The sequence below is a fragment of the Harpia harpyja genome, chromosome 11, assembly GCF_026419915.1.
Source record: "Harpia harpyja isolate bHarHar1 chromosome 11, bHarHar1 primary haplotype, whole genome shotgun sequence".
Classification (NCBI taxonomy): domain Eukaryota; kingdom Metazoa; phylum Chordata; class Aves; order Accipitriformes; family Accipitridae; genus Harpia; species Harpia harpyja.
Genome location: NC_068950.1, coordinates 8,023,445 through 8,302,942, shown reverse-complemented (window position 1 = coordinate 8,302,942; position 279,498 = coordinate 8,023,445). Strand labels below are relative to the sequence as shown.

Sequence of the window (279,498 nt, the reverse complement as noted above, 5' to 3'; positions counted from 1 at the left end):
ATGCAGCCCAAGGCATCCACATAAGCACAGGCAGGTGCTGTTTGCTCTCAGGGTGAGAATAAAGTTAGTAAATCAAGGGGACTTTATTGCCTTTAAGAAAAAGCTGCTTCCCTGCCTGCACCTTCCTCTCTGGAGAAGCATTAAGGTGTACAGAGCGGACCTGCAGGAGAAGAGGACCTGCTGGCTCAGCTGTGGGATGCTGCAGGGTTAGGGCATCGCCTGCCAGCCCTGAGGGCCTGCTAATCGAATATTTTTACATCTAATAGGAGCAAAGAAAGGCAAATAGTCCATGAGGAGAGTCACACAGCATATACTATTGGAATAACAGATGGAAATATTATATTTTTCGAAGCATTCTTGCTGCAGAGCTGCTGCTTTGAAGTGTGTTTGAGCAGAACACACCGTGCCAAGAACAGGGGGAGAAATTATTTGTGTCAGCAGAGCTGGGAGCTCACATGCCCCAGATGCTGCAGAGCCCCAGCACGCTGGGCCACTCACCCCTGCCAGGGAGGGGCAGAGGGGATGGGGGTCCAGCAGGACCTGTCCTCTGCAGGCAAATCTACCAGCTGTGCCCAGGTGAGATGGTGAATATGGGGCTTTCCAGAGATGTTACTCCCTGAGCTAATGGCCTGTGCTCACTAGCAGCACTGCCTGATTACATTTGCACTTACACTTTTTTTTCTCCCCCAATGATAAATGGTTTTGGGGGGAGGGGAAGGGAAGAGATTTAAAGGTTTGTGGGAACTTTCTCCAAAAAGCATAAGAGCATGGCTTTTCCTTCCACCTGATGGTCTTGTTCTTGGAATTAAAAGTTTCATATTCAGTCAACTTTGGGGAAATTAAGGAGGGAGCGGGGCACGCCCAGGGCCCTGCCTGGGGATGTGGCATTAAATAAGATGCTGCGAGGAAGAGGTGAAGGAAAAAGGTGATGGAAGCAGGTTGCAAGCATCCAGCACCACTAAGGAAATGGGCAGAGAGCTCTTCAACTGGGGAAGTGCCCCATTGCCTGGCTCCCACCAGGGTGGCTCTGCAGAGCTGGGGGACACCCAGCACCAAGCGCCTGGGCCCAGAGCTGGGGGACCCCCATCACTGCTGGGCACCAAGGGCACGGCTCAGTCTGCCTGGTTAGCAGAGAGAGGTTTGGGTTGGAAGAAGCTTCCCCCAAAACATGCAAGTAAGGAATAAAACAAGGTCAGGCAGAGTGACAAGGCTTTCAGCTTTGTTTAAGGGGTCCCTTTGGGTGAATAAATACTGCTTTGATCTGCAGAAGCTTTTTCCAAGCCCTGGCTGTGGAGGAAGGTGGCTCTGGGTGCTGGGCTGGTTGGCTTTCTCCCAAGATGCTGGCAGAGAGCTCCAGCCCTGGGTGGTCCTGACCTCGAAGCAGGTGTCCTGGGAGAGCTATCCTGTGAACACACCATCCTCCTGCTCACGGGTGGGCGCTGCAGTTTGTGCTTGGTGCCTGCTGTCCTGGGCCTGGCTTGGCAGTGGGCATGGCTGGTACAAGAGCAGCTGTGTCCCCTGCACGAAGTCATGAGGGAAATGGGGTCTCTGAGTGGGAGAGGAACAGGGCAGTCCCTTTTCTTGGGCATGTTGAGCAGGCAAGCACTCATCTCCAGGCTGGTGGGAAGCAAGGGAAGCTGAAGTCCTGGGTGGGCTGTAACAGTCCTGCCTGGTACAAAGCGAACCCATGCTTGAAACAGGTTGGTACCCAGGCTCACTGGAGCAAGAAGAGTTTCGAGGTACAAAACTTATTCAGCAGATCAGTCCCCTGGGGTTGCAGGGTAAATGCAAAGAATTTCAAGGCAGAAGCAGCCCTGACACTTTGCAGCTTCCGCTATTCTGCCCTCCAGCCTGTCTCTCCCTGCTGGGGAGGATGGTTGTGTGTGCTGGGTGCGGAGAAGCTGCATCACTCCGGCTTGTCCCCAGCTCAGCCTGGTCAAGCAGGACATTTACACTCCCCAGAAATGTTTCTCTCCCTCTGAGCAGACAGCTGTGACTGTCCTTAGAGCTAACATGTGTTATGGGTAAGTAGAAATGTGTAGGTCCTGAAGGATGCTGTGCCTCCCAGGGATTAGCAGGAGAGGTTGGCTTTGCATTGCTGGGTTCCCTGAGTTGGTCTGGCTGTACAACATCAGGACAAGCATACATGGGTCCTCTCTGTCATGCAGCTTCAACATGTTTTCTCTTCACGGCATGGAGCTGCGCTAGCTGCTGGGGGCTGTCTTGTGACAGCAGGCTGCAATGCCATCCCGTACCTGTTTGATCTCATGGTGCAAAGACGTGTGTGTTATGAGCTTGTGATAAAGTTCCTGTGATAAAGCAGTGAAGATGTGACAGCTCCAGACAGGCCCCTGCCTCAGCCCATGCTCTGGGATACAGATGTTGGCCGTGCCACTCTGCACGCTGCTGGGTGATGTTCCTGGCAGAGCTGTGCCGAGAAGAGCATTTAGGACTTGCAGAGGCATATGGAAATTTGGTTCCTTTCTGATGGAAAGTGAAGTTTGTGATGCTTTAGGACTCTGCCTGAAGGGAAGGAAGCAGGGCATGAGAGTTGCTTGCTGAGTTGCCCTGGCACGGCAGTCATGGGTCCTGGGTCCCCCTTGTCCTTCCACGGGGTAGACAGAGGAGCCCAGGGAGAGTCGGCAGGTTTCCATTTCTGGCCTGGCCTATGGTGCTTTTTGGCAAAGGCTGTCTCCTTCATTAAGGAGGCTTTATTTGGATGAAGCTGCAGAGCGCGTGTTTGCTCAGGGCCTTCCCTTCCGCCTCTGACTCACGTTCCCCCTAAGGGATGGGGAAACTGAGGCACGGGGACTCACCAACATCCCTGCATTGCCAGTGGACATGGAGCAAGGTCACCCGTGTCCTGTCCTTGGTTCAGTGCAGAGAAGCAGCTGGACATGGCTCTGCTCTGAAGGAGCCCTGGTCTTCCTGTGTGCTCCAGAGAGCTCTCGGGCAGCCAGAGCTGTCTTTGCTTCCACTGGCCTGATGGCAGTTCCGCTCCTAATAAGTTAATCTGATGGGTTTTGTCATGAGCAAAACAAGAAATCACGTTTTTAATAATAAAAAAGGGTCCTGCATCTTGTTAACATCTGGAGTTCAATCATTTCTGTGCTCAAAACTGTGGAATGCTTCAGCACAATATAAATCTTGCCACTTGCTGTACATGGGCTCCAGATGGGGAGGGAGAGTTCATGTTCACTTGTAACCCATCTGGGTGCTGGCGGCTCCAAGCGGAGCCACTGCGGCATGCGGCTCCCCTGGTCCCACGCTGGGGGATAGCAGTGAACCTCCCAAATGGGCTCTGGCACTGCATTCAGCGCCGGGTGTTTGCGTTTGGCATGGCAGGGTTGTATCGTGGCACTCCCGTACCCATGGTGCCCATCTGGAGAGGGGTGAGGTCTCTCCACTGCCTAAAAGCTTGTGATGCTGAAGGTTTCCCAGGACCATGGGGTGATGGAGTCACAGCCCAACGTTCTCATGGGACCAAAGCAAAGACCAGGTTGGGCATCTCCACTGGGTGATACACAAACTGCTCCCAGGAGCCAGCGGCAGGGCTGGAGCTGTGTCCCCCATGATGGCACCCACAGCCATCGGATGGGACAGCCTGTAGTTGGGGTGATGGGACCCTGAGCCTGCAGAGGCTTGTGTCGTCTGCGAGCATTGCCACTTTGTTTTTCATTCAGATCACTGATAAATATATCTACCCTGGAGCAGAGCTGTGGAATGCCCAACTGTTGACCTAATGTCAGACTGAGAATGAAGCATTTATCTTTGCTCTGCTCCTTCGCCAGGCTATAATCCGGACCAGTTCCTTCCCTTTTGCATAGTGACTATTTAATTTCCTTAATAGTCTCTTGAGGTGGGCTTTTTTGAAAAGTTGAGTGTAGCCATCACACCATGAACACTTTTAATGAAAGCAAGAGAATTTATTCTCTCTGGAAGTTTTCTTTAATTTTCACTAAAATACTTGAAAATTGCATTTTTTGGTTAAAACCAAGATTTTTGCAGCTCGAGGCCAAAACTTGATGTTTTCTCTAGGTTTTTTGACATTTCAGACAAGTCAGGCAAATTTCCACAAAAAGAGGTTTTCTGTGTATTTTTTTTAAAAAAAGTTGCCTTTCACTGAAAAATGACCTGCTAAAAACTGTTTAGATGGAAATTTTTCAAGCAGCCGTAGTCAGGGCATTGATGTGAGAAAGGCAGTAGTAGAGCTGCAGGCAGGAATGGGAAATGTATGCTCGGAGGGTTGGGGAAGCTCTGTGCTGCTTGTGGTTTTGTCGGTGTTATAGGTGAAGCGTGGCAGTTTGCCTTCTCTGTGTTTTTAGGCATGTCTGGTCAAATAGTCCTGGGCAGAGTTAAGATGAGAGGAAGGAGGTAAGGGAGGCTGGAGGTGATCAGCATTGGTCCATGGCTGCCCTGAAATGGCAGAGCTTTGCGGCCAGGGGGAGGATCTGGCCTCCCTAGTTTTGGGGATGTCTAGAGCGGAGACATCCTGTGGCATTAATAAAATGATGCCGCAGGGCTTGCACCACAACCGAGTTGGAGGTTGGATTTTTCCCTTGCAGGTGGTTTTCTATGATAACATGAAGGTTTACGAGCCCTGACGTACAACACGTGTGCCTAAATCTCCTCTTTTCAGAAAAGCCACCAGAAGTGTTTTTTCAAGGCACGTGTGCACTTCAAGACCCTGTCCACAAAAGTATGTAAGCTCTTAATTTCCATTAAAAACCTTGTGTGCCTAAATACCTTCTGAGAGTCTGGGTTTTACCAGCTGGTATCTAGGTCTTATCTGTTCCTTTAGGCATTTAGATATCTTTAAACTGCCTGGCCCTCAGTTCCCAGTGGCTTCAAAGGAGACTAGAGATGTGCCTGCTGGCTTTCCTAAATAGAGATGCTTTCCTGGATGAGGGCTAGATCAATGTTCTTGGTGTGGCTTTGATGGATGACCTACTGCTCTGACAACCCCCTTCCCCCAATTTCCATCACTGCCTTATTTATGGGGAAATACAGAGTCCAGGCATATGAAAATCATTTTTCATTTTTATCAGTTTGGCTGGAAAACTCAGTCTGCTCCTACGCAAGGGCTGATGTGAATTCAGCGCTGCTCGTAGGCAGCTCTTAGTCAAGAGGACAGTAGTGAAGTGAGGGTCTTGGGGCTGGATGGGTGCACGTATTCCATCCTGCTGGATGGGACCTCTGCTTTGTTTTTCAGGTGGTCTGGAGAGCGTTTTGGAATCTACATGGGCTGAGATCACCCATGGGTTTTAAGCAACGTGTTTTCCTGTGTCAGGCTAAATCTGCAGAGGAAGCTTTTGAGATGTGCTTTGAGGTGTGGAGCTGTTCTCACCTGGGTTGCTTTAATTAGCACTGACTGATGCCAGGGTGATGCTAAGGAGGGTATGTGTGTCCCTGCCATGAGTGGAGGGAGGATGCCAGCACCTTGGTGTGAGCCTGGCAGAGATGTGGAGAGGTGTGAGGTGGCAGATATTGGTCGCCGACACAGCCAGACTGATACGCCCGTCAAAACTTGGCCTTTGAAACTCCTTTTTCCACCCCAGAAGGCTTGACTCGTGGCAAAATTAATGTTTCCACGTAAAATGCCTGCTCTCTTTTTGAAGAGCTCTAGTTTTAACTGGAAAACCAAAAAGAACCAAACTGGAAATGAAAATATTTGGGCTGGAAAACATTAGATTCCCAGAAATTTAAAAAAAAATATATCAGGCCAAACTGTTTTGGTTTCAGTTCCCAGCTTTTTATCCCTGGGAAATGATCTACCCCTCATTCCACAGAGGAAGAAAGAGGAAGGCAAAAAAAAAAATCCATGGCGATCTCTGCCAAGCTGATCTGGGGGGAATATTCCTTCCTGACCCTAAAATCATGGATCTGGTAGCCCCAAATGCTAGCAGGATGTTCACCCAACCACTGGGGTGGTTTCCCAGCACCCCAGGACTCCCACCAACCCCCCTTAGCATCTTAGCTAGGACCCCTGGGAGGGAACGAGGAGAAAGACGGGTTGGAAATCATCTCACTTGGATCAAAGCACTCCGGTGTCCATCAGGCTTAGGAAGCAGGCATTAAAGTTTTATTTATGGCTCCCCCAGTAGGGGTTTGCTGTTGCTCACCAGGCTGTGGCTCTTCCATGCACCAATAACCCAGTGAGGAGGCAGGGTCCCGGCCTCTTCCTCAGCTCTTGTAGCGGAGAGGCAGGAGGAGACTCTCGGTTTGCTTTTCCCCTTGTCTCTGGTTGAATATCTGTTGATGTTGTTTGCTAAACAAGAGCGCCAGTGGCAGAGGAATTAGAAGAAATCCCTTCTTAATTGGAAACAGTGAGTCTGTGTATTTTTTCAGTTGTCTATTTTGGGCCTTGTAAAATTAAAGTTATTAACTGTAATGCAGCGGTTTCCAGATTCCCACAGCCCTTTACAATAGCGGGGAAATTCATCCCAGGTCACTGGGAGCCTTTAATGAATACATTAAGGCTTATTATTAAAATAAAGTACTTGCAGCTTTATGGGAGACATCTGGCAAGGATGCTTGTCTCTCTGAAGGCAGCAAGGCTCCCCGAGTGTCCTCTCCCGGCATGCACCACGTCCGCCCCGGCAGAGGTTTTCAGGAGTGGTTCCCCGCACAAGGATTTTCCCGCAGGCGGGTCTGGGAGACAGAGGACCTTTGCTGGCTGTGATGGAGAGTGGTTGTACCAGACCTGCCCCTGTGATTGCTCCACTGATGTTTCTAGAGCCAACCAGCCCCTCGCTGGTGCTGTAGGTACCAGTGTGAGCCCTGCCGGGATGCTTGTGCTCAGCAGAGCAGTTGCACCAGGGTAAAGCTTCTCCATTCACCAGATAATGTGATGTGCAGGCAGAGCTGAGCTTCCACTAACCCCGGGTAGGAGGAGAGGAGACCAGGGAGAGACAGCTGACTTTGGGTGCAGGCAGGTCAGCTTGGAGCCAGCTGTTGGCCAGCTGTGCTCGCCCAAAGCGCTGAGCTAGCAGGGTGCTGAATCTGATAAGCGGCTTCGTGTCGCATCATGTGAGCTCACTGGTGTGGCTGCACCCATGCAACATCTCCATGCTGCATGGATACATCGTAAAACAACTCCTCGGTGCTGCACGGAAAGCTGGGAGCCAAATACCCAGGGTTTAGTGCCATAAAGCTCCCCAGGCTCCCTGGCCAGCACTGATGGGAGCAGGTAACTTGCAGCTAGGGTGTTTGCGTGCTGATGAGAACAAACCGCAGCCAGCAAGGCTGTGAAGGGGTCTGGAACAGCGTGCGATCTTATCGCTGCTTTATCTCTATCCAGGCTTGATCCTGGCAGAAAGCAGGGCCACGTGGCAGTAATTGTGTTAGGAAAACAAACTAATCTCTGAAGGGACAGAGAGCAGCTGTTGGGCTATCGGTGCTATTGGGGGAAATGGATGTGGCCTGCCAGCTCGCAGTGTGGGGCTGCTTCACTGCCGGGGCCAGGCAGGGGTGGAGGGGGCAGAAAGTGAATAAAAGTAAGTTTGGGCTGCCAGGCGGGACTGAAGGAGTGTTTGTCATGGTGTGATCTGTCCAATGTTACCTGCCCCGCTTTGCCAAGGAGGCCTTCACTTGCCAAAAGGTTTGTGAAACATGGTCTGGCAGATCAGGCATAGGAGTAGGGAGAGGTGGGTTTAATGCACTGGCTCAGTGAGAGCCAGGTTTAACCTCAGCAGATAGCTTATCACCATCTGCCCTGATGTCTCCTCTGTGCTCCTTGTCTAGTTAGGCAGCAGGTTTGCAGATCTTCCTCTTAATGTGCTTCATACAAGTCTTGCTCTGTGCCCCAGGCACCCCAAAACCTGCTGCTGACCACAGCTGAGCCATGGGTTGCTTGCCCATCCTAGGGTTGGGCTTGCCCTCCCTCCCCACCCCACTCCCACCTCTTCAGCCAGGTCTGGCGGCTCCAGACAGGGTCTCACTGGCAGGGCATCACTGTGGGGTGGAGGGGCCAGACCCCAAAGGTGTGAGGGGGTGATGGAAGAGCCTCTTGGAGATGCGTGCAGAGATGGGGCTGCAGCAGGAGGAGCCTTCCTGTGCAGCCCCTCCCCAAATTTGTAAGGGAGAGGAAACATGCAGTGGTCAGGCTGCTGTAGAGCTGGTTATCTCCTGCACAGCCAATTGCAAGGAGTTAATTACAGTGATCCTATAACTGTTGTGCTTGGCCCCCCCCATACCTCTCCTCTGTGCCTGGGTCTCCAGCCCAGGAGCTCAGGCACTGCTGTGTGGTAAAACAGTACCACAAGATGGGGATGCCCCCCAAATCCTGAGCGTGAGCATCTTTGGGGTGATGTAAGTGGGGGAGGAAAGCAAATGGCAGAGGTAGGTCAGCCCCACAGGTTACACATGAGCCTCCCCTCCCCAACAAGCTGAGTCAAGCCCCTGGCTTCGAATAACCCCAAACTTTGGGAAGGTTAAAATCCAGCTCTGAAGTGTCTGGCTCCAGCCCAACACAAACATTATTGTTGTTTCTGGATTATGTAGTTTAACAGAAAAGAAAATCCTATCATTAAGTAATGCCAACAAGATACACACTTGTCTTGTATTTAGTCTGTCCTATGAACTCTACTAAGGCTCCAATCGAGACGGACTTAAAAAAAAAAAAAAAAAAAAAAGCCCAGAATTACGCAGCTCCCAAACGTTTTCCTGAAAATAAATTTTTGCCATGTTCCTCCCCAGCAGTTAATTAAGACTTCTATTAAATGCTGACAGGCACTTGATAATGTTATATATTGCAGCAGGCTCTGTTTGTGGTGTTATAATTATGGCAGTAAAACAGTTTCCATTATAGCCCTTCTCATAAGCTAATAACTTTTGAAAACATTCACTTTTCAGGTTGAAATTTTTGCATGCCTGGCCCTTACCCAATGGAGAATTTTTTTGGAAGCTCTGAGTAAAATCCATCTAGTCCTTTTTGAGTTATGGAATAGCAGGGGAGAAAAAAATGAACATTTTTTTCAGTGGGAATATAGGTGGGAAAAAAGGTAATGACATTTTTCTAAATAGATGGATAGCAAGAGCATGTGATACCTGATGCTTGCTTTGGAAATCAATAGGGTAGGCTTTGCAGAGTGCCTGGGGCATGTCCCATCAAAAAAAATCCTATCTCTGACTTAAAAGCCTCAATGAAGCCAATGGCAGAGCCTCAAGAGAATCTGGTTGTCACCCATGAGAAGTGACTCTTGGTTGCTGGTTAAAAATAGTGGTTGGTAATTAATAACTCTTTCCTTCTGGCAGCATTTTTGAGGTACTGACAGTATTTCTCATCTCTCGTGGGGATGAAGAGTCAGTCCTGAAAAATTTTGTGAACTAAAAAACCAAAGGGTAAGTTCTTTTTAGGTCAATGAAAATATTTTTCTTTGATAATTTCAAGCTTCCTGTTTTGATAGGTTTTTTCCTACAAGTGGCCTAATTCTGAAGAGAAAAGACCTTTTCAACTAAAACCCTGGGATGTGTCACTGAAGGAAATGTAAAAGCCAAACATTTGGACAATTTGGAGACACGTGTCAGTTTTTTTCAAGTTGAAACAACTGTTTGAACCACCCTTGCCTGCGAAAAGTTAAATGGGCATTTTCCCACCAGCCACTATCCCCTTCCCAAGCCCATTGCACTGGGAGTTTCTCAGCTGGGCCATGTTAGATGCTGGATAAGATGCAGCAATGGAGCAAATGAGATGGAACTGCATTGGCAGGAGCAATGTGGCTCTGAAATTTGTCCTCCTCCCCACCCACCACCATCGGGGTCCCTCAGGAGGGATTTCAAAGGCAGGTGGGTCCCTGGAAGATGTTGAAGATACAGATGAACCTCTACTGCAACTTTCAAAAGCATCTAGGATGATTAACAGTCTACCTCCTGATGGGGCCTTTAACCACACTGGAAAGTGGGATTTAGGCTCTTAAATTGTTTCTGTGCTTTTGAAAAACGCTTGTAGTCCTTGTTGGGATGGGTTCTTCTCAGTCGGTGGCAGTGGTCAAGGAAGGACATGTGGGAGCAGGGTCAGATGGGAGTCTGGCTAGAGAAGGATGCCTTTGCAGCATCATGTCACTTGGTGTGCTGGGCTGTTTTTCAGGCAGAGCTAGAAGAAAAGGTGTCCTGGAGAAGGACGTGGAGGATGAATGGAGGCACAGACCTGCCTATGAGGAGGGGTTTATCCCTGAGACATGGCAGATGCGCTTTGGCAATGCTAATAGTGATGAAGCAGAAGTAAATCAGCCACTCTCAACCCCTCTGTTTCCAGAAGTGGATCAAGGGGACATCTAGCACTAAAAACAGCAGTTACACTTTTTTTTCTTCCTCTGTGAAATGGGGCATTGACTGCTAAGCTTGGTCACATGCTTATATATGGCTTGACATTCCCCAGTGATGACTGCAGGGAGTTTCCACAGACCAGCTGGGTTTTCTGCAGTTCTTTTCCTAACCTGCCGCAGAAGAGATGACCACTTAGGACTGTCTGCATGGCAGCTGGAGGTGCAGCCTGTGCTGCCACATATAAGCTGGCTTTTCCCTCCACCGTGCCCCTGCGTGGGGGTGTGGAGGGACTGGTGTCCTCCCCAATGCACAGTGCATGGCCCCTGGCTGGCCTGGCTGCTTTCCTTGGCATGGCAGGAGCTCGCTTGGCTCTGGCAAAAAGCTGTGTCTTGACACTGATGTAATCGAAATCCAAATATCGCTGAAGGAAGCTTATCTCCAAACGTGCCCAGCTCTGGAGCCAGCATCCCCAGCACAAGCCTGCTGCCTGAGACAGCGCCAAGAGGGTTGTGTGGATGGCGTTGAATAAGTCAGCTCAAAACAATGGCTTGTAGGCATGCTGCTGAGACCTAAAAAGGAGATGAGGGCTGGAAAAGTCTGCCTTGGCTGTCAGACCCAAGGGTCTTCACTGACCTGGACCCTTGGTCTTTAGGTTTTGCTCCCTGAGGCTTTCCCAGAGAGCTGCCCTGTCAAGGTAGGGGGTAGCAAGAGGGATGTGTGCCCCAAGTACTACCCAAATACCCTCTCTGGGGTGGCTCCAGCAACTCCAAGGAGCCCCAAAGGCAGAGGCAAAGGAAATCTTGCTCTGTGTAACAGACTGAATGTGTGTCCTTGCTAAGGACTGGAACCAAGGAGGGATGTAGGCTGCTAGGTAAGATTCAGACCAAATGCACGTACCAGAAAGAAAAGACAAAAATGGTCCATTGATTAAAAAAAAACAGACCTTGGAAATGCTCAAAACTGTTGCCCGTGGTATTGAGCTGGGCAAAAACAGCATGAGCAAAGAGGGATCCGCAGGTAGGAAATGATACCAGTGCTGCTCTTGTTGAGGAAGAGGTTTAGTCCATGGAATGAAATTTTGAGAAGACTGGTGAACACTGCAAACACATTGAGTAAAAACTACTGCAGGCATGCGATGGTGGAAAGGAGCTGCAAAAGGAAGAATGTCAGAAATGTTACATTAGGTTCAATCAAAGGTTTCTGGTGTCCATCCACAGGCAGCAGCAGCTCCTTGGGGATGGAGCATATGGGATGGAGCATGTCTGCTGTGATCTTTAGAGCCAAGGGTTGCACCTGGCCTGTAATTTTCAGATAGGTCCCAACAGATCAGCCTTCCTCAAGTGTGAATCCATTCCTTCTTCATCCCTCCAAGCCATCCTCTCCTGTCAGATACAACAGGACCCTCTGTCTGTAGGAAGCAGCCTGTGGTTTTTGTGCTGCTGGCAGTGGCACAATGCTAATTTTCAGCTTCTTACCCCAAATTCCCAACAGAAGTGGAGGAAACTTCAACCAGCACTGTTCTTGGTGGGTCCACGTTGCCAGTCTCTGTGCACTCAAAGGGGGTTTGTCACCAGGTGCTTCCCCCTGCAGTGGCATCAGGGCGTGGGGAGCCAGGCTGCTTGCAGAGAGCTCACCAGTTATCTCTTGAGTATGTGCTGGCGCTGCACTGTGTGGTTGCATTCGGACTTCCCTCCTCTCCAACTAACCTGCTCTCTCCACTCCAATTGTTTTTCCAGACTGCGGCAGTAATCGAATGTGCAGAGGTAGCGGGGCATGGATCTGTGTCTGAGCTGTGCTCGCCTTCAGTACCCTGACGTGCTTTTGGGGGAGGGAAGAGGAGAATTGGGGGGGAAGGCTTTTACCCCCTTTTAAAAAGTAGGAACATGGGATGTGCATTAGGCTTTCTTCTCTGGAGAGTATTTCTGCGTTTCGCCTCTCACAGCTGTCCCTCGACGCACGCACACCCCGCACCCCTCCCCACGCATTCCTGCACAAACCCCTTTTGTTCACTGCCCTCAGCCAATATACAGGCAGAAACAGCAGCCCAGATGTTCCCTATCAAACTCAGAGCCATGCCAACAAACTTTGGCACACATGAAAGTGTGCTGAGGAATGGGCCTCCGCAAATACCATTTATTTTTTTCCCCCCACCCTCCCATTCCTGCAAGTATTTTTAAATGTTAATGGCTTCCACGCTGCGACAGCCAGTGGGGGGCTGCCAAGCCAGGCTCCGGGGGCGTCTGGCAAATTAGCGGTTCAGGTATCCCTGGCGCCTTGTCGGGGCTGTGCTAACCTCGAGCCCCTACCCCGTGTTTTCCCCGATGGCTTTCCAAGGATGGGGCTGAGCTGGTGGTGTTTTCCCATGGGTGATGCTGTTTGGAGGCAGCGACCCGCAGCCCAGCCCATGGGGGAATGCAGACGATGCTTTGAGGAGATTTGCTGTAAATCTGTTTTCTCCTAGCACTGTCAGGGCTGGTTTGTGATGACCTAGAAAAGCATAGTTAAAGATGCTGTGTGGGCTGAGTGGCCCCATTAGGCCTGGCTTTGTCACAAACCCAGTGCTTGGTAGGTGTGTGGAAGAGTGAGTTGGGTTTTTGGCTGGTGTGGATGGAGTTTTTCATCATCTCTTTCTCAACATCTTCCCTGCAGGCGATTCCCGCTGCCATCATTCAGCTGTGAGCCCTGGGTCATGGTGCAGATGGGGTGGACTGGGAACCGAAGAACAGTGTGGCCAGGACTCAGCACTACAAACCAGAATCGGGATGGCTTTGGCCATGAGCAGGTGGGTGAGTGCACAAGGGAAAACCTTCCTCTGTCCGTATGAGCAACAAATCTACTTCTGCTGCACAATCTTGAGGCTGCGCATGCAAGTGCTTCAATGGAAGAGCTCCCTGTCGCCCTGTGGTGTATAAATGTGGTTAAAAGCTGCTGTGGGCAGGAGCCGCCACCTCTACATGCTCCTGTGCAGGCTTAGCTCTGGCCCTCACTGCAGGTATTTCTCCTCCCATCTCAAATGACAGAGCCATGTCCCACCTCTCCAGCTCCACCACTGAACCCCACGCAGTCTGTGCCAGATCTGGTGCCCACTGCCCTGACTGTGGAGACACAGGCTCAGGCAGGAGATGGCAAACGCTGCCCCTCACCCAAGCTTGCTGAAGCAAGCAAAGGTCACTTCTGCTAGAAGATCCATTCTCATGTAATTTAAACAAAAGCAGCCCATTTGTTTCAGCACCAGGACTCTTCAAAGAGAGCCTGAACCCCCTTTTTTCTGTCCACTATAATGGCAGCAATGTATTTTTTCACTCCTCTCTCACATTGTAAAGACTGAAGCATTTTTGCTCAAATTAAAAAAAAAAAATCCCATCTGGATGAAGACCAGACCTTGTGAAGTTTCCACAGAGGGTGGTGAACCTCTCTCCCCAGCAGTGGGCTTATCTGAGATCATCTCCTCAAGGAGTGCGCCAGGATTTCCATACTGGAAAAAGACCCTTCTCGGAGGGTTTTGCACAAGAAGGGATGGCATGAGCCATTGCACGGTGAATTTAGCTAAGAGAGGAGGAGGCAGCAGACAAGGTCTCAGGGGAGGGAGAACAGCTACGTTTCCAGCCCGGGGTTGAACGGACATGAAGCAATGATTGCGGAGAGGTTCTCAGAAACAACCAGATGTGCATGCGATAGCCAGGACTGCGGAAGGGAGAGAAAATGGATTTGCACAATCCAAGTGCAGGAGTCAGTTTTGGCTACAAAGATGTGCCCTGATGGGCAGCAACAACAGCTGCTGTGGAGGGGCCTGACTGGGTGAACTGGGCAGCATACTGGACTGGATGAGGGCAGGGGCTGTTTTCAGAGACACCCCCCCACACCAGGGTTGTGCCTCTTGCAGTGGTGACAGTGACCCTCAACAGACAAAGTCAGCTGCACCCTCTGTATCCTTGTCCTGGCCATGGACCTTGGAAAATAAATGTAACCTTGGACAAAAGGTTAAGATAAAGAGGTAGCAGAAGAAAAATGGTCTGAGCTGATGAAAGCCCCCTCCTTGGGGGGAGAGAGAAGGGGGAAAAGAGATTGTGGTTACATTTTTACAAAGGATTTGTAGGGGCTATTTCTAGAAAGTGGGAGAAATTGAGCAACATTCCCTGGTCCCCTTCATTAAGGAGGGAAGGCAGCACACTGAATTTGCCATTAAAATAGTAATAACAATAAAAAAAAACCCCATAGCCCCTAAATTATCCTATTTAAAAATAAAATAAAATAAAAAATTAAGAGGTAGTTGCCATTTCACATGTGGTCTGGTTTAAATCCTGGGAGCAATGTGGCCCCTGAGATCTAACCTGTTGGAGTAGATTCCCGCTGTGTTCAAAGGCAATGGCGAACCCTTGAATGTGCTTTCAAACTTGGGCTGGGGTTGCTAAGGTTTTTGAAGCCCTGAGCAAGTTTGGGAAGATCTCTTTTCATGACCAAGCAGTCTGTGGGAAAAATATATTGGTAGATTTGCATGAAGGGAACAGTTTGGGATGTGAGGCAAGTCTCTCCAGATGCTTGCTGGATTGTTTTGTGGCTTATGCAGAAAGTCTGCAATCTTTGCGGCTTTATATAAAACCTGGAGGACAAAGGTCCTCTCTGTAAGCGCAGACACAGTCAGATTCCCCCAAAGGAGGCTGATTTCAACAGTTGATCTTCATTTAACGCTCCCAAGCCAGATGAAAAATTGCAGACTGAATCTGACCATGTGTACTTAAGAGGGTTTGCTAGTTGCTGGTGCACAGGTGTTGCTACAGGGAGGATGCAGACATACCCTGATATATGCTGGCTAAATAATCCTACTTTTCTGAGCTGGACAGTCCGTACTGGATTAAAACGTAATGCTGGCTTGTTCTCAAAACTCAGGATATTTGTTTGTCCTCTTCGGTTCATCTTCAGTTTCTCTGTTTGTGAGTGCATTGCTACACTGAGCACGCGGACAGGGATTGCAGAGCCTTTTCTCCTGCTAGGAGAGGAATCTGGAAACAATTACAAGCTGCTCGTGCTTAATCACTCGGGTAAATCTTAAATGCCTGTCTTAATATTTTGCAGGACTGAAGATGGCATCTGAATGTTTGTGGTACGCAGGTTACACGGCAGAGCACACAGACTTTGAGAGTTCTGCTCTGTGCACGTTTCAGGGGTGGCTGGTCCTGAGGACCCCACAGCTTCTCTGAAACTCAGGTACAATTTCAAAGAAAACCTAAAATGCAAGGGAAAAAAAAAACAACCAAGTATTTGCTTGATATTTGTGCAAATTGTCAGCTCAGTCATGTTCTTATGAACCTTTGCTGAACTGAACTGGAAGAGAGTATTAAATTAGTTTAAAAAAAAAAAAACAACCCAAAAAAACCCAACTAAGTCCCCTGTGAAAACGAAGGCAACGAAAATAACTCACAAATCTGGGCTGAAGTCAGTCAATGACAACACAAAACAATAGAAGTTCTTTCTTTCCTTAAATATTGAAACGTTTCACTTCAGCATTTTCAGGCTGAAGCAGTTTGCTTTATTGAAGATCATTTAGTTTGAAGCCGCCTTTTTTTTTTTTTTCTCCTGTTCATTTTCAAATGGACTAAATTTAAAAGGAAGAGAGTTGTGGGTTTTAGTTTTACTTTTTTTTTAAAGATTAGTCAGTCTCCAAGCAAACCAGAACATTTTGTTACTGGTCAAGCAAAACGGTTTTGGTTGACCCGAAATGAAATGACCTTTTCTCATTATATTAAGTCTTTCCTCTTCAGCTCAGCTCCAAAACCAGAATTTTCCACCAGTAGAAGAAACCAGTCATCCTTTTTTTCACCTTACTGCTGCAGCAGTAAAGGTCTAATTTTGGTTGGCCCTCTTTTAATCAGAGCTTGCTTTACTAACCTATCCATTTATTGCAGGCTGAGATCTGTGTGATATCAGTGTTTGTAGCCAGGGTGTGGTACAGATCGCTCTCCAACTATCTTGAATACCTCATCAAAGCGCTGCTAAGCCTCTTTGGCCATCGGCCTGCTTATTTACAGTCTTTATAGCTACAGCTCAAACCCTGTGAGTGACACTGATGCTTGGAAATCTTCATTAGTACGTGGCCCTAGTAAGCCTTGTGGGTGTCAGTTGGGTGTGCAGTCACGACAGTATTGAAAAAACTAAAGAAAACACTCTCCTCCCAGAGAAACTGCTGAAAAATATCTTCTACACGAACATCGTGAAAGGCAGCTACCAACTCACAGGGGTGACTTTCCAAAGCCATGAAAGGAAGTTGCCTACTAAGGCCTCAGTGAGAGCCAAGTGCTCTGCAACTCAGCAATCCTTTGAAAACCTCCTCTCAGACCCACCCTCGGTGAGTAGCAGTTCACTAAGAACTCCTATAAACACATGGGGTTTCACATCTTTTTTTGTGCTTGCTGCAGAGAGAAAGCATCAACATTTTGTGAACTTTATTGCAGGAAAGACGCAACATTTCATCTTAAAGACTTCCAAATTGTAGCACGCTTTATCTGTGGGGTGGCAAGTGGCCGAGGCTGCAGGTGGAAGCAGAAGACCATCCCTCGAAGCTCAGTGAGTGCTCATGAGCTGGCTGGGCGCAGGACATGGTGCACCACAGGTAGCGTTCATTCAAGGTGATGCTGGAGTGCTGCACACAAAATTGGCCATGCTATCTCAAGAGCACTGGTTTATGGTGCTGAGGATAACCTGGCCGACTTGGGCTCCCCTAACCTCTCGTCGTGGCTGCAGCGCAGTACCAGGCAGCTGAGAGGACAGTGAGGTCGTAACCCTGCACATCTGTCTGTTGTAGCTTAAGTGTTTGCAGGATGGGCAGGTGAAGCAAGCTAGTGTGTGTCCTGAAGACCCTGCAGCTTGCTGGTCTCCAAATGGGTTCCTTTGCTGTGGGACGTGCTTGGTCGTTCTTCCTTAATATTTGCGTTACAGACACCTCCAGAGACCCTGAATGAGGAGGCGGCGGTGGTGGTCTGGACAAGACTCCATGAAGAAATGTCCAATATCTTACTGCAAGGATACAGAAAAGGTGAGGGGATGGCTTGTTTTGCAAATAGGTAGGCGTTGTCACACATCCTCCTTTGGCACTGAATACATGACCTGACCTGGTTGTCCCTTCAGCCACCTGGGCTGAAAACAAGCTAAACCAGTGTAAACTAATTCAGCCCTGTGTCTTCATCACAAGTGGCAGCATTTCTGGGGTACCTTGTGGGGATGCCACAGGATGGGAGCAGGGTCCCATGTCACTCCTTGAGGGTCACCAGCATTTCACTTGCAGAAGGGAGTTGTCTCATCCCAACTTGCTGAGTTGCAGCAGCGTTGAGCTGGGAGAGGTGAGAGGACAGCATCCTCCAGCACATGGCTTGCATAGCTGGAAAGAGACACATGAACTGGTCCTAGCACACGTTGGACTCAGCTGTCACATTGGAGGTATTTGGCATGTTATGGTAATAAAGTGATTTTCACATCATATAATACTCTACTGCAAATACAAGCACTGCTGGCTCTTGGGTTTGGCAACCATCTGTCCTTCTGTTTTGCCATGAAAAGATGATGATTTCCCACACAGACATTTGCAGAGGTGGCAGGACCTACACAGTTGGCTGGCACCAAAAGTGGTACAGCTAGTGGTGCAGATGTACATGCCCATGAGAAGGGTGATGGGGCCGTGATAGCAGTGGGAAGAGGTGAGACTGGTGTGGGAAGCATCACAGTCATAGGAACAAGACTGGAAGAGGTGTCAGGAGCTGGCCAGTTCTGAGCTGGGAGCCAGCACACCCCGATGGGATGTGCAGTATCTCAAATGGGCCAACAAAAATGATTCAGCAAAGCAAGGCCAAAAATGTTACACAGCAGCCCTGCAAGCCTGCACCCGTGGGGTGTCTGTGGGTCCCCATCTCCTCTAGAACCCGTGTGGGGATCCACACACCCAAAATCACCAAAACCTGCATCTCATTGTCCCAGAGCTGCATTGACCTTTCCTCTGCCTTGTCCAACAGATGTTTATTGTTAAAAATACCTGGTGATGGAGCCTCTATGGTGGTCTTAAGTCAATTCTTTCCATGTTTTGCTGCCCTAACTGCTGGGAAGCCACTCCGTATGTCTAGCCTGGGTCTCACTTTCTTCTTCACCTATCCAACATGGATGCTAAGAACACATAATCCTTGCCTCTTCACAGCTGCGTTTTATATATTTAAAGACTATTATCATGTCTTCCCCCCTACACTTCTCTCCCATCCAGACTAAACAACTGCAGTTCATTCACTTGAGCATGTAACAACAATAAGTTTGTTTGATGAAAATTCAATTTGTTTAGCGCAGTGGTTCTAATCACTCATGTTATGCCAAAGATAACAAACATTTAGCAAATTTCTCTTCAAATCTCTAGCTTTATCAACTGTTTTGACAGTTAGATTATAATTTTTATGCAAATGGTTAGAAGTAAAGCAATTGCTTTCTAATTTTTCTATATAAATGTTTGAATTACAAGTTTTACATTGAGCAATGCAATTAAAAGCACTACAGAACTGTCATGAAATATTTAACTTGGGTTTTAAAAAGTATTCTTTAAAAGATATTTTAAAACTGTTTAGAAAGTCTCTTTTTAAAGTCATTAGCTGCAAAAATAATTCTTAAGCTATATGAAAATATATGTCAATAATTGCTCATTTCCACTTGTTTTATTGCTCAGCTCTGGTTTTGCCATCCAAAGTGGTAAATTTATAATCTTCAGGATATTTCTGGTCAGGATTAATTTTGTTTTATTTCACCAGCTTTTTTCTTAAGGTGCCTTTTTTAGCCAGCTTTTAATCCTGTTGAGATTTTTTTTCATGCAAATATTTTAAGATGAGGAATTACTAAGGAATATTTTTGTCTCTACGGAAAATCTGTCTTAAATAGTCTCAGTGAGGAAAGAAAGACAGACCCCCAAAATATCAGTAAGAATTTTAATTTTTTTAAAAAAGAAAACATTCATACTGCATGCTGAGCTTCCTTTCAGCTCAGATTTTATTTTCTGAAAGCTGAACTTAAGGAAAATGCTCAAAAGTTGAAACAAGAAAACATGGGGTGGGGGCCTTAAAAGCTGAGACGTTTTGAGGCTCAGTTTCAAAGCAAACATATCACTGTAATGAGAAGTGTCCTGGAAAAACACGCCTCTCTCCCCACCCAGCTCTGCTTGTCACCAGCCCGGCTCGGGATGCATAGAGGAGCGGGTTTAGCCCCTGTGCGGTGTGGAGCCTCTGTGCCCGTGGGACCAACTCTCCCCCCAGTTTGGCTGCTGACAGCCCCGGGCACCCTTGGGAAGAAAAAAGCGGTGTCTGCAGGTTTTGATGGGCAATTTGCAGCCCACTGGAGTCCATGGCAAAAATCATACTGATTTCTGTAGCCCTGCACTGTCTCTTCATATGCCATGCCCCTGGCCCTATTGAGATGTTTTTCTTTGGTCCAGCCCCCCTGGTGCCATAGACAGCCCTGCAGCATCCTGCAAGGAAAGAAGAGATATCTGCTAGGAGCCCTGCTAGGACATGTTCCCTCTTTTGCTGGGATCTGAGAAGTAAAATTTGGATGTTTTAAAGTAAAACAGCTGTGGCTTCAAACCAGGCCTTAGCCCAGGGGTCGAGATTACCCTGAAGGTCTCTGTGAAAGGTAACTCAGAGGAAGCAAGGTCACAGCCTTAAACTTGCTGCATAAGAGTCTGCCTCTTCACTGGAAAATGTATAAAGATCCACAAATCAAAAGATGTTGAAAAACATTGGTTTGTATGGTTTAAAAAGCAGGTTTCCAATGTTGTTTTTTTCACTCGGTAGCTCTTTAGATAAGTGGATTTTTTGTTTCCCTGTAAGAAATTCTTACAAACCAAAAGACTGCCTTGGTCCCAGAAATGACAGTGCTGACTTAACCCCACTTACTGGCTGGTTAAGGGGAACAGAAACTGGGGAGACAGAATAATACTGTATTTTTTAATTCAGTTTTCTCACCGCACTCCAGAATGAGAATAATTCATTTTGCAGTGGAAACACTATTTCCATTAGATATACCTGCATTTTTGTATAAATCCTCAAGCCAGCCCGTTGCAGTATGGACGGTAACTGCAGGACAACGCTAGGGCTGTGTTCTCCCGGTGTTACAGGGGTTTGAATCGCTGGCTACGGTTTTGCATCCGGAATAAAGCAGCCAAGGGGCAGAGTAAAACACACAGCACCCACTGTTAACCTCCTCCGGAGCTGAGGTGCTGTAACACTGTTGTATATCTCGTTGCACTCAGAGCCCCAGCTTGCTGTGGGCTGAGCTCTGGGTTCCAAATGCAGCTATGGCCTCGAGCACCTGGTTAGGAGAAGGCTGGTGCTGAGCCAGGCATCCTGGCACTTCCCTGGCTCTGCCCAGTAAGGCCCTATTAAAGAACAGGGCGTTAGCACATGGTTGAGGTTAAAGACATGCTCGTATGCTGTTTTGGATCTGGGCCTGGGGGCCAGGCTCAGCCAAGCTAATTTCCACCTTGGTTTCTATGTCTGGTGTTTCCTAATGGACAACTCTCAACCTTCAGGGTATTTAACCAGTAAAAAAACCCCACTGCACACAGAGACCAGTATTGATACAAGGCTTGAGGCAGAATCTAATTCACCGCCCACTGAAAAATGGGCAAAACTAGATTGCCTTTAATGGGCTGTAGAGAAGTTATAGCTCCGTACACAGGTGTTTGCAGCCTTAACACCTGAAGTGCCCTCTTGCTTTCAGTGCCATGCTAAGAAATTAAATATCTCAGGCTTGGAAGCTGCCTGGACAGTTCAGCAGAGGATTCAGCGAAAGAAACTTTCATAGCATAGATGTCAAAATCATCCTTTAAAGGACAAATTAAACCATGAGTTATTCTCAAAAGGCAGGACTTGCTCCTTGCTCACACAGTGCCATGGCTCATCTGGACACGGTCATTCTTCCTAAGCCAGCCTGTGTTATGCTCTGGTACAAGATGGGATAGTATTAACATGCATACAGTTTGATAGATTTTTTCATTAGAAAGAGAAATAAATGGATTTAGGAATTTTTGCCTCTGTTTCTTTCAGGAGGGTTTTTCCCCGGGTCTCTTAAATTATATGTCAAAGTCCTTGGGAGCTCACGACAGGGTCTGAAACACAAGCAGAAGTGGAGCTGTCCTTCCCTATACACGTCTTTCCCTGTCTCACATTAGGGCCCAGTCTTTTACTGGGAGAGTGTTCTTTTGTGTGTTACTGTGACAGTGCAGAGAGTGGTGAGCAGAATCAGGTTAAAAACATACATCTAAGTCAGGGAGTCCCTTGCTGAAGAGCTTATTTGGCTCTTAAAAACCCCAAAAGTTTTCAGTACGAACTAAACCAATGCAAATTGAAGTTATGTCCTGGTACAAATTGTATCTGTCCTGGGTTGAAATGTCATCTGAGGTCTGACCCTGAGGTCTGACCTGGAGAGTCCAATTTGCCAGCCATTGATGACACTTCCACACTAATTTGGGAATTGCACAAGAAAGGATGTTTTTGTGATCTGTTGGTGCTTCCTGCTTCTAGAGCCAGCAGACTCCAGGTCAATTAGACCAACAGAAAATGGATGCAGCAGTCATGGAGGTCTCCAGGCCTGCTAGCAAGACAGCAGCTCTTGAAGCACAAAAAGATACAGGACTCAAATCCATCCCCAGATGCAAAAAAAAGGTTTGCATTGTTGCTTGGGATGGTGTTCCAGGGGATGGAAAAGGCAGCTTCTATTTTCTCTTCATCTGGCCTTGTCCAGCCTGTGTTGTAGCAACATTTGCTTGGAAAACACTTTATTCCTAGGTGGCAAATATTCAGTGCCATGTTATGCTCACAGGACTTCAATCAGCCACAGAACACAGCTAGCCTCCGTTTTCTAAATCTGCTGTTGGTAAATGCCCCGTGAAATGACTTCACTGCGTTATAATTGTTCCTGGAGAAAACTGGCCCAACGGCTGGTAATTAAACCTTTGGCTGATGGAAACTGTTAAAATGGATTGCTGCTTTGCCTATAGCGTTATAGTTAACAACTCCAAAGTCTTTATACTTTTTCTATAAAACACGTGGGAGTTTTATGCCTGGAATATCTGAGGCAATAAAGTGAATATGGTGCTTCATTTTTGTTTGTAGCATTAAAACTTGGAAGAGAAGAAAGAACTAAGGTTCAAGAATGAGATCTGGCATTTGTACTTCACAAAGCACATTCGGTTCATATCTGTGGGTTCAGTACAGCCCATTACAGTGATTTAGATACCAGGGCAAATTTAGATTCCCGAATCCTGTACAGGCATCTAAAAGTGAATTAGGTGCCTACACCTTGTTGTGGGGCTGGCCAATGCTGATTCATTGTAAAATTCAAGCTGACACCTGGTTCTGCTGTCTGGACTCCCTGGAGTTTGAGAGCATTTGAGTCAAGGTTGGATTATGGTTCTCATTCAGATCTCTTCTGTGGCTGGTCAGGTTTCCTGGAGGAAGCTGTAATCCCATCTGGGCATCCTTCCGCATCCCTCAGCCCCCAGACTCACCCAGGAAGGACCTCCTGGTCAGCGCCGACAGAATCGAGATAACCACGCTCCCCTTCTCCTCCGCTGGATGCCCGTGATGCTTCCACTCAGTATCAAGGCCTACAGCTAAGCAGCGGGTGAAAAACTGTAGCACTTCTGTTCCCTGAAGGTACTCAGCCAAATCCGATCAGAAACACTTAACGCCTGCCAGTGAGTGGCAGTTCAGGACTGCTTCTCCTCTGACCGGGGCTGGTATTTATGGGACGCGTTAGTCATGCAGGAGCTGTTAAAAGTGCTGCTGCGATAAATTGCAAAGTCATACGTGGTCATCGAGTTATGAGTTTGCTCTGGGAGACAGCAATACTTCAGAGCTTGCCTAATCCCTTACAGATTGGAAACGGGGAGGGATGTGGTTAGGCACTGAAAACGTCCCCGTTTTATTGCCAATGATGTATTATTTAAGCCTCCAGTCCCCTGGACTGCTTCAGCTAAGCCTGGGGCTCGTGCCCTTGTGTTCTAGCCGGCTTTCTCCTGGTGGGAGGTAAGCTCGTCTGCAAGACCTCTGATAGGCTTAAAGCAGCCACAAGAGTTTGGGCTGGATGGAAAAAAAACGCATGTTTTCATGGCTACTGAGAGAATATTGCTGTATGTTGCAGGATCTTTTCAGTTTATACCTAAAGATTGAAGTATGCGTGTGCATCCTTGCGCGTAATGGCCAAAGCAGACCTTCAGAAACATCAGTATGGGCAAAATACTACTTTTCCTTGCTGATTTCCCCACTGTTAACTTATTAAACCTCATCAGCACCTAGCTGTGCAGATGTCCCTGCCTCATAGCTCCCTTACTACACAGGTCCCAAACACATGCTCTGTACCCTGCAAACGCAGCTCCAGATGCGCTGGAGCAGGCATTCCGCCTTCTCTTCTACCTACCTAATGACAAACTATAAATGACCAAGGGGTCGTGGTGATGCTCCCTGAAGCTTGCTTTATTTGGGAGCGGCTCCTTCTCTTCATTTACGCCTAATTAGCTGGGACTGGCTGAGCTTTTTATGGCATTACATTCTTAGGAGCCCCTGGGATGCGCTCCATGCAGCTTACCGCGCACGGCAGAGCTGCCCATGCCGTGTGCCGAGCCCGCTGCAGCCCTGCTGCACAGCCAGCCTTCCCTGCAGCCCCTCTGCCGCGCCAGGAGCACCGCGGACGTGACTGCCCGGCGGACCCACCGACGGGGCGCTGGGCCTGCCCGCCCGCTGAGGAGCCCTGGCGCGGCCCCACCGGTGAGCGGCAGCCGGAGGCGGCCCGCGGCCTGCGGGCCCTGTCCCCTCCAGAGCCCAGCGACCCCCCCGCCAAGGGCCGGTCTCGCTCTCTCCCGCTGAAGACCCGCTCCCTCTGCCCGCGGCCTACCCCTCCCCGTCTCCTCCAGGCGCCATCTTCCCCGCCCCGCCGCCGCCGCCGCGTTGCCGTGGAGGCGCGAGGCCCTCCCGGCGCGGCCGGCCGGGGCTGTCCGCGGCGTTTGCCTGCGGCGAGCGGGCGGCGGTGGCGGGGCAGCCTCGGGCCCTGCCTGCCGCGGCGCCCCGTCAGCGGAAGGAGGAAGGAAGCGCCATGGCCGAGGCCTGGGCTGGCTTCTCGCAGGAGGAGCTGCGGCGCCTGCGGGGCCAGCGCCCAGGTACGGACCGCGACCGGGCTCTGGCGGGGGCCGGGGCTCGGGACCGGGCCGGCCGCAGCGCCCGCCCCGGTTGGCGGGGGGCAGCGGGCCCGGGAGCGGCGCGGAGGAGCCTCCGGGCCCTCGGCACCCCGTCAGCCCCCGCAGCTGCACCTACATCCCTTCGTCCCCTCAGCCTCCCCGTGCCCTCAGCCCCCTACGTCCACACCTCTATCCATCCCCTCAGCTCATCCGATCCATCCCTGTATCAAACATGTCAGCTTCTCCAGGCAGCCCCTCGTTTCCCCCAGTCAGTCCCTCGGCCCCTCCCGGCCAGGCCCCATCTCTCACTGCTCCCCTCAGTCTCCCATCCAGCCCATCTGTCTCTCCACCCGCAACTTCTTTGTACATTTCCAGACTCTTCAGCCCCTTGTTCTGCAGCCACATCTGCCTGTCCACTAGCCCGCTCGTGTTTCCAGCCTCCTCTTTGCCCATCTATCACCTTGTTCTTCCCCATTCTTCAGTTTACAAACCCCCAGTTTGCCCACCAGGCTGCCCGGCACCCTTTTTTAGCCCTAGATCTCTCTCTCCATGAGTCCCTCAAGAGTTGCCTCACTCCTATCTATGGCTCCTCCTTTAGTCCTGCAGTCCAGGCCCCTTATTCCTCCCTGTCCTCATGTTGGATGCTCACATCCTTCAAAACTCCCGATTCTTAGGCTAACAAAACATTCCCAGGTTCCTGGGTTTTCCCCCACATTGCCTTCCCTTGACACCCTGGCGCGTCTTTTCCTTATGTTGGTTTTGCACCAGTTTGCTTGCCCGGAAAAGCTAATTCACAGAGTCTGTTTTTGGTCTTAAGATTTGGTTTTAATCCTGTTTCTCCCTCTCATCCATTGACAGATTTGTATGAACCCTTGGAGCAGCAGCATTGCCCCCACACTGTGAATAAGAGTCGGAAGCAATTGCAACGAGAAAAAGCCCTCCAGCAGCAATGTCAGAAGCTGGGACTGCAGGGTGGAGCAGCCTCTGTTCCTCCTGAGCAGTTGCTTTCTGTACCAAAACACAAGCCTTGTCATCCTCAGCAGCCCGTGCCACCACCTCATCCTCCTTCGGCAGGAGATGAAAAGCAAAATGACAACCGAGACCAGCAGAAGGAAGTGACACCGGTAGATCCCTGTAATGGCAGTGACAATGGCCAGACCCGCCCTGCAAAGCTGAACTCCAAAGTGGAGAAAAAGAAAGTGGAATTGTTAGTAAGTCGGTAAAATCAGAGGATGGGTTTTATTATTTTGCATTGATTCATTCTTTGGTTGTGAAGTGAACTTTTCTGTATCTAATAGGAAGGTTTGAGAGATCATGTTTGCTTCCTCTGCATTGAACCTTTGTTTTTCATCTCTAGTTGGGTTAAACCTGATTCAGGACCAAATTCTGTAGCGTAATCCATGCAGATACGCACCGTGCTGTCTTCAGATAATTTCCTATGGCAGTGGGACTGTACATCATAAAGTGCACAAGATGTAGCACTGTCTTAATGGTTTATGAAGACTTAATCTCACCATACTGCTGTGCAGACAAGTCAGCAGCCACAACAAAAAGCCCTTTTTGGAGTAGATACGCTGTGATTTGTGTAACTTTGTGTTCCCCTTTACAATATTGCTGCAGATTTGTTAATGCCAAAAGTGTTGGTAAGGAGATAAAATTTGAGGTTTAAGCAGTTCTCTAGCTTTTATGGTTCAAGATGATACTAATCTCAAGGCTCTCACCCTGTGCATCAGCCCACAGTGGGGTGCCTGTCTCACTCAGAAGCATCAAACATACATGTAAGAGGGAGAAGGGAAAAAGTAGTGAACTTGGCTCTCTGGGAGTCTGATTGAATGTGGCAATTACTTAGTTCATCATCCAGAATTCAGATAGTAGCCTATAAAAGAAAGCTGTTGTCTAAATGCTAGAGAGGGCAGGCATTTCCAATATGAGAAATTGCTTGTTTTTACCTCTTCATGTTTGTTTTCCCATCTGTATCCAAGTGCTAATTTTTTTTTTTTTCCTCAGCGGGCAAAGCAAAGTGTGAGGGGCAAAAAGATTAATTCTTTTTCTAGGGCATATAGTTTATTTTTAAAACACTTTAACAGTGCTGCTCCAGCCTTGAGTTCCTATGCAGGTGCAAACTTTTCTGCCCAATATAACCAACAAACACTAGCTGGCCACCAAACTTCCATGCATCATTTGTGTTCCCCCAAAACAGGGATCAGCAGCTTTCCAAGTGTGGTGTGCCAGACCCTATCTCTGGTTAGATCTGTCTGTAGGATCTCAGAGGGGACTGAAGGTGTTTCCCACTGGAGAGACAGGACTGTGGCAGTCAGCAGCACTTGTGTGGAGAAGCACCCTGTGGCTTCACTCAAATTCAAAACTCAAAAGGATCTGGGAGTTTTTGTTTTGCAGAGATGTGCCTTGAGAGGCTGCAGCTGCTGGCCGTGCTGCCTGCCATTTACCTGCCTGGCTCCTAGCTGGGATCACCTACCTGCAGATAGCTGTCCCTTCACCAGAATAGCAGCACTTTGAAAAGCAGTGCCAAATTCCTCCTGTGGGTGCAGCTCACCACTAGTACTGGCTGTTCAGCTCCTTCCTGGTGGTGAAAAGTACAGACAGTATTTGACTGGGGAGAAGATAGCTCAAGGTTTACAGAGAAGTTTTTCACTCTGGGGGGAGGAAATGACATTTAGCTGCAACAACCACCTCCTGAATCTGCTGAACTCATCTCAGCCAGTGCACTTGAATTTAAATCTTATTAAAAATATTTCCCTGTATGATGTTTTAGGAATAGGGTGATGAGGAGAAGTCTGAAGAGATATTCTTGTGCAGAAATGGTTGTTAAGATTAACATAGCTGAGTTACTTGGGTATTTTTAAGCTAAGCTATTTTTAAGCTGAGACTTCTTCAGGGAGGGCATGAAGAATACAACAGAGTGGAAAAGCAGCAGAGCAGTTTTTGTTACTCCTTAATCTTGCCCAGTTGTGTTGATGCAGGTTGTCCCCTCTCACCTGAGACTTTGCCTTCCATCCTCTGAGGCTGGTCATATCTCTTAGTAGATGTAGCCCAGGAAATGGTACCTGTATAACTCCTTCCTAGTGGCGAAAGTGAATTCTTGTTCTTCCTTGTGGCTCATTTTCATTGTAACTTTTACCAGTCTTTCATTTGTATCAGTTTAATTATTTGGGGGCTGTATTGTAAAGCAGACCTGTGAAAGGATCCATTTTATGGAAAAAACATTTCCAAAAAAGAGGCTGTGTTGGCAGACTGAACAGATGGGGACTTGTAGCAGCCAGTAAGAAACTTGAAACTGCTTCTACCTAGTGGGGAAGCACATCCTTTAAATGAAAAATTCCATACATTTCTGAAAAAGTGCTGTATGCTCTTTCTTCCAGCAAAGCGGAATTAACCAGCAGCTTACTTGTTCGTGAAGATTTTTGTTCTGATCAGCAGATTTCATCTGGAAATGTTTTACTGGTCTGAATGACTTCTTGCAGATGATTCTTCTTTCCTCAAAACTGAAACCTGTTTATTGTTCCTTTGACACTTTTAGGTTGTTCCAGGAAATATGATGGTGAATATTTGTGTCATTTGGGGTACAAGGAGAGAAATGAACCTTCTATTAATTTTGATCTTTTTGTCAATGAGCAGGCAGGAAAAATCACGATGGGAAATCCTCCAGCAAGAGCAGCGGCTGATAGAAGAGAAGAATAAACGCAAGAAGGCACTCCTGGCCAAAGCTATTGCTGAGAGGTAAGGGGCTATGCTGCGGCCTGGACTGAGGCTGAGGAAGGGATTACTTTTCATCTGCAACCAGTTGCCCATCTTCTATTTAAATCTCACTTTTTCCTCCTCTCTGTGCTCTGTATGTACTGCTCCACAAGTGAGCAGCTGTGATCGACATTTCCCTTTGATGAGAAGTGCTGGCTAAGAAGTTGCGACTAAGCCTTTCACACTTCCAAAGCTGCAGCTCTGTGTGCAGATGGAAAACTTATTACACAATTCAAGAACTAGCTGAAGTCCTTGTGCCTGTTAGTGAGGGCATGTTTGGAAGTTGGGGTGCTTGGATGCTTATCCCTGTTGTGTTCCTCATTTGTTTTGACTGGATTTAAGGAAAGCTTATTTGATTCCAAACCTATGAAGGGAAATTATAGCTATTTCTGTTTGGGCTTTTGACTCTTACTAGTATGTGAAAGTGTTGAAAAGAGAAGATGATCAACTTTAAGTTTAAGAAGGTACTGTTTTACCACTGGCTGATTAGAAATTACAAAAATTCACAGGTTCTCACAGATGTTAGCTCTTGCTCTTCAGGTGACCAGACTTTAAGGCATTGTACAGTGTTGTCCACCAAGATAGTTTAAGACTACGGGGAAGGCAAGGTTTGTAGGAAAGGATGTTGGAGCAGCTGATAACACTAGATCAAGGAAGGAGACGCAAAGCTTTCATGGTCACAGTGCTCTCCCAGACATGTATTATGATCTGCCCATCAAAGCTCTTGAGTAGCACAGGTGAACATAGCTGGTACTGTGCAGAACGTTCTCTTTGAGGTTCTGACGATTTTGTTTTGCTTTGCCCAGCAGAGATAAAGCACAAGTAGATTTGGTCTGAGTCACTGTAGGACAGCAAACGTGGGTGTGACCACCAGGCTGGGTTCTTCCTCCTGGAAGCAGAGGGGAGAGAGGAGGACTTGGAAGGTGATAGCTAGGGAGTTATGTCTGATGTTCAAAGGCCTTCTTCAGGCTCTAAGCAATACTACAGGAGTCTGTTTCTCTCCACCTGCTTTAGCTGGTCTAATGAGAGATGGTGTCACTGCCTACACACCTAGTCTTGCTATCAAGTACCTGCTTTGGGGTGTAAAGCAGTGGCTGAAAAGCATGGCTTTGCTGGTGGTGGTGAATGACAGTAAAGTGACCTGGTGTAAAAGCTTGTTGAAAGTTGCTTGGGAGTGAAATCCATCAACGCTTGCTGCCCTTAGCAACATTTAGTTTTCAGAACTAAGGAATGAATAGGCTGAGCTGAAAAAGGTTACATAAGGCTTGATTGAAATCCTTTGTGTTTGATGTAAAAGTTTCCATTGACTTCATTGGGATTTGGCTAGGCCTTTTGGGAATAATTTTACAAAATGGAAATCAAGCTTAGGTTAGGTGACTTTTTGGCCCCTACTAACTGGGCTTCTTTGAAAGGGGATATTTGCAGGGCTAAATACCCTTCCCCCTCTCGCTCCCCCCCCAAGCCATTTCCTGTTTCCTTACACTGAGAACTACTTAGATACAGCAGCTTCTTGTGTGTTTCCACAGTGAAGAAACACAATCCATTTTAGGCACTTTGATTATAGTCATTACGTAATTTTGCCATAGTCTTTTAATAGCAGGCATTTTAGATCCCTGTGGATATTAAAAAAGATCAAAAGTCTTAAATCATAAAGGAGAAACCTTCTGAATAGCTCTTAAGGAAGTTAGTTGCTCTGCAAATGAAATGGGGCCCATTATGTCAAGAAGAGAGGCTTGAAAAGAAAAAAAAAAAAGCATCTTCCTTTTGCAGATCCAAAAGAACTCAAGCTGAAACAGTGAAACTAAAACGGATTCAGAAAGAGTTACAAGCTCTGGATGACATGGTATCTGCTGACATTGGCATCCTGCGGAACCGCATTGATCAGGCCAGCTTGGACTACTCCTATGCCCGGTAAGCGGTAAGCGACAGACAGGGAGGAGGGAATAGCCCTGCCTGAATGGAGGGAGAAAATGCTGCTTCCTGTCACTGAAGCAGTAATGGAGTTAATGTCATTGTAATAATGTATAGTTAAAGCAGTGACAGTCTGGGGGGGCTTTCAAATCTTGAGGTAAAAGCATGCTTTTTATTTCCTAATTTTTCCCTTGGAATCTGGAAACTGAAGTAGGTTTTCTGACTGCAGACTGTGCTTTCCAGCTTTGTGCTGTCACAAGACATACTTACTGCTTTAACTGTGCAGTTGTCCGTAAGCCCTGCTTTATTGTTTCAAGGTTGTTTATTTCTTCTCAGGGGGAAAGAGTTTTTTTAAAAGTCCTAAAATGAAAGTCCTTTTCAGGGAAACTTGCTTGTTGATGACAGCTCTGGTCTTGTTGGAATCAATGGGACCAATTAAGCTTAAAACATATAATACTGCTGAAGTGCTTTTGGAACTGGGACCAAAAATTGAAGGAAAGAGCAAGCTTTCACCCTTCACAATGTGCCTTTAATCACTCTGGTTCTGATGAGTTCCTTAAATGCAAGAAATTAATCGGAACACCCTATTAGTTGTGGGTAAACCACAACATCAGTAGATAAACATCAGCACGTTTATGTAGCCATTTAATAAAATGGAACTGTTCGGTTGCGGTTTTTGGTTCACGATTCAATGTGTTAAATGTGTATTTCTCCTTATGACTTCTGCTATACGTTGACCACAGGCCAATAAACATGGTAATTAGTCTTTAAAAAAATAGCAGTGGTAGCTAAAAAATAAGGATTTCTTTTGTGTAATTATCATTTGAAATATCTAAGATTAACTGTAGTTTCAGTAGCTGAGTGCATATGAATACAGAATTTCATATCCTCAAGAGGAAAAACATTTCAATGTATTTTAGGTTTAAGTCTGGTTTCTAAAACCATTAAATGCTCCTGGAAATTTCCTTACCAAAATTTTGTAATAATATGTCTATTTGAAATGGTTAATGGCACAATGGTTAATAACACAAGCGGCTCTGACATTTGGAAAGTAGTTTTTAATTGAAGATAACAAAAGGGGATGCTGGTAGGACAAAGGGTATAAACTTTACAAAATACTTAATGACTTCCATGAACTTAGTAAGTCGTTCTGAGGGAGTGATTTGGAAATGTGAGTTAGATACTTCCAGTGTTGTAGTTTTTATGCATTACGAGCCAAAACTGATTAAGTGGTGCCTTTTTAAGCAATTTTTTAGTTCTTGCCTTACGTTTTAGGGCTAAAACACAAATAGTTTCAGTGGGTCAAAAAGTGCAATATTAAATAGTCCTGAGCACATACATAGTTAGGGGCATTTGACAATTGCTGTGGAATGGAATTTTTGTAAATATGTTGTGAAGAATATGTGTGAATTCAGCCCAAATGTTTAACTGTGCAGAAGTTTTCAGCATAGCATTAGTTCTTCCATTTCAGATACCTGACCCAAGGAAATCTTGACTTTCTAGTGAGGGAAACTTAAGCAGGCATCTTCTGCCCACTGCAGACACAGCCTTTACAGCTGGGTCAAAGTTTTGTGATTATTATATAAAAGAACATATTTGGCAAGGCTTTTCTATGTCTTATTTCCTCCTGTTTCCCTAAGCAAAGGATCTCTCCTTTCTGTTTCTTTGTTTTGCCAGATATTTGAATCTGGTTTTATAAAACAGCTGGATTCTTTATTCAACCACCTTACTAATACTAGTTTTATGAATGCTCTGTAAGGTACATCGCGTAGTCATTCTGCAAAAGCTTTTGCATGTTCCCTTTCCTGGTGAGCAAGATTGCATCTATCTTTCTATTAATTAAATCAGAATTAATATACAGATTCACTGAATGTAGTGGAAGATGCATCACTAATGTGGACACCAACCATTAAAGTGCTAGATATCCCAGATGTGTTAACCTCAATAAATATTTGGAATATATCCTTTTTGCTATATTTGTCATGACAGGAAGTGCAAATTGGCAGGAGGTGTGTGTCGGGGGGATGCTTACAATAAAATTCTACATCTGTTGCCATGGAGAAGTTGTGATCACTATTGATGTCGTATGCTGTGTCAATCTGTGCTGCTCATGATTTTCTGAACATATATATGGGTGGCCGGAAGAGTACACTTCTAGACCAGATCCAAATGTAAATGTGTGTAGCACCATTGTAGCATCTGTATCTGTCGAGCGGATGGTTGGATTAGAAAAAACACAAAACTGTTTTGCAGTGTTTCAGTTCACTAGATAGGTGTTCACTAGAAGTGTGAAACCACTACAATTTCTGATGGTTTCTTTCTGCTGCTAGTGATGCATATCTTAAAACAGGCAGTAAAAATGCTTGTTCATGATTCAATCTGTAGATTTCAGATGACCAAATGAACCCTTGGAATACAGCAGCAGTGGAGGTTAGTGTGTCAAGAGGAGAAGATTTGATCAATTCACACTTATTTTCTTCCCTTTTACTAACGTATCAGCATGTTGTGAATAGCTGGCGTAATGCATTGCAGAGCACATTGCATTTCAGGGATGCTTAAAGTATCTGTCCATGTGTCAGATTGTAAAGTGCTTTGAGAATTAACCCACTAGAAATGATGATGATTTTGCAGGAAGCGGTATGATAAGGCTGAGTCGGAGTATGTGGCAGCCAAGCTGGACCTCCAACACAAGACGGAGATTAAGGAGCACCTCACGGAGCACCTGTGCACGATCATACAGCAGAATGAGCTCCGCAAGGCCAGGAAACTGGAGGAGTTAATGCAGCAGCTGGAAGTGGAGGCAGATGAGGAAAATCTGGAACTTGAGATAGAGGTGGAGCGGATGCTGCAGCAGCAGGAGGCAGAAGCAGGGAGACAAGCCAGCCAGTCACACAGTCATGCTGGGACAGCTAAGGAAAACCCCACTCCCAGTGTTACAGCACGGGAGAGTGAGCATGCTAACCATGCTGTCGGTTCTCCTGCTATTTCTGAACAGTTGGTTCAGTCTCAAAACTCTGGTACCAAATCCCCCTCCAATATGGACAGCCAAACTCAAGCAGTAAATGTGACTCCAGGAAACTCCCCAGCTTGTTCTGGTACATGACTACTATATTCAGATAAGCCAGCCGGTTATGGATGATATACTCCCTGCAGGCTTGCGTGCTGTATGTTATATCTGGGCTTCTGCAGTGCCAGTAATATGCACTTCATTTCTCTTTTCCTTTAATATTGTTTTCAAATGTTAAAGGCGCTTTTTTTCACAAGACTCCCATTTGGGGTTCACCATCTGTTATCACCATTCTGGTTTAAGTTCATGTTCTAATGCCCAGCTCTTCATGGGGCTTTGTACCTTCCTGAAACAGTGTACTTGGATGCGAACAGCAGGGTTTTTCCAAAGGCTTTCAGCTTATTGATATCACAGATACCTGTTCCAAGCAGTGTGCAAGAGAGACATATCTACAGGAGAAAACATCACAACTTAGTCTGCTTCTGAACACATTCTGTCCCCTGACAACTGCGATGGGATGTTTGTCTTCCTTTGCATCCATGAGGGATTAGTTTTCAACGGTTGTTAATCCTGTGAAACCCAAGTGCTTGCTTTAATTGTCTTCGTAGCTGATACTCTTTCCTGTACTTGATTTAAAGGAAATTCACATATTGAGGCAAATTGCAAAGTCAGTTGTAGTATTTCCTATTTATCACTTTGCCTATTTCTTTCAGGTAATGCTAGATCACACAAAGCTATACATTGATAACGTTATTATCTATGAAATCACAGCAGCTATGATTTAACAAAAATGATGGGTTACAGTTTAAAACATTGCAGAATATATGACATAGAAGTAGAAACACACAAAAGAGAGTGTGTAACAATTAAAGCTGTTCCATTACGAACATTTTTCTCTCTCGTAGTTGCCTCAAAGTTCCAATAATTAGCCAGGGATCTTGTAATGAATAATCCCCACAGTATATTGGAAGTGAGCCCATTTTCATAAAATATTCAGTGCATTTTCTTGCCTGAAGACCGGGTTTGTACCCCACAAGAAGTTCAGCTGGTTTTCTCTGTTGCTGTTGAAAGGCTTTAAAAAGCTATTCCAGGTGGAGAAAGTCTCAGGAATTAAAATTAAGGACATAGGAAAACCTCCCATAGACCAATTGCAGCTGCAAACTGTGGGGACTGCATTCATAGTTAGGCGCTTTATAACAGAGGAAGGCTGCTTCCATTGTGGAAATGGTTTCTGTAATACCTGACCTGAACATGTCAGTCAGAGTTTATGAATGAGTTACTGAAATGACACCATCAAGTATATAAATGGGACACTGATTGTCTTTATGGCTTTAATAGTGGAAAAACGTGTCACTACATTTCATTTTTATTCTATTAATAAATCGGTGCATCTTCTACGCAGTGTGTTTACTTTCAGTTGTGATATCTGATACTATTACATGTATCCAAGACTGTTTTTCCACAGGAGGTGATAAATGACAGAATCAGATATGTCCTCTGGCAACTTTCTGCTGTGTGAAAGTAAAACCTCAAAAAAGGCTGTTCCAAAATACAAAAATGTATGAAGTAAAGACATGGCAGGATACAGCTTGGCAGGAATCTTTTCAGCTAAGTGTGGCCCAAGGCAGCAGTGGAAAATCTCTACTGGTGCCTCCCATACACAGGAGAAAGAGGGATAAATCTGTTCTAGAGAAGCCACTCATAATCAGAGCTGATTGAAGTTAGAAAACTCCGAAGTAACATTTGAGGTACGTATGAAGCATTACTCTGTTGTTGCTGATGCACTGCATTCCTTGTTATTTTGCTGGAAGACCTGGCCTAAAAGCTGAAGATTTGATTGTATCGTGAGAAAATTGTGACTGACTTCCTTTGCTCTGTCTGCAGTTGCAGAACAGCTTGTAGCAACCTGATGATGGTTTTCAAAACTGGATACCAGTAAGTGCAATAATAATTTAATCCCACCATTCTTGTTTCCATCTTCTGCAGCTGTCCCTAGTTGCTCCTCAAGAGATTCTAAGTCCTAGTGGATAGGTCTGTTCCTCATTACAGTTCTATTCAGCTCATCAGGGGACATACAGAAGAGCATCTGACAGAAGAGTTGAATTGTAATGGTATTTACAGGAAGCACATGCATACCATTTTGCATAGAATTTGTGGTTCTTTAGTAAGCTAACATGTGGTTAAGATAGTCGTACTAATTGCACCTTTTTGTCACGGGTAAGATTATTGTTTGAACTCCTCAAACCAAAAAAGGCAAAAAATTGTAAGTCCAAAGATCTTTTTGACAACTACTTAAGAATATGAGTTGCCTAGAAGGGAGTAAGTTTATATCCAACAAAATTACTTAAAAGCTGAAAAATTCTCATGTGCCATCCTGATAGTGCTGGTGCTGTTTCTGCCTGACAGGGAAGATGTTAGAGTCAGCAGTTTCTGTTCTCTTATAAGTCCTTCATCGAAGTTCTGGCCAGTTCTGTCTTTAACGTCTGAGCTTGCAAAATGAAGTGAACTGGCTGGAAGCCACATGAAACAGCCATATGAAATAACAATAGGCAGCCTAGCATTTAGTTGCTCTCTCTAGACAGGGAGCTCAAGAGTTAAATTGTTTGATCTGAGTTATGAAGCCTTTCTCTGACGTGTGATATAAACCACTACCATGGTGTCAGTTCCACTTTGGAAGTTCGCAAATGTTTTGATGGGTGCCAGTGTGCCGGTTTAACAGTCCCCCTATGCCGGAGCCAAGCAGTCCAGTCGTAATTGTAACAACATGTGTGCTGGTCAGAAATGCCAGGATGTGATTTTGGTGCAACAAAAGAGTTGGGTTTTTTCCTTGTTTTTCCTTGAAGGAAAGAGAACAGTTGGAATTGAGGCTCTTCAAGCAAAAGCCATTTCTACCTTTGTAGTTGCTGATGCATCTTACGTTTGACTCTGCTGTCACTGGAGTGCAGTGAAGGCAGGTGTGCTGTCCACTCAGCTAGCATGTCGTATCTCTTCAGAAAAATGGAAAAATTAGAAGTTCAGCATAGATCAGGAATGGGTGGGCAGATTTTTAAGTGAGAGCCTCTTGCAGGTAGAGGTAGAAGACTGAATGTGAAGCATGCAGGGGTTGGACACCCATGGCAGTGAAAATAGAGCAATGCATGATATCCGACAGTAACGCTGCAGGGCTCATCACAGGGGACTTGCATTTTCCTGTGGCAATGTAGCTGTTTCTGTGTTGGGCCACTGCATTGCCATTATGGGAAGAAGTGGAAAACACCAATATATACCACTGTGTGAATATTACAAAGCACAATATAATTGCCCATGTTGCAGTTTGGCCAGGATGTCGGGATTAACACTCCCTCCTCTGTCAAGAAATGTTTAAATGAGCACAGATGGTCATGGCTCAGCCTGGGGTTCCCATGGATGTCTAGTGTGTGGTGTAAAACACTTGGACAATCCCCAATCTGATTGTATATCCAGCCAGATGAAGTTGGGCGCTCAAGAGGTTTCAGCTTAGGGTAGCTGTCTGGGGAGAGACTCAAGTTCTCCGTTAGCCATTCTTCTTCCTAATACCTTCTGCAATGCAGTGGAGTCTTCCATCTGAGCCTAAACTGAATGAGGAAAAACTAGTAAGAGTGAAAAGTAGCAACTGGCCTAGTGGTTGGGGGTACTGTGTTTCCTGACTAGCTGTATTAAGAACATGCTAGAAAGGATTGCTTATGGGCCAGTTACCCTATCCTGGGGAAGTTCTGGAGCCAAAGAGGCAGAGCACTATCGAATTGCCTCCCATGCTGGGATTTCCTCCGTTCTGCATTTTCTGCTTAGGACAGTAGGATCTATAGACTTTCTGTTCCTAACACTCTTTTGTCAAGGTTCAAACTTGGATCAAAATCCCTGTGATATGGATTGTCCCAGCCTGAGGCCTCATAATTTACCAGATGCCCCTTGTGTGGGATCTTTGAGCATTTGTGGGTCCTGGATTGAGTTTGGTACTTTTGCTTGGTTCTGTGTAGACATAGTGTCTTGGGTCTCTATGCTCCGCTCCTGAGCTTGCCATAGCTGTGTATAAGGATTCATGCAGTTGCTGAGAGCTAGATAAAATTTTTCTGCAGGCCATATCCAACCCAGAAATCGTATGTTCAACACTTTGGTATTATATCACGATCCCTCTTCTAATTCAGTGGATATAAGCAGGTGTGGTGCACAAGGGACAAAGGGTTTTGCCAGTGGCAATGCAAACAGGGTGTAGAGATGTGGGCTGGTATTATAGAAACCACATGCTTGTTAAGTGCCCTATTTAGGCTTGTCTGCATGGTCCTATTAAAGCGAGTGTTGGCTCCTTTGATGGGGCACGAGACTGGTTTCCTTCATCATTTCCCCTGATTTATGTCCCAGCAGCAAACCTGTATGTCAGTGGGGAAAGACCAAGTAACGAGAGAAGTTAGCCAAGCCTTACCCCATCGGCATGATAGGACATCAGATCCTTCAAATCCTTGCCTTTGGCAGCCTGTTAGTTACAGGGTTTAAATCATGCCTTTTAAGATGCAGGTAGAGACACTAAAAAGCTTGGGCCTTTCTGAATTAGGGCCTGGATTGTGTAGTTAGAGTCATTTTCTCAATTAGCTAAACATAAATCAGTATAACGAGGCGCTTGGGAGCACTGGGCAGGTTTAGTACCTTGTCTCTCCTGCCTCTGTCCATACCACTCCCACCTGCTTGTTTGGCTGATCAGCCAGTGATTTTATTTTTCCACGCTGCTAGAGTTGAGCAGTGGGTTTTAATGTCTGAACTGGTTTTCACACCTGGCACATGTGTGTGAGAGGTGACAACTGGGAGAAATTGCTCTTATGCAGTAAGTAAAAGCAGCCCTCATGTGTGGCAGAGATCTGACAGTCTCAGCACTCCATGCCACACCATCCTTCAGAGGATGGGGACAGTGTCCTATTGAATAGGCAATGGTGGGTGGTGGCATGAGTGCAGAAAGTCTAGCAGCAGCAGGGATGCCGTTCGATGCAATATCTGGGACTGCAAAGCGTGCGTGGGGCCAGGAGCTCCATTTGTACTGGGTAGTGAACACATGACTCCCTTTTCCAGGGCTACACCATATAAGGGCTGTGCTGTTTCCTGGACACTGCTGGATAATTGAGATGGGACAGGTTGCCCTGCAAGCCCAGTTCAGCCCAGTCCTCTGGGGGAACACTGGGATCCATTTGAGCAGGCGGTGAGAGAAAAGCTTGGAGGTTCCTTGCAGCAAAGAATGAAACCCCAAGAGCTGGAAGAACCCATTTTATGCCTTGCGATGACATTGAAGTGGATATAAATGATCCAATGTGAAAGCTGCAGTGCTAGGAACACCTCTTCAGTCTCTTCCATTTTGCGGAATGGGGGAGGATGTGGCAAGATAGCTGAATGAAGGAACAGAATCACTGTTCACCCAGACCATGCACGGACAGAAGCTGTGGCCCTTCCTGGGTCTGGTTTCAAGGGTTGGAGCTGAGTAAGACAAAAACACCGAAACCAACCTTAATTGCTTTGTGGGTAATAAAAGTGAAACATGGGTCATAAATAAATCCCTGAATGACGGGCCTCTTTAACTTTCCCCATGCATGGTTTCTTGCTTTTCCCTGAAGCAGTTGGTAGTGCTAGTGATGTATCTGAACATATGATCATCTGGTGTGATCCTCTCATGTTCTTGTTATCAGTGCTGAATCTGACCCTCCAAATGTGTCTCTGATGTTTCTTTTCTCTGCGGTGCACAGTAATGGGTCTTTGTTCAGTTTGCAGGTGTTCCCTGATGATGCAGGGCCAAATTGAGCCCAAGATCTCAGTCTGCTTGTTTGTTGGGAAGGCATTGCTCTGAACTCACTGTGGCTTGGGAGCTCTTAAACAAATACCACAATGGGTTTATAATGGAACAGCAGCAGTCAAGGTCTCGCTGACAGGCATCAGGAGAAGCTCCAAATGCATAACTGCTGACCTCGTGTTGCTTCTGCACTAGTACATAAATGTCGTGAAGGAGACCCCATTGAGTTATTTCCCATACACAGCTTCCTCCTTCAAAGAGCCAGTAAAGGATGTAGTAGAACAAAGGACAGAGTCACTCCATGAACTTCAAGCTTAGCAATGTCGTAAGGCATCTTGCTAGCAATCGATTTCAAGTGAGGCCCTAGCTGCACTGCAGTCATAAGGTCCAGCAGCAACAGAAATACAAGCCCTTCAGCTACCTACCGTGTAGCTAAAGGGCATCTGACCTTCTTGACCATTGCCTCCATGTGGCTGTGGACCACTGTGTCACCAGGAGTGCTGAAGGGATGGAGAGCCCTGGGAGTCATTCCTAGGCAGCAGATGAGAGCAACTCACTGTTGGTGTGACCCTTCACTAAAGGATGGAGCTTAGTATCCTGCAGATGGTGTCTCAGCAAGCCATGTTATCTTCCTTCCTTCCTTTCTCCACGTAGAAGGGTAACCATTTACACTACCACAGCCTTAGGAGGTCATAAGCCATCTGCCCAGCAAGGGTGCCCCACTAGAAGTGTTTGTTGACTGTGTATGGTATGGCTGAAGAGTCACAAATTGGCTATCCCTCAGATTGTTAGTTTGGCAACAAACTCTATAAACTCACTGGAGACCCATGCTGTGAGCCAGTGCTGAAATCTGTGCTGAGTATACTCACTGCCTTTGCAACATGAGCTAGGTAGGGTGAAACAGCTGTGTGTCTGCAGGCTCTAGTCACTTTTCCTGTTCCAGTGTAGATGGATGCTCTGTCCCCAGGAAGAGTTAATGCAATTCAGATATCATCTTCTTCAAAGTTTCCCAATCTGGGTCTGGATTAGGTTTCTGAATATCACCCAAAACCCTGCATCATGTTTTAAGTAGTTCTGTAGCTGTTTAGGTGATGACTCTTGTTGCTGATTGTGCATATTTCATTGTCTGGAGTGCTGATGGTGTCCTAGAGGTTGTGTCTCTGGCTTCGCTATCATGTGAGCGGCAGCTGGTCCCACATTTTGGTGCTTAGCTTCATGGCAGAGAAGATAATACCATTTGGCGTGAGGATGTGCTCATAAAGAACCAGGTCCATTCCAGTATTTTCCTAACATGCTTCTCTGGTCCTCCAAGAAGAACATTTTGCAGCTGTTTTAAAAAGTCATGCCTGGTTCTCTGCAGGATTTTCTTCCTGCTTCCAGATCTTTTTTTTTCCCTGCCTGCTAAAATACCAATTGTTTTCTTTTCTGCGTTCCTCAAATCAAAATATTTAGTGATGGACTTTTCGCCATGACATCCCACTGTATCCCCTAACTACTGTGGAGTGTTCATCAGTCTCATTGACATTAACCAGTTCTGCAGGAAAACAGCACTGCCAAGCAGGCAGGCTCCCGCTCCTGGACTTGCTCAGCATATCTGGTATTGTCAGTGACAGTCCCTCTGTGAGTCTCTTGGGGGTGATGCTCTCACTGGCAGAACCTGAGAAGCTATCAGAAAATACTTTCTGTGGCCTGGCAGTTGCACTTGTACACGCATGATGCTCCCTTCTGGCTTTGAAATCCACAAAGCTAGATCTGCTTTTAATAGGGGGGGAATCACGATTTGCTTTTCAAGGCCTAGTCCATCTCCTCTGCCCCAGCTGTCCACAACACTGGAGTCGTTCATTACTCAAACCCTCCCAAGCCACCAATAAGTTTTCTCCTTCTGTCCTTCAACCAGTTTCCCTTCCTCCTAGCAGCTGCTGAGAAACTTCATGGACCCATCTGTCCTCCAGGCTAGGCAAATAACCAGTGCTCCTCAGAGCCATCAGGCTGAGCAGAAGATGGGTGATCACAGGGTGGTACTGGAAGTGCTTTGATTCATGGAATTAAAACTCAATAGGATTAAACTCGCAGCCAGTTTCAGAAGCCCAGGTCCCTGCTGGTCTTCCCACTTCTCACAGGCTTTGGGGTTATCCATGTTCACCATTACACCCTAAACGCTTGCACTCAGAAATCTTTGCTTATACCTACTATGTCTGCGACCCCAGAGGTGGCTGTTTTGAGTTGGTCACCTCTGGAGAGGTGACAGATGATAACCCATCTGGACATTCCTGGAGAGAGCCAGAGGGAGACTTCCTGATGGGGGCGAGGCCTGGGGAAGGCATTTGGGATGGCTGCCATCCACAAACACATCAAAGGTGCGAATGGCTTTTATCAAGAGGCAGTAAAACTTTAATCCAAGCCCACTTTAATGTATTTGCCACATATTTAAAAGGGAACTGATTTCAGAAATGCTTTCGAGAGTTTTAAAAATTCTCCTGGACCCATGTCTTACAACTCTCTCCACTCTGGAAACCTGATGCTTTTGTTTCTGGGATCCCAGATGTTCGGGACTCATGACTGAGGGGAGAATGAGAACTAAACCCATTTCTAAACCTTTTCTGAAACATGTGCTCAAATAGCTTTTTTTCTAGCTCTAAGCCTCTGTTAAACTCTGATTTTTTTTAATCACAGACCACGCTTACAAGTACCACCTCCTCAGTCAGGAAGTGAGACATCTTCCCATTCAGTTGTCAAAAATCCCTCATTTCCAGCTCAGTAAGACTGCAAGGCACTGGCCTTTTGACCTGCTGGGGTGCTTGCCTCTAGTCTGGAGCTTTAGCTGGTCCTATTTTGCTGGAAGAAATCTACCTTTAGTGTGGAAAACAGGAGCAATTCCCTGGCAAGATCAGAGGAACTGTAGCCTTTCTCATTTTCTTTCTTTTTTTCTTTTTCTGTGGGAGAAGTTTAAACATCGCTGCTTTCATTTGGAAAGGGCGAGTGACTTTCCCATGCCGTAATACCCAGCAAGTGTTGAGAGAATGTGGTTACATAAAACCATATTTTTAATACAACCGACAGACTGTCTTGAGAGCTAAGTGTTTTTTGACAGTTTTTATGCACCTGTTAATTCAAAGCTCTTAACATGTGCCAGTTAAAAAGAGCCAGGCACTAAAACATCCACCCTGTGGACGGCAGGGGCTCAGCTGCACACCAGAGCACAGGGAATCCGTGCAAGGTAGAAATTTGGCTTCTCTTCCAGGACCGACTGGTACATGACTAATTCAACTCAGAGCTTTTGTTTCCCAGTCCTGCTTGGCCTTGAAGATTCCTGCTTCTGCTTTAGACCTGAAGAACAGCTGACATTTCTTTGGGTTTCTTCTGTTTGCTTTTCCCAGCTATGGTAGATACCAGAAAGAAAAGATGTTAAACATCCCATCAGGGCTATGTCCTTAAAAGAGATGCACTGACAATACCTCCCCAGGCTCCTCTGCTAAATTTGTGCCACCTTGTTTTCTGGATAGCAGGGTTGCTTCTTATAATCAGTGCTGAGACAGGCATTGGCAAAGCCCAGACGGAAACCTGCCGCACAATCCTCCAGCATGTCTGCTGGAGCCACAGAGGCCACTCCATGCTCAGAGGGGGTAGGTGGTCTGTTTAGACACAGCCTTGCTATCAGTAACATAAAGTAAGGCTGGGAAGTCCTCCTCCTCTTCTCTAAAATTTTCCTTCTTCTCCACCCCTTCAGTATTACCAAACTCCGAATTTAGAGATTTTCTCAGGGTCATTTTAAATCTCTCACAGCCAGATCTTCCCTCTTCCTTCTCAGACTTTCTCCCCACGCCCTATCTGCTTACATCCCATCTCCACAGAGTTTTGGCTGGCTGTCCACACTGTGGGTCACCTGGTGGCCTCATCCCTGTGGAGAAAAGCTTGAAAACTCAGCATCATCTAACATAAAGGCTCAACAAAACAGAAGGCAGATACAACAAATACAAGAAAGCTTTAGAATTTTAAACACTTGCAGGTGCTGCCACAGGAGTTTCTGTGGTAGAATGACCAGCTAACCCTGAAATGAGAGGCTGCTTGTTTTTTTGTGCAAGCCCTAGGCATTCGTGACTGTGCATTTGGGATGTGTTTCTGTGTAAGGTGGGGTTAGCATGCCACTGCCACTTTCCTGCTGTATAAACTTAGTCAGTCAAGCCCTCACCTGATAATTGCACTGCCTTCAGGAGGTGGGGCTGTGGCATCTCTAGATCTTTCCTTGATCTCAAGGCCAAGAGGCATGATGACAGTCTCTAGTGTTAAGCCCAGAGCTTTGGGCTCTGAAGAATCGGGGCACAGCAGAGAGGTGTTTGAAGGCCAAGGACAATTGTCCTGTAGGGTTGGAGATATGGGCTGGAGAGGGAGGGAAAATGGCCCTGGCTTCATTTGCATGCCAGGCTTGTTGGGGTGTTTAAGGTAAGCTGTGGCATCCATTCTGAAGTGGAGGTGAATCCAACACTGCTATCCTAGCTGGGTTACAAGCAGGCAGCAGGTTTGCCTGTGGCAATGCGGGTACCAGGAGTTGACCCTCACCCCAGCTGAAGGGGAAGGTGCTCTCAGAGGACACAAGAGCATATATTTGGAGGACAAGGGTGCCTCGGTACATCCTGCATGTTGAGCCCCAGCTGAGGAGATCACTGCAAGGTGGTCAGTAGAGCTGATGGGACATGAAGAGCATGTGTGATGTCTATAGCCGAAGATGGAGAAAGCCCTGCTAGGGCCTAGCCTTGGGCACAGAAGGTGTGCTGGATTTGTGTGCTACATGATGTGGAGCCTCAGGTTAGTGGGGACCTGCCTCAAATTACAGCTCCACTAGCCTGGACAGTTGATGGTGAGTGGGCTCTATTGCCAAGAGCAGATCAAGGGCTGCTCAGAGCCGATGGCTGGGAATCTTCTGCTGTGTGGTTTTCTGTAATGGTGCTGAACATCAATGTTCTTTCTTGCATCTCTACTAAGAGGCATAAATCCCTTTCCCTACAGGCTCTGTTTGTAGGCCTGATTGCTTGAGAGTGGGAAAACTCATCATGAATAACTTGTCAGGATGGTTTTAGTATCTCTGAATGCTGCACGTGAGCTTGAACTGTCGTGAGGGGGTTTTTAAGCAGGAAACACTAGATGAGGGCTTGCCAGGGCAATAGATGGGGGTAGGATTCCATATCATTAACACTCAGTCTGTGTATTGCAAAATCACCTGGCAGGACAAATATGATCCAGATCAGGTGTGTGCACACTGTTGCTTTGTGTCGAATTAGCTAGAACATGCTATATAGTGTTTATATTGGCTTCATGTTTTACATTGGCTGCAGGAAGACATATGATACCCCATCTGGCATGAATTCTGTTGGACTAAAGTTACCCCATAACAATTCAGAGGATAAATTTGACTAGGCAGAGTGGTATACACTGCATCAGTGTTTTGCTGCATCTGGTCACAGCAGTTTTAATCCAGTCCTGGGTACCCTGAAACAAGACTTTCTGTCTCGGTACTACTTAACTCTGCAGGTATGTGATGCTCATGGGGATGTTTCCCTGAAGAAATGTGAGCTCTGCTCTTGCTGAAAGGTTGTATTAGTGTTATTTCTTAGATTGTTACTTCAATAGCTGCTGTGTGTGGACTTGACCTGTAGACTATGTCTTTTCAGGGTGCACCTTCCAAGCAAGATTAAGGTGCAGGTAGGGTGACCTCCTGTTCTGGAATGACAGAACTGGAAAGGATCTCAAGATGTCCTCTAACTAATAGCCGCAACCAAGTCCACCCTGTCTGTCCTGACAGATAATTGTCCAATAGTTTCTGCACCCTGCAGTGATGGAGAATCTGTCTCTCAGCAGTAGAAGTTTACCCCAAGGTCTAACTGGAAACTCCACTGCTGCAGTTTAAACCTGGGTCTTCTTGCCCCCTTAACTGTGTTTGAGGAGAATGGTTTTTCCTCTTCCCAAGGCACAGCCCTTTCTCTGTGTTACCCTTTAAAGCATTTGCACAGCAGGCTCTGCAGTGAGACAGGGAGTGAAGTATGCATGGTGGGAAGCATCCAAAACTTGCTCAGATCTGCATTGAGTTTCCAACACTAATCGAGCCATCTGTGACTCATCTTCATGCTTGTGCGTCAACTCATGTAGATAACCTCAGAGCAAGCAAAGCACTGGATCACTGCATGCTCACATGGACAACAGCACTAGGTTTTGTGGTGGTTGTCCTCATGAGGGCACAGAGCTATGATGCAAGGTAAGTTCATAAGAAAGTATGGTGGTTGTTTACTGCTATATTCAAACTCTGAAACACGCTCAATGTGCAACTACAAGAAAATGGTAAGAGTCATAATCCTTGCTGAGAGCCTAACTACTTTTGAAAACAAGTTGTCTCTCTTTCCATCTGATTTAAATTCGAGAGAACCGCTCCATGTCCCAAAGCTGAATGATTTTATCACCTCTTCACCAGCCAGAGTACGTGATGACAGATTTTTTGATCAAATTAAAGAATAACTTTGCTGAGAGATCTCCCAGTTTTCACCCATCTGAGAAGCCCTGATGTTTCCTTAGAATCCCCTTGCCCTTTTGCTGCAAAGGTGGCTTGCTCTGAGTGCAAAACAGCTCTCTAGGGCTGGAGAGCAAAGGGAGGCTGCAACACAGCTTCCAGATCAAGCTTGGAAGTAGGAGCTTCTTTCATTAAGCTCAAAGAAGATGTGTAACTTTTTTTTTTTAAAGAGTGCTAACTGCATTCAGTTAGAAGCACTGTTCATGGGGTAAAATGTGTAAACCTCATTTAGGATGCTAAAACAGTTATATTAATTGTATTGCTTAAAAATGTGCAGAGTAAAATAAAATGAGCCTTTTTTCCGGTGTGTTCTTCTTTGGAGAACTTTCTGAAAAGCCCTTCCTTGGATTGGTGATAGTGCACCGTCTTATAGCCAAAAAGTGCTTGGCAGAAGGGTAATGCGGATGTGACCTTAAACATCAGAAGGCAGCAAAGTACTTGAATGCTGATGCACTTTTCCCAGCTGCTGCTGACAAAATTAATTTCCAGGGCGGATGCAATAGCTGATCTATCTTGGACAAAGGTTTTCCTTTCCATAGCCACGTGCACTAATGAAAACAGCAATTTCCAGTAATACTTCCTGCCCAAGAGTAGATCTGTTGTGGACTTCACATCCCCTCACTTAAGATATCTCCGAGTCCAAACTGGACAGCTTGGTTCCCTCTAAAATCAAGCGGCATGTTGTTCAGAGTATGGCTTGTCCTAAGGATCTTGGGTTAGAATTTCTCACCGTTGGCTACAGAGGGAGCCTTGATCAGTGACTCAGATCTGGAAGGGACTTCAGCACGATAGGAATTGCTTGGTTTAGAAGGAAATTGAGTAGCCAGAGCTGCAGGGAGAGCTGTGCTGATCTACTCCTTAGGGTTTCTGGCCAGCCATGTCCTGGGGTGAATGATGGCGACCTAGGTGAATAAAAGATGCTTTGTACTGTGGTCAAATTCAGATACCTGGGGGAGGGGACCAGGGAATGAAGCAATTCTGTTTGTTTTGAACCAAGACAGTCTTAAAAAAAGAAAAAAAAAAAAAAAGATAAAATAAACCAGAAATATTGAGTCAACCTAGGACACGGTGTTTGATCTGAAACACAATGTTCCATTTTACAGTTTAATTTAAATTTTTTTCTAAAGTCAGGTTTTTCAATAAAACCTCCAAAAGGCTCATTTCAGAAACACCTACATGAAGTCAACCTCTTTGCTTTGAAAACACTTTGGAATGAAATGTTTTGAAGTTTAAAAAAGAGCCTCCTGTATTAGGCTTGTTGGTTTTGTTTGTTTTTTTGGCAAAAGGTGCTTGTCAAATTCAGCCCAACTTTGTGAATGGTTTATGTCCCTCCAAAATTAAACTCTGGTCAAAGTTACTGTTCACTGCACAAATTCACCCGCTGTATCTATGAATCCGCTGAGGGCAAAACGGAGTCTCTGATTCAACCCGGAGCTGTTCCACCTCCTTGGAACCAGGGAGGAGAACCCAGGGCGTTTTCATAAAGGAAGCGATTCAGCTCTCAGTAATCAAAACCCAGGTCCTGCTTCCTTTCCAAAGGCATCTGGAGTCTCCTTGCTGCAAGTGGCCAAAATTCCCATTGTCTCCATGAGGAGTTAAAGCACATCCTGCCACCAAATGAAGAAAATAGAAGAGCATGGGAAGAAATGGTCCAAACCCCTTTTACTTACCTGCTTCCAAGAGAAAATATGAGCACGAGACATGAGGTTTCTTTTCAGGCACTTTCTAATGACTCGGATGATCCAACGAAACAAATGAGAGCAGCCAGGAGAGTGCTCCGCTCTAAAAGGGCAGAGAAATATTTGCCAATGCAGCAGCTCTGCAAATGTGTGAGGCTGTTAAGCTCCTAATCCCATGTCTTATTTTTATGAATTTTCACACTAGTGGGATATAATGAACGTTGAGCCCAAAGACATTAATTACTCGGGTCCTTTTTTTGAGAGGAATTTCGATGGAGTGTAACGTTTTAAATTACAAGGTGTGAAATAAACTCTACAAAACTTACAGCTTTAGTGGAGGAACTCCAAAATCAAATAAAAATGCAAAACCGCTGATGAAGTCCAATTTACTGTAAAATGCCCTGGATCATGGTGTTCCAGTAATTTTTTTTTCCCTACATACTTTGGTTAAAATAATTTATATCCGCTGCAGTGTTTATGTACCTTAAGCTTTATTTATTAAAGGATATGTATATTTCAAGCCCGGTTTTAATGAGACATGCTGAAATCTGTAAGGTACAGTGCGACTTTTGTTCTAATCAGCACTAAATCTCTTCTCTTTACTTTTTCTGTGTTGAAAACATTCATGTTGGACGGAAAGAGCCGTGTGTGTGTGCGCATGTATATAAATTTCAGATATGTATAAATATATATGTAAAGTAATAAGCAAAATTTATTTCTCTTTTTCTATCGTCAGGGCAAATACTCCATCATTGTTCAGTCTGAGCACTTAAAATCACGGATGGATTTTTACCCTTATTCTTAGAATGGGACAATTACTTCTTTTTTTAGGCAAATTATTTATTTGCCAAAAATTGTGCTTTAGGTTGGTTGAAAATGTTTGTGAATTCACACCACCTTAACGAACTGTTCTGGCGAAGGAAGAAAAAGAAATCCAAGCATTTTGGCTTTGTTTTCTAGTGAAATGTTTTGAGATTTCACTTTGAAACAACACCCTTAAACTAAAGTTAACATCAACTAAAGAATACTCTGGAAGCTTAGAAACTTCTTAAAATTGGGAATTAAATGCGGCCTTAGGGATGTTCCTTGGGGGAGTTGCTTTGAAACTTTCTTCCTGTGTTTTTATTCTTGCAAGGAATTAGAAAATATTTTTGCTCAGATAGATGAATTTGAAAAATATGTTTATGGCCGTTTCAGTATAGCATTAGGAGTAAGCTCTAAAAATTCTATTAGGTTTTAGGAACTTAATCAAACTTAAGCCGTATTTTCAAGACCTTGTAGAAAGCCTGGCTTTCATTGACACTTCAGGACAAGATAAAAGGTATTTAACTGCTTAACCTTTACTGATAGTACTGGAATATGGATATGAAGCTGGTCATGCAAATGTCCCTTGTAGTGCCTAAACCGCTATTGAAAACGGTACATAGGTTCCTAAATCACTTTAAATGTAATACATAGCACGGGTATCGTGGGCAGGAAAGTGACTTTCTTTCCTTACAAAACAGTTTTTGATGAAAATGAAAAAGTCCACTTCTGCCAATTTTTGCTTCGATTTAATGAAAAAAGGAAATAGAAAAATCTTCAGTTTAAAGATGCACATCACAAAGAGGGCAAAATAAAATCTCTTCTGTTTTTAGAGAGATGGAAAATGGAAAATTTCTGGTAAAAATCAGCTTTGCTAGGCTTTTGCCCAAATATCTGCGTTTCAGAGGCTATCTGTAAAGTGGAGAAGGTTTCAGGTCTGGTGAACTTGATTTCCTCCCCGTGCTTTCCTCTGCACATAAAGCCACTTATTTTTCTGATGAAGTTAAAGACACAAGTTCATAGCAGAGCGAAGTGAAGTCTGGGGCAGAGGGGGGAGACTTTTCTCTGTTTCATGGAAAATGTTTGCTTTAGAATTGAATGCATTTCTCAAAAGCGAACCCCAAAGCCCAGAAATGGCTGACCAACGAATTTAAAGGGAGAAACACTCAGAGTTGGGGAGCAGAGTAATAAAGTACAGGTTTGTTCTGTAACAAATTCCAGTGCTTGTGAGACTTCTTTAGACATGTGGAAGTCCATTTAGGAGGAAAATTGGTTGCAGCCGCTGATTCAGAACCTATTGGAATCAGTGGAAACATTTCCATTGTCTTCTGTCCTGAAGAAATGCTGGTTTTGTCCTTCCTTCTATCCCTAGCCTGCGCTCACTCTCTGGGCCATATGGATTTCATCTCCCTCAAAGACATGTAAGAGAAGAGGGTTTGGCTGTTTAACGGCATGATGTAGCTATGTGGACAGGAATGGCTGATTTCTACTTGATTGGCTACAAATCAGGTAACCAACACCTTGCTTTCGAGCGGCTGGCTTCGGAGGAGTTATCTGGGTGCATCTGGCTCTCCTATTGCAGAGCCGAACATGGCTTTAATCACATCAACACACTAATCGTGCCCCTCAAGAAGAGCTTGGAGGAATGAGGGTCTGTGTTTTGACAACCGTCAGATTTCTTTATTGCTGACCATAATTGCTGGGCTGTCCCTGGGAAAGCGCACTGGGTAATTGCTTATCTGGATAGTAACCCCCTTCAGCTATTTCAGCTCAGAGACTTTTCTAGTATTAAACCCAGAGCCAGGCTACCTGCAGAGAGGGTGGGTGAGCCAAACCCACCAAGAACTGATTTTAAAGGATCGACTCCTGTTTCTTTTTCTGCAAGGGTGGCTCCCAAAAACTGGAGCACAGAAGGGGATGGATGCTCACAAGCACTCCCTGTTCTCATAGGGTATTGCCTCCAGACATACTTGTGGTCATCCCTGCTATCTGCCTCCTACCACTGAGACCAGGACAAGTCCCCACAGAAGGTGTGATGGCCTGCAGAGCAAGAAATGTTGAAGCATTTCAGCCTCTAGAAGAAAACATTGATATTTTCGGACTGGAGCTAGGTTTGAGAGAGAGGATGAGATCAGATGTGAGATGCAGGACAGAGGTGGTTTTCTGCCTTCAAACAACACCCATTTTACTGGAACTGGTCTGAACGAGGCCCCTGCCGGGCACACAGAATGTGTCAGCAAGCAGCTGAGCAGGGCTCCCAGAGCAGGGCTGACACATGGATGTGACAGACTTCTTGCTGGCAGCAGAGGCAGAAACCTGGGGTTTGCATTTTCTGGAGGAAATCACAAATCCGTGAGCACACACAGCAGGCTGAGAATGGAGGGCTGGAGCTCAGCTCCCCCTGCTACCTCGGACCTGCTGTGGCCCAGACAAGTCCCTTCCCTTCACTGTCCCTCGTTCCCTTTCGTTCACGTCTGCCTTGCCCCTCTGATGCTCCACGTCCTTTGGAGTAAGAATTGCCTTACGCAGAGGCGCCCGTCTCCGCCTCCTGTTTGTAATGACAATCTCAGTACTACCATCATCTCTAGCATAAGTGGACCTGCCAACAAGGAAATCTTCCCTGAAACCAATTCTGGGTATCAGCTGGCTTTGGTCTCCTCTTCTCTCCACTGAACTGCAAGTTTCATGGCAATCTTCTCTGGGTATTCTGGACAATGAATGTGTTTCTTGCCATGTAATTAAATTATCCACTTTAGAAAGAAAAAGATGTGGTTTTGTTCCCATTACAAAAACAAACAAACAAGGACTGATATTTATTACAGGCCAAGGCTACTCAACAAGTGTTTTCTGGAACTCTAATAAATTGCTGAAGAAAGTTTACAGCTGAGCCCTAAAGATGGTTTAGTTTTCCAAGTGGCTGGGATGTATTTATTTCCCATTTTCTTAACCCGCAGCATGGTGAACAGCTTAACGTGCTCTTTCCAGGGTTCAGACGGTGTCAACCCAAACCCATGCTCTTCACCCCGAAACAGTTAACCGCTTTTTAATTAAAACCACGCCAATTATTCATTTTCAAGTTTTGCATTTATTTTTCCCCATTTGCACAGCCTGCTATTTGGTTTTGCTTCCACTTCATTAAAACAGCTTCCAAAAAAAACCCCAACCCCCAAAACCAAACCTAAAAACCCCAGCCACACACCCAAACCAAACAACAGAAGTATCTGGCAAGGAGCCTTTCATCCAAATGGCATTTTGGGTGTCTAGGGCATATCTATGAAGCAAAGGGCCAGGCAGGTTAGTGATGATCATGCTTTGTGGCATCTGGAGAAAGCCTTGTCCTTTGAACAGTGGGCAAAAAGAAGAGGTGGGCTTGACTGTTAGACAGCAAGCAGCAATGCAGGAAACCTGAGGACATCAGTCTCAAGATTGCAGAAGGAGAAGGACGACCGGTGACCCTCAGTGAACAGGTCGGGGCACCCATGTGCAGTTGCTGTGGGGTCTCCGTCGTGTTGCGTTGCCCGTGCAATGAGTAGTTCAACAGCTCAGCAGCCAGGCCCAGGGACTCTCATCCTGCAACAGTTTAAACATGCTTCTCACTTTAAGCACATCATTTGTGCATGAAGATGAGTGTGGACAGATGTCCCCGTGGGAGCAAGGCACTTAAATACAAGTTGGTTGTTAAGCACATGCTTAAGTATTTGGCTGGATTAGCAGACTGGTATTGAAGTGTTTGCTTTTTGAGAGAGCCCCCAAAACATTAGAAAGTTGACTTTTTTTCAGATCATTACTGGGCCTGCCAATGACATCATTCGTTTGCAAGATGAGAAAAAGTGTTTAAACGAGATTAAAAAAAAAATTAAACAAGACGCAATTTTAATGACCACTTACAAAGGAGATTTATAGACGTGCATAAAGCTGCTTTCCATGGGAGAGGGACTAAGCTTTTAACAGTTACCTTCCTTTGGATTTTTTTTCCCTCTTGCAATATAATACCCACAAATATTTGTGAGTTGTGACTGTGCTCCGAAGGGTTAGTCCTCTTCCAGAAAGGGGGGTGGAGGGAGAAAAGATGAAAACAGTGGTGCCAATTTGTCTGCCCAGACTCTGATTATGGGAGGGTTTTTTTTTTTTTTCTTTCCTGCAGGGGAGAGAAGCTGGTGGGACGTTTTCTCTCTCTGGGGTTAGGGATATCTGATATCCAGCCCAAGAGCAGTCCAGCAGACTGAACTTTCATCTCCAGCAGTGAGGGATTTAAAAAAAAAAAACCAACCAAACCTTGTGGATAAACTTCTCAGCTAAATTTGCAGGAGCTCTTGGAGTTTCTGCTGGGGAAATTAGCGCCATTTGAACATCTGATTGTAAAGAGCAGAGATCTTTATAATGTGTATGGAGAAGGGGAGAGAATGAGGAGATCACTCAGAGGAACGGAGGTGGTTTCAATACATCTATTTATTTATTTGCATGCCCTGGGCCCTGCCCTCCTCCCGCCTAGCCTGCTATCCAGTGACCCTCGGTGCTGATTAAAGTTCCCGGGTGACCTCTGAGTGCTTTTGTTACCCTGCCTGGTAATAAAACCCCGGTTAAACGGCTGGCTTATCCAAACCCGTGGCTCTTTAGGCAGCCAGCTCTGGAGCCAGCTCAAGTCTGAGCCTTTGGGAACACACTGCTTAGCCCTAATTTAGCCTGGCTAGCTCTGTTTAGCTGGCCCGGGGTGGGGGGGTGGTTCTTGGTGGCTGTCTCAGTGCCCCCAGGTAGCCATGGTAGGTGAGTAGGCAACTTGAAAGGGCCACAGCCTGGTTTCTTACTAGGCAGAGTCCTGGCTCCTGAGGCAGGTAACCCCACTGAAATCCTTGAAGGGGATGGAGCAGGCTTAGTGTGATGAAGACAAGCGCCAGCCACCTGCAGGACTGTGCCCCGTCATCCTGTGCTCACGCAGCTCCTGGCTGCTGGAGCAAAGCCATGGTGGGGAGATGTTTGTGCTGATACTGCTGCGGTTTCCTGGTGGGATCTATGAACCCGTCTTGTGTTGTCTTGAGAGGCCGTGATGTGTGTCATCCGCTTCTTCCACCTCAGACATGGTGCTGATCCTTGGGACCATCTCAGGGCAGTGCTGACACACACCTCCCATAGAGGCAGCCTCTGGGGCCAGAGGCTGAGCTGATAGCCCCATGGGCATCCCTAGCGAGAGCAAAGCCAGGGAAGTGAAGAGCTGAACTCTAGTTCAAATGCACAGACCATCCAGGCTAGAGATGAGGACATTCCCTTTCTCATAGCCCCTCTTCCACTTGGTGGAAAGCTTATAGAAAAAGAAAATTGGAAACTAGTTCTTGCCATTGCCAGCTGGTGAATGTGCTTGTCATCTCTGTTGAAAGCTAGGTGGCAACTGTTGAAGCTCAGTCTGTCTTGAAATCTAAAAACTGGGGCTTGTACAGACAAACTGATGAACAAATTTTGACTCTCCCAGCCCCCCTCCTCCACTTGTGTTTTATAAATGACAAGGCAAGGGAAAGGCTCCAGCCCTAACTGGGTGGGGGAGGTCTGGGTAGGGCAGATTTGAAAAGGTAGGAGTCCTGCTAGTGAAAACTCCAACCCAGGTGCTGCACAGACAGCCCAGCTGCCCCTACCCTGAAAATCAAACCTCCGAGACTTGGGGATACTCCCAGAGGCCGGCCAGATGGGACTTTGCAGAAATATTCAGGAGGAGATTTCCCTGGCTGCATTTGGCCCAGGACTCCCTCCCCAACCCTTAGCTGACCATGCCCCCAAGCCTGCTACATGGTGCCAGTTGCCGTGACGGTTATGTTGCTGTGAGGTGGCTTTATCCCCCTCCCTTGGCTACCACATACCTTCCCATCCTTCCTCACCCCCACCCACATGTGGCCAGAGGAGACGGCAAACAGAGAACCCCTTACCTGGTGTCCTGGGGCCACCTCCCTTATTACAAGTGGTACCCAGAAAAAAAAATGTAACTGCATGGCCTTGCCCCACCATCCACGCAGGGCTGGAGCCCCATGCGTTCTGCATGTGTGCAAGTGCTCTCCTGTCGCAGGTTCTAAATCTTGTACAGTGTCAATGCTGCGATATTCCTAAATAAGTTCCCAAAGCCTAGTATTTATCACCTCCATGAACCAGTAACAAGCCACCTCGCTCTGACTGGAGATGTGATAGCACTTCCAGGAATGATTGTGTGTGATGTGAACTCAGCCCTTGGTTCAAAATATTATGCAGAGGAATAATAAATCTCAGTTTTAAATCGCTGCCCCATTTAAGCTTTGATTAGACTCTGATGGTCTGTTCACCCTGGAGCTGCTGGTATTAATCTGCATGCTAAACCCTAATTATAAACTGCTCATGGCATTTCCAGATGATATCAAGATGTTTGGGATTAAAAGAAACCCTGAAGTTGAGTTTACAGCTTGAAATGACTGTAGACTACCTGATCCCCACAGATCTAATAACACACCTCTGTGTGGGGAAGAAAGGAAGAAAAGGGGGAGATTTGGCCCAAGCGTATAGCAGGAGTTTGTGGGGGAGAGGTCTGGCTCTAGACTTGAATGTGTGCATACGTACCCAAACGCTCACACACACGTGTAAGGTGATACACCTATATGCACACACATGTTCCTGCAGGTGCTCTGTCTCCAGCTCAGTCTAGTTCTCATCCAGCCCTGTGCAGAGCAAGTGCAAAGAGGCTTGAGACCAGACATTTCAGTGAATCAGCATGACAGGGTGATGGGAGGAAAACTTTCCAGGGCAAAAGAGTTCTGGTTTGGCTCCCCAGCACCTTGGCATTAGCAACAGAGTCCAGCAGTGGGGATGTCGCTGGGCTGGGCAAGGGACAGGACATTATGGATGCAGCCTGAGAAATGGGCAGCAGCAGAGAGATGCTCTGATTCGATGCCTCTTGTCAGCTTGCCCCTAAGGAGCTGTGGCTGACGTTTTGGGGTGCAAAGAGGTGGAGGTCTATCTCGGAGCACTCCCTCTCCAAAGTAGCTGCTGCTGTGAGCATAGGAGAGGAGTAAGCATCATTTGTGCCCTCCTGTCCTCTTGATCACCTGTCTAATCTCCTCGCACCTCATTGAGGTCCTCAGGCAAGCAGTGCTGGAGGGCACCCAGCATGTCTTAGAATAGCTGAGCACCTTGCACGGTTAAGGCCAAGAAGTGCTGAGCAGTAATAAATTGTGTGTGCATTTTGGCCAGGTTTCCTAAAGGCACAAGCTTGTGCAATGGTACTGGCTGGTAGCTCCTCCTCTCCCTGCTGCCCTCCTGCAGTATTATTTTTAAACTGTTAGGATGAAGCAAATTTGGCAGATGGAAAAAGGGCTCTAAGACATTACATGATGACAAGTTTCATGAAAATAAGGTAGGGAAGAGAGACCCAAACTACTTTCCCTCACTGAGCAAAATGCTTCACCTGAGTGCCATGATATTATTAGACAGCTGAGAATCCACACCCATGAGTCACAGCCTCCACAGGTTCTTCTGTCTGTATTTTTTTTAAACTTAGGTTGAAGAGAAGATACTTAGGGCACCTGAAACAAGTGGGTGGTCTCTGCTAGGAAAGGCATGGGATGTGGTGGTCAGTGCACAAGAGCTGAATGTGGGAGCACAGCAGGCAAAGGCTTCGCTTACTCAGGGTTTGGTGCCTTCCTGCATCCTACTAATACCAACTACAAGGAGTGTGTGCTGCCCTGGGGATGTTACTGCTACCTAGCTGCTCATCTGCTCTGAGTATTTCTTGTTGGCTGTGAGACCCTTGGGAAGGTTGTTAGCTCCTGTTTGTTGTACCTGAAAACTGTCATCAAGACTAAGATGCTAAGAAGCCCCTGTTCAGACAGATGTGAAGGTGAGGGGAATGTTTCTGAGGGTTTATAGCATACTTGGGTAGCCCTTATATTGGAACTGGGAACCACAGGAGCTGCCAGTGCTGGGTTTCATGGGAGATTTCAGGAAGTGGAGCAAATACTCAGGTTAGGAACTTTCTCACTGACACTGCAGATTGAGCTTGTAATTTTCTATGAGAAAAGAAAGCAGAAGCAAATGTGCTGGTCATCTGCAGAGGCGCAGCTCTCTGGTTTTCCCCTTCTTGATATGCAGCTCGGGGAGGGAGAATGGGAGAGTTTGTGGTTTCTGCCTCACCTTCTCTGAGCATCAGATATGGTCACAGCATAGGAGATAGGTTTTTGAGGCAGGGCTCCAGCTGGTGAATCTCATTGATGTCCTTCAAAATTATAACCACTTTTGGGAGCAGGAAGGGCCAAACTGGGGTCTGTCTGCTGTCTGCAGTGTGAGGCTTGGCCTTTCAGCTGTGAGTGCTTTACCTAGCAGATTGTTCGCTGTTTCAGGATGTTCGGGCTTTCTCCTCTCCTCCTCTGGCAGCAGAGGCTCAGAGATCCCTGCCTCGCTGGGAGTGTGAGTAGGAGGCAGTAGTTTGCTGGACAGCCTGGGAAGGTGGAGGAATGGGGCTGTAAGCAGCTGCCAGGCAGGTGCACATTGGAGAGGAAAGGTGGGATGGGAGGATGGTGGGGAAGGGGAGCTACCTGTTCAGCTTGACACCATGCCAGTCGTGAGGTGGAAAATAGATGTCTGTCTAATTACTTGATGGTCTGTGGGATGTTGAAATGGTATGTGTGTTTGCTGTCACGGGCCATCTGTGGCATGAGAGTCCTTCCCAGCCTCAGGGTCGTGAGAACTGGGGTATCCTATCACCTCTGCTTTGGGTTTGATGCTGAGGACAAGCTGCCTTTGCATCAGTTTCCCTATCTGAAACAGGGGGAAGTGTGTTGAGATCTTTGGATTACAGCAGGCCATGGTGTGGCTCATTTCTGTCCTATGGCTATTTATTCTGCAGAAACTCCTAGAGGCCCTAGAGCGAGTGTGTGGGCTGGCTATTGGACGCTTGCACAGGAAGAAACTGATGCATCCGAGATGAGTGGCAAATGCCCCATCCTCTTCTGCCTTCACTGCTGGTGGCTGGAGGGGGAGAAGGTGAACGCTGGAAGGCAATGCCCTTGAGCATTCAGGTAAGGTGATACCTGCCTGTACTCTAACCTGAAGTTTTCTAAAACTTTGAATCAAGTTAAAGGAAGCAGATTAACACAGCGATGTTTCATGCATGTCCTGTAAAGATGCTCCTATTTCTGTTTTAGTGGCAGGCTGAGATCTGCAGCTATGTAGGGCCCTGGGACCCCTTGGCATGCTCCCTTGGGAGCTCAGAGAGCATGTCCCTCATCCTCTCCCTCTCCTCATCTTTCTGATTCTTTTTTTTCTGTTTGTCTTTTGCTCATGATCTTTGTGAGCCACTTTGGTCCATCACTTTCTTCTCATGTGACTTATTTCCTGCACATGACAAGGTCCCTTCACCCATCCCACCCATTCCCTCAAGCTTGGGCTGATCCCCAGTATAGTAGGACACCCTGCTACAAAGAGCACATTCCACTGTTCTCTCCTGGTGGGATTTTTTTCCCTGGCACTCTCTACTTCTACCGTCCTTAGGCTTCCCATAGGCAAACCATGCTCTCCATTGAGCAGAGTATCATGGATGCTGCACTACTTCTGCCCTCTGGCACATGCAGAACAGGGCAGCATTGCTTTGAAAGACTAGCTTATTCCTAAAGGCACTACAGATAACCTAAGGAGAGAGGCAGTTCATTAGCTGAGGTGGCAGCACGGTCACCATCCCTCTCAGAGCCCAGGGGGTTCCTACCACGCTCATTTCCACACTGCAGGTATGCCTTGGCCTAGGGCCTGCCTGGTCATAGCAAGCTGAAAGAAGAGCCACAGCCCTGTGGTGTTTTGTGCAGCCTTGGAGGCCTCCCACTGTTCCTAACTCTCTCTCTTTTGAGACAGACAGGGCTGCAAGAGTTTCCCTTGGGTTCATCTTGTGCCTCAGCAGAGTTCTCCCACCCAGTCACAGAAATCCAGCTGTGCCGCAGGAGGCATCTGGGAAAGGAGGTGTTTAGGCCACTTCTAGAATGTGAATCTGGCATCCCATGTTGCTATTCAGCCTGTTGGTGCTGTATGTATGGGGAACACCCGTGGCTCACTTCAGGCTAAAGCCACAGTAGCCGGTCTTGGAGCTGGGCCCGTTTATTGCCTTGCAGGTGAGACTCTGCCTTTGTAGCAGATACACAGTGTTGATGCTGGTCACCCACAGCACCAACATGCTTTCACCCACCATCTTTCCAGGGCATCTGCTGGTATTGGGCTGCATTCCCAAACTCCAAGACTGGGAGGGAGGGTTATCTGAAGGATGCCCTTAGACATGTGGAGATTTAAGAAGAAATGCATCTTAGCAGGGATGTCAGTGAGAGTATCGGTGAAGGTGGCACAGACAGCTCTTGTTCTGGTTTCTGTGGCTTCTGCTGTCACCCCCATGGCAGAGGTTGCCTGGGACTAAGAGAAAGGGATGTTTATGGCTGGGATTCCCCAGCACCCACTCAGAAAAGCCAGGTCAGTTGCAATGTCGATTTGAAGGAGAACAGGGAGAAAGAGAGTAAAACCCAGCTCAATAAGAAAGCAAGCACTCAAATATCTGGGAAAGGCAAAGAAAAGGGTGTTTCATGTGCTGGGCAGCCCACAGGGGTCTGTACAGATAATGGTTCTTCAGAGCACGGAAGTGCGTACACCCACCCACCCTGCTGTGCCTAAACCTGGAGACCCTGAGAGCCAGGGTACAAGATGCCAGCATACGAAAGCCAGCCAGATACAGCCTCGCACACCCATGTGAAGATGCAGCTCCTTCCCCATCCAACACACGTGGGCATGTACCATGGGACATCACACAAAAATGCTCCTTCAAATGCAGAAAAAGAGCCACACCAGTATGCAACAAGGCACACACTGCTGCATACATAGATGCACACACGGTGTTTTGGGTGTATAGACACCCACACATTTCTGCACACACGTGCAACCTTGCCCCAGTGCTTTTTCTGGCCTTTCCAGCCTGTGCCCGCCAGCTTTGCTTGCCCCCAAGCAGGGGACAGCAGAGCCCCGCAGCCCTGCCATGCTCATTTGGGTCTCTGAGACTGCAAAGGGTAAACCAGGACCAGAGGGGGGGGCCTGAAAGCAAACTAATGATGAAAATGTCTCCTCCATGCCTGTGCCTTAATTAAATGCATGGAGAGGCTCGGGGAAGCACATCTGTTTTCAATCTGGAGCCCTTTGATGGCATCAAATGTTCTTTCCCCAGATCAGGGGGGATGGAAATTCTGGGCTGGCTGTGGCAGCTTGGAGCCCAGGCTCCAGCCACTGGGACACAGCAGCCTTTCCTGGCCTGCAGGACCCAGCCCCTCGCTGCCAGCCCAGCTGCCCTTGGACCCCTTCTGCAGCAAGCGAGGGTCCAGGGGTACCTCCCTGCACCTCTACCTGTCCTTGGCCACGGGGGCCAGCTGGGCCAGGCCAGGCTGCTGGGACCTCTTGCTGGGACCGCTTTCCTTGCTGGCCTGAGGAGCATTGAGTGCGTCTTCCTCCTCCTGTCCTTTTCTCTTTGCTGTTTTTTAGGCCTTTTTTTTTTTTTTTTCCCCCTCCCTTCTGTGCTTTTGCTCTCCTTTTGGTCTGTCTTCTCTTTCTTAGTTCTCTGTCGCACTTTTTCTTCCTCTTTCACTCTTTTTCCTCTTCCTTCCCTCTCTCCTGTTCACGCTTTCTCTTCCATTTCTCTTTGTCACCTTTTCATCTGCATTTCTCATTTTCACTCTTTCTCTCCTTCTGCTCCTTTCCTCTGCCCCGGGGAGGGCTCCCCAGGGCTGCGCCCACCCTGCCCTCCAGCTGCAGCTCCGGGTGACAAGGGGGGGACACCCCCACGCCCCCTTTGCGCCCCTCTCCCCCCACCCCCCCAAGCGAGGGCTCCTCCAGCCACCCCCCACGAGGAGCTAATGAGCGCGGCGGGGCCGGCGCTGCCCACCCCCGGCCCGGCCCGGGCTGGGGGGGGGGGGGGTGCGTGCTGGGGGGGTGCCGCGCCGGTGCCACGTCCCGGCGGGGCCCCGCGGGCCGCCCTCCCCCGGGTGCCCGGCGCGGCCGGAGCGCCGCGGAGCCGCCCCCGCCGTTTGAAGTGCGGGGCGGAGGGGAGGGGAGGGCAGCGCAGGGGCGGAGGGAGGGGAGCCGCCGGCAGCGGAGGCGGAGGGACGGGGCGCACCCGCCCCAGCGGCCCCACAGCCACCCTGCGCCTCCCGGCCGGCGGCAGCTCCCCGCGCCGCCGCCCCGGCGCCCCGAGCCGGCCGCCGCCTCTCCCCTCCGGCATGTTTTAAGCCCGGCCCTGCCCGCTCCCCTTCGGGCTTCCCCTCCCGCCGCCGCCGTCGGGTCCGGTCCCGTTCCCCCCTTTCGGTCCTTGCGCATCCCCCCCCTCGAAGGGCCGGCGGCTGGGGGGGAGCGGGGGCGGTGGGCGCCGGGGGGGGGGGGCGAGGGCAGAAAAGCCCCGCTTGACGCCATGGCGTCCAGCTATGCCCACGCCATGGAGAGGCAGGCCCTGCTGCCCGCCCGCCTCGACGGCCCCGCCGGCCTGGACAATTTACAAGCCAAGAAGAACTTCTCCGTGAGTCACCTGCTGGACCTGGAGGAGGCGGGCGACATGGTGGCCGCCCAGGCGGACGAGGGCGGCGGAGAGCCCGGCCGGAGCTTGTTGGAGTCCCCCGGGCTGACCAGCGGCAGCGACACCCCGCAGCAGGACAGTAAGTGCGGGGACATCCCCCCCCCCCCCTCCATCCCTCCCCGGGGCGAGGGGCCGCCGCGGCCGCTCCACGTGCGCCGCACTCCCGGGGCGGAGCGGAGCGACCGGGGGAGCCGCGGCGGCCGCTGCCGGCCCCGGCGGGGGTGGGGGGGCTCCCGCGGGGAAGCGGCCGGTCCCTGGGCCGGCTCGCCTCGCTCTCCGAGCCGGCCTTCCCCGCCGTGCCCCGTCCGGGGAGCCCGCGTCCCCCTTGCCCTCGGCGGGGCCGGCACCCGGCGGCGTGCGAAAACGCTTGTTTTCCCTCAGCGGCGTCCCGGGAAGGGGCGGGGGGGAGCGGCGGGCTGCCCTCCGCCGCCGTGCCGCGCTCGTCGGGTCCCGCGTCGCGCTGCTCCGTCTCCCTTCGGGGGACGCGGAGGAGGAGCCGGGCCGGGCAGGATCGGGCCGGAGGGCTGAGCCCCCTTTTCCATCGCCTGCCGGAGGGCTGAGCACGGGGCTCGGCTGGACGGGACGGGGCGAGGCGCGGCAGGCGGCTGAGCCTCCCTCCATCCATCCGCCCGTCCCTCCGGCCCGTCGGAGCTGGGACCGGCGCCGTGGTTTGCGGGATACCGGGAAGCTGCTCGGGGCTCTGGATGGGGACCGGACGATTGTCCGACGACCTGCCCGGAGCACGGCGGCTCGCAAACAGCCCGAGGGTGCGTGTGCGGCCGCGAAGTGGAGCCGCCGATCCCCTCCTTCCCGAGCCCCGCTTCTCCCGGTGCGGGCCTGATCCGGGCCTGATCCAGGCCCGGCGGGCAGGGCAGGGCGCAGACCTGCCTCTGAACTGCCCGTCCTAACGGGTCCTCGCTTGGGAACAGCAAGTAGCCCTAAAACAACCGCCCCGCGGATGGATGGGCGCCGGCTTGCGCGGCATTTTCCAAGCGCCTCTTGTTATTTTTCCAAGGGCAGCGCTGTCGGAAAGGGAGAGCCGCGGCGGAGCGGGGTGAGGTGGGTGTGCAGGGCCAGCAACCCCCTCACTCCCCCCTTACCCTCCCTCTGCTTTCTGTTAAAAAATATATATCCCCGGCTGCAGGGACTGGTCGCGATTTTCGTTGTGGGTAAGGGCTGGTTGCGGCCGCCCCCGCCGTGTCTCCCGTGGAGTGGGCAGGGGCCGCGGCTGCAGACACGGGCTCGTTTCCCAGGGAGCCCCCCATCCTGGGCCGGGGGGCTGCCCTGCGGCTGCCGGCGAAAAGCCGGGTAAAAAAAAAAACCAAACCAAAACAAACAAAAACCCAACCCAAACCAACAAACAAAAAAAACCCGAAAAGCAAACGAAGATTGCAATTGCAATTTTCCTTCACTTTTCGGGTTTTGTTTGTTTTCCACCGGCAGCTGGGAGCTGCCTCCGACCCTCTTTTCCCCGCGGATCCGACGTGGCTTTCTTGGTATCCCGAAGGAAACCGGGCTGGGGAAAGGGGGGAGCCTTCCAAAAAGCAGCCGCTCCTTACACTACCACCCGTGGGATCCCCGAGCTTAAACCCGGCAAGACATTTTCTCCGGGCGGGGAAGCATCACCCCGAGGCAGGTTTATTGCGGGAGGCGGTCGGGAAGGGAGCGACCGGTGGGTGGCTGCCAGAGCGGCTCCCTTCCCTCCCGGGGAGCCAGACCGGGGCGCGGCTGAGGGACCCACTGCCGCTGGGAGATGGCTGTAAAAAATTTCCCTTCCCAGGACCCGGAAAAAATGCAATTTCTGGCTCTAAAGGTCTATATTTTAGCGGGGAAGGCAGTGATTGTTGCTCTCCCCCGATTCAGCTCCCTGTGCCGCAGCACTGCGGCTGGAGAGTCTCCGAGATACTAACCAACAAGTTACGTAGACAACTCTTTTTTTTCATTCTATTCCCCCCCCCAGTTTCGTTTATCATATTTTATTTGGACGAGATTTACTCCTGATGCTGCCCCTTGCCAACTGCTGAGCTCTCCGGAGCTAGCTTGGTCAGCCTGGAAAAGAGGGGCTGTGTTTCCCCGATACCCACCCTGCTCTTGGAGCATGAAAAGCACCAAAAATCCCTGTCTGAGGGTGTGTTTCCCAGCCAGCATTGCCAAGCAGGGACCAAACTACAGCTTCAAATAAATTAGAAGTTCTCTGAATGCTGTAAAAGTTTTAATGCTGTTGAGGTGAATTAGAAAGTTTTAAAAGTATTCTAAAGTAAGCAAAAAAAAAAAAAAGGAATAAATTCTCCCTGGTTTATTGGGCAGAGCTGTCATCTGGGCTTTCTGACTCTTTCACTGATGTGTTTAGCAGATCCCATGACTCTCCCTGCCTCAGTTTCCCCACCTATTGCATGTGTTTCGTGAGGTGTTTTGCAATCCATGCAGGAAGAGGACTGTGCTGGAGCTAGGCTACAGAAGTATGAGATTTTCTTGGTGAAAAATGAGAGCTGGTTCAGTGGAAAAGCTAACACAGGGCTCGGTTATTCTCCATGTTACTAAGGGAGAGAAGGTAAAAGCCGTTTGGAGAAATTGTGGAATGGCTCAGGAATACTAAAAATGTTCTTCTAACCTGGAGGAAAGTCAGGTAGTCTGTCAGTAATTTCTGTCCCAAACTAAAGCGAAAAGCCAAATTATTGGTGCTGGTTTTGTCATTCAAAATTAAGGGAAAAGCTTTGACACAGAATTGACAAAAGGTTTTATTTGGACATTTCAGATCGAAGGAACTGTTTCACCACTACTTCATTTGAAAGAGGTTCAGAAGAAAACGTTTCTCTTATTAAAAAGAAAAAAAACCTATCATCCCTGGGAGTAGCTGTGATTGTAATATTTACAGGGAGAACTGTCAGTGTATTAAGGAGCTGATTTTTCAGTGGCGTTGCGAAGCTGTCACTCTCATTGACTTTAGTTCAACTTGTAGCTCGGAAAACCATACCCTAAAAGCTGATACGATTCACAGCAAACCTCCCTGCCTCTGCTGCTTAGCCAGGAAGACTTTGCAATCCGAGTTCCTCTTCATTGCAAAACCACCTGTTAAGATAGAACCAACTCTTGCTTTGGTTGCAGGGCTTGTGCTAACTCCAGCTAAAACTGGGATGAAAATGCTGGGAAGCTCAGGGGGTCCCCTCTGCTGAGCTGGGACCCGCAAAGACAGTCGGCTCCTATCGCTCCCGTGCCCTTTGGGGATGGCAGAAACCTGTTGGTGGCCTATGATTTCCCAGAGCTTGCGGCTCTGAGTAGGGTTAATTCTCCAAATCCAGAGCTGGTAAGCTATTAGCTTGCCTTTTTTTTTGTTTTTTGTTTTTAAATAAGTTGGCATTTTTGACCTCCGCTTTTTTTTGGTTGGTTTGTTTGAGTCTTGCTGTTGATGGCTCATAAAACGATGCGGAGAAAGCATGAGCAGCGAAAGAAAAATTGTTACGCTCAGATTTCTTTTGTGAGGAATGAATAAACCCCACTTTGGTCCAGTACGTGTACAAGTTCTGCGTATTGGAGTTATTACTGTCCTTTAATTTCTCTTCAGTATAAAAGCGATGGCAGTTTGGGTGCTGCACTTCTCTCCCAGGCTGGCAGATTATGTTAGGCTGTCAGGGCTGGTTCATGATTAGAGCTGGGGCAGAGGCTGCCTGCAGCCCCCCACGACTTCTTCTGTCTCAGCGGGCATCATGACCCCTCCGCACTGCTGCTCCTTCCCAAGGAAGCAGAAACCCTGCCCGGGCGGCCGGGAAGAGGTGAGTTTCTTTGCTCAGGCTGGGTCAAGCAGAGCATCTGTGCTGGCTTCAGCCCCCTCTTCTCAGGCAGCGGGTTGAGAGCACAAGGAAGGGCTTTTTCAGCTGGCACGTTGTTTGGTGATGGATCTTGTTGCCGCAGGATTTTGCAGAGATCGGAAGTAGAAATGATTTCAAGAAAGGACAAGACAAATTCAGGGAGGATTGAGGATGGTTCTTCGCTGCAGCAGTGTATGGAGGCAGCGTCCGGCTCGTCCGGCTCAAGGAGCCGCGATTTGCAGAGACTGGAAGGATGAGCTGGGGCAGAGGTTGCTGCGTTGGTGCCTGGGCTTATACCCTCTGACTCCGTCATTACTGGCAGCCTGAGACAGGATCCTGAGCTGAAGCACCTTTGGTCTGCTCCCACATGGCTGTCCTTTATGCTTTAATTGCCTCTTTTTAATCAGAGCAAGTGAGGTTGCTGCAGGAGTAAAAGTATGTGTGTAAATATTGAATTGTTTCTCTTGGGTTTTTTGCTGATCCTGAGGTTGTCTGCGGTATTGTGCCTCCCCACCCTTCACAAAAAACCATCCACCTTCTTAAAAAGAGGTGGAAGAGCTCTGACACTACTTTGAAATGTGAAAAGCGATTTGGTGGGCTGCTGAGTTGCATGGAGGGTGAACGGGAGAGGAAGCGTCAGGGACAACTGCAGGGTTTTCTTTGCAAGCCTCTGCTTTATCTTGAAGTACTAAGTGGCTCTTCTGTTAGTAAAACACAGCCCTTATTCCCAGAAGATGCTGAGACTGTAGAGTGGGGATGTACAAAGAATAGAAAGAGGGGGAAAAAATGCAGGGTAGATTGATTAAATCTAGCGACTATTTTCTTCCTCTCTTGTCCTGCATAGCTGATGGGCAAAGGGAGAGTCTGCAGGAAGCAGCTGGCTGCTGATGTCCACAGGTTACACACGGGTGACCGAGGGAAACCCGCCGGTGCCTTTAACCCCGCGGGCAGCAGTGAGCTTCTTCACAAGGTGCTGCCAAGAAAGACTTTCCAGAACCAATCCTCCTCTTCCAGCGGCTGGAAAAATTGAGGATCAGATCAATATTATTTTTAAGGCACTTGTTGTTTATGTTATCTGCATGAAAAATAGAACAGCTTGCTTTTTCTTGCCGGAGTAATCTTTACGCGTGCCAGTTGTACCGCACGTATCCTAGAGGCTTCTCGCAAAGAGTGAACGGTGTTCACTTGAGTAAAGGTGGAATAACAGACACCTAACACAGAGCAGTTGTTAAGTTTGATTAACTTTTTTCCATTTATGTTCCTTGGACATACCTATTTAATTTCATTCTCAGGCCGGCTGGTGCATGGTTATTGCGGCAAGTATCTCAGTGCTGGATATTTTCTTACATCCCTGAATCCTACAGTTAGAAGCGGGAAAACCTTTTGTGTTTTTCATGCAAATTTCTAGAGCTTCTAGATGCAGACAAAAGATGGAAATGTGACTCTGTCACAAACATAGTCTTAATAAAAATAAAGGCACCTAAAAGCAAACAAAAATGGACAATGTACCGTTATTAACAAATTTTAAAAAGCCATGTGAATTTGAAGGAGGGAGCTGACTCAGTTTGCAAGTGCTGGCCGTGCTGTACTCCTTTCGGTGGGCAAAACTAGACTTTTATTTGTTTGTGAATTTCACTTTTTTTTGATCATAATCAGTTTTGCTTCCTGGTTCTCATGGTCTCATAATTTGCTGATGGTATTTGTGTTTTCTATCCATCCACACAAAGCTTCCAACTTTTTAATTTGAAAAAGATTTTGCTGAAGGTTTTTACTTCCCCCCCCCCCAAATGTAATGAAAACACTTCCATGAAAATTAGATTTTGAAATCTCTCGTAAAACTTAAAGGCTTGGTCTAAACTGCTAGAACACTTTTAATGAACATCAGCTTTCTGTCATCTGCACCAAGTTTCCACTACTAGCCAGTCTATTTTCCATCTTTTTGATGATGTATAAAGCAGTGATCGCATGGGAAAATATTATCTCAGGGTTAATTTGTGCAATCCTTACTCACAGAAGTCATTGCATGCAATTCAATGGGCTGCTTATATGTATGCCAATTGATGAATATTAGCATTTAAAGACTTGACCAGCAGCCTTGAGTCATGCAAAAAAAACTCTTTTTTTTTTTTTTTTTGGCCGGTGGAATATTTCTGTGCAGGCATGAAACAGTTTTGCTGTCTGCATTCAGGGGCACGATCCTTTTGCCTGTCAGCAGAGGTGCAACATGCATCAAAGTATGCAATGTTACGAAGCGTGGAAAGAAAGAGCAAGAGCATGAACAGAGTATAAGCAGGAGGGGCTGGGAGAGTGTTTGATGAGGCAGACACAGAATTACAGGACTGTAACTCCTGTGAGGATATATTCTTTTTTTTTTTCCCTTGGTAACTGAGTTTGCTCCCATCGTTTTTGACATCACCAGAATGGCTTGATGGGATTATAGGTGTTTATTCCTGGTTGCAAGTTGTTTATGATATATTTAATCGTTTTTGAAACCCATATTAAGTAGCCCTGAGGGAGCTGTGCTCCTGCTGGGCCTCCATTGCATAATGAAGTACATCATGAGTATTTACCAAGTGTCACAATATTCCAGACTTGGGCCTCTGTTTCTGGGTAGGATGAATCACTGCATTGCTGGTTCCCCACCCTACTCGCCTTTCCTAAAGGAGGCTTGGATTTCGGGGTGGAATACGGAGATGTGAAGTGAGAATCATCACAGCCTGGCAGGAGGAGCTGTTGTCCAAGGCTCTGGTCTCACTTTCTGTTTGGACTGTCCTCGTGGCTTTATGCACAGGGCACAGAAAGGTTTCAACTTGTGCTGGGGTGGTGGAGCACAGAGCATAGGTTTTTAGTCTGGTTCCCTCAAGAAAAACCTGTTGTATGGTTGCCGCCGTGGGAAATATCTTCTGAACCCACTGGCTGCTCTGGTGGGAGAGCAGACAGCTGAAAGGGGTGTGAAATCCCAGGGGGGTTTATGACAGTCTGGTGGGGTGCGGAGAAGGATGCTACCAGTGCCTCCCCCTGAGGGGGTCATGCAGCATAAATTCAACCTCTCTCTAGCCACTGGAGAGTCTCTGGAGACTCTGCGTTATAGACTGTGTCAGTGGAAGCTCGCACATGCGTAGACGCAGGTGCCACCAGCCCCATGGCATGTGTCTGTAGGGGTTTGTCCTTTGTCACCCTGTGTTGTGACTGCAGCGCTCTTACAGCCAGGGGTCCAAGGGTCCTCCAGGGCAGTCCTGCAGTTCTTACCCCTAGATTTGCTGGCCCTGCTCACGTTTGTCATTCCTGCATTGATCTGTACACGCGTGGTATGTACCTAACCTGCCGTTTCCTTTTCTGCACTCTTTCTGCTGGACCCGGCTGGTTTCTACTGTGTAGCCCCAGAAGATGCTGTGAGGTGGGAATGGGAGCTCAGCAGAGGTGCACTGCGTGTCTGCTGGGACTGTGGTGGCATAATTTTGAGAGAAGCTTCTTTCAAATGAGAACATCTGGAGGATGCTGGTTGGGAAGGGAAGGGAGCAGTGGTGCCGAAGCTGAGGGCCACCTCCCGCAATGGAAAGCCTGGCATCTGCAAGGATGAGTCTGCGAAGGCCAAAGCGGGGAAGAGAGGCCTGATGAGCAAGCCAGGGAGCATCTATTTCAGCTTACATAGCTTTCTGGGCTCCTCTCTCACCTCCAAAGGCCGAGAAAAGGTTATGCCAGTGTTTAAAGCACTGTCCCAGACAGTCTGGATTTGTCGTGCCCGTATGAAGTGAACATTTGCATTGGGGTGGCAGCCCGGGACGTCCTGGTGCCTTGTGTTCCTGGAAGGGAAGGTTAGAAGAGAGGTGAGGGGAGCCAGCTGTGCTGTTAACAAGTCACTACATCCTATTGCAGCATCCAGTTCATATTCCACCCAAAATTTCCCCCATTTCTGGCTAGAGAAATTTTCCTACAGGAGAAACTCCAGCCAGTCAGCGAGACTGCTGGGCAGGGCAAACGTCCAAAGAGCCGCTCAGTATCTGGCTAGGACCCTCTCCACGTCTTGATGAGCTGCTCAGGCAGCAAAACTGCTGTTGCACCGAGAGCTGGAATTCATCAGGAGCATGGGGACATTGCTTCCTGCTCTGAGTCTACCAGCAGATGAACTTCTCTTGTGGCCTCCTTGACCAAAGTAAAACCAAAGTTATCCGTGGCCCTGTACGTCTGGGGCAAGATAAAATTGCCAGCAGCAGCCGCTGAGTGGGCAGGCTTGGAGAAGGAAAATGGCATCCAGCTCTGAAGGGGACCAGCTGTCCCAGGGGCACTGGGAACAAAATGGGGTGCCTGGGGGTTTTGGAGCAGGGTGGGTGGCTGCAGAAGGCAGCATCCAAGTAGCTTCCAGCCTTCTCTTGTAGCCAGTGTAGGTGCTGGACCAGTGAAGGTTGGGTAGGTTTTGAACCCATGGAGACCTTTAGTAGTCTGCTGTTTGCTCTCGGTTTTGTTGTGTGTGTGGCTGCTGAATGAGTGGTGGGTGGGTTGCGCTGAGCTGCAGGTGGTGTGCTGGTGAAGCTGTGAAGACCTGCTCAGTGCTTCTGGAAACCATCCTGTTTTCTGGAAGTGTTGCTAATACGACCCACATTTGAAAAAAAAATCATGCTTGCAGCTTTCAAAGGGCCATCGCTTCTCGGCATCAGCTCAGCAGAGTCAGGGCTCTGTGGGGATGGATCGGACTTCAGTAGGGAAAAGTGCCTGAGCCGTAACAGTGAAAACAGAGTGTTAATGCTCTGGGCCCGGTGCTGCAGAAAGGGCTGCCCTTGCCGGTGGCTCTGCAGGCAGCTCCTGTCCCTATGAAGTCTGGGCTGGTTTCCCGTAAAACTTTACAGCGCTCTCCCAACCCCATGGCTTGAAATGCCGGTAACACTTTGTACCCGTTATCCTTCTGCATCCTGCGCAGTGTTGCATTTCCTTGTGGATCGGAGGTACAGAACGGAGGCTTGTGAATCCAGCACCGAGTTCCTGCTTGGGATGGATGACTCCCATGCTGACAGTGCTGGAGAAAGCTGGTGACAAATCTGTGTCACTTTCCTGTCCCCTCCCATTTGGCACTGGGAAGGCTGTCCCTAGACATGAGCTGGTAGCGCAGCCTGTCCGATCTTGAGTGCTTGAGGTTGTCAGAGCAAATGTATTGGTGATTTTGCAGTGAGAGAGAGAAAAAAAGCTTTCAAGACCAGTCCAGAGCCAAGTTCTGCATCCTGTTGCCTTCACTCTGGATGCTGACGGGAGTCTGTACCTTTCCATGGATCAGGGCTGGGGAGCCAGGGTGGTGGTGGAAACACAGGTCTGGATTTTATGCACACATACAAGGCAGCCTGCTGGGGAGGACATTTGTCTGCTCCACATGTTCCCCAGGCGGTGTAGGGCCACTCCGCCTGGGGGTACCGCAGGGCAGGGTTTGTAGAGTGCGGCATTTGCTGGTACTGGGAGCAGCCTACCCAGAAAAGGCTTGCACCCAAAATCTAAATTGAAACAGTAGGGCTTTTATTCCTTCAAACATCAGTTGAGATGGCCTAGTAGGATGACCCAGCCTGTCTTTTGTTGCTCCAGAATGCCTTTGTGCCTTGGCCACAGGGTCTTGAGGTCTTTTTTTCTGTATACTTGCTGCCATAACTTGACCGAGTTCACCTCACCATGCCTCAGTTTTCCTACCCATATAACTGGGTACAATCCTGGACCCTAATTAGGGGCTTTGAAATCTGCTGGATGTGTTATAGAAGAGCTTGGCTTTAACAGTTATTTGGGAAGATTCTCCTCCCTCTGCATCGCCCCCAGCAAATTGCTGTTTCATCTGCCTCTGTCTCTGGAATCAACCACCTTCCATGTTAATTAACTGATTAGCATTGAGGAGATCCCCTTCCAGACTGTAGCAGCTTACAGCAAGTTTGTTCCTGCAGGGAACCCACCTTCTGCCCAGGTGCACCTGAGTGCACCCCATGCCCTTGGGGCGAGTTGTGTTTGCTGCGTGAACCTGTCCATGGAGTTAAAAGGTTTTCGGTGGCAGATTTTTGCATGCGGACTTGGATCTCCTGAACATCTTGAGGTGCTTGGGCTCTCCACAAACCCAAAGGATGCGAAGAGTGGCACGTGCCGGTCAGCTGGAAGGTCCCCGGAGCATTTGGCAGCAGGCAGTGAAATTCCCAGCAGCTGGTTGGGATGGTCGCGCTCTTTTTCTTGGCTATAGTCTGGTCTTGAAGGTTTGGCCAAAAAGATCTTTACTTACAGTTTGTTTCATTTGGACAACTGCTGATACGTCTCATGGAAACTAGGGGAATAAGTGCTCACGGGGAATAAGTGCTTGCGACGCATTGCTTGTTTGTGATTTGTTTTTCATTGTTTCTCCTTAAAAAAAAAATCAGCTAATCAGTAAAAAGAAACAATCACCTGTGATTTAGGAGAGGGATCTCTCATTGTAAATAATAAATTAGTGTCAGGAGACCAGGCAGACAGAATGGTTGATGAATATCCTGCAGGCTGAAAGTTGTTTATCAAGCCTGTTTGAAGACTTACGACTAACAAGCTCATTTACAGAGTTTGGAGTCTGTTCATGAACCGTTCTCCAGCTGGGAGGATGTGGGAATCATCAGAAAATGTATTCACAAGTTACTCGATCATTTAAAAAAACGATCAAACAAACAAAGACTGGTTTTTGGAAGGGAACTGTAAATTCCTCCTCCCCCCCCCACTGGGTTTTCTGAGGCATTCCCCTTAGGAAAACGAGGGGCCCGGAGAAGAATGAAGAACCCCACGTCGCTCGCTAATGACCTATTTTGGTGCTAACCCTTCCTCTGAATGCCCCACCACCAGCCAAGCCCTCCAGCTGCGGGAGAGCTGGTCCCCCATGGGATGTGCTCTGCGAGGTCCAGTCACGGGCACCCGATGGGATGGATCTGTCTCGTCTCCACCAGTGGTTCCCAGTGGGGAAATTGGGCTTTCTAGGGCAAGTGGCTGCTCTTGTTCCTCTGGAGGGCTTACAGAGCAGATCTCCCCTACGTCACAGCCCAGTGCGTTTCTGCATGGTGTCCTGTAAAGGAGGGCGGCATGGGAGCCACTGGTGTCAACCTGCTGTCTATAAAGGGGGATGAATTCAGCGTAAGGAGCCTATGCTAGAGTGCTGTGGCTCCGTGCCCTTTGCAAATCTGCTCACCTGGCCTTGAACCAACTCTCCTGCTCAAGGCAAAACACCGCATCTTTATGAGGAGAGGCAGATGTTTTTCACCCCCCGCATCTCCTGCAGTTCTGTGTTGTTTGTGAAGTGTCCTCTTGCTGTGCTTGGCCATGGAGAGGGCTCCAGGTGGGCTCTGCTTGGGCATGCTGCATGTCGAGGAAGATGTGAACCGGGTCAAAAAAAGTCCAGAGAAGAAGAGCAGTAAGGAGAGCTCCAGCATCCAGTTTAGGAGGAAAGAAGAGGTGCTTAAGCTCAAGAAGAGGAGGGTATGAACTGATCTCCAAGCCCACCTACTTCTGGTGCAGCAAGGGAGATGTAAGTAAGGCAGTGGGGAAATCCTCCCAGGTGTAGTGAGGGTAGGGAAACCCTGGAAGAGATGGTGTGAGGATGCTGTGGAGACCCCAAGCACAGATCTGATAGAGACAAATGTGTAAAGGAATAAACAGGGTAGAGCCGGTCCTGCCTTGGGAAAGGAGTAAGAGGGGTCTCTTGGACACCCTTTCCCCAAGTTTCAGTGACTGCATGACTTTAGTGGGAATGTGCCTGTGTGCTTAACCCTGTGTTTCATCTGTCCTAGCCAGCACAATGATGCTGCCTCCAATTTTCCCCCACTTTCCAAGCAGGTTGCTGTGCTGTGCTCAACTGGGGTGCCTGTGGGGCAAGAGGGACCCAGCCAGCTGAGGGAAAGCATGTGGATGGGGAAGGGACACGCTCACTGGGGGTGACCCGCTGCTGGGAAACCAGGCAACAGATTTCCTAGACATGCCTTTTGGCTTGGGCATTGTGGGCTGGGAGCAGCTGGTGTGATAGAAAAGATAAACTAGTATGTGATCAGCAAGAAAACTCCCTGAAAAGCTGCCCTTCATCAAACTGGGGAGGCTCGTGTCTGCCTTTGTGAGTGCCATGTGCTTCTCCGGCCAGAGATAGTGTGTGTCTCTGGAGGAGGTTACAGCAAGCGAAGATGACTCCTTGTTCTCGGGAGGGTCAGAGCACTGTGCAGAGTGGGGTGCCGAATCCTGATTTTCTCGCCGGCAGTGATGCCGGGCTCCCCATTCTCCTGGTCTCACTTGCTACATGCACGGCGCTGCGCTCCAGGCATCCTCAGAAGGGCTTTTCTCTCTGCTGTGCTTCCCCAGTCTCTGCTCTGAGTGGGAGCACTTTTGCTCGTGTGACATACTGCTGTCCCTCTCAGGCCATGTAATGCTGAGAGTCATTCCAGACACTTGTGACGATGGATTTGAGTCCCTGTTTCTGTGACTCTAGGAAGAGGGGTTTTTTGTTTTTTTTTTTTCCTCTTTAATCCATCAGAGAAAGGTAGAAAGAGAGCCAGTGGCTGGGAGCAAAAGCCAGACGTGCATTCAAAGGAGGTAGAAAACATGCAATTTTTAACTGTGAAATGTTATGTAATCATTAGAAATAACTCTGAAGGAGAGTGTTGGCTTCTCCATCCATGAATGTCTGGAAGCCCTTTTGGAAGAGCTGCTTTTATCAGCCGTGAGTTATTGGTCTCCCTAGCGGGGTAACTGGGTGAAATGCTATGGCTGGGTCTCGCACAGAAACCAGCAAACTGAAGAGCTCGGCTCTTTCCGTGGGATGGATGGATGCGCTGCAGCATTCCTGCGCAATTCGATGTCAGGGCTAGTCCTGCCGGGAAATTGGATCACAGGACCAGATGGAGAATGCAGATCCACTCGGTGCAGTCTGTTTACAGGTTTGAACCAAAACATAGTGAGAAACACAAAAGAAAAGCAGTGTCCTCATCTCTGATTGTAACTCAGGCCCTTACGTGAACCAGCTGCCACACTCATTTATAGGACAATCCCCTCTTCAAAATCCCACTGTTAGGAATAACAGAGATAGGAAAGCCTCTGCAGAGCTACAAAGGGTGAGTATCAGACACAGAAATAGCCCAATTTGTGCTCATATTTCGGGACCTCTTCTGAGTTTACTGCGGCTCTGAAGAAAACAGGCTGTTGCATGAGATTTCTGGTATTTCTGGCCAGCTTGAGAGTCTGTGAACGGTGTCTCTTGTAATCGCAACCCTCTCGGCTTTGGGTAAAATGAGGAAAACAGGGAGAGCTGCAAATCTAATCAAAGGTGAGGAGGGGGATAAACGTGCTCAGCTTCCTCGTGGGACAGAGGGGCTCCGAATCGGTAGGGTAGGCTCCCTGGGAAGGTCAGAGATGGCTGTGCCGGCCTGGCACCAAGGAAAGGGAGCAAAAGGGTTTGCAGGGCCGCAACAATCAGAGCCATTCACCGCCTGCGTCTGCACTCCATTTTGCATTCATTTGTTGCCAGCCGGGAAGGAGCCCGCTAAACCAGGAGTGGCCAAAGAGCCACAGAAAGGCGGCTCCCCCAGGAGCGTTTGTAGCACAAAACCCTCCTGGCTGGTCCTCTGCTCCACTGCTGAGCTCATGGGGACAGGAGTCTTTCTCCACCCTGCCAGGCTGGGCATTTCCCAGCACCGATGCTCAGTGCTCGCGGCCACGTGCTTATGGACACACTGTTGGCCAAGGAGGATGGAGGCGTGGAGGTTTCCAAATGTGCTTCGTTCCTAGAAGGGATGTTAAGTAAAAAATGTGCCGAGAAATGGTTTGGCAAATGGTTTGGAGGAATTACGCTTTCCTTCAGTATGATTAATAATGGGGATGGGGGGAAAAGATCAAAATAATCAAACTCCTCTTAAAACTTTGCTGGGCTAGCCACATTCAAAACAGTCTGGGTGTGAAAACTCAGAAGGTCTCTGAATTTGTCCCAGATTGACTCCAGGCAGGATTCAAGCTTCTGAAAAAATCCTGGCACATTAAACCTCCCCCAGGCAGAGCCGTGGCCACGGCTCCAGGGCATTTGGCGTCACTGTACGGTGCTCAGATACACCTTGTCATACTTCACAGCCGAGGGTACTGGGGGAAGTCCTGTCTGCACTGCAGAGAGCATCCCTGGAGACCACCATCATCTTTGCCCAGGTCCTTCTTCTGAAAACATGGCTATCCACTGCCACTATCAGGAGGTACTACAAGGCACAGATGTGAGTAGCGTCATTCTAAACTGGCTGTGACATGGCTGGATTTTGCTGCAGGCTGTGCCCTAGCTGTTAATCCTGCTTTAGGGCAGCCTCTCTGTAAAGAGAAAAACTCTTGCATGCCTGGTGTGCAAAAGAGAGGCAAGTACCTCTTGGGGGAAATGCCTACCCTGACCCGAGCTGGTCTTGTTGCTTGTTTTGAGAGAGTTGAGAGGATGCTCAACCCACTGGGGTCAAGGATGTTGTCATTAGCTAATAGCTGAAGCTGCTTGGGAAGAAGTACTAGACTTTCCTTTAACAATGTCGACAGTCACGACGACTAAAGAAAAGGGCACCTTCCTACCTAGAACTGTAGCCAGGCACTTCTCAGGTGAATTGCTTCAACGTTGAGAAATGCCAATTCTGTTCAACTGCAGCAGGCAGGAAATTTCTGTCAGCTCCAGCTGGAGGGGGGAAACCTCCTCCAAATTAAAGCAATTATGGAGAAAGCAGATGTTTTGGGTAAATACTTCAATTTTGCTTTTTATTTAAAAGCAGCATCTATGTTGGGGGGGGGTAAAGATTTTTATAAGCCTTAAAATGGAAAGAAACCACTTCGTTTGACTTTTTTTTTTCTTCTCCTGAATTTGTTTGCTAAAACTTTTAGAAGACCTATTAGAGGTCAGCTCCAAACAGGCTTTTAAAGTAGAGAGCCGAAAGCCATCGGTTGCTGCCAGTGCCTGGTGTTCGGGAGGTGGTGCCCCGGGAAGACTTGGGGAGATGCAGAGGGGCTTTTCTGTTATTCTGGTGCCATCTACTGGTCCGAGCCCACAGAAAGGTCTGTGGCAGCGGGAAACGGGAGGGAAACACGAGTGGACAGTGTGGTGTGGCCAGGGTCCCGCAGGACTGTGGGCTGCTCACCCTCCCTGCGCAGGGCACACGGATGCAGTTGGTGCTGCATGCCTCATCGCCTCGTTCTCTGCTTTCTCCTGGTTTAATAGTTAAAAAGCCTGGTGCAGCCGTACTGAAACCTGGGGCTTGGGCTGTTCGGTCTGAGCCCTGGGCTCTTCCAGCTCTGGCCTTGCCAGGAAAGGCGAGGGGAGGTGATGTGAAGGAGGCAGCCGTCGGTGATGATGCTCCTGCCACTGTGCCCCTCCAGGTTGGGATGTCCATGGAGCAATCAGGGCTGAGCTCTGCTGGGATTTCCTTTCGCTTTGTCAGAGCAGTGACGTGCTCTTGTCAGGGCTCTCGGGTGTCTTGTAAGAGCTTAGGTTTGCCCAGCTGCTTGGTCTCTTGCTGCCGGCATTAATAATGCCTCTTTCCTTTTACTGAGGCACCAGGTTTTCGAGAAAATTGTAGGAGCTGAATTATCGTCACAGTTCCTGTTCAAATTGTCAAATTGTGGTCGAAATTGGCCAACAACTAAAAAACTGCCGGGGGATCAGAGGCAAAGAGCGTGTCTCGTTGTAAGCAGTTTCTCTGGAAAGCCAGTTAAAACCAGCTGAGGAAGCTGGGCCACCCTTTTGGAAGGCATCTCCAAGGGGTTCGGTGCCCAGAGCAGCCCATCCGAGGACACAGTCTCTTCTCCGGGTGCCCAGCTCTCACAGGAGGCTGGTGGGAGCTCTGCCGCAGGGTTTCTCCTCCGTCCCTGCCTCTCTTCTGCCACACGTTGCACGTTGGCTTTGCTCTCCCGTTGGCTGGGCCAGCACCGTGCGGCGCGTCCCTGAGGAGAGGGATGTCCTCTGTTGTGGCTGCTTCAAAGGGCCGAGGCCCGTCTTCGGCTTGCTTCGCTCCAACGTGGCAAGCCACGCTCTGACACAGCCTGCCTTGAACTCAGTTGGCACAGGAGCAAGGAGAAGGGAAAGCCAGGAGAGGGGAAGAGATCTTCGATGGGGTTTTCTGACTTTTTTTATTTTACAGTTTAAAGGCAAGACCCACAGCAGGAGACCTAATAGCTCGGGAGCAGTATCTCTGCCTTGCAAATGTACTTTCTTCTCTAGCAAACACATGAGGTATTACCCCTTTGGTTGCTATCGGTAGTAACTTTTTAAAGTGCTTGGGTTTCAAGCCTTGAAATTTCCCAGGCTCATTTTCTCTAACGATTTGAGAGAAGTCAGAGCCCTTTCTATGTGAAAACTTAAGGCATGGGGAGTTTTTGGACACAGGCTGTACCTGAAAGCTGGAAAGGCTGATGCTCAGGTACCGGGGACTGCCAGGTGGGAGAGGATAGCCCCGAGCTGCCCAGGCAGTTGCAGGGATTCAGCGCTGTTTTGGGGCAGCCTGGCCTGTTTCAGCCAGTGCTGGTGGAGCTGGTGCTGGAGCTACAGGGCAGACATGTGGTTATGGTGGATGTGGGCACCCATCTCTCCGGACACAGCTCTGGCTGAGCACAACAGCAGGTCTCCCAAGGCAGGCGGTGAGGATGAGACTCTTGACTTTGGTCATCGGCTGGCAGGTAATCAGGGAAAGATACAGCCTGTGCCCAGGGGTGAGGAGTTTTAGTATTTTATTACCTCTGTGCCCAGGTGATAGATGCAATAAAACTGCCAGAGCAACTGCAAAACAAATGCCTGAGCAACAAAAGAGGTTTGTGGGAGAAACCTGTATGTCGTATCACAGCCCGGGCTCAACGAGCAAGGGGCTTGAAGTCATCTGTGTGTAAGTGATAATTATCGGGAGTGCTTTTGCCTCCCCTGTTCATGTAAGGCGAGATCAGAGTGCTGTTAGCCAGAATGAAATGTAATATTTGTTTTAGTTACTCATCCATCCCTCATTGGGGATGAGGGGATGAATTCTCCAGCTTAAAAGGAGCTTTTCATCTCCAGCTCCTGCAATCCATCTAATGCTGGGAACAGATTTGGTTGAAATATTACTTGGGTTTACTTTATGTAAAGACTTGGGTTTTTCTTCCTCTTGCTTTTGATTCAGGAAAGCATCTGTATTCATTAGGGGCACTCAAACTATCTGCGAAGTAAAAGCAGTGTCTAAGCTGGGAGCGGTCCCTGCGTCCGCTGTGAATTCGGCAGGCGCTCGCTCAGGAACAAGCCTGCGGCAGCAGATGACATGCAGTTTGATACGCTTCTTCCCGTCAGACATTGGGAAATAAAACATGATTCCGATACAATCATTTGATGATGTTGGCTTGGTCTCCCTGTGAGTCTCTGTGTAAGGAGAGTAAATTTAAAAGGCCTTTTTTTCCCCGACAGAAAGCTGGGAGAGGACTCCAGGGTCTGCCCTGTCAAAAAGGCCGTCTGACTTCTGGAGCGGGAAATGGTCAAGATTTTCCTGTCCGGTTGCCTCAAGTTGGGCATTTCAGCACCTGACTGCAAGCAGCTTGAGCATCAAAGGGCTCTGCAGATGGGTTTAGCTGTCGCACTTCAGCTTTTAAAATTGGGCCAACTGGCTAATGATAGACCATTACTACCAGGATGCCAGCTTTTGCTGAGCTGGCTAACAGGGTGCCTGAAGCCTTTATGGGAGGACTGTCGCTTGCTGCATGAATGTGCCATGCCAGTACAGCGGGACCAAAGTCCAGTCTCAGCATTGCTGTGACACCTTGAAGGACCGTGGTTCTTAATTCTTTTTTTATTCTTTTTTTTTTTAAGATCCAGATTCTGGGGTCATGTGAAAACCTGAGATAAAAAAAGTACATCTCTGGCAGTGTGTATAAGTCAGACAGATGAGATTCAGCCAGCTTTGAGGTTAAAAAAAGGCAGAGGTTGCACCAAGAGAAGGCACAGTCTGTCCGGAGCCTGTCTTGATGCCGGTCTCCTATGGAGGCAATCGCGCGGTTCTCACAGGGTCCAACTTATGGTCCATGAATATTTAGCTTGATCCCATTTTGGCTGCTCCTGCTGTGTGCAAGCAACACTGGGTGGCACAGCCAGGGCAAAGCCATCCCCTCTGCCCCAGCCCAGTAAAGACTCACAGACGCACTTAATTTCAAGCCAAGTGACAATTCCTGGGCTTGCAGGAGCAGGGGTTAACTCAAGGGCTGCAGATGCCATGCAGGCATCGGTTTTACAAGTGCTGGAGCAGAGCGTGCTATGGCGGGGCAGGCTGCCTGCTGCAGACTGCAGCTATGTGCAAAGTCTCCTTTTCCCCCTTTCATTTTTGTTGTTGCTGTGCAAGTCCCGTGAATGGTTAAATATCCTGCCAGGGCAAGGTAAACGAAGGGTCTTTGCCCAATAAACCCCTGTCTTTGTAGGTCTGCTGTAGCTGTGTGCCTCTGACTCAAGCTGGGAAGGAAACAGTAAAGTTCTTGCAGAATGCAGGGACGGGAGCGTTTTACAGCTCACTGAGTGGGCTCTGGGTTTGTGGCAGAAAAACATAGCTCAGGCTGACCTCTCCGGAGCCCACTCTGCCAAGGCAGAGATTGTTTCTGGACCAAGAATCTCCGTCGCTTTTCCCAGGTTAACTCAAGATAACGCTGGCCCAGTGCAGGTGGCCGAGTGATGGTCTTGCCCTTCCCCGCACATACGCGCTCTCTGCAGAGCGCTCCCGCGTGCACTCCTGCGTGGACACGGCACTCGTCCTGAGCAAACGCCAGGAAGGTTTCCCGACTCTGAGGTTTCCTTTTCTGGAGCGCTCGGCAAGCCTGAGTGGAAAGAGGTTTGAGGGCCTGAGGAGTTTGCTGGCAGAGCTCTTTCCTCCTCTTGGGGAGGTGGGAATAATCCTGCAGAACAGGGGCAGCACAGCTGTCCCTCCTGGCACGCAGCTGAGCTGTGCATGATCAGGAGGTGATGGAGCTCCCAAATCGCCACGTTGGGAGCAGAGCCAGGTAACCCACCCGTTGGGCTCCATGCCCTCCTGACATTTCCATGCTGTTGACTTCAGTCTGTCCCAGCTGAACATCCAGTCTAGAGGAATGGGACGCTTCACTCTTATTCCTCCTTAGCACTAATGAGCTGTGGGTCTAACGAGCTTGGGGTATCTTGCTCCAAATGGAGCAAGATAATGCCATGTGGCTCGGCGGTTCTTTGCAGCCTGGCTAGAGCCAGTGCAAGCCCGGCTCTGCTGGCTGCCCATCGGCTCTGCCGGCTGCCCGTCGGCTCAGCAAGGCACTTGAAGAAATCAGCTTGCCGTGTCCCAAGCCCTGTGGCTGAACTTGGCAGGCACGCGAACTGGAGGGTTGGGGAGAAGGGTGTCACCAGTTCTAAACCAGGCGGCAGCCTCCTGAGAAGGGGCAGGAAGCGCCGAGTCCCCAGTCCCCCTGCTGAACTGGCAGCTTGCGCCCAGCATTGTAGCCAAGCGTGTTTGCAGCGTTTTACGGGGCATAATCTGTTGTCATCAAAGCCGATGGCAAATTCCGTACTTTCTGCAGCTGACGCTAAATAGGTCTTTTGAAGGTTGTAATTTCTCGTTTAACTGATGCCAGTTGCAAATACTTTGTGCTGAGGAATAACCCCTTAGCGCCAAATAAAATACAGTGGAAGTCTGTGGCATGTTTTTAAGCATATTGTTAGTTACAGCCCTCCTGACAGCGCACATTCTATGCCGAAGATAAATGCTTGGGAGTCTCTTGCCAATTTATGTCTGAAAGGGCTTTTCTTGGATGTCCTCTTCTCTGTGGAAAATGCTTTTCTGTTTTTCCAGCAAACATTTAATGAGCTGTGCTTAAAAGAAAAAGAGGACCTATTTCAGGACCAGACTGTTCTGCTTTAGTTCTCTCCAAGCTGGTTTGGGGCTCTTTGGGTGCTCTGATCTTTGTTACACCGTGTTGCATGGCAGTGGTCTTTGCGTAGCAATTTGCATGTTCCAGGACCTGCATGGGGGATGTTTTGGTCCACCCAGCACCACGCTGCAGTGTCCCTCGTGGCCGGGATTGAAGGGTATTCGCAACTGACCCGTCTCAGAAAATGCAGGCTGCAGGTACAGTTGTTGGCATATTAGGACACTGGATTCCCATGCTGGGATCTCAGTCTTTCCATTTGAATTCAATTTCTGTGACGGAGGGGGAGCCTGGAGAGCTGGTGTGAGTGCACTGGGATGCAGGGCTGGTTGGAGGACGTGCCCGCAAGGATGCGGGCTAGCAGTGGCCCATGGCCAGCAGCTTCGTGTCTGGCTGCTCATGGCTGCTTATGGCTACTCGCCAGTCCCGGCTCAGCATTGCTGCCAGCGCTTCCAGCACGTGACTGGGACTGGGGGCTGGCAGGAGAGGTCGTTCAGCCTGAGCCATGGTGTCCGTCCCTGGTACCCCTTTCTGGGAGATGTATGGAGAGCTGCATGAGGAGGAAGGAGGAAGCCATCTCTGACAGGGAGTCACGTGCACACTCACTCCTGTGACCAGAGAGGTTGGCAGAGATTTCCTAAGTGAAGTTGAAGGCTCTCGAGGTTTCTGTGAGCAGCCAGGAGCAGCTGAGCTTTCTTTCTTAGGGACGAGGTGATTTCAGAAGTCCTCAAGGGATGCTGTTGGTGGAGCAGGGTGGAAAGCCCATCCCGTGGCCACTTGGGTCTAAATCGACCCAGACATCCAGGCTACTGAGATGATGGTTCAGTAGGTCAACAAGGCTGAGGGAGCCGCTGCGCTGCAGCAGTGGGGCGATGAGGGGCCCCGTGCAGGCTGTGCCCAGTGCTTGCCTGCCATCACACAGCTATGGCTGTGGCTGACTCCGAGGGGATCAAGCCTGAGCTTCAGGAGCTATGCGCTGCCTCGGTCTTAGGAAGCACCAGCACAGGGACATGGTGGCGCCCATCAGCTGTTGGGGTGCCGTTAAATCTTGCTTTGGAGCCCCACTAACCTGAAATAAGTCCATCTGCCTTCATTTATGAATCAAAACTGACAGTTTTTCTGCAAAGGGTTAAGAGCAGAGCCAGCACCGATGTGGAGCCTCACTGTTAGCACTGATCATGGCTAGGAAATGCGGTCTGCAATACTCACAAATACACCAGCTAGCATTTGTATATGCAATTGAAATGAAATAGCTGCTGTGTACCTCTATACCATACACTGAAAGTGTTTTAATTACTTGCTGTTAATTTATTCTCTGTGCTGTGAAACTCAACAGCATGAATGGCACGATTGTAATGTGAATGCATCACACTTCTGGTTTATTTTGATGGGATTTGCTTCTTGTCTGCACCCCTGTAAGTACGGGACTATTCGATGTGTTATGAACAAAGAGAGTGGCACAACACGTCGTCTGAGAGTGGGATGTCTAAACAGATGGGCGAGGCGAAGTGAGGAAGGAAACGGAGGCGCAGAGGAGCAGACTGGCTTGCCCACAGTCATTTAGAAAGCTGGAGCTGGGGAGTTTACCCTGGCTGCCAAATCCCACCCTGCTCCTCTATCTGCTGTCCCCAGCTTTGCTTTTTTGCTGGTTTTGTTACCATCTCCCAAAGCTCTTCCCCCAAATACAGCTTCACCAAGAGCTGGGAGTGTGGTGCTGGTTCCAGGGACATGAGTCTAGCAGAGAACTGATGAAGTTGTGTCATCAGTCCACCTTTACCCCAGGGCAAGATTGAGTTTGCACATGCTGTATAATATACACTAATCACTTGTGTAATCTTGAATCTGGTGGAAGGTCATTTACTTATTTCAGGAGGGCTTTGGTCTGGATGGTTTTAAACCTACACTTACATACTATGTTGAATGTGGCCCTGGGGCTAGGCATGCTCTCTCTAAATGTTATCAAACATCATTGTTTTCCTAGTGAAAAACATCATCTAACTCCCATAGGCTTTGTTGAATAGTTTTTTTATTATTTGGAGAAACTTTTTTTTCAGGTTTCCATTGCAATTCATATTCACATATCAGTTTTTCTTGGCTTAAAAATACTTTGTACTCAACTTACTATATTTTTACTTTAATTGTTAGTAAAAATATACATAATGAAGTAACCAGCAAATGATTTTGCCAGAAGGTTGATCAAAAAAATCATAAGATGTTTTTCTAGGGGGGGAAGAAAAAAAATATGTTTAAAAATTTCTCATTAAACATAATTGGCGTTTCTGGACATGACTGACCCTAGGGAGTTTGAGAAAATGCCCACGCTAACAGGCAGGGGGACAGAAATTTGCTGTATTTGACGGGCTATATACAAGAAGGATGCAGCACTGCAAGCTCGGCAGCACGGCTTTGCCAATGTGTCTAGACAGCCCATCTCCACGGGGGAGAGGGAAGCTTATTTCTTGGACCCACTCCATCTGTGGCTGTTCTGATGAGACCAGACCACTTATGGTCTCCTTTATCGATGGAGACTTTCCATCCAAGCTTTGGGTTTGTGCTGAGCTTGCTCAGCCCTCTTTGCCTGGTGACTGATCATCTACTTGAACTGATTTGGGCTCCTGCGGCTGGTGGGATGCAGCAGCTGGAGCAGGGGCACAGGGCGCAGCACAGGTGCGTAGCCATGTTTCTCCAGCTGTGCTACCTTGGGTGAGCCATCAAATCTTTTGCTGGTTTTGAGATACTCCTTTGTTAGGTGAGGATGTGGCTAGTCTGGCAATGGATGCGATTCGTTAGCTAGAGCCTTTAAAAAGGCTTAAATTCCATTAAACTGTGCTAAAACGGCAGCATTTGTCTACTAGCCCTGCACCAGACCAAAAGCAGAGTTTTGTGGATGAGATATCCTGCGTCTCCATACAGGTCCCCTAAATTGTCTGATCCTCCAGGTTACAGTATCTGACATTTCAGTCAGATTAAGGGCAGCAATCAGCAGATATCCTGTAATATATTCATCACCTGGAGGCAAAGATTATTACTCTATATTAGGGAGTGTTGTTTCCAACATATCCCTCGTTTGCCCCAATTCGCAGGAGCTCTGACAATCATTATTCTGCCTCCTCTGCTGGGAGTTGTGCTTTTCAAACTGCGGTGAACTCTGTGGAAATACAGAGGTTTCCTTTTTTCAGCCTTTTGATTTAAAATCTCTAGATGATTGTTCAACTCTGGCAAGGAACCATTCAAAATACATTCCAAAATATTCATCATTCCAGCAGGCTAAGAAACATAAGATGCAGCAATTTATTAGCTAATGTGAAATGCATTTGCTGTCCAGAAGAGGCTAAGGATGGAGGTGGGTCTGAGCCTGATTTCCCTTTGCATCCCGCGGAGCTGGGGCGCGGAGCACGCTGGAGCCTGTGGCCTGTCCCATCCGCCCTCCTGTTTTGCTGAATGTCCCTGCATCCAGGAGAAAGCCCCCCAGAGCCCAGCAGCAGCCTTGTCCTTCCTCCCTGTCCCCTGGCCTTAGAAGAGCAGGTTATCACTATGGACCTGGGAAGGAGAAAGAGTTGTTTTGAAGTGGCCATACGCGCTCTAATCCCTTTGCCTCCCATAGCAATGCGGGATGTAAAGATCCTTTATCCCCCACCCGAGGAGCGCGCTTCTGGTCAGGATGCTCAGCCCTTGGAAGAGGCAGGTGAGCTGGTGCTGACAGCTGGGCTCAAGTTCTGTTGTTTCTGGATCTCAGATGCCATTGGTTTTCCACTTGTGATCAAGAGGGACGCATAAAATGCATTAGCAGTCAAAATCTGGATTTCTAAGTGAAGCTCTGCAGTGGCTCCAGTCCAGTTTGCTTGGTAGGAGCGATGGCAGTGGTGGTCTGATTTGGTTGAAGCACATTTGTTCTTGAATGCTAATGAAAGGGGAGCGCAGCCTTTGGAGAGCTGGTTTCAGTGTTCTCACTGTCGTTTGCACTTTCCCTTCTCCTGGCCCGTGGCGCCTTGTGGTCCCAGCACGGTCGTTCTGTGCCATGCAGTTTGCAGCCCTGGATATTTCAACAATAAACAGATGAAATATCCATTGAGAACAGTGTTTCTGCCTACCGGTGGGGCCAGCTGGCACGCGCATCCCACCAGTCATTGTCTGTCTGCTCGCACAAGTCCTGCGTACCAAAAAAACACGTCCAAGTGAATTTCCAGATCCAGTTGGGATGGGGCTGTTTAATAATGGCACTTCTCAGCAGCACGGTCGGCCTCCGCGGGGACCTGAACAAGCAGAGACATTGATGAACCTGGTCAGTTTGAGTCAGTCTTTCCCGGTGCGGGTGGGAGATTTCTGGGTAACGTTTGCAGACTTTTGCAGCTGCCACAGCATTTGGAAATGAGCCAGTTGAAAGGCCCAAAATGCCAAGTGGTTCATCTGCAACATGTATATGGACTGAAAAAAAATCCCCCCCAAAACAGCCCTTTTCTGTCTTTGGCAAAACTCCTTTTTTTTTTCCGGGTTTTTTTTTTTTTACTTATCTGCTTCTTGCGAAAATATCTCTAATTTTCCCCATTAAAAAGTTTTTCTAGCTGAAGTTCATGAGGATTTTTTGCCACTTTTTTTTAAATGCAAGAGAAAATTTAATAAAAGCAATGTTGCCCAGAGTTCAGGTGGGTATGCAGTGGGAGAGGGACTGCAGGGTCCCCACTTTGTAGCTTCTGGCTGATGCATCCTTCTATGTGACTACTAACAGGGTGGATCAACCTTCTGAATCTGTGGCCATCAGAAGAGGGTAGAAGTGGTTTCTATCTATTTTGGTCTCAGGGACTATTCTGAGGGCTGTCCCAGCAACTTGGCATCAAAGGGCATATTGATCCCTGAAACCAGGGGCAGAGGTGACACTGGTTTGTGATTGATGTCCAGCTATAGGTTTGTGGGTCACCTCTGTACACAAAGAGAAAGGGGACACCAGGTAAATCCAACAGGAAAGCAGGTGGAAATACTGCTGTGTGCCTTTTGTATAATGTGTAACCCTATCGAGCTCACTGCAGGGGGATATGAGTGTGGAAAATAGATTAATAACTTATTCTTGCCTAATTGTCACGATGGTTCGTTGCCACTGTCTTGAGGCAGCTGGTGGTATCCAGGTGGACGTGGATACTGGCTTTCCTGGTGTACTAGTCTGGTCCTGCATGGGAAGTCCTCATTACATGGTCAAGCTAAGAGCAGTGGTGACTCTTAAGAAGAATACTCTCAGCTGTTGTGCTGGTTTGGATATACACCACATGCACGTTAGGGTTAAAGGGGGCAGCATTACACAACTCGGCTTTTCAAGCCTTTGGAAAAAGGACAAGAAAGGGTGCCGGAGCGGAGAGGAGAAGGATGTTATCTGGAATGAAGTAGGGCACGGAGGGGGCCAAGAGCGTAGAGAGGCAGCTTTGGAAATGAGAAAATACTGATGGAGCAGGGCGGAGGTTAGGAAGTTTGATCTTGGCTGCATGAAGTGCCTCCTAAGATGAAACATCAGGACACATGGTATGGGAAAGGGAGCTGATGGGAAGAGGATGCGGGCGTTGGAAGTCATACCCCTGACCTTGCAAAGCCGTGACTTCACACGTGTTCAGAGCTGCCAAACGCACTGATCCCAGGTCTTACCCAAGAATAAGGAAGGGGCTGTGAAGGCTGAGGTGCTCCAACTCTTCAGGGAAGGTCTGGTGGTCATACTGGCACCAGCAGCTGGACGTCATTGCAGCTCAGTGCTGCGCTGGGACGCGCAGACCCGTTTTGGATATGATACCTTTGGGTATGCAGTGGGGTTTGGCTGGCGGAGCTGTGCAATTGCATTTCTGCTCTTCTGTCACGGGTCCAATGCTTTTGCGGCATTGGGCTAACCTAACGAGGGACTCGGGGGGGACTACAGCCCCCTTGGATCCTGTCCCCTCCCAAGCCTGGTAAATCCACCCTGCTGGATTGCTGCCATGGTCTGGTGGTTTGGTCTCTTTGTCAGTTACAAAGTGCAGTCTCACAGAACATGATTTGCTGCTGGCAGGCTTTTAAAATATGTGTTTGCTTTTGATTATATTTTTTTTTAAATTAATTTTCCAAGGATCAATGTGGTAATGCATATAAAAATTACAATATGTAAAACAAAGTATAAAAGCATACAAGGAATTCCAAACACATAACATACTGTGCCTTGGAGCTTATGAGATCCATACAGTGCTTATTGTATTATGGGAACACTCTGACCCCAAGACCCGGCGGAAAGGCTTGTTAGTAGAGCAGGACTAAGCCATGTGCCTTATGAGCTGTAGGATGCCCAGAAGGAAAACCCTAGCGAATATAAAAGCAGAGCTGTTACAGCAGAACTCAGACTGGTCTTGGGATCTAGGGAGACTTTCAGTGGCTTTGTACCAATTTCTGGAGAAGGATGTATACTTTTGCCCCCGCAAATATTGTTCTCCCAGTAATTAAGACTTAAAATCATGTCTTTCCAGGAAGACTCTCTGGATTTCCACTGGATCATGATTAGTTTTTTTTTCTTCGAACATCATTTCTTTTGTCAGCTCCAGCAAGTGGGAATGTTGACGTAGTTAGGGAGGGTGCACATCTTAGCCGCTATAATTGCCCATGTGCTCTGCAGGTTCCCACCAGATGAGAGGCAAAGCACCAGAGCTGAAACCACACTGAAAGGGAGTTTTGTCTTACATTTGCCATAGGATAGGGCTCTTAGCTGCTAGGGAGGAGCTCACACTGCCCTGTCTGTGGGTCAGGAGCAGAACAGGTTGGGGTTGCAGGGGTACCTGATCCCCAGCCCTGCAGACCCGCAAAAGTGCAGAGCAGAGCACGGGGAATGCCTCTGCAGTCAGGTCCCTGCAGTGCCCAGTAAGTCCAGGTGAAGACTGTTTGCATGCTAGAAACTAGTCTTCAGGAGCTCAAAGGTGTCTACAGGCTCTCCACCAGGACAACAACAACCCCAAGACGTCGTTCTTGGGAGGTGAGGGTCACATGCTGGTGCTGTGCCTTGAAGCCCACCTGGAAATGTCCCTTTTGGCCACGGTGCAGGTGGGAGGTGCCACTGCTCCAGCGCCTGTCCTGGTGGAGGACGATGAGGGTTGCACTGTCGGCGCTGGTGAAGCCGTGGTTGTACAGGACCTCAGTGAGTTCCCGTAGTCTGGCAGGCAGAGCTGAGTGCAATGGGAGACTGTAGGCATGCTATCCATGCAAAAGCCATTCACAGCTCTGTAATGATATGTAATTGTTTGTATGCGGTCAGCTAAAAATTACCCTGATAGGTTCCACATTGCAGACGCTTCGGAGAGGAACTGCCATAGTCCCGTGGGTAACGCTGAAAGTATACACGCTTTTCCATTTAATATTAAAATTTGTTTTTTGTATGAAAAATTCAGTATCACCTTTCGGAAGTTCCATGCTTGTGCACAAAATAACTTATTTTTTATGTGCAAGAATTGAACCTGATTAGTTTATGAGATAATCAAAAGCAAAGGCTTTTAAAAGAAATATAGCATCTGTTTCTTTGTTTTCTTCTTTTTTTTTCTGTGTTCCTGGTGATCTTAACAAGGCTGGAACTTCAGATACTTGAATTTTCTGTATAATTGAAATAATTTGAGGTCTTGTGCACAGATGGTGCAGAAAAAGCAAACAAATAAACAGCAAAGGTTAGAAAAAAGCTCAGCTGGTGTTGTGTAATGGGAGAAAAATGATAGTTCAAAAATCTCCGTAGTCTGACCTGTAATCACGAAGCAAACCCGCTGTTACTGCGGTTGTACAGCTGGGCTTGGTATTGCTGCTCATCAGGGCTAGCTTCAGTACGTGACTTAATAGGCATCTCCTACCTTAACATATTTAGTTTTCTTTTAAGTGTCATCTTCATTCCATATTGCCTACATTTGTGATGTCTGGTGTAGGGTAATTATAACTTCTCCGTGTAGCATTTGCATACCCTGAAGTTAAACCTTATTTCCATTTGAAAATACTTTTTGTGCATGGAAATACATATAAACTGGAGTTCATTCTCTCCCGGGAGCTTTTAGAGAGATACTTCAGACAGCTCTGAGCATGGAATCTTATCCGTGTGGGTCCCCTTGCCCCTCTTCTGCTCACATGTGGCAAAGACGAAGCTGCTGGTCAACGGACTCCTGCTGCCTGGAGGCAGCGATGAACCTGGCCATCCAGCCTGGTCAAAGACATGGAAAACAAGCTGAGAGAAAATAGAGGTGCGAGGCTTTTCCCTGTTTTCTGCCAAAGTGATGTTTTCAGGCTGGAAAGTGGCTTTTCAGCTTGAGATTGTGAACCTTGCTCTGGCCGGGCTCGGCTCCAAGCACTGTTGGTGTCTGTTGGCTGGTTTAGATGGGGTGCGATCTCGCCTTTGCACGAGCGATGGTGGTGGGACCCCCTGCCCACAGGCAGCCCTGCTCTGCGGCACACTGGCTCGTCTCCAGCATTCCGCATGAGTGGAAAATCACTTGAGACCCATCTCAAATTGGTTGGGATAGGGCTTTGTCATCAGGTGGATTTTGTATGCCCCTGTCCCAGCTTCCCACTCCCTTTCCTGGTGCCTTGTTTTAGCTTTGATTAAACATTTTGGGGTTGGGGTTTTTTTTATTGTTTTTTTATGATATAAGTTGACAAAGCTGCCCTGCACCCAAAGAGTTGTAATATTGTGGAGGGATATAATGAATCAAAAGCGAAGCAGAGCACAAATAAAACTGGAACATGAGCCTGCAAAGGGCTGTAACTGTCTGGATGGTTGGTGTTGGGGAGAGGAGTCTGTCAGGAGCCAGGGGGACCCACGGAAATATTTCTACTCAAGCTTCTTAAATTTTAACTTTAAACCCAATTAAAAAACTGTTGCTCTCCCTTCTATTCTTTTTTCCTTTCTTTCTCCACCACTCTGAATAAAACTTACTCTTCTTTTGGCTTGCAGGATTTTTCTTTACTTTAAATGAATTTTTAGTTGCTAGAATTTTTTTCCCCCCTGTGAAATAATTTGTCTTGTTTTTTCTTTAATCTGTGTTCAAACTTCAGCAGTAACTTCTTATTTTGAAGGCTATGATTATAATGTGATTTCTTATTTTCTTCCTGGAATCCTTTCTCAGTTTACAGTTTATATAACTGGTGTGACAAATCTTTCCTGCCTTACCGTATACGATATTGCAGTTAAATGTCTCTGTCCTTCACTTAATTAAATCCAATTGTTTACTTTCAATTCGGATCCAATTAATGTACTATAATAGCTGGTTCTGGACTTAATAAACTGGTCAAAACTTTTCAAAACTGCCCACACAATGTAAATCCCATCTGGAAATTAGTTTTTGTTCTGACCTGGAATGAAAGCAAGTATGCACAAGCCTTCCTGCAAACTGGAAATCCAAAATATGTTGCGGTTGTGAGTATTGGTGGAAAAAATACTGATCTTGTAACTTATATGTAGGCATTTAGTTCTCAACTCTGTTTGGCTTTATAATGCATTGTATTTTCAATGTGGCATCCCAACAGGAGCCGCCTGATGGTACCCCAGTGATAGTCAAGATACTAGGACAGCCGCTATGCGATAAGGAGAATAGATCAGACTGTCTTCAAGTGTGAATCTGCCTCGTTGCAAGAGGAGACATGATGAGCAAGGGAAAAAAGAATAAGACATTTCATACTGTGTCATTTAGGAGCAATTAAAAATGCTTTGGTGCGTCCTAGAAGTGCGTTTGTGTATGACACCAGGATTTGCATGTCATGGGTGAATGCAGAAGTAACACAGGAAAACACAAGTGTGGAAACAGGAAACAAAATCCCCCAGCCCAACATGAAAGGTTGGGAGTTTGAAATGAAATTCCCAGATTTTCCAACATCAGGTTCCTGAGAGGAGAACGTGCGTTTCATTCTCTCTGGGGGATGCATTTGCAAACAGCTCAGCTTTTGAGAATGCTGCTTGTAATAAAATATTTCTGATTAAAAGAATGTTGATGAAAGACTTCTGACCCATCTAAAAAGCTTTAGAGCTGTTTTTCTCTTCTCTCCGTTTCTGCTGACTCCAGTCACTACTGCTGTCAACAGTGTTTAGGAGTACCATTTTTCAGTGTTCAGCATTGTTTCCTGATAAAGAAATAATGGCAGGAAAAAAAAAAAAATACCCTGCTCACATGTCAAAGGCGGTGACTGCTGTGAGCAAGGTGACATTTGCAGACACGTGGGGTTTAGGTGTCTGCAATCCCTCGTTAGCAGTTTGTAATCAACATATGGCATGTCTGCATGGCAAAACGCAAGGAGTGATCAACCAGCGGTGCTTTGGGCTAATAAGGCTATTATTTTTTTTTTTCCTGTTACCTAAGTAACTCCTGTAGACATTTCGATCTAGTTGTGTTGTGCTGTTCCAGAGGTGCAGTGAAAGGAGATCTCAAAATCCTGACGCCCCTGTCACAGGTTGTGCTTTGCTGTCTAGCTACCTCCATCCAGCTACGTCCTGGAAAAAGGGGGTGACTCACGTCCCTGCTCCGTGCCAGCCGATGCTGGAGGTGCATTAGCCAACGGTGACCTGACCATGAGTCACTGCAACACGGCCACTGCCTGCAACTTTCCGTTTCTTGGCCCTGCTATTTTTGGGTCCAGTAATTACGAGGTGAGCTGTGAATCACCGGTGTCTCACTTTACGCCGGGAGGAAACCAGGCAAATTGCATTAACGTGCTTGGCAGGAGGGATTCTTGTTCTCCAGTGTTTTACAGGCTTTGGCCCTTCTTCTTGCTCCCCAGAGTGATGTGCTCACCCTTCCTCATGTGTAACTGTCACGCAGGATCTGAGCAATGGCCAGACAGCCTTGGGCTCCTGCTCCCTCCAGCCACGTGTCATCTTCTGGGCAGGAACTGGTGCTTCAAAGGCCTGGGGGGGATTCCCAAGGGGTCCCAAAGGCTTTTATTGATTTGTTCATCCAGTCCACGTAGGCAGGGTTTAGATGAGAAAATAGCATCAAATGGATAACTCAGAAGGAGGCCAGACACCCATGTTGACGTTGGCCTCTACGGCAGCTGGTCTTACAAAGTTTCTGCCATTGAGGGACAATCGTGCCCTGAGGCTTGTTCTGCGCTGTTTGCTGTGCTGTGTGGCGCACAGCAGCACAACTGCATCAAAGCTTGCCAGTAGAGCCAGGGGAAATCACTGACCCTTTCTGTAAAGGCTTTGATGATGAGTCAAGAGAGGAATGTGTAGGACTTTTCTGCTTCTTTAGAAGGGCGGACTCTGTGACAGCGCTAAACCCCCCAGCAGGCAGAAATGTGTGCATGGTGTTCTGCTCAAGCAGTGGTTAAATCCCATCCCTCTGCTTCACTGCTTTGCTTCCTATCACCTGAGCAGGATAGATTCACCTGTAGCCTTGTTTGAATGCCCAGGGATTGCTACATGCATTTGTTTTTCTTGCACGTTCCTGCCTCTGTCAGTCCCTCCCCAGCTCAGCTTTACGATTCAACATGCCTGCTAAAAACTGGTCTCCAAATGCTTCCTCTCAGATACAAGAAAACTGAGGGCATATTTTTGCACCCAGGAATCCCCAGGCTAGAAAGGAGTCTGCTGGGGATCGTCAGGCTGTTGGAGAAGGATTGGGGATGGAGGAGCTGTAAACCTGCAGGAATTTGAAACACCTACTTTAATTTAAGAGGAATGTCCTTTTGTTCCCAAATGGATGGGCCTCCTTCCAAAGGCATTCAGGTGCAGTAACTGTTACCAGATGGGCTGTGAAAAGCAACACAGACAGGTGGTGAGGACAACAACCGTAGACTTTAATTTCCTTGTCAGCTTCTCCCTGTGCCTTACATACCCCCCTGGGAACAGGAAGATGAGGGGAGCTGTCATATTTGGATATGGCAAAAGGAATGACTGTCGAGGGGATATTCTGCAACTCTATATAGCAGGTCAAGCCCTTGGACTCTCAGTGGTGAGACTGTCATCTGGGCCAAGGTGCGCAGTGACTAATGGAAAGTGAAATATAATCCACTGGCACATGCATTTTTATAGATACAATGATCAATATATTTTAATGCATGCTGACATGTATATTGGCTCACATCCTCCTCGGTGTAACTACTGTTCTTCCACGTAAGACAGTGGGATCACGCTGACATTGGCCACCTGGGGCTCTGCCCAGAGTGCTTGGGAGCATCAAAGGCTGGGGCTGCAGGAGCATGAGAAGCCTGGATGGTTTTGGTGGGACCCCACATGTACTGGAGCACTTGAAGAGGGACAACTGCAAAGTGATGGCATACCAGTCCTGCAGCCTGAACAGGGCTGTTTTACGGAGGCAGCAGTGGCCTCCAGCTCCTGCAGGCTGGTGCCTTGCTCTCCACTTCCTTCGGTGTGGCTTCCCACAGTAACTGAAGTGTTTGCTGTGCTGTAACTGATGTGGTGAGTGAACATAATTCGGTACAGGTAGTATAGAAGCAAAACCAGTGTCACAGCCTCCAGCTTGTCCTAATAAAGAGCATTCAAACCCCTGGAGCCATCGCTCACTGCTCGCCAGTACCTGCAAGTGCCCATGCATTGATAGCTCCATCACTGCTGCTACATTGGCACGTGCAACAGCACTGGAAAAAGGAGAGATGGTACAGAGCAGATATTTGCTAAGAAAAGCCATTTCATAGTTTTTCTCAGCACTGATGTTGCTCCAGTGACCGTAGGCACAGGTAGTAGTGATAAGTGTGACTCCAGGTGTATGGATGTACTGATTTATTGCTCGAGTAAATACAAACCAGGCACAAACCAAGATGTGCTCTTATGGGACGCATAGTTTGTTGCTCACCACCTTGCTGGGCAAGGCAAGGGGGTTGCTGGAGAGTGCACATCTGTTCTTCAGTCAACAGTATCCAACGTGCTTATGCTCAGTCTCTCTCTTACTGGGTTTTTGCTTCCCAATTGCGATGCAATCCATGTCTGTCTGACTGTATTTCCATGTCCTTGGCTTGCAAGCACACAAGTGAAACTGGCTTTTTGTGCTTGTCTCTTGTTCAGGCCCATATCAGTCATGCTTCATTTCCACTGTCTGACACCTCTTTGTTCACAGCTCCCCATCTCTGCCCAAATTGACGCCTCTCAGTCTGGATGTGGGGAGAGTAAGAGAATACAGTTCTCATTTAAGCCAAATGGAGCTACATACAGAGAACGGCATTATCTTGGCTGTAGTCAAGCCCAGAGTAATAGCCGTTTCCTTGAGCTTTTCTTACTTAGAGACGGGCACACCTTCTCACAGTCAGTAAGAGCTGGCGCAGGACTCGTGCTCACCCCAGAGGGCTGTGAGGGCGGGCCCTGGAAATTTGAAGCCAAGAAAACAGGGGTTCATGATTCTTTATGGTCAGAAAGCCTGGATTGCCAGGAATGGGGACATGCATTTTGGACTTTTTTGTTTCTTTTTAGAGGTAAGGAAGCTGAGGCATGGGGTAGCTTGAGAGAGCTGGTACAAGTCTTACGCAGTTGAGCTGGGACATAAATGCTTGGGGTCAGTGTGCTTTCCACCTCCTTTTTACATGGGGACTAACACGGCACGGTTAAGGTGTAGTGTTGAAATTGTGCAAGCCTCTTCCTAAGCCCTTTCCAGTTTGAAACCATTGAGGTTATTCACCCCATTGCTGTGGGCTCTTAGCTTTCTAGCCTTTCACATCTCCAGTTGTCTTTCCTAGATGATCAGCTGAACTCAGAAGAGAAGAAGAAAAGAAAGCAGAGAAGGAACAGGACTACCTTCAACAGCAGCCAGCTCCAGGCATTAGAGAGGGTCTTTGAGAGGACACACTACCCCGATGCCTTTGTACGGGAAGACCTTGCACGCAGAGTCAACCTCACTGAAGCCAGAGTTCAGGTAACCACCACAGCTTGTATCCAGGCACACCTCACCTGGGGGGGTCATCAGGCCATTCCAGTACGGCAGCAGAAATCCTCGAGGTCTGCATGGCACACTAGGGTCACCAGGCTTCTGGGTCATGCTGTACTGCAGTCTCAAGTGTGCCATGCCTTGAGGAGGACTGCCAGGCCTGATCTGTCACCATACTTACCACCTTCCCAGTTCCATGTGTTCATATGGTTCATCCAAGGCCAAGATGTTGGATGTCCTGTGTTCAGGTTGCTCACATTATCCTGAGCTGCTCAGCCCTTAGCTTGCAAGTCTGCACCTTCTGAAAGTCAAAGCAGACCATGGAACTTGATGTATTGTACAGCACTCCCAGACCTTGCTGCCTACAGCACCAGAGAGACCTGGTCCCGTGGGGACCTCACTGAGCCAGTTCCTCACACGAGGGCTTTATCAGGGCAGACATAAGGATTGTCTTGTCATGAGAGTTTCCAGTGACAGGCATGCTAAAGCAGCCTGATTTTACAGAGTCCTGTCTTGCCCAGCAGGGCAGAGGTGGTGTGGTGAAAGGGCGAGTGTTGCAGCAGAGCTGGTTGTGATGGTTGGTGGGTCTGTGTGCCTCCCACCCCAGGTGTGGTTCCAGAACCGGAGAGCCAAGTTTCGCCGGAACGAGAGGGCGATGCTGGCCAGCAAGAATGCCTCTCTGCTTAAATCCTACTCAGGGGACGTGACCGCCGTGGAGCAGCCCATAGTACCTCGCCCAGCTCCAAGACCCACCGACTATCTCTCCTGGGGTACCGCCTCGCCTTACAGGTGAGTCAATAACCTCCCTGGGGCTGACCAGTTTCTGGTATAGTATAGAGCAGCCTGAGAGTGGCCCTCAGACAGCTCTGATGGGCTGTTTATATTCGCATGGGACAACTGGAGGATACAGCAGTTTGATCACCCCACTGGTTTTCCTTACCTGTTCCCATCCCACCCCATCTCACTGCCAGGCTTGCAAGGTGGGCTTGGTTCAGCATCATTGTGGCTTTCTGGCAGCTGGCTCCATGGGAGGTTGCGGCTTCTTTTTGGTGGTGTCTCTCTGCAATTCAGGAAGTTTTGAAAGAGGATCAGGTAGAAATACATGGAAACAGAAGGGGTTGCACTCGCTTCCCTAGTGCATCCAGTTTAAAGCAAGGAAGAAACCTTTCCATGGGGAAAGATCCAGGGGAGGTGACGGCAGAGCACTTGGGGAGGTTCAGCCACCACACAGTGGCCAGAAGAGGGAGTTCTGTGGCTGTCCCATGGCAGTCACTGGTTGGGATGCAAGGAAGGGCTGTGAACTCACTCCATGTTGCTCCCAATCCTCCCCTCAATGGTCAGCACTGAACTGGTGAGCAATTTCCTTCTAGTTGCTAGAGCACAAGCGTGTGTGCACAAGCTGTGCTGTTGTGCTGTGCTGTGGTTTGCCCGCAGTAAGGACCAGGTGTCTCTGGGTGGCAGACTGGTGTTCAATGTCCACCTCCTGCGGCCAGTGCTGCTTAAGGGGTGGCAGGAAAGAAGTGCAGATGTGGCAGCCCCAGTCTGCTCAAAGGATCTGGGATGTCCATGCATGTCACAGGCCTCCCTGTCCTCCTCCATGCCATCCACGGCCCAGGAGGAACTGGGTGTGGACGCAAGATCCACAGGATGTATTGGTTTGTGGGGAGCCAGCTGGCTTGTAGGCAGTTAAAAATGAGGTTGGTGGGTGTTTTTTAGCACAGTGGCTTCATTGTTGGTCAGGACCTTGGAGCCTTTGGCTGGATTTCTTCCTGTTCATCTGGCTTGGTCGCAGCCAGCTTCTCACTGGCTTCTGGAAGCCACACCATGCCAAGGACCTCTCTTCCTCAGTCACCTTGACCCCCTTCTTGCACCCAAACATTGTTTGCATAGTTAGGTCTGCAAACACGTGGCTTTCCTGATAGTTTGTTGCTTCAGTGCCATGGGGTCCTCCTCATCCACCCTGTAGCTCCAGAAGAACAAGTCACAGGTTCACCCACTTCAGGTACTGAAAGGATGCTTTTGATGACCACCAGTTTGGTCTTAGAGATGGCCCTTATCCTTTGGATTTTATCTGAGGACTGCTGTCTGGCAAAATCCCCCTTTTGGGGTTAAGGCTTTCTCTCTGTGAAGTGCTCCTTGGTGTAGCATCCTAGGAAGGAGTCTGGGTGGTGAGTTCAGAGGAGAGAAAGAAGCAGAGGTCCTTCCCCACCCCGCTGAGACTGCTCTGGTCACAGTACCAGATCCCTACTGAACACTCGTGGCTTATTTCTACCTCTCACACTTTTAAAAATAGATCGTCCCTCCCAAGATGTTGTTTACACAAGGGGCTTCATAACGGCTACTAGGAGAAGACCCTGCAAAGGTAACTTCCAGGGGCACACTGGGAAGGGCTGTCTGGGGCCACCCTGGGCAACGAGAAGCCCAAGGCATCTGGGATGTGCGGATGAGGAGAGCAAGGGAGAAAGGAAAGCCTTAGGGATAGTTTTTCTCCCCCTGAAGTCCAGACTTGGATGTGCCTTTCCATGGTGTGAAAATGCATCCTCACTGTCTTGATACCTTCTTCCCCTTGTCTTAAGCCAAGATGTTTCAGCAAAGGCATTTGCAGCTTATAGCCATCCCCGCTGGCTGACATGCCAAGCCAGGATGGACTGTCACCCTCCCACTGACCTGCAGAGGGGCAGGAGGCATTGGCAGAGGAGCAGAGCAGCTGGTTTTCACAATGTGGGGCGGTTAGGACCCTCAGACACTGTATGCTCCCCAGGCTTTCTAATCCTACTGGTCATCTCTTAGCAGTGGCAGTCATCTTAATGGGCACCTGGGCCAGGTTGTCACAGCCTCATTAAAGCTTTGAACTGAGTAGGGTTATTAAAGTATTGGACACTTGGTGAAAAACAGCCATGCAGAGTGTTTGCATGGCCCTCTGCCCCCCTCCCCACCTCCTCAGTGCTGCTGTACCAGCCCCTGATTAATGGCTAGTCCGGGAGAGGGCTGAGAGCAGGGCTGAGAGCTGTGTGGCCGGTGCTGTTTCTGCTCTTAGATCTGGGGAAAGTTTTCAATCAGTGTGTTTATTCTCCAAATACATTCAGCCACAGGTCAACCAAAGCTATTTGCAGATCAGTGTCACGTGGATAGCCAAGTAGATACTATTATTTTTTTGAAGTTGAAATGTTTTGCTTAGACATTTTTTAGCATAGGTTCCTAAGAAAACAAGACTAGCAGTCGTGCTGTCAGCCTGTACTTCCCACTCTAACAACCTTTGACTCCATGGGCCATTGAAAACCATATTTGAAAGAAGGATTTTAGGCCTCAGAAACATGATGTTCCTCTGTGTTTCATGAAAGCAGGCAGATGAGTAGAGGAAGGAGACCCTTTCTGTGTCTGAATGGGGTGGAGGGAGGGGGCAGCAGGGTGACTTCAACACTTACTAGACCCTGGACGGTCTCTGGAGCAACCCTCAAGCTATACCGATGTCTGGAGACAGCCTTCTTGCGCACTGCTCCTTGTGGAATAACTTGCTAAAAGAGAACATTTCTGGAGATTTTTGGTTTAGCAGAGATTTCATTGGGCAACAGTAATTTTCCCCACACCTCTGAGGAGCTGAGAGCAGGAGGCTCCCTGGACTTTTAGACCAGACTTGAGCAGCAGTCTGATTTTGAATGGGGACAGTTTACACCCAAGACTGAAAATTCCTATTTTATCTAATCTAGAGTATCCTTGAGGCTCTTTTAATTTCTTCCAGCACAAAAACATGGGGCAGATTTACCCTGTGGAAGCAGGTAGGAATGGGTGCTTAAGTAGCCACCAGCTATACACCTTGTGAAACTTTGCAATGCCTCTGCAGGCAGCACTTGGCGTCTCACGTTGCTGCTGACTTATGGGGAAGGAGAGGGTAAAGTCACCAACCCAGCCATGGAGAGGGAACTGAGGGGGTGCGCAGCTGGCTGGGGAAGGCTCCAGGCACGCCGATCCATCGTGCCCTGGACACCAGCGAAATGCAGCCGATGCACCCTGAGTTGGCCAGAGTCGAGCCTGTATTTTGATGTGTGTATTTTAGTGTCCATCCCCCATGCCCTTCCAGTAGCTGTTAGAGACTCTCAAAGTGCCCTGAATGTTTGCTCTCCTGGAGAGAGTTTTTGGTGCTTGGATGGGTGTAAGCAGCTTTATATCTACGGGACTTACCTGTCCTTTCCGTGTGTGTAAGCTGTTGTGTTTCCACTGATGCAAAGATGACAGTTGTTCCCTGAAGAAGTTCTTGTCCCTGATTTTAAAGTGAGAAAGAGAAGTCATTTGGAATGGAATGGGACCTACTAGTATTACCTGGTCTGGATCCCCTGGAGGCTGAGCATTCAGACAGCACTGGATTGCATTTAAACTCCTGGCAGGTCAGCTCTGCTCGACGAAGTCACAGATGCCACCAGCACTTTGAGGCGAGCATGCATGCCCATGGCCTGGATCTGTTTGTGCAGCAAATGCCCACTTCCCTCAAGGGAGATTTGCTGTTGCAAAGGCTCTTCTAGTTGTGGAGGTCAGTGCTGGAAGAAATTTAAAAAAAAAAGAAAGAAAAAGGAAAAGAAAAAAGGAAAAAAAACAAGCTATCTTCTTTTTTGGGCTGTGGGTGGAGGAGAGTGTTTCCCAGAGCCTCAGACATGAGCCACCCGGGCAGGCAGCTGGAAGGGGTCAGCACCAGACCTGAGTTTGCCTCCGGGAGACCATTTGTGGTTTCCTCCTGAACGTGCTGGCTGCGTTAAACGGGTATCTCTAGTTCACTCAGTGTTTTTCAACTGGATTTGATCCGTGGACCCACGTACAGGAAACGCAACAGGTAGTTTGCTGGTTTTTGGGGTGGGGGGTTGCTTTTCGCAGAAACCTGGGACGCATGGGTTAAACACGTTTTCTAGTGGTCTGGAAAGCAGATTTGCAAATTTTTGGTAGGATAAGAAAGGACTTGGAGATCTTTGTTCAGCCTCTGCTGTCAAAAGTAATGTTTTTCATGAATAGTCATGATTTGAAGGGAGAAAAAATGTTTGGGGTTTTTTTTCCCCTCAGCCTTTAAGGCATGCTCTTTACGATCAGCTGAAGTTTTGAGGGAAAAATGTGGAAATTTTCATTCCAAAAGGCTGAAACCAAAAAGCATCACAATTGTTGAAATGGGTTTTTCCCAGAGTGTTTCTTTAATGTAAAATGTGTTTCAGAAGTTACATGATTTCACAGGCAATAAAACCAGCAATTGCTCTCATCAAAAATACATTGCTTCCAGTGGGAATACTTTTAAAGACAATGGTCTAACTGGCAGGCTCAGCACCCTGACCTCATTGTAAACCTTTTGGGTTAGAAAATAGGAAATGGAAATTTTCCTGTTGACTTCAACCAGCTTTGGTGTTGGCTGTCCCTGGGTAAGTGAACTGCAGCAGGGAGATTTACAGGGGTGTTACATAAAAAGTAGTGATTTTTCCCTGCTTACGTAAGAAATACATCCCGCAGGTATTGAAACCCCAGGGTTTAACCTCTCTGTGGTGCGCATCCGCTCTCTGCATGGTGTGAAGACCACGTCTGACGTGATATTTCTCTCTTTCCATCCCACAGCGCCATGGCTACCTACTCCGCCACGTGTACCAATGCCAGCCCAGCGCAGGGCATGAATATGGCCAACAGTATTGCCAACCTGAGACTGAAGGCAAAGGAATATAGTTTACAGAGGAATCAAGTGCCCACAGTCAATTAACGACTGGAGGCAGCTGCCTTGCAGAAGGAGAAAATACAACAGCACCCGTCCTGCTTTGCAACTTGTTTGTGCTGAAAGAAAAAAAAAATCCAAACAAAAAAACCACAAAAAAAAGAAAAAAAGAAGAAAAAAAGCCAACCCTAACCCAGAACTGAGCATGGGGACCAAACTGGGAGCAAACTGAACCGCTCATGAGTGACAAGGTTCCTCCTTCCTTTTGGGATAATGCCACCATTTTTTTTTCTTGTTATTGTCAGGTTTATTGCTTCTGCTCAATATACTACGAGCTTCTTCAGTAAAGGACAGTCTCACCCTTGTTGGTTTCCATTTTTGTATGGGACTGCAAAAAGAAACCTCTGCCGATCTCAGCCCGTGGACATGTCCCACCCACCATCATGCTGAGATGCAAAGCTTGCTCCTCTTCCCCCCTGCCCCAGCTCACCCTAGAAGAAGAAGGTTTGGTCACCACTTTCTGTTGTATCCACCTGAACCTTCATCCCTCCAGTCCCTTGTGCCACAGAGGCAGCGCCATTACCGTTAGTCTGCGAGAAGCCCAACAGTGCAACAAGATGGGGTCATCTTGCCTGGGTTGCCTGGACCAGTCGGAGACATGAGGAGGACCTTCTTGGGCTTCGCAGCGCTTCATGGCTTTCTTGAGTATTCCCAGCACTGCTGTCTCAAAAAGCCAACAAAGAGAGAAAAGCCAACGTGGGTGTGTGAGCCGGTGAGGCATAGCGGGGGGATCGCTCTGTAGTGCCAAGAATAGGACTGTTAGGACACTCCTTTCTATGCCTTACAGTTTGCGCCACAGGGAAAGGTGTTGTCCAGATGCATTTGTTTTATATATACTGTATATATTTATATATATAAGATATACATGCAAGCTTGGTTGGTGTTTTTTATTAAACAAAATAAAATCCATTGAAAATGTTTGGGATGTTTGTGCTGCATCCAGGTTCCTGGAGCCATGCATTGGAATTCCAGCCGCAGCCTCTCTCACCCTTGTCAGAGCTCTTCCCGGTAGCCTCGGGCAGCGCTCGAAATGGCCAGCTCACGTCTTCCCATGAGAAACCCCAAAGAAGTGGCGCTGGAGGGAGCCATGCTTCTTTGCAGGTTTTCCCCATGGGCATTTGCAGCTTCATAGGATAAGATGAGGATCTCCTCTCCGGTCAGATAGGTTCATGCGGCTCTTGGGGACACGCAAGGACATCCCCGTGGAAAGTCTCTGCCAGCCCCTCTGAGGACAGGTAATGTCTCAGCAGGGAGTATCCCACATGAAGACCATATCTCCCCCCAGTTCCCATACATTGCCCAATGACACTTGTCCCCGTAGCCTTAACCACTCTCCTTTGCTCTCCCTACCTGCTGTCCTTCCTCTGGGATCTGGAGAGCTAATTAGCACCTGGTCTCTCCATGAAGAGCAGAGGAGGTGCAACCCAAAAGAGGTTTCTTCCATGCAAGCATCCTGAGGAAATTAGGATCTTTCATGTTGCTGGTGATGCCTGCCTCTTTCAGATTTGGGGGGAGGAGGGGGCTTATTTATGGCAAATAGTGCTTTGTGCAGGAGACCTGCCCAAACTGAGTGGGACTTTGCCATGGAATAGTCCCACTGAAGGTAGCAGAGCTACTCCATGGTCCAGGCTGGACCATATGGGAAGGAGAATGAAGCTCAGTCATGAGGGATACTTCTGGTAGAGTGGCTTAGGTCTCCATCCTGGGGTTTGCTGCAGACATGCTGGGCATATGTAGGTGTCTGACAGGGGGCTTTGATAGTCTAAAACAGCATGTTGCAGGAAATGAGAAATAAATCTCTTTAAAGTGAAGGTGAAAATTAAACTGGCAGAGGATGAATGGAAATCCAGCCAAAGTATTTGAGCTAACACTGGGAAAAAAGCCCCCAATCCACACTGGTGTAAGTTGTGCTCGTGATTGTGTGTGTTGCTGATGGAATTTTTTTTCTCCCTGTATGGATATTTTTGAGGAAAAAAAAAATAATCTAACTGTGATCAGGACAAAAAGCTAGAAGTCACAGATTACGCTTGCAGACAGAACACCAGCAGGGGAAGTGAGGCTGGACAAGCACTGCATTTTAAGAAATCCATAATGTTCTGTTTGATCCCGGTTTTGGCCTTTCCTTCTGTAGTCTGGAGAAGCTAAACGTCTCTAAACCAAAATATTTCTATCATGAGTAGTGTGGTTCCAGCTCCTAGAGCCAAGTGATCTCAGCCTTCACTTAGAAACTCACTCTTGTTTCCTGTGCCTACACAAACGGAGAAACTATTGAAGAACATGTCCTGCACGATCAGAAAGAAAAAGGACCCGGTCCAATGTAACGTTACTCAAGAGGTTGAACCAGTTGTTGAGTGCCTTCTTAGCCTGGTGCTCTCCCCTCTCCTTGCCTTGCTGCCCTCCTCCTCAATCCACCAACACCCCCACAGTGACAGCAGCCTGAATGAACTCCCCTGTGGTGGCCTGAGGCTGCCCAAGTGTCCACCCTGGAGGTTTCAGCTGCTTCCCTCAGCATCGTGGTGGCCTGTGGCTTTCCCCTAGTCTCTGCGCACCTTTTCTGCAGAAGAATCACCTTGAGCAGCTTGCTTTGCTGTCTGTGTGTGGGCACCTATTTCTGAAGTTAGCAAGGAGACAGTTCAGAGAGCTGGTACCCCATTATGAAGCTCCTGGTACCCCATTACCCATCTGTGGACTGAGATTACCATCCCTACCACCACGCTGTGATGTTTACATGAAGGGGCTCACATAAATCCCTGTGCAAACCCTTGTTCACCCTCCTCACTTCATTTGTGTGAGGAATTGACTTGCATGGGGCTGCTCCTGCGGGAAGGTTGTGTGAGCTTTTGTACTTCCAGTTTTAGTTGGGTCTTGCCTTGGGTTGGGCTGCTTGGTTGGGGATGCCATCACATCTGACTGGGCTGTTGTCAGTCCAGATGAGACCTTTACATCACCTTTGAGCTGGGCGACATCAAGACGTAAACCAGAGCATCCGAGACAGTATTGCTTCATTTACATGGATTTGCTAAACAGAGTGCAGCTGGATGAATGGATGGGTTTTGTTGTTTGTTTCTTAATTGATGATGACCTCAGCCGACAGGCAGTTTCTAGTTGTCTATCAAGCCAAAGCGAAATTTTATGATCATGTATGTTTAATCTGTATTTTACTGAACCATGTAAATATATGTGCAAATTAAGGGCCATGTCCTGAAAGCATGGAGTTCTCCAGGCTTTTAGTAGACTTTTGGTTGCAGGTCTAGGAAGTTGCCATGGTTACCCCGGTTATCACTAAGTTTGGGTACCATTCAGGAGAGAAGATGGTCTTGAGGCACATTCCTCTCGCCTGCTCTGTACGAGCGCTGTTTTCTCAGGCCCCCCCTTCCTCGATGCAGAAATAGGTGGCTGATTCCCTCTAAGTGGGATTTTTGAGCATGACAGGGATGGATGATTGATGAGGCTGGTGGAGCTTGACGCGTGAAGCCACAGGAGGGATTCCCAGATGGAAGTGTATCCTGTAAATTATCTCTTGCTTTGTGATGTAAAATGTACAGTGTTTGTACTAGACTAGAAATGATTGTTTTCAATAAAAGGGGGAAAAGACTCCCCAATCCTTTCTATAAGCTGCCACATATGTTTTGTGTGTTGCTGCCCTGAGGTGTCCTACAGCATTGGCTGGGACTGGGAACACGCTGGAGCCTTGGGTGGGGGGACGGGGGGACTGGGGCCAGCAGAGCTGGGCTTGGGGCTGCCTGCCCAGCAGGTGTATCCTGGGGACAGCGTGCAGCCGTTCAGGGAACTGCAGAGAGACCCCAGTGGAGATGGGGACCCTTCTGCAGGACGTGCTGTGCAAGCTAGCCAGTGAGCCAGGCAGGGACGGACACTGTGTCGAGACCCCTGCCTGAACCACAGGATCCTTCTGTCAACGTAAGCAACTGCAGACAAGTTCAGCAGGAGCATTAAGGCAGGAAGCATCCACAAAGACTTCTCCTAAAAGAGATGGTTTTCAGGAAGAGGCAAGGCGCACCCCTGGCTTTGCCCCCAAGCTCCCTACACCCCATTGGGCTGGGGAGACACCAGCATGGGGGTCTCTGTTCAGAGAAGAAAGGGGAGGGAGGGCTGGGCATCCCTATGTGGGTACTGGGGGTGGGTGAGCAGCAGGGAGGGACGGGGGGAGGGAAAGCCACAAATAAGGAGAGGAAAAGGGTTGAGTCCCAACACCTGTGCAGGGAGCAAAAAGAGACGGGTTCAGTAGGGAAAATGCTCCACTGCAAAGCAGGAGATGTTCAGAAGGAGCTCAGAGGCTAGTGAGGGCTAATTGGTGCAGGCTATTAAAGTAGGGGTGGGGGAAGGTGCTGACAAAAAGCTTTTGCCAGGGGAAGATACCAAGCTGGGCTGGAGCTGGTGAGTTGTGATTCAGAGAGCAGATCTCTGCTGGGAGCTGTTGTTGGGGGTGGGGGGTGAGAGGCTGGGGGTCTGGGGCTGGTGGGTTTCTGCAACTTCCCTTCTTGGTCTGTAAGTGATTCATTCAGATTTGAGCCAAATGTTGGGAATCTGGAGCATGTCTGGGTTGGCCTCCTGTTTCCCTGCTGATCTGGCTTTTGACCCTCCATGGGCAGTGTGTGCTAGGGTTGTTAACCAGGCTGAATGCCAGGGGCAGTTAAATTTCAGCAGCCCAGCCCACAGAGAGCCCCTGTTAAGGGGAGATGGGTATCTCTGCAAAGCCCTCAGCAGTCAGCCAAGCTTGCATTCCTTGCAAAACTGATTATTCACCCCTCTGAAGCTGAAATAATAATATCAGTCTCTCATTTATTTCTTGGTTGCCAAAAGAAGTAGACTTGCAAATAGCATAGCTTCCAAGTTGATTTTGAGACCGGAGTGGTTTGGACTGAGTTAAACCAAGCCTCAGATGTCCATCCAGACCTGCAGCTGGCTTATCTGAGCATCCTTGGGCAAGTGTCCATCTCTCCACCTGGCACTGCCGTGCTGTGGCTCCTCACCTGATGATTGCCAGTCACCAATGCACTAGGAGTTACCAACCCATGGAGTTCCAGCTCCTAGTTTGGCCTGGATTTCCTAGCAAGACCAATAAAAGCTATGGCAGAAGCAGCGTGTGGCAGCCTCCCTGCACGCAGCTGCATGTGGGGAGGCTGTCACACACTGCTTCTGCAGTATCTCCTGAACATCTGACCATACATTATACCCATATAGTATTCCCCACCATGGCTGTAGATACCTAATTCATTTGGGCTTCATCTCTCTAGGAAAGTCATATCTGCTGCTTACTACTTGCTGACAAGGAGTGACACTGCTTATCTTCATCACAGCCACTCTTTGGGATTAGGAGGAGTAGATCCAGCCCCTTTTACTCTGATTGTAACAGGTGTAAGATTAATTTTCAGCTGGGAAGTCTTAATGACAAACATGTGGATGCAAGGGCTGAGCATGAGGCTTCTCGGTTGAGGTTTCCTTCCAGTGGGATCCCAACAGCCATGGGAATGCTGAAAGACACTTGCATTAGGGCAAGTCCTTGATCGTCTCCTGGGGATGGTTTTCTCTCTGTTCGGGGAGCCTGAACCCCAGCAGCTGGGGTGATGCCGAAGGAGAGGTGCCTGTCCCAAATGGCACCATGCCCCTGGAAACCTCCCTTCTCAGCGGCGTGGCTGGTCCCTTTTAGGTCCAGCTCTCTGACTGGTGGCTGCTGCTTGCACCCACCTGGATGGGCTCTCCTAGAAAGCCAGGAGCTGAAGTCCTGTCAGCACTGCTCCTCTAGCCTTGCCCAGCACAGAGCCTCTCCCAGCCTTGAGCAACACAGGTGCCTGGAGCGTGTCTTTCCCCAAACTTTGGCATGGCTTCGAGCTTGCCCTTTGCAGTGTGCTGGAAGGGTCAGGGGCTGCCAGGTGAAGCCATGGGGGCCCTTCACCCTCCTGGCTTTCTCTGCAGCACCCCTTGCTGCTTCCAGGAATATTTCAAAGTGGTACAGTTAATCCCTGCAGCTGTCTGCCAGACTCCCTGTCCATCCCAGGGAAACATCCTGGCTATTCCCATGGAGGGTTTTCTTGATCCCAGCAGGGAAGGAGAGGCTGGCTGTGGCTCAGAGATGACTGGGACTTGCAAAGCAGATGAAGAAGTGCCCAGCTGCTCCAGGTACTTACAAAAAATCCCTGCCCAAAGGTGACCCTAAACTCAGATGAGGATTTCCTGACCCACCGGAAAACCTGCATTGCCTAAACTGCCCCTGCAGTAGGGTTGGATGTTAGATGGGATGGGGTGGTGGGACTGGGAGGCTGGAAGTGCAGAGGGGTTGGACTGCTGTGAGAAGTGGGAGTGTAACTTTTCCAGCCTAACAGAGGGCTGGAGCTGGCCCTGAGGTTTTGGAGAGGTTGTTGCTTTATCCAAGGCAGATGCTGACCCACAACCCTGCCCTCCCTCTCTGCTCCGTGCTGATGGGGAAGGGGAAGATGCTTAAAACATCAGGGAAATGAAGAAAAGTTGTGTAGCTATAGAGCTCTGCAATTGTAGGAAAACACTCAATAAATGTGCCAAATAGGTTTTTGGCTGATGCTGCCTGTCCAGGAGGCTGTTCAGCCCTTCACCTGCAGTTGGGTGAGCACGGCTCTGGGGAGGAAGAGGAGAAATTTAGAGCCTGTGGCCAGGGCTGGGCACCCTGGCACCAGGGTAGTGCTCAACCATGCTCCCTGGGGTCTCTGCTTTCTCTTGCTGGCTATTACTTAAGAAAAATGGGCATGTTACCCCTAAATAATCCCCATCTGCGCTTTCATTTGTAAACTCCATACACCTGAGGCTTTGGGGCAAAGCTTTTCCAAGGGGCTTGAGTGACTTGGACCCCTGTAGTCCAAAAGTCATACATGGAAATATAGCTATTGCTCTTAAAAAACAGCTCTGGCTCCTAAACCATCACAGTGTGTTGGGCAACTGCTGCCCCTCATGCACATCGCCCTGTTTGTGGAAAGCCCCCAGGGTGAATCTGTGCCTGGGGGTTTGCTTGTGGGGGCTTTCCTGCTTACCCTTCCCTGCTTCTGCCCCTGCAGCAAGATCCCAGGCGAGCAGGAGCAGCTGCCCAGCAGTTTGGTTGGGTCTCTCCAGCCTGGATTTGGGACTTAGCACAAAAAGCTTCTCTTTCAGCCAAGTGGGGCCCAGCTGCGTTATTCTGTGTGATTCTGCCTGCTCAGCAAATGTGATGAAATCACACGAAACAGCAAAATTCAGAATAGAGGAGTAGGGAAACCCCAGCTCCTTTCATGAGCCTGGAGCACCTGCATTTCCTACCAGCAGACAGTTAAGGGATGTGGTGTGCACCTGAGGCCATTCACAAGTTGGGTCTTACCAAAAAATACTCTCTGGGAGGGAAGTGAGGCCAGCAATCACTTTTTGGGGGCTGGTGAGGACTACATGCTGTGCCCAAACCTTCATCCACACCCAGTGGTGCCTGCTGTGGGGCCGGAGTGCCTCTGTGGGGCTGCTGGGACCAGAGTGCCCTGAGTGGGGGGAACCCTGGCAAAGTTATTGCATCATTTAAGAGCCAGGTGTTGATTTTTAAATGAAGTTGAAAAGTAAGGGACTGTCCCCTATCAAAGTGGAGCCAGGAGATGGCTGGACCTTGCCCTGTGCTCCCCTGCAGCCTCCCAGCCCGTGTACTGGGGTCCCAGGGACAATGCTGGGATGGGACACTGAGGTCTTCAGCTGTGAAGATGAAGTCCAAACAACTTTGAGGAAGGAGGGGTTGACATCTCCGTGTCATGGCAGGGAGAGGCACAGTGGGAGTTAACAGCAGGCTGAAGAATGACAAACGGCAACCGGCATCTTACAATGTCTCATCTTTTTTTTTTTTTTTTTTTATAACTTTTTTTAAGATTAGAGTTACTCTTTCCAGCGTCTTGGCCAAATTCTGCTCTCTGTCTAGCTGGAGTCCCTCAGCAGCCTCGGACAGATGCTGTTTTCCTTTGCTTCCTGCCTCTGCCTGTCCGAGTGATGCCAGATGTTGTCTCACAGCTGCTGTTTTCCAGCCCAGAGGTGGTTTCAGCGCAGGGCCGGGTGGAGCCCTCCTTGCGAATGGGAGGTGCTAAAATTAGTCACGCTATAAACACATCTTGGGATACCACAAAGCACCCTGTTTTGCTGGCTGGGCTGCCCCAGGGCTGGGCAGTGAGACCAGTCCCACTTGCCCAAAAAGCAGCCATGTGTGAAGGAGGTGAGCGTTCCTCCATGGCCAACCCCGATGAGTAGAGGAGGTAGGTGGTGAGATTTCCTCGAGGTGAGTATGGAACATGTGGATTTTCCACTGCTCCCTCTGCCCATCCCCACCATGGGGCTGGCACGGTGGGTGCTCCCAGCAAAGCCCATCCTGGGAAAGGAAAGGTCACACCATGAACTGAGACGGGTCCTCATAAGACTGCTGAGCTAACTCAGTGGCTTTCCCTCCAGCAGATGTGCAGATTTGGGACTGGCCTGGTAACACACATGGACTACGGTCAAACTAGAAGTGAAGGCAGGATTAATGCAGCTCCAGAGTGTGCTTTATCCCCTGCTGTGAGGGGTGTGAAGATGACTAAGGGTCTCTTCCTCTTCCACAAGAGAGCAAGCTCAGGTGAGAGCCATCCTACCTGGGAAGCGCTGCTTGGTGCAGACCAGAAAGGCATGTGTTTGACCAGGGCAACAAACCAGGTCCATCCCACAGTGGAAAGAGGTGACTCCCACAGCAGGTGCTTTGCCTGTGGGACTGCTCCCCACAAAACTGCCTGGCTGTTGTAGCGGTGCAGGTGGAAATGGTTTTTGGAGGAGTGGTGCTGGGGAGTCTTCAGTGGACATGTGGGTTGACATGGCTGAGCTGAGGCTGGTCCTTCTGTAGAGCTGCGAACTGAGTTTCTTCCAAGCCAGCCCCGTCATTTCCTCCTCTGTGTGGGTCTTATAGATACGGGACCCTTGGGGAACAGGGATATCTTGGAGGAGAGCTAATGAAGCATGGAGAGATAGCTGAGCTCTCCACTCCTCTGGCTCGGGAGGGCTGGATGGAGCAAGGAGCCAGGGAGCTCTGCCATGTGCTCTCTCTTTCTGTTGCCTCCCATCAGAGAAGCAGCCTCTTGTGGGAAGCTTCAGCACGTCCTCAGAGGGGTAGGATGGCAGCACCTCCCCAGGCTGGCTGGGGGACAAACACCTTCTGGACCACGTTAGGCCCTTATCTGGGAGAGGAGTGCAGCTCTCCAGGCTGGCAGAAGATTTATCGCCATGGCCAAAGGCTGTATCTAAAGCTGGTTGAAAAATGGAGTTTCTTTTCCTGTGGCAGCTTCCAAGATTTCACATATTTGACTTCATCCCAAATCAGGCTGAGGAGTGGAAATCTCTAAAAATACTGCAAGGAAAATGCAAATATGCACAGGCATGGCAGGAGCACTGACACGATAGATTTTCCAGCCTTACTGAAGTGGAACATGTTGAGCCTTTGGAAAACAAACTCCAAGAAAACTGTTGCATTTCTGCAATGCCTGTCTTTGTGGCCCAAGTGAAATGTCCGAGCAGGACACTTCATGTCTGAGCTTGGCAGGATGTAGGCTGTTTTCCCTAACATCTCTGCCGTGGGCTGTTTCTAGGTTTCTCCTCCGACTGCACAATGAGCCCTGCAGTCAGCCCAGGTGGCTGGATCTCGCCTGTCATCTCTACAGTTCTTGCACGCACAGTCAAAACCGCACTGCAGGTTCAGAGGACAACCTGGGTGCCCACTTCTTCCCCATCAGCCAGTTCTTTTAAGGCCATGAGGACCCCACGGTGCCATCCAGGTTCAGACAAAGGGTGGGAAGAGCAGAAACCCAGGAGAACGGGCTGCCCGAGATCACAAGGACCAGGGCCGGGAGTTACGGTGATACACTCATTGTTTATTTTGGCAATGAATGATATTTGATTTTTTTTCCCTTTGCAAGCTGCTTGTCAAGGTGGGATTTCACTGGTGGAATGCAAAAGTCCAAGGTTGTCAGAGGTAAATAAGGGGAATCCTTCCAATACAATGACTTGCGTATTGCATGAGAAGAGAGATGAAAGTCCTAGAGGCGTTGAGCACGTGCAGCAGTAATGCATCCCTTACATCATAGGGTGGCTTCTTCCTCCTTGATCAACATCTGCAGGGGGGCAGCCGTGGCCACTCTTGTTTTACCAAGGAAAGCTCACTGGCCAAACATGGCAGCTTTGAATAATAAATAATAATAATCTGTCTTTAATTTCTCCTCCCTCTTTTTGGTGATGAATGGCTCCCATTGCAGTGTGTGGAGGAGAAGCAGCTGTTGATGGGGGGGCAGGGTGGCTTCTCTGGGGTTTATTGTTTTAATCATGGCCTGAGTGAAAGTGACAGCTTGAAGATGAAATATCTGCTGAAAGGAAATCATAACTCTGGGTGACTCCACTTAGCTCCACGACTATTAGGAACGTGTTTTTGTTGGACATGGAGGAATGTGATTTCAACTTACTACGCGCTTAAACGCCGCTTCTGTCTGCGTTAATGCTGTTGGGTTTGCAACATCTCTGGTGCTGCGGTTGGCAGCTCTTAGACCTACGTGGAGCCTCTCCAGCCTCAGCAGGTCTGGCTTTTCTGTGGATCTGTGCTGCACTAAGGAATGGAAGCCATGATGCTGAACGGGGCTTTATAATCCCAAAGGAGGCAAGGTGGGAAAGATAGCAGGCATGGGGTCTGCTCCCTGCCCGAGGGGAAGGACCCTCCCAGCAGGGGCAGAAGGATGGCAACAAAAGGAGGAATGCATTGGGTTACACCTGGGCAACTTGCACACACCTGGTGACCGTCCTTACTGGCCACCTCTTGCTCTGCTCAGGCTCTCATGTCACTCTCTGGATGTCTGCAGTGCTTGGCGCAACTGGATCCTGCTCTCTCCCCGCTGCTGGCCCAGAGCCAGCACCAAAAGGTGCATTTGGGGCTGGGTGTCAGTGCACAGAGCGCTGTGTCACATCCTGATCTTGATAGTCTTGGTGTTGGGTGCTGTAAAGCTGTAGATGGATGGACAGCAAGGAAACCAGCCTACAATGAGCATGGTCATCCCACTGCCCAGCCACCAGACTGGGACTTCTGCACACCCTCTCTACATGGCACAGGCAGTGTTAAATGGTGCATATTGCTGCAACGTGTTTAAACTGGCGCATCTTTCCTCCAAGCACCATAAATATGGGGGAGAACAGTTAAAAATAGTATCCTCCATGTTCCTGAAAAAATGTTCTCATGTGCTTTGCTGGCTGCAGCCACTGTTATGAAACAAAATATTTCCCATCAACAGTCATTAGCCTTCGAGTCTGGGCTACAATGTTGTTTATTACAATAAGAGCCGTTACTGAGAACGGAACAGGATTGGAATAGAAAAGTCAGCAAAGTTGTTATTTTCCTAATTAAAAAAACACATCATAGACCACTAATGGTGCCAGGATGTTCGCTCTCCTTCCACTGGATGGGAGCCCTGGCAGCGCCTTCATGCTGTGGTCGATCTTCAGCCCCTGATGTCCCAGTGCAGGGGACTGAGGTGGCATAGGGCAGGTATAAGCATGAATGTGCCCGTGCAGCCATATGCACACAACCTGAGAAATCTGTGCATGCAAAGGTGGGTCCCATTCAACAGCTTTCCCTTTGAGGAGCTGTTATTGCTGCATGTGTGTAACCTCAAGCTAATTTTATTGTATGCATTGGCTTTATTGAAACCAACACGGAGAAGCACATGCTGAACAGTAGTGGGAAGGTGGCTGTGCCCAAAAATATGTGTTTGGAGAATGTGCGTTGCATGTGCTGCACACACTCAACTAATATTTGCTTGTGTTGCATTAATATGTGCAGTTACAGCTGTAGGTGCAAGAGTCAGGACAGCAGCGGTGAGATGTGATTTTTTTTTTGGTTTGGTTTGGTTTGCATATCTCCTCTCCTGCAGGCTCTCATCCTGCCTGGAGGAGCCCTAGTGGGACCTTGACCAAGGACAAGAGGCAGCGTGGACATCCTTCAGCAGCGCGTTTAGAGCAGAGCACAGGCACGCCGTGCTCCTCGTGTTGCTGCATGAGGGATGGTTTGCACATGGACCTGCAGCGGAGCTGTGACGTTACCTCCAACTCGGACCTCATGGCACTGGTATACCTGTGGCTGCCCTCCGAGGGTCCAGGCTCTGCTCTCCCATCTGGCCACCCTACATGCCTTTTTCTTCATCAAACGCTAACAGGTAGCACAGCTCTGCTGGGGCAGCAAAAGGAAGAAGGGAAAAGAAAGAGAAAGGGATGGAGAGGAGGTAGGTCCTGGGGAGGGATGGGGTGAGTGTGAGCAGAGCCTGGAGGGAGTGTCTGCTGTGTATTGAGGCTGGACTGGGGGACTCCGTTGGAGAGAGCTGGGATGAGACCTGCTGTCCCTGCACCTGGCTGGTGCAATGGGGCCTTTTGTCCCAAATGTTCATCTTCTGTAAGGGAGGAAGAGTGAGTTTGTGTTAGTGTGGCTGAAAAGCTGCTTTTTCTCCATGTTTTTTGTTCACCTTTCCTAGTTAAAAAAAAAAAAAAAAAAAAAAAAGAGTTGGAGAGAATTGTCTAGAAAAGAAAAAAACTTGGTTTTCCTGGCCAAAAAATACACTGAACAAACAAATCCAAAACTTTTCAAGAGAAGACTGAAAATGTGAAAACCCCCTCCAAAACTGTCATGTACTCAAACGTCACTTTTTCAATGAATTCTAACACGCGTGGTTTATTTGACACTGGGTGACTCTGTCTATGCTTGTTTTTCCTGGGCTATCTTGAAGGTACGGGGTCATTAAAAAAACAAAGCTTGAAGATGCTGGTGTGCTGGCCAGGATGGCAGTGTGGTCATCCGTGTCTTGTTATGAATGAGTAACAGGGACATGTATGCTTGGTGATTAATAGCAATTCCCACGTTATCAACGAAAGCAATAAACTGGAAGGAGCTGAGCTTCAAAGCATGGTGTGCTGGCTTGTTAACCTGGGGATTGCCAGCTCCTTCTGGTGCCAGAGCCTGCTCAGAGCAGTTGATCAAAAACTGGCCAGTGAGGAAGGACTTTTTTCACTTTTTTTCATACCCTTTCTTTTTTTTTTTTTTATGGTCATTCCTAGGAGGTGTAAGTTGCTTTACTCCATCTCTCAGCATCTCAGGATTGGATGTATCCATCCTGATGTTGTGTGGATGTATCAAATGATACAACAGGTTTCTTTCATCCCAGCTGAGCTCTGGCAGCTCAGTGGAGGGTCTGGTTGAAGGATATCTGGCCAATTCTGCAATTAGTAAATGCTACCCTTAAGCCAAAGGGCTGTTGAATGGAGCAGCCAAAGCATGTCCTGGTCTCCTCCTGATGAGGCTGAACAAGTCATGGTGCCACTTTGTTACAGGAAATTCAGTGCAGTTGTTTGCAGAAGTAAAGACCAAACTTGTCCTAATAACTGCCAGGAGTGAAACAACATCTGAAGTAGTTTAATTCTCATCAGTCCTGACCTGTTTTATTCTGCCACCGTGAAAGCTGGAAAGCAAAGATGATGCAGCTCCCAGCATTGTGGTCCTTCAGCTTCACAGCTCCAATGCTCTGCTCTGGAGCCTTGTTTCTCCCTCCAACACCTGCTTCTTGCAAAATCAATCACTTTATTACAGTTATTTTAATCACATGAATCTTGCTGATGATGTATGTCTAGGCTGAGACCCAGGAGAGAACAATTTCAACCCAAAGAAATTTGTCTTGGGAAGTACATTGGCTGTTGGGACTCAAGGAAAAGCGATGCTCCAGAGCTCATGTCCTCGGGAGAAATTGAGCCTCTCGCAGGTCTATCACACTTCGAGAAGTTTACACAGACTTTGCCAGCTCTCCTAAACAAAGGAAAAAATCTTTTCTCTTTTTTTCCTCTCCCTTATATTTCCAAGGTTTTCTTTGGCTTGATTTCTGGCAGGGAAATTGCAAAGATACCGGTCAAACCTCTTGCAGTCAAAAACCAGTAAGTAGGCTGTCCCAGCAGAGAGAAAGATCTCCTGAACTTGCTGGAAATGAGGATTTGTTTCCTAGCCAGCATTCCCAGGAAAGCCCGGACAGAGGGGATCTGTCATACCAGGACTGCTCTGAAAAGCCACCTGCAACACTGAATTTGATTGATTGTAATGCAGCTTGTCCCCAACTCGTACGGTTTGCACTTAAATGGCAGTGTTGTGGAATGTTTGGTTTGGAGTGTGATTGGGAGACATGGTCCTTCTCCATCTCTTGGAAGTGGGTGCCCTGTAGCCCCACTGCTGCCTCCTGGGCTTCATCCCTACTCCAGGCATCCTGCTGCTGCCTCCAGGCTCTCGCTGATGGCTGGTTGTGACCTTTAGAGGGGCAGCAGCATGGTCACCACTGGCATCTTCCCAGAAAGCACATGAGCTAGGTGATGGGGATGGCCTTTCTCCTGGGGGCTGGGTCGCAGTGGGCTCCCCGCCGCCTTTCCTTGCCCATCACAGAGCTGGAAGAATGGAAGCACATTACAAAATGCTTTCCATCACCAGGCAGCTCCCTTAGCCCTCATGTTTAGTTTTATTAATGAAAAACATTAGCGGGGCAATATGTCAGCAGGCTACGATGCTCCAGGACTTGGTCTCTCCAAGGAATTGCCCTCAAGCAGTAAGACACAGTGCTTTTGGTGTCTCTCAGACGGCACCTCCTGTAACCCTACCTCTGATGGGCCCTATAAATCCCTCTCGGATTGCTGATGGGACATAAATCTCCCTGAAACCGCGATGCTTACCAAACATTGTTGCATTATTGAGACATAAATCCCATGTCAGCTTAGTGAAATATCTGTGGCTATCGAGTTAAACAAGTCAAGACAGCTACTTAACTATTCCCAAACATTAGCTTATTAAAATGCAGGCAAGGAGCATATGAGGAGCAGCCCAGAGGAGATGTTTTCTGAGCAGCCATTTATCACTTTTGTACAACAAGTCTAAGGCTTTGGCTGTGCCTTGAATTTCCAGGAATGGAGATACGGTCAGGAAGAGCAGATATGGGAGGGTCTGTTCAGATGCAGGTTGAGTTGGGGTGTCAGCCTAATTGCTGCAGAAAGGACCAGTTTTCTGCTGCAGCCAGATGGTGCTATGGCATTTGCAGCTTCCACTTCTCAGGAAAGAGCGGGGGGCTTCCCAGGAGGGGAATAGAGATACAGATGCACAGGGAGGGGCTTGTGAGAAGCGGGCATCTCCAAAAACCCACAGTGAGGTACAAAATGAAATACCATGTACCGTTACGGCAAAGTAAGAAATAATGGAGGTTTTTGACAGCTTGGGTAATTAAAAAAAAGGAGAAGAAAAAAAAAAGCCTTTCTGTGCCATGCTTTAGCATCCCAGGCTGCAAATGAATCCCCATCTCAAGCTGGAGCACAATCCATAACAGCAGCGCCCAGGCTGGAAGCTGTGAATCTGCCCCCGGAGCTGCAGCGGGCATCTCCGTAATGGGGAAGATTTACAGCATCTCGTTCCTGTTACCCTCTCCTTCAGTGGCTGCAGCAATGGTGCCCTTCTCCCTCATCTTGGGAGTCTCCCTCACTTCTCACACTTTGCTTTTTCTTGCAGTGGAGAACATTTTTTTCCCCTGGAGTGCAGGTGAGACCATTATTCTGCATCAGCCTTTCGACCCACCATCACCTGTGACAGTGTCCCAGGGGCTGGCTGTGCCTGGTGGGTGCTTGTGGGCTGCAGCGGGGGGTCCTGGGAGCCAGTCCTTCTGCAGGTGCTGGAAACTGAGCCAGGACCATGGAGACTCTTTGTGCAACCGGACAGAGAGATTTCTCCACAGGAAAATGAATCAAGCCCGTCGCCAACTGGGACAACCCAATTACGTTGTGTTTGCCTGAGGTCAGGGGCTGGGGAGGGGAAGATTGAAACCCCCTTCTCTCCAGAACATGAAGCCCTGTGATTTGGCTGCACCAGTGACTGTGATCGTTCGTGACAGCGTGAAATGTCAGCGTGGATGCTCTGTGAGGCCTGTTTGAACCGGTGACATGGGAGCATCGCATGGGCGGGCGCCTGAGTCAGCACCCAGCGCTGGGACCATGCCCAGGGTTTATGTAAACTCTGAACTGTGTACAGCTGCTGAGCCAAGCTATAAATCTCCCAAGAAGTAGCTCTCACAAGGATGCTGATCTTTCCAGAGTAAGCTGAAGCTGGAAGTAGAAGGAGAATAAACTTGCTTGCCAATCGGCACTGCATGGACCTGGATGGAGCAACCTCCTGGGGGATGCATGAGGAGATGCTGTCTTTGGAGAGTCTCCAGGGCTGTGTTCAGGACCGGCCCAAACACTCCCTCAGGATGCCTTGGGGTAGAAAGCAGCAACTTATTAGGAGTCAACCTATTCCATCCTCAAAAGGCCACGATTTCAAAGTGAACGCTCACACATGCAAGCCATCAAACCCAACAAATACTCTCTTTCATCTCCAGTGATGCTGTGCTTCTCTCAAAAAACATTTACAACATTATTGAAAGAGCTCAGGAGGTCAACCCATCAGTTAATCCACTCAGTAGTGTGTCCAAAATATGCAGGACCAGGTAATTGAAACATTTTGCAAGCTCTGTTGGTGCATGCAGCCACTCTAAATACTTGAAAGTGAAAAAGGACTTTTTGCCATGGAAAAAAATAAACACGAGGACTGCCGATAACTTAATTCGTTCATGGGGTCCCATCCATTGCCTCACATGTTACTTTAAAAGCTCCTTAAAAATTGTAATATAAAAGCAAAACATGTTGCAAGTGCCCTTAGAGCTTTAGGAGACTGTTTTCAAAAGGAAGTTTCTCTTGGGAGACAAAGTCCCTTTGAGACAATGTGCTCAAAAATCAATTGCTTTTAAAAGTGGAAGTTTGGCATCTGTGAAAGGCTGTCAAACAGCAGTCAGAAAACCATTCCGCAATCCTGAAAATATGTGTTAAAAGGAGATTCACGTCATACTACCACTTGCTTAGACCAGACCTACAATCCCAGTGTCCTGGGCTGGACCATGTCATTAGTGCCCAAACTGTTTGCATCCTACAGGCAAGCAGCTCTTGTGCTTTGTCTAGTAAAATCATCCAACAGTGCTGCCAACTGGGTGGCCTGTGCCCAAAATCTAAATATCACACACAGGCATGAGCTGCTCCGTGGTGTTGGCAGGAGATGCACTGCTGTCCTCACTGAGCGGGAGTGAGCATGTGGGTCCAGACCTGTATCCCCAAGTGAAGGAAAAACCCAGCCTAGGGGATGTCATCAAATTAACAAACCAAGCAGTTCCTCCTCCGAAAAACTCTTCTGGCTTCCTCCCATCCAGCTGGGCTTTACCCTGTGGGCTTGACCCCTTTCCTCAGGGCTGGAGTTCAAGTGACCTATGTCTAATTTCTCACTGCCTTCTGAAGAGTGTTTTCATAACACTTTTCTCCTTCCCAGCTTTGGGGACCTGCCAGAGCTGAAATCCTTCTGCTCTTTGACATCTAATTTTGTTCTCTATGGGATATTTCCTGGAGGGCTCATAGGAGTCTTGAGAGAGGCCACCCGGCCCTGTGGCGGGAGGAATCGGTGCCGGCAGTGATCATGGTGATACTTTGCGGTCTTATAAATGGTTGGCAAGCACCAGGACTGACTCAGCCCATGTCAGGGATAGTACAAAGCGCATCCATCACCCGATCGATGCCTCACGGTGATGCGGAGGGGCTAGAGGAGCTGTGGTGCAAGAGGAGAGGAAGGTGGGCAGGGTTGAGGGAGGACAACGCATCTCCTGCCCAGCTGTGTCCTCCCCTTCTCTGCCAGTGGGTGACACCCTGGGATTTGGTGCAGGATTGTGGGCCAGTGCCCATGCATGGACCTGGGCTGCTTGAGGCTGGTCCTGCAGCCCCGGCTCCGCTTTGTCCCAAGAGGGATGGCGAAAGGCTGGATGGGGCCAGTGGGAATGGCTGGAGATGCATGGGAGAGCTGGGAGGAGAAAGGTCAAACAACCTTTGGGAGAGGAGCTGGGGAATGGGTTGAGGATGGAGCTGGAGTCAGGGATGAGGCCATGCTCCTGCACGCCTGGGAGGGGGCAGCACAAGTGGAAACCACGGAGCCACCATCTGAAGCTTGTTGCTGTGCTGGAAACCAGCGGTCAGGAGGGACCAATGGTGTGGGGTGGCACCCAGCAGCGTAAGGGGTGCGGGGGAAAGGTGTGTGTAGGAGAGTGCCAGCTGCTATCCTGCTGTGTGCCCTTCTCTGGGCTGTGCTGCCTGTCAGCATGGTCATGGGGCTGACCTGAAATCACTGCAAATGGCATCAGGGGCTCCATGAGAAGGTGCTGGATTTCCTACAGGAGAATTGATTGCACTAATGATGAAATCCACTTGGACTTTACAGGGACTGGAATACTGCACGTGGAAAGGAGGTATTTCTTCAGCCTTCTGCCCATGCTGCTCTTTGCTTGAACTATCTATTTTCTTTCCCCATCTTTGCAGACGTACACCCTCCTACATATGCCCTCCTCTCCCTGCTGTCTGGCTTCTGGGTGATGTTATTTGTGCAGGTCTTTGTAGCTATGCTTTCACTCTAAGCTCAGAGCAGAAGGTGCATCTCCTGGTCCCTGCTTCGCGGGGCTGGTGGCTTCCTCTCAGGTGCTTTTAGCCCAACAGCCACCCAAGAGCTGCTAACAGTGTGAAATCTTCATGGGTCTAGGCTTATTTGACCAAATCTGGTTTGGTGTGCTATTTTCTCTCTTCCACTAGTTCTTGCAGTATGTTTGGAGGCTTTGTGGCCGAGATGGAGCCCTCTGAGCTTCTCATGCTGTCTGAAGCTTGCAGCTCTGGAGATACGAAGCACTTTGGGTAACCCTTTGGGTTATGGAGCTCCATCGGCATGGTAGGAAGCTCACCCCTTATAGCCTTTTCATTGCCCATTGGTTGCTTTGTGGGACGGGGAAGCTGTCATGTGTGCCCTGGACCCAGCAGCCATGCATTTGGAAATGCCTCTGGCCCATGCGCATGGAGAGGAGCCATCTTTTGGTGCCTCTGCTCATTAGACATCTCTGCAGCCTGTTGACACTCCTCTCGTGTGCAAGAGTCTGAGCTGGTGCCAACAACCCTGCACTTTGACATGGAAGTGGCCAAACTCCGTTTTTGGTGTCCTTGGCTCTCTTTGATGTGTTGCTTTGCTGCTCCGAGCTTACGCACCCCAACCCGTGCTATTCCCCGAGGTGGACCCCTCTTTCTCAACAGCCATGAGAAAAATCCTCCTTGTGGTGTTTCCGAAAGGAAAAATATGTCCTTGGTTGCTGTAAATAGCATAGAGAAATCATTTCTCATGATCCTGCTAGAACTAGTGTTTCTTGAGCCTCATAAGCTCCCTGGGCAAATGTCAGTGGAGAGCCCTTCTCACCAGTCTGTGGCTGGGCCCTTCCCATGCTGTTGACTTCACACAGGGCTTTAGGAGCCCCTGGGGAGCCAGGAGCCTGACTGTCCCAGGTGCTGTGAGAAACAGCCTTTTCCTCTGGGAAGTCAAGCCCTGCAAGAGGAAGATGAACATGCCCACTTTGCACGTGCCAGGCGAAGCTTGGAGACCCTCATTGAACTCGAGTTGCCTGATAATTAGGTGTTGAACCTGCAGGTGTGAGTCTGGGATCCTTTCATATGGATAGTAACCGACTTCTCCTGATTGTCTGTCCTGTGATAAGTATCTCAGGTGGTGGTCAACAAATGCTGGCACTGTGATGTCTGTGGTTGGGTGAGGTGGTCCCCGTCCTTCCTGGGAACAGTGACAGTGCTTACAGTGTGACTGCCACTCACTTCTGCCCTGTGTGACCCTGGGTTTCATACATCCCGGGGCATGTGTCCTGTTCACACATTGAGAAATGTGGGGAGGGAAAGTAGACCAAACCTACATCTGCAGCCTAGAAAAGGGCTCCCAGGTGAGGGTCACAGGTGCCGCTCCACTCCTGTGATTAGCTCCAGTTTCATCTCCTTTCTGAAGGTACAGCCTGAGCCAGGAGAGGCAGAGATGCAGGGAGGCTGGAGGCAGCATCTTTTTACTATTGTGGTGACTATGGCAAAACAGCATCTTCCAGGCCACCTGTGTGGCCACTGGCAGAACAGACCAGCCTGAATTCACACCCATGGGCTCGTGCTGTGCAGAGGTTTAGCTGACATGGCCAAGGAAAGCACACAGACCAATAGAGCCACCGCTCCCTCTACGGGAGGGCATTCCCATCCAAAGGCAGTGGCAATGTGTCCCCAGAGCACCCCAAGTGCAGTCCAGTAACCAAACCAGTCCCTTGCAGAATGTTCCTCGTGTCTGAGGCTGCTCCATGCATCACTTCCAGGCTGGCACAGAGAGAAAACCAGCCAGGGAAAAAGGAGAGTATTTCCCATATGGAAATAGGGCCGTACATAGGGAGCTCTGCTCCCAGGTCCCATGCTGCTGTGAATCACCCTCTTCCCAGCCCTTGGGAAAAGTGCAGCCAGAGGCAGACCTGGCATATGGAAATTTCAGCCCTTAAGTCAAATATTATTTCAAAGCTAATGACAAACAAAATCTATTTTTGCAGTGGTCTTGTTTAAAATATTTCCCCTGAATCCTCTTGAAATAGCAGTAATTGAAAACGGTTCTTTGAGATGCCAGTGCATACTTCTTTAATTATATCCTGCGCTGCCTGTTTCCAATGAAAGGGCCCTATCTGTTTGCAGTTACCGGCCTTATGAAAACCAGGCTTGGGCCCAAGTCAGCGGGAACCTGAAATAAGAAACATTTCCCTTCAGAGGCATCATTTGAGCTAATTAACTTTAATCAGCCCAGAAACATCTCTTTGAGATCTCTTCCCCTGCCTTGGAGCTGGGGCGCATCCAAGCAGCCCCGAGGGTAAGGGCTGGTGGAGCAGTGCCGTCCCTTTGTCCCTTCATCCCCAGGTGACAGGCACTGTGGCAGTGTCTTCTGGGAGACACCGAGCCTGGCAACACAGTCAGTGGCTGAGCAGGGCTGCAAAATCATAGCCTGATGCAAGGGAAAGAGAAACCCTCTTCTGGAGCAAAAACTCAGGACTTTACAGGCAGTTTGAGCTGATGAGGAGTTGGTTTTTTCCTGGGGTGGGACGGAGCTGCCGTACAAGGACCTGCGGTTGGAAAGAGTGTTTTTACAAACCTGCATTGATCATATTACAAAGAGGGAGCAATGAGCCACTGGCCAGAGCCACCATCATCTTTTGGAGGTGAGGACCTGACCTTTAGGAGAGGGAGGTTTCTGGGTGGGGAGCGGGTGATGTGCAGCAGAGCAGCTGCCACGCTGCGTCCCCGATGCAAGAGCCGGAGTGTTGCCAGTGCAAGCGGGTTGGTGTGTGAAGGCCCAGGCTGCAAAAGGGGAGCTGGTAAGAGCAAGAGGCTGATGGGGCATCTGCCCAGCCCCAGGGCAGCACGTAAGCTGGAAGGCAGCTCCAAGCCAGGGCTGCGAGGTTTTGCACAGACTGCTCGTAACAGCAGAGGCAAAGCAGTGCTCCATCGCTGCAGCACCAGCAGTTAATTATAAGGAGCATCACTGTGCTTAGGGGCTTAAATCTTAGCACTTTCACTCCTCTGTTTCCGTGAAGACGGTGGGATCAGAGCGGTGCTGTCACCCGGGGGTACGTGGGGTTGTCCCCCAGTTTAGGGGGTGATGGGTTCAGGTGCACAGCCGGTGTGGGAGCTCATCCCGGTCCTCCCGCCTCGGCACAAGCCCGGGGACGGCAGCTCCGTGCCAGACCTTGGGCGGTTTGATTAAAAACCCCAGCCCGGCGGTGCCGGAGCCGGAGCAGCCCCTCCGCGGCCCGCAGAGGGAGCTGAGCCCCCGCGGCTGCCGCGACGCCTTCGGTCCCTGGTCCCGGTCCCGGTGCCCGCGGGTGAAGGAAGGAGCGGAAAGGCGGGCGTACGCTCTGTGCTCTTTCCACCCACCCCTGCTTGGTGCCCGGGATGGGACTTGGGGCAGAGCTGCCAGGTTTCCCCCATAGCCTGGACACCCCCCCCCCAACCAGCTCTGGAGACGCTCAGCATCGTGGCTGGGGGCACCGGGGGGGGGTCTGGAGCTGGGGGCAAGGAGTTGGCCGCATCCACGCTGAAACCAGTCTGAGGCTGTTAACCCTTCCTACCACGAGCATCTCTTGCTGCATCTGGGCCATTTTAGACAGGAGCTGCATTAATTTCACCAAAATGCTTCTCACCTGCTGTTTAACCTACACCATGATTAAGCCCAAGGGAGGAATTGACCTCATCAGCCTGAGTGTCAGGGTCCTGAGGGTACTAAGGAGCAGCCCATGCACATGCTCAGGCTCAGCTATTTACCCTCTTCTTAAGCATTTTTCCAAGACTTTATCTCTATTGAATTTTGAGTAGGGGAGGTCCAGTTTTGATACCCTTCCTACTGAGTTTGGGTTTTTTCTTCTCGGGGGATAGGATGCCTCCCCAAGCCAAGGGAAGTGAGCTGGGGTTTTGACTAAATTCAGGCTGGATGGCACCTCAAAGGCTCCTGCTAGGGTGGGCTGTGCGCTCCAGCGCTGTCCTAGCTGAGCCTGAATGCCTGCAAGACCCAGCAAAGAGCTGTACTAACCTGGAAAGCAACGAGCAGACCCTGCTGTCCTGTTACACGTCCCTGGACTGACCCAGGCAGAGGCAGTGTGAGATAAGCAACCCATGAAGGGCAACTTCTGCACCGCTTCTGGAGGGCTCTAGGCTCTTTCAGAGTCCAGAGGGAGACTTAAAAATTCAACAGGTAAGATAACTGATATCTTAATGCAAATGAACTCAACCCTAGAGGAAACATCTTTCATCAGCTCCTTAAAACCCCTGCAGAGGACAGGCCCTTCACCTTGCAGGAGCAGATAGTGGTGTCACATAGCCAACCTGCATGGTGCTGCCTGCGGGGCTGGGAGCAGCAAGCTCCATGGGAGAGCTGAGTGCTCAGAGCAAGCAGCGTGAGCAATGTCTTGTAATGTCACGAGAGGCTTTAGCAGGGCTTTTTTTTTTTTTTTTTTTTTTTTTTTTTTTTTTTTTTTTTTTTTTTTGCCAGCTGCTGAGGAGCCAGAGATTATGAAGGGTCTGCAACATTACAAAGGGTCTCCTGGGAAGGGAGTGGCCTCAGGAGCAGAAGATGCTGCAACAGCCTGCTGAGTCCCAGCACAAACTGAGGCCCAGGCATGGTGTTACACCTGCCCGGCAGGCAGGGTTTGGGTCAGGAGCAGCCTGCTGTGAGACTGGGGGCTTTTCTGCCTTGGATACACAAATATCTTAGGGCTGCATCTGTCAGGGCTTCCTAAGTGCCTGGCTGTCAGTCTCCCAGGCTGGTGATCCAGGAAAATCCAAGGGCAGGAGACTTTGGCTGTGAACAGAAACTGATCGTACAGAAAAAATGGAGAAAATATTCTTTGCGATCTTGTTTGCTGGGGCATTTAAAAGTAGTTACAGGAGCAGAAATGAGTGATTGCTCATTTTGCTGTCTGGTCCCTCTGTACTTGGAGAGATTTGTTAACTGCTAGCAGAAGATGAGATGCCCCTGTTCCAGATTGTCTGTGCAACTGAGCACTAATTATGGTTAATGGTTGTACTGAAGTGGATAATATTTTTTCTAGCATGACAGCAAGAATAATATGATTTAGCAATATCCCTGCAGCAAAAAGGCCAGAAACTGTTCTGAGGTTATTTCTGCAAGCTTTGCACAACAGGCAGAGCAATGGCAAGAAGACAAGGGGAAAGGGCACTGGCATGGAAGGAAATCAGTCCCACCGATCTGGGGCTTGGGATGGGCTTAACCAACAGAATTGCTCATCCATCTAGGTACAGGGGAGCTCTTGTGGAAGTAAGCCACGGGGGAACAGCCCCAGCAATGGTTTGCTATGCAGAGGTGTTTTTCTCCAGCTTCCTAGGCTGCAAGGGTCTTATGAGTACATGGAGCAGGGGTCTGCTTGCGGGGAAGCATATCGGGAGAAGTGACAGCCATGAGTCCTCTCCACCCAAAAGCTGCCAGCTCCTACTTGGAAGATGTGCACTGGAGAAAGAGGGCAGAAGTATGTAGCTGTGTTGAAGTGCAGGTCCCAAAGAACAAAGGGGCTGTGGTGTTACACCCATTGCTGTTCAAAGCATTTTGCTTGGTACCATGAGGAATTTGGTGCTTTCACTTCAAAACCAATCTGATTGCTAGGACTGTCTGGGAATGGTGCATGGGAAGTATAGACGGATTGTGGGTGCAAAGGTGAGCAAAATAAATAATATGAGCATAAAGGCATCTTAGCAGTAGGGATATTGGGTTTGAATATGTGATATGGGGAATTTATAAAATACATAAAACAGCTGACAGAGTCACAGGCTACATGATCAAATACAACTTGGAGAAAGCAATCTAGGGGACAAATAAAAAGTAGGTTAGCTGTTCAGGCTGGGGCAGCTCCTTCAGGCTGCCTTCCCTGGGGCAGCAGTGATTTAGCAACCCAAAAGGGCAGAGCCAGCAAGTGTGGATGTGAAAACTAGGATGCAAGGTGGGCTTTTGTGTGACAGGTCCAGACTTTGAATGGAAAAAGCAGCAGGATTTCACCTGTTGATTCAGTTTCTCCCAGGTTGCCTGGTACAGAAATCAGACAAACTGGATCGTGTGTGCAATGCCAATGCCCTTTTAAGTATCTGGACACATTTTTATTTATCTGTGTGTTACGTAATTCCACAATAGAAATCTCCATTGTAAAGAAAGCTGATAATCCTTTTTAACTGCTTGCCCTCCAAAGCTGGGACTTGAGCAGCCCTGCTTGAGGCAGCAGGCCCATCCCTCCTCAGAGCTGTTTTCCATGGTTTGATGCTCTTTCCTCCCTCCTAGTTCAAATAAGTCTGCAAACAAAGCTCTAAGTACCTGCCTGGCCGAGATTAAGACTTGTGGGTTGGTTTTTAAGGGAACCTGCTTTCCCTGGCTCCTGCTCTAAGCAGCTCTAGAGGCTGCAAACCCTTTTCACCAGCTAGGTCAGGAGCTCTTGGTGTGGGGAACACCCCTCTAGCCTTCCTCACAGAAGGCTGGGACCTTGGCACTTGGTCTGTCCCCAGGCTGGGGGGAACTGGGACACAACCCCACCTGCACCCTTCTGCTCTCCTTCTGCCCCATGGACTGGCTGCGGTAAGCTGGATGCTTCTAGGAGGGTTTGGATGACTTCTCCCTTGGCATCCCTCACAAACGACCGTGTCCGCAACCAATTTGTGCGCAGGGAAGAGAAAGTGGTAAAAGTCCCCCACCTGCAGCTCGGGCAGGTGCTGTGGAGTTGGGGTGCTGCACCCAGAGACCATCCCCTGAGCACATCCTCGGGGCTGGAGCAGCCTGTCAGAGAGGAGAAGGGACATTTTCTCCTTCAGGTGGGTTTCTTGTAACTGGCAATTAGCAGCCCTAAAACCATAATGAGGCAAATTGACTCCCTGCTGCTGGGGAGCAGTGGTGGCCTGTGAAGAGAAAAGGGAGCTTGTGCTGTGCCCTGGGAGGGCCAAGCATGAGGACCTGGCTGGATGTTTTGCTCCTGCTCTGCCTTGGAGGAAGCAGCCAGGCTAGCATTGAAGATGTCCAGCTTGCAAAAGTTCACCTCCTCTGGGTCCTGAGCACTACCTCATCCTGCCAGCCCTTGGCAATAACAGCTTCATGGGAAGGGCTTGCAAAGTCTGGGTTTGCACCAACCTGCACCCTGGGTCTTGTGATCTCCACTGGAGGAGATGGGACAAGAGCTGCCCACATGGAAATGCAGCACTGGAAGTGCTGGTCTTGATTAGCCTTCCTTCTTTTGCAGCCTTCATCCTACTGAATGTCCTAAACCTCTGGTAAATTTCTCCACTGAAGCAAGGAGGGGATCCTTGCCTTTCCATGAGGCACCTGAGCAAAATGCAGTGCTTCAACCTGTGGATGGCAACTTGCAACTCAACTTGTCCATGCTACCAGGGCTGGAAGGCATGAGGTAAGGACGAGTGTGTGCCCGTGGAGGTTTGCTCTGGGGATAATCTGCTGCCTTCCTCCTCCAGGGTGGTTAAACCAGATACCTTCTGCTGAATACCTCTCTCCAGAGGACAAAAGGGAAAGCATGGTTAATTAGCAGGAATTATGTGATCCTTAAGCCACAAAACCTGTTCCAGGCAGGTGTGGTCACAAAGCACCCCGGAGAGGTTTTTTGCTAAGACTTGAGCTGCTAAGGCTGTGTTTGCTCCTTCTCTGGCAAGGGTGTGCAGGAAACCAGCTCAAAATTTGCAATCCCAGTCTGGGACCTCACCAAGACCTGGGACTGCAAGCAAGTCTTGCATGTTTGTGACAGAGGACAGGCCTTTCCCTAGGGAGGTCCCTGCCAAAATACTGGCAGGGCAGGGGTAGGAGAAGCAGCCAGGAAGAAGGGGTTTTCTTGAGGGAAGAGTAACGCTTGGGACAATTCCCACATTTGGGAGCAGATCCCATGGGTTGTCCATGTCTGTAGTACCTCTGGCCCCAGGCAAGCTGCAGCAATCGCCACAAGCATGGCAAGAGCTGTGTATCACTGGCCGGAGCAGTGCTTCACCTGGGTTGCGGTGAAGGCATTTGACTCGCGTGTCCTTGTGGGCCTCTGCTCCTCCCTGGTGGGTTGTGTAAGGCTTGGAGCGGGGTAGAAGCCAGGTAAACACTTGGGTGCCTTCATGCCAGGTGATTGCCCAAGGAAAGGAAGATCCTGTGTGACATCCTGAAAGCCAGGTACCTTCAAGCAGCTTACATTGCAACGGGGTGGCTGTGGCTTCCCGTGAGGTTTCACCTGATGCTCTCAGCAGTTTCTGGGTGTTCTCAGGATCCTGTCTGCATTCAGACAGCACCTCTAGAAAATAACACATGGGCAGAAGAAAAAAATGAGGGAGGACAGAGAGAGGCTCTGCCTAAGGATGAATCTCAGAGAGGACATGGAGATGGACTGGAGTTCTGCAGGACACAAAGCTCCAAGGCTGGGGGGTAGTGTAGGGGGAAAGGATTTAGAGTAGAGATGTCTTTGAGATAGAAGCAATGAGATGTGTTATCCTGTTGCAACTGCTGTACCTAAAAAAGATTTCATGGGAGGCATGGTGAGTTTTTCGGTTGGTTTGTCCTTGTCTGGGAAGGTGACTGGTGAGCTGTGAAGCTGAGGGTGAGCGATGCCCTCGGAGCTCCCAGCTCTGCTGAAAGAGTGCAGATCAGAATAGCTCCCTAGGGAATGGCAAAACCAATTTTCAGGGCTGACAGGAGGATTAAGAAGAGCAAAGAGATGCTGTTACATTTGCTCCCCCATCGCAAGGCTTTGGCCTCCCCTGGGGTGCTCCATCCATCAGCCCCAAACCTAATGGGAATGGTCCTGCAGCCCTTCCCTGGAAGGATTTTGCTCACAAACAAAAATGGGGAAGAAGGGTGTGAAAAAGCAAATGAAAAATGGATCTTTAGCCACGTTCAAGAAAAACAAGAGCTGGCCAGGGAAGTGCTCCGATGCAATTAGTACAGAGCAAATGAGAGGTGAACTTGTGCTTGTTTACTGCCTCCCTTTGTGTAACTCCAGCCGCGAATTTATTGTCCCCTCGACCAGCCGTGGCTGCCGCAGTGCTGCTGGCTGCTCCGGAGGGCTGGAGGGGTGTTTCTCATTTCACACTTCAAAGATGGTTGAACAATGTAGCTGCACACCAAAGGGCTGAGCAGAGCCCGAGGGATGCTGGAGGAGAGGATGATCAATGGCCCCACGGGAGTCACAGGCGCCCGTGGGGCGCAGGCCCCCACCGCTCCCCAGCAGGGCCAGCGGCACCTCTGGCAAGTTTGGTTCATCCCTGGCTGCCAATGGAGTCGGGAGCCCAGCTGCAGCTCTGTGGTCATGCCCGGTGGCATGCTCTGGCAAGATCAGAGGAGAACCCGGGGACGTGCCCTTCATGAGGCCAAAGGCTGCTCCCGGCCGGCATGGCACCTGGCTGGCCCTGGGCCGACTGCTGCAGTCGAGGTGCCGTGCTGGGGTTTATTGCCCTTCGGTACAGTGAGGGATCTTCCTCTTCCTGGCTATTTTGACTGAAATGCTCCTTGGGGAAGCATCTGGCTCTTGCTGTGGGTGTTATGCCGCATCCAGTGCTGCAGAGCCCGGTCCGGCCGAAGCATGAGCAGTGCGGCACGTGGGCAAGCCGCTGCCCAGCCTTGCAGCCGGGGTGTGTGCCGAGCATCCCTCCGGCTGCTGCCTCAGGGAGCCTTTGCGGGCAGCAAAGGAATCAAAACTGGAGGATATTTCACTCTCTGCTTTGCTGCTACTACCAGCGGGAGGGTTGAGAGTGGCTGCAGAGGGACTGGCTGTGGTGGCCAGTGACCCCTGCCTACCATCTGCACAGCCCCTGGTTAATGAGTACACGTCTCTCGGTGCAGCAGCCAGCAGCCCTGATGGCAGCCAGGACAAACAGAGCTGCAATCACATGAGCTGTGCAGGGGGCTGGGGTCACGGTGCACACCAAGGCAAATGGTGCCATCGGCCTCTCATAGCTCCTGTCACTGCAGGTTGTCCCCAGCAGCGTTCCCGTTGTCATGCTGTGACCCCTCTGAACATCACAAGAAACCACCTCCAGCCTCAGCCGTGCTGCTGGTGCAAGGCAGCTTCAGGCTGGAAAGCGGCAGGTTTTTGTAGGTGAGACTGCTTTTTCCCAGCTGTTCTTGCTCTTTTGGAAGTTAGGAGCCCTCTTCTGCTCTTGCTTTCCTGTAGCATATGATAAAAAGTCAAACAGGAGTTTGCAGGTGTTGGGCAGAACTACCTCTAGTGCCATTAGAAATGTTGAAGCTTTTGATTATTCCCCCCCCCGCCCCCCAGGGATTTTTGAACACCTTGACTTTTCTTCTTTTCTCTGCCTTCCCACACCTGCAGTTCTCCTTCCCTTTGTTTTTACTTTTTAGAGAGGCGGGGGGGGGGAAATGTTAAAATTTTTTTTTTCTTTTTTTTTTTTTTTTGAGGAAAATGGCAGCTGGGAAATGATGAGCCAAGAGGTCCAGGGCTTTTTCCTCTTTCCAGCACTTGACAGCTGTGTCACTCCAGGTAAATGATTGACTCTTCCTGCACCTTTGTCCCCCTCCTTCTGCCTTGGGTTGACCTTTCCTATCCCCATGCCAGGGCCAGGAGCAGGCATGCTCTCTCAGTGTGCATCGCTCCTGGGTGTAGTTTTCTGACAAATGTTTTAATTCATAGAAGTCCTCCTCCAGATCATGTCCTGCAGGAGATGATCCACACTTCCTCTAGGCTGGGAATCCATAAAGCCAGCTTGGCAGTTTATTTGTATTCAGTCAACTTAACAATGACTCCAAAGCTGATGCCTTGGAAAGTCCAACCAAGTTGGCAGAGAGTGGAAAAATTAGCAATTTCATTCTTTTTCTGTTTGGTTGTTCAATCATTTTTTTCTGGCATTCTCTGCTCTATTTCAAGTCAATTTAGCGTTAATTAACAGCCCAGCTTAGACAGCTTTAGAGGCTCCAGCAACTCTCAAACAGGCATACTCCCAGCCGAACTGTTGTCCCCAGGGACCTGTCTGCAGGCAGGGGTTTGATGGATGAACTCACACAATGAGACTTAGATGAAGAGTGCAGAGATGGACTGGGATTTGCAAACAGACTCCTTTGCACTTGCCTGTGCTTTGTCCTGCCCTGCAGATGTCCTCTTAAACACACTTACCCCATTTATTAGAAGCGGGGAAAGCAGTCAGGTGCTTTGAACAGGAACCTGCCCGATGCTGGGGTGGCTTGTCCTTGGGGTGGCACTGCCAGCTGCCCTCTTTGCAGGGGAATAACTGCAGTGCTGGGGTGGAATGGTGGGGCGAGGTTGGGCAGCCTGGTCCTACCTGCTGTTCTTGATGACATAGGCATCGCCGTGCCATTTTGGAGAGGTGTGTGTGTGCACGCATATGAGGGATGCTGCTCATCCCATGGGCCAGAGGTGGCTGCCACAGCTCAGTGACCCTGGGCTCTATCTTGCAATAATTTCAGTCCAACACTTTATTTCCTAATTTAGGAGCTCTGTGCCCACAGCTCCTCCTCATGTTACAGCTCCAGGCTTGCTAAAGTCCAAAAAGCACAAGTCGCTCATTGAAACAACCCCTTGGTGCTGGCCCTGCCTCCTGTGCAATGCTGCATAAAAGAGCTTTGCTTTTCCAGGGGAGCTCCTCCCGAGCCACTGCTCCTCTCCCTGAGAGAGCCCCTGGGTACTGGGACAAGCTCTTCCACCCCGCCCAAAACTCTTACGCACGTACCTTGGGGCTGCACGGGAAGCAGGTGAGCAAGGATCAGCAAGAAACCCCCCGGGTTACCTAAGGAGCTGGGGGAGTTGTGCTGGGGAGGAGGTGCCCTGCTCCCGCAGGGCATTGCTGGGGGCTGCAGACCCACCTTGGCCAGCGTGCCTGGCCTGTCTCCGCTCCACCACAGCCGCGTTCTCCCGCAGGCAGGACGGTATGGTGCGGCGCGTGGCGGTGGTGGGCGCAGGCGTCAGTGGGCTGGCGGCCATCAAGTGCTGCCTGGAAGAAGGGCTGGAGCCCACCTGCTTCGAGCAGAGCGAGGACGTCGGGGGGCTCTGGCGCTACACGGTGAGTGGCTTTGGCTGCCTGGTTTCAGAGCTGGCTGGGGAAACCTGCACCCGCTCGCACCCTGCGTGCCTGCACCCACTTGCTCTGCTCTGATGGCTGCATGTGGGAGGGCTTGACTGGTTCAATACAGGTCCCCAGGTCCCCTCCCGTACCCTGGGGACAGCCTAGCCATCCCCTGACTCGCTGAGCCACCTGCTTCAGCCAAGCCAAGTCCCCTCTGAAACGCCATTCTTGCTCCTTTAGGGACAGAGGGAATCAACAGCTTCTCTGCAGCCAAGGGGATGCAAACCCCTCAGGGCTCTCGCTGGTGCACAGGGCAGCCCTCAGCATGCTTTTATGTAGTGGCCATGTACCACGGAGCCGCAGAGGAGCCCGAATGAATAATCAGAGGGTTGGACTCAGAGCCATCTTGTGCCACTTTGCTGCCAGCAAGCTGGGGCTGAGGGGACAGTTTGGGATGTGATCACAGTTGCAGGAGCAGCTTGGGGTGCCATTAGGGAAAGGAATTGGGCCTGTGCAAGTTAAACCCCGGGGCAGAGGGGGAGGGCAGAAAGCTTGTTCTGGGTGATCTGAAATGTTTGATTTATCTCAAAACATGGACCACATGTTTTCTGTCTTTTCGGGGGAAGGTTCCACGAATTCCTCCAGAAAGTTTAGCAATACTTTTTGATATTAAGGATGGAGAATTTCAGAAAAGAATATCACCATTGAGGGGAAAAGTCAAAATCACTTCAGCTCCTTATCTGGCTTGGTTTTTTTTTTTTTCTTTTATTAGAAGTTGGTAATCTTTTGGCCACCTCAGATATGGATTTTCCAGTGCAGAAACCTGCATTTTTCCCAGCTCTGTGCTGGCATCAAAGCCATCAGGAAAGGGAAATGCATTAGCTGTGTTTTGTGCTCTTAAGTGCCGAGTGTCAGGGCAGACATAGCAAGTGCCCTCCCCGATGGGGACAGGACAGCGTGGGGCTGGCCGTTTTGGGCAGGACTGGACCAGGCCAGCCTGAGCCCCACTGATTGCACAGTGGTCTTGGGGATTTCAGCAGATCCCTCATGTCCTGCCCTTCTAGATGTCAGCAGGACAGTGGCCAGCTGGCACGTGCATTGCTAGCGGTAGGCACAAGCCTTCATCTGTGTCCCTGGCCAGACCTGCCCTGCAGTTGCATAAAGCATGGGCAGCCAAGCCACGGCACCAAAGCAAACGTACCTGGCCGGGCTTCTGCCTTTGATTGTGCAATCGCCAAGACCGTGTACACAAAGGAGTGATGACCGGGAGTGCCCGTGGGATTTGGAAGCTTTACAGGCAGACCAGCGGGAAGTTGGGCACTGGGAGGTCCCGTCTTACTTGTCTCCTGTGATATTTTGCATGTGTCCATGTGCATGAGTGTAGCTGTGTCACAGCGAACCTCCTGAGGCTTTCTGGATGTGCAGTGGAGAGGCTCTGGCATGGTCCTCCCACAGTGCTCTCTTCCCCTGAGGTTTCCACTTTCCCTGGCAGATGCACATGTAACTGGGTCCTAAATGCCTTGGGTGATGCAAACCCTCCTCCCAGACTGTTAGGACACTTCTGTGCTCATAGAGAGTTATTTGGTTATTGTGCTTGATGGCTTTGCCGGTTTTCTCTGGCTCCAGCCTGGAGGAGTTGGTGCAGGGCTCCAGGTAGTGTCCCCCTTAATGGGACTCGTCCACGCTCTTCTCCCTCCAGGACCAGGCAGAGGAAGGCAGAGCCAGCATCTACCGCACTGTCTTCACCAACTCCTGCAAAGAGATGATGTGTTACCCTGACTTCCCCTTCCCTGAAGACCACCCCAACTACATGCACAACGCCAGGCTCCAGCACTACATCTGCAAGTACGCTGAGCACTTTGACCTCCTCCGGCACATACAGTTCAAGGTAAAAAGCCTGGAGTGGAGAGGGGCAGTGAGTAGTGGGGGGACCTGGGCTGGAGGGACATCACCTCTGTGCCTGGGTCTCCCAAATCTTGGGACAAAATATTCTGGGGAAAAAACTCCTGGTTTTGTTAAAGCAGGTCTCATCAGCTCCCCTCTCTGCGCCCTCCCCAGAGCTGCTGGCATGAAATCGCAGGGGCAAATATCCCCAGGGCTCCTCGGGGCCTCTGAATTCCACTGGCTCCCTAAACCTTTTGGTCTGCTCTGCAGACACCCACGGATCTCTTTCTTTTGTTTCCTTTAAGACCCTGGTCACCAAGGTTAAAAAACGCCCTGACTTTTCTGTGACGGGGCAATGGGAGGTGGTGACCCAGAGAGACGGGAAGGAAGAGACAGCAGTTTTTGATGCTGTTATGGTTTGCTCTGGGCATCATGTCTACCCAAACCTCCCCCTCGCTGATTTTCCAGGTAAGCTGCGCGTGTGGAATTCATCCGCTGGGACAAAGCAGGGCAAATCTATCACAATGTTCTTCCCTAGAAAAAAAATACCTTTTTAGCATTAAAAGGAAAGCAATATTTGGGGGGATGGGGGTCCATTCAGGAAATCAAAACCTGTATTTTTAAGAAAAAAGACTCACTATCCAAACTATATCAAAGCAGGGACAATGTTAATCTTTCCCAGAAAAAAATACTTCAGGCTGTTTCCTTTAACAGAAGTTTTTTCATAAAAGGATTTTGTAAAATAATTTTTTTTTTTTTGCATTTTCCCACGATTTCTAGTACAAATGTCATGCACATTACCCAACAGCCTTTGCCTCTGTCATGGTTTAACCCCTGCTGACAACTAAGCCCCACACAGCTGCTTGCTCACTCCTCCCTCGGTGGGATGGGGGAAAGAATTGGAAGAGTAAAAGTGAGAAGACTCGTGAGTTGAGATAAAAGACAGTTTAACAGGTAAAGCAAAAGCTGTGCACGCAAGCAAAGCAAAACAAGGAATTCATTCCCTACTTCCCATGGGCAGGCAGGTGTTCAGCCATCTCCAGGAAAGCAGGGCTCCGTCACGTGTAACTGTTACTTGGGAAGACAAACGCCATCGCTCTGAATGTCCCCCACTTCCTCCTTCTTCCCCCAGCTTTATATGCTGACCGTGACGTCATATGGTCTGGAATATCCCTTTGGTCAGCTGGGGTCAGCTGTCCCAGCTGTGTCCCCTCCCAAATTCTTGTGCACCCCCAGCTTACTTGCTGGTGGGGTGGGGTGAGAAGCAGAAAAGGCCTTGACTCTGTATAAGCGCTGCTCAGCAGTACCTAAAACATCCCTCTCTTATCAACACTGTTTTCAGCACAAATCCAAAACACAGCCCCATACTAGCTACTATGAAGAAAATTAACTCTATCCCAACCCAAACCAGCACATTCTCTCTGTGTACTGGCACATATTGGGAAAAAACTTTCTCTCTGGCAAGAAAAATTTGGTGCTGGGGGTCTGTTTGGAGGACACAGGCTTGAAGCATCAGCTGGTCAGGAAAACTGCCCTCAGGTCCTTTGCCATCTTCTCTTTTTTCAATGAAAGCTGCTTCCCTGTTGCTTACTACCACAAGGGTATAAAGCCACAACAAGGGGATGGAGTGTGGCTGTCCAGGCACCACGGGGTGATGTTGGGGTTGCAGTGGTACCCTTTTGGGGTACAGAAGTACCATGAAAAGGTATCCTGTGCTTGCACACCATTTCTGTTTAAATATTGAATGAAGCCAGAGACAGATCTCAACTGACTATGGGTTTGCAGCATCCCTCTGTATACAGGAGACATATACTACTGTGAGAAATGCTCTGGTGGATGCTCCAGCAGCATCTGTGGGAAGGGGAGATGCCAAAGCCAGCACAGCCTCTCCCTTTCATTCCTGTGGTGAATTACGACCCTTTCTGTTCTCCTCCCCAGGAATACAGAAGTTTAAAGGCTGCTACTTCCACAGCCGAGAGTACAAGGAGCCAGAGAAGTTCAGAGGGAAGAAGGTGCTGGTGATAGGCTTGGGCAACTCGGGCAGTGACATTGCTGTGGAGCTCAGTGCCGTGGCATCACAGGTACGGGGACCTGCACCAGAGTCATTGGGGAAGGGGGGGTCCCCATTTGCTTGAGCACGTGCCACAGCCCTGGGGACTCACAGCCATCACGGAGGTGGCTCACCCCTACCTGGACATCCCCCCAGGTCTACCTGAGCTCCCGAAGTGGGTCCTGGGTGATGAGCCGCGTCTGGGACAACGGCTACCCCTGGGACATGCTGGTCATCACTCGTTTCCGGACCTGGCTGGGGAACATCCTCCCCAGGGCGATCAGCGACTGGCTGTATGTGAGAGGCATGAACCGGTTCTTCAAGCACGAGAACTTCGGCCTCATGCCACTGAACAGGTGTGCGTGGGGCCATCCATCCCCAAACCCCCTGGGGGTGCTGGTTCTGGAACGGGGCTGGACCATGCCTATCCTGGGCTGGCAGCAGAAGCCACCTCTGTGACAGCCCCACCACCTTTGCCCTTGCAGAACTTCCCGCAAGGAGCCGGTGTTCAATGATGACCTCCCGAGCCGCATCGCCTGTGGCGTGGTGGTGATTAAGCCAAACGTGAAGGAGTTCAGAGAAACGTCCGTCTTGTTCCAAGATGGGACTGTGCAGGATGACATCGATGCGGTAGTCTTTGCCACTGGTTACAGTTACTCTTACCCTTTCATGGAGGATGATTCCATCATCAAAAGCAGGGACAATCAGGTCACCCTCTACAAAGGCATCCTCCCTCCTCGGCTGGAGAAGCCAACCATGGCAGTCATTGGGCTAGTCCAGTCCCTTGGACCCATCATCCCAACAGCGGACCTCCAGTGCCGCTGGGCAATCAAGGTGTTTCAGGGTAGGTGGACGAGCTTGTGCTGGGCAAAGGTCTGTTTTCTGTCAATAGGAAGTAGTGTTTCCCAGCAGCAATGTGCATGTTCAAACCGAAAATCAGGGTAGTGCCTGAGTGCTCAAGAACACAAAGGAGTTTGGCCAGAAATACCAATAATGGGATCCCCATGTGATGGGGTAGCTTGCACCATGGGAGCAGGTCACTTCTCAGCCCACTGCAGATGGCAATGTGGTGGGGCTGCCTGGGGGAGAAGAGCCTCTTGGGCGTCACTACATACCTTAAAGGACAGGAGAGCCAGTGTTGTCACATCCTCAACACCCAAGCTTGACCCAAGCCCAGATCTTGACACCAAAGGGAAGAGAGGCACCCAAGAGCTCAGCTGATCCCTGCACACCCCACCTGCTGCAGGAGGGATCTCCTGGGCATCATGTCCCTTTGCTGATACTCTTCTTGCTCTTTTAAGGGCAGTGCACGCTCCCCCCAGTCAGCGAGATGATGCATGACATCGATGAGAAGATGGGGAAGAAGCTCAAGTGGTAAGAGCAGCTCATGGGTCTCCCTGTGCTGGCAGAGGAGCCCTGCCATCGTCTCAGCCCCAAGTGGGATGGATGAGGGTGCTGGGTGAGCTGCCGTGGGGGCAGTTTGTGAGCAAGGGACAGGCAGCTCCATCCAAGCAGGGTCCTTTGAAAAGCCCTGTTTGAGTCTCAGATGAATTAACCTCCAGGCGGCCCCTCTGCAATGAGGAAGCCCCAACCAGCCCACTGGTGTCAGCGGATATGTTTCCACCAGCCCCATGGAGGCCTGAATCAGGCAAGTTTGGGTGGAAAATTCATGATGGAAATATTTCCTGTCTAAAAATGCTCATTTGCCATCACTGAGCATTATCAGGCTGAAAAAGCATTTCTCATTCACACAGAATCAGGGTGAGGCTCCAGCAGAAATAGAACATTTCCATCATTATTCTTCAAAGTGACCCTTTTTTTGTTTCATAAAGTCCATGAAAGTGCCTTGCTTTCCCCCTCTCTGAGTCTGACTGATATTATAGTGAAGCAATACTTTAAAAATAGGAGTATAACCAGTGAAAGCTGAACCTGGCCCAAGCTATGTTTTCTTTTGTTTTTAGAAACCGTTGCATTGTAGGAAGTTTCAAAACGCAATGTTTTCTTGTGAGCCAGATTCCTCCACTAACAGCAGCAATGATGCATGTCCCCTGGAGCCGTGCCCCCCCGCCAGCTCTGCTCCCCAGCTTTGGCAGGGGAGAGCAGGGGACAGACTCTGCCCTCACTGTGCTTAAAGGAAAAAAAATATTAAAAAAACAAAGGGAAAAACCTAAAGCAACCCCTCTTTTCCTCTCCTCTCTCCCCGGAAGGTATGGGAACAGCACCACGCTGCAGACGGATTATATCACTTACATGGACGAGCTGGCCTCGGCCATCGGTGTGAAGCCCAACGTGCTGAAGCTCCTGCTGACGGACCCGCGGCTGGCCCTGGAGGTCGTCTTTGGCCCCTGCAGCCCCTACCAGTTTCGGCTGATGGGCCCAGGGAAGTGGAGCGGGGCCAGAAAGGCCATCCTCACCCAGTGGGACCGAACGCTGCGGGTGACGCAGACACGCGTCGCCCCCGCTGTCCCCACCACCTTCCCCTGCCTGGCTATGCTAGGGGTGCTCTTCCTCCTGCTCCTCCTCCTCCTTGCTGCCCTTTACTGCTAGGGGACCCCAGGGGGATGGGGAGGGATGCAGGAGTACAGAGCGGTGTACGTGCATGGGATGCTTTCTCCTGCTGGGCAATGTGTGCTGCTGCCCTGCTCATTAACCTGAAAATAAGTCATCAAGAGATCCCTGAAAAATGGCATTGATAAATCGGATGTGATCTCTGTGCCTGGTAAAATTGGGAGGTTTCTCAGCTGGGGCTATGAAAGAGTGTAAGTGCCAGCCCCAGTAAGTAACATTGGTTATTTTGTCCCTCTACATGTATTCAAATAGTGGTGCATTGCTACATGTCTTTAAATCTCCCTGTCTACTGTCTCTTTTTCTGGTGGAAAACTAGAGTCAACATGTTTGGTTTTTCAAGAAAATTTTCAGTGTAAAGCTTGTGTTCTGGCTAAAACCAGCTTGCCTGAATTGGCCCTTTTGAAAAATAATTTTCATAACAAGTAAAGAAAAACATCCACGTTTTTTTCCAGTGGGGAAAGATGCCCAAATGAAAAAAATAATCAGATTAAAATATTGAGAGGAATACTCTGGTATATAAACAGCCCACCAGCTCTCAGAACAACATCTGGACTTCGCTGGAACATGCGAGCATCTGAAAGCTGAGATGAACCGTGTCTGCCAGCCAAAATGCCCTGTCCCGCTGGGGCTGTGTAACCCAGCACCATAGCTGCTGCAGCCATGGTGAGAGCATCCTCGGAGAGATCCCTCTCTGAGCTGCTTCGCTTCCTGCTGGGCATCCCTGTCCCTGCAGCAACAGCTTGGATGGGCACCTGTGCCCCTCTCTGTGGCCACCCCCAATGCTTGTCCAGGGGTGACAGGGATGTGCCATCTGCCCAATTGCCCATCCCGAGGTGGGGAACAAAGCCTCCATGGTCCACCCTCACCTGAGCAAGTGGGGAGGAGCTGGGCTGATCCTGGTGAGCTGCTGAAATTCTGATGTGGCCAGATCATGTGGGCTTTTTCTTTGCATCCATCTGCCGAGAGTGGAACCAGCCCGTGGTGTAATTTCGGTGCTCCCCGGGAAGCACTCTGCCTGCAGGCATCTTGGCTTTTCTCCTCCATACAGCAATAACTATGGCTTTGCAAAATGCTCTGTGGTTTTATGAAATGCACCATGTAAATGCAAAATAATATCATTGCTGTGAGCTCTAGCCCTGGAAACGAGACTAGAGGATGCCTGCCATTCCCTTTTCAGTGCCTCTGCCCAAGTCCTCTGCTAACATGCTGCTTCCTACCAGGAGATGAAGAGGTTTGCCTGCTCTTATTTCTTCCAGTCCAAATGATGTGTACCTGTGGTGGGAAGCAACCCCTTCCTATGATTGTGATCCAATTCAAAACACTGCAGATGCACCATCTATCTGAAACATGAATAAAAATACAGTGGCATCATCTGATCAGTTTTTTTAAATTCTTTTGCAATTAACAAGCTGTGCATGGTGTATCACTGTGATTTTTCTTTCTAGCTGATAACGGCAGCCTTGTTAACCAGCTAGGACACAGCTGTGGTCAGGAATGTTGCTGCTTACCTTGTGCTGAGCTTGTGGGGTGCTGGCAGGACCCACGTCGAACGCAATGGGGGCTGGGAGCCCTTGTCTTTTGGAAGCCAAAGTACCACGTTATGTGAAAGAAAGGGCAGTGGGGAGAAGAGGCAGCAGTCGGTGGTGGTGTTGGGAACTGTGGGATGCACAGGGGACGTGTTGGGGTGCCAATGGGGTCAGCAGAGATGATGTCAGGGAATGAATGAAGATGGTTTTTGGGGTGCTGGCAGGGCGGGGCCTCTTCCCCAGGTGCGGTCAGTAAATTAATGTGGGCCAGGCTGTCACAAGGGCTCTCTGGTGCTGGCTTACATCTGCAAAATGGGTTGAATGACCTTATCATTATCTGACATGAGGTCACAGCCTGTGCCTGTGCTGCTGGGAGCACTCTGGCTGTACCACTCTTCCCTGGGCAGATTGCAGGGCGTTACTGCTGGCCAGAGTATCACGGGGAAGATGCACCTCACTGCTATTTCTGAATTCCTCTGTTTTGCAGCTGTTTCTCATGTGTGCAAACTCACCCTGAGGCCAAAATACTAAACCCAACAGCATCTCTCCAAACAAGGGCGCCGCAGGATAGTCCTTTGCAGAGCAGAGACATGTGTCCTATGATTCCTTTTACACTAGCTTCTACCTTTCTGGGCTGTTTGAACAATTAATTATTTTACACATGCAAAATCAGTAAACACCCATGATACTTTCACCTATCACGAGTTTGCTCCAAAAAGCCAGAATTTTAGCCAGCACTTCATGACATTGCTACTGCTGGATGCCTTGGGGATGCCAGTACCGAGGTCAGCTGCCGGGTGAAGATCAAGTGATTCTGCACAGTGTCCTGCAGACCAAACACCACGGCAATTATTTTTGCTTTGCTGGAGCAAGTGCTCCACCTAGCAAGGACCAGTTTGCCAACCCAGCCTGCCTCCCATGGCCCAGAGCTTGCTGAAACGGTGGGAGGCAACAGCATTGGTGCCAGGGGGTGTCTGCTCCCCATGCACCATGCCACTGGGGCCAGGCTCTCTGTCCCTGTGTGGGTCAGTAAATGCTTGTTTCCCAGAAATCCCCCACTAATTAAGGGGAATGAGCCAGGAGGGCCCTAGCTGACCCGTTACTCACAGCTGGCCTGGCTATTTTAGGGCAAGTGAGGATAGGAAGCACAACTGAGCACCCAGCTCTGCCTGTTCCGTGTCGGCATCACTCAGCATGCGGGGATCTACATATTGATGCATTTGCTATGGTTTCCTTTCGGACTACAGTCATGAGGATAAAAAAAAAATAAATGCCAGGACTTCTCAACCACCTGCCAATGGGTTGTTGTCACCGAAACTAATGGGAAAGAGGAACTGGCCATTTTTTATGCTGTGATGGTTGGTGTCAGTCACCATATACATCCATATGTCCTGCTGGAGTCCGTCCAAGGTAAAAGCTGTTTATAGAGTACTGCTAGAGGCACATGTCTAGGAGCAGGGTTAACAAGCTGCATACGTACTAGATGGGGAAGTTATTTGCAGAATAATACCAGCCGAGCAGCTGTAAGGTGGGAAGCCGGGGGGGTGGCTGACCTGTCTATGGCCTGCTGGAAGGGCTGAACCCAAATCCTTCAGCCTGTCTTTGGCTGGAAGCAAATGGAGGTTCGCTATGAAGCTGGAAAGACACTGTCCTGCATGGTCTGGGGAAAAGCAGAGGAACAGCCCAAATGCTCAGCCAGCATCGTCCCCTTCCAATACCTTGGTGCTGCATCCAACGCCATAGGGCTACAGCTGGGCTACAGCAGCTGTACTTGGCTGTTGACACAAATGCTGCGTGACACGAGATAGATGATTCACCGCTATTGGATTATTCCTCCCTTATGCCTCACAAAACAAGACTTGGACCTTTGAAAATATATCACAGCTGTTTATGCTTGTGTTTCTGGTTTCATTGGTAAAGCCCAGAACTGACGATATTCCTGGAGACCGTGCGGCTGTTACTGGGAGCCAGTGCAGGAGGCAGGTGATGCAGACCCATGGTCCCTAGATGGGTTACTATGCTGCTCACACACTTCTCCAGAAAAGTCCACCTGTCTTGAAGGGGTGGCTGCGAAAAGAGACTGCTGGAGCTTCTTCCCTACTTTCTCACCAGATAAATCCCTGCTGCAGCCCATTGTTGGAGATGCCGGCAAAATCCCACCCGGTGGGCAGGGGGTGCTTTTTTCCATGCATGTCCCTGCCATTTTGCAGCAGCAGTGCTGTGCAAGTCCTGTGCGTGGTGTTGGGAAACAGGGTGCTGGGAGATGGTTTCTGAGCTTGGGGTCTTTATCTGGGGGAGAGGAGAGCGGCAGGGGTGGGGGGTGATGTGTTTCTGAGCTGGTCCCACCACCATGTGATGCCGCATTTTGCAGGAGAGTTGTCGGGGAGGAACACATGTTCCCAGCTCACCTCCTCTAGCTATCTTTAATGTCTGCCAAATAATGTGGCTCTTTTGCAATACTTAGCAAAGGGCGGCTCCCATTTCTGCTGTCTCAGCAGCAGCAAGGCAACGTTTCAATAGTTTTTACAGGCCATTTACATGCTTTCCTGAAAACTTACATTTACTGCATTCATTCACTTCTTTACCGAAGCGATATCATAGCTCATTTTTTTTCAAGTACGGATGTTTTTCCCGTGAACTGTCTAAGCTCAGGCAAAGGTTACTCTGTAATGCAGTAGTCCTGAAGCAAGCAATGAAACAGACCCCTGAGCTCAGCCCTGGCTTCACCCACATTTCCTCAGTCTCCTGACCCAATATATATAATCTGCCATGTCACCACCACCAAAGTCTGGGTCCCAGCACCCTGGGATTTTAGGCTGTACCCAAAATTTTGCTGAATATTGCAGTTCAAGACTCCTGGAGCCCTGGACACTCCTTCCATCTCTTCTCCTTGCAGATATTGAGAAGTTTAAGGGCCAATATTCCCCAAGACCCCTGAGGGATTCAAAGGGAAGACCATTTTGGCATTTAGTCTGGGGAATTTGGGGTTGGACATGGTGGTGGGTTCTTCCCAGCTGCCAAGGAGAAAGTGGACCTCTCCAGAGCAGACAGAACGGTCCCTGCCAGGCCGTCCTGGTGGTGCCTTCCCATTCACACTAAGGTCACCTCCTGGAGCTGACACTCTGTTTCGCAATGCTGTGATATTTCAAAATGTCTTCAGGGAAAACAGATACAGCGGTGATGATCAGAATTATTGTAAAACACAGAGCATGAAAATGCTGGGTTTTGTGTCCTGCAGATCAACACCACTTCAGGCCACAATTTTTCTTTAGATAAGAGGAAAATATTTTTATTATGCATTTGCTATCACGAATTTTGTTGTGTTTTGCAATCAACTTGACACAAGCAAGCGGACTGTGGCCCAGTCCCACACTACAGGTATTTCTGAGCATAGGGGATGGAGGAGTTGATCCCTAGGAAGATGGAACAGGAGAGTATCCTTGTCTCCAGTCCTGACCAACCCATTATTTACTTGCTGGACACTAATCCTTCCAGACAAAAAAGGTTTTGTTGTTGTTCTTGTATTGTCAGATCAATTACATATTTTGCAACCTGAACAAAATCATGGGAGTCCTTCCCCAAGGGTGAGGACTGGGCTGTCAGGAGGAAGCACTGGAGAGATGATATTGCTTTAGAAAAGGCAGATATGGGGTGGCTGGTCTTAGGATTTGCCTGTCCCAGGTCTGATTCAGATCAAGATATTCATTAGAAGCAGCTATTGCCAGGTTATACCACGTGTCACTGCTCCTGTTCCCAGAACCATGTTGTATGGATTAAACAGGAGGTCCCAGGCTCTTTTCTTTCCACCCCTCCTTCCAGTCAGAGGGGACAAAAGGGACAGAGCTTGGCTCACAGGCTCCCCCAGCAGCATCACATCTCCTTGCTGCACCTCTCTGTGCTGTTGTTTCTCTTCCTGCCACCCACCCTCTCAAGCCATCAGTCCATTTGCTTAGTTGCAGTCTGGCTGCCTCAGCCACGGTGGTCCGACCTCTCCCAACCCTGATCTCATCAGCTGGGTGAAGCTCTCAGAGAAATACTCTGACCCCTACAGCACAATTTCCTCATAAAAAATAATTTCCAGAATATAAATAGGAAACACCAGCCAGTGGGGCTAATCTTCAGTGGTGCTGAGCAGCCCCAAGGCCCCAGGACCACCTGTGAGTGCTCAGCAGCTTCTCAGACCAATTAGCAAGCCAAGACATGAGCCAGTCAGAGCTCCTCTATCAACTTAATCTGGAAAGTTCCCATTTAAACTTATGGAGACGTGGTGCTGCAAAATCTCCTCAGTTATCTCCAAATGTTAGCTAACAGCTTGTCTTTGCTGTGGAGATAAGAGAAAACTTGACAGCCACTCCAAAAGCAAGCATGAAGTTGCGTGGGAGGTTTTTAAAACAGGTGAAGGAAACAAGGGGGTAAAGGTCAGTTAGAGCTGCTTTTGGAGGAGAAGATGGGTCAGATGTTCCCGAGGTCCCTCCCGATCTTGTCTCCTAGGGTCTGGTGAAGCTATCAGAGGTGAAAGAAGATCTGCCAGCTGATGTGAGCTAACACATTGTCATAGTGCCTGTGCTGGCTCCTCAGCAAGGTACTTCTGAGTGGTCCAAGCGCCTTGCTTTGCATAGTGTCAGGAATTTTGTCCTCTTAAAAAAAAACTATTTCTGGGAATAAATGCACCAAAGTGCTCCTAGGTGGGAGGCTGGGGTGGTGCAGGAGCACATCTCTGCCTGAATTAGGAGTGTTGCTGTGTCCCCGTGCTGGGGGATGAGAATGTCGGCCACAGGCACACCTCTGCTGGAGATGCTCTTGGAAAGGCAGCAGGAATTGAAAGCATTCAAACTGCCCGGCCTGGGTGCTTGGTCAATATTTAGAGAAAGGGGTCAGGCACGCTGACTGAATTTTTGAAAACACTTGAAGGCTGATGGATGACTTCACGTGGTGGTGGTAGGAAGGCGCCTTCTGGTTGGGCTGTGCATGTCTTAACCATGTGCTCTCCAGACAGCTCGCTCTTATGATTATTTGCTTACAAGTTACCTTAACTGTAACTCCCATTTGCTCTGACAGTCTCTTCGGTAGTTATGTTTTATTTTACCTGTGAAATGACGGAGATGGACTCCTTGATGCTGAGGTTTGGTTCAGAAGAGCTGAGGAGGGTCTAAAGCCCTTCCTACTGCTGCATGTTACTTGGGTGCATCTCCCATGGTACTTGGGGAGCATATGCGTTCATCTGCTTTGAGTCCTGGTACAAAGACATGGCGAGCAAAGGAGGGTGTATGTGCCCATCAGGGTTGTTCTTGTGAAGATTTTTGACCAGTTATCTGGGGAAGTTTTTAAATGTACATTTTAAAACCTCCAAAACCAAGAAGTTAAAAAGTGCAGTTCTCCAAGCTTTACTAACACAATAGGTTTAACAAGGGCAGCAGCTTCCTGTTGATGAATTCCATAGGTTACATGCCTGGGAAACACGGTGACTTATTATTAAATCAGGTTAAACTTTGCCAAGTATGTTGAAGTAAATCACTTGTGCCCTCCACGCAGAGACCTCCTTGCCTAGCAAGCAAATCCCTCTCTTCTAGTAGCTGCTACAGGCCCCATCTGCTCCCGCATATCCTTTGGGTCTCCTTAACAGTGATGTCTCTTGAGAAGTTTCAGGAAGAGTTCAAAATATTGAATGTACCTAGCTCTGATTAAAAAGAAGTGTAAGTGTCCTGCCAGTGTTTGTCACTGCCAGTGTCCTCTATGTGCTGGGAATAGTGAAGTAAATAGGGAAACAGCCCCTGCTGCTTGGGGTAGAGGTTTTGTCTTACTTTTTTTTAAGCAGGAAATTGCTTTTTGGCCTTGGGACCAAAGCAGAAGCAATTTTTTTCAGGGCCAAAATCCAGGCTTTAAGAAATGGAGGCGGGGAAATACTTTTTTCCACCAGCAGCTGCTTGCAGCCTCCGTTCACCTCATGGATCGCAGTATCCCACAGCCTCGTGGGAAGCAGTGGGAGGCAACAGCCACCTTTGGGGCAGCCTCACCTCCATGTGCAGTAAAGAAATGGTGATTAAAGCCTTCTGGTCAGTAAGGGGAGGCAGTGATAGTATTGGAGAGGGGAAAATTAAGTGTTTCCCTGATGAGCCCAGACCCCACATCCCGTCAGCTCCTGAGTGTGTGTGGCAGCAGCGGCTGCTTGATGGTGAGGACCCTGCTTTGCTTAGAGACTAGCTTAACAAGAAACTCCACTTTTTCTTCTTCTTCTTGTCCCCCTTCACCATGACACACGCCAAAAGCTGCTGACACAAGCGTAGAAAACAGCAAAGCAGGCTGTGCTGAGACTTGTTTGTACATAGATTTGCCCCTCCTTGGCATTATTTTAAACAGAGATGATGAAACTGGTGCCAGAGTTTTTCAGAGAAGGTGCCTTTCCCATCTGATTAAGGCTAAACGGATATATGAAGCTTCTCCTTCCCTCTACTTTAAGGATAAAAAGCCCATTGCAGAGCCCAGGCTTGCACCAGTGCCAGGGAGCTTTGGTCCTCAAGGGGAGAAGGGGCTCACCAGTGGGCAGGTGTGTGAACGTCCCATTCCCAGTTCTTGTCCTGAGCCACCACCAGTTCTTTACTGCTCCTGGCCCTCCCTGTGGTCCCCCATGACTGATACACCCCTGGCATCTAACAGGTCTTGTGCCCCAGCATGTGAGGACATGGACAAACCCAGCTGTTTGGTGTCCCAGGCTGGGTAGAGGGAAGGTGGTAAAACAGTTCCCCAAATTACATGCCCTCACTTGGCCTCACTCCATCCCTTGGTGAAAGCCCATTTTCCCCAGCAGTTTGTGTGTGCGATGGTGAAGGCAGGGTCCCCCTTCCCTCCCCAACAGGGTGGCAGCAAAACCCACTTGCTCAGAAATGGGGACAGGGCCTCTGTGGCCGTGTCTGCTCCTGTCTTCGCAACGACAGAAATTCAGGGGGACTGGTCCAAGGGTACCAAAGGATGCTCTGCTTGAACACCAGGCCATGAAGACTTTTTCCAGCCCTGAGAACATATAAAAAAGCCCCACTAATGTGTTGTCTATTCTATTCTCTTCTCTGCTCCGCACAGACTGTTCCTGGAGAGAAGCTGGAGAGATGTGTTCCAGGATGCCATCCCCGCCGTGCCAGCAGCAGAGGTAAGTAAAGCAACCAGAATTTCTCTGTGTGTTTCCAAAGACTTTTCTGTGCCCTAGGCATGCATGTGCATGTGCATAATTAACAGTAATTACCTCCCTGCTATCACATTGTTCATCTCCACTAATACATTGTTCTGCATGCCTGGTCCAGACCACCGAAGGGGTATTTGTGGAGGGGAACACCGCAGACCTGAGGCAGATCACAGGAAAGTGAATTTTAATCCCAGGGCACTGAGGCTTTGGACGTGTTTCTAACCTAGACTCTCGTCCCACACCTCCAGACTGGATTCCCCATCAGGGATGGCCAGAGCCACCACCGCTGTAAGCAGCTGCAGCAAAGGTATCTGGCCCTATTTCTATGCCAGTAGCTCATCTATGCCAAAATACAACTTGTTCTTCTAGAAAGCTTCCCTGAACCGCCCTCCTAAAAGCACTAACATCACTCCTGGGAAGCTGCCACAGTGTCCCTCTAAGTGCGAGTCACTTGGATCCCTGCTGGGAAACTCACAAAAGCAGGAGCACATAAAGAACAAAATATTTGCCTTTGTGGACTCCCTACTCTTTTTTGTTGAGTGCTGGCAAGAAGCTTTGCAGGTGCAAGGTTTTGTGCATCTGGAGAAGGGTCTAGTGGGAGTGCGAGCTGGGAGATGTAGCCTGTGCAAACTCCAACAGCGTCAAAGATGTGCAAGGCTTGTTGCCCATTGGCCTGGGAGAGCAAAATCTGAATGTTTCTTCATGCTGCTGACAGTGGTCTGAAACCTGAACTCGAATGAATTTCGTTTCACAGGCTCCAGCCCCTGCAAGCACATCGCTCTCAGCCACCACTTGCCGAGGTGTGCCGGAGCGTGGCTGGCACAGCTGGCCCCAGACTGGGCATGTGCTCTGAACCCGATGTACTCTGGAGGCAAGAGTACCCCAGGAGCCAGCCATTGGGCAGAAACAGCAGGAGATCCTGGGGTAGGGAAGTCTGAGAACGCTGATGTCTCTTTGTGGGTGCTGCAGATGGGTGGCAACGCAGGCTGCTGCGCTCCTGGCAGTGCCCCAGCACAGGGACGGAGTCCTGTCCCTCCACAAACCAAACATGTTTTGTTCAAGTGCCTGGGTCCACCACAAAGCTCAGCAGACTTTTCCTATGGCTAATTACCTTCCTTGTTATCAATGTGCATCTCATTTCCATTTCTAGTTTCAACTCCCAGCTATGGGCCCATCTCGTGCCTTTGCAGATCTGAACACAGGCTCTGAGCAGATGTCTCTGTTGGATGGAGCTGCTTTATTTACCACCCTCTGTTCTGCAGACCTCAGATGGGTTTTTTTCTTCCCCTCCCCTGCAGCCTCCTTGGTTACTCAAACTGCTTAAAGAGCTGATATCAGATCTGGGCCCATCACTCCAGGACCGCCTTTGTCAGTGTCAAGGTGATGCCTTGATGGGGCCAGCAGCTTTCACCGTGTCCCCTGCGCTCACACTGCAGAGCCTCAGTTTGCTATCTGCTGTCATCCCCATGACACAAATATCACTATGTCTCTTTCTAAACACTGTTTTTTCCTAAAGACCCAGTCCTCTATCAACTGTCTGGCCATGGCCTCTGTGTCCAGCTGTATTCATTTGCAAAGATTTCATACTTTCTCACCAGTCACCCCTAAATATATTGAGTAGCTGGAGGCAAAGCCCCGTCCAAAGCCTGCCTTGTTCCCTTTATTTCAATTATCATTTGCTCCTGGAAAATACCTGGATGGGTGCTAATGCTATGTCCTGCATTGATATTTCAGCCAACATTTCCACTTTCTTTGTGCTTAGGACCTTAGTGCACTGGTATTTGTGGCCATTTCACACTCTCCCAATTTGCATGAGGAGCGTCCTGCCTGCCACCGGTAGCTGTACATGTGGCCGGTGGCATGATGCAGCCTTCATGTCCCATGAGCAGTGACCACAAAACCAGCTTTCTTTTTTTGGAATGTGCCCTGGGTGCAAAGTCCTACCAAAACCCTGCTGTCTGTCAGCTGCTTCAGCTCCCTTTTGAAAAGCAGCCACGAGGCAAGTGAAAACATCCCACAGCTGGAGCTGCCCCTGCACACACGGGTCCTCCTTGCATGACCGTGGGACACATCTGGACCACTCCAGTCTCTCCCACGCACTCAAGCTTCTTTAGGGATCGTCAGCCGGACTGTCTGGCTCACCCAGCATGACAGCAGGAGAGTCCAGCCACTCCTCCCACGAAAACCCTGGTTGTGCAACCACCGTGGGAGTGGGGTGGCCGTGCTGGGGCGGGGGGAGCCACCCGCCCTCCCCTGCCTCTGTCAAAGCGCCGCGTCTCGCCTATAAATCAGGAGCAAGAGGGGCTCTCCCCACAGCAGCAGCAAGACAGAGGAGCACAGGCAGCCAAGGCTGGGAGGTAAGTGTCCCTGGGGGACTGCGAAGCCTTTCCATCCCTCCCTGCCCCACGCAAGCACCCCACGGCTTGAGACTTCTGAGGTTAGTTGCTACGAATACTTGCAGGGACAGTACGGAAACTGTGGCAGAAACAGGCATGGGGTAGCAGAGACAGTGGTTCCTGGATGTTATTTCTAGCTTCTCTGCAAAAGGGTAGGGAATTAAATAGCATACGTAGCTTGGCGATGTTTGTGATATAAGTTAACTCCCACCATGCAAACCCCACCCACCTACCACCCCCAAACAACTAATGATGAGCAGCTTAAGCTAGTGCTTTCTTCATTTAAAAAGGAAAAAGTCCGGTTTTCATTCCAACCTTGGAAAGCAGAGTATTCACTAGGTGCTGCCTTCCTACTGAAAGCTGAATTGTTCATGGAGAATTTGGTGATTTTTAGAAAATACTGTGTCCAACCCCATTTTTCCACAGAAGACTTTTTTTTTTTTTTTTTTGTCTGACAAATACACCATCCTCTGTGTCCAGTGGAAGCTGAAAGTGCTTCTTGTGGCAGAGGAGCTGGTGCCACTGAGCTGTAGTGCCATTCCAGTATGCCGGGTTAATAATTCAGTCAAGCAGAGTGCTCCCCGTCGGCACTGGGATTAAACCAGGGATTGCAGCAGCACCCCCAGGGCACCTGCGTGGTGGTCCCTGCTCTGGCAATGTCCAGCCTGAGCCACGGTGCCTGGTCATCACCCCTTCTTTCATTGCCTGGCACTATCAAGAAGGGTTCGGGTCCATCATCCTCACTGCAACCCTGGGAGCCTTGTAGGGCTGGATGTTAACCCAGGGGGCTGCTGCCTTTTGAGCCCTGGGCTGGAGCCATTTGCAGCCCTGCAACAGCCTGTCCATCCAGCCCAGACCTCCCCAGCGTGGCGGATTTGGGAGACAGACACAAAAGCATCCCTAAAGCCAAGGTGTGCTACACCTGCAGCCCCTCTGTCGGCCTCGGTGGCCGTGTCAAAGTCAGCAGCGTCTTCCCCAGGACCCGGTCAGTGATGCAGAGACTGGATAGTCCTGGTGCACATTTTGTTTTCTTTTCTGAGAAAGGCAGGGACAGATCTCCAAAGATAAAATACAAATATTTGCAAGACTGATAAGGAGGGATATTTTAAACACAGCTTGTAAATAAAAATTGGCAGTGAGTTGTGGCTTAACTACATACTTTCAAAGCGAGTTTCCAGGGCAACTGTAGGGTTTTGGAAGCAGTCTGGCGAGCATGCTGTAAAAGTGGATGGATTTATTAAAAAAAAAAAATTAAAAAAAGAGAAAAAAGAAGATTTAAAGACATTTAATCTAACTTGTAAATGAAAAGCCCAGAATGCTGGTAAAAGGGAGTGAAGGTTTGGGGGTGGCATATATAGAAATCCCCTATAGAGGGTATGCTGACAGCTGCTCCCTGAGAGGGTGGTGACCCTCTGTGGGGTTTCTCCCAGGTTAAGCCCCAATCGCAGCCTGGGATCCCGGCGGAGACGGTGGAGATGAGAGTGGCGGTGGTGGGCGCAGGCGTCAGCGGGCTGACAGCCACCAAGTGCTGCCTGGAAGAGGGGCTGGAGCCCACCTGCTTTGAGCAGAGCCGGGACATCGGGGGGCTCTGGCGCTACACGGTGAGCCGGCAGTGCCTGTCCTCCTTCCCACGGGAGCTGCAGCTTTTCAGGCTGGGGAGCGGGTTGAGCTGGGCTCCAGTGGGTGGGGATGGGGTGCAAGAGCTTGCTGGGTGCTGACCTCTCCTGGCTGCGCTCCCTGAGAGCAGGGGAAGGGGAGTGGGAGAACAGTCGCCACTGTGGGGCACAGGGCTGATGCACCCTGGGGTGCCATGCCAGGAACACATTGAGGCCGGCCGGCCAAGCCTCTACCCATCAGTCATCAGCAACACTTCGAAGGAGATGTCAGCGTTCTCCGACTTTCCCTACCCTGAGGACTTCCCGGTGTTTCTGCCCCATGCCCAGCTCCTGGACTACCTGCGGTGCTATGCCGAGCGCTTCGGCCTCCGGGAGCACATCAAATTTGGGGTGAGCGATGGGTGCCCTGGCACTGCCCCACTCCCTGCACATACCAGGTGCCAGTGGTGACTCCGCTTTGCTTCCACATTTCAGACCACCGTTGTCAGCATCCAGAAACGCCCCGACTTTGCCACCTCAGGCCAGTGGGACGTGGTCACGGAGGTGGACGGGAAGCAGACATCGCACGTTTTTGATGCCATTATGGTTTGCAGCGGCAATTTCTCCCAGCCATCCCTCCCTCTGCACTGTTTTCCCGGTATGGTACACGGCTGCCTGCAGCTACCTGCTTCCAGATGCTGAGGGAAAAAGGGTTAGCGGTTCATCAGGGAAAATGCTTCTTTCCTTTTCTTGCTCCTGCTTTTCAAACCTCCTAGCATGAACAGCAATACATCCTCATGCTTCAGCAGCTTTGTCTTTGCAGGCACTGGTCACTTCGGAGCAAACTTCCAAGGTAGGATGGTTTAGCCTCCGTGAAACTGTCCACACAGTATGCGAGATGGGAAAAGGCTCTCTCAGTGAAGCTCCATCATCTTTGACAGGGCTGTATTCATAACTGCTGTGATAAATGTCTCCAGTTGTCAGCATAGAGAGGGTTGCCTTACCATCAGCATTATCAAGTGCTTCTGAAGCCATTTGTAGGGCAGGAGAAGAGGTTTACTGGCTTTCCTGAACCTTGCAGCCCCATCTCATAAAGGCTGAATCCCAAGACTGCATCAGCACAGCTCTTGCACATCACTATTTTCCAAGTCCCACCCAGCGCATGTATCCCTGCTTGCCGCTGTGCAGGGATGAGTGAGACCCCATTTTGGAGAGGAAGCACCAGTTCCATGTGCGTGGGATGGAGGGCTGGATCTCCCCGAGTCTGCAGTGTCCAGCAATTGCACTTACTTGCTCTTGCCATCTGGATTGTTTCTACACCAGTTGTCCCAAAAAACCCCACATATGCTCAACTAAAAGCTTTGTTTCTTTTTCCCCAAGGTATCGAGAGTTTTCGAGGCCAGTACTTTCACAGCCGGCAGTACAAGCATCCTGACGTGTTTCAGGGGAAGCGTGTCCTCGTGGTCGGCATGGGCAATTCGGGAGTGGACATAGCAGTGGAGGCCAGCCGTGTAGCTGCGAAGGTACCTCCACCCAGCCATCCCAGGGGCGTGGGGAGGGTAATGCTGCCGGGGCAATATCTCAGTTTGCCATCACTGCAGGGAGAACAAGCTGGGTTTACCCTGCATGGCGTCCAAACAGTATTTCTGAAGCTGTATTTCTTGATCAAAAACCTACCCTGAAAGAGAGCTGGTTGTTCTCTTTCCTGTTTCACCTCCATCGCCAGCTGCCAGGAGGTCTTAAAGATGTTGTTTCTGCTTTTTCATTGCACAGCTGTCTGCGCCATGCCCCTCTGGGGTTACTTTATAAAGGGAAAGCAGCAAATTCATCAGCCGAATCATTGATTCTCGGCTCTCTCCCAGGTGACCATTTGCACCAGCCGAGGCGCCTGGGTGCTCAGCCGCGTGTTTGACCACGGCTACCCATGGGACATGGTTTTCAACACTCGACTTATGAGCTTGATCAGAAACAGCCTCCCCGGACCCCTCTCACAGGGATTGATTAACTACAGGGTGAACCAGTGGTTCAATCATGAAAACTATGGCCTTCAACCAGAGAAGAGGTACTTCTTGGTGGCTCCCATCCCATGTCATATCACACGGCTTGTGCTGCAGGCAGGGGGGAGATCTCCAGCAACCAACATCAACCAATGCAGCAAACAGCACCCAGACCAGGGTGATCTCCAGCAGGGAGTTTGTAGCCCAGCCGGAGAAGATAAGCTGTAGCCCCCTGTCCTGGTGATGTGAGATGGAGCACACTGGAAAAGCCCAGCAAGGACCAGAGGAGTTTTCCTCATGAGGGTCCCTGGGAAAAGAGGAGGAGGGAGGCTTAAAGCATGGATCAGCTCTGAAAAGAGATGGTTTAAAGAGTAATTGAATGAATGGAGGAAGAAGGCAGGAGATGTCCATGAGTCACTCAGGCTGTGGGACTGGGTGACATTGCTGCAAGGGTCAAACATGTCAGTATTTGGAGAGGGGGGGGAGATAGGGCTGTTTGCTCAGAGCAAATAACACCAGGAGGTTGTGGTGCTGGAGGGCCCAGGGGGAGGAGGAGCAGGGGCACCGGCAGGGCTTGTTCATGGTCTCCAACACCCAGAGCCCCTCGGCTGTCCACAGCTGCCTGGTGCGTGAGCCCGTGCTGAACGACGACCTTCCAAGCTACATCCTGACGGGGAGGATCACCATAAAGCCAGGAGTGAAGGAGTTCAAGGACAGCTCGGTTGTCTTCCACAATTGCCCCGAGGAGGAGCCCATCGATATCATTGTCTTCTGCACGGGCTACAATGTCTCCTTCCCGTTCCTAGAAGAAGCAGTCATCAAGGTGGAAAACAAGCATGCGTCCCTCTACAAATACGTGTTCCCAACCCACCTGCAGAGGCCCACCCTGGCCGTCCTTGGGCTGATCAAGCCGTTAGGAGCCATCATGCCTGTGACAGAGATGCAAGCACGCTGGGTGACCCGTGTCTTCAAAGGTAGGAGAGCTAACGTGAGCTCTCCCATGTATCAAAGCACAGTTCAAACTGGACATGTCTTGTCCCCTCCATGCACCAAGAGGGATTTCAGTCCTTGGGGACCCCAAAGCTCACTTCAAAGTGGATGAGGGAGCATTTCTAGGGCTCAGACTTCCCAAGTTATTTCACTTCAGCTGAGCTACAGCAACATGAGTGCGTGATTGGTCCAAGCTACATGCAAGTTCATAACATCTACCTTAAATCACTTTTTTTTGCCCTTTAAGCTGATGCTTTTAAGCTAATGCTTTGTACCCAGCCTGCTGCAAGCTGAGCGCATGCACTCTGTTCCTTACTGTGACTCAGCTGATGTGCAGTCCTGCACCTGAGGCTGCAAACCATGGTCTAAACTAGGTTGTTCAAGACAGTATTTTCTCTCTAAAATATTTTAGAAGTCAGAGCACAGAGATGGATATGTAAACCTGGATGCACAGATAAGAGTTGTCTTTAAGATAACTGTGGTGGATCCATCCTGGCAGAATTTACTGCTTTTTAAGGGACACGGTGGTTTGTCCACCATGACTACCAGAGGAAAAGAGTCCCATTGCCCTACAAGAGGAATTATTTGTAATTATTGAGGTGAGGAAGGAAGCCCACTGGTGTTTTGGGGGTTGTTTGGGGTTTTTTTTAATCAAAATAATAATAACCTCCCACTGGGCTGGTGTGGAGGGCTGCATCAGGGCTCCTCCACAGAACCAGGGGAACTCTGGTGTTTCTCTTTGGGATGGTGCTCTCTGGGGCTTTGCACGGCCCATCTCACCGTACATTATCTGCCTGTGCCCCAGCAGCACAAATCTGTAAGAGCAGGAAAAAGTGCAGGTGAATTTGTACCACCATGGAGGGCTGGTCTTTGGCAAATTGCCACTGCCGAGCTAAATCCAGCGATGAGGCTTTCCTGTCCTCCTGGGGAAGCACTTCCCACGCTTTGCTGAATGAGTTCCCAAGTCCCCTCAGGAGTTAAACTTTGCAGGACGCTCTCCTCTTTTCTAGGCTTGTGTCGGTTGCCTCCTCAGTCTGTCATGGAGAAGGAAGTAAATGAGAAGAAGAAAAACCAAGTACGCAGGTAAGCTAGTCCCTGGAGCGCCAAAGGTTTTTCGGTGGATTGAAAAGCCCCTGGAGTTTGAGGAGCAGCAACACAGCTCACACTCTGCGACTGCTCCCTGCATTTATAGCAGAGGCGAGGGGATGATGCCCAGATCCAGCCACCCCCTTACTCTCTTGCACTGAGCCAATGCAACCTTTTATTTGATGCTGATATTTTGCCTCTTCATGACAGGAAGAAATTCAGGGTAGTCGAGACTAAAGCTTGCTTGGGAGTTGGGGAAGTGTGCCAGGGTCCCCAGGGACTGAGAGATAAAGTGGCAGAGAAATTAATGGTAATAAATGCAAAGCAATTCAGCAGGGGGAAAGAAAAGCCAACCCAATGCGTACATACAAATTGTCTCACCTCTCAGCACAGGGATCTGAATCACTGTGAATAGATGTCTCAGCACATAAGCACATAGTTCATGGGCAGGCAAAAGGTCAAATCAGAGTCTAAGAATTATTAGGAAATGAATCAGATAAAACCAGGAAACTAGGCGATATATTAATCCATGGTTCATCTAGATTGCTGTAGTAGAAAAGCTATAGAGGGGTGAAATACAGGATTGCACAGAACAGTTGCTGTACAATACAAGGTTAAACAGCTGAAGGTGGGACGTGGTGAATTCTGCAAGGAAGGTGAACTGGAACAATTCTTCAATTCACCACACATTTTTGCAATACTCAGTGGAAACGAATGTGAGGGAAACTAAAGTGTGCCACCTTTCTCATGCTGACTCCTCTGCAGAGAGCAAAGGGAAACTAGTTGAAAAAAAACCCAACCAAACAAAACTGGTTTGACAAAGTCTTTTAGAAAAGGTCCACCAAAGTGAAGACAGGGGGTCCAGATACAACTTGTGGGTGATGAAATGAAGGAACAACTGATGCATGTGAGAGAGGTGTGTACCAGAGCCAGCATCACTTAACACATGCTGTGTCATGGGCAGGATCTGGGCCTGGGCAGACCCTGGTTCGCACTGCACGTACACCCAGTCCTTTCCTAAGAGGAACCCAGTTGCGTCCGGATGCAATAACAATGCGGATGCAGAGGATCTGACCTCCAGTTCCTCTCAGCCCCACTGACACCAATCCTTCTCCCACCTCTTTTTCTTCTCCAATTCATTAAGGTTTGGTCTGTCCTTTGACGAAGTCCTCAAAACCGATTGCCTGGTCTACATGGACAAGCTTGCCTCCTTCATTGGTGCCAAGCCCAGCGTGCTGGGGCTGCTCTGCAGAGACCCCTGGCTGGCCCTCACCATTTTCTTCGGCCCCTGCACACCCTACCAGTACCGACTGGGGGGCCCCGGGCGCTGGGAGGGGGCACGCCAGGCCATCCTCACCCAGTGGGACCGGACCCTGAAGCCCACGAGAACACGAGTCCCTGCCGGCTCCTCCAGCCCCTGCCCTTCTCTCCTGACTGTGGTGGGGTTCCTCCTGCTCCTGGCTGCTGTGGTTTTTTGTTTCCAGTAGATTTTAGAGCCTGTTTAAGTTTTGTCTTGTCCTTGAGGATGTTATGTCAGGTCAGACAGTTCCACAAGGTGCCATGGGACAGGGGGAAAGGGATTTCTGCAGATTGCAACAAATTTAAAACTTCAACCAGCAGCACAAACCTCTCTCTGCTCCAGCTCACCCACGAGCACAGCTCTGCAGACCTGATTAGCCAGGGATGGCAACCTCCCCCCAGCATTTATTGCCCCTCTGCTGCTCTCCTGCCTGCTGCCATGAGCAGAGCACAGCTATGTGGCATGGCCATGCCCAGACCACACTGGCCAGGATTAAGCGAGGACAAGACTAGCAAAAATGGCTTTGGGTGTCGCAGATGGAAAGGAGCACAGGTTCCCAGCCCTGCCCCACATCACCCAGGAATCGGGGTCTTTAGTCCAGCAAGGGGTTATCTGGGCTGGGTACACAGGTCAGGCTGTCCCTTCTTCCAACCTTAAACGCTATGACCCCAAAATCCCAGTTTGGGTTGAATTGGTGCATCTTTCCAGTGAAAGGGCCCTGGCTGCGGTGACTGGGGCTCGTACCCTGTGGGGCTGAGTGCTCCCTGCTCTGCTTCCCTGCATTCCCCACCACTGGACAATCCTGGGGCTTCGTTTTGTGCATGGAGAGACTTTCAATCAATAAAATTTCACCAGCTGTGGCAGGAGCATGCTGCAGGCTGCCACCTTGTTATCTCCCTGTGTGCATGGGAAGAGCTGGGGGATCCTGTGCCTGGGCTGGGGCCATGCTGGCAGGTGCCGTGGGCAACTCACAAGCCTGGGGCTGCAGGGGCTTTCATTGATCACCAAAAATTAGGCTGCACTGTGCACCGTGTCCTCCACCTATGCTGTCTGCTGGCATGCGGGCAAAGGGAGTGTGCTTTGCTGACTTCCCAGGGATGCCAAGCAAGTGCCTGCCCAGCCCAGGCAGCACACCAGGGAACACATCGGGACAACCTCAAGTTGCTGCCAGGGCTGGGGCAGTGGTGAACTGCAGTGTGGGAGTCCTTGCAAGAGCAGCCCCCTTGGGTTTACTGTCTGGATTTCCACCTGGCACCGCCACAGGGAGGCTGAGAACTTTCTGCCAGCACATTTAAACACAGAAGAGCCGGGAACTGCGGGTGTAAAGGTCAGTGGTGCAGAAGCCGCGGCGAGCTGCCCGGACTTCAGCCTTTCCTTTAAATCTGCGGCTAGAGAAACTCGAAGCAAAGTTCGGCCGAAGCCTGAGCAGCGAAGGTACGGCACTGCCCCGCAAGGTTTGCTCCTCGCTTCTCTCCAGCTGGGTTTTGCAGGCTTTAAAAGTGGGCAGCCAGCTCTCCAGGGTTTTGGCTTTTGCTGCTGGCGGGGGGAGAGGGGATGTTGCAGGGACCCTCCGGAGTAAAGCCATCTGTAGGCAGCACTGGAAAAGAGGGGGGGCTTTAGCAGCCCAGGCATGCTGCTACCATTTCCCAAAGCCAAGGGAGGCTCCAGAAATGGGGGGGGCGGGCGAGTGTTGGGATGTCCTGCCCTGTTCCTGCAGATCAAGGAGTGGCTCAGGCTGGGCTTTTGGATGCAGAGGGGCTTTTTTTGTGCCTCCCTCATTTTTCCCTGGCTTTCTGCAGTTTCCTCCAGTTCCTGTTCATGTTAACTCTACCTTTTGACACATAAACTGGTAGAAAAATAGTTATAAATGACTCTTTAGACTGCAGTAGGAGTGTTTGTTATCTAATCAAAGTTCACATGGGTTCATTTTTTTCCTAGTTCCTCTGCTTTCCAGTCAAGCTCAGTGCAGCTCAATTTACACGCCCCTAGCTTTGAGTTCCTCCCATTTATATCCTGTGTTTCCTGGGTTTCTTACCTTTTGTATATTCTGTAATCCCAGCTGCACTTTCACAGTGCTGTCTAACTTCTGAATCGCTGTGCCGTGCTCCTGCTCAGTCAGGCATCACTTTTTTTTAAAAAAAAACCAACCCTTTTTGTTTTCGAGAGAATGCCCTTTAATGGGAAATTAAAAAGGAAAGCGTGAAAACGAGCCAACTTAGATGAAATAATTGTTTCTTGAAAAGGTTTCAGGAGGATCACTTTGTGCAGGCAGCAGCAGATAGCTGCGAGACCCTTCGCCTTCTTTGCATGCCCTGGTTTGGGCCAGGAAAGGGAATAAATAGAAGTAGCAATGCAGCGAGGTTTACAAATGCCTCCTTTTCCCCCGCCTGCAGGAGGGGAATCACTGTGGCCTTGGTGTGGGGTTAGCCCAGCAGGAAGGGTAAAAAGCAGCATCCATTCATAATGCTCAAGTCAGGAGCTGGCAATGGCTTTCTCCCAGGACACTTTTCCTCTGTGGACACCTGGAGCCAGAGAAGACCAGGAGTGTTTTGCTGGGGATGGGAAGAAGGGACTGGTGTTTCTGCTGATCCCTGGGCTATTTTATTTCCAGTTGATCGCACGCTGGCCAGTTGCCTGCTGCAGGACAGCATGGTGCGACGCGTGGCCGTTATTGGGGCCGGGGTCAGTGGGTTGGCCTCCATCAAGTGCTGCTTGGACGAGGGGCTGGAGCCCACCTGCTTTGAGAGGAGTGAGGACATCGGGGGGCTCTGGCGGTACAACGGTCAGTGGGCTCTGCTTGCGCGGGGAGGATTGTCCCTGGGTTTGTCCCCTCCCTTGGATGCCCTTTGCCTGCAGCAGAGGAAAGGGTGGCCGTGCCCTCGGGGACCATCCCTGTCCCAGGCATGAGGGTGTCCCTAACTTCAAGGTGGAGAAGGAGGTGGAAGGAGCAGAAGCCATGGTCACCAGGTGCTAGTCCTGGTTTATTCCTTGGACCCAAATACAAGGAAGAAAAATATTCAAATACTTTGGAGGGAGAAAGTCCTTCCCCATGCACCTGCAAACGGCACTGCTGGCTTCACACAGGACCCCATGGATGGTGGGAGGATCAGCGTGTACCACTCAGTCGTCACCAACACCTCCAAGGAGATGTCCTGCTTCAGCGACTTCCCATGTCCAGAGGATTTTCCCAGTTTCCTACCCCATGGCCTTCTCCTGGAGTACTTTCGGATGTACAGCCGGCACTTTGACCTCCTGCGGCACATACGCTTCAGGGTGAGCAGGGACCACAAACACCATGGGGAGAAGAGCCATCAGTGGCTGCAGATACCAGGGCATTGCCGAGGTGGGACAGGAGAATGTCGGGTGCGATCCCGTAGAAGACCATGTTCCTTTTGCAGCCTGAACACAGCCTTTTTGGCTCCATGTTTTAAATTAGGCCACTCGAACATGGGCTGCCTGGTGCATCCCCTGCCTCAATGCCATCACCAGGGGAAAGGTGCAGGGTGGGATTTAACAGCTTCAGAGGTGACATGCAGCTCCCTAGGGACCCAGCCTGCCTGTGGCAGCCCCAGCCCTTTGCAGGCAGGTCCTCTCTGAAATGTGGCACAGTCCCTGACTGCTATTTTGTTGGGCTTTGGTGCAAGACGACAGCTCTCAGCATAAGGAAGCGCCCAGATTTCACCACCTCAGGCCAGTGGGAGGTGGTCACCGAGACCAACGGCATCCGGGAGTCGCACGTCTTTGATGCCGTCATGGTTTGCACTGGCCATTTCCAGGAGCCCTACTTACCATTGGCTTTTTTCCCAGGTAAGCCCTGCCTCAGCAGTGGGGTGGGCTGGGGCTGCCCCCCAGGGTTTCACCCAGCACCCATGGGTCCCTTGGCTGCATTTTCCTCTGTGAGCCTGCCTGCTTCACGAAGCCCCCATGCTGGGGCAGGCAGGACCCTCATCCCATGGGAATGGTAGGGGGCATTCCCAGGAATGGGAAAAACACCTCGTAAAGATGCAGCCAGGCTCTTGCATGAGAATTTGCAAAGCAGGACTGAGCAGAGGAGGTGCATCGCCCATGGAGCCAAGACCTCCATGGGTTTCTCAGCTGCAGAGGCGGGAGGTGGAGGGTTGGGGGCTGCAGAGGGTCCGGGCATGAGGCTGGGGCAAGCAAATGTATGTGGCAGTAGGATATGCTCCCTGCTCTCTGCCTAGGTATTGACACTCGCTTCAAAGGCCAGTACCTCCACAGCCAGGAATACAAAGATGCGGGGGCTTTCCGGGGAAAGCGGGTCCTTGTGGTCGGCATTGGCAACACCGGTGGTGACCTCTCCGTGGAGCTGAGCCGTGTGGCTGCGAAGGTACAGCTCTGTGGTGGTGCCAAGTCCGGCCAAGGGACTACAAGTACCAGTGGCCCACATGGAAATCTTTGCCAGCTGGGTTTCTCAATAAATAGCACTTCAAATTGAGGGCAATTGAAGAAGTTCTGCAATTCCTGGAGAGTTTGGCCCACCTGAGGTGTGGCCATTCAGCAGCTGTGGGAACTTTGCAGAAGCCACCACGAGCTGTTCAGTTTATCCGGACACCGGCTCCTTCCCTTGGGATACCCCTCTTGGCTCCCAAGTGCAGGAGATGGGATGGGCAAAACTGGCAACTCCTCTGGGCAGGAGGCTGAGACCTGCCTTCTCCCCAGGTGTTCCTCAGCGCCAGGAGCAACACGTGGGTGGTCAGCCGGGTCTCGGACCATGGATTCCCGTTCGACATGGTCAACACCACCCGCTTCAACCATTTTCTTGACTGGCTTCTCCCATCAGCCATCACGAAGAGGATCAGGTTTCGGAAGTTCAATTCGTGGTTTAACCATGCGAACTATGGCTTGGCGTCCACCAAAAGGTGTTTTTTCTGACTATTTTGTTGGTTGGTCGGGGGGGGTTAATGGCATGAAATGCTTAATTTTTAATTTCAGGGGATATTTGTGGAATAGCAAACCATTGGAGGGGAATTCTGGCCACAAAAGACCTTTCGGGTCCCTCTCAGATGCTAACATTGCTGTCCTCTTTTCCATCTGCAAGCTCCAACTTTAAGATAATTATCAACGAAGAGCTGCCATTTTGCCTCCTCTCTGGGACTGTTGTGTTGAAGCCAAAAGTGAGAAAGTTCACTGAAAGCTCTGCTGTTTTTGAAGATGGGACAACCGAAGAAAACATTGATGTGGTGCTCTTCGCCACGGGCTACTCCTTCTCGTTTGCCTTCCTCGAAGAGTCGGTTCGCAGCCTCTTCGACGATAATCGTTCCCTCTATAAACGCATCTTCCCTCCCCAGCTGGAAAAGCCGACGCTGGCCATCATTGGCTTAGTCCAGCTGACAGGCTCTGTGATGGTGGGAGCAGAAATGCAGGCTCGCTGGGTGACAGGGATCTTTGCAGGTGGGAGATGGGGTGCAGGGATGGGGGGGATCTGCTGGGGTGGGAAGTTTGGGGCAGCCTGACCTGCTGTCCACAGAGCCTAGGGCATATTTCGGCTTCTGCTGCAGTGCCCATGGTGGCCATGGGCATTAGTAGCACTTTAGCCTCTGCCCCCCGCAACTGCATCCCCATATCCCTGCTGCTCCACGCATGCTGCCGTAACGAGCAAGCACGAACGCTCTCAGTAAAGGGGCTGGGAGCATGGGAAGGGGGTCAACTTTTCAGCTTAAGGTGCTGATGGAGGTCTCTGGTTTCTCTATTCTTCTCAGGCTGGAACAAGCTCCCTCCCACCAGGAAGATGATGGCTGATGTTTTGAAGAAGAAGCCACCAGTCAAAAGGTGCATAATGCTCCTGCACTCAGGGTGCCATGGGCACCGTGTGCCAGGATAACCCTAGGGAAAGGGTGGCCCTATGGCAGTTGTGAGAGGGACCCACCTAGGACAACCAACTCTTCTTGGATGCATTTATTCCCTCATCACCCGTAGCGAGGTGGGGAAATGCTGTTGTGGGTCCTTTATGGATGACGGGCCAAGATACCAAGGGCACAGTGCTCTGGAGCAGCTTATGGCAAGACCCAGGACTTGCAGGTCCCCTCCGCCAGACCTCCAAGCCATGTCCTTATTCCCAGCATGTCAAGATGGAGGTGCAGTTTCCTCCAGACTAAGGGTGCCATCTCGTGGCTTCTCCCTCCCAAATCCAGGCAGCGGGGAGCGCTGGGGTCAGGGCCGAGCCCCATCCAGAAACCCTATTGGAACCAGGCAATGTGGGTGGGGGACAGTTTGGTGGCAGTTTTTGACAGGTCAAGATGAATATTAGACAAGGCTGGAACTTGTCCGTCGTGTACGTGGGAGCTAACATCCTGCCTTGTCGGCTCCCGGATTTTACAGGAGGTTGAGACATGTCCTCAATGCTATGGGACTGGTGATGGTGGACACGCTGCCTTGCAGCAGCTTTCAGGAGCAAGGAGGGGACCTCAGGCCAGGCAGGGTGCAGGCTGGGTTAGGTCTGCCAGCAGGGCAGAGCTGGCTCATAGGACAGTGATGAAAATCTGGGACAAAACAGAGCCATGGGGATTGTCACCAGGAGCCCAGTGATTGCAGACACGATGCTGTTACACAGAAATACAGGAGTCTGAGGTGCAACGGAGACAAACTCGAGGCTGCCCCAAATTTGCTGAAGCAGGTTCAGCACACGTCCTCCCTCCTGCCAGGGGGATGAGACCTCAAGCAGAAAAATCCTGGAGATCCCTCCCAGCATGGGAAGATTTCTGTACCTCCCAGTTTTTCCCAGTCCCCTTGGCAGTCTTATCTGTGAATGTCTACTCCTCTACCTCTCAAAATCAGCCAAATCCACACCTGTGAACCTCGGGGGAGGACGTAGTGTGGATATTTGTGGCATTACAACAATGGCAGTATTATGCTAGAAGCATTTTTGAGGCTGTGACTAGCTTGCAGAGACAAAACAAGATTCTGCCTATTCCCTGCCCCAGGTAACTGCTGGGGACCAACCCCACAGAGGCTCTTTCGGTGCCTTTAGGTTTATTTGGGGCTGAAGGAGCTCAGCCACGGAGACTGGGGCTTGGCTGATGTCTAAGCCCAGAGCTTTTGCTTTCCATGGAGCTGGGAACTGAGATGGGATGATGCTATTTGATTTTGTCTCTTTTATGTCCCATTGAAGGAATCCATCCGAGAGGGAGAATTTGAAGCTAAGTTTTATCAGCTACACTGATGAAATTGCTTCGTGTGCTGGCATAAAGCCCAGTGTGCTAAGGCTGCTCCTGACGGACCCCTGGCTGGCGCTGGCCATCTTCTTTGGCCCCTGCACGCCCTACCAGTACCGACTGGTGGGACGGGGGAAGTGGAGTGGGGCCAGAGATGCCATCCTGACTCAGTGGCAGCGGACGCTGAAGCCCTTGAGAACTCGGGTGGTGGATGACTCCTCCGATGGCTCTGACGGCTGGTGCTGGATGTGCCTCCTGGCCCTGCCGGTGGCTCTCACAGCAGGTTTCCTCCTTTCTAGACACCCCTGGCCGGGCTGGAGCCCCCGGGCAGGTCCCCAGCTGTAGAAGAAGCTGTAGAAGAAACCTGGTGAGACCCGGTCTCGGGCGAGCTGGGGACGGTGCGAAGCTGTGCCGCTGCCGGGTGCTGTCAGCGGGACTGGAACTGGGCCAGTGCCAGCAGGAGCCCGGACCCCAGCACTGTTGGGTGTCCAGCCTCCTCCTGCCGATGTTTCACACCCACCAAGGACCATACGGAGCGTTTACCCCAAACCTGCCGCAACCCGTGCCCGTGTTGCACCAGCACCAGCCTGGATCTCCACAGGGCTTTTGGGAAGAGCCATTTTGGGACAGGCTGGTGTGCACAGGGCTAGCCTTCCTCCCCGCCTGCTCGAGCTTCCTCCATAAAATTTCAGCAAGACCCACACCACCTTGAGATTTTCTGAACCGCTAACTGTAGAGGTATTTGTATTTGTCTGGTAGCTTTTGGGACATGAAGTAGGGAGCCACAAATAAACCTCACGGATTTGGTCTTCTCTGATGGTCTTATTAATGGTTTATTATCCGGGGGGGGTGTCAAGTGGACCCAGTACCACGAGTCATGGGGGAGGGGAGAGCCCTGTCCTAAGAAATAATATATACAGTGACAAATCCAGGTAAGCGAGCGTCCCCGCCATTGCCCAGGCAGCCGCAGGCTTGCAGGGAACCCTGAAGCCCACGGGGAGAAGGCCGACCCTCCCCACGCACCCGTGGGTGCCTTCATCTGGGGATTTTGCTGCAAACCCAGCAGACGGACGCAGGACACTTGCACTCGGGCTGCAGCCACTCGCCTCCGGGAGAGCGTGTCCCCAGCCGTACCCCCTTCTCCCCCCGACCCGACCCGACGGAGCTCCCGCTCGGCGGCAGCGGGCTCAGGGCGCTGCCGGTCCCCACGCGTGGGGACGGGGACGGGCGGCCCCGCCCACCACCCCGCGCCGCCAGGGGGCGCGCCGGGCGCCGCGCGCCCGCCCGACTGCGGCACGGCGTGGCCACGTGAGCGGAGGCGCGGGGGCGGAGCCGGCGCGGGGGTGCGGGCGCGCGCGCGCGGCGCGGCGCGGCGCGGTGAGGTCAGACGTCGTTGGCGCCGGCTTGGCCGCCCGCCATCTTGGCCCCTGTGTGGAAGCGGCTGAGGCGCGGCGTCGCGGCGCCGGGAGCGGCAGCGGCCTCGGCCTCGCCGTGTCCGGGAGCCCCCGGGGAGGGCCGGAGCGCCGGCCCGCCGCGCTGTGCGCCAGGTAAGCAGCGGCGCCTCCGCCTTTCGCAGCGCCCCGCGGGCCTGCGGAGCGGACCGGCGCCGGGAGGAGCGGGCGGCGAGCGGCCTGCGCCGCATGGCCCCGGGCGGGGGCGGCTTCCGCCCGGCCTGGCGGCGGCGGCGGGCCCGCGGCCGGCGGCGAAGGGGGCGCCCCCGGGGGCCGGTACCCCACTGCCCGCCGCGGCCGGGCGGAGGAAGGCGGCGCGGCGCTGGGCCCGCGGCGGGCGGGCAGGCCGGCCAGGCTGCCCCGCGCCGCTGGGCCGCACCGCACCGCATCGCCGCGCCGCCCGGGGCCGGCCGCGCCCCGCGGCGGGCACAGCGCCGGGCCTTGCCTGGGGGCGGCGGGAGGGGGGCTGCCGCGGTGGGGGCGGCTGAGGGCCGCTCTTGTGGGTGTGCTGCTTTCTTCTCCCGCCCTTCCTCCTGTCCCCCGTGGTCGTCCCCCCTCCCGCCCGCCCTTTCCTTTTTAACGGCTGCAGGTCTCTCTCTCTCTAGGGAGATTGCTGGAGAAACGTGCCGTTCCCTTCGTGCGTTTGCGCTCACTTTGTGGCTGTGATTCTTCCTCCAGAAACGCGGGGGGAGGGGAGCCCTTTCTTACGGGATGCTGGAGGCACATGCAGGGCACGGCGCTTCGGTTTTCTAACTCTGAAATATTCATCCGCAGTTCTTGAGTTGTACAGTAAAAGGTTGTTCCTGGGTTGTTTGATGTGTAACTGAGCGAAGCACCGTTCAGGAAGATATTGTTTCTGCTCCTAGCGACAAGATTTGTAGGGGTGGGGTGAGCAGTCAGGGGTGTTCTTACTGATAGCGCTTAAAGGATGGTGAGAGCATGGTTAGATGACACGGCTAAAATTCAGGCAGCTAGTCTGCAGTGGGCATAATGCAGTGGGCATAACGAGAGCCATCACCGAGGGATGCAGGGATTGAAAATCTTGGGGCTAAAAGTGGCCCAGATAGTTTCTGGTTCAGCCCCTCTTTATGGGGAAGGGGAGCGTGCATGAGAGTGTGGTGCTGGGCATTGAATGGGCTATTTTGTTTTTTCTGTTTCTTTCCTTTCTGTGTTTCGTGTTTTGTAAGCTTGTTCCTTTGTGAAACGTCTTGAATTCTGTATCATTGCAGAAGGACCATTTTTCCTTGTTGCTCTTTGATTACTGGGATCAGATGGGTACATTACTAGAAGTTAGCATAATTCCAGTGGAATGACCAGGACTTTTTAATAGTTTTGTTTCTTCTGCAGTGAGGCATCAGGCCTACCCGTTGTCTGAAGAGCTGTGCTCAGACAAGAAACTGCTTTTGAAGGGGGGAGGAAACAGGACGTGATCTCATTTGTCCATCAGTGAGAAACAAAAGGATTACCGTTTAATACTGACTGCCAGGATCTGAGTGGCTGTCAATTTTCTTTGAATTATGTAGTCTAGAGAACTTTTTTTCAATGTTAATTTTAGGGTGTTTTAGTGCAACTCTGCTGCAGTCTCCTTGGGACTAAGGAATCTCAAAGTTTTGGGAGTTATTTGAACTTGGTGAATGTTCAGTGATAAGGCAATTTGTGCCTCAGGATATCATGCTCATTGCGTGGGGAGTATGACCACTTTGGTGGAGATGTGTGCTTAAGAGGTGGCTGTTTAACCTGAAGTGAGATGGTACAGATTTATGGTATGCATCTTCTGTAGGTCCTGTTTCCCCACATCCTGAAGTCTACTAGGGAAAGTGAAACAGGCCACAACTAGCAAGGAAAAGATGATGCAGTTCAGAAGGGAGCTCTTGTGCAGGCTTTGTTCTGTCTGAATGAATGCTATATGTCAATTAAGAGAAAGAATGTAAGTCAAAGCAGTGGGTATGTGGTATGGGGTTGACTTCAGCCAGGTGTCCTAGGTTACTGAAAGTGCAAGCTCTTTGTTCCAGAATATTTTCCAGGCTGAGTGATGTGGAAGTGGAGAGAGGGTGGAAAATGTAGTCTAAATGCCATATAAGGGTGGTGTGGGTAAGAGGCTTAGATGTGAAGATAAAAAGAAAAAGGTAGCTCTTGCAGAAGAATTAAACCCTTGCATTGTGTGCTCTTGCAGAGGAATAAACCCTTGTGTAGCACATTGGAGATGTGAACGAAGAAAAAATGTTCCTTTTCCTTCTGTTGAAGGAAGAGTGGGACATCTTCAGAGGCTGTATACAGTAATGGAGGGTTTGGGGGGCGGGGGGGGGAACCCAACTCCGCCCTGAAAATGCACCACCTTTCCACTAGTTGGGGATGGATGTTGGGCTTGTAATGACGGGACTGCCAGTGGTGTTTTACTGGTAGAACCAGTTGTTCATCTTCTGTAGGAAATTTTTTCTTTGCTCAGCTTCATGCCCTCTTTTTTTTTTTTTTTTTTTGGGGTCTGGGTTTCACAAAACCCTGTAGAAACTTCACATGGGTGAAAGCAGGTGTAAAAATAAAAGCTGAAATTTGTGTGAGGAGGTGGGAGGAAATAATACTGTGTATGTGGGTGAAATGAAAACAGAGGGCACAGAAGTCTTAAAAAATGCATAAAGAGTAGAGGAAGATGAAGTCCTAATAAAAATCAGATGAATACAGCTTTTATGTCTATGAAGAACAGGCTAACAGAAATAGACTGTTTTTATTACAAATACCTCAACCATTACATAACATTCTAACTAAATGCTAACGAACTAGTCTGTTACAGATTGCAAACACGTATTAAAGGGAGAAGCTGCGTATCGTTCACATTGTTCATGTTTTTATGTATCTGACACTGTCCTGATTAACAGTAAAATTATAGTGCAGAATCAACGTTATATAGCTTCAGTCCAAAGTATGATGGTGATAAATTTTAACTGATATGTATTTGAAAATAACGTGGGCTATACTTTCAGGGGCTTACAGCATCAGAGACACGAATTACTGCACTCAGTGTTCAGGTACATCAAATGCACAAGTAGTGCCTAAAGAACTGTGGCATTACCTGATGCTGGGTTACTGAGAGAAGAAGGGTCTATTAAATATCTCTATAAATCAATGTACAGCTGATTTCTAAGTGAAATGGCAGCTCCACTCAATTTTTAGTTAGTTGGGAGGTAAGATTAGTTAACCATGCTCAGAGGTATCAAATGGTTTTTCATAGTAAAACCAGCAATGGCTATGTTGCCCATTTTTTTGCTGCACTGCTTGCTTAAGCTAGCAAATCAAACTTTATCTGCTTAGAAAAGCAAACCTTTTCAGGCTGTCCTCATTAAATCATGTAAACAGCTACAGCTTGTTTTAAAATTAATACTTTGTAAGCATGTGACCTTAATATTCCTAGGTTTCAGTGTTTGTAAATTTTAACTTATAATTTAAAATTATGACTGTACACTTAAATTGTATTTTCTGGAGTAATAGTTTAAGTTATTCTTGGCAAAAGAAACATTATTTAACTGATTTGAATCTTCAACTAGGCTGGAAGTGCAGGAACATCTTCATTTTGTTTTAGAAGCCAATGCTTTTCTCCCAGTTTAAGACTTGATATGCTTTAGGACTTAATATATTTCTTCTGTTTCAAAGTAACCATGTGTTCCACTGAAGGACCTCACTGTCTTTAGATCAATGCCTTGATGCTTTCATTTTGCAAAAGATAAATTATTGTATTTACAGGGCTTGTTTTATAATAGTGTTTAGGACAGTCTGTGCTTCCTGTACAAGTGTATCTAGGTGTATATATAGGTGCACAGTAGAAGTGTTCTAGTGAGGAGGAACAATAACATTTTCTTTTGCTAATGTGTGTAAATAGTCCGTAGGAAAGATGTGTTCTAGTAAAAACCTTGCCTTTGGCTTGTGACATAGCTACTTGGTTAATTTGCTGGAGTCACCTTGGTTAGGAGATGTTTTTCATGCCACAAATCAAGCTACCAGCATGGACAGAGCTTTGTAGTATGAAGTTAGCTTTGGATAAAGAAGTTTCTTGATAAGTATTTTGGTAATGTATTGAGCCTTAAGTATTTACCTACTGCATCTTGAAAGCAGAGTATCAAGAGACACATGGGGGCGCGGGGTTCTAAGCAGAATAAAAAGAGAACCAAGAGCAACTGAAGATGTTAAATTTCATCTGTAGCCATTTGGTAGAATCAAGTTTATTTCCCTGGAAAATGGGTTCTGTAATGCTGAAAAGCAGATATGTAAAGCTGGGTATGCTGATAAGGCTTTTCTAATTTAGCTCCTCATCTTTTTTTTTTTTCTTCTCTTTTTTTAACAAAACATGATTGAATCCAGTCTAAAGCAGAGGGCTGAAGTTGACCCTTAGTGTAATTAACAGTGTTGTCTGGAACTGTTGTCAGTGTGTTTTTTGCAGCTGCATCTCTTACATGCTGAGCATTCCTTCAGTGAGGAAGGAGATGGTCTCTATTCCAAGAAACTAGCGAGTCACGGGGAAAAACATGTAACCAGAGATCTGGAGGATAACAGGCACCAGGTAAGAGAGACTGTTTGTGAGCAGCTATGAGCTGTCTCCAAGCTGGACCAGACCAAGGAGCAAATTCTACCACCTTTGTATGCAGGGGAGTGAAGTTTTTTTACTGATGCTGTCAATGGTGTATTATAAGCTGGTACATTTGGCAACCCTGGCTCTCACTCTCACGGTGGGACTATCTTAAAAGCCTTAAAAACAAATATGCTGTAACATCTTTTAATATAGAGGAGAAATTATTATTTTTTATGTACATGAATCGGGTTAGGTATATGGTAGGAGTTACAGGCAACACAATTTAGGTGTTGAGCAAGGTGGGAAGTTTTGAAGGTGGTGACAAGTAGCTTAAGTCATTACATAACTGATGAGAGTAACTGTTTTGAACTTTTTTTTTTTTATCATGATAAGGTCATACACAACTCTCTATAAAGTTGTTTATTCTGTAGATTCCTGCAGTTGATGAGTGTACTTCCATCTTCAGGTTGGACCCTTCAATAACAAAAGTGTCTTAAGAAGGTGAACAGAAAAGAGTTGGAAAAAATAGCTAGAGAAGAAAGAATTCATTTTGGCACATCTGTTCTAAAGAGAAATTAAAATCTTTAAGGATGTAGCCCTGGGGTGATTCTTCTGCACTTCCAAAATATTCTGAAAAAGCTCACAAACCGAAGAGCTTGCCTGAACATTATTTCAAAGCAACATCTAACTGATTTCTGAAGTCAAAAACCTTAGATGTAACTATTCATGTTACTTAGGGACTAAACTATGAATAGGGGCTTTGGAAAAATAAGTTTTGTATAAAAACTTATTTGTAGCTGAGGTCAGGGATACTTTAAAGATGTAGAAGGGTATGATGTGCAGAGAAATCCACTGCTCAAAGTGCGTTGTGGTTCCTTGGGAAGAATGCTGAAACTAAGTGTCGTTTCCTCTGTCAAGAAATGTTAATTATTACAGTGGGGCTTGGAAATTGTGGTAAAGAAGCAGGAAATGGAAGTCTTGAAAAAGATTATTTGAGTTATTCCCAGCAAGGAATGGCTTTACGTTTGTCTCTTAATCTGACCTGCCCTCTTCCACTGTCCAATTGAACATGGGGTGGGTGAAAAGGGTTGGAAATATGCCACCGGTTTAAATGGCATTGTTTCAGAGTTTGTAATAAAGTGCAAGGGCTTTTGCAGTAAGAGTATTAAAATGAAAGGGAAAAATGAAACAGTGAAGAGCTGGGTAATTTTATATGGCTGCAACTTCTGCTGCTCATCTGTTGGGAATCTGGTCTATTTTCATGTATCTATTGATTATCTTTCGTCAGCTTCCTAAAAGGAAGTGTTTTGCACCAAACACTGTGCCTGACTTAAGGAGTCAACTCTTGTTCAGCTCAGCTGTTGTTTTCTGCTAACTTATCCCAGACAGCCACCTGCAGAGGAACAAATCCTGAGCAGTGTTCAGCCTGCAGCTGGAGTCAGATCTGCTGAAGTGCAGCTGGAAGGGAACTGCAGCTCGCTGTTATTCTGTATGTTTAGAAATAAGAGGAAATCCAATAATACGTAGAGACTTCTTGCTCATACCTTTTTTGCTGTAGGGTGCAAGCAATTCTGCATCCTTTATTCTTGCAAATGGATCTTCAAACCCACCATCATCACCAGTTCTGATTATTCTTTCTGTGCAACTAAATCTAAATGTACCAAGTGCAGAGAGGTGCCGACCATTTGAGTATTTTCAGCACTCTCATTTGAAAGGACATGGGAACATCTGTATGTCACCTGTTGTGTAGCTTCTTTTGCAGCCCCACTGTGGACTACCCTTTTGCTCCCCTGTTCTGAGCCTGACAGACCAACCGCTACTCAGGATGCCACTAAGGAGACTCCCCATGTCGCTTTCTGTGTGTGTGGGGATAATGGGCGTGCTAGTACTTTTGCCTTTTCAGGCTTCTGCTGGATGGCATGATGCAGTTGAGCAAGAAACAAAGTGGTACTTGTGACAGTGTGCTAAGTGCATTTGTAATTTTTTTAAGGGACTGTTTGTGTTCTTAAACATTAACAGATGTCTTTACAGAGAATGGCTGTGGTCAGGATAAACTGACCTAAATTAGTTTGTAAGAAGCCTAGTGAATAGTTGTAACTTTTTCAGTTAAAAAAGAATTCTCATTGGTAAGACAGGTCGCATTAGTTTTCTGTATTCAGTGAAAAATGCTGCCTACCAACCTAGTATTTGAATACTGTATTTTGGTAGCAGGTACATGGCTTGTTTCTGCAAGAATTTGCCTTAATCTATTCCCTTTTTCTCAAATAGGCAGTGATTCAGTTTTGAGAGCTTTGAAGTTTTCTCATTCTTTTAAATAATGGAGATTTCTTTAATAAATGCTTTTGCAAATCTTGAAAATAAGTCCTGTGTGGCATCTGGAAGTTGAAAAGCTAATTGGGTGAAAGCACTTACATTGTTCTGTTCCCAGAAGTAATGAGAATGCATCTCATTATGATTGTCTCTTTAATTGTATAGAAACTGATTCCCCGCCCCCCCCCCCCCCCCCCCCCCCGTCCTGGTTTCCTTCCAGCACTTCAAAACTCCTGCCACAATTAAAAATTTACAATTTTAAAAAGTTTCTTCACCAACTACATGAAACTAGAAAATCAAAAATCTGTCTTGCAAAAAAATTTGCTCTAATGCTTAGTGATAAAGAAATAAAGATGTGTAAAGAAATTGTCAGGCTAAGAAGGAATAAAATAGCCTGCCTTAAAAGTGAGCTGCAAAGAAGTTTTGGATCTTATATTTTCAGAAAAGAATACATTTGTAGTTGAAATGTATTCAGTAATCTTGCAAAACATCTAAATTATTCTAATTTATGTTTGAGGATTATCAGAACATGGCAAGAATAGCTGTGTTGTGTTAGTGCATTAGCTTTATGGTGTGCTAGTTCTGACTTATGTGTGGCATGCACTGTCAATCTCTTTACTGGAATATCTTGAAAAATCCTTTCTGGCAAAGCTGTTTAAATGTACTTTGATAACTTGAAAATGGGCTGGTACTTGAAGGATTGCTTCTAATACCATATAGTAGTTAGTAGTTATTAATCTTTGTCATTTTTACTTGAGCTGTGGTGGTATTAAGTTTCTTTCCACTAGTCTGGTTTATGTAGAACAAATGAGTAAATGAGCTAGGCACTTGTAATACCAATGAAGGCTGTAGTACATCTTATGTGGTCACTATACCCCACTGGTGAAATTTTAGTCTAGTAACTGCGTTCTTCTCATGTAATATAGATTGTAGTCTTTTCAGGCTCTGGAAGCTTTTTATTCATGTATCGGTGAGAAACAAGATTTGTTTTGCATTGCTGCTTTGTTGTGCCTCAACCTGAACTAGGAATTGCTCTAAAAAGAATTGTAAGCTCCACTAGCCTGTCGGTCATTACTATTTGGGTTTGCCAGCAGGCATACAGAGAACTATTTCTTTAAGCATGAGTCCACATTTACTTCGGTCATCAGTGGGAAGCTATCTGGGACAAATGCAACCTTCCAAAACCATGACTGTAAGAACAGAAACAAGATATGCTGGATCAGTGTTGAGGTTGGTATGTTAAGACCAAGATCATTCTGGTCCATTCCACTAGATGTGAATGCTGAACCCAATGTACATTTGGTCTAGTGGCACATACAGGGTTTCTGAATCTCATAATTTTATGGTGCCTGTAACACATGCAACTATGATGTACAACCTCAACCTTTAACTCCATTCTCTTTATTGTTTTGTTATATGCAGATTCCATCAGTATATTAGCCTAAAGAACTATCCCTCATGTTGCAAAGAAGTTTGAAAAAAATGACCAAAGTATGTTTTCTAAACTCAGAAGCCAAACTAAAATCACTTCTGTCTAGATCTTTTAAGCCAGTCATCAATTTTTTTGGCTACACAAAAGATTAGAGACTTAAGGCTGAGTCTTGACATTGCGTGTTTCACCTGAAGGTACTTGAATGGTAGAGTAAGTATGGGAGAGGATTTCTGCAGGAGTCTTGTGTGCCTAAAGGTCCTGCTGCTGGAGATAGCAGATGTTGGACTTTCAGTTCAGAATTGTGATGCAAATATTCTAAGCAGAATGGGGTTTAGGGATCTTGTGTATTTAATTTAGTATAAGCTGTGTAGTTATTCTTGAATTTACTGAACTGTACTTCAGGTGTTCATAGGGAGAGTATGCATGGCTTTGCGTGAGTGCTGGAACATAGAATCATAGAATGGTTTGGGTTGGAAGAAACCTTAAAGGTCATCTAGTTCCAACCCCCCTGCCATGGGCAGGGACACCTTCTACTAGATCAGGTTATTCAAAGTCCCATCCAGCCTGGCCTTGAACACTTCCAGGGATGGGACATCCTCAGCCTTTCTGGGCAACCTGTTCCAGTGCCTCACCACCCTCACAGTAAAGAATTTCTTCCATACATCTAATCTAAATCTACCCTCTTTCAGTTTAAAGCCATTACCCCTTGTCCTATCACTACATGCCCTTGTAAAAAGTCCCTCTCTGGCTTTCTTGTAGGCCCCCTTTAGCTACTGGAAGGCTGCTTTAAGGTCTCCCCAGAGCCTTCTCTTCTCCAGGCTGAACAACCCTAAGTCTCTCAGCCTGTCTTCATAGGAGAGGTGCTCCAGCCCCCGATCGTCTTCATAGGAGAGGTGCTCCAGCCCCCGATCATCTTCATGGCCCTCTAGACCCACTCGAGCAGGTCCATGTCTGTCTTATTTTGGGGGCTCCAGAGCTGAACACAGTATTCCAGGTGGGGTTTCACGAGAGTGGAGTAGAGGGGGAGAATCCCCTCCCTTGACCTGCTAGCCACACTTCTTTTGATGCAGCCCAGAATGCAGTTGGCTTTCTGGGCTGCAAGCGCACATTGCTGGCTCATACTTAGTTTTTCATCCACTAATACACCCAAGTCCTTCTCTGCAGGACTGCTCTCAATCCATCGCCCAGCCTGTATCTGTGTTTGGGATTGCCCTGACCCATGTGCACTTGGCCTTGTTGAACTTCATAAGGTTTGCACAGGCCCACCTCTCAAGCCTGTCAGGATCCCTCTGGATGGCAGCCCTTCCCTCCAGCATGTCAACTGCACCACATAGCTTGGTGTTGTCAGCAAACTTGCTGAGGGTGCACTCAATCCCACTGTCCATGTCACCAACAAAGACGTTAAACAGCACTGGTCCCAATACCGACCCCTGAGGAACGTCATTTGTCACTGGTCTCCACTCGGACATCAAGCCGTTGATCGCAACTCTTTCAGTGCGACCATCCAGCCAATTCCTTATCCACTGAGTGGTCCATCCGTCAAATCCATGTCTCTCCAATTTAGAGACAAGGATGTTGTGCAGGACAGTGTCAAACACTTTGCACAAGTCCAGGCAGATGATGCCTGTTGCTCTTCCCTTATCCACCAATGCTGTAACCCCATTGTAGAAGGGCACCATATTTGTCAGGCATGATTTGCCCTTAGTGAAGCCATGTTGGCTGTCACCAGTTGCCTCCTTATTTTCCATGTGCCCTAGCATAGTTTCCAGGAGGATCTGCTCTGTGATTTTGCCAGGCACAGAGGTGAGACTGACCAGCCTGTAGTTCCCCACGTCTTCCTTTTTTTTCTTTTTAAAAATGAGGTTATGTTTCCCCTTTTACAGTCAGTGGGAACTTCTCCAGACTGCCACAACTTCTCAAATATGATGGATAGTGGCTTAACCACTTCATCTGCCAGTTCCCTCAGGACCTGCAGTTGCATCTCCTCAGGTCCCATGGACTTGTGCATCTTCAGGTTCCTTAGGCAGTCTCGAAACTGATCTTCTCCTACAGTGGGTGGGTCTTCATTCTCCCAGTCCCTGCCTTTGACTTCTGTGGTGGGCGGTGTGGCCAGAGCACTTGCTAGTGAAGACTGAGGAAAAAAAGTCGTTGAGTACCTCAGCCTTCTCCAAGTCCCGGGTAAGCAGGTCACCCATTTCCTTCTGGAGAGGACCCACATTTTCCCTAGTCTTCCTTGTATCACCAGCATACCTATAGAAACTTTTCGTGTTGCCCTTGACATCCCTGGCCAGATTTAATTCTATCAGGGCTTTAGCTTTCCTAACCTGATCCCTGGCTGCTCGGACAATTTCTCTGTATTCCTCCCAGGCAACCTGTCCTTGCTTCCACCCTCTGGAGGCTTTCTTTTAAGTGTTTGAGTTTGTCCAGGAGCTCCTTGTTCATCCATGTAGGCCTCATGGTGTTTTTGCCTGACTTCCTCTTTGGTGGGATGCATCACTCCTGAGCTTGGAGGAGGTGACCCTTGAATATTAACCAGCTTTCTTGGGCCCCCCCTTCCCTCCAGGGCTTTATCCCATGGTATTCTACCAAGCAGATCCCTGAAGAGGCCAAAGTCTGCTCTCCTGAAGTCCAGGGTAATGAGCTTGCTGTGCACCCTCCTCGCTGCCCTAAGGATCTTGAACTCCACGATTTCATGGTTACTGCAGCCAAGGTTGCCCTTGAACTTCACATGCCCCACCAGCCCCTCCTTGTTGGTGAGAACAAGGTCCAGCATAGCACGTCTCCTCACCGGCTCCTCTGTTACTTGGAGAACGAAGTTGTCATCAATGCATTCCAGGAACCTCCTGGACTGCTTATGCCCTGCTGTGTTGTCCCTCCAACAGATACTGGGGTGGTTAAAGTCCCCCATGAGGACCCGGGCTTGTGAACATGAGGCTGCTCCTGTCTGTCTATAGAGGGCCTCCTCTGCTCGGTCTTCCTGGTCAGGTGGCCTGTAGCAGACCCCCACCATAATGTTACCTGTCCCTGCCCTCCCTTTAGTCCTGACCCATAGGCTCTGTCAGCTCCTCATCCATCCCCAGGCAGAGCTCCATGCACTCCAGCTGGTCGTTGACATAGAGGGCGACACCCCCTCCTCATCTCCCCTGCCTGTCCTTCCTAAAGAGCCTGTATACTTCTATTCCAACACTCCAGTTATAGGAGCCATCCCACCACCTCTCTGTGATGCCAGTAAGATCATAGCCCTGCAGGCATGCGCATGCCTCTAACTCCTCTTGTTTATTCCCCATACTATGTGCATTTGCATAGAGGTATTTAAGTTGGGCCCCTGATGAAGCTGACTTACTGGCTGGAGTGGCTGGGATTCCTTTGTGTTGCTCTTCAGGTGCTCACCTGCTGACCTGTGATCTCTCTCCAGACTCTGGGCATCTATTGCTGACACTGACATCAAACTGGTAACAGTGGGATGGATTGAGGTTCCCCTCCCCTGACAACTTTAGTTTAAAGCCCTCTTCACCAGCTTGGTGACATGGAGGTGCAGTGCTAAGTCTAACGATGTTCCAGGCTAGGAAGTTGTAGGCAATAGTAGAGGCTTTTTTGTTAAAACTCACTGGGTGATACTTGTACCCTTTTTCATTATCTAACTTAAGGTAATTCAAAGAATTACCTGTGGAGCTTTAAGTTTATCTTCTGTATTTAGGTTGAAGATACAAAATACTTGATACTGGACTTTGATACTTGGTACTTTTAAAAATTGATTTCTATTTTAATTGTAAATTATCTTTAAAATACAAAGCTATTGTCCTTCCTTTGCAGAGGATGTAAATTTACTAGAAAGCTGTCTAGAAAGAGTGAAAACCTTAATGTGAAGACATAGGAGTGGTAGTCTGAGGAAATGTTTTTCCCTGCTGGGAAGAAGGGCAGGGGTTGGTTGTTAGTTGGTCCTGAACTCCATTTAAGTCACCTGTTCATCTGCTGCTGGTTAGTGTCTGCACTCCAGATCTCATTCACTGCCTGTTGCTTGGGAGCAGCTGTGGCTTTCTTAGGTCTCCTTTTCTGCGGTGATGTGCTGCCTCCTTACAAATTTTGTTTGTTGTCTGGAAAGCCCCAATGAGTCTATATTTATCTTAGTAGCTACAAAGTAAAAGTTAAATGTGTTGCTGGCTCTTGGTGAGCTTCTGAATGGTAACAGTGAAACTACACATAAAAAGTTACTGGCCACTCATTTGAATCACAGGGTGGAAACTTCTGTGCAAATCATACCCTGTAGGAACTTAATTCCCATTGACTGTAGCAGCAGATAGATGCCGAAATAGATCAGAAGCATTGTGGCTTTAGTCTAAGATTTAAACTGGAATTTAATTTCCGTTCATCAGCCTCTTCCAGTGAGAGCAGTGGTGCCAGTGCTTTGTCCTTCCAGCTTTTTTCCTTGGAAAAGAGATTTTTTTTTTTTTTTTTTTAAACTACTTCTTTACTGTTTTCATTCTGCTTGATGTGATAAGGATTTAAAGACCTGCACTGGATATTATCACAGCGAAAAGAATTCTGTGCAGGGCTTTTGGGAGAACCTTACTTTTAGTTTCAAGAGAATTTGCTTTACTTCAGTATGTGGCCATCTCTTTACAAAGATGACAAAGTGTTTAAAAAAAAGTTAGGTAGTCATTGCTTGGTTGTCTTTTAGTACTTATCAACCTTCAAAACCTCCTATCTTTGTACATCTCAAAAACGTGGCTTTTTGTTCTTTGATAATTTGTAACATGCCTTCTGTAGCCAGTCTTATACTATTTATTTTTAATGTTTCATTGATAGCACTTTGTACATTTTAGATTTGAATCTTCTCTAGTGATAAAACTGGGTTTATGTCTCAAACGTGGAAGAATCTACAGCCAGAAGAGTACTTAAAAGTGTAATTATAAAGCTAAAGTAGACAGAGGTATTATATCATCTACATGTACAATAGTTGAGAACTGAATAAAAATTTTATGGAGGTGCTTACTAATTTCAGCATTTTGTTCATAAGAATAGCTGTATTTGTTTGAGTGCCTCTTTACATTATCTTCTTCCTTCCTTGTAAAAGGCAAAAGTAAGTGTAAGAGCTGTGTTGATGAACATTATCTCTTATCCAGTGGAAAATGGGAGACCAAAATTGGGCCACTGGTGTAAAACATGGAAGAAAGTAAACATTGAAAGCATTGAACCCCTGGGTAACAGTATTGCCTTAGATAATATTTAGGTAGTATTTGTTAAAATATTGAACAGCTTACTTTGATATTCTGAATATAAACATGCAAAAAAATTATCCTCAAACTAAATGAAATTAAAACTGTCCTTTCTTTTCCCAGAGTTCTTAACTAGCCGTACTGGCATCATTCTGCCTGTGAGGGGAGGGGACCATAACCTCTCTGATACCTGAGGTCACTTGAGAAGGAGAGGATTTCATAGACAATACAGGTATCAGAAGTTATCTTAGCTAAAAGAAAGAAGCTGTATGATGTGAAAATGTGTAGTGCATTTTTGACAGTTTTATTGCCACTGTGAGTTTATCCTGTCTGTGGCTTTTTGATCCGTTGTTATATGGGCACATTTAAAAAGACATGCTGATGATGATTGATCTTATGGATCAAGCTTCTTTTGGCAGGGCTGTTGCACAGGAATGTGATTCCTGTGCATGTTAAGTGAAATGTTCGTGCATATATAGTTAAATAATGTATTTAAATCTGTGGATAGAGATAAATTTGAGGTTTGCATGGTTGCTGTCCTTTTATCTGTGGTTTTTTTACTCCAGCCAGCTGCTCTTAACTAATTTTTCCTTTTGTTCTCAAGAATGCACTGGGAAGAAAAAAAGAATAGAACTGACAGATTATTTTAGTCCGTACTAATATTTTTCTGCTGCAGGATGTGTCCTAAAAGTTTATTTAAAAAGTGTTAGTCATTGCTATTAGTGCCATGTTAGACTTGAGACACTCCTAATAGAAGTTCCCTGGGACGATGTGGTTTGTTGCTGGTTGTCCTGTTGAAAGGCCGTATTCTAGGTGACTAGTATTTCTTACAGAAGGCAATTTGACAAGCTGCCTTCGAGTCTTTCTAGGGCAGCAAGAGATTTGCTTGCTCTATAGATTGCTAGTTTAAACTAACATATGCTTTGTGGTAAAGTTAGTTTCTGTGCAGACATTTTGTGGGTGGCTAATTTTGGTTGTTTTTCATTGCTTAATCTTAGTAGCTCTATTTAGGCTGTTGTTAGGTGTCTCTTAGAACTGATGCAGACATATTTGTGGATGCTCATTTCTGGCATTCACAGGCTGCATTTTTATAAGATGCATCTGTGGGATAATATCCTAAAATGGCTTTCTTCTGACATCATCTGTTTTCCACCTGACATATCTAGTTTTGGTAGTGTTTTGGAAAGACTTTCTTAGGCTTTAAAGGGGAGTAATTTGAAGAATGGTAGAACTAGCAAAGCCAGCTTTGCTACAGCTTTGTCTCATGACACAGTACTTTGGTTCTGAGGAGCAAAACTCATGTTGATTTTCCATTTGGTGGCCGTTAACAATACTCCTCTATAGATTGTCTAGTGCCTCAGGGATTGGCCTGTGCTACAGTTTTTCCTCTGAGGTGACGGGTGCAGAAGAGATGGTGATTAAAAGAGTTTTCTTTTCCTACTCGGCCACCTACCTTCACAGAATTTATAGAATCAGTGCAATCTTTGTATCGTGTACCCTCTGTCAAGCTCTGCTGAAAACCATTGAGCCCAAAATCTACAGATGGGGGAGAAAAAACAGGGATAGAAATGTGTGTTAGCCTGGCTTTTAAGGAAATAAAACTTAGTATAGATCTTGTTCAAGAATGAGTTGTAGTGAGATCTACCCAGAACTCTTTGAAGATCTGGAGAGCTTCGATTCTTGTAGGTCATAGAGCCATGTCTGAGGGACATGAAATAGAAGCTCAAAAGTCCCTGAAAGCATTACTGCAATTTTCAGCCTGCTTAGCAACAACCTACTTGACAAGGAACACTGCTGTAAATTGCTCTTGGGGGTGGGGAAGGGAAATCCTGACCTTAGAGCCTTTTTTTTTATTAGATACTTTGATTTGACAGTCTTTTGCTACTTAAGCGTTACTGGAGTTTTTTGAGGCTTGTTTTCACGTCATATTAAGCTGATTAGCGCTGAAGCTACTAAGAATTCTTAATAGTGGGATAAATGGCCAAAATGTGGGGGATTTTTAAGAAAAATTGGGCCTGAAAACCTCAGTCCCAGAATGATGCTTTGGGCACCAGAAGGTTGTAAATAAAAGGTCATCAATAAGAGATTGTTAGTTAGTGTGTATTGTTTATAAACATATCCATGTCAGAGAAGTGAAATCAGTATATTTAATTGTGATTCCAGTTGTTATTTGTGTGCAATCTTCTCTGCACAAAACCATGTATTCAATAATTACACAATATTGAGTGTTCATTTAAAATAACAGGGTTCCTTGATAATGGGTTACAAATAAAGCATGAAGAAGGTTTTGTGGAGTTCCAGGTTCATTGAATCCAGTATCCTATGTTTCTCTGTTTTAAATTGGCTTTATTTTTCTGTAAACAGTCTAAATTAGTCTCTTTTCTGAAGATCACACAGGTTTGGGGTTTTTTTCAGAATTTAGTATCTAGCTGCAGATTATGCTTAGGTTTTACAGTTAGGAGGCAACTTCTTCAGTGAAGTTCTGGAATCTAAATATGCCAGACTTACCGTTGAACCTTTCCTTTCTAGCTGAATTTTTTAATGCCACGTTATTTATTGGGTTTTGAGCACAAGGCTTGTTGAGGGGTTAAGAATTCTCTTTTGAAATTAATAACACTGAATTTGGGAACATCTGCCTCTAACATCAATTGAGCATGTGGCAAAAAAGCTTCATTTTTTCAGTTGTATTTAGTTCCAAAACTTACCAGAACCACATTCTTCAATGTGCCAGAAACAAAGCTATTCTAAGAAGAGTGGAGTTATGGCTGGATACAAATGACAAATTTGTATATGATGGTTTTTGCCCCTTAACCACTTTCTTTAGTGTGCTTAAAATAGGGTATGAAAAGTCTGGATTTGTTTCTTGTTTTCAGTTTTGAGAGAGGTGCTAATGTGTCCCAGTTATGAATAAACTTTCATGTAGTGTTTTTTGTGGTGTTTCCCAGCATTTGGGAATTTGAGGGCATTTGAGGCACCGAGAGTTGAAGGTCATAGGAAATCTTCAGCAGGTTTGAGGCCTGAATGGTGTCCTTTGCCTTAAGTCATTGCAGCTCATCCTTCTCCAAATTTAGCCAAAATATAGCTCTTGGAGTGGAGGTGGCAGGGACTAGATATCCTAGCGGTGTTGAATAGGGAATGTGGGAATTATTCTAGTATTTAGTTAATGTTTTTAAGACTTCAAAATCCTGGGAAGCTAATGTACAGGTTACCTATCCTAACTGATTGTGTGCTTGTAGGCTATATAAGTGTGAGGTGTGGGATTTAAGAACATAGGACTGTATAAAAGATAACTGTTATATTGTTGAAGAAGTCTCTTGACATGTTACACTTGTGTAAAAAATAAAGACTTCTTTTGTCTAGAGGTTTAAAAATACAGCATATGAAATACAGATCCAGAGAGTTTGTTATGCAGTTGTCTGTGCTTATATCAGCTAGGATGGATATCTGAAAAATACAGGGAATAGTAATCTTTCTCCCAAAGGTGAAGAATGGTGTGTGCTGTGCCTCAAACATATACAGAAACATTAATTGGAAGACCGTAACATAGAGAATACAGTTATTTCCCATGGCAGTTATAAGAGTTGATCTATCCCCTCCAAAAACCGTGGATAAAGCAGCTAAGTTTCTACCTGAACCTTTGCAGAACTCTCTTCCCCTTTCCATGCCTGTCTGTATTTGTTCACCAAGACAACAAACTATCATAGCTTATACAGAATGCTCTTCTGTTCTTGCGTGTATGTAAAACTGTTTTCATATGTATAATAAAACTACAAAATACTGAAATGGACATGGTGGGAGAGAAGGAAGGAAACAAGAATTGCTGAGTTGCTAGATGTTTTAAACTTCTTACCACTCCAGTTATCAAAAGCGACCTCAAAATATGTAATACTTTGTTTCTTATTTGATCACATAAGAACTTTTTTCCAAAGTGGAGGTAAGATCTTTTCTAGTCTGCAGTTGGTCCTGTTGGAGCATGATGCAAAGTTTACAGACATACGAACTAGTATCATTACATTCTAAACAAGTTGTCATGGGGAATTCTGAAATGATTAGGAGAGCTGGGATCTTAGTGGAGAAGGTCTGTGTGCTGTGTATGTGTGTTTTGTTTGCTGGGTTTTTATTATTGTTTTAAAAATATGATTCTACAGTCTAGAATGTACTGCATTGTTTGCTCTTCTACTAACTATAAGTGTCTAAGAGGGTACAAGTCAATATTCCTTAACAGAGACCGAGATATCTAGAATTTGTAGCAGCGACTTACTGTGCTAATTTCTATACACATACTTCTGACTTCGTTGCAGGATCTAAATAAGCCAACCAGTTGCAGTCTGGAAAAATAGTGTGGTACAGAAATTACAGTAATAATTTTAACCTTAAAATCCTAAGGCCACAGTGATGGTCAGTTAGCTTATTTGATAACATTACAGAGTGGCTGAAAGGTAATCTTTGCTCCAGAATTTGGGGAGCATTGTGCCTTCTGTGATTATGCATAATAGTAACTGTAGTCATTCAAAATGAACTGCTGAGTTGCTTAAATTTCTTAATAGTGCAGTGAACCCTGACAGCTGCTGCTATTGCTTGTACTATTGCCTGTTCTTCTGTTTGCTATCATGGTAGTTATTTAATTCTGTTAAGTAGTTCTGACATCTTTTGTATGTTGCTACTCTTCAGAGGTATGCAGCTGTCTCATGTTCTTACACATATGACGAGTCTAAACCTAGTGGACAGCAGCACTTTGCTTTTAAGAATTTGACTAATAGAGTTCAGAGTAACAGCTACCTTACTGATAATAACCAAAGGTATAAATACTATGGCAAACTGGGAATTGCTTGGTGAGTCTAGTACTTGCCAACCTATTGTATGCACAAAATAAACATGTCCTATGTTAAAATACCTTGTACATGGTGCTACAGAGGGAATGATTCTAATGCTCCTGTATAGGAATGTACTATATACAGGTACAAGTTTGAGTGAAAAGACAAGGGTCTTGGAGCTGGATACAGCTCAAAATTTTATTTCATGTGGCTCAAAACTGTGCAATTATCTCTTTATAACTGTTAGATGGCACTGGGTGCTTTTTTAATGTGTGACCTAGCAGGTATGTTTGTAGAGGGCCAGATGGGCCCTTCAAAGGGAGGATTTGTCATCCCTGGCTTGAGTACTTCGTTTAAAGTCCAGTTTTGCAAGTATATCTTCTTTGGCAACTGGTATCAGGTCTAAACTTAGTTAAATATGAATATATTGACTGGTCTAATTTAAAAGAGCACTGTTTGCAGTGTTTGATTTATTTTCTGCAAGTCAGATTACTGAGGAATGTGTGGTTTTAATCAATTTAAAATATTCTGCTTCTTTTTCTTTGTAGTGGAACTTTGGAAAAACTTGTCAAACAGTATGAATTTTAATACTCTACAAGGCATAGTCCTCAGCTGTAACGAGCAGACCAATTTTTGTAAATTTGACATCAAAAATAATTTGACATTATTGGGGAACATGATCACTGCCTCCTGTTCTTTAAGCTATCAAATGTTCTAGAAAGAACAATTATTACAATTAAGATTTGTCCAAGAATGAATTCTGGTTTATTCCATGAAGAAGAGAGTTATGATTAAGATTTTCCATGTTTGATCTCTACCAGAGGTATAGGCTTTGGAAAGTATGATTAAAAACGTCATCTTAAACCATCCTCAAAATGCCTTCTGCTCTGCCTGCATCTGTTAGGGCTTCACTGCTTTTGTGAATTGGGGAGGGCAATAAATGACCTGAGTCATCATCTTTTTTTTTTTTTTTTTTTTTTTTTTTTGCCAGCTTCTAGATTATTTGCCATTGTGAAGCTACTTGTTTACAAAATCTGGGGCTGGGATGAGTCTTGGGCTGAAAATTAAAACCGTGTATGTGTTCTCACTTGAAAGTGCGTGCAAGCATAGCTAAGTATCAAGTAATTACAGTGTATTACTTGATACGGTTATATGCACACCTGAAAGCTTGTTTGCCACCCATGTGCTCCTGGTAATTATCTGCCCAATACCTACTCCTCTGATGCTCAAGGATGAATGCGGTAGACTCTTTTATCATAAATAGAAGTCTGGGAGCAGAGAGTAACAGGAGAATTGAAGGGAAAGAATCTGCCAGGTTCTTTCACAGACGTTTTACTGAAGACCTTACGATAAACTGAGTTTCCTCATAGAAGAAGAGGCTAATGCAGGGCCTAATGTCTGATTTAGACTCCAGCTTGATAAACTAGTCTGCCTGGATTCAGGTCTCCAGACTAGCTGAAAGCAGTTGCGTGGCCATGAATAATAATAATGGGCAAAGCTTGACATGTTGTTGAATTGCAAATAAGTATTGGGGCAGCCATGAACAGTGAATGGTTGCTTGAAATCTGCTTGCCTGGTAGCTCCGAAGATAAGCATGTCTAAATTTGTGTATCAGGCTGGGGTTTTTGTGGGGTTTGTTTTTTTGTTTTGGGGGGTTTTTTTTCCTTCCCTGTGCCTGTAATGATGTTTGAGTAGTCAGCTGTGGCTTCCAGTGAAACCTTGCAGCCTCAATGTGTAGTTTTTTTGATAGGTAAGGGATGGCCTAACAGCCATATCAGAGTTCTGTGTTTTGGTTACATGGTCCACTTGGTGAGCTGGCTTCAGCTTCCTTCCATCTTGTATTTCGTATTTTTGGATGACATGAGGAATGGCTGTTGGTGTAACACATTCCGCTGAAATAGCCAAATGCTGACTAATTTGGCAAAAAAATCTGGGAGAAGCTTTGTCCTTGGGAGAGGGGAGAATATATTTTTTAGCCATGTATGTGGCCCTGTATAAAGCTGAAGACTGTCCCCTTTGCAACAGTCTTCATGGATTGTAATAGAATAGCATCTGGCCCAAAATCCTGCTGAAGCTGGACCATCCCAAGGTTGTTTGCCATCTTTACTTCTTAGTCTTGTTGATCATGGCTTGTAAATTAAGGTAGAAGGCAGAGAGAGTGGGAATGTTATCATTCCTATATAAATGAAACTTAACTTCCCTGACCTTTTGACATTGGTTAATGTCTGTCATGACCAAATAAGTGCTTTATTCTTTGGACTACGTGCCCATGCAGACTGTTCTTAATACATGAGTGCCTTGCATGTGAATCCAAGTTCCTTTTGAAGGTCTTCTGAGGCTCTAAGTTTGACCAGGGAGTTTGTTGATCACCAGAGGGTTTCAACAGGATGTACAGCTTGTCTTGCTTATTGCAGTTTGCTCTTAGAATGAAATGCAAGAGTATTTGAGCATATGTAACTGTTCTGGAATTCATATGGAAATATATTAAAAAATTGTTATTGTAAGGGTGGTAGCAGGGGTTTTGGGTGGTGTTAAGATAAATCCACTATATAATAATCTTCTGTTTAAGTGAACACTCACTCGTGTTCCTGCCTGATGATGAGCAGCAACTCTGTCAAGTTCCTTCTAAGAACTTCTAGTGAAATATCAGTGATAATTACTGGGTTCTTTTTCTCAAGGCTTGCTATTCTGGGGGAAGGAGGGAGGAGAGGGATGACCGGCTCTAACAGCCCTGTAATTTACTGCTGCAAAAAGAATAGTGTAACTCTAGGTTTAAGGAATTGTTCACCCTCCCTGTCTGAACATACTGTGTTCCTAGTTTTGATAAAGAAAACTTCTGACTTGGTGTATTTAATTTCTCTAGCTGTTGAGTTCATGATAATTTTAATTGGGGGAAAAAAAAACAAATTCCAGAAATACGGTACCACAGTTAATGGTATCTCAGCACTTGGCTGCAGGAGTGGGTGAAGTCATTGAGCTTTCCTGGTGGGGAGCTAGCTGCTGGTGGAAACTTTGTGTGCTTTTTTTTTTTGTGTGTGTGTGAGATCATGGACAATATTTATCACTTTTACAGTGTTTAATATTAATTAAATGCTGACCTTCCTGATTTTGTGATGTTCAAATTGTAGAGATGGAAATAACTTTAAAATTACATAGTGTTACCTAAGGCTTGGGGTTTCTAGGGATAATGTATTCTGTGGCATCTCCAGTATGCTTAAATGAAACAGTGCTAAGAGTGTTAAATATGCTGTCCTCTTTTGCCTTATGAACTCTGTCTTAAGTATTGGCTTATATTAAAATTATTTTACTTTTCTGGTGTTTTTCTTTTCAGGCAAATTTTGAGGGGTGAGCAGGAAGTACCAGACTCGATGAGTTTCCATCGAAATGTCGGAAAAGTCAGGCCAGAGTACAAAAGCAAAGGATGGAAAAACAAAGTATGCAACACTCAGTCTGTTTAATACTTACAAGGGAAAGTCACTGGAAACTCAGAAAACCACAGGTGAGTAAACTGGCTGTAGTTTTGCATTCTATTTCATCATTACTGTAGTACTAATTAAGAGTGCAAAGTATATGAGCACTTCACCACAGCAAGATTTTTGAACTGCTTGATGCAACAGTTAAGTAGAAGAATTCTGGAAGGCAATCTTGATTACAGTTTCTGGTTAGCTATAAACAAGAGTATCAGTTCAGGGAGACAGCATTTGCAGTCTAGTAGGAACTAGAATATAGATAAATAAAAACTGGTTTATAGCTGCAGTCTCTATTTGTTATCAGCATATGACATGCCATTCCCCAGCTGTGCTGCTTAACTGTATTTCAGAAAACATTTGTGGTACTGGAGGTGTTTGATTAACAAGACAATGCTGACTTTCAGATCAGGTGCTTTGTTTTGCAGACAAACACTGTGTGAAACTTATACTGAAGTTTCAGATAAGGCCACTGTGGGCCTGCTTTTTTGTGATTGATTGGATTGAGAACCAGGGGGAAAATTACACTCTTAAGGCTTTTAATTTGATTTGACATACTTGCCTAAATTGAGGGGTGAAAGAGGGGAAGCGCGTTCAAACTTTGTTAAAGTTTGCCACAATATTATTTTTAAAAGTTGAAACTGAGATTTTTGTAATGATACAACGTGCCTAGGGCAGTATCTTGTACTTGTTCACCTGAAATGATTAGTTGGTAGGCTGAATGTCCCGTGTAGTACATTAGCTTCCTATTGCTCTTTTATACTTGTGGTCTGGAGTAAATGCAATTTGTAGGAATGTTTGTGCAAGAGCAGCATCTGCCAACTGAAACTGACAGCAAAAAATAAATGGGCTGGACCCATGTGGGTATTCCTGAACTCATCAAGGTACATTAAACCCCAAAAAGGAGCAAGAGAATGATGCTTGGCAACATGTTAAAGGATATTAAAACATCAACATCACATTTTAAAGGGCTCCTCTAGCTTTCTGTCACTGAGCATCCTGTATAAAGGTGGGGCCATATATCCCTTTTAATCTCTGGAATAGGCTAGCCATAGTGACTCACTATTCAAAAAGTACTCAAGTTCTCCCAAACCAAGTATTTATAATTCCCATTTTTTAAATTAAATTATGAAGAATTTTGTGTTTCTGATTCTTATACTCTTAAATTTTCTTGAGTTTCTTGCAAAACATTTTTGGTGATTTGTACAGCTTTGCTGAATACTACCTGCTAAACAGCATTGTTAACTTGCACTTTCTGTTTTGGCATGCAGTTGCTGCACGCCATGGATTACAGAGTCTTGGAAAAGTTGCTATTTCAAGGAGGATGCCTCCCCCAGCTAACCTCCCCAGTCTCAAAGCAGAGAACAAAGGCAATGACCCTAATGTGAACATTGTGCCTAAAGATGGCACAGGATGGGCTTCAAAACAAGAACAGCATGAAGAAGAAAAGTAAGTGACCAATGAGATCAGGGTTGTTTTGCTGTGCTATTTCTCTCAAGCTTTCCCAAAACAAGGGGTGGGCAGGGCATGGGAAGAAATTGGCTCGACTTGACTGTCCTCAAGATAGCTACCAGAGAGGAAAGAAGAATCTTGCTATTAGGGCGATAGTTTAAAAGAACAACAATAATAACCACACTTAGGTTGAAAGCAGTATGCTTATAAATTCCATATAAGGGGATGAGTGTTTCCTTTTGCCAACTGACTTGGGTACCTTTGTGTAAGTTTTGGTGGCTGCTTAAGGGAAATACTATAGCATGTTTTTGTAAGATCAGTGTAATCAACTTAAAAGTCTCTTGGAACTCTAGGAGGAACCCTTAGGCACACAGCAGCTAAGTTAAATAATAACTTGCAAGTTCGTGAGAGTGTGCAAAAATCTGTTTAGTTTAGTGTGATTGTGCTGATGTATGGCAGAGGAAGCTCAAAAATTCTTGATTTGTACACATTTGTTTGAATCTGTGCTTTTCCTAATGGTTCTTAATATTTGCACTTTGGTTAGTATGCTATAAATTCTACAGACTTACAAAAATTTTCTGTCTTAAACTTTACACTGTTGTTTCACACTCCCCCAATATGTGATACAAACAAAATAGAGGTGATGGTGATGCACTGCTGTATACTGTGTATAATATAATTTCCCGTGCTTAGTACAGTTTCATCTGCTAAGTTTGTTTCACACTTGTACAGGAGGTCAGCTAAAGAAAATAGAGACTAAAACTTTTCAATAATCTAATTAGAAGCTATTCTAAAGCAAAAATTTTTTCCATGTAAGCTTAAAATAGGATATGCTTCTCACTACAAAAGTAGAACTGGGTTTTAAGTGTTTATTCTTTGACATATAAATTGTTCTGAAAAACCCTTGAAGATAGGGGCACTGATTGTATGTCACTAGCACTTGTGAAAGCCAAAGATGATTAAAGGTTTTCTTCCCCTTCTTGCTGTCCCTTTATTTCTCCCTGTATACTTGCCTACATTTAAATGTCAATTTTTGACATCTCTCTGAAAAGCTGTTAGACTTCAGGAATATACTGTTGTGTTTAGCTTTTTATTTTAAGCTTATGAAACCAAATTTGTAATTTTCTGCCCAATGTTTTGTATGGTACTTTAAAAACATCTTCCTGAACTTCAAGGTCGCTTATACTTTGTCTAGTTAAATCTGTGTTGAGCCAGTAGCTTGTTTGACTAAAGCACACTTTATCTGCATCTTTGTCTGCCTTTCCATAGCCTACTGCATGTGTTAAAAGTATATTCCAGTAATTGATGTTGCATTTAAAAATAAATAAATAGCTGTCCCTTATCTGCAACTGGAAGGTGTTTGCCTTTGTATTTTCATATGCGTTGTTCTGATAAAGGCACCGAAGACCACATACAAGTAAAACTAGTGAGGGGGAGGGTTTCGTTCCCAGGAACAGGTATGTATGCCCAGGCCATGAGTAAATTCTCCTAAAATCCTAAATGCATTTGCTCAAGTCTTCAGACCATTTTTGTAACTACTACTATATTTCTCCAACACTTCAACGTGCTTATAAATGCTGCAGTTCACATGTAAAGTGTTTTGGTATTCTTCTTGCAAGTGTGTGAATAAAGGTAGCTTCTTGGTATCAGCTTGCTTTAGTTTAATTCTTTTTCTCTTGTATCACTGCATTGGAGTTCACATGTGTGAGTTGCTGCCTGTGATTACAAAATTTTTTTTCTGTTGCTTTCCTAAGTTGTCATTCTTCCTATGGGTATTGCCTCAGTCCCTTTTTCCTGGATAGTGCAACCTGTTGTGTATTGATTTAATTCAGCTAGCACCAAGCTGAGTTCTGTTCAGTTTTGTTTGTGTTCAGTTTTGGGCCCCTCGCTAGAGGAAAGACATTGAGTTGCTGGAGTGTGTCCGGAGAAGGGCAACCAAGTTGGTGAGGGGCCTGGAGCACAAGTCTTCTGAGGAGCGGCTGAGGGAGCTGGGGCTGTTTAGTCTGGAGAAGAGGAGGCTGAGGGGAGACCTTATAGCTCTCTACAACTGCCTGAAGGGGGGGTTGTAGCGAGGTGGGTGCTGGTCTCTTCTGTCAGGTGGCTGGAGACAGGATGAGAGGAAATGGCCTCAAGTTGCAGCAAGGGAGATTTAGGTTGGATATTAGGAAAAATTTCTTTACTGAGAGGGTTGTCAGACATTGGAACAGGCTGCCCAGCGAAGTGGTTGAGTCACCATCCCTGGAGGTATTCAAAAAGCACGTAGATGGGGTACTCCATAACATGGTTTAGTGGGCATGGATGATAGTTGGACTCGATGATCTTGAACGTCTTTTCCAACCTAAATGATTCTATGATTCTTTCCCTTATGAAATGGTACACCTATAGGACAGTGTTTGTATAACTCAAATTCTAAATGGGCTTGGCTTTGAAACAGTAGAACTGCAAGAAATAAACCCTTAACAGTCTTGTTCCTTGTTTCACTTCTGAGTGGCAAAGTACAGCGACATAAGTTCGAACTTCCGCAGTCTGTTTAGAAAATGTGCAGCTGTAAGAAAATACAACTGAGTGGAAACAGGAAAGATGAGAATTTTTTTTTTAAATTCCAGTAATCTGTGGAAACAAGTAAAAATTGCTTTTAGTTATCCTTGTGAGAAGCAAGTGTGTTTATCCCCAGCAGTGGTTTTTTTTTTTTGGTGGTGTTGACTTCTACATCATTTCTGAGACTACCATGTAGAGCTTTGGGCTGATCGCTGCAGAACCCAAATGGAACTGACTTCCTGGTGGCAGTCCTCAGAAATTTAGGATTACTTTAGGATCTATTTAAAGCATTTACAATTGTTTATTGTAAGTTAACTTGACTTGATATTGCACTAGTTATCTTTTTACTGGTATAATAAAGTGATTCTAGACTCCTGGATTTGGCCCGTAATTTCTGTTTTATCAAAAATTACTACTAATGAGCTGGAGGTCTTGACTTATAGACGCTAATGCTTTGGAGTCTTAAGTTACCTGAATATAAAGATTTCAGAAATAGCTATTCTTGAAAGAAGTTAAACAACATCACTGAATCTGTAGACTAGGAAGATCTTCAAGAATATGCCTGTTTTTTATATTGGACAAAGTGAGTGCTTATGTCTGCCTCTTCATTGTTAAGATAGTGAAATTGAGACTTTGTTCTTAATAGGCTTAAACTTCTGGGCTCCAGTTCATGGTACCCATAATTTTTTCATGATGCCTTTAGCTTTCCTTACCAGTTTCTTTTACTTTGTAATTTCTAACATATATTTGCCTTCTTTCTCTCAGTTCATGGTGGTCTTTAAGTGCTTTCCTCTATTAACTTCTGAGGCAAGAGAACATTATTCCAAATTACTCCCTTCCATGGTTGTAGATTGGTTGTTTTTTGATTGTCCAATACACTACTTCAAAAGTTATAATTCTGTTCATGCCTGACTGCATTTTCTGCTCAGCCATTTTCATTCATTCCTCTCCACTTTTGAAAGAATTAGCTAATTTATTCCAATTTTTAACTGTTACTATAACAACTCCTTTTATGTAAGAAAATGGTTTTTCTGCAGAAGAGTAGTTATTGGTTCTTCAACTGTGTAGCTACCTCATTTCATTCACTTGTTTGTGGTAGTAATCCTGACGATCTTTATACTGTGCTCACCCTCTGGTATTCACAAGTGCTTTCCTCTAATTCTAGACAGCCAGAAGTGCCACAGGCACAGCCAAAACCTGCTGTTCCTGCTCCTCCAGAAGCACCTCCTGTTGCCAAATCATGGGCCAACACCAAACCAGGTGGACAAGATGGTAAGTGATGTTCAAGGTGGAGGGGTTCTTGACTGGCCTAGCAGGCTGTGAATGCTGCTGTGAGAGACCCCCAGACTCAGCAACCATTTGAGTCTTAACCGGGACAGTTGGGACTATGAATGCTGTGGAGGCAACTTTCTTGGCTGGAAGGTGAGCTGATCCCCTGTCACTCAAGTGAGCTCCAGCCTGATTTAGCAGCAGGTCTGACTGCCTTTTAAAGGGCTGGCATAGTCACCCCTTTTGGATTGACAGGGAAATGGTGGTGACAGCATAAGATCTTGAATGTGGCTGTGGTGAGGAGGGAAAATCTCAGTCAGTAGTTATAATGCATACAATTTTGGCATGAAAAGGAGAACCATAAACAGTTAGTGGTCATTCCGATCATAATTTTGGATCATTTTGTGCAAAATGTGTATGGTCTTGCTTCTATTTAAATGTCTGCTACGTGATACTTTTCCCTTTATTTTATAGATTCCTTGGTTATTTTGTTTTCAAAGTGATAGTATTCAAGTAGGGGTTTTTTTCTGGGAAAAGCATTAAAGGTGTGTTTTGGGGTTTGTAACATAATTGTATTAAAGGATGAAGAACTATTTCCATTAGCGTGAATCTTAGCTTGAGTGTTTTCATTACAGATGTAAGAGCAGAGCTAAATCTTTAGCAGATTTTTTTTAATTGTTTGTAGAGTGAGAGGTTACTTAGAATTCCTGTCTCTCCATTACGAATGTTTTATTCCTTAAATTTGAGGCTTGCAAGCTTTCTGTGGCTATAACATAGAGTTTTGGCTTCCAAGTCGAAGAAGTGAGCTCTCTTCTGGGTAGAGATATTGGAATAGTAAAATCTGAATTGCATGGAGGTAACTTCTGAGCCATTATATGGAGTTTGTTAACATTGCATATCGAATGATTTTGCCTTTTTATGCAGTATTAGAAGGGACAATTCTAGATTCTCCACTCTTTGCTCTCCTCTCTAATGTTCAGTGTTTCCTTCATTGTCAAGTATAAGAACTCTCTTCCTTTAAGCTTTTACAGGATTTTTGTAGAATAAAAAAAAGGAATTAATATTGATGCAAAGTGATCTGCATACCAGCCTTTCTACATAAGCTGATAAGATCATCTCTATGACACAGGAAATAGTGATTCTGCTCAGTGGCTTCAAAATGCATTTAGCTAATTATTTTGTAGTTACCATGGCAGCTTGTGTGCCAAGCCCAGATGGCACCCTCATTTCATTCAGTTAATGCAGTAGTGGGTTTGCTGTTTCAAGAAGAAATACAGAATAAATTGGCATCAGCTGCTTGCTCTTCTCCTCGGTTTGAAACTCGGGATACACCTGTTGTGTTGATGTTTTCCTGATCTGCAGTTGGCTGGTGGAACTTGTAGCTTTTCCAGATGCTTTGTATGCATTCCAGCAGTCATTCAGCTGGCTGCCTTGTGCTCTTTTAAGACTGCAGTTGAGTGAGGCAAGACTAAATCCTTCTCTGATGCTATTGGTGGCCATGTAGAAAGGAAAGACTTCTATAATGTAATGGCAGCATGTATTTTTCAGCTCATGCATTGGCTAAAAGTTGGGGTTGATTGCTACCATAACATTTTTTAATTCTTTGACTTCTTTCGGAACTGTTGGCTGACAATCTGGCTATTTCAGGTTGATAGGTTAAGTGCTGTCAAGCTGATCGCTGAGGATGCCATTACTTTGCAATTAAAACATTGTTGCTGTTACTGCTGTAACAGACTGCTGTTAAAGTCTACTGTGTAGACTTGAGCAGAAAACATTTTTCAAGGTTCATAAAACTCATGAATGTTGCATGCCACAGGACCTCTGAAGAGGCTCCCTTGCCTGGAAGACCATCCGGTTAGTGTGACTGCAGTTTTCAGTCCTGTTAAGCAAGTCATTGGATGTAGCTGCTTGGGAATGTCAAGAGTCCAGTGTCCATTAACAAAAAACAAGTTAATGTGATCCGTAGTATGTGAAGTTGGAATGAAGATTGAAAGATTTCAAGGCAATTTGTAGGCACAGGGGTAAATAGTGATATTTGCTATCATGCCTTTACAAAGAAAGTACAAAGAGTAAGGAGTTTATCCTGTGCTTGACTCGTAATCTTAAGGGAAAAAAACTCATAAGGATCCCTGCATTTTATTGTTACAAAGGATTCTTTCACAGATCGGAGAGAACAGAAGCTTTCTAGCTGTTAGCTTAAAAAAAAAAAAAAAAAAAAGCATATCATGGGGATTGGTGGGTTTTGGATGGCATATGTCCAGACCCTTTTTTGTGAGTTTCCGCTCTAATCCACGTAGCCTAATACAATGTCACTTATAGTAGCCAGTAATAAAGACAGGTACAGGAACAGGGTGTTATTCAGGCTGTTGGAATAGAAATCTTCCCTTAGTAAGATTATCAGTGATTTGGTACTAGTTGACCTAATAGGTCAATGTCCATTATGTGTATGGGGGGGGGTGAGAAATTGATTCCAAGTAGATGCTAACAAAACCTTCTAAAGAGGAAGACTATATATTTGGCTTCCCTACCATGTGCAACAGAAGTCTTACATTCCAATCCTGAGTTATGATGTCAAGGGTTTTAGAAATCAAAGAATGCTATGGTTCTGATAGTTTTCTCATAATGTAAAAGTTGTGGCCTTTTAAAGTCCTGAAGAATTATTTGTTGTTATTAGAACAGTAATTAATCTTAAGGGCTTTTGCAATAATATAGTTTCCCATTCTTGGGTTGACTATAGTTGTAGCATAAAACGAGGGAAATCTTTGTCTGAAAGGAGAACAGTGTTAATAGAGCCGACGAATTTCCAGTATTCCCCGTGTTAAGTCTTGTTCTGTTGTCCTTTATTACTTTCTGATGCTTCTGGATTTTTCTCAGCCCCAACAGGTGTGATAGTTGGCCTAGTAAATTTAACAACTTTGGTAGCAAATGTGAATGCTTTACAAGGATTGCTCTTCACTTATGTGAATTATGTTGCCAGTAAATTAATGTGGCTTTAACCTTCACTTTTTAAGGGTGATCAGGCTTTTATCACTTTCTGAACTGTTTTGACTACAGAAAGTTGTGACTTTGTGAATATCTTGCTGCGTAGGTCCAGCTGTTCAAGTAAATAGTTATTTCCAGCAAGAGTTTCCCAGTCTGCCGGCAGCTGGGGATCAGGAAAAGTCAGGGAAAGAGAAAGATACACCTGAAGAGCTCCACGGATCAGGACCCAACTTGCGACCACAAAGTAAGTATATACTACAAATTTTTGTGAAGTTGCATGGGTGTGTAACTTGTTTATTACAAGATTACTTGTGCCCTGTACAAAATAAATTGACAACGAATTGACTGTTTTAATCAACACACTCCTACACTGAAGAAACAGATTTGGGGGGCTTTCTTCTGCTTTACTGTGTTCCTGGTGTGTGGAAAATAGGGTATTTAATCCTATCCTGCAGTTCACTTTCTGTTTTCCCAACCTAGTCAGTACTCCACTTGTGCTCTGAGGAACATTTGTTAGTTGTACAATACTGGCATTTTCTTACTTCTGGCTGCTAGAGGTCACAACAGCTAAAATATGTATTTAAACAACTCTCCTAATATTAACTAATTATATAAATCATCATTAGGGTTGTCCCCAGATAGTTAGTTCTCATAAGAGAGTAGCCTGAAAAATCCTGAATAGGAAGTTTGATTTACAGGATACCAAAAGAGTGGACTGTGATTTGAAAGGCACTGGTATCTTCAGCTCATGGCTGAGGTGCTCTGACTAGCTGGATCTGTTTCAGCTGGTGGGGATTAGATCTAGTGAAAACAACCATAACAGTGCTGGTTTTACATGTCTCTGAAGAAATGTGTATGTATTGCTTCCCCAGATCCTTTTAATGGGGGGGCATGTGGGATTGTGCTTGCTTCCAGTGAAAAACAGGATTCTTTTCTTCCTCAGAAGCTTGTTTTCGATGAGGTTTGATGGACTAGGGATCCTTTCCTGCAGTGTAGGTGGCACTGTCTTGTGCCAGTGGTAGGCAAGATGTGCTCTGCTTTTAGAGGGCTTGGGCTCTCGGGGAATCCTTAACTCCTTTCTGTTGTACAGGCCTCAGTTTTGCTTGATTTGTTTGTCAGGTCCTGCAGACTGAGGCTATGTGCTTGTTCATGTCCTCACCTGATTTTGATTTAAAGAATAAGTTGTCAAGAAATTTGAGAGATGTCCAATACCAAATTAGCTATTTTCCATAGCTACGTGTATCTCTTCCAGCCTCCTACAGGCAGTTACAGTTTTGGTTGGCGCTGTGCATGCTATATTGAGACCTTCTTTCAGGTCTGACAGCAGAAAGCTGTCAGAAAGCATGTAAACCAACATGGTGAGTGCTGCCCCTTTAGCAGCTGTGTTCCCCAGCAAAGATAAGTGGAAGAACTGTAATGGATACATAGGAGCGTAGTTTTAACACTGCTTAAAGGGTTTGTGCCCCTAAAGGAACATTACTTACAATGTGTGTCTGAATTTTTGTTGGTCCCTGTGGATTTGAGCACTGCTGCTAAGTTTACTCTCTTTTTTGTCATAACCCATGCTCTGTAGGCAGAAACTCGTAAAAGAATGGACTGCCTGGCACAAGTGATAGGTCATTAAAATCCCTTACTTTTCCTGGACTTCTTGCTAGACATTCACACCCAGAAGTACAGCCCTCATTACTTCTATTCCATCCTTATCAGACAGAGATACAAGCCAGACTCTGGATACCTGTCTTCACTTAGATTCTAACGTACAGGTATATGTCATTTTGAGCTGCTTGAGAGTTTCATGGTAGGCCTTTGCTGCTTAAGAAGCGTGATCTTTCCCTTGACAGCATCTTCTCACTGAGTCAACAGTGGCCCACTTACCACAACTAAATCTGTTTTCTCTCCTGTGCTATTATTAGTATCCTTCCTAAATTGCATTGTGGTTTGGAAGGTAGAATAGGACAACTAGAGCAGTCTATAAATTTAACTCTTAGCCTTCAGGAACACAGCTGGATATAGGGCTGAAGAGGATTAGAAAACAGCCTCTGTTTTCTCAAGTGGCCATTGGTTGTTTCAGTAGCAAATATGAACATGTGTCTCTGCACAGATCGCTGTGTCACTGAAAACTGGGTAGGAAGAATGTGTTTTTCATCATGCCCATCTGTAAATCTGTAATATAAAGTCTGTTCTTGTTTTTTCTTGTACTGATTGTGTCCATGCAGATGCTACTAGTTGGAGAGAAGGTGGTAATAAGAGCAACTCACCCAGTTCTCCAACCGATCAAGAAGCTAAGGCTCTTGGTCAAGAAGATGGTAATGCTACACCAGCAGAACAAAACGATGGCCAGAAGGCAGCAGAAAAGAGGGATGTGCGGTTACCACAGGTCCCTCAGCCCAAGCTGAATGGCCAGCAGCAACCGCCTATCTCATCTCAGTACAGAGCAATGATGCCACCTTATGTAAGTGATGGTTACATGAAAAGTTTTTAAGCAGCAGGGATTGATTATTGGCTAGCGTGATTTCCTTATGCCCCTTTCTCCTCCCTCCATGGAATGCTTAGCAGTTCTGCTAGAAGAGGTGGGATTGGAACCAACTCCTTGAAGGATGTGGCTACCTATTGCTGCTCCTGCTACACTGAGTTTGAACTTGTCAGGAGTTGATCAATGCTTGTAATCACTCCACCTTGGTGACTTGATGTCACACACTTGTGATATTAAGCAAACCATCTTGAGTGAAGAGTCTTGCTTTACTTCCATTGTGATTCCTTTGATGATCTCAGTATGCTTAATGCAATGATTTTTTTTTTTAATGAATGCCTCCTGTTTTTAAACATTTTAGATGTTTAATCAGTATCCTAGAATGGCATATCCTCCTTCCATGCAAGGTCCAACAAGATTTCCCAATTCTGAGCCCAGCAGGTAAGAAACCTTACAAGTGTTACTGTTGTATGGGTATGAACTCTGTGACTCAACGGAGAAAAGGGGGGGGAGAAGAAAAAATTTGCACTGAGTATATTGATTACAATTATACACTACATAAGAACTGCCACTGGTTAGTCTCACAAGTTTGGCTTGTGTGGAGCAGTGCCATGGAGTGATTTGTGTTTGACAACTGCAAAACTTGAGGGAATTCTGCACATTGCAGGGTTTTTGTTTGGGAAGAGCAGGAGTCAGTTGGGGACACCTTTAAAACTTCAACCAGTATTTTGCCTGTAAAAGGACTCTTTTATTGTTATAATGAAAGTAGTTAATTTCTGGTTCTCAACTCTACTGCTCTCCAACTAATGCATTATAAAACTGTAGAACTGTAATGCGTTATAAAATTAGTTTTCCTCCTTTCTGTGCATTTCTCCATAGTTGAGGATGGCTGTGCACATGCATGAGGAAATAGGGGATGCTATAGGCGGTAGGGTACAAACTTTGATGGGTGATCTGTCGTTGGGATCAGGAAGAGGACAGGATGAGAGGGATGACTGGGAGAACTTGAGTATAAGAGTAGGGAGAAGGTACAGAACCTTTGACAGTGGGAAAGCATTGAAAAGTATAAAGAAATATCTCCGAGGTGGATAAATTGGTGTTAAGAAGGATGCCAGATGTATGCAGTTTGTTGTTTGAAAGCTACAAGGCATGTGGTTTTCTACTGTCAACTGATGTTTGGCTTGTTTGTGAAGTGTGCAAGCAAGACTATAGCATCTAATCTTTCTCTTACATAAAGAAGCATCTGGTGGTGTAGCAGTAATTATTGAACTACATTAATTAATGAACTACAATAGTCACACACATGGATGATAGTTCACATTTATACTGTATTTGAGAGAACAGTACTGTATACTTCAAATAATTGTATACAATTTGACCTTTTATCTAGTCATTTTGTGGATAAATAGTGACAGTGGTCTTTGTTTCTCTCTTTGTTATTTTAGAGGGCCAAGGGGAAGAGGACCACCTTCATGGTGTTCAGAAACTATTGAGCGCCCGTCCATTCTTAGTGCTAGTGAACTTAAAGAACTTGATAAATTTGATAATCTAGATGCTGAGGCTGATGAAGGCTGGGCTGGTAAGCACATCAAATTAATGTTTTCTGTTACGTGTACATTGAATCTTTCTGAAAGATTAATTGAATATTTGCTTATGCATCAGGTGCTCAGAGTGAAGTGGATTACACTGAGCAGTTGAACTTCAGTGATGATGATGAGCAAGGAAGTAGTCAAAAAGAAAAGGAAAGTGGGTGAGTTGCTTGCCAGTTGGGTGTGAATGCCACTTAACTAGCTTAGCTTTTGGGAAGGTTGAATGAAATGAGTGCAAGTACTCATTCCAATAACATTTATTCCAGTAATTTAATACTGTATTAAATTGCATAACTGTCTGCAGACTCCAGTCAGCTGGGCATGTAGTAGAAATTATCCTTGCTGTGAGGAATTTTTGCTCTTGCTAAGAAACATTGAGGATAGAAGATAAATCACCAAATACCTGTGTGGAGTACACCTTCCATTTTTCTTATTTCTTTGCACATAGTGATGAACAAACACCATCAAAAGATTCCCAGAGTCCTGATGGCCAGAAGGAGACAGAAGAACAGACAGGTGCTAAGTCTGCTACACAGGTTTCCACAGCAGCAACCAAAGGGTCTTACGGCAAAAGCTCTCAGCTTGATCAGGTTTGTGTGTTCTTTTCTTCAGCTCTTCTGGCAACAGCCTTGTCAGGAGAGGTCCAACTCAGGTGTCTTTCCAAACTGAGAGGTCAATTAAGGTTATGAACATGAGTGAAAGCATTAGCTACTGAAAGCTTTATCTGAGCTGTGGTAACTGATCGGGTGCTACTTAGTCAACTTAGCTGCTTCTGGTCGCAAAATAAAAATAGCATGTCTTTATCTACTGTGTTCTAATCCACAGTTGTGAGGGGGTGAGAACTCTTGTGTCAGTTACTGTGACTCAACTGACAAGCTTTAAGTCTGTATTCTTGTCTGTCCATCCCTGTAACAGTGAATGAAGCTGTTCTGGCAGGCAGATAGATTTTATGCAGACTGTGTAGAGTTCATCAGCTCAGCCATTTTGGTTTTTGGTTTATCCTCTAGCAGAGGACGAGTGGCAACCACCTCAGCTTATGTCTGCTTCAGCCCTATTTTTTTAATTTGCCCCACCCCACCCCCCACAGGAAAAGCTACTGTTGGCTTTGAAAATCTCCCGGAAATGTTTTCTCTTGACACCAGTAGTAATGAAGCTGGGGGATCCTGAATTAGTTTTACTTGCACTTTCTCTGTATATAAAGATCATGTCTTTCAAGGTTTGAAGCTACACTGAATCTGAGAGAAAAGACAGTGCAGTAACATAAACTCTGGAATTTGGATGTGGGAATTTCTAAAGTAATTGTTCAGTAATGAAGTAATGAAGTACATTACTTCAATGAAGTAATCTTCAGTACATGAAGTGGAAATGTTCTTGCCCTTGTTTTGCATGCAAATTTGTATTGTGTACAGATAGTTCACTAGGTGTAGTATCTTAATGCAGTAGAAAACAGTAAATTTAAAATTTGTTAGCATGACTGTTGTTATGAGCTTGCTTAACCCTGGTACTGTGTTTGATCCAATAGGATCGGGGTCCAGCACAGCCTTCTATACATGAAAGAGGTGGTCCTACTCTTCATCCAAAATCTATTCTACCACCGGTAAGAAAGATTAGAATTGTCTTTACTTCCTTGAGTTAAATTCTTTAATGCTGTAGTGGAAAGATTTTGACTAAGGAAAGTAAAAATATGCTTCACATAGGGATGAGCCTTTTCTTTAACAACTAAATTGATCATAGTGACTGGGGCCAGTAAGAATGGGATCCCAACACAGCCGTGCTGCTAATTGTGTAAAGCAGCCCCGTCTTGTAAGTGGCGTATGAAATGCATGAGAACTTCAAGAGCTTTCAGTTATCCAGTCCCATTTGGGAACTAGAGAGGACATGGGCATGGGAACGGGAACAGTGCTGGACGGCTGGTTGTCAAGGCAGACAGGGAGATAAGTCCCAAACAAAATGTGTATGTAGTAGCTTCTTACCAATTTTCAACACGCCTTATTAAAATGTCTGTTATCCTGAGCTACCTGGAATTTCTCTGGCTCCTTGGGGGACTTTTATCTGAGATCTGCCCTGTGTCTCTGTGATTTAGAGCAGCCTGTAAACAAATCTAAAAGATGTTTGTCATCTTTGCTGTCACTTTGCCTTGGTGATGGGGAGGAGGAGTGACATGAGCCCAACTGAGTCTTTACCTCTCCTTTCTGAGCTCAGGTTACATGAGTCTGAACTGGAGCAGGAAGGTGGGGGCTTGCTTTTTCTTGCAAATCCTGCTTTTTAAAGGAGCCATGCAAATACATGTGTCAACAAATAGTTAAAATGTAATATTTCAGCTGGCTATTTATATCATACATGTTCAACTTGACTTAACTGATTTTAATATTGCAGCACCCTCCTCCCCCTGATCGCCAGGTAGGACCTGGAAGGCAGGGACCCTTTCCCCCTAAACCAGTACCAGATGAAGATGAAATTTGGAAACAGAGGAGAAGACAGCAGTCAGAGATATCCGCTGCTGTTGAGCGAGCCCGTAAGCGGCGAGAAGAGGAAGAAAGAAGAATGGAAGAACAGCGAAAAGCCGCTTGTGCCGAAAAGCTAAAACGGTTAAATGAGAAATTTGGCTGTGTGACAAAACCCTCCCGGGAAGACCCTCTGAAAGAGAGAGAGAGGGAAAGGGAAAGGGAGAGGGAGCGAGAGAGGGAGAGGGAAAGAGAAAGGGAGCGGGAGAGGGAAAAGGAGAGGGAGCGAGAGAGAGAGAAAGAGAGGGAAAGGGAGAAAGAAAAGGAGAGGGAGAGGGAGAAGGAAAAGGAAAAAGAAGAAAAAGAAAAACTGGAGAAGGCGAAAGAGCAGGAAAGGGAGAAAGAGAAAGAAAAGGAGATGGAGAAAGAAGAGAAGGAGAGTGAGAAGGAGAAAGAAGACGAGAAACCAGCACGTGAGGTTCCTGAGCCTGTAGAACCTGTGGCAACCCCTGTAGTAGAAAAACAAGAAAGTGAAACCAGAAATAACAAGGAAGAAAAAGGTATGCTTGCATGCAAGTAGGAGTTGTCTGTCTTAAAGCTGAGCTACAGAGCATAGTTGTAATCTAGGAGTCTAATTTGCATACCTAATTAACCTAGTGCATCTAGACCATTTGTTTTCCTAGCACATTACAGCTGCTAACTGTCCTTTGAACTAGACCTGTTTGCCCAACTCATCAAAACGTTAAAGGAAGAATGGGTTCTAGGATTTAGGCTGGACTTTGAAGAATACAGAAAGAAAATCAGGCATTCTTTTCTTTCTCAAGGAGGGTCAGCAACTTATGTTGCTAAAAAGCAATGTAAATTATTTCAGCTATTCTGTTCTTTCAGCGAGCCTAGAGAAGTAGAGACAAAGAACACGTATTTAAACTTGGTGCACTTTTTGTAGTGGAACTTGAATGCCACAAGAGAACTGTTAGATTATGCTTAATAAGGTTGTGTTATCCTTTAAATGGATAAAAGTGATTGTAAAACCGAACCTTGGTTCATAAAAAAAGTTGATTCAAATGTAATATGGTAGCATTGATACAGCACTTCTTAAATCACATAATAGTTACAACCTAAATGCCAGTGATTGATTACCCAGTGAGTTTGAGTTTAAAAGGGACACCGAGAGACATATTAACAACAATTGTTCTGTTTTGAGGGGTCATTCTTACCTTTTTTTGACTTTATTGGTTCTGGAAACTAAGACTGTGGGGTTAGAGAATGCAGACTGTTTTCATTTTAGAACAACATCCTTTATCTGACGTTCTGGTTAAATTGTCATAGTTTCAGGATTCACTCTTGTCTCCCACGTGGGGTTGGGTTTTTTTCAGAAGATCAAGCGGTCTTTACCCGGCAAGATAGTAGTCGGAATGAGAAAGAGATTTCACAAGTGACTCATGAGAGTGAGCCAGATTCAGGATCTCAGCCTCGTCCTGCTGTTTCCTCAGGCTATTCTAAACAGTTCCAGAAATCATTACCACCAAGATTTCAGAGGCAACAGGTAACTAACCAGTTCATTAAAAGAAGGAAGCTCATTAAAAGAATGATGTCTTCTGTCTCATTCTGAATACGAACATGACCATAGGAGTTCCAAAAAGCATAAGTTGTTATAGGAGCTGGGAAGCAACATCTATGGTATTGGCAGGAATTGCTCTGCATGAAACACTTCTTGTCACTTGCAATGTAAGTGAGCAGAAGGCAAGAGAGGCTTTTAAAACTGGCTGTTTCTTCCATCAGTTGCTGGCAGTAGAGCATTGCCCAGTGGTTGCCTATAGAACCTGGGGTTTGATGATCATTGTTTCTGCAGCTTTTTCTTAAAGGGTATGACACTCACAAATGTAATTTCGATTGGGTCCTATGGTCTGAAGAGCACTTTGCATTAATGACATGCATGAAGTATAGGTTGTTCTGTGTCTCAGCTGAACACCAGCAAAACTGTATCTATTCTAAATTGTCTGGTCTGGTTTTCTCCCTTTTCTCCTAGTTCATCCTGATGCATGTTTGCAATTAACTCTCAGAATTCATAGTGTCCTGGAGATAACTGTACTTGTTTCGAAGGGTTATTTGAATTCTGCTCAAGTTTTCATCTTAACAAAAAGTCTGGTAATACTGTTTTCTGTTATGCAGGAGCAAATGAAACAGCAGCAGTGGCAGCAACAACAGCAAGGTGTCCTTCCACAGTCTGCTCCCTCACAGCCTTCTAGTGGCCCTGTCCCGCCTCCCCAGCACAGACCCCTTTACCAGCCCATGCAGCCACATCCTCAGCATTTAGCTTCAATGGGCTTTGATCCACGGTGGCTTATGATGCAGTCTTACATGGACCCACGAATGATGTCAGGAAGACCTGCAATGGATATGCCTCCTATTCATCCAGGTAAAATCTGGCAGCATTTTTTGACTGTTGAACTTTCTTGGTTTTGAAATAGAAGTCTTTCCCTAACCACAATATGTATAGTAACAGCAAATGGGTGGGTTTTTTTAAGAAGAAAACTACATTATTTCATTGTTTGAGACAAAATAGATTTTAGTAATACTGGAAAAATGATAGTCATGTGTCAATGTGTATCTTTGACTGTAAAGTAAAATCACAACTTTCACATTGTAGGCATGTTAATGACAGTTCAGGATGTATTCAGAATGTCAGCATAAGCCTTACTTTGTTACAGATATTCAAGCTGGTATCAGTTAGTTTGAACTGAGAAAAACAGCGTATTTTCCATTTGTGTTTCATTACATGTTAGCACTTTATACCACATGGCTTACTAAAAAAAGCCATGAAATTTTGTTATTTTTATATTATGTATTAGACTCTAGAGCCTTACTAAATTTGTGCTTTCAGGTTCTTAGCACTAAAAAGTCCTTTTTAATTTGTGGAATGGCCATCTGACTTGCAGTTAGGAAAGCTATTATGCATAAATAATACAAGTCTGACATGTAATGTAATGGAGATACTTGTCCAGCTAATGAGCAAGGGAATGAGTATCCTGAATAAGTGCAAGGAATGAACAGAGGAAATGGCAGGCTAAGCAAAGACAGTGAAAACTGTAGAATTTCTTTTAAATGTTACAAAAAAAAAAAAAGGACCCAGAGTCCTTAACAGAGTACAAAAAAACATGTGTGTACACTCATCTTGCCTTTTGCCGTTCAGATCTTAGAGCAGAAACTTCACCCACAAGTTTACAGGTCTACAGACCTGGTTCTTTGCATTATAGTGGAAGCACACAGCTTTTCCTTTTGTTGGTACATAGAGTACTAGCGGTGAATATGATTTAGCCATTCTGAGGTTAAATGGCAGTGAATAGACATTTGGTTTCAACAACAGAAGGTACAGAGGAAAGGAGGTCAGAGGAGAGAGAGTAGTGTTCTTCAGTACCTCCTGATATGCTTTGTTAGTCTTGAGGTAGGTTTCTTTGCTAATGTTAAACTCGTTTTAATTGTTGAACTTGCATCTGGTGCAGGAATTATGCCTCCCAAACCACTGATGAGAAGAGACCAGATAGAGGGGTCGGCAACCAGTTCAGATTCATTTGAACATATAGCTCGCTCAGCAAGAGAGCACACTGTTCCTTTGTCAGAGCCCCGCATGATGTGGGGGTCGGATCCATACCCCCATGCAGAACCTCAGCAATCTAGTTCTCCTCCCAAAGTGTTAGAAGAGCCTGACGATTCGAGGTAAGCCTGAGTGATGTACTCCTGCGTGTCACTTCTCCAAGCCATACATACTTACACACTTGGCTGTGTAACTTACATTGCAAAACACAGTTTAAGCTGACTGAGTTATAGCTGCTCTTCACACAGAACTTTAAAAGGACTTGTGACTGGGCGATGCCATGTACTTGGCACTGTTCTATAAAACAAAAGACATGCCTGCTCTGTAGCAGGGTGTAGAAAGACAAATCACCCCTTGTTTAGGATCCTTAACATAATTTGATGAATGGTGATTACCATAATATTTTGAATTTTCAGTTTTGTAGAACAGTCCTACAGCGTTGTCCTGTTCTCCATCTGCTCTCCATCCTCGCCATATCAGAGAACTTCTGTCTGATGTATATTAGTTTCAAAAGTGGTATGTTAAGTACAAGTGGTATAAAGCAAGACAGTCACTTTTGACCTTTGCTGCATGATAAATGGTCACGAAGGCTTCCTCTACATCTTAAAAGTACCCCAAAATTCTTTTTGCTCTACTGCTGTCTGGGTAATACTTGTGACATTAGCCTGCTAACTTGGGTGTTCCATTTAAAATGGTATGAATAGCCATTAACAATAATAAATTCCTATAGCTAATCGTACTTTGACACTGAACTCTTAATCAGGATAGAATAAAATTGACCTCTACAACTAGCAGCCACTATGAAAATTAATACTTGTTATTTCCTAGAACTGACATTAATCCTTCATAGAAATAGAAGATTATTTGATTTAAGTAAATATTTATGAGTAAAAATTTTTCCCCCACCCTAACATTCTTAATTGCTTGCTGCTTAGGTCTGAGGCACACTTGGAGCAAGAACGAGTTGCTGTCTCTGCTGCTGCTTATCCTGTAGAACACAACCAGTTGGACTCTCATCCAAAGACAGACTTTTTCAGAGAATCAGGAGAGGTGGAGGTACAAAAGTTCCCAAGCAGGCCTTTGGAAGATGTACAACCTCTCCAAACTGACACACCTAACACAGTAGTTAATTTTGAAGGAGTGAATGAGAAAGTCACACATAGCTCTCCAGAAGAATTGGTGTCTGGGGGGGAAAGTCACTCTTCACTAAAGAGAAGCATTTCCCATGGTTCAAGTCACTCTCTAAAATCAGAAGATCAGAGGAATGAGACAGCAACAAATATCCCTAAATTAAATAACAGGCCTGTTGAGACAAAGGAGACAATTGAGAGACTTGAGATTAAGCCAAAAAAAGAAATTTTGATCAATAATAGAACATCAGAAGGACCAAAACCTGAAAAAACTTTCAAACCGAAGTCTGAAACAAGATGGGGTCCTAGGCCAGGTTATGGCAGGAGAGATGAAGGCAGTGATAGACCAGTAAGAAGATCAGGTCCTATTAAAAAACCTGTGCTTAGAGATATGAAGGAAGAGCGTGAACAGAGAGAAGAGCGTGAGCAGAGGAAGGAGAAAGAAGGAGAAAAGACAGCTAGTGAAAAACCTAGCAAGTCTGAAAAAAGTGACAAAAAGGAAGCACCTCAAGTACCACTGCCTCAGGCTGAGCTAGAGACATCCGCTGCCAGCAGCGCTCTGGCTAAGAAGATAACCCAGGATGCTGCTCCAACGCCAGCAAGCCAGGAGAGCAGTCAAACTGAGACTGCAGTTAAAGCTCTGGTTCAGCCACCCACACCTCCAGTCCAGCAGCAGCTACCAGCTGCCCAGCCTGCTGCTCCACAGCTTCCCCCTGCAGTACAGCAGCAGCCACCTGCTCAACCAGCAGCACAGCAGCAGCCACATGTTCAGCAGCCAGCTACTGCAGTGAAGGAAGAGAAGCAGACTGAGAAGGTAGTTAGCAAAGAGGTTGTAGAGAAACCACGCTTAGAAACCAGACCAGTAAAAAGAGAGCCTGGCTTACCACCTAGGACATACTGGAAAGAGGCTAGGGATAGAGACTGGTTCCCAGATCAGGGATACAGAGGCAGAGGTCGTGGGGAGTATTATTCTAGAGGTCGTAGCTACAGGGGTTCTTACGGAGGACGTGGTCGGGGCAGTAGAGGCCATAATAGAGAGTACCCACACTACAGAGATCCTAAGCCTAGATCAGACCACGTGCCTTCGGGGCCTGTTAGGCAAAGAGAAGAGAGTGAAACTCGCAGTGAGAGTTCTGACTTTGAAGTAATCCCAAAACGACGGCGACAGCATGGTTCAGAGACAGATTCTGACAGCGAAGTTCATGAAAGCGCAAGTGACACACTGCTGTCAGACAAAGAAAGTCTAATCAAAGGCAAGCACCCAAAAAGAGAAGAGAGAGCTGATGGCAAGAAGCCTCCAAAGCCCCTGTCCTTCAAACCTGAAAACAATATCAGGTTAGACAACAGATCCCTAGAAAAAACATACATAAGAGATGATGAGAACAAACCCAAACCAGGATTTCTTCCTAAAGGAGAGCCTTCTAGACGAGGCAGAGGGGGAATGTATAGACGTGGTGGCAGAGATCCTGGTGGGCGTCCTCCACGTCCATCCACAATAAGGAGACCAGCCTACAGAGACAATCAGTGGAACCCTAGGCAAACAGAGATCATTAAACCAGAAGATGGGGAGCCTCCGAGAAGAAATGAACATTATGGTCCTATACCAGTTGATAAAAGACCTCCAAAATTTGAGAGAAAGTTTGATCCAAACAGAGAGAGGCCAAGAAGACAAAGGCCTGCTCGGCCTCCAAGGCAAGATAAGCCACCACGTTTTAGGCGCCTAAAAGAAAGAGAGGCCGCATCAAAGATAAATGAGGTGGTAGCCAGCTCATCAACAAGTGCCACAGTTAGTAATGCAGTTAATGAGCCCTCCAACACTGCTCTGGATGTGTCAGGAAGTAAGACACCAGACTTGTCAAACCAGAATTCTTCAGACCAAGCAAATGAAGAGTGGGAAACAGCCTCAGAAAGCAGTGACTTCAATGAGAGGCGGGAGAGGGATGAGAAGAAAACAGCAGACATAGCAGCACAGGTGGTTGCAAAGGCAGGAGAAAACACTGGAGCTCCAAAAAGGGAAATAGCCAAGAGAAGTTTCTCTAGTCAGCGGCCTGGAATAGACCGTCAAAACCGACGTGGCAACAATGGGCCAGCTAAACCAGGGAGGAACTTCTCAGGGCCTAGGAGTGACAGGCGGAGTGGTCCTCCACCCAGAAGTGGAAAAAGAGGGTGAGTACCAGCTTCTGTTAGGAAGCACACATGGTCATGGTCTTCTGTTGTCCTCTTGTGGTTCAAAATCATAAGTAGTTATTTTAGATTTGTAAAATGGTAGAAAAGAGAGTAGGACAAACACATGCACCTGTGGCTGCGTACTTCCTATTTTGTCTGTTTGTATACAGACACTTGGAACATGGAGCTAAAAGCAGAGTATTCTTGTTTGCACAGTGTTAAAAATACCTAATTAAAAGAAATTGCAGTGTTGTTTCTGAGTCGAACTATGTTTCTCAAGATTTGGATGCAGGCTGAAATGTTAATGTGAGCAGGCTTGCAGTTAATACATAAATTGCTGCTTTGCATTTTAGATCGATCACCTAACATAGAAAAGTGTGTTGAGAAGTGCTTGCCATTGAAACTAAACTTTGTTTCTCTATATGCTAAATTTGATTGAAACTTGATAACTATTTAATGTTACTATTTCTCCACTGTTTCATAGCCACAGTGCACAGTAGTTTGATAAGTGGGAGGGCAGGACAAGACATTTCTTCATTGAATGCCTACCCTGTACTCTAGGATTCTTATCGTTGTAGGTTGCTATATTCTAAGTTCATGTTTTGCTTGGGCTTAAACTTGTGATCAGTGCTTTAACCTCTGAGTTAAAACTATTAAGAATTCCTTTGGCTAGTCACTTAACGGTGATGTTGAAGCAAAAATTGGGTATTCCAGGTTCCACAGCAAAGTCTGAATGCTGCAAATCTGACTCTTATGGCTTCGGATAGCTTTTGGCAAGTGAGCCTGTGGAGCAAGTATATTGTACCTTGTTTATATTTGTCTCATTGCATCCTGTAAGCTTCTGTTTGGTTTGGTTTTGGGTTTTTCCCATGGAAGGCTTTACTGCTGTTGAAGTATACTGAACTGCATACTTGTTGAGTTTTGGTACCTCTAACTACATGGACCAAGCCAGAGGTGACCAGAAAATTATGCGCTTTTTTTTCTGCAATTCCTTTTGGCAGCAGGGCATTTGATATGTCCTCAAAACAGCTTTTGCTGTTAAGCTTCTTCTCATTGAGGAGCTGAAAGTAAGAGTCTGGAGCCTGCTAAGAAGTTGCACAGTAGACATTTAAAGACCTGTAATGGGATCTGCATTATGTTGTTAGCTCCTTCCTGAGTGTTCTCTGTGGCTGGTCATTAATTTTCTCAAATTTTTTTCTAATATAGACCATTTGAAGAGCAGACAGCAACTGTGCCTGGTGTTGATCCCACCAACAGCAACTCTATACATCAGGAGGATGGAGGTGTTACTGTTGCAGGACAAAAGAACACCAAGGATGCAAGTGGCAAAAAGAGAGAAGAACCTAAGGCTGGTCCAAAGAAGCCTAAGGAAAAAGTGGATGCCTTGTCTCAATTTGATCTTAATAATTATGCAAGTATGTATTGATAATACGCTAACAAGAATTTGTAGTCTTGCTAGCTTTGCTGCATATAGAGCTAGATGTTTGAAAACTTAAAAAAGGAGAGGTGATTTTTTTTAAACACCAGAATAATCGTGTACTTGAGTATTGCTACCTTTGTCATATCTAATTAACGATGTGTGTGCCTCTAAAAGGTGATAAATCTCATTGTGTGTTTTTATGTATAGATAAGAACAATTTTGTTCTATCATCTCATCTTAACTCTGTTGTTCATACCATTTTCCACCACACTAATAATTTGCTTAACCTTCATAAGCAAAGGCAGTGGCTATCACTGATAAGCTTACAGCTAATATCTGGGAAGGCTGTTCATTATTCATTACTATGTTTTGGTTCTTATTTCCTGGAGAGTCTGGTACAGGAACCTCCAATTTGTCAGTTCTTAAAGATTAACTCCTTGTCTTCAAGCTCAACAGCAAAGCACTTGGCAAGCAGAAGCTTACCTTTAATCAGGGCCGCCGTCTGTTGGGAAGTAGCTTCCACTCTAAAGCAGATTTTGGCTTGGTGCGCTGCATCTTAAGCTGTTAAAACAGCAGCATCTATACCTTTCCTTTTTCTATAGGTGTTGTGATCATTGATGATCACCCTGAAGTGACAGTAGTTGAAGACTCCCAATCTAACTTGAATGATGATGGTTTCACAGAAGTGGTGTCTAAGAAGCAACAAAAACGCTTGCAAGATGAGGAGCGCAGAAAGAAGGAAGAACAAACAGTGCAGGTACTAAACCAGCATTTGTAGTGGGAAAGAGCTCCTTGCGGTACTGGGAATGTTGTGAAGTGTGTGGGACCTTCCTTCCAAAGCTATATTTTCACCTTATATTTGTAAGTAGATAGTTGTGTTAATATTAAGTTGTTGAGAATCAGTAAATTAAACTAACTTTCACTTATTTATCTTAGAATTCTGTACTTCCTGATTGGGCACTGTCAGGCAGGTAGAACTGGCGAACTGAAAACACCATTTTTCATGCTTTGATAAAGATTTATACTATTGCTTGAATCAGTTGATTCCAAGAGGCAGACGGATGAGAAATCATTGTTCCTGTGGTTAAATACCACTAAAAAAATAAACTTATTTAAGGACAGAGTTAATCAGTTTGCTTTTTGCTGCTACACAATGTACAATTGGTGTCCATACAGACTATCAGCTGTAAGAATAAAATTGGCTTCTGCTTACAGGTTTGGACCAAAAAAGGATCAAGCGAAAAAGGCCGAGGTCAGAATTCCAAGCTCCCACCCAGATTTGCCAAAAAGCAACAGGCAGCAGCCGCAGCTGCGCAGCAGGCACAAGCTCAGGCACAAGCTCAGGCACAGCCTCCATGTACAACACAGACTCCAGGTCAGCCACAGGCTTCTGTTCAGCCACAAAACCAGGCTGCAGGAGGGACAGCCGGCACAGAATACACAGTGACAGGAAAAGTTCTGCAAAACACCCACGCTCACAATGGTCTAGGAACTGAATTATGGGAAAACAAGGTGCCTCCTACAGCAGTTCTAAATGACATCTCCAAAAAATGTAAGTGGTGTCTTTTGGATTTGGAGCAGGGGCAAGCATTGTAGTTAGAGAATGCCGACTGCCAGCTCTAGCTCGCTCTCTTAATGTCTCATTTTTACCTACAAATGTATTTTACATGGGGAGTAGAGGGCAGCATTCCCAAGTGCAGCCTTGTAACCTATGAATATGTAGGAAAAGAGATTTTTGCAGTATGGTATTACTCAGTATTTTACATTGTTGTCGTGTTCTTCATTCACTGTGAATGAGCAGCTGTCACTCCCTTCAGGAATCTGTGTTTTGTCGGGCTTGATCATCTTTCCAAACATGATGATTGCCCCACTTGAAAGCAGCTAAATAGGTAGTATATTGTTAACTGCTGAATAGGTTAACAATTTCTTAACCAAAGCTTATTTAATCAAGATGTCTGTAATTTAATTCTCAGTCAATTGATAACTTCAGTTGAATCCATTTAGCAAGATTGCGGGGCGGGGTTTAACTCTCTTTTCTTAATTGTCAGTGGGACCCATTAGCCCACCTCAGCCACCTTCGGTCAGCGCTTGGAACAAGCCTTTGACATCTTTTGGTTCAGCTACATCTCCAGAGGTAAGAATAAAGGGAAGAAGAGTAGCTGTATGTGAAGCTTACCCAAACTATGTTGCATTGGAATTGGGTACAGATTATCCATTTATTCAGGTGTGCATGTACTTTAAACTAGTATGTGTAGAATCCCATGAAGTCAGGAGATGGTACAGAAACATAGGATATAGGCTAGTGCTTTTATGATTGCAGGATGGAAAAACTGTTCTCTTAATAAAAACTCAGCCGTTCACAGATTCTATTGAATCTTACTCTTCTATTGATTCTATTGAAGCTCTTAGTGCATTTTTTAAGTAAAAATATTGCCTAGTTTGCATGTGAACACTCGTGTACAGTTCAGTAATGTAGACAGAAACAGGATGTCTCCAAGGAACTAAATGTTTTTTGTGTCCCTTCTTAAATCAGAGATACAAAAAGCAGTAGATGCTTTGTAACTGTATCATCTCTGCTTATCCCATGGAATTTGCATAGCCCTAAATTTTACATTTGAAGTCCTGTGGGTTTTTTTTCTTGGGCTTTTTTGGTCTTGACTTTGTTTTAAACTGTAAGAATGTGACATGACTCTCTTAGGAGGCAATTTTAACTGCATAAGGAGATCTGGAAATCTTTTTTAATTTCACATTGTTCCTCTTGAATTGAACATTAATTTTTGAACTTTCAGGAAAATGTTGTGAACCTGTATCTGGACATTCTGATATTGCACTTGTCCCTCTCCCCCTTCTCTAGCAGTTCATCATCTTGATGTTGTTTACATACTTCTTCACTGTTTTTTGGTTTTTTTTTTCTTACTCTTGAGCTCGTGTAAACAGTAGGAACTTGAGGGGGAGGAAGTGCACATTCATATATTGTTTACTCTTGCAAATCTGTTGTGGTCACATATAATGGTTTTGCTGGCAGAAGGTAAACATACCCTTTTAGTGGTTTTCAGCCGAGGATATTTTGTGTTCTTTTCTGAACCAGTGGCATTGTACTGATCTAGAAATCTTTTGAAATGCATTAAATGTTTACCTTTTAACTAGGGGACAAAGCCTGGGCAGGAAGGTGGAGTCGATCTTGGTATAGAAACTATTCAGTTTGGAGCCCCAGCTTCCAGTGGCAGTGACAATGAAGTTGGCCCTGTACTTTCTGAGAAGTCTGCTGACAAGCTGCCAGAACCAAAAGAGCAAAGACAGAAACAGCCTCGGGCTGGACCCATCAAAGCACAAAAGGTAAAAGATCGTATCTTCAGTACAGACTTTTAAACTTAAAGAAGTTCAGCCAAAAAGAGGTTACAAATAATGGAATAGAATACTCATTCAGTTAGGGCTAGACCTATAAATATTTCATTCACCTTTTATATTTCTTAAAACAATCAACAAGTTGGTTCTTGGAGGGAAGATGGGGAATTCAGTTCAAGGAGCAAGTGTAAACATCTTCCTGGCCCAGCAGAGTTTATCCATTGGTTCTGTGTTTGGAACAAGGGATGTGGCTAGAGCGGGGGTGGGATTATGGATTTGCGATAGCTTTTTTGGGAGACTATGGATGTGGTAGAGTGTTTTGGGTTTGTTTTTTAGTTTGGGGTTTTTGGTTCTCTCTTGAGCTTACTTTCACTCAGACTTTGAGAGCTGTTTTGAAACAGGCATTCTGTTTCTGCCCTGGCTATATTTCCAGTTTCAGTAGTTTTTCCTGCCACCGTGCCTGCCTCGCCCCCCTCTAAATGATGCATGGTGCCCTGCTTAATTTTGTAGCCAGATTACCAAGATGAGTAATACATCAAGTAGCAGGAAAAAAGGGAGGAATGTTAGAGCCACTGATTTGAAGTCTCAAATTCAAATGCACAGATGTCTGGATAATTAATTTTTTTACAACTGATCTAGGAAGACTGGATAGGTAATCAAACTTACCTCTATTTAAAAAGTGTATTGGTTGCCCTCCAGAGATTTAAGGGCTCTATTTGATTATCATCTTTTTGTATTTCTGTTGTTACCACTCATAAGGAGTAACACTTTCTCCTCCTGTCATTTAGATTACACTTAGTGATCTTTCACATTAATGAAATATACTTTCCTCTTATTTCTACCTCCAATGCTTACTTATCTGTGCATTGCTAGCACTCAACACCAGCTTCTTACTCCCAGAAAGAGATGGTTATAGCAGATGAACATGGCTGGTGACTTAGAGGACCAGCTGTTTCAGTCCCTCTTGATGTCTGAGATTTGGCAGCAGTCCTGATGTAATTACAACCCTTTTGTCTTTCTAGAAGAGCTGGTGTGTGTTTGTTTGTGTTGGTTGTGTTTGTGTTGGGTTTTGTTTGTTTTTTCAAAGAAAAAAAAAAGCTGAAATCTGAAAGTGCAGTCACATGTAGAATGAATTTAACTTCTGCTACATGAGGCACTGAGTGTGCTGCAGTTCATGGGTTTTATTGCAAAATATAAAACCCATATAGCAGAGAAATATGCAGTAGTTAATACTGCTGGTGAATTGTTGTAACCCAGCACATTCAAAACCCATATCTCTGATATACTAGCAGCAGGCCTAAAATTGCCCCCATGAAATCACTTAAAGATACTGAACTCTAAAGTTAAATAAAGAGAGAGAGAAAGAGTCTACTTTATACTGTGTAGAAAATTCCTTTTTTCTGCTTGGTTATAGCTATCAAGACTCCTGTAGATTTTGTTGAAAGACAAATGTGTGACTAAAAGGTAAATGCATTGGAGATTAACATTTTTGTGTACTCTTCTGAATGAGAGGGCTGTAATCCTTTAACTGTCTTGATGACAAAAAAAACCCCAACAAACAAACAAACAATTCCTACACACCCACCATGCCCATGGTGATATTGTTTGCTATGAAGCCTAAATACAAACTTATGTTCAGGATTGGAGGTTAGTATTGTTGAACTAATATGGGCAATGTAAGAGGAACATACTTGAAACAAAGCAATTTACCTTTCCAAGTATGACCTTAAAGTGTCTGGAGGAATTTCTGCCTCTGTAAACTGTTAGAGCAAAAAATATTTGGGGTGAGGTGCAGCTGATGTTCCCGATTGCTGCATTGCAGAACTCAGGTGTCTGCTTCTACTGTTTTCTTCCTTCCCTCTGAAAGCTAGTCTTTGCTGGCCTCCTGAGGGTACCAGATACCTTTGGGGAAACTCCACTCTCCCCAAAGGCATTGTATTGTAAAGAGTCTCATCTCCTCCTGAAACAGCTGGTTTGTATTTATAGAGACAATACCAGAAGCTTCTGTCTTTCCACTATCAAAGCTTAAGGAATAGGGTTTTAAGGACTGCCTTTAAGGAATTATTGTGCTGGTCTGTAGTGAAATGGGCTGAGTAGTCTCAGCCAGAAAGGATATGGCTATTTAAACAGCAGAGCATTCAAGTTCCCCAAGGGTGTCTGCAATATAAGGCAGCACTTCCACGTAGGTGTTTTATTTTTTCTGGATATCCCCTTAGTGCTCAATTCCTAGGGAAAAATGCTGCCAACATCCATACATGGAGATACCTTCAAATGAAGGTAGAGTCTTCTGTTTCCTGGGGCCCTGAATATTAATCCTGATGAATATTATTATTTATTATGAATATTAAAATCCTGATTCTCTGAATATTAAAATAACCTGTATGTATATTAAGTCTTGTGGCTTCTATACTTTTTTTCTGCTTTTCTTGTAAGGAGAGTCAAGCTGGCTTTCTTCTGTAGATTTTAACTAGATCTTATTTTAGTTGAACTCTACCACTTAACATAAAACATGTATTTCTTGAAAACAACAGTTTGGATTCCTAATGTTCAAAATGAATGCATTTCATGTATGTATTGCTAACTTAGTCTCAAATTATTTATCTGTTAGAAAATGCTTGCCCTTCAGGAAAGTTTTTTTAGATTTAAACAAAATTATTTTAAGCATGTTAGAATATTCTTGTGGGATAGGACATGGGGGGGAAGACATAACTGACAAGTTAACACTAACTTAGCTTCCAGACTTGAGTCCGGTAGAAAACAAAGAGTATAAACCTGGTCCTATTGGGAAAGAGCGTTCTTTAAAGAACAGGAAGGTGAAGGATGCCCAACAGGGAGATCCTGAAGCACAGGAGAAGCCATCTCCCACCTCTGTCAGAAGTCCAGAACCTGTCACTACAAAGGAAACCAAAGCAGCAAGTGAACTGACCACGGAAATAGGAACAATGATATCTGTGTCTGCTCCAGAGTTTGGAACAAACACAAAGGTAAGAAAAATACTGATAAATTACTGAGCACTATATGTAAAACATGATTACAATGATGTAATTGACACTTGGTTGCCTGATGGTGATAGTTACCTGGACCGCAGAGCCCACTGAATAACAGATATGAAACGTATCGGTACTGCTTGAATTAAACAGTTCTCCAGAAATGGTATGGAGACATGCTGTTTGTCATACCCCTGTACAGAGGTCAGCTTGGAAGGTTTTAAACTTCTCTGCTGCCTTATGAATGTGAAAACTCTTTCCTGAGCCTTGCTGTGGAGAGTGGCACTGGAGCCTGGTATAGGCAGATTCTGCAAACTCAGATATATGTGATATATGTGAGATGAGTGCTTGACTTTCAGCAGAGAACTGAAGTAGTGTATGCGATCATTTGTTGAGTGCATGGATGACCTGAAGCTGTGAATTAAGTGCTGTTCTGTGAAAAAAGAAATCTCTAAACTAGGAATATGCTAAAGCATTGGATAAGGCTTGGTCAGTTTACCTAAAGGGTCTGTATGTCAGCTCCTGTCGGCTTGGATATTGTCAAGATATCCCTTGCAGAACTCCTTCAGGATGTTGAGGACTCATCATACTTGTCTGCGTGGAACTCCTCTGACTTCTCTATAACTGCTCAACAGTGAGATGGTGACCTGCTGGCAGGATTCATTGTTCTACAACTCAGTTCTTAGCTGTGGTACATTGATAGCACCAGTTGAAAAACATCCAGAGGCGCTCTCCTTTCTGCCTAAGGACCTGTGTGGGTACTGCCCTCACTATGGTAGTGTTGTGTCTTGAGCAAGAACTATGGTTGTTACCTCTCAAATGTAAAGAAACCATGCATTTTGAGTACCTACTAGTTAATAGTTACACCTGCTTTGGTAAAGGAAAAATGCTTTTTGTACGTTTGTAAGGTGGTTTTATGAGTTTAGACTCAATTTTGTTGCATGCTGTCTCAATCTGCCTTTTCCTAGTCTTAAGCAGAAATTTTCTGATGCCATTTAGGAAAAATGATCCTCTGCAGAAGTTACACAAATTGCTGAAGAGTCTGAAATGCAGATCACTCACAATTTATCTTTGTCACCTGCAATTGGCAAAAGAAAAAAAAAAAAGACCATTTTGGCAGTTTATTGCTGAGGTGTCATGCAAGCAGAAGATGCTATCTCAGTGAAGTCTTATTACAGAGCAAGTGTTAAGGAGGATATTTGTGTCTGACATAGTAGCTGCAAATTTGAGTTTTTGAGTGGAAGGGCAAATACGTAAGGAAATACAGTGCTGGGATTTCTCATCCTTCCTGGCAGTTTCCATCTTGCATGTAGATGTGAATGGTTTATGTTGATACCAGAAACAGTTAAAAGTTCTCTTCTGGTATGCAGAATCAGAAGTGTAGAGGCATAAACACCAGCTTGCTCAAATATTTGTAAGAAGGCTGTTTGTATGTGTGTCACATGCTTTCTCACTGTCTGTCAAGCTCCTGTGACCAGAGCTCAAGATAAGAGGAGACACTTCTTCTAAGCCACCCACAGAATAGGAAACATATCTTTGTTGATTACTCCAGGCTAACTCAATATGGAGTAGCTCTACTAAAATCAGTGTAATTTTGTCTCTACAACTGTATTTTTAAAGTATGAGATCTTCAAACGGGGAGTCTGAATTTTGTGCCTTTATGGCATTACTTAAACATGGGTTGCCAAGGTTCTTTGAACTACCACAGTATTAAAGCACAAAGCTTCTGTCTTTTGGAGGGAAGACCAGAGTGAAAGGAAACTTTCCAGTTGTGCTGGATATGAAAATTCCTCATAGTTTCCTCATTAAGCAGTTGATAACAGAGGCATTTAATAATAGGCCTAAATATTTCTGTCTCAACAGTTCCAGGTTGCTTTTGAATTCCTTTGTCATGAGTAGTTCCCGGGGCATCAGTAAATTTTCTAGGAAAGGGGTAGTCATATTTTATATTTAATTCTCTGGAAGTTGAACCAACAACCTGCAGATTTATTGGAGAGGATAAGCTTCATCTAGATTTTGCAGGAATAAACCAGTCTTGCTACTTTTTAAAGTGCCTTTTAAAATGTCTTCAAATACTGCTCCAGCCCTGGAGTTCTTATACTGTTTTGTATTGCAACTGTTTTCTTCTTGTCTTTGTACTCTTTCCATTGCTCAATAGTGAGGAAAGAAGTGATGACATCATTATTCTGTTGTTTGAATGTCAGGTGTTGAAGTTTTACCAAATGTAAATGATTTTGACACTCTTTAATGTCCTTCTCAGACACTACTACTCAGTTTCCAGGAAGGCACACTTTGTTTAGTGTATTTCGTGATTTAAATGTTTGTAAAAGTCAAGCCAGCTGTCCTCCTTCAGAAGCAGAAGCTCTGTAAGAGTACCCCATCCATCCCAAAACAAACATTTTAGTAAGAGCATGTGCATTTAATCATACAAGACTGTTTTACCTTAGAAACTGTATAAATATAAATCAATTCATACTGGTGAGATGTTTAAATTCAGAACATAATCATGATGTTCTGAAGCAACTGCAGCTGTTTCTCTTGGGTTTTGCAGTATTTTTTGAATAAAGGTGATCTGATGGTGTAAGTCTGAGTTGGGTAAGACAGCTTACCCATTGCTTTTCCCCACCCTACCATCTCTAAAGCTTTGAAGCTTTCAAATCACAGGAACGATCAATAATGGGTTATAGACATGGCAATGAAATGTTTGCACAGGTAGTTGATAACACCTGCGTGTTACAGAGCTGATGTCTGAAAGGACACAGTCTGTACTTGAGAATAAATTTTCAGTATCTGACAAGCTCTCTGGTTTGAGTGATTTACATAAATCAGGAACAAATCAAATAACTAATGAATCCCATATGTACCCTGATTCTTTATGGCAAGGTCAGCTCTGAGGTCTGCCTTGTCCTTTTGTTCATAAAGTCACTTCAGGTTTTGTGATCTCTTCTTTTTGGGCAAAGTAGGTAGTTATAAAAAGTTTGCCTGTTCTTTTTCTTCAGGTATAAATAACTTGTAGATAACTCCAAAAAAGCATGTACAGCTTTTTGCTCTTCCTATAATTACTATTACTAGTTTATTATAAAGTAATCAGTTGGTTTCTTCAGTAAAACAGTTGCACAGGAGAATCACTTTAATTGAATTACAAAAGCTTCTGGTGATAAGCCATATCTAACAGAGATTCCTAGTCTTAATGTACCAGTAAATGAAGGATGGTGGTTAACCTACAGTTTATGGGGTGGTGTTCTTATGGCTAAAGCATTGTCTTATCTGCATGTTCAGCATGTAACTCATCCTTGTAGGATGGTTCAGCATTGCGTATGTACTTCTAAGGGCACCAGACTTGATATAGTGGTTTGTTTTTAATTCTAGTGAAAAAGCATTTTTGTGCTGTAAGTTTCCAAAGTGAGAAAGCTAGCGATAGTCTTGATCTAATTTCTTTTGTAAGGAATTTTAGTGCTGAGACCCTGTAAAATTTGCATCCAAACCTTGAAGGAATTTTAATAATGTTATATTAAAAACTTCCTCTTTCTTAATGCAGTAAAGCATCTTAGAAAACCAAGAAGCCACTTAATTACTTCATTAGAAGGACCTTGTGATTAAAGCAGCCTCATGTGCTTGCCTTGTTCTACCTTGGGTTAAGGTTGCCTATTGGAATCAAATATAAATGCGCAACTTGCAGTTTGGTAGTTCAGATTGTGGGAAACATCGTATATCTCGTATTTCACCAGTTTAACAAGTAAAGGAAATAACTAAATGGAGAAGATAGTTCTCTCTGTTTCCTTCATAAATACAAAAATAAGTCAATGTGCACATTGTGTCCTCTCTTACCTCATTATGGTTTAACTTGTTGTCCTAGTCTTTTACCAAAATGAGCTCATCTTTTTAAGGAAGATTCTTTGTTATTTGCCAGTTAGTATCTTAATGCTTTAATTGCTCTTTTAGGAGACATTGCCATAGGCTTGAGGAGTAAATTGAGTGTGCACTTTTTTAATAGCTTATCATCATACCAGTTAGATGCAATTAAACAAGCATTATGTGGTTTGTGCCTTCAAAATCATTATGTGTTGGCAAGTCCAGGCACTCATCAACAGTTCTGCTGCTAATCTGTCCAGTTTGTTCTTGGTGTTGGGTTCCGTAAAAATGATAGAGCCTTTTCTGGGCTTCAGACACGTAAAACTTTGGAGTTTGCAGTGCTTGCTAGAGAGTGGATCTTGGCTAATTCAGGGTCACACCTCTGGGTCAGGTTCTGATAACACCTGTTTGCCTGTCCAGAATATGCTCAGTAGATATCCAGTGACAAGAACTAAAAAACAGTGCTGAACATGGCTTCACAGAAGTACTAGTGTCTTTTTTTTGTTCATTGTAGGTTATTCTCTAGAGAGCTGGCAGTGTTATCAATGAGACACTTCCATCAGGCAATTTATACCTGCAACTGCAATATTCACTGGCTACAGTTAGGTCCATGAAAGTGGACTTTGTTCATTGAACATATTACAGTCCACTTAACTGTGACAAGCTTCAAGGAAAGCCTCTGGGTAGATTGGAAACTTCATTCCTTTTCTTCCTTGAAATTACTGCCCAGTGCAGAAATCGGGACGTAGGCTTCATCATCCAGAGAAACTGAGTCGTGTGACTTTCAGAGACAAGACTTAAAGGAAGGAAAATTGTTTTGCAAATTGCAACCATCCCTATGTGTTCTTTTTAATCTGGAGGGCCTTACTTGTCATAGATTTACCCAAGAAATTTCTGTATGTATTTAAAGCTACAGAAAGCTTTCAGCTAATACATTTTAAATAGGCTAAAAGTGCCTACAGGTAGCTAAAGCATCTTGGGTGACAAATGATAATTGGTTACACCACCACAGTTCAATATGTCTAGTACCCAGGCAGTACATCACTCTGTATATTCTTGCTTTACAGACTGTATTTTGACTTGTCTCCAGATACACATTGTGAGGTCATGAGGCAAACTGTAATCTCCCAAGAATTCTTCTGACCTCAGTAGCGATTCAGCAGTAAGGATTGCTGGACATGCCTTCTAAGAAAAAACTGATGTGAAATTCTAATCTTCTAGTGCTTGGTGAGCTCCTCCTGTAGAAAGGGTAACATCTGTCCAAGAAATTTAAATCTAATTTAGGTAAGGGAGATATTTTAATGGAATTATTTTTCTTCACAGGAGTCTGTAACAGACTACACTACACCTTCTTCTCATCCTAACACAGTGGCTACTAGCAGTACAAAAATGGAGGAGACTTTGGTGACGAACGTAAGTCTATTGCAGTGATCATTGCAGTGATCGTCTTGACTTTGAAGACAAGAAAATATTTTCACACTTCTTTAAAGCACAAAATAGTGCCTTCAGTAAACAAGTCACTAGGGTTTCTTTCATGTTAACTAGCTATGCATTATCCAGTAATCTTACTCTGAAGGACATTTGGTTTGATTAGTATCTGTTCTGGAATTCTTCAGGTATTTTCTTGTCTTTTGAACAACCACAATGAGCTAAAGAGCACAGAAAGTGGAGAAGATGTTTCTAGGGACAATTCTAAAAAAGCAAGAATAGGCATAATGAGGGAATGTGCTCTCGGCAGCAGTTGGGACTTGAACCTGGTACCGGTAGCAAAGCTCTGTAGGTGAGTTTGAAGAAAGGCTTTTACAAACAAAGCAATTTTGAACTCTAGCCTGAAATCACAGCAACTGCATGTAAAGGGAGTAGCTTAATCGTTTCTGAAAGCAGACAGCAGACTTTCAGTTGTTCAGTTGTTACGGAGATGAGATGTTTGCAGTCCTCAAAGCCAATGATCCTGACTGAGTGTGGTGTAGTGATTGAGAAGACCTGCTGGGTTGTGACTTGTAGCGAAATCAAGTTTGTCTTGAGTGTGCTGGGATGTCAGGGAACTTGGATCTAGTGATTTTTGTTGTTTGAGTAGCAGAAATAGAATTAGTTCAGAGCTGAGTCACTTGTTGATTGGGGGAAGAAAGAATCATACAGTAGGATCTCAGGTTTTTATGAAGATGTCTTGTGAATTCCATCTAGGAAATGCTTTTCAGCTTACTGCAGCATCCTTTAATGCAGTTTTGAAGCAATACTGGTTGAACTTACTCTTCTGCTGGATTTTCTGGTGGTGGTGTCGTTTGTGCCTTTGGTGGTTAGTGTGAAAGACTGAATCATTTTGTATTAATGATGTTAGTGTACACTCCCCTGTGGTGTGTTGGAGTTGGATTTCCAACACAGGAAATAGGGGCTCCTGGCCACAAAGGATCTGTGCTATCACCTGCTTCAAAGCTTCAGTATCTGTGTCTTTTGGATTAGCCTTATCTCATCCAGTGGAAGTCCAGGAGCTGTGGTCTGAACGGAGAAAGAAATGGTTAGAAGTAGTAGACTGGCCACTGCAGTGTTTTTGATGCATTTCATTTGAAACTTCTAGCAAACCCATCAGTGTTTTCTTAGGCAAAGATAGCAATAGCATTATGTCAGGTTTATTTCCTTAAGTTCACATCTTTCATCTTTTGAAAGAGAAGATAACTGAATTCAGTTATTGGATGGCAAATCTGTTTTGGTTTGTTTCATGGTCGTGTGACTTTGGAGTTACGTAGCTTCCTCTTTTCAGAAACTGCATCTCAGAACTCAAGGTCGTGAAGCCCCATGTACTGTATTGGTACAAAAGGGGACAAACTTGGCTTGGGAAGAATTTTTGCATATCAGTAAACTGAAATGGTACTTTAAAGTAAATCCCAAAGCAGAAAACTGGTATTTGTTTATGCAGAAGACATGGACACTTTGGAACCTTAGTCTTCAGCCTCTTTAAAGAGAGATGAGAAGCACCTCAGCACCTGCTGAATGGCCTTTCCCTGCCTACCAAATTTTCACCTGATTTTATCAAAATCTCCCTGCCAATGCTCAAGCCTTGAAGAAATTGTAGCTCACTTAATAAAGCTTGAGCTTTGCTTTTCTGGGGCTTTTGTAGTAGACTTAGTTAGAATGTGATGTGTGTTGCCTGCCTTTCAGGTGCCCCTGCCCCACACCCTTCCCCTCCCTAGGAGGGAGACTCTACAACAGAGCTCCAGCCTAACTCCAGTTTCTCCCGCTACCGTCGACCTCACCCTCAAGGTATGTACAACATCCCTCTAAGGGTCGTTTTCTTGCATGCAGGGGAAAAAGTTAATGGAGAACTTGCTGGTGAACCTTTTTTTTAGAGCCTTCCTTTGTTTCCTCTGCTGAACTGCTTTTGCATATAAACGGATGGCTGAAACAAAAGACTCTATCAAAGGATGCATTTAAATTACAAATCTCTAACCCCGTTTTGCATTAACACTTGGCATCTCAACCAATCTTGGCTCCCACCACCCTGAAAAAAAAGATCCTAGCGTTTTAGCATTGTACTGTAGTGTTCATGACAAACCATCAGAATCTGACTGAGGTTTTTTGAAAGTTTAGCTTAAAGTAAGTTGCTTGCTTTGGTATTAAAGGCTGTAAGGAGTTGCTTGGTAAGCCGAGCTTGATTTCTTCTTAGCTGTAAGATTTGTTGCAGTGATAATGTGATTTTGAGTTAGATGGCTAAAGTTCTAAATAATGAAATGTAGGTGGTGTGTTGGTGTCTGTGAAGGGCAGTTTGATCAGCTAGTCAGAACGTGTTTTGTTGTGTTATAAATGTTCTGTTGTTTTCTGCTCTCCAGTGTAGAGCAAGTGTGTAGAATATTTTGAATTATGTTTTCTCATTTTGTTGGATTTTGGACTGTGTGCATTGTATAACTCACTAACATAGAGTTGGGCTCTGGCTTTGCTACTGTATCTTTAGAAGTATTTGGTCTTCTTTTTTTTTTTTTTTTTTTGGTGTCCTAGATCTGCTCTGTGATTGTGACTACAGGTGACTGAACTAGTAGAAATATTGTTGCTGCTTTTACTATTAAGGAAGAGTGGTGTTTGAACTTAGTTTCTCTAAATTTTTAAAAAAGAAATGAAACTAGGAATTGAATGCAGAACTAACACTTTGGAGAAACTTGCTTGTCAATCCCAGTGAGACTTGTGTCTCGCTGGCATGGTTTGACAGCTGCTTGCTCATGTTCTCTACAGATGATAGTTATTAATGATCTCTTGTTGAATCTTTGCTTTTCTTTTGTTAACACTTTATTTCCTGAAAAAAATGTAACACCACTTTAAAACAATAGACCAGCAAAAATGGGGAGAGGGATGGAGAGGGACAAATAATTTAACAAAAATCTGGTTTTCTATTGCATTCTTATTACATAAGTTGCCATAATCTTTCTGGCGCCCAAAAGCATTTTTCTAAAATAGCAGTCGCTAACTGTTTAGCAGCTGGATACCTGATTCACATGTAATACAGGTAGGAACATTACTGTAGCATGATGCTGCAAAGAATGTGACACTGCTCAGTTACAAAGCAAACTGTGGTGTTTGTGTCATTCATCGGGCAGTTTATTTTTCTGCTGTTCTGGTGTTGGTGATTTGATTGCTTTCTCAGTGGATGGTACATCTTGGATGTGTGCTAACAGAGTATGTTAAGATCCATGTTTAGAGGCTACCGTGAAGAACACTGACCAAGGTCTGAATGGAAAGGCATTTGGAAGCAGCTTTGCCTCTAACTTCTCTATTCCAGCCACTGGAGCTCTACCTCCTTTTTGCAAATGCTGAAAGCAACAAGCTTGTTCTGAAGCGTGCACTGAGACTATTGCTTTTACAACAGGCCTTCTGGTCCAGACAGAGCAGAGCTGCTCTTTATGTCATCCTCTTCGATATAATCCTTCCTTCTTTTAAAAGATACTTTTGGGGCAGCAGAGAGGAATGCATTTCCTTCCTTCTCTTAAAAGAACAGAATCTCCAGGCTCTGCCTCCATAATGAATAATCCTTGCACATCTTCTTTCCTCTGTCCCCTATCACAGAAAGCTGTCTGTGAGGAGACTCAGCAGGGGAACTCGGACACAATTGCTTCCACTACTTGGCATCATTCTGAAGGTGTTGGTACAAGGTGCTCAGATGGGAAGGCTTGTTGAGATCTCTTGTTTCCTTGGAGTAACTTTGCTAAAGACACCTTTACTAAGGCAGACATCCTCTCAAGGACTTAGCTGATAGGGCTATTGGTAGGTAACGAGCTGAGCAAAAGAAAGTCCAAACCAATCTTAAAACTGAACTGCCTGGCCCTCTTCCATGTTCCGAGGTTCTATCTAAAATTCCTGTGTAGGCATCTGGTCCAGAATCTGACATGTTTCGGCTTTCTTTTCCTGATCACTTAAACTTTGGCATACTTAAGGGTATGCACGTTGGTATTTGTCTCCAGTTAAGTTTTTGGGTAATATGTACTGGACCATTATAGCAATGTGAAGGCCCCAATGGGTCAACAGTGAAGAGAGGCCTCAAGCAACCATGATTTCCAACTTGTGCTCTCCTTTTCCCATAACTAAGAGAGCAGTGAAATTACAGTGCTTTCCCCAGCCGCACTTAATTTAGAGCCTCTTACTCCTTCCTATCTGGTCTGTAGATGGTGCTGCATAGGCGCTCCTAGAGTACCAATTTCTCGCATCTTTTTCGTGGCTTAAGAAGTTAGAGATTGTTAAGGAGCTCTCTAAAAGCAAAGCTGTTAGAAAATTCAGGACTCTGTTATATGCCCTTTATTGCAAATGGGAAAATGGAAGACAAAATGCAGTATGTAGACTAGCTTTTGCTATCAATAGTTTCTCCAGGACATCATGAAACTCACGGAACATAGTGGAAGCTTCTACATGTTCTCTATTCAGACATTCACAGTACTTCTTCACTTTCTCTTAATACCAATGCAGTACAAGACCGTTACCCTGTCATACCAGAGCTTGTGGTGTTCAGAAAGGAGTTTGTAGTCTTATTGTACTCCACCTTAAGCAAAATCCTTTCCAGCAGATTAATAATAAATTTTGAAGTTTGCCCTGTCTGCAGGGAGGAAGATGTTGTGGAGGGGAAGCTGAGAATGGTGCTGGGGAAGATGGTCTCAAAAGTGAAAATAGGTGACTTGCCTCCAAACAATTTAATGTGTAACAAAGTTTCCCTCCTCCCCTTTACTCTCTTGAGGAATACAGAATTCCAGTTTCCATGTGGGTGTGTACTGATCACCTGTTACCCACTTCTTTTGATATTACTTTGCTTTTTTTATCACTTCTGAAGCACCTAGACAGATTACCTAAGTCATGTTTGGTCTGTCCAGACTGTGCCTAACTCATATAAAACAGGGTAGGTTGAAAGCATGACTTTCAGAGACTGCAAGTCCCAGTTAGGGGGCTCTGTTGATCCAGGCAATGAGGTCAGATTTGTTGGTGAGTATGTATTTGCTCCTTTACATATACCATTTAAGACAGCACCTGGCCTTGAGAAGCTTACAGTCTGCCAGATGAGTAATTTCAGCCTATGGCATCCAGCTCTGCTAGCAAAAATTTTTGTTTCAACTTGGGACAGCTGAAGGTTGTAGAGAAGTCCATGGGGTGTGTTTAAGCCTTTAAAATTAGTAAGTGTAGTCTGAACATTAATATTTCCTTTTCAGTAGTCCCTCAAAAGTGTCTCAGTTCAGATTTGGCATTGTGTGTCTAATGTAGTAGTAATTAGATTGTTATTGGGTGCAGTAAAACAATAGTTCTTTCTACTTTTGGTGGAAGATTATTGTGTATAAAATATTGAAATTGAAGTTTCATCTTCCTTGCTGTGCAAGACTTAAACTCATAATTATTATAGAAGTAGAGGAGCATGAAGCATTTTTAGCATTAATGTAAAGCAGCGTGCACAAGCTGTGTCAGCTCGTGGTTGCTTCTTGAACAGGTTTTGCTTTGGAAATCTAAACTTGACTACTCTCATATTTACTGAAGAGTGCCTTGGATATTTTTGGTGGTCACTCAAAGTGGATGATTTACCAAGAAAGCAAGGGGCTGTTTCATTTAAATGGCCCAATAACTTGTAAGTAAAGGACTTCATGGAAATATTTAGAGGGGTTTTTACCTTTCTTTTGCTCTTCATGTCAAACAAAACCAAACCAAATTAGTGTGAGTGAATTCTCTTTTGAGCATTGAATGTTAAGATGATGAACTGTGCACGTGTGCAGTTGGAACAGATAAGAAGCTCCAACTTAAGGCTGTATGCTTTTTGCATGAACAAAGTTGCACGATTATGGTGACTTTTAAAAGAGGCTCGCATGAAGCCTGAATTGCCTTTTGAACTAAAAAGAACTGTTAAAAAGAGGAACACTGTTTGACTAGCTGAAACTTCCTAATAGATGAGGAAATTTTGTTTTCTTTTAAATAGATGGAGTCTGCACGCAAAGCATGGGAGAATTCCCCAAATATGGGGGAGAAGAGTTCGCCAGTGACCTCAGCAGCATCTCCCATTGCTGGTGGCAGCGGCAGTAGCAGCAGCAGCAGCAACACTGGGCCAAGCAGTGGTACTTACAGCTCTTTCTCTAGTGCATCAATGCCTCCTATTCCTGTGGCTTCAGTTACACCGACAACTTCCCTGTCAGGTACCAGATGTCAAGATTGTAGTATCCTGTTGTATTGTTCCTTGGTTATGTTTTTCAAGAGATTAGATTCCCTTTGGAATTATGTTTAATGCAAAGCTAGCAGAAGTTTTATGCTAGTATGAAATGTCGGATCTGAACAGCAGCTTCCCAAACATCTTTTAATTAACAAGGAGATACTTCACCTGTTTCACTTCAGTTAGCTGAAGAGAATATTAAGATGACATCTCTCTGCCTGTGCCAGTTACATGGACTTGAAAGAGGAAGTAAACTTCTCATGTTGGCTGCCTTACTGGTTTCATTTTGTTCAGCTGAATGAAGGCAAGCAAGTAGATTTTGGAGCAGATGGTAGTTCTGATTCCAGCTAATTGCAGTCTTACTTTTATTTGTGCTCTTGCTTTTGGTGTCAAAGCTTTGACAGCTCATACCAAAACCCCTTCACCCTAGGCAGAGCAAATGTCCAGCTGCTCTTCACAAACAGTGCTGGTTTCCACCTTGGTTCTTTGCAGCAAACAAAAGATACTATATCTGGTTAAATCTTCACACCTTTTAAAGAATGTATGCCCAAATCTCAGCTGAAGTGCTTGAAAAAGACCTTTGGAGCCCGGCTCCCAGCTCTCAACCAGGAGAGGCACAACCACTATACGTTGCAATATTTTGCTGCATAACTAACCAAGATGTCTACTTCAGTATTTTTATATGCTCCTGTACTTGAGAAGGGAGATGTTTTATGGTTGCAGCACTTCCTATAATGAACTTAACAGAATTGGCCTCCCTGTCCCTCTTATGTTGATGGAAACAGCTGCATTAGGTTTCAGTGTTCTTTACCAGTTGTGGCTGTGCTTGCATAGCTGTCCCAAAACTTTGACCACTGAAAGATGAGGCTTTGAAATATCTTTAGCTGTTTTATGATGTATCACTTGCTTCTCTCCTCCTAGGAGCTGGAACATACACAACCTCTTCACTAAGTACAAAGACTGCAAGCACCTCAGACCCTCCCAATATATGTAAAGTGAAACCACAGCAGTTGCAGACAAGCAGCCTAGCTTCTGCCAGTCACTTTTCCCAGCTGAGCTGCATGCCATCCCTCATTGCCCAGCAACAGCAAAGTCCCCAGGTCTATGTGTCTCAGTCTGCAGCAGGTAATAGTGTTTGTGGCTGAGAAGCCACATGTCTGCTTTTTTGGAGTTTTGAAGCTGGAGAGTTAAATTCAGTTCTGGTTTTATCTGCAGTAAAGACAGAATGATAGAGAGCATTCTGTAAGCAAATATTCACTAATCGTGTCTTACCCTAAATATGCAAGTTTCTTTCAGTAAGTATAGAGATAATGCTGTGTTGTTAGCTTGTTGAGGAAAGTAAGTTTGAATCTCTTGATGTACCATTTTTCTATTGCAGAATTTTAAATCACTATTTAAGACCAAGAATGACTTAGTCTTGACTTCTTTCTTAAAGTGCTACAATAGTTTAGAATGATGGCATTTTTCTTTAAAGAAAACCCTACATATAGTTAACCTAAATTACATGACAGTATAGCATGTTCTTCCCCTTCCTTCACCCAAATGCTTCTTTTGGCCAGAATCTGTTGCTCATCCCCCAAGAATTGCATGGGACTGAAGATGCATATGCAAGACTGATAGATTCTGGGGGTGAATTGGAAAGGATACCAAAGCTGGTTAGGCACCTAGCTCTTCAGTTCTGTTTCTTCTTCCGGCCTCTCTGGTAGCTGTCACACTGAGAAGTACTGACAGTGGCTGCATCTCTCACTCTTGATGAAAACCTTTCTAGCAGGGAGATGTTTGGAATCAGGTACTAATTGTATTGCTCTTTCTGAGGTACTGCAGCTCAAATCCCAGCATTTTATATGGATACAAGTCATCTATTCAATACCCAACATGCACGTTTGGCACCACCTTCTCTGGCCCAACAGCAAGGCTTTCAACCAGGGCTTTCTCAGGTATTTGGGGATTTCTTTTTTCCTTTTTTTTCCCCTCCCTGTCCCTATTGCCTTTAAAGCTCTACTAATGGGTTAATGGGGGCAGGGGAGAGTGGGATTAAAGACTGCAAAAATGAGGTCATGCCTGCCCTTGCCATTTCATTCTGGTGCATGCAGGCAGTGTTTGATCTCTACTGTTCCTAAGAGTGAAAGCATTTGTCATGAAAGTTGAGAGAATAAGCTTTCATTCACAAATATACTTTATGTAAAAGTACATATTCACGGGAGGTGTTTATGTGGCCATTTTAGTGCAGGCTTATTCAACTTTTGTAGTACAAAGTTGTATGCAATCTTGTGCAGTTGTTTTGTACACAAATCTAAATGATTCAGTTTCTGATGGTTCTTTGCAATGAAAAGTGTAAAATTCAACTAGAAAGTAATTTTCTGAATGGGAGCAATAGCACCTCTGCATGCAGCCTTGGGAACTGTTGCTTTTCTATATGACTTTTGTCCTTGGATATTTAATGGTTTCTTTTTTTATGCAGCCTGCGTCAGTTCAGCAGATCCCCATCCCCATCTATGCACCTTTGCAAGGACAGCATCAAGCTCAGCTGAGTTTAGGAGCAGCACCAGCTGTTTCACAAGCCCAAGAGTTGTTCAACTCTTCCTTACAACCTTATAGGTGGGTAGCATATGCAAATTTATTTGGTTTTTGAGTGGCAGAATTTATAAAACTTGCTTCTCTGCAGACATTTGTTCTGTGCTCAATAGCTGCCTCATCTTCCTGTCTTCCCCAAAATCTCTTTTGTCTGGCTGAGCACTCTGTATGTGGACTGTCTGGCTAGTCAGTGTGTGCAGATGTAGTTGTGAAATCATGGGTTCAAAAACTATGCATGATATTTGTATCTTTAGGAAACCAGGCTAAAAAGCTGAAAACATCAGTCTTTCATACTAAGAGAACAGAAAAAGAGGAGTCTGTTCCTTTAATTCAGTAATTTGTGTTTGTTATTTTGTAATCAAACCAACACTGGAGTCTTGAAACACTTTGAAATCCTAGATTGAACCCCATAGGTGGTAGAAACTTAATTTCAATGTGTAGGGGATAGCAGGATATGTTTTAAAATAAATGTTTTCTGTTTGCTACGAAAGATAATAGGAAGACCAGTATGTCTCAAATAGCACTGATAGCCAGACAAATTTCCACTGTAAGCCTTTCCAAAGCTTCCTTACAGCTCTTATCAAAGCTGACTCATGGTGGTATAATTCTGACAAATTGTTAGTTTCACTTTGAGAAAGTTTCTCTGGAATTTAATTACAGGGTTTTGCATGTGCTGTAGATAAACCCGCTTGTTGCAATGCAGAAGGGTGAAGCCACAGAAGGTTTAATTTACTACATGTGTATCCTGACTTTGTGCTTGGCTGACTTTGTTGGACCAAATATTGCTTGTCCTGCCACAGCTGACAAAAATTGTTGCAAACAGTTGGCTAGCTGCAGAAACGCAATCAGTCTGGCATGCAGTCCAGATTAAATAAATGTTTCTGGCTGATCTGGTCATGCACAAACCCAGTATTAATGGAGTTTTGGGTTGTGCTATATATGAGAGTATGAATACTTTTCCCACATCTTTAAAGGTGCAGAGGAGGATATGCTTTGAGATGTACAGGTTACTGGTTTAACAACAACAACAACAAAAAAAAAGCTTGTGAAAATGTTTTTGGCTACATTGAAGACGGTCCTCTGCATACATTCTGAAAAAGTTTATCTAGTGCTTAGAGCGCAACTGGAAGAATGTTTTGCAGTTAAGGAAAGGTACAGAACAAAGTTAACCTGGGTGTTCTGTCAGGCAAGCACATGGCCACTATGCTAACAGATTAACAGGGCCGGTGCTATGCTGGTACATATCTACCAAGTGATAAAGGGAAAAGTGTTTCTACATCAAAAACACTCTCCTCTGAGCTGAAGAGCTTCGAGAGGGGCATTTATTTAAAAACTCTGATTCTCCAATCTGAAGGTGGCTGTTTGGCAGGCTCTTGATGGAAATGTTTGGATAAATACTTCTGATGGACTAAAACAACCTGTCTGTGATGCTTTGCTCTACTGGTTTTAGTCTTTGTTTTTTAAACAAACTGCAACTTCCCTATGCTGGTGACAAGGGAATTGAATATGTAGTTAAAATTAAAGGCTGTGGTATCTCTCTGTGTTACTATTTTGAAGCCAAAACGTTCATTTGGAAGCTACAGTTGTCAGCATCCAGTAATTTAACCTGTAAGTGTTAAAAGTTGGACTATGGAGATCTGTGAAGTTAAGAGAACAAAGCAGTTTATGACTAAGTGGAACTGCTCACATGCGATGCTTCCCCACTGTCCTACCTTACAGCACAGGAACTAAGAACTGGTAGCTTCTGTATGTTACAGTTAAGTTATGCAAAAACTATTTTAGCACGCACATCTAAATAGCTAAGTGTACTTTAAGATTTCAGTTAAAAGCCTAGTCGTTTTTTCCTGTGGTCTTTAGTGGCATCTATTATTTTGTTGTGTGCAGAGTAAATAGAAAAATCTGCCTTTCCCGGGTGAAAATCTGTTCAATAGAGCTAAGCATTCTAATTCCGTTTAAAGAATATAACCTATGTTCTTAATTTTTGGTGGTGGCTTACTTTTGAGCTCTGTCTGCATTTTTATGTATAATGCTTTGATCTCTTGCAGATCCCAGCAAGCTTTTATGCAAAGTGGTTTGTCTCAGCCATCACCAGTAGTTCTGTCTGGTACAGCCTTACACAACTTCCCAGCAGTGCAACACCAGGAGCTTGCTAAGGCACAGTCAAGCCTGGCATTTCAACAGACTTCTAATACACAACCTATTCCTATCTTATATGAACATCAGCTCAGTCAAGCTTCAGGACTGGGAGGCTCTCAGCTTATTGATACACACATTCTCCAGGTAGGAAATGCTCCAAAATGCAAAACTTCTGCAATGGTTTGATACAGATAATGCAATAATAAATCAAGTATTGCTTAGCTTAGGGTAAAAGCCCACCTCTGTGATAATTGCATGATTGTCAAGGTGGCAGGAAACTTACGACTCTTGGAAGAGAATATTCTTTTGATTTCATGAAGGTACATTAGTATAATCTCTGAATTGAGCATTGTTCCCCAAACTACAGGGCTCCTTGCACTTCTATCACTAACTGGAGCTTCAGATTTAATTTGTGTTGTGGTAGGTGATAAAGGGCTATTCTGCCACTTGCAAATGAGAGCTTTATCACAAGCTGAAACCTTCAGGTTGTCAGGTTCCTGTGTTGTGGTTTGTACTGTACTGGTTGAAATACAGAATAATGTTCCATGCCATCTCTGAACTGCTCTCCTAAGTATTTTTAGTGTCATGGTGTCTTCACTCTTCCTAGGCCAGAGCTACGCTCACCCAGGCTTCAAATCTGTACTCTGGGCAAGTTCAACAGCCTGGCCAGAGTAATTTCTACAACACTGCACAGTCTCCCAGTGCTCTCCAGCAGGTAAACTATGGCATGGTAAATTTCCTAAATTGTATTCTTCTTAAAAGCATGTTGTTCTTGTTTTTTGTGGGGTGGGCGTGGAGGTGGGGGCTGAGACAATCTTTAATTCTTCTAGAAGGCAAGAATTGAAAATTGATGGCACAGGAGAGCTATTGCAGCAGCACTGAAAAACTGCATTGCTGAGAAGTTGGATGGCCTACAAATTCATGCTGATCATTTCTCTCTGGCATCCTTCTCTTAAATAGTTCATTTTCCAGTGACAGGCAAAGATTTAGTTGGCACAGTGATGTTGCTAATTGATTGCAGCATATGCTGCCTTTATGGGGACAGGTATCAGTGATGGTGGAGAGACAGACAAACTCCAGGTGCTTAGTGCAGCCTAACTCTTAACACCAGGTCTCATTGAGGGGAAACCTCAGAGCTGCTACATATGTCAATGGTATCAAATATATAGAAAACAAATGAGAAGTCAGCAGATAGATTATCATACAGGCAAACAGGACAACCAAGTCAGTAACCAGTAACCTATGTCAGGAGGTTTGTAAAGTAACTCCAGCGATTTTAAGTTTTTTGAATTCTTTCATGAAAGATCTGTTAACTTGCTATGTGCAAGCATTCTGTCATATTTACAGGATGCTGTTCAGTGGTTTTCATCTTCTCATTAAATTTTTTCTTTTTTTAAATGGCTTTTAAAAAAAAAAAAAAAAAGGAAAAAAGCTTATGATGGGCTGGTTCATGATAATAGACTAGTTCATACACATGAAAAGTTGCCAGGACAGGTATCTAGAAGAGTCTTAAATTGAATCTCGTCTATTGAAAATCTAGCATAAAGTTTTAAGGACCTTTTTCGAAGGGTTAGTGTTTTTAATGTGTTCATGCTGGGCTGCCTCTATACTTTTAATCTATGTTATCCTTCAGAGCAGAACCTTCGTAAGTCTTTCACATCTGGAGAATATATCATTCTTCTAGTCACATTCAGAATATAATTTTGCAGGTTGTGGATTGATGGTCAGACTAGGAAATGCAGCAGCTCCTGCTGGTCAGGTCACTACTGTGGTATTTTCACATTTATCACTACCATCCTGTGATGGTTTCAGCCCGCAGCACTCCCTGTTGCTCCAAACAAGGGACAAGCCATGGTGGTCTGTTTTTGGGGGGCGTTTTTTAAGCTCAGAAATGCTAGCTGTCAGGACTCCCAGAAAATAAACTCTAGTTTTCATCCCAAGCAGTGTCCTTATGATGACTAAAATCATTTGGAGTTTAAAAAAAAAATAATTTTTTTAATTTAAAAAAAAAATGGCTATTACATTCTAGTTTTAGTGTCTGAGTTGAATTAAATTTACTTCTTCATACAATGAAATTGTGTTGAATGATGTTGGAGTTAGTAACTAGCATGCAACCTTGTTTCTTAAAAGCAAAGACCCAAATGCCATTAGAACTGATTATAAAGGCAGGCTAAACAATAAATTCAGTTATTTGCTTGCAGCTCTCTGGGTAAATGTGTGAACTCATTAAGCCATTTACTTTGAAAGTAGCTGAAATCATAGAGCTAGTAAAGAAAGTTAAATAATGGCCCTTGTGTATATGTTACTGGTGAATTTGTATTTTTTTCCAGGTGACAGTACCTTTGCCAGGATCACAAATTTCTTTGCCCAACTTTGGATCCACAGCACAGCCACTTATTGCCCTACCCCAGTCTTTACAACCACCACTACAGCACACACCACCACAAGCGCAGGCTCAAAATCTAAGCAGACCTGCACAAGTAACGCAGCCTTTCAGAGGATTAATCCCAGCAGGAACTCAACACAGCATGATTGCTGCAACTGGAAAGGTAACAATATCGGTAAATCCACTGTACAAAAACTAATACAAAGCACAGCTGTATGCTGTTTTATAGAACCAGCATGGCAACCTGTGTTGACTCTTGCATCTAAAAAGCTGCCTTGACCTTAAAAGGCAGGGAGGGGAAGATAGAAAAGCCAGTAAAGATTAGTCATGGATTAGTAGGGTATTTCATGTAGAAGCCACTTAGAAATCAGTACAGAGACATTGTTTGAGCAGCAGGCAAACAACAATACACTGTCAGGCCTGGTTTCTGATTGTGGTCATGCATGTGTTTGTCATTTTGCTCCAGTATGAGACCAGGAACAAGTTCTAAGATTTCACTCACATGCTTCCAAACCACCCACTGCACCGGCCACATTTGTAATGCCTCCTTCTGCTGTATGAATCTATTCTGCCATATATCTGTTGTACTGTCAAATAGGGGATGCCTGCAGTTCAGGGTAGATCTAGTCTGCCCTGTTCTCCAGATTGATGAGTGTCCTGGAGAATTCCAGTCAGGTAGCTGCAGTGAAAAACACTGCAAAAGAGAAATTTATGCGTTTTTGTGTAGATAACTGTTGAGAAGGGAAGTTATCCCTTGTACGTTTGTGAGGACATTAAAACCTGCTCCATTGTATCCTGGAACTTGAATCCAAGAGTGAACGTCAAGGGATCAAATCTTTCCAGTGCAACAAACTGGAGTTTTAGGGGCTGCAATGGACTCTTATCAGCTGTGACGTTAAACCGGAATTAAGCTCTACTAATGTTGCTGGGGGTCTGCTTTTCTGAATAGCACAGCAAGGTGCGTATTGAGAACATAGCATTGTATGCAAGGCAGAACCTTTGATGTGTAAAAAAGGATGGTCTTGCAGCTGAAGAAAACTGTCCTTGAGTGACAGCTCCAGTAAGGAGATCGTACTAAAACAGTGCAAGAAACTTGAATACCTAGGAGGGAATTATCTCTTCTCCTTTATCTGGAGCTGCTGTGGTAATTGCTAATGAGGATGTGTGGAGCTGGCTTCCAATCACAAGGTCTCTTGTCTTAGATGGAATCACAGATTTACAGGCACCTGGGATTTTCGGATAGTGTGCAGCACAACGCAGTTGCAGCATACTTTCAGGTGAGCAGTGGGTGATAACACTGGACATGAACACAGCTAAGCTTTGTGTCAGGTATAGCAAGGTCTTTCCCCAGAGCAGGGAGTAGTGGAACTGCACCCGAAATCCTTACAGCTTGTAGCCTAGATTTTAGGGTGCTTTTGAGTATAAAATGACCCTGCTGTCCCAATGGTTTACAGCTGTGACAAGAAAATTCTCTCTCAGGCATTAATTCTGTGTCTTGGACAGTAATGCCAACCAGAATTCCACATCACCTGTATGAAGTTTTCATCCTGTCACCCACCAGAGTGTATGGTGGGTTTTGCAGTTTTCTACCTTCATAGGATCTGGCCAAACGTTTTCACCTTTATAATTTTTATGAGCCCATCTTCCAAGCAGCAGTGTGTTTCTTGCTACAGTTGTCATTGGAAAATGATCACTGATTTCAACAAGAAATGAGGAAGAGCTACAGTGGGATGGTGGCCTTAGGTGACTTTCCTGCCCCATTTTAAGGGTTCCATCATGTTCCTGCTGAAGAAAGTCAACTTAAAACAGCCACTCACTTTTAACTGATTTATTGTTGCCGTTATGCTTCATGGCTGTGTATGGAAAGATACTGTTTCAGAAACTAATTTATTCTATTGAGTGTATCTGCAAAATAACATGCAAGATTCGTTGCTCCATTTAGAGTCTGCAGATTTTTTGTGTGAATTACAGCTCTGTTTTTGCTGTGCTTTTGGTTTTTTTATAGAACTGGATTATGTTATGGCACTTTTCACTTCAGGATTTTTCAGGATTGTGTCTGAATATTTTCATGTGGTACCTGAGATGGGGAAGGAAATTTCAACCCTGAAACATTTTCTTTTTTTTTTTAGGGCCAAATGTGTGAAATCAGTCATGAATCCCCTTTCATTATGCAGGAAAATCAAGTTAGAAATCCAGTACCATTGCTGGAAGTGCCAAATAGCTCAGGAAAATTGTACACAGAGGTTCTTAGGCTGCTGGGGTTGTCCTAATTATTAAGAAGCTGTTTTGCAATCTGACTTTTACTTCCACTTAACTGACCTATTTTCATTGAGAAAAATGTGAGGTAAGCTAACAGTTACTTAGTAAATGTAATTTTTCTTTGAATAAGAACTAACATGCCAATTGCTGTGTTTTTCAGATATCGGAAATGGACCTGAAGGCCTTTGGAGGTGGCATTGATGTTAAACCTGGAACACCACCAGTTAGTGGTAGAAGTACTACTCCAACATCCAGTCCTTTCCGGTAAATCTCTCTTAAGCTCAAAATTCCTTGAAATCAGAGCTAGAAAATGTACTTAGTCATGCATGAGCAGCCAGTTCTGAAAGGTATGAGTGAGGGGCTACTAATGTAAAATACAGTGCTTAATCTCAGCTTAAAAGCAGCATTCCAGTAGATCATCAGATCTGCTATACTTGGCTGGAAGTATATAGCTCTGAATTAAAATGTTTAAAATATTTTTTTAATTAAATGAAGCTGAACAGGTATTGTAAAAATGACCCGGGATTGTACCAGGAAAACACAGAAGTGGTAGGGAAGATGTACTTTGGGGTAAAACTCGTAAGACAGTTTCTCAGCTGCGATGCTCAAACTAAAAACACTTAAAGGCTTACACCTCAGTGGTGGCAACAGTTCTGTTAGAGAACTAAGAGTTGGTACAAGATCTGTAAGCTTCTCACAAGTGAAATTAGTAAGCTGTTTGCAGGTTTGCTTGGTTAATTGACAGAATTAACAGAATCTTGCTCATATGCAGATGCTTCATGGTAAACCTATAGGCCTGCTTGTGGGTGAAGTTATTAGTGGGCTGAAGGAACTTGGAAATGGAACTTTGCTTCATGACAGTTTTGTTCTTGAAAGCTGCCCTCCCATGCATAGTAACTATATTTGGTGGCTTTCACTGTAGCAGACTGACAGTGTTCAGGCTTTTCTAGTGAAGCAGAAATGAGAGTTTGACCTCCTACATACAATGCTGAAGTTGTGCCTCTAATACTTCACCTAAGAAAAAAGTGAAGGGATGAGGAAGAAGAAACTTGAATTTGCAAGCTGGTCAGCATTTAGGACAATTGACTCGATGGTATATATCTCAGAGATTCTACACAAGATGTCTTTTCTCCTAGCAACCAAAACAGGGCTTATCATAAGCTTTTGCTCTTAAGTGTAGAGGTACTGGGAACATCGACAAAAGCACGATAGATCTCAAGAGTTCAAAGTGAAAACTAAACAGAGTTCTTTCAGCTTATAAAATGTTGATGTGTTTTGAGTTTAACTGGCTTCCTTGCCACTGGTGCCCCGCTGCTCATTTTATGTTAAGTAAGTGTATCACCCACACACTGTGCATGAGAACTCTCTGCAAATCGACTTCCATTTCCTAAAGAAGGCTGTTTGCTCTTTTTTCTTTTTCTGAGGGCTGTTTGTTGCCCTTCCCCCAGATAATCTTTCAGGTTTCATTTAATTCATGGTGATTCAACACCTCTTAAAAGTTTTAACAGAGGGTCATGTTCTTAGCCAGATAAAACAGGGGGAGAGCGTTTTCTGTGCATACTTGAAATCTGTTCAAGTGCATTTTGAAACATTTGACAACAGGTCAGAGTGGAAGCAGCTGCACATGGCAGCTTCTGCTGCACATGCTTAAAGCCTGTTGTGACAAGCTCTGAACTTGACACAATAGAGCAAACAGTGTAAAGGGGTGGTTCTGAACATAAGATAGCAGGGATGGGAAGGGGAACACACTTTTAACATCAGTATTTGTGTTATGAATACTTTTGGGAAAGGTCTCTTTCATGCAGACTTTACCCTGGAATCTTTCCATATCCTAAATATTTCTGATTATGGTTTCTGTTTGTATTCTTAAGTTCTGAGTTTGTTTGCATTTGAAACCAGCTCCTCTGAGAGATTGTTTTCCCCCCTCCAATGCTGAATTTCTTGTTAAGTTGTAACTAAAGGCAGAAACATCCTCTGAATGACAGCAGTGTGATTCTGACTGGTGTTCTTTTCTTTAGGGCCAGTTCTACAAGTCCTAACAATCAGTCCAATAAAATGAACAGCATTGTCTACCAGAAGCAGTTTCAGTCAGCAGCTGCTGCTGTGCGAATGACACAGCCGTTTCCTGCACAATTTGCACCACAGGTAGGTGATTGGTGGCTTCCTACAAACAAATCTGTTTCTCTCTATGACCTGGTGACTCTAACTTGGCTGTGTTTCCTCAGGCTTTATCATGGGGAGATACAAAATGGAATCCTTAAAATGAAATGGTGTGAGAAAACTGATTTCAAGATCAAAGCCAAAAAAAACCCTCTCTGGTCTTGCTAACTAGTGGTGCAGATTTTGTGGTCTGTTTAATTTTGAGAGTTCTGTGCAGACTTGATTTAATGCAAGTTGTGAATGATGTAGAACAGCCTGTTGTTCTGATGGCTCCCCCATGCAGCTGTAATGCACCTCATCCTGCAAAAACAGATCATTTGGTTGTGGAAGGGGAAAAGCTTTGTGTCTCAGAAGGGTCCCAGTGCATATTTTAAATGTTTAAAGACAAAGCAGAATTGCAGTTGTTTGTCTGAGATGCAGCTCTGGAGTATTGATGGAGCAGTTCAGGTTGGAAAGGATCTCTGGAGGTCATACAGTCCATACAAGGCAGGGCTGATGGCAAAGGGTTTGATTTGTTTCTGCCATTCCAGGGAGCACAGCAACTGTAGCCAGGCTGCTAGGGAAATGTAGCCTCTGTAAAAATGTAGGATATTTGTCTTTTAGCATTTGGAGTGTTTGACTGCAGGACTTGAGATCTGATTTTTTGATTGCCAGTAGTAGAAACTACCTAGCCTTTCCAGGGCTGCCTTTTACTGTGACTCCTCTGCTGCCTTGCATGGGTCTTCTCCCTTATTACATGCTGGGTTTAAATTGTCGGTACTACTTTCAGGCACAGCAGCACTACAGGGCTGTTTTTTTCTGAAGTTCAAGCATGGCATCTTTTAACATAAAAGCCTATTTTCTTGACATCAGTTTGACAGCAGAGCAGCAACTTTTTGCCCCTTAAGATAATGCCAACCTACAGTCTAGTTGGCAATTTTCTAATTGCGAAATGTCTCTTTTTGTTGTTTTTCCCCCACTTAGATCCTCTCTCAGCCTAACCTGCTCCCTCCATTGGTAAGAGCCCCATATACTAACACCTTCCCAGCGCCTGTTCAGAGGCTGCCAGTAGCACTGCATAGTCAGATGCCGTCTCAGATGACCACAGGCCTTATGAGCCACCCTCATTTACGGCGTGTGGCCAGAGGTCTTTGTGGATCAGTATCTGGAGCCAGAGGCAATCAGGCCCAGGCTGCGATGAAGGCTGAACGAGACATGAAGGTTAGTATTTGAACAGCAGCGCTGTTAACACCAGTTCAGTCTTGACAGCTTGTAGGGCAGGAATGTTTCTGCAGATCATGTCTTCATTAAAATGCCTCTGGACACAAAGCCAGTAGTGGGGCCTTTAACAGCTGAACACAGACCTTCTCTAAGCCCTGGGTTTTTTAATAAGAACTTTAGACTAAAAAATTTGTAGGGAGTTTCCTTTATCAAGTGGTCTTGTGGTCAGCAGTTGTAAAGCTGCAACTGCTGTCAAAGGCAATCTGACAACTAGGTTTCGAGAGCCTGGATTTTTTGAATTAGTGATGAAGCCTACAAATCTGGCTGCTAGCTATCATTTCACATCTGCCTCCCCAGCTCTGAGCAGCAGTACGAACCCTCCTGTTCCAGCCAGCCTCGCTCCTTGGTGACTCTGGAGATTCATTTCCCAATGGTTTGAAACGCCTGTGATTAATTCTCTGTGGTAGAATGCAGTAACATGGTACACTCCACAGAAGATGTGGCTGCATTTCAGTAGCAGGTGATGAGTCATCTAACTTATTAAAGCACTTTGGGACCCTTCAGGTTGAGGCATACTCTTCTTGCCAAGGCAGGACTGCAATATGGGGCATCTGTGTAGGGACACCATTGTACACTTAGTTTGTTTCCTGCAGAATAAGTTGCTTGTATGAATAGATGGTACTAAGGAGCTCCTTCATCTACTGTCATTTGCTGTAACCCATGCATTGAGGTGTAAAAGCAAACGAGTGTGTTTTTTCTGGTTACATCTGGTTGTAGGAGAATTAATTGCCCCTGAAATTCTAGGTACTTGGTCTGTTTAGTTTTCTACCACCAGTTTATGCTAGCTGTAGACTTACCAGGTGATGCTTAGTATATTGTCTTGAGTCTATATTATGAATTGAATTTAGCCAGTCATAGCAAATACTAATACGTAGTCCTGGTTTTCTGAACCTCCCTGCAAACACTGTTCAGAAGAATGTGAGCTATTCTGTCACGCTTGGTTACTTGTGATGAAGTCATCCAGCCTTCTAGCCTTAACCTCCAGGGATGGCTGAAATCTATGCAAAAGATTTTAGGTGTCCATCTGGCTCCAGTAAAATCAGACTGTTGCTGCAGTCCTGCACACCAGACTTCACAGGTTTGTTTTCTGTTTTGTGCTGGTTGAGTTACTTGGAGAAACTACACAGTATTAAGGCCAAGACCTCTTGTTCCAGGCTTTTGCTGTTTTGTCCCCCATATTGTGTCATGTCCCTCACCCCTGGCCCTGTTTTCTGTAAAAAAGCATAAAATACTTAGAGAGGTACACGGAAGCTTAGTGTCCGTATTGTAGTTGGGGTTCCTTGTATGAAGATACAACTTTTTAATTTTAAAAAAGGTGTTTGACTGCATTGGGCTTAATCATGCAGCTTCCAAAAGATTGAACTCTTAATGCAACTCCTGCTTTGCCTGAGTCTGGGCAGGAATGCCAAGTGCTTGGTCTGAATCATCTGCTCTGCACAGTGCTTCACTGACAAATGAAAGGTCTGGTGTAAAACTGAAACATGTACTCAGAAAAGCTGAATTTCACAGGTGCAAGGCAACGTTACCAGTAGGATTCAGAGGAGGGATTTGAAGGAAGCCAGGCAGCAGTTTGTGCTTCCTGGAATGAGCACCTGCTTTGACTGGGAAGCAGATAAGGCTTCAGCTTACATATAATGCAGCCTTGAACCCAGTTCACTTGCATCCCTGTTGCAGACTTTGAAGTCTGTGTCCAGAACAACAGGAGAAAAAAACAAATGGGTGCTCAGTCTAGATTCTGCTGCTGTGATACAGCCTCTGCGCTCAAGAAGTCCAGACCACGCGGCAGGAGAAATGACAGCTGGCATGGCCCTCAGTGCCGACGGTAGTGTCAGGGCATGGGTAGCGTGCAGACACAGGCGCCTTCTGGTCATGTCTGGCTTCTTACTGAGGAGTGAAGGTTCAATTTGAGCCTACTGCAGGCCATGTTTATACTTTTTAAGCTCTGCAATAATAACTGGCATAAAAAGATGTTAGATAATGTTTCAAACTGTTGTCCTTGATCCTCTTTTCTGGGGTAAGGGTTAGGAAGAGCAAGGGAAGCCTAGGCATGACATTAAGCTACTATTGAGGAGCCAGGTGCCCAGATGTGGTGACATCTGGGAAGCAACCAGATGGACATTGCCTTTCTAGGAAAGTCTGGCCACTGCAGTCAGTCCTTCCTCTTTCATTTAGGAAATACTTTTGTGAAGTCACTCTTATTCAAATGCTCTCTCTTCAGTAAACATATTTTTTCCCTTTAAGGCAAAGCAGAGAGCAGAGGTACTTCAGTCAACCCAGAGATTCTTTTCTGAGCAGCAGCAGCAGAGCAAACCCATAGGAGGCAAAGCACAGAAAGTGGATGAGAACGGGAACAAACCCACTGAGGCAATTGCTGACTCTTCAGGAGTCTGCCAGGACAAAACCGAGGAAAAGCCTACCCCTGCGCCTGCTGCAGCAACAAAACCTGTTAGAACTGGACCAATCAAACCTCAGGCAATCAAAACTGAAGAAACAAAATCTTAGACGCTGTATTTCCATGGAGGTGGGGGAAGAGGGGGAGGGTGGGTGAGATGACAGCAGCATGAATTTGTAGCCCAAAGGATGAGACAACAGTCTTCTCTCCCTGCAGGGCTCTGAACAGCGTAAAGGGACATAGAAGCTATTAGCAGTTATGGATGCAAACTGCTGCATATCCAACTGAGCTTCTAGGCTCTTTGGGCTTGTATCTTCTCTAACAGCATGAAGGCTGCTTTTGGTGTGTGCACATTCTACATGTGTGCGCGTGTTTTGGCTTACCTGTATGCTTCCCAAAGTGAAAAAATTTGAGAAATGGCAACGGCGGGGAAGAAGGTGGTCAGGGAAGCATGTTCCTACCTGACGAGATGAATACTCTTTATTTTTCTTCAGGCTCTGATCTTCAGCTGCTCTTTATCTTTTTATAAACCCATGAGTAGGAGAACATGCAGATCTGAAGATGGTGCTGGGCCAAGTAATACGTGTTAAGTTTTTAGTGACTTAAGAAACTTCTGTCTTGTAATAAACAGAGGGATTCATATAGCTGGCAAAATTGCGTTTGCCATGTGACATCTTACCTAAGGTAACACAAAGAGTAATGCTGATGATGTTGAATTCCCCTCTGAAGGCAGTGCTTTGCTGGCTGCTGCTTCTTGGATGACAATATACTGTATTTAGATCACCATATGAAAATGCTACTTGGCCACCTGTGTTCTCTACACCTGCTCCCCCCTCAGTCGTTCACCTCTGGAGTTGAAAGGTTCATTGCATCAATAGTCAAATTTGTTCTGTTAACCTCTGTCCAGCTATCTTTATATGATGCGAGTGGTCTTTAAACGGTTTCCAGCTTATGTCTGTATACAGCAACGAGCACTTAGAACTGTGCCACGAGAATAAAAGAAACCTTATCAGATTAAAGAGAATTTTATCTAAAAGGTGCATTCTTTATATCAGAGCTGCGTCGCACCACCTCCTTGCCCACAGTGTGCTGGAAAGTAGAATCAAGTCAAATAAATGCCTTTTTAATTGTATCCTCTAGTATTATAGCTGTAGGACAGTACTGTATGATACTTCTGTGAATGTAAGATATCCTGTACCTGCTTATGATATGTAGTAGTGACTGTGCTATACTGGAGCTGTTTTTAATAATGTTATTCTAGAGGTTTTTTTCCAGACAATGATTGAAAAAGCTAATAAAAAGCACCAGGTACCACATCAGTAGCAGAATTTGCTGGTTTTTTCTGGGATTTTTTTTTTTTTTTTACATTTTTTGGAAGGAAGAGTTGAGAGTCTAATGTGTATAATTTTGTTCAAATGACTGCAGAAGCTGGAAAGGCTGTTGCTGCTATTGATGCCTAGTGAATCGCTATTGGTTATCTTTTTATATAAATATATATATAATTTGAATTTTTGGAAACTTTAGCTGTGATGTCAACTTTGGAAAAAAGTATCCCACTTGTAGTGTGAGTTGGCATTGTACAGAAATTAACAGCCATATTGGTCTAGAAATGTTAAACTTAATTTTTTTCCATTTGTACAGGGGTAACGCACTGTATTAAATATGTACGGTCTTATTTACATGGGTTTGATTACAGAAACTAATAAAGTATTCTCTAAATAAAGTATCCGGGTAATCTCATGATTAGCGCAGGATGCAAGGAGAGCACCTGAACATCGTGTGCCAAGTGAAGAGTATGTATTACAGCTTGGGAAAACAGACTTCTAAAGAAAAACAGTTTGAAACAGCTGCTTTTTTTTTTTTTTCCCCTGGCACTTTTGATCTCATTCCCCAGCGAAGGTCTCACAGGACGTGGCTTCCATCTAGCTCGGGAAGGAGGCTGCCAGTTGCGCTTGCAAGACCTTGCATCTCCGGTGTGTTGGTAAGCTGCCTGCTGCTGGAGACTTGGGGTTTTTTTCCTAGAGAAGAGCTGCTGTCAGAGGAGACCAGGACGAACCCAGCCGGTTACTCTCATTTTAGCTGGTGGGTGACCCCAGCCGGTTACTCCCATTTTAGCTGGTGGGTGACTACAGGCACCGGCTGCACAGGCACCCTTGCAGCAAGGGCCTGTTAAAAGCAAGAGCTTTCCTGCCGGGGGGGCGGGGAGCAGGACTGAGCCTTGGCGTGAGCCTTCCCACGGATGCAGGAGGCTTCCTTCTTGTGCTGCTCCTGAACTGCTCCCTTCCCAACTCACTGCAAGCAACACACACTCACTACCACATGTTCAAATCGCAGAGTTACTGACTCTGCCTTTAAGCTTGGGGCAGAATGAAGGGTTAAGCATCCTCCAGCCCCTCAGTTGTGGGGCTGATGGCATCCCTGCCTCCCTGGGCTCCCTGTCCTGGGGCTGTGGAGTTATGAGGAGGCAGGATTCTGTCAGCTGGCCACCAGAGGGAACTTGGTTCATAACAAACACCAGAAACCTTCTCTGTTGGTCTCTGAGAAGTAATTCCTGCCTTGGGAGAAGGTGCTGGCTAGCAACGCACCTCCAACAAAGAATGGAAAGCCAGCCGGGGGTGTCGGGGTGGCTCTGCAAGCGCTGCTGGGAGTTGTGCAGATTTGCTTTTGGTTGGGGCTGTTGCTGCTAGCCCCATGGTGGGTCAAGCCCCATGGTGGGTCAGTCGGAGCAGGCGGACCTGCCCACCCTTGGTGGGGCGGGAAGCTGTGGTTTGGGAGCACCGGAGGAGCTGGAGTCCTCTGCTGCCAAGGTCAGTTCTTTCAGGGGGTAGAACTGCAGCCATGTGGAATAAATAAAGGTGCTGTAATGCACAAATGGAGCGATGGGCAGGAGTAACCTCTGAGTAGGTAACACCACAGGTAAATCGCCCTTTTTACAGGAACCGTACAGGCACAGCTACAGCAAATGCTCTGGGAAAAGGAGGATGAAGGTAGGGGAACTGAGTGGAGACATTGGTTTGATCTATAAATGTGCAATAAAAGAGTAACAGAGTTATGCTGATGTTTCCCTGGTTTGAGGCTATCTTCTGCCTGGTTCGTATTGGAAAGACCCCCTAAAAATGGGAAATCGTTCACTGTACTATTTTTAAGGAAATGCTGCTAAAAGGATCAATCTTAAATTCTCCGGTAAAGCCACTAGAAAAGTCAGATGAATTTCCCACAGTCAGCTGTGGGAATGTACCAAGTTTTGGGCTTTTTCTTGTGCTGAGCAGAACAGGGGTAATATTTCTGCAGAAACTTAATTAAAAGGAAATGCTTGGGCATTTTGTGCATCCGAATAACCAGGTTTTGATGTGTGCATCTCCAAAACAGCCCTGAACCACCGTGGCTGCCTTTGAGGCCAGGTTGAGCTTCCAGTCACTGACGCTGGTTCATTGAATATTTTTGTGACACTTAACCAGATAACTTGCTCTTGGCCATTTATGCTGGAATAGCTCTTGCTTTTTTAATTTGAGTGGGATTTGGTGTGTAATCTCTTTTCTAGGACTCCGGTCATCACAAATAATTGTGCTGAACCTCCCGTAAATTAGGGAACTGTTTTGTTTGGGGAATTCACTTTCTTTTCTCTTAATAATGTTCAGTCTGTGAAAAGACCGTAACTTTACTCAAGGGCAAGAGCAGAAGGGGGTTAATGTGACTGGGGCCAGATCCAGCAACCCCCCTCGGCTCAGGCTGGTTTCTTGCTGGGATGCGGGAGGGGAGGGACTCTCTGGGCTTGTTTTTGCAAAGCCTGTTAAGTAAAGCTGTGTATTCAGCGCTGTTCAGCTCCAGCCCAGCTTTCTGGAAATCCTGTGTACATTGGCTTGTCTTAGGGGTTGGTTTTTGGTTTGGGTTTTTTTTTTGTTTTGTTTTTGGTTTGGTTTTTTTTTTTCAGTCAATTAAGTGATGGCCTTCCCAGCCTGAAAAGACGCCAGTGCTGGCAGAGAGCAGGGAGGTGGGGATGGCTGGGGCTGTCTGCCCTCAGTGTCTCCACTCACTGAGAAACCGTTGGTGCTGCTACTCCCTGGGGACCTCTGAACAAGCCCTCCCTTTCATGCTGAGGCTTGACTTGCACCTCCGGGAAGCTGCGGGACGAAGGAGGGGGCTTCAGCTTCGCCTCCCATCCTGGTTTGGGACAGAAATGCTGTTCTCCCATCCTTGGTGGCAGGTTTTCTGCATGTTGGGTGGACGGCTGCTTGCCAGGCTGCCCCTGGCTGGATCGGGTCTGCCTGCTGCCTGCCTCGCTCTTCCCAGCCCCAGTGGGTACGTGACAGCCTCTGCCTGCTCCTGGCTGACCCCTGTAGCTGCCTTCACCCCCAGCTTTACCGCCCTGGATCTTGCCCTCGTGTTTGCCTTGTTCCTCTGCACCAGGGTGGGTTTTTGCAGCAGGACAGAGGGACGCTGCGGGGACAAGGCTGCTCCCCGGGACAGGGCTACACACACGTGTTTTCTGAGGCTGGGGGAACCTGTAATGCACCACCGGTTTATTGCAGCAGCCGCAGTCAGTCATGGTGGGACCCCTCTCCCCGCGGTGGGACCAGGGCCCCCAGCTCAGCGCCGATACGCGTCCTCCTCCTCGTACAGCACCCAGCTGGCTGCGATGGCGGGTGTGGGGCTGCGGTTGATGGTGGGGTCGCTGCCGCCCCCCATCACAAGGATGGGGAAGGTGTCATCCCAGGGCATGGCTTGTGGCACCCTGCACCCCCTGAGGACCAGGGTGCCACGCACGACCCGCTGCAGCGTGCAGGTGATGTAACCCCGGCGTGGCGAGGAGCCCTGGGGGGCCCCCGGCTCCTGGCACGGCACGGGGCCCTTGGCCTTGGAGAAGATGGCATGGCTGATGGCAAGTGGAGGGATGTGTCGCTGATCCAGCTGGGCTGAGCCCTGCGGCCCAGAGGGTGCGAGTCCAAACTCGGCGCAAACGGGGCAGGCGCAGGGGGCCGGTGGGGTGGCGGAGGCTTGCTGCAGGTCACCGGGCTGCCGGGTTGCACCATGGCAGTCGCGTGGGCGCATCACTGGCCGGGGGGACGCCTTCGCTCAGGCCGACTCGTGGTGAGCATCCCAGCCCCGGGCCAGGCCTGCTGGGGAGCGAGAAAGGGTCTTTCAGCCTCCTGCCTACCCTGTGGCCCCAGGTCAGTCCCCCATGGGATGCATCCCATCCCACACCTTCCCCATCCCATCCTGGTGGTCTAGCAGGGCCCTTACCCCTTCCCCCCCCCCACCGGATTCACCAGGGCAGCCCTCACCGTGGAGCAGTGCGTGCAGCCTGCGGCCAGCACCCGCTGCCCTCCCCGCCCCGGCACCCCCTTGTCTCCTGCCCTTCTAGAACGGCGTCAATTCTGAGCCGGGGCCCATTCCTGCGGCCTCCCGGCTCCAAGTGGTGCCGTCCCCTTGGTGAGCAGCCAAACACCCTGGTGCTCCAGCGGCCAAGGGGGGCTGCCTCTGTCCCCCACATCCCTCCCACCCTGTGCTGCCCCCCGGGCACCAGCCAGCCCAACCCGCAGCCCTGCCACCTGGAGCTCATTAATCTTTCCTATTCAGCAAATCTCCAGGGTTTAGTGCTGAAGCTTTAACTTTTATTCTGATTCAATGCTTTGGGCATGTCACAGCCCCTCTTCACGCTAAATAAAGGTGCTCCTGGGGTCAGCCCTGTCAGCAGCTGCCTCCCAAATGTGGTGTTTTTCCTGGCCAAAGCCCTACAGCTTCCCCCGCCCCAGCACCTTCAGCCTGTCAGAGCATCAAGGGGGGCACCAGCACTTTACAACCCCCTCTGGGCTCCAGCCCACCAAACTCCAAAGAAAACCCAGGTTTGGAAAGACGAGGTGCAAGGCAGTGTCGGTGGGCAACGTTTATTGGGCTGAGACCCTCTGCATCCCCTGGGGGATGCAGCCGCTGCTGCCCTGTCTGCCCCGAACGCCAGGGCGGGGGGGGAAGCTTCCTACAGCCTTTCTACAATAAATAGTTAAAACGGCATGTTTTGGCCCAGCGTGGGGAGCACTGCCGGCCAGGCAGGGCCGTAGCTGCTGCACTGCATCAGTGGCCAGGCACGGCCAGTAAAGCCAAAGCGCATGGCCGGGAGGGGCTGGGTGTGCCAAGCTATGGTCTGCCAGCACTCCTCCCCACTGCTCTCAGCTTCTTCTTCTTCTTCCTCAACAAAACAAGGCTTGTGCAATGAGCGTCTGTATTCCTCGCTGCTTTTGATCCTGCCGGATTATTTTTGGAGGCGGCTGAGCTCCGGGATGAACCCCCAGCACTGGCGGTGTGGGATGCAGCAGGGCTTGTGGGCTCTTGGCAAGGGAGCTTGGCTCTGCAGGGGTGCTGGTGGTGGGCAAACGCTGCTCTCCTCTGCGAGGCTGGCACAAGCCAGGGAGGCCTCCCCAAAACTGCTGCTGCCGGTGGGGGGTGGGTGTAGAGGGCAGCAATGGTGCTCGTGCTCAGCCAGAGCCTGGAAACACGAACCCTGGCCCCGCAGAGGGGATCGCTGCTTGCAACCGAGGAAAGCGTTTATTTTAGGTGGAACCCTCCTGGACAGCATCTCCCCACCTCCACCACCTGCCCTGCCCAGCCTTCACTATGCCTGAGCCCTCACTGCTCCAAATTCGGGATGGCCGGGCTGGGTGCTCCCGGAGGATGCTGGAGCAGCTCAGGGCTGGCTACCACCGTGGCCCATCCAAAACCTGCCGAGGCTGGGGAGAGACGTGTTGCTGGCTCAGCCAGGCTCTGGAGAAGCACTTAATTTCTCTCCCCTGCACTCGAGCACGATGGGACGTTGCCGGAGGTGCCAGCAGGGACATTGGGGGCCCCATCACAGCGTGGCTGGGCAGCGTATGGCCCCCACCATTGCCCAGGCCTGTCCAAGGCAGCGCTCCCAGCCGCACCGGGGGGAGCTGGGGAGTGAAGCGGGGTGCCGAGGCACGCACAGGGGTTGCGGGAGCTGAGCCGGCACGTCCCCGACCCCGGCTCACGCCTGGGAGAGGCGGATGGGGTAGGTGACCATGTTGAAGCTGTCCCAGGCGAAGAGCTGGCGCTCGGCGGGGTTGTAGTCCACCATGCTGAGGTAGCGGAAGCGGTTCTCGAAGGGGATGCTGAGGGCCCGGCTCGTGCCAGTGGCTGTGTCGTAGGCGAAGTTGATGGTGGCATTGGGCGCCGAATAGCTGCTGACGGTGTAGAGGGTGCCACAGATGACGAAGGAGTTGGCCACCCCCCGCTTGCGGATGTTGGTCTCCCAGGTCCGCCGGATCTCCAGTGTCTCGGGGTCCAGCTTGGAAAGGACGATGGCCCCCCGGGCCTTCTCAGTGCTGTAGATCACCCAGAGCCCCGTCTCATCCACCGCCAGATCAATGTCAGTGTAGCCCCCCCAGGAGTAGGGATACTGCCCGTGGTAGCCGGCACCGGGGATCTCCCTCTCGGCCGTGATGGCCTCTCCCCGCAGGTCGTAGCGAGCCAGGGCACGGGAGCGGCGGGGCTGGAAGAAGAGCCCGCCACGGTAGATGACAGCCCCTGTGCTCTCCAGGGGCTGCGGCAGGATGTGCACCTTGGCGGGGTAGCCCTGGGCCAGCTGCTCAGCTGCCTCGTACTGGAAGAGCTGACGGACCTCCGTGCCCACCGTGTCCACGCGCCAGGTGGTCTCCCGCGTGAAGGGGGGCACAGGCTCCGGGTCCTTCATCCACACGCCATACTTGCCGGCGATGGACTCTGCCCGGCCGAAGACGACAGGCTCCCCCACCCACACCAGCTCGCCGCAGCCTGCTCAGGGACAGGAGGGGAGAGAAAGGGGTTATTGCTCAGCGGTGGTGGCCCCCGGCAAGCCCCTCAGGAGGGCCAAGCGGTATTTATGAGCAGCGGAACGTGGGGCCAGCCCGCCGTGCCGGTGGCAGTACCCGAGTCCTTGCTCCCTGGGCGGCCGAGCGCGGTCTCTTCCAGCAGCCGGGATGCGGGAACCTCTGTCCTCTCCGACTGCAGCTCCTGGTAGGCGAGGGGCTGCGGGTCCCAGCGGGGAGCTGCGGCGGGGCCAAGCACAGCGTGGGCAGGGGCCGTGCCTGTCCTCGCCACCCTCGGGGGGCTTCACGCCGGACCATTGCCCCCCAAAACACCAACGCCTGGGTCGGGAGCCCAGTGCCCCCTCCTGCTGCAGCAGGGCACATCTGTGACCCACTGACGGGGACCCCGCTCCGCAGCCGCTGAGGTTGTTGCCCCCCAGGTGCGGGGTTTAATGCTCCTTGGGGGAAACTCCTAATCCCCCCGGATTAGTGCAGTCCCCTGCGGCCCCGCTCCGCTGCGGGGCGGATGATGGGACGACGAGGGCTCCGGCTGCCAGTCCCAACTGAGGGATGGGGAGGGGGTTTGGTGCAGTGGCCTGTGACCCGCCCAGTAGGGCTGAGCCCTGCAGTGGATGAGTGCCCTGCCGAGGTGCCCAAGAGTGGGGGGGCAGCAGCGGGTGCACGTCATGGGGAGCAGCAAAGGGACTTAACCAGCGTCTGGGGGAGAGGCACTGGCAGGGAGTCGGCGGTGGGGATGCACGGGCGGTCCTGGCCCCGGCACTTACCTTTGCCAGGGCCACGCAGGGCGTCACGGCCTGGCCCCTCTGCGCCGGGGGGACAGCGGGTGGCCCGCAGCCGGGTGATCTCCTGGGTGTTGCTCTCCAGGCGCCTCCCCAGCTCCTCTTTCTCCCGCTCCAGCCGCCTCTTCTCCTCCTCCAGCCGGGATTTGGCCCGCAGCAGCTCGCTGTAGGCGGCCTCCAGGCGAGCGGCCGGGGCCGCTTGCTGGGAGTCCCGTGCCCCCCCCGCCTCGACTCCCCTCGGCCCTGAGCCCCCCGCGCCCCGCTCCCGGTTCTCCAGCCGGCTCAGGCGGGCGGCGAGGGCGGCCAGCTCGGCCCGCAGCTCCGGCACGCCGCCGGCATCGGGGCAGGCCGCCTCGACGGGGCTGGCAACCGTGAAGGAGTAGGTGCAGCGCCCGGCGCTGTCATCGGCACGCCGGAGGAAGGCCGTCTCGCCCCGGCAGCCCAGGGCCAGGCCCCCCCAGAGCAGCAGCCAGGCCCCCAGCATGGCCCCACGCCGCCCGTGCCCTCGGTGCCTCCGCTCCGCCGCACGCCGGGAGCTGCCGCCCGCATTTATAGGGCGGGAGGGCGGCGGGGAGGGGGTCAGGGCGGCGTGGGGGGGGACGGGGGACGGACGAGCCGGAACCTTCCAGATGCCTGTGGCGGCGGCTTTCGCCCAGCGGCAGCCGGAGCCCCCCCCCCGGCCTCCCCGAGGCCGCTGGCCGGGCTCCGGCAACCCGCGGCCGCCGCCAACGGCTTTGCTGCCGGGGCCGTGTGCCAGGGGCGATGCCGGGGGCCGAGGCGGCCGGAGCCCCCACCCCCCCCGCTGCTGGCAGTCCTGTTCCCGGGCTAGGGCCGCCCCCCCCCGCCGTCCCGGCCCCCCACCCCCCCCGCGCCGTTCCCGCCGGCTCCCAGCTCCGCGCCCCGCCGCACCCCGGCCCCGCCCTCCGCCCCGACTCCGCCCCTTTTCCCGCCCTCGACTCCCGCCCCGGCATCGATTGCTCCGGCGCTCGGCGCGGCCGGCGGAGCGCTGAAGCGGTCGATGGGACAGCTGACTCGCCGCCGCCGCTGTTGCCGCCGCACCGGCCATTTCCCGCCGGCCCAGCTCGTAGCGGAGCCCGGTGAGCGGGGCGGTGGTGGGGTCCTGCGCCGTCGCGGGGGTGGGGTGTCTCTGTCTGGGCACCGGCTCGGCTCGCCAGCGGCCCCCGGGTCACCGGAAGGCTGGACCGGAACGGCGGGGCCGGGCGAAAGCGCGGGTGCCGGGCACCGGCTGCCCTTGCAGCCCCCCTGCCCTGGGGCCATTGCATCCACCCGCCTCGGGCTCCTTCCCCCTTCCCGCCCCCACTCCTCCGGGCCCACCGGTGCGGGGGGCTGCCCGGCCGCCCGCGGGGCTCCGCCGGGCGCTCCCTTCCCCCCCTCACACCCGTTTTCCCGGTCCCCGGCCGAGGGGCGGCCGCGGGACGAGGTGTTCGGGTGCCGGGCAGCGAGGTGACCCGGCCGTTCCCTGCGCCTCCCCTCCAGGCTTCTCCTCCCAGTGACAAAGCCGCCTCTCCCGCAGGTAGAGACCATGCCTCCGAAATTCAAGCGGCACCTGAACGACGACGAGGTGACGGGCTCGGTGAAGAGCGAGCGAGTGAGTACCAGCGGGGCGGGGGACCGGTGCCGGTGGCCGTAAGGGTGCCATAACAGGCTGTTACTTAACGTAGGGGTGCCCGCGGCAGGCAGGTGGGCCTTAATGCACCTTGGTGACCCCAAGGGCCCCGGCATTGCCCCGTGCCGTTAGCCACCGGGCTGGTGCGGGGTAAGCTATGGCTCCCTTTGCCAAAGGGGCTCCTGTCGCCGCAGCCTTCGGCCACGGGGCCCGAGAAGCCCATATCGCTGTTGATAGCGATGTTTAGTTAGTGAGGGGACCGTCCGTGCGGCACACCTGGTCTGTGTATTTTAAAACAAACCTTGTTAGGAGATACGGCTCTTTTGAGAACCTGTTTCAGTTCCTTTAGTCTGCCTCTATGGCTGTGAGATCCCAGTGTGCTCCAGTCTCCTGCCTCTCCGCAGAGGTTGGCCTGGGCACGTCATGGCTCTCCTCCCCACGTAGCTGGCCGAAGGACTCGTGTGAAGTTACCCTGCGCTTTATAGCTGAATTTTTCTCCTGTCGCCAAGGTCCCTTGATGTTTCAGGCTTTGAAATATGGGTCAAAGTGGTGCGGTTGCCAGTTTCAAACAAAGTGGATTTAAGCTGATGTGTTTGTCCTGGGGTCATACTGTGCTAAAACTGAGTTTAGACTGTAGTCTAAAATGTTGCTGCAGCTCACGATAGCTGTCAGTAAGAGGAGGATCCCGTGTTGCCAAGAGCGGTTCGTTCGTCCCTTGAGGGAGGCGATGGCTGAAACTATTGCGTGGTCTCGCGGGTTGCTTAAGTTGATTGAGCAAATGTGACAAGGATGGAAATGTAGGTGAGCTTCAAAATAAGAGCACTGCGCTTGCAGGTGGGAGCCCGAACTTATGCGCAGGGGAAGCAGCAGCTGTTGGTACCGTAAGGACCATCCGATGTGTTCCTAGGCCCACACGTTTAAGGTGCCGTTTCCCCTACTTGGTTATTTTTGACCCTAAGTAGATGTTACTGGGAGCCCTCAGCTCGATTGGAAAATTTGTGCTGCCCTGGTAAGAGAAATGAGCTCTAGTAATGTACATCTTTGTCCAAAACTTTCAAGCTTAAGTGGGATCTTGAGGTTGCTCTTAAAAATCAGCCTTCGGATCGTCTGATGGGATGTAGTGAGGAGCCCTTTGGCGTGAAGCAGAGGCGCTACCAGACTGCTCTGCTTTCCAGCCTGGCTGTAGCATTTGCCCGAGTGGGGGTTTGGAGGGGTGAACCCCTCTGGACGTACCATGCAGGGAGCCCAATGTGTTTCCTTGCAGTCATCCTTCTTATGCCTGCTGCTGCCAGATGGCTGGAGAAACCACATCCTCCAAATCAGGAGTGGATCTGATTTTCCATGTGTATGGGATACCCCAGGGTGGCTGTAAGAGATGCTGATTTTTTTTTTTAGCAGCTGCCATTGACCGAGTGCAGCACTGGGGATCGTCCCTTGAGGAGAGAGGGTCTTCCTTCCACAACTGGCCTGTGCAGGGACTCTGCCTGCTGCTTTCCAAGGCAGGGCTCACCGTGCTGATGCACTAGTTGCTTTGATGTCACAGGGAGTTGTAGCGATCCCTAGAATTGGGATCTGAACCTGCACAGGCAACTGGCCATTGATGCAAATCCAGTTTGGCTCAGTGGCAGAGGTGCGAGCTGTCCCAAGTCAGAGCTGCAGAGCTTTGCATTGGTCTGTGCTTTACAGAGTTAGCAAACACTGCCGAGGTGATAATAGCAGCACAGAGACATCTAGCTCGTCCCTTGGTCACAAGTGGAGAGAAACAGCACGACCCCAGACACCTAAAAAGTACCATTGATCCCCTCCAAAGGAGGGCTCGTGTGTAACCTCCATTCAGAGGATGCTGATTGCATCCTAAGGGCTGGAAATGTGTGTGTGAAATGGTGGTTGCTTATTGACAAAGTGGTTTGTTTTTTTTTCTATGTTTGCAGAGGAACCTGTTGGAGGAAGATTCAGATGAAGAGGAAGACTTTTTCTTGTGAGTTTCTGAACAGTTGCTGTAGGGAATGCGATGTCTTAACTGCCTACAGCTCTGAGACTGAAGGTGTCGAATACCAAAAGCTGTTCCCTGCCACGTAGGTGGGGGCTTGGCAATCAAAACCTTTGATTCCTTTGAGATGATCTCCCAGAGCCTTGGCATGGCTTAAGCATGAATTAAGACTTAATAGGTGTGACCTTTATAAAAGTGGGGTGTCCCATGTATCGTGAGACATGGGAGGTATGAGAACAATCCTCCATCCACAAGGTGTTGATTCTCTCTTGCATATCTTTTGAGTCTGTTTTAAAAACATGGTTTCGTTGTATGTTCCATACTGATTGCTCACTTTTCTGCCTGCAGGAGAGGGCCTTCTGGACCAAGGTTTGGACCCAGGAATGACAAGATCAGGCAGTAAGTTGTTCCTCAGTGTCACACGGATAATATTTTATTCTGGCAGTGCGAGTTCCTGCTGCTGTCTTACCGGAGTATTTCTATGTAGTTCTGAATATGAACATGGCTTGTGTGTGCTTTCTTCTAATTGACATTTCCTACCCTATGTGTCCACAGCTAAGGGAAATATCAAATTTGATTCACGCTATCAAGAAATTGAGCGTTGACAGAGGTAAAGGGATAGGATTGTATTACAGTAGCTTAGTGGAATTTCTAAAGCCCTTGCTGTATTCTGGTGATAACCTGTTCCATGCTTTTGAGGCTCTTTTTCTAGAGCATTAACCCTGAATTTTAACCTTTGCTAGCACCATTTTGTATTGTTTTGTTTCTTTTTTCTTCATCCTGTAACTTGCTGCTCAATGTTTCAAGAAAGCAAGTGGTCAGGAACACACCAGGACCATGTTTTTTGGGCAGTGGCTGGGCCTCCTCTTCTCCAGATAAAAACCTGATATAGGTGAGCTGGAGATGAGCAGTGACTCAGTGGGTCAAAGCAGCTGGACAAACAGGAAACCATTACAGCTGGAGGAGGATTATTGACTGCAAGAAGGAAGGAGTGAACACTCTGGTTCCTTCTCCCATCGAGTCATTTCCTGCATGATGCTTGTTCTGGGCTCCAGTTTGCCCTGTCCTTTCCTATGAGGGATGCGATGGTGGTACTCAGTGGAAAGGGGCCAGTTATTCCCAGACCCCTGGTTTGCATTGTGCTGTTTCCTCTGCCGACCTTTGTGGAGCCAGAACAGAGATCTGTGGGGGACTGATGACCGGGCATTAATCAGACTGGGTCATCTCGTGTGCAGCCTGAGCGTTGCTCTTCATTAGGAATTTTTTTTGTGCCGGGAAGAAGCCGGCGCAGCTCTGAGATGACTCATTGCCAATGTCAGCGTTAGGCAGTGCTTACTTGTGTGCCTGCTTGCCACGTTACCTTGAGGGGCAAAGTGCACTTGGGTTACACAAGAGGCAGTGGGTCAGTCACTGCACCCTGAGTTTTCAGGGGGTCTCTGTTCCCTCCGGGGTGTGAGGATGCTGTTGGTAGATGTGCACTGGTCCTTACAGTAAGCCAGTGTGGATAAAGCCTCCCTTCTAGGGCAGTGCCATGCTGGTCTGGAGTGAATGGGAAGGGTGAGAATTGGTTTTATGAGTGGGGTCCCACCCCCATAAAAAGGTGGAGAGGGGGTGACATCTACCCCTGCGTCTTCTGCTGCTGGAAAGGAATTACAGAGCATCTTCCGCCTTCCCTGCATGGTGTGGGAAAACGGGAGCTCTTCTCTTCCCGCTGTCTTGGCCAGGCAGAAGGGAGTGGGGGCTTAGGTAGAGGATAGCACCACAGCTGTGAGGGGGAAGCAAAACGAAAGAATTCACCCAGGAGCTGGTGGGTTCATAGGTGTGATGTGACTAATGCCCAACACACGTGAGGCTTGCCTGTTGCCAGAGATTGCCCGTCTAATGGACCTGGTGTGGGGTATGTCCCTTGGCGTAGCAAGTGGCTGCATCTATCTAGTATCTAGAGCATCTATTATAAAATAGTATCTACTTTCTGCTCTCATCAGTGTTGATCGTTTTGTTTAATAAGCACTTACAGCGTGCAGTCGTTTCTTGTCATGGAGCTTATTATTAAGCTTCTGATCAGACGGGCCCTTGTGCTGGATGGATTGATGCGTGGTCTCGTAATGATGCCGTTCACTCTGGTTTCAACAGCGGAGGAAAAGGAGGGTTGGGTTGCTGCTGAAACACTGTAAGGAAAAGACATTTTAAGGAGGAATTTGAGCATTTGGAGAGCTGAGGCGCAGCTGGGCAAAGCTAGAAAGACTGTAGTTGTGCAGGGCTGGAGGAACGAGGTGTGAAGGTAGGCATAAAAGGAAACTGGATAGAGGATTGGGCAGAGGAAAAAGTGATGGGATTATGGGAGCAAAGGTGCGGAACATGTCGAATGTGATGGGCAAGACTAGAAACTTTTCCTAGTTGTCCTTGGCAGCAAAGGAGCTTGGGTCAGGGTGGAGAGTTTGGCAGCAGAGACCCTTGAGGCTGGCTCAGCTGCAGAAAGAGATGGTGGGGAACACTGCAAACCTCGTAGGGGAAAGAGGCGAGTTAGAGCCAGTAGTAGTGGCGGGAGAAAGCGTCACAGTCCCTTCCATGCTGTGTTTTGTCCTGATGTGTCTGGAAGTTCAGGGTCTGTTGTCCCAACAGCTGCTCATTGGGGTGGAAGCTCCTCTGGTGATATAAGTGGCCGCAGGGGATCCCTTAGGCTCCCTCCGAGATCTCACCGTCCCTGGGGTGGGCTGGAGCTGAAAGGTAGTTTTTAACAGGCTTTTATCCTTTTCCTCAAAGTTACAAAGAAGAGGTAAGAGAGAGCTGATCTCTCTTCTCTGCCTTTGCTTCCAGGCCTTGTGAGAAGTCCTGAATGTGTGTAGCGAGAGCTCTTAGTGCCTTTTTGGGGGAAGTTGGGAAGTTCATCTTCCACCTGGGTTGCTTTTATGTAGAAAAGGAGCTTCTCATCACAGGTCATCTTTTGAAAAATGTAAGCAAAATCCCCACCTTTCCTGCACTGCTTGACTTCCTGATGTTTCTGCTTTCAGGCAACCATGCTGCTGGATTTGGGTTCCTGCTCATGCTGGCAATGAGGCTCAGCACACCATTGTGGTTCCCTGGGATCCAGGTCTGGGTCCTTGTGATTCCCCCATCGCGCTGCTGGCAGTAGCCAGTGTCCCTGGCCCCAGGGCTCAGCCCCGGTGGCTCTGTCTGGCTGCAAGTCCCAGATTACTTCCCGAGGAGGGGGAGTGTTTGGGGAATGGTTTGAAGGCAAGAGTTGACAGCAGCTTCCCAGGCCCTGGCTGCTCATTGCTGGTGGCTGGTTGTGCAGTGGACATCAGCCATAGTCCAGACCTTCATTTGAAGGTGGTACCGAGACTGTATCATCAGGCATCCTTGTTGGGGATAATCCTTTCAAGGACTGGAATGCTTCGGAGCAGCATAGACTATTGTCTTCCTTACTGTTGTGATGAACCAGCAACTTAAAGACAGGGATTTGTGGCAGGTTTCAGCCCTGATACCCTGTTGTTGAATACAGCAGGGCTGTCTGCTGGGCAGCCCCTCTGCAGAGAGCCATGCCTTGGGGAGCACTGTGATGTGCTGGCCTCCTGCCTTTGCACAGTCTGTCTGGCTTGGCTTTCCATCCTGTTCCCTTTTCCCTGGGTTACTGCCACAACAAGGGGTGTTTGGGTGTAATTTTCACCAAAATACACAGCACTATTAATATCGCTGGGGTGGAAAATAGAAGTGTGTCATGCTGGCTGTAAACAGCCAGCTTGGAGACAAGAAGCAGCCTTGAGCAGCACATCCCATGGTGCGTGCATGGCCTGTTTACGGCGTCTGAAGAATGCAGCACTGTTGTTAGCCCAACACCGTGACCAGCCCAGGGAGTTTTTCAGTAGTTAACCCAGTGCAGCCAAAATGGAAAGGCTTATTCCTCCCACTCTGGACCCAGCAAAGCACAAAAAAAAGGAGTCTAAACCAAGCTAAGTGCCATTGGGTCTCTTGTTGCTTTGATGGCGTACACTTGCTGTCCTTGTTAAAAGCATCATATTTGCAGTAATTAGTAAGAATGAGGGTCGTGAGAGACATTTTATGCTTTTTGTCTTGGTCCCTTTCCTGGCAGGTATTTAGTCTACTTTATTTCTCTTGGAAATCTGGCAGGAGTGAAGCACACAAAATGTATGTGTCAAAAGCCAATAGCTCCCTAACAGGAAATACACTTTGTATTAGAGGATTCATTCTCTCTTGCCAAATAAAACAAGAAAATATTTTCTTCTTGATGCAACTTGAGTTTCCAACCTCAAGCATGCCAAACTAGTGGGAATTTTTGGATTTGTTCTGAAACTGCAGGGCTAATGCGTTGGCTGGGAATCTTTCAGCCCCCTCCTAGAGAGGCATCTCTTGTAGCAGTGATGGGTGGGAGAGAGCAGAAAGCAAGGACTGGCTTAAGGTCTGATTAAGGCACTGTGTGGAGATCAAAGTTTCATTCCCTGGCTTGGTCTCTTCCTTCTTGTTTTTTTCCAGGGTTCTCTTTTACATCAGATACCAAAAGATATTGGGGTGCTCAAATGTGTCTGTGTTCCATGGGAGTTAAACACCTCAACATCTGTGAGAGTTTAAGGCTTGATTTCTCTGTGCCTCCATTCTCCACCTGTGAAATGTTTTGTTCTCTTGGGGACAGCTAACAGCATTCCCAGGCTATGGGCAGGCAGCAAAGGCACGCAGCGTTTCACCAGTAGCTCAAGTGAAAAGAGGTGGGATGCCGAGATGCAGCTTGGGCAGTGGGGGTCTGTGCTCCAGAGGTGTCTCCCAAATGCTGGTACACAGCAGAGCAGCTTGAAGTTACGTACCTGCCCACTCTGCCTTGAATGCTTTGGGGTGCTCTGGGACTGCAGCAGCATCTCTCCAGGCTCTGACCTGTACTGGTGGGGATACAGGTGGCATTGCATTGCAGTGCATGTTCCTAGATGCATTGTAACCTTGCGTGCCCCCACTTGTTAGTTGTACCAAGATAACTTGGTTACAAATCTGTTGTGGGAGGAAATCTCTTTATTTTGGAGCCAGTAAATGATTTTAGAAACATTTACATACTGCAAATGCAGTCTTCTGCCTGTAAAACTGATGTTTATGGCCTTAGATGAGCCAACTTGGCAAAAACTTGAGGATAACAGATGTTCAAGCTATAGCAGCATTGCTGGTGGCTCTGAGCTGGGACTCGTCTGTTGTGCTGAAGTAATGAAACCCCCTCACAGAGCATGCCTCCACCTCATGTCCTCACCCACTGCCCCAAGGAAGGGCCATGGGGCGGTGCATGTCATGCATGGGGTGGACACTTTGCTCCACAGGGCACCACCACGTTTCCCAGGCAGCATCTGCCTGCGTCCTCAGTGCCACCTTCTGTGCTTTCCCAATGGTGGCAGCTCTGCCACTTGCCTCGTACCTTGCAAAACAAATGGTGGATCAGAACAGGATTGTGGGCATGGGGCAGGTTCCTGCTGAGAGGCATTTGGGGATTGTCTATGCCTTTCACCTTCAGATAAGAAACTCCTGGCAGGCGGCTGCCATTGATGTGGAAGGCAGGAGCTGCCACTGCATGGTGTAGGTGGGTTCAGAGAGATGCTGCTCCCACGGACTCTGCGATGCAGCACAGGGAAGGCAGGTCCCTTTCTCGTGGTGTCCTAAATAAAGCAAGCTTTTACCTGTGCTGCTGGAGTCCAGCATGTGCCATACGAGAGCTGTTGAGTCAGAAATTGGCTTCAGAGGGGTTGCCTGTCTGTTCCAGCTCTGGAAGCCGCAGTGCAGTGGTGCTACAGAGCCTGACTGGAAATGCTAAGATGGGAAGCCCCTTCATATTCAAAGATCTGGAGTTCTTTCTAGAGCTTTTTGGGGAGAAAAAAGCCTTTTAATGACTTTCCTTGCCTGTTTTTGGAACAATAAGTAAATGCTTTTCCATTGTGACCACTATTGTCTGTTGCAGCCGCTCCCCACGTGTGCATCTGCTCAGTGAGAGGCACGTAGCTGGCAGGGAGGCAGGAGACATAGGTCAATGTGCACCTATGTCTCTAATTAATTAGAGGCATGGTGGCTCGGACGGAGCCCTGTTCCTGGTTCTGCAGTGTGCCATTGACTGGCCTTGGGCAAGTTGCTCTGAGTCTTTCTTGACCCTGGCTTCCTGGGCCGTGGTGGAGGATATGCTGTCCTCGTCGTACCAAGTGCTCTGAGCCTAGGTGCTGGATGATGGCTCTTTAAGTGGTAAAGTTGGGTCTGATGCTTGCTGTAAAAACCCTGATTTGGCAAATAATGTCTTTGAGCTTCTGCATCTGTGAGCTGGCAGTGGGAAGGAGAGGGTTTTGTGTGGGTCCAAAGAGGAAGATAATGTGACTGGATAATTTGGGGAGCAGGACAGTATGGGTGCTAAGCAGGTGTTAAAGATGAGGTACTGGCAATCCTTCTTCCCCTTGGGAACACCAGTGCCGCACTGTTAATAGGAGGTATGCGTTTCTGGTGATGTGGAGAGCCGGTGAAGTGGCCTATTTGTGCTGCATATTTAGCAAATGCTGGATGGGTTTTGATATGTTTTGAAGTGCTTAAATGTTTTTAATCAAGGCAACCTAAGCTGTCAAACCAAAGACTTATGCAGAGTGAGTGGCCTGGAGCTATTTCTGTTTTGTTGCCCTGTGTGTAGCATTGCCTCCAAGACATTGCCGTTGCCATTTACTTTCTGGGAACAGTATGTCTCAAACAATGTATTGTCTCCCTAGGGCCCCAAGAAATTTCTTATTTCTATCTCCAGGAAAATAAAAGTGTATTAGCTCCAAAATACAAACCAGAATGTAGCAGTATTTTTCCACCAGGAGAATTTTTCTCTCTTACTAGTGTGGCTTTTTTATGGAGTGAATAAATGCATTTATAATAACCTTGCGGGTATAATTTAGGCTACTGTTCACTGAAGCAACTACCCACAGAGTTGCATAACCTGTGAGAAGATGGATTATAATAACTTGGTTTAGGTCATATCAGCCATTTCTTTACTGTCCTCTTGATGCCCCTGGCAGAGTGGGTTTCATTTAGCAACTCCATTCCCAGAGGGAGGAGTGCACCTTGCTTTGATTTCACCCCAAGTTCTTTAGCAAAGGTGCGGTGTGAGGTTCTGTGAAATCTGGAAAGATAAGGTGTGGTTTTTATATTTTTTTTTTTTTTCCATTTGTGAGCTCTTCTGCAGCAGAGGTGCAGACCAACAGCAATTAGTGCCTTTCCTTACCGCATTTATGTGTTAAAGGTGTTACGGAGGGTGCCCTGCTTCTGCTGACTTCCCAGTTTTCTCTTTGAGCCCCTTGTGTTCCCTCACCCTTCCTGGGATTGCTAGAGATCCGCCACAGGCAATGCCATGCCTCTAGCTTTCTCGGCACCTCATCAACCTCCTTCCACTGTTGTCCCCTTTGATTTTTGTCAGTGAGCTCTCAGATCCCACCAGCCTGGGCAGCTCTGAGCAAGGGCTGGCGCTGCAATGCACAGCTGGTGGTCGCACTTCTGCCCCTCACGCTGCCTTTGCTCTGCTCTAGTGTCCAGAACCAGGTGGATGAAGTCATCGATGTTATGCAGGAGAACATCACGAAGGTGATTGAAAGAGGCGAGCGGCTGGATGACCTGCAGGATAAATCAGGTGCAATGCTAAATGCAGCTCTACTGGCCTGTTCCCCACATGTCCTCCCTGTTGCTGCACCAGGTTACCTAGTTCCAGTTCAGAAAGTGCCTAATGGCAGACCTGGGCTTGTATTTCTATCCTTCTTGAGAGAGATGTTTCCCACCCTTGGGCTGCAGATCTAACTTTCCACTGATGCTTTCCTCTTTCCACCTTCACCTTCTGCTGCCCTGCACAGAAGTGTTAGTTTGGAGGAGTTTGGGTGCTGTGATCTAGTTGTTCCTTCAAGCAAAGGTAGAATGGTCTGTCTCCCAATGGCCCTGAGTACTTCAGCTGTTTGCTTGCTTGCTGGCTTGCAGAGTGAATTCCTGTCCTCAGGGGACAGCCAGTACAAAGGGGGCTCAGTGGGACTCAGCAGGTCTGTGTGTGCTCTAGCAAAGGGCGTCACATTGGAATCTGCTGTGGCTTTGGTGAATCATGCTGTGGTTGGGTCTTTTCCCCTAATGCTGAGTTTATTGCTTAAAACTCAGTGGAGTGTGGGTGCTCTGACCATGGGTGCGTTGCTGAATCGCCTCCTTTCTTTCCTTCAATAGAAAGTTTATCAGACAACGCAACAGCTTTTAGCAACAGAGCCAAGCAGCTTCGGAGGCAGATGTGGTGGCGAGGCTGCAAGGTGAGCAAGAGCAAGAACAGGCAGGGGTGGGTTTGTGGAGGCACGGTTACCTGCCCACCCTGGGAGGGGATGGAGAAGCTCTGCTTTCTAGCTGAAAAGATGCTGGAAGCCAAAGGCCTCCTTTCAGGTAGACACAGCCACACATGGCACCCTATGTAACACGCTTCTGTGTGTCCCTTGCAGATGAAGGCGATCATAGTGCTGGTGGCGGTCGTTCTCCTGCTCGTGATTATCGGTGAGTAGCTCCAGGTCACCCCAGCCATGTCTGGCATTGAAATACTCATGGCACTCCACACCATGAATGATACCGTGGTGCTGTTGTCCCTGGGGGAGAGCACCTGAGCTACTCCCGTCGGGCCCCACACTGACTTAAGCGGTCATAAAAGGTGCCTATAGACCACTCCATGCTGCTCTTCTGCAAGGTTTAAACGCAGAGGAACAGGCTCAAACCGAATCCTACTGTGGCCAAAGAATGCCAACGTTGCCCTGCCCTGACAACATTGTACTGATCCAGGGTTGGCACTGACTGATCCCGAGGCTGGTGGGAGTAGATGGAAGAGTTTCAGCCTGCAGCAATGTCTCCCAAAGGCCCTTCCACATATATTAGCCATCTTGCAATGGGTCTGGTCCCTGCAAACGCTCTTCCCCAAAGCTGCCAGGCTGCTTAATTTTCAGCAAGTAGCTGTCGTGGCTTTGCTGTTGGTCCCTTCCCCTGCCCTCTGCCCTTCCTGCTCAGCCTGGTCTCTCTGGAGCTCCCCAGAGCAGAGATGTCGCTGCTTTTCCTACCAAACAGGTAATAATGACCAGAGCATGTTTCTTCCAGGCAGAAGTAATTCAGCCCTCTGCCTCTAGAATGATGCTCCAGGGATCGAGGCAGTCCAGCACGGTAGCGCAGCTCTTTCGTGCCACTGGGTCCGGAGGGTTTTCCTCCTATTGACCGTGGCTGGGGACAGCTCGGTAACGGTTCTTGTTACTTCGGCAAAACCCTTGCAGCCTCTTGTCCTGCTGACACACAGCCTGCAGCAGGAGAGGCAGAGCTAGCAGCAGGGTGGGAGCATTGTAGAGAGAGAGACTGATGGAAAATCCCATCTGGTTTAATTTTGGGAAGCTGGAAGGAGATGAAGGTGGCAGGAAATGTTGTCTAGCATGTGTGCAGGCAGCAGATTGCATTAGCTTGAGCTTGGAAACACTTTCCTATGCAGCTGCCTGGTGTTTGTCACTACAGAAATGGGGGGGATCCCTCTGGCAGAGATCGGTGTTGCATGCGAAGGTGTGTGGCTGAGAGCTTGTTTCTTTGTGTTTTCCAGTACCCATAGTCCTGAAGTACCATACCTGACGGGGCAGCTGGAGGCTTCAGTGGAGCTGGCTCTGGGATAACCAAACTGCTGTGTAATTTAAGTGAGATATCTGTATATAGCTTTGAAGTTGTTTTTCTCCAAGGAGTGAGGAGGTGGTGGCAAGTAGCCAGTTCTAACAGCGTTTTAAGAACTGCCAAATGACCCTTTTTTTTGGTTGAGTACCTGCTCCTGCTGTTAGACTTTTTTTATAACAGAAGATTCAGTTCCGAAACTGCCTATTTTGTGGAATTCTGAGTCTCTGGTTTGGAGCTGGCTACTTGCCACTACAATTTATCTGTATATATGGTTGAGTTCTAATATTAATAATAATACTGTCTGAGCAGTTCCCTGCTGCCTGCTGTGGAAGGCAGAGGGGATTCTGTCCTTTCATCAGAGCAAAGGAGGGGAAAAATGTCTGAAGAGAAACATACTATTATGTTACAGGGAACTGACCCTTCTATGGAGAACTGCAAGGATGGTGTTTCTCTCTTCTTCAAAAAAAAAAGGGGGGGGTGGGGTGGGCAGGGGGTAGAAAAAAAGAAATAATTAGGTTTTACAATCCAGAAGACTTTCTGGTCCTGCCATAGGAATGCACAAGCTCAGTGTTTTCAGTATCGCTGCTTACAGCTGTGACTAAAGACATTCCAGTAAACCTATTTTTGACTGTACATCTGGAGTTCCTGCACGTCTTCATAGTGTTCTGGAGGACATTCAGGGCTCTCTGCTGCTGGGAGTCCTTAGGAAAGGGCTGTTTCAGTGTTTTCTTCACCAGAAGCAAGAACTGTGTGTAAAGCCCAGTTATTAGCCCAATGATGTAAGAGACACAGCAGGAGGACAGCAACTCTCCTGAAACCAGCCCAGGGTGAACAAGCCCCCTCCATATTTAGAGCCGTTCACCTTGATGTGGTGGTTGCAGTCCCAAATGCCAGCCTGTTTCGCTTCCCTGTGATCCAGTGGGCTGGGGGTTGTTCCCAGACACATGTGCTGGGGTGCTCGGGGAGGTGTAGGGGCCCCTGTGCCGGACTGAACAGGAGCTGAGCTCCTCCCTCCATGGGTGGGACTGCTGTGTTTTGGCTGTCTCCATCCTTGGTCTCAGGTGTTTGGTGGCATTTCTGTCTGCCCTTTATTTTTGGGACCCTTGTTCCTCCAGCCCTGAGCCTGGGACTGTAGCTGAGCCGAGATCAGGCTCTCTTGGTTCTCTTTTTGCTGACTCTTTTCTGATGAGAGAAGCATTGTCCTGTGTAGTGTGTGTCTGAAGGAATGTTGGAGAGGGGAAATGGTGCCCCAGAGAATTCCCAGTGCCATGTCCCAGCTTCCTCTTCTCAACCCGCCCTCAGGACCTTGTACACAGTTTCCACCTGAGTGGTGGTGTGGCTCCATGCAGAGACAGGGATTAAAAGTGAGCACAGTAGGCTGGAGGGTTGGATGTGATTACAAGCTCTGCTTGCCCAGCTGGAATATAAATAGGGCTTTTGCCCTCTGTGGGCCCTGGTCTCTCCAGGTGGGAACCAGAAAGCCAGGCTGGGTTTTTCCTCCTGAAGTGTAGCCTGATTTTAAGATCATGCACCCAGTGGAAGGGACAAAAATCATCCTGCCTATGCCTTTGGCTACTCTCCACCTGCAAGGGAACAAGAGGGTGGATGAAGGGGGACTGTGTCTGTCTTCAGGGGGGCTGCAAGTCTTGCTGAGCTGTCGGGTACCTTTTCCTGCCAGCTGGAAAGTGAGTTAACGGCACTGCGAGCCTGCGTAACGGCCGTGCTGTGCCTGCTCTGGCCTGCCTGCTAGGGCAGGCTTTACTCCTGCTGCTGGAGAGTCCTGCCAGTACCTCTGGCTTTCTCTCCCAGCCCCATCTTGCCTTTGCTGCTGCTGCTGCCACCCATGAAGGACCTTGGTGCTGCAGCAGTGTCAGGACTTCAAATCCCTGCTGGCACCAGGTCTGAGCAAGAGAAGTTAGTTCTGCAGTTGCTTGCTAGAGGCAAAGCCTGGCTTTAAAGCTGGGCTGAGGGCCTTGGAAAATGGGTGCTGGTAGGATGAAGGATTCACGGCAACCCTACTGTGTTAAAGAACTGCTTATAGGTGCCGAATGTGGGAGCTGCTGCTATGCCCTCTGTAGCCCTGTCCTTGCTGGGTTTGGCAGATCTTCATCAACAGCAGGTCCTTAGGGAGAGTTTCCAGATAGCATTGAACTCTCCTCAGTGCAAGCACTGGCATACCACCCTGAGAAGTGCTGCTGTTACCACCATGCCAGCAGTGCGCTGCTTCGGACAGGCACAAACACTTTTCCAGCTGACCCAGATCCACGGAGAATGAGGTGGCAAGGTTAGTGCCCCCGACCCTGGACTGTTTGTGTCTTGTGCCTGCCTTGGACTCATGCTTTGGTACCAGCAGGACTGGACCAGGCCCGCCCCAGGCAGCCGAGCGCAGGCAGCAGGCTCTTGCCCTGGCAAAGGTGGCTTTCCTCGACAGCTTTGCTGGAGTGCTTTCGCAGCATCTCCCAGGAGGTTGGGGTGCAAACGGTTGCACTAGAGATGCAGGGCAAGGAAAGCTGCCGTGGTCAAAGCCTTCAGCACGCTTCCCTGGGTTGCCAGAATTAGGTGTTGATCAGTTTTAGGTTCAAGTCACTGAATGCTGGGGTCATCCTGAGCACAGACCTTCTCAAGGGACCAGCTCTGGCTGTGAGAGGCAGCAGTAAATCAACAGTCCTGGTCAGTAACTTCAGAGTAATAGAATTTACTGAGCAAGTTTTATAGGCTTTTCAAGGCTGAAAAGACCATTACAATGTCTGGTTTCAGGTACGTTGCAGGGCGGTTCTCCTTAATGTTCCTTTGAGATACTGTGGTCTTTATATTGCAGCCTGTGCCATGCCACCCTGGACTGGTGGCAGGCAGAACTGTAGTGAGTGGAAAGGGTTGTTGTTTCCAGCAGCGTCTGCATGCTTTGGGGTTGGTTTTCACTTAGGAGGTACTATGAAGGAGATTTTACAACAAAAACAATTCCTTCACTCAAGCATAGGGTCTGTTTTATCCATTCCCTCTTTGTGCAGAAGACAGACCTCTTCATTAGCTGCTGTTTTCCACGATTGCTTTTTTACAGGGAACAGCATGTTTTGGCTGGAGTTGTGCGTTCCTGCTGCAGGGCTGGTTCCTCCTCCCAGGCTTGCTGGTGTGACCCATGCAGCGAGTCCCGGGTGTCCCCATGCCCGGGGGCTGCAGGGATGGATGGCTGCAGCTCTGATGCAGGTGGGGAGAGGCCTCTCTGCTCCTAGCTCTGGGAGCTGGCCAGACCAGAAGAAGTCTGCCCTGGAGAGTCCCCTTGCAAAACAGGAGCTTCTGGGGGGGCTGGGTGCGAGGAGGAGGCCTGGGTACCATGGTGGGAGAGCTCCCAGGACCCTGCTGCTTTGCAGGGCACTGGTCCCCACTGCCGTTTGGCTGGGGAGCGCATTGGGCTTCACTCACCCGTTCCTCTAGGGCTCCACACTGGCAGCAGGGACCAACTCTTGACTCCCGAGTCCAGGAGTTTTTGCTACAGCTGCCAGCTGGTCCTGCATCTACCTTCAAAAAGATGGAACTTGATCGCTCCCACATAGGAAATGTGGTGTCAGAAAGTGCAAAGACGTGCCAGAGGTCGGGAGGTGAACAGCAGCAGAGCTTGGAGCACAGTCCCCTGCCCCATTCCCCCAGCTAGACGTGATTCTACTTCAGGGAAAAGAGGGAGAGGGATCCTCCGGCCGCGGCTACCAAACGCTGAGGAAGTAAACAGGGAGGCGGCCGCCCCCGCCCCGCTGGAGGTGCCGGTGCCCGCTGCAGGCCGGGCCTGAGGCGGCGGACAGGGCCCCGAGGGGTGGGCCCGGCCCCCGCCTTCCGCCGCCCCGGCCGCCATGGCGACCCGCGCCCGCCCACCGCGCCGCCGCACCTCTCGCGAGACTCTCCGGCACGGCCCCGCGCACCGGCGAGCGGCAAGCGCCCTCCCTCGGACCAGGGGAAGTCGCCCTCCCTTAGGCATCGGCGGAAGCCTTCCCCATTGGCTGGGCGTTGCTGGGCGCCGTGCCGCCGCCGGCGGTGATTGGCGGCTGAGCGCGCAGGCGCGGGCGCCGCGCGGGGTGAGGATGGCGGCGCCGGCCCGGCGGAGCGTGGTGTTCGTGACGGGCAACGTCAAGAAGCTGGAGGAGGTGGGGGGGGGCGCGGTTGCCTGGCAACGCGCGGCGGCGGCTGCGGCCTGGCCTGGCGGGGCCGGGTCGGGTCCTGACGGGCGGGTTTCCCTCCGCAGGTCACTCAGATCCTCGGGGACTCCTTTCCCTACACGCTGGTGGCGAAGAAAATTGACCGTAAGTTGGCGGCGGGGCCCGGGGGAGGCAGCGGCGCGGCCCGGTCCGGCCGTCTCCTCAGCGCCGGCCTTTGTTGTCCCCAGTGCCGGAGTACCAGGGGGAGCCGGACGAGATCTCCGTGCAGAAGTGCCGCGAAGCCGCCCGGCAGGTCGTTCGCTTTGTCCTTCCCCTTTCCCGCCGGTCGGAGCGGTGGTGTGGGTGCAGGAGTTGCGGGGGAACCCAGCCCCGGCGGGGGAGGCAGCCGGGGGCATTGGGGCATCTGGACCGGTCCTGAGGAAAGTCGGGGACGCGTCCAGGCCTGGCCTGGCCTTGCTGCACTCCTATCAGCCGGCTGTTCCTGGCCTACGCTGGGTGATGGTGGATTCTTGCTGGTGACACAGTGTTTAGGCAGTCCTGCTGCTGCTCCTCTGGCCTCCTCTGTCCCTCGAGCAGCAGGAGGACATGACAGCTCCTTCAGTCCAGTCCCAGCAGCTGCAGGACACTGAGTTTTCTGTCAGCTGGAGCTTCTGATGGATCAGCTTCCAGAGCTGTCTCTGGGATGGGTGTCTTAAAAGAACCAAGTGAGGGTTGGGACTCAAGGAAAATGCAGGCCTGCCTCCAGGACACAGGCTTTCCTATTCCTGTCCCCCAGGAGGGCAGGGGGTGTTCAGCTCTGCTCATTTTTCTCCATGTGAGATCTTCCCTACAGTTTTTCAGCCACTCTGGCGTGCCTGGGGAGAGCATGGGTTTGATTGTGTCTGTCTGGTGTGGATTGCCTTTGAGGTAAAGAGCTCTAATGGCTAGTGAATTTTTGTGATGTTCCTGTTATCATGGAAACGTGAGAATAGGATAGAGCAAGAAAATGGGTTTGGAGGCAATGCCTTCCTCTAGGTCTAATGTTTCCATCTTTTGGGCTTTTGCTGTAGGTTCAAGGAGCTGTTATAGTAGAGGATACCTGCTTGTGCTTCAATGCCCTGGGGGGGCTTCCAGGACCCTACATGTAAGTAGGAGCGAACTTGCTTCACCTTTCATGTTCTGGAGGTAGGAGTGCAGGCTGGCAGGGTGTGCTTCATGGGGGATTCTCCAGGCACCAGGAGCAATAGGCTCAGGGAAGTGATCACTGGTCTGTGTCCTCAGCTTCATCCTGCACCCCAGGACTCCTTGAGTCCTGCTGTAAGTCACGGTGCAGGATGAGAGAGACAGACCTGAACTGTTGGCTCTGGCTCCCGATATACGGTACCTGCTCTTGAGCCAGCTTGGGAACCTGGCCCCACGGTGGGCTCTGCGTAGTTAAGGCACCATGCGTTTCAGCAGGACGCTTGGATGAGTGTCCTATAGGTTCTCATAGGGACTGCTTTAATGCAGCCAATAACAAGATTATTACATTACAGTGTAACTCCTCTAATAAAACACTGCCTTGATTCCTGGAATTAACTTCTAGTGTGATTAATTCTTCCAAACTATCTCTGCTGAGCTAAGCAGAGACATAAAAGCTTTATATGATGGAATTGGCACTAGAACTGGATGCAAGTTGTGACCGAGTTGAGTTGAGAAATGTATTTCGGCACATCAGCGCTCACGAGTAAGAACTGGGTTATTCACATAGACTCCAGTTCTGCAGTAAATTAAATACCCCACTGCTGTTATCACTGTGTCCCATTCAGTTTAAGAGCTAAGTCTGTCGTTAGTGGTGAATAGTCCAGAATGAGGTGATTTGACAGCACATTTAAGAGGGATTCAGAGGGCTGTGAAAATGTAGGCAACGATGCCTCAAGGATGCCCATATTTCTGAGTAATAATAGCAAAAATTAATCTTTCCTCTCTTCTTCCCCTTCAGAAAATGGTTCCTGGAAAAACTCAAACCAGAAGGTACTGCCTCCCGTGTTACTGCTCTGCACATAACTTGTAACTTGGTCCTTTCCAATTGAAATGGATCCCTGCCCGTGCTGGGTTCTGCTGAGCATGCTTGCCCACCACGCTGCCCATTTCATAGCTGGTTCCTTCCTGTCTGTCCAGCTCTGTCCCTTTGCGTTCTCTCCTTGAGCCTGTTCCGTGCCCTTCTTCACGGGGTGTTGTTTCTCCAGTAGCTTCAGCATCGTCCCTGGATTCCCAGACTCCTGCCTCTGCAGGCCAGTGGCAGGGCTTGTGGGAAATTCTTGTTTGTCATCAGTGTGACGTGGAAGACCTGCTGTTCCCTTTGTCTTCTGTGCAAGCCCCTCTCCACTGATGCTCCCCTCCCCTGCTGTGCAGCGACTGCCTTTGATCCCACTGTTAAGAGCATGACTGCAAATGCTGCACTGAGTGTTAATCTCGCTAATTAAGAGTGGCCTTTAGTCCTCTCTGGTGCCGTGCATCCGTTTGCTTCTGCTCCCAAATTAATAGCGGGGCCCTGCAGATCGCTCTGTGTTAGATCTGTGGTGCTGGTTTCAGTGATACGGGGGACCGGGCCAAGAGCATCCTTGTGCCTGAGCTTTGTCACCTCTTGTAGTTCTTCCTCTCCTTTGTGGATGTGAGTGCAGGATGTTCCCTCGATCTGTCTCTATGTGGGTGTGTTTCGCTCCGAAGGAAAGGCAGTAACACCAGGATCCTTTCTGTGTTGCTCAGGCCTGTACAAGCTGCTGGCTGGGTTTGAAGACAAATCTGCCTACGCTCTCTGTACCTTTGCATTCAGTACTGGAAACCCAGAGGAGCCGGTGAAGCTGTTCAAAGGCCAGACTCATGTAGGTGTTGTGCTTGGGGAAGGGAACACGCTGAGGGAGGAGGGCTGTAATGTGAATTCCGTAACAGCGTTGGCTCTGTTGAGGACAATTTCAGTGGCCCCTGGGTCACTGAATGCCCTCGGAGCTTCTGTGTGAGGAAGACCGCAGCCGGCGGGCGCTGAGTGCTGCAGCCCTTTCGCCCACCTGTACACACCAAACTCCACATGTTACCTCCATCTCTTCAGCCCCCTCGTCTCCCTCTGGCAGGGTGGTATTTGAGTGCAGTTGTCAGCTCTGTTAATCGAGTGGGGGTAGAGGGGCTGTCAACACAGGGCAGCGTGATGGAGCACTGAGTTTGGGGCTGCTATTTTCGGTTGCATCCTGGGACTGAGGACAGCACCACGCAGCGAGCCTCTGGTGGCCACAGTGTGAGCTATGGCTGCGTGTAGCTCTTCAATCTGTCTTTGAAATGCGACTGTGAGGGAAGTGCTGCGAAACCACAGCTTATGGGTTTTTTTGCTTTCTCGTGGCAGGGGCTGATAGTGGAGCCCAGAGGCCCTCGAGATTTTGGCTGGGATCCCTGCTTTCAGCCAGATGGCTACAGCCAAACGTAAGTGGCGTTTTACCTACAGCTTGTTATGTGAGGAAAGCCAAGGTTGAGGTTGTGCGTCATGAGGAACCTGCTTATGAGGAAGGGTGGCAGGGAGAAAACGCCTGCCTGGATCTGAACGTGGTGGGTTACGGGGAACCCCTGGGCCAGGGTGGGGGTCGTTGGCTTTGCCAGTGTGTTGCTACAGATGCCCGCTGCAGGCGATCAGGGGGATGGCGATCAGGGGGACAGCTCTTGGGGACTGGGGGGGGACGCGTGCTGTAGTGTCTCTGCTGCCAAGACTTGCCCTTTCTCTCCCCTCCAGCTACGCCGAACTCCCCAAGGCAGTGAAGAACTCGATCTCGCACCGTTACCGAGCACTGAGCGAGCTCTCTGCCTTTTTTCTTCAGAGCAACTCGACAGAGCCCCGCTCCAGTCCCAGCTAGCCCCCCCCCCCGGGCTGCTGGCTCCTTGGCTTGTCCGTGTCGCACCCGGCCCCGGGAGAGCTCTGCTCTGCTGCGGGCTGCCATTAAAGCTGCTCCTTTCGAAGCCACTGGTACCTTTTTTCCCCCCTTCTGCTTTTGTTGCTTCAGAAGTGCGGTGCAGCCCAGCAGGTCTGGGTTGTTTAGGCTGCATGGTAGCGCGGTGGGGCGGGCTTGCAGGGGCCGCTGTATCTCTGGGATGGCTCCGGCCCGGCCCGGGCATTCCCTGCCGCCCTTTCTGCCTGGGGAAACGGCAGACACCTCGGTAGGGCCGAGCGCCGGGTCCCGGGGCTGCCTGTACGCCCGCGATGGCAGCGCCCCGGGGAACCGGCTTCCCGCCCCGGGCGCTGTCCCGCACGGAGCGGTTAAGCCAATGGGAAGCGGCCGGGGGGGGCGGGGACAGAGAGGTAGCCAATCGGCTGCGGGGCCGCCGCCTCCAGTGGGAGCGCGGCGCACCCGGATGTCGTCAGCGGGCGGCCGGGCGCGGCGGGCGTGGGGACACGTGCGGCGGGAGCGACGGCGGGTCAGCGGGGCTGAGCCGGCCCGGCCCCGCCATGGACCTGCTGCCCCGGAGCCCCGGGGAGTTCGGCTCCGCCCGGTACTGGGACCGGTTCTTCCGGCAGCGCGGGCAGCGGCCCTTCGAGTGGTACGGGGCCTTCCCGGAGCTCTGCCCCGTCCTGCACAAGTACGTTCGGCCCCGCGACAAGGTGAGCCCCGTCTGGTGCCCAGCGACCTGCGCCGGGGCCCGGCCTGCCCCCACGCCGGGCTCCTCCTGCGCCGCCGTGTTCCGGCGTAAACTGCCATCGTGCGCTGAGGCTGACGATGCGAAGCCCCCGGTGTGCGGTAGCGAGAGAACAGGAGAGACCCCCGGGTTGCCCTGTGATGGGGAGCTCTGGGGGTTAAAACGCCCGGATCATCCCCAAAGGAGATGTAGCAGATGCATCGCTTCTGTGCCCGTGTGACTCTTCTGTACGGAAATGTTATCTTAGGGCCCCGGAGGGTGGGTTTGCAGGTGCTGTGGGTGTGGATTTCATAGAAGGCTTGTGGCCGTGGCTGATATTTGCTCGTAAAACACTTTAGGGCGCGTTTCCAGGGCGTTCTCACCATCATGCTGTGCTTGTGCCACTCCCCAGGTTCTGGTGGTGGGCTGCGGGAACTCTGAGCTGAGCGAGCAGATGTACGACGTGGGGATGTGTGAGGACATCGTGAACATCGACGTCAGTGACGCCGTGATCCGTCAGATGCAAGAGCGGAGCAGGAGCAAGAGGCCGAAGATGAGCTACCTGCTCATGGACATGCTTCAGATGGACTTCCCTGATGCCCACTTCCAGGTGGTCCTGGACAAAGGCACGCTGGATGCCATCCTCACCGACGAAGAGGAGGCCACTCTGGCCAAGGTGGACAAGATGTTTGCCGAGATCAGCCGGGTCCTGCAAGTGGGTGGGCGCTACCTTTGCGTCTCCTTGGCTCAAGCCCATGTGCTGAAGAAAGCGGTGGAATACTTCTCCCAGGAAGGCTGGGTCGTGCGTGTCCATCAGGTGGCTGGCAGCAGGGACAAGCAGCAGTTTGTTCTGCCGGTCTTCATCTACGTCATGACAAAGTTCAGGAAGATTCCCGGCTCTGCACCACAGATCCTGGAGATCTGCCCCGAGGAGCAGGACAAGCCGATGCGGGTGGAGAGCACGGAGTGGCTGGTGGCAGCGGTGAAGGACAGGCAGCATTATGCCCTGCTCTGCAGCCAGCTGAGCAAACCCCCCTGTGGGGAGCAGGTTTCCCTGGATCTGTGCGACAAAGAGAGTGGGAGGCCTCGCTACACACTGCATGTGGTTGACAGCCCCTCAGTGAAACCTTCCCGGGACAATCACTTCGCCATCTTCATCAGTGAGTACAGCCTCTCGTGGCTGCAGTGAGATGGTGCTCTGGCTAGGAGCTGCGAAACGGCCAGCAGTCCTGGCCCCACTGAAATCAGGGCTGGAGAGGGAAATAACCTACTTGTGTGGGGTTCGGTTGATGTTTTAGTCCTGGCTTTGTGGTGGGACATGTGTTTGCCTGGTGGTGCAAGCAGAGATCTGGCACGGGGCAGCAGAAGGACACTGCCTGCCTTGCCTCCAAAGTGGTGATTCCTGCTTTGATGATGGTGACAGCCACCGTAGCACGTCGCTGCATAAAGCCATAGTGCAGCGGATGCAGCCAGAAAGGTGTCGCTGGTCTCTGCAGGCGTCCTGACTTGCCAGGGCCAGGCTGCTCGGGGCTGCACTTTGCTTTTGCACTTGCACCTCACGGAGATGCATCAGGCTCTGCCAGCAGCGCTGTTCCCTCCCTGCGCGCCTGAAAAGCTGGGGCTTAGCACAGCCTGGAGACAGGTTGTGAGGCTATTGGATGCCCCCTTTCTTATGAGATGTGGCTTTTCCACCATCCTGCACGAGCCTCCCCAAAACAGGGAAGGCCCTGGCTCTCTTGATGGTTGGAGAGCATGGCTCTAGGCATGCAGTGGTACCTCCTTGTGATGTCTTGTTGTTCCTTGTGGCTCACCTCCTGGAGGCCAGGGTGGTTGCTCGGGGACTGGGACTGGCCCAGGCTGATGGCAGCCCCTTCTGCAGTCCCGCAGGGCAGAGAAACCGAGTGGCTCTTTGGGACGGAGGAAGGGCGGAGGCAGCTGGCCACGAGCGCAGGCTTCAGGCGCCTGGTCACTGTGGCCCTGCACAGGGAGCAGCACTACGAGGGCATGGCTGGCATCCAGGCGGAGCTGTCGGGGAAGGTGATGGAGCTGGCCCCGCCGGGTCTCCCTGCCCGGCAGCAGGTGAGCCCTGCCGCCCAGCCCTCTCTCTCGGCTTCCCCGAAACCCCAGGTCAGGCTGGCTTTCTGCCAGCAGTGAGTACCTCTTCTCCAAGGGAGACCAAGCTGCAATGCGTGAGCTGGCTGCCTTGGCAGGGAGGAGGCTGGCCTCAGGTGTAGCTCCTTTGGTTTTTCCCTCCAGCTGGCTGCCTTTGCTTTGGAGGCAGGATTTGAAGTGCCTGCTTGGCAGGATTCAGTGTGAAGTCCTTGCCCTCCAAAACCCAGCATCCCAAGAAAACCAGGCATCCCGAAACCCTGAGAGCATCTGGCCCCTTCTTAATCCTGGCTTTAACTTCTCCTGTCCCTTCTGTCTCCTTTCTGTCCCAACTCCCCAAACCTGAGCTCTTGCAAGAAGTCTTGGGATGTTTGCTCCCTGTACCCCAACATGTGTACAGGAGGGGGAATCTGGTGTCCCATGCACTGGTCCCCAGCTGCCCCGTGTCTGCGTACAGCACATCCCGCTGCTCCCACGATATATCTGCTTCCTCCCAGCCCTGGTCAGGACAGTAGGAATACCAGGATCTGTTCCTGTAGCCTTTTCTTCCTTGCACTGGTCCCTGTCCTCCCTGCAGGTGCCCTTCGTGTCCGTGGGAGGGGACATTGGGGTGCGGACAGTGCGGCACCGTGACACCAGCACCCTGAGCGGGGAGTATGTCATCGAGGATGTGAAGGGGGATGGCACCTGCTACTTCCGACGCCTCATCTTCCTCCGCAACAGGAATGTGGTGCAATCGGAGGCTCGGCTCCTGGCCCCCATGCCTCTCCCAGGTATGTGGGGCAGGTGGGTGTCATGATTTAATCACAGCTGGCAACTAAGCACCGCACAGCCACTCGCTCACTCCTCCCACTTTGGGATGTAGGAGAGACTCGGAAGAGTGAAAGTGAGAAAACTCGTGGGCTGAGATAAAGACAGTTTAATAGGTAAAGCGAAAGCTGTGCACGCAACCAAAACAAAACAAGGAATTCATTCACCACTTCCTATCGGCAGGCAGGTGTTCAGCCATCTCCAGGAAAGCAGGGCTCCATCACGCATAACAGTTATTTGGGAACACAAACACGAACATCCCCCTAGTTTATATGCTGAGCATGACGTCATATGGTATAGAATATCGCTTGGGTCAGTTGGGGTCAGCTGTCCCAGCTGTGTCCCCTCCCAGCTTCTTGTGCACCCCCAGCCTACTTGCTGGTGGGGTTGGGTGAGAAACAGAAAAGGCCTTGACTCTGTGTAAGCACTGCTCAGCAATAACGAAAACACCAGTGTGTTATCAACATTATTCTGGTCCTAAATCTAAAAGACAGCACTATACCAGCTACTGTGAAGAAAATTAACTCTATCCCAGCCAAAACCAGGACAGTGGGGCAGCCAGGAAGGGGCAGGGGCCAAGGGTGACTTTTTGGGGTGGCAGAGAGAGATTGATATGAGAGGAAGATAAAAGTCCCGCTGGGACCTGCTTGCCTTCTCTGGGGGCGGCTCTGGGGGGTGGTTTTGTGCTCTGCTGCCTGCCCTGTGGGTGGGACGGGCTGGGGGTGGCTAGTCCCCGGAAAGCATCCTTGTCTGCTGCCTTGCCTTAGCAGCTAATGCCTCCTCATTCAGGCCAGAAGAAACGGAGGAAGGACAAGAAGAAACCCAGCCCCACTGAGCCACCCGCAGCCATCGACAAGAGCTACCTGTGCTGTGAGCACCACAAGGCCATGGTTGCAGGGCTCTGCCTGCTGGGAGGCCCCGATCCCCTCCCAGGTGACAAGGCTGGTGGTGGGAGGCTGTGCCCAAGGCAGGCGTGGGGCAGGCATGTGGGTGTCCCCATGCCCCAGCTCCTTGGGGAAGGGCTTTCCTGGCTGGGCTACCCCATGTGCCCTTCCCAAAGCGGTTTGGGCAGGGGGAGGTTGGATGGGTGGTGTGGGCACAGGTGTCCTGGTGGCTCACCCAGGCGCTCTCTGTTGGCAGGAACCCTGCTGGCGGTGCTGGTGGTGGGGCTTGGTGGGGGCAGCCTGCCCCTCTTCATCCACGACTACTTCTCACAGGCCCACGTGGCTGTGGTGGAGATTGACCCCTCCATGCTGGAGGTGGCCACGCGCTGGTTTGGCTTCTCCCAGGACGACCGGATGCAGGTGCATGTCTCCGATGGCCTGGACTACGTGGCCAAGCTGGCAGCTGAAGGTATCACCTCGCAGAACATACCGGGCACCCTGTTGATACCAGTGGGTAATGTGCTGGGGACCAGAGCCCTGGAGTTCTTTCACCCTCTGCTTCCCGTCCCTGCCCATCTCCTGCCATGTGTTGCCATGACTGAATTAACTACTCAAGCTATCTGTACAAGATTCTGTTTATTTCACTAAAGGATCAAACTTATGTATGTTTCAACAAAGATCTAGAAAGAACTAACAGCATACAGCCAATACTACTAGCACAGGAGCGCATATCTGGCTCAGCTGGGATGTTTGCCAGTCCTCAGAACAGTTAAAAACGTTCCACACATACTCATGACTGTCTTCAGCCACATCTTCCCAGGCATACACAAGGCCATCCTCCAACCTGACCTTGTAAAACTAGTTCTTCAAAGGCTTGGCAAACATGCAGCACAACAAATTCTAACGTTCACTCTTGAAAACAAATGTCAGGTGTTCTGAGCTGCTCCCACATGTGTCACGAGCTCCAGCCTCAACAGCTCTCTGCAGCTCACAGGCCTGTCCTTGCCAATGTGTGCAGGGGACCTTAGATTGTTGCCTCCCCCAGCGCTGAGGGCTGCTGCCATGGGTTTCATTTGGAAAGAGAAACCCCAGGAGGAGAGAGAAGCAGCCGTAACATAGCAGAGGGGTTGTCCTGACCACCCCATTCATTGCCTCCCCACTGTGTGTGGCTCATCTCTGTCCCATGGGATAACAAGTCTCTGTGCTCCTTCCTGCAGCCCCAGCCCAGTATGACGCCATCATGTTCGATGTGGACAGCAAAGACCTCACAGTGGGGATGAGCTGCCCTCCCCCAGCCTTCGTGGAAAAGCCTTTTCTGCAGAAAGTTAAAACCACCCTTAAGCCAGAAGGTAGGAGGGGAGATCTGTCCATGTCCCTGCGGCCAGGCTGGCCAGTCCTGTGTGGGGTTTGAGTATAATGGGGCTCTGCTGCCGTTTCTCATCCTGGAGAATAGCAGCCACAGCCAGGATTGCTGTGTGGCATCTGCTGCTCCTGGTGGGTCCCAGATCTGGGTGTTTCAGTGGGCGTTGTGACAGCAGGGAGCAGGGTGGAGCGGGTGGCCTGTGGCACTGCTGGGTCAGGCAGGCTGAGACATTCCAGGGGGCCAGGAAACGTTGCGGGAAGGCAGAGGGTGTAGGTGGTACCTGGGAACAGATCGTGTGGCCACCTACGACCCGCGTGGCAGCGGGGACATAGAGCTGGGCCAAGGGCACGGGGGGGGGGTGCTGCTGGTACTCCTCGTGCTGCCGCAGGGCAGACGTTTACACCAGGGTGGCACCGATTCAGTTGCATTCTCACAGGGAGGCGGGGAGCAGGGCGGTGTACGCGGGCTGGTCTGAACTCCCATCTCTCTCACTCTGCTGCAGGAGTCTTCGTGCTCAACTTGGTGTGCCGCGACGCCCGGCTGAAGGAGTCTGTCCTAGCCACCCTCAGGGAGGTCTTCCCGCTGCTCTATGCACGCCGCATCGAAGAGGAGATCAATGAGATCCTATTCTGCCAGCCCAGCCCTGAGGGCCGGCGGGACCCCACAGAGCTGGAGGCACGCGCCCAGGCACTGGAGGGTGCCCTGCGGCAGCCTGGGCGCCCCTGGGACAGCTCGTACGTGCTGGCAGACATGCTGCAGGCTATCAAGATCCTCTGAGAGGGGCCTTGATGCTGCTTGAACAAGAGAGGTGTCCCTGCGTGGGTGCTGCGGCCCTGCAGTGGAGGGATGCCTGTGGCTGGGATTGCCACTCGTGGGGGGCTGGTGGTGGCTTGAGTCTGCCTGAAGGATGGGACTGGTGCAGAGAGGTGCTCCCTGCAGCGTGGCTCCCCGGGAAGTGGTCCGGGACAGTGGGAGGCTGTGCAGCAAGGGGAGGAAGGTGCTGTGGGTCTGGCAGGGCTGTGGGTTTGGGTCTGTCCCCGTTGCTTTCCCATTGGGGGAAAAACATCCCTCTGACTGTGCCCTTCCCTTCCATCGTGGATGGCTCCTTCCTGCCGATGCTGCCTCTCCCTGCATCTACGGTATTCTTGGTCACTGGTATCTGTGCAGAGCCCCAGCCCTGCCCCAAGCCTGGTTGTGGATGTGTTCGGGTGGGCTGAGAGCTGTGAAAATAAAAGTGCTCAGGACTGCTCTGAGGCCCATGGTGCTTTGCCAGGCTTGTTTCTGGAGCTCCCAGCACCCCTGGAAAAGGTATGGTCTCCTCCACTTCTCAAGGACACGTCCTGGTGGCAGGCACCTGCCCCTTGTACTCCACTGCCCCTGCCCCACTTGCCTTCCTGAAACGACCCTGCCATGTGCCTGCCCCTCTTGTGCATGTCTCCAGCAATTGCCACTGTGAACTGGGACCTGTAACCCCCTGGGCCTCCAACCCTTCTTCTCCCCCCTGCCCCCCTGGGCCTGCAGTGACCCAGCCCTGTGCTCAGACGCCTGGGCACACCAACCCCTCACCCAGCTAGTGCAGGTCAGCCTTCCTGCAGGATGAAAAGGCAGCAGGAAAATACCCAGCAGGGTGTTCCTACGGCACCCCATTCCTGCCCAGGCGGCTTATTTTGTCTGTCCCAAGGGTTTCAAAGCCTGGTACCTCCCTGCGAGGTTTAGCTAAAGAGCTGACCCATGTGTCCTGGCTGGTTACAGAGCAGCTGACCCACTGGTGCTCCTACATTCATCAGAAGCCATTTTGGGGGGTTTGTCTTTCTCTCCTGCAACAGCTGGTACTAAAATGAATCTGAGACATTGTACTAAAGTGACCAGCTTGCAGCCATCAAGGTGACAACCTGCTTAGGCACCACGATGCTTTGCCACTGCCACCACACCCTCACCGCTTGCTCCCTTCTGCCGCTGGCACCCAGAGCAAAGACATCTAGACATTTTTCTGGCAGCTGCTTCCCAAAGCAAACCTTCCTTAGCCACCTTGCCACAGCCCAGGGTGGTAACAGCACCTGGGAGGGATCTTATCTAGCTGTTGGTGTGGAAGCAACAGCAGCCGCATTTCAGCATCGCTGCTGGAGCATCTCGCCAGCTTTGCAGCTCGCACACCCTGTCTCACCAGTCTCTCTTTAGTAGGACCCAGCTCTCCTCCACCTGTGGGAAATCCTCCTTTATTTGGAAAGCTGAGCGAGAGGGTGCATGAGCCCGAGGGTTTGTGGTTCCCCAGCCCTGCAGGGGCCATGGAAAGGGCACCCCAGGGGCTTTCACCCCCTGAACTGGTGGGGACCATGGCCACTGCACCAATGCAGGAGACAG

At 47.9% G+C, this 279,498-nt stretch overlaps 10 protein-coding genes across 30 annotated transcripts; 9 read left to right on the top strand and 1 right to left on the bottom strand.

Moving 5' to 3' along the window:
* Positions 1-24,306: 24,306 nt before the first annotated feature.
* Positions 24,307-34,528, top strand: GORAB (golgin, RAB6 interacting). Of its 2 annotated transcripts, none has more exons than XM_052800514.1 (5): positions 24,307-24,439; positions 25,316-25,664; positions 28,094-28,195; positions 29,984-30,124; positions 32,756-34,528. In XM_052800514.1, the coding sequence occupies exons 1-5, from the start codon at positions 24,376-24,378 to the stop codon at positions 33,225-33,227; spliced, it is 1,128 nt and encodes a 375-aa protein (XP_052656474.1). In that variant the 5' UTR covers positions 24,307-24,375; the 3' UTR covers positions 33,228-34,528. The 2 variants fall into 2 exon arrangements, with proteins under 2 accessions (XP_052656474.1, XP_052656473.1); XM_052800513.1 differs by having other exon boundaries at positions 25,316-25,676.
* A 22,334-nt stretch (positions 34,529-56,862) lies between these two features.
* On the top strand, positions 56,863-100,694 carry PRRX1 (paired related homeobox 1). 3 transcript variants are annotated; one of them, XM_052800516.1, is made up of 5 exons: positions 56,863-56,978; positions 60,394-60,623; positions 93,853-94,028; positions 94,648-94,829; positions 99,624-100,694. In XM_052800516.1, exons 2-5 carry the CDS (start codon positions 60,407-60,409, stop codon positions 99,760-99,762), a joined length of 714 nt encoding a protein of 237 aa, XP_052656476.1. In that variant the 5' UTR covers positions 56,863-56,978; positions 60,394-60,406; the 3' UTR covers positions 99,763-100,694. The 3 variants fall into 3 exon arrangements, with proteins under 3 accessions (XP_052656476.1, XP_052656477.1, XP_052656475.1); XM_052800517.1 differs by lacking the exon at positions 56,863-56,978 and adding an exon at positions 96,334-96,402 and having other exon boundaries at positions 60,032-60,623; positions 99,624-99,756; XM_052800515.1 differs by lacking the exon at positions 56,863-56,978 and having other exon boundaries at positions 60,037-60,623.
* A 29,157-nt stretch (positions 100,695-129,851) lies between these two features.
* LOC128148416 (dimethylaniline monooxygenase [N-oxide-forming] 3-like) lies at positions 129,852-138,177 on the top strand. Its single transcript, XM_052802229.1, has 9 exons — positions 129,852-129,988; positions 130,155-130,296; positions 131,999-132,187; positions 132,489-132,651; positions 134,122-134,264; positions 134,390-134,589; positions 134,719-135,077; positions 135,535-135,607; positions 136,441-138,177. The coding sequence occupies exons 2-9, from the start codon at positions 130,165-130,167 to the stop codon at positions 136,778-136,780; spliced, it is 1,599 nt and encodes a 532-aa protein (XP_052658189.1). The 5' UTR covers positions 129,852-129,988; positions 130,155-130,164; the 3' UTR covers positions 136,781-138,177.
* Positions 138,178-147,648: 9,471 nt separating this feature from the next.
* On the top strand, positions 147,649-155,731 carry LOC128148386 (dimethylaniline monooxygenase [N-oxide-forming] 1-like). 2 transcript variants are annotated; one of them, XM_052802161.1, is made up of 9 exons: positions 147,649-147,858; positions 149,328-149,498; positions 149,715-149,903; positions 149,988-150,150; positions 150,873-151,015; positions 151,355-151,554; positions 152,108-152,463; positions 153,490-153,562; positions 154,710-155,731. In XM_052802161.1, the coding sequence occupies exons 1-9, from the start codon at positions 147,649-147,651 to the stop codon at positions 155,050-155,052; spliced, it is 1,848 nt and encodes a 615-aa protein (XP_052658121.1). In that variant the 3' UTR covers positions 155,053-155,731. The 2 variants fall into 2 exon arrangements, with proteins under 2 accessions (XP_052658121.1, XP_052658122.1); XM_052802162.1 differs by lacking the exons at positions 153,490-153,562; positions 154,710-155,731 and adding an exon at positions 152,892-153,479 and having other exon boundaries at positions 147,772-147,858.
* Positions 155,732-156,218: 487 nt separating this feature from the next.
* LOC128148345 (dimethylaniline monooxygenase [N-oxide-forming] 2-like) lies at positions 156,219-162,844 on the top strand. Of its 2 annotated transcripts, XM_052802067.1 has the most exons (8): positions 156,219-157,655; positions 157,950-158,138; positions 158,510-158,672; positions 159,068-159,213; positions 159,546-159,745; positions 159,925-160,277; positions 160,586-160,655; positions 161,995-162,844. In XM_052802067.1, the coding sequence occupies exons 1-8, from the start codon at positions 157,329-157,331 to the stop codon at positions 162,380-162,382; spliced, it is 1,836 nt and encodes a 611-aa protein (XP_052658027.1). In that variant the 5' UTR covers positions 156,219-157,328; the 3' UTR covers positions 162,383-162,844. The 2 variants fall into 2 exon arrangements, with proteins under 2 accessions (XP_052658027.1, XP_052658026.1); XM_052802066.1 differs by lacking the exon at positions 156,219-157,655 and having other exon boundaries at positions 157,787-158,138.
* A 586-nt stretch (positions 162,845-163,430) lies between these two features.
* On the top strand, positions 163,431-243,068 carry PRRC2C (proline rich coiled-coil 2C). 14 transcript variants are annotated; one of them, XM_052802486.1, is made up of 36 exons: positions 163,431-163,584; positions 185,150-185,317; positions 186,557-186,734; positions 190,441-190,547; positions 193,633-193,770; positions 195,743-195,978; positions 196,358-196,437; positions 197,442-197,575; positions 197,659-197,746; positions 198,034-198,175; positions 199,108-199,182; positions 199,962-200,589; positions 201,409-201,575; positions 202,202-202,448; positions 203,533-203,746; positions 204,560-206,920; positions 208,127-208,335; positions 208,943-209,097; positions 209,556-209,892; positions 210,389-210,474; positions 211,488-211,676; positions 214,418-214,669; positions 219,848-219,937; positions 221,681-221,782; positions 225,951-226,164; positions 227,100-227,303; positions 227,994-228,115; positions 228,640-228,776; positions 230,798-231,032; positions 231,496-231,618; positions 233,219-233,437; positions 234,477-234,551; positions 235,694-235,797; positions 237,552-237,678; positions 238,657-238,893; positions 241,195-243,068. In XM_052802486.1, exons 2-36 carry the CDS (start codon positions 185,203-185,205, stop codon positions 241,453-241,455), a joined length of 8,388 nt encoding a protein of 2,795 aa, XP_052658446.1. In that variant the 5' UTR covers positions 163,431-163,584; positions 185,150-185,202; the 3' UTR covers positions 241,456-243,068. The 14 variants fall into 14 exon arrangements, with proteins under 14 accessions (XP_052658446.1, XP_052658447.1, XP_052658448.1 ...); XM_052802487.1 differs by having other exon boundaries at positions 163,432-163,584; positions 201,406-201,575; positions 228,003-228,115; XM_052802488.1 differs by having other exon boundaries at positions 163,432-163,584; positions 201,406-201,575; positions 231,496-231,603.
* Positions 243,069-247,214: 4,146 nt separating this feature from the next.
* On the bottom strand, positions 247,215-250,750 carry MYOC (myocilin). Its single transcript, XM_052802278.1, has 3 exons — positions 249,927-250,750; positions 249,262-249,381; positions 247,215-249,127 (listed from the first exon to the last, which is right to left on the bottom strand). Exons 1-3 carry the CDS (start codon positions 250,423-250,425, stop codon positions 248,343-248,345), a joined length of 1,404 nt encoding a protein of 467 aa, XP_052658238.1. The 5' UTR covers positions 250,426-250,750; the 3' UTR covers positions 247,215-248,342.
* A 162-nt stretch (positions 250,751-250,912) lies between these two features.
* VAMP4 (vesicle associated membrane protein 4) lies at positions 250,913-263,845 on the top strand. 2 transcript variants are annotated; one of them, XM_052801788.1, is made up of 8 exons: positions 250,913-251,038; positions 251,476-251,550; positions 253,500-253,546; positions 253,907-253,957; positions 261,088-261,188; positions 261,761-261,840; positions 262,024-262,075; positions 263,148-263,845. In XM_052801788.1, the coding sequence occupies exons 2-8, from the start codon at positions 251,485-251,487 to the stop codon at positions 263,174-263,176; spliced, it is 426 nt and encodes a 141-aa protein (XP_052657748.1). In that variant the 5' UTR covers positions 250,913-251,038; positions 251,476-251,484; the 3' UTR covers positions 263,177-263,845. The 2 variants fall into 2 exon arrangements, with proteins under 2 accessions (XP_052657748.1, XP_052657749.1); XM_052801789.1 differs by having other exon boundaries at positions 250,925-251,038; positions 251,439-251,550.
* A 3,367-nt stretch (positions 263,846-267,212) lies between these two features.
* ITPA (inosine triphosphatase) lies at positions 267,213-271,321 on the top strand. The gene is made up of 8 exons (XM_052801803.1): positions 267,213-267,345; positions 267,444-267,501; positions 267,585-267,649; positions 268,407-268,480; positions 269,318-269,349; positions 270,085-270,200; positions 270,713-270,789; positions 271,094-271,321. The coding sequence occupies exons 1-8, from the start codon at positions 267,283-267,285 to the stop codon at positions 271,212-271,214; spliced, it is 606 nt and encodes a 201-aa protein (XP_052657763.1). The 5' UTR covers positions 267,213-267,282; the 3' UTR covers positions 271,215-271,321.
* On the top strand, positions 271,225-278,391 carry METTL13 (methyltransferase 13, eEF1A lysine and N-terminal methyltransferase). 2 transcript variants are annotated; one of them, XM_052801802.1, is made up of 8 exons: positions 271,225-271,324; positions 272,384-273,131; positions 273,851-274,050; positions 274,658-274,853; positions 275,680-275,823; positions 276,031-276,243; positions 276,992-277,123; positions 277,640-278,391. In XM_052801802.1, the coding sequence occupies exons 2-8, from the start codon at positions 272,426-272,428 to the stop codon at positions 277,912-277,914; spliced, it is 1,866 nt and encodes a 621-aa protein (XP_052657762.1). In that variant the 5' UTR covers positions 271,225-271,324; positions 272,384-272,425; the 3' UTR covers positions 277,915-278,391. The 2 variants fall into 2 exon arrangements, with proteins under 2 accessions (XP_052657762.1, XP_052657761.1); XM_052801801.1 differs by lacking the exon at positions 271,225-271,324 and adding an exon at positions 271,737-271,957.
* The last annotated feature ends 1,107 nt before the right edge of the window (positions 278,392-279,498 follow it).

Coding starts and splice junctions, on each gene's coding strand:
- PRRX1 (XM_052800515.1), top strand. CDS start 60,383: ATGGCGTCCAGCTATGCCCACGCCATGGAGAGGCAGGCCCTGCTGCCC. Junction 60,624..93,852: donor CGACACCCCGCAGCAGGACA/GTAAGTGCGGGG, acceptor TGTCTTTCCTAG/ATGATCAGCTGAACTCAGAA. Junction 94,029..94,647: donor TCACTGAAGCCAGAGTTCAG/GTAACCACCACA, acceptor CTCCCACCCCAG/GTGTGGTTCCAGAACCGGAG.
- MYOC (XM_052802278.1), bottom strand. CDS start 250,425: ATGCTGGGGGCCTGGCTGCTGCTCTGGGGGGGCCTGGCCCTGGGCTGC. Junction 249,382..249,926: donor CCTGCGTGGCCCTGGCAAAG/GTAAGTGCCGGG, acceptor GCCCCGCCGCAG/CTCCCCGCTGGGACCCGCAG. Junction 249,128..249,261: donor CCCAGGGAGCAAGGACTCGG/GTACTGCCACCG, acceptor GTCCCTGAGCAG/GCTGCGGCGAGCTGGTGTGG.
- ITPA (XM_052801803.1), top strand. CDS start 267,283: ATGGCGGCGCCGGCCCGGCGGAGCGTGGTGTTCGTGACGGGCAACGTC. Junction 267,650..268,406: donor GCCGCGAAGCCGCCCGGCAG/GTCGTTCGCTTT, acceptor CTTTTGCTGTAG/GTTCAAGGAGCTGTTATAGT. Junction 269,350..270,084: donor GGAAAAACTCAAACCAGAAG/GTACTGCCTCCC, acceptor TGTGTTGCTCAG/GCCTGTACAAGCTGCTGGCT.
- LOC128148416 (XM_052802229.1), top strand. CDS start 130,165: ATGGTGCGGCGCGTGGCGGTGGTGGGCGCAGGCGTCAGTGGGCTGGCG. Junction 132,652..134,121: donor CCCCCTCGCTGATTTTCCAG/GTAAGCTGCGCG, acceptor TCTCCTCCCCAG/GAATACAGAAGTTTAAAGGC. Junction 134,265..134,389: donor TCAGTGCCGTGGCATCACAG/GTACGGGGACCT, acceptor ACATCCCCCCAG/GTCTACCTGAGCTCCCGAAG.
- PRRC2C (XM_052802485.1), top strand. CDS start 185,203: ATGTCGGAAAAGTCAGGCCAGAGTACAAAAGCAAAGGATGGAAAAACA. Junction 193,771..195,742: donor ACCCAACTTGCGACCACAAA/GTAAGTATATAC, acceptor GTGTCCATGCAG/ATGCTACTAGTTGGAGAGAA. Junction 210,475..211,487: donor GTTCAGCTACATCTCCAGAG/GTAAGAATAAAG, acceptor CCTTTTAACTAG/GGGACAAAGCCTGGGCAGGA.
- VAMP4 (XM_052801788.1), top strand. CDS start 251,485: ATGCCTCCGAAATTCAAGCGGCACCTGAACGACGACGAGGTGACGGGC. Junction 251,551..253,499: donor GCTCGGTGAAGAGCGAGCGA/GTGAGTACCAGC, acceptor CTATGTTTGCAG/AGGAACCTGTTGGAGGAAGA. Junction 262,076..263,147: donor TCTCCTGCTCGTGATTATCG/GTGAGTAGCTCC, acceptor TGTGTTTTCCAG/TACCCATAGTCCTGAAGTAC.
- LOC128148345 (XM_052802067.1), top strand. CDS start 157,329: ATGCTCAAGTCAGGAGCTGGCAATGGCTTTCTCCCAGGACACTTTTCC. Junction 159,214..159,545: donor TGAGCCGTGTGGCTGCGAAG/GTACAGCTCTGT, acceptor CCTTCTCCCCAG/GTGTTCCTCAGCGCCAGGAG. Junction 160,656..161,994: donor AAGAAGCCACCAGTCAAAAG/GTGCATAATGCT, acceptor GTCCCATTGAAG/GAATCCATCCGAGAGGGAGA.
- LOC128148386 (XM_052802161.1), top strand. CDS start 147,649: ATGACAGCAGGAGAGTCCAGCCACTCCTCCCACGAAAACCCTGGTTGT. Junction 149,499..149,714: donor GGGGGCTCTGGCGCTACACG/GTGAGCCGGCAG, acceptor GTGCCATGCCAG/GAACACATTGAGGCCGGCCG. Junction 149,904..149,987: donor GGGAGCACATCAAATTTGGG/GTGAGCGATGGG, acceptor TCCACATTTCAG/ACCACCGTTGTCAGCATCCA.
- GORAB (XM_052800513.1), top strand. CDS start 24,376: ATGGCCGAGGCCTGGGCTGGCTTCTCGCAGGAGGAGCTGCGGCGCCTG. Junction 25,677..28,093: donor GTGGAATTGTTAGTAAGTCG/GTAAAATCAGAG, acceptor GTCAATGAGCAG/GCAGGAAAAATCACGATGGG. Junction 28,196..29,983: donor GCCAAAGCTATTGCTGAGAG/GTAAGGGGCTAT, acceptor TTCCTTTTGCAG/ATCCAAAAGAACTCAAGCTG.
- METTL13 (XM_052801801.1), top strand. CDS start 271,805: ATGGACCTGCTGCCCCGGAGCCCCGGGGAGTTCGGCTCCGCCCGGTAC. Junction 273,132..273,850: donor TCACTTCGCCATCTTCATCA/GTGAGTACAGCC, acceptor CCCCTTCTGCAG/TCCCGCAGGGCAGAGAAACC. Junction 274,854..275,679: donor GGCCCCCATGCCTCTCCCAG/GTATGTGGGGCA, acceptor CTCCTCATTCAG/GCCAGAAGAAACGGAGGAAG.